Here is a 278654-nt window from a genome sequence, read left to right on the forward strand (position 1 = left end):
CACGTCGATGACACAGTGTTCAGGGATAGAGATCACACTTTTGGAGGGGATAACTTCTGGTGTAATTAAGACCTTGAGTTTCTCGAATAAAATACATGTGTAAGTAACCATAACAAATAAATAGACCGCGTATGGAAATAACTAATAATACAGGTAGTCGTGGAAATGATAGCACCACCACCGACAATAATAACATGAGAGTAACAACCGGGAAAATGTTCATAAAAAATACTGTGATTCAAATCAGGATAATTGTCCAAAAAATCCTGAAACTATTGTATGACGGTCAATTTAGTCCTAAATCATTTAATCATGCCAATATAGTCTCAAAATGTTAGACACTTTGCCAATTTAGTCATTTCGATCAATTTTGGTTGAAAATCGCTGATGTGGCCTTAGGCTAGCCTTCGTCTAGCATCGACATAACCAATATTTACATTTTCTTAAAAAGTTTCTGAATTTTTATATTTTTTTTTCTTGTTCCTTCTTGTTGCTTTTCTTTTCCTTTTGCTTGTGGTCGGTACTCGTTCACCAGCCATGGCCGGTGATCGGTCACGGGAAAGGGTTGCCCTACCAGCCTAGGCGCAGGTCGCTCTTTTCATAAAGGGTATTATGATTCAAATCTAAGGCATGTGCCATATGATACCGGGACGAATCCTTTCCGAAGAAGAAACACCGTATCCGTAATAAATTTACTCCATAATTAGTACATTCCTTAAATGAAAAGGTTCGCCGATACCACAAATATTTCAAATTCTTATTTGTAGATTTCAAGTTATCTTCTTAATATATTTCTAGGCATGGTTTGATCTAGATAAGCAATTTTGAGAATATTGTTACCTATTTGAACTTGGTATTTTAGGTAAATTATCCTTTTTTCATCAGCTTACATATCATTGGTATATTTCATTGTAGAGCACGCTTGAGTTATTGAACAAAGTTTTCCCTTGGGAGTTCGCCCTTGTTATCTTTCTCTTTGTTTTTCTCTCTGCCCCTGTTGGTGGATTCCAAGGTTCGCGAGTGATCAAGAAAGTGTTTGTACCCTTGGAGTGGGGTACCAAGGTGGTGATTCTTCTTGGAGATCTAGATTATCTAGTCTCTTCTTTTCTATCCTCCGGATTAGGGTTTCTAACCTCGCCAGGACAGAATCTCCTTTTTCATTCGTTTGCTGTTCCATGCGTCCCCGCAAACCTTTACTTTTAGGTCAACTTATGATTTAGCCACGCTTTGCTTTGTGTTCTAAAAAGACATTCATAAATCTAAGAAAGTACAAGAAATCTGACTAACGTTGCACTTTACTGTTAAAGAAGGAAAAAGTCTGCACATGCATTGCTGCATGTTAGGGTCCGCTCTTGCTTGATTAATCATTGGAGGGAGAAAGTGCGTAGGGAATATGAACTAGTTAATTTTCGTAGAGTGTATTTGTCATTTCAAACACACTGAATATAACTATCGGAGCATACAGGTTCGTTTATTCTTGAGAGTGGCTTCAAGTGAAGGAGTGCGCGTGCTGTTTCAAATTTAAACCCAATGCGAGGAATAGACGGGCACATGTGAGTTTCACTTTTCGTGGAACCAACCCGAGATTAATGTTTTCGGTCTAACCAAGACCTGTCTTGCCCGGTAAGAAGTTTCCGTAGGCATGGATGTGCTCTGTTAGTAAAACTTCCCTCAAAGCTTCCTCTTCCTGATAAACTTGAGCTTGTTAGTCCGAATCGAATAACTCGGATACCTCATATGTTAGATAATATCATATATGTTGTGCCGATCTATTTAGTAATTGCTAAACATATGTGTTGGATTATGTCTCGAGTTTTGAGCCGTGTACAAAAACTGAACTCGTGTACAGGATTTTTTTGATAATCCAGTGCATCCTTGATCCAAATCATGGATTTACTTTGCGGTGGTTTCTTTGGATAATTGCAGATTTTTTTATTCGTTTGAAACATATCACAAGATTCGGTCAACAAGATGGTTTTCTTGTTCATCCAAGTTGACCGGTTGAGTGGGCGCCTTCAGTACTGTTCGTGTGGGGCCAGGCGAAGTCAAGAAAAGGAATAAAATCCAGTCTGACCGCATAATGGACTTCATAGATATTGTGCCGCACAACGGCACAAGAGATAATTGCTGATTTTTTTTTGAACGGCACGAACACAGACGCACAAAGACAAAGGACGTCTTGAGGAGCCGCTCAAGAAAGAAGAACGTACGAGACAGAAGATCGCAAGAGACGTTCTTGGCTTAGCCGTACGTAGAGCAAACAAGACAAGTATCGAATTTTCTCTCTGTGAATTTTTTTTAATGAGTTTTATATGAGAGATTATGAGACAATACTTGTGTATTTGTTTTGGACTTAATTTAGCCGTGGGAAACGCTCGAGTACATGAGCGGTTGTAACTCTGATTCTCCGATTATAGTAGATTATATTGTTGGCTCTCCATACCGATATTCGGACCAAATCACGTAAATATCTGGTGTCCTTTATCGTTCCTCGTAATTTCTCTGGTGATTTTATATTGACTTATTTGCAAGATTCGTTGTAGTTTTCGCGTTATTATTTCAACAATATGTATTGTAATCTAGGCCCCTTGTAGCGGGACCAAAAAAGGACCTATAGATGTTGATCGTGACATGTAGCATTATATTTCAGATTGTGAGGGACAGATGGTTTGTGCAGTGATGGGCACTTCCTATTGGACTTGATTCCCAATGCCTTCGTGGGCTTATCTTGTTCCAAAAAATATTGCAAACATGCCATAAATAATGCATTACTATACCATGCCCTACCAGTGTAACTCTAAATAGAGTTTTGTTAGTATAACGGTCTTTGAATGACTGCGAGACTAAAAATATATCGTCGACCACAAATACTTGAAAGATTTTTTTTTTTTTTTCGAAATTGAAGGAGTTAACCCCACAATAATTTCTAATTATCTGCTATTTTTTTTTTGTGATAAAAAACAGGCTTGTAATATCAAGTTGATTTCAATAAAAAAAAATCTCACAGTTGATTAAAGTTAGTCGCATAATAATTTCTCCCCTAGATATACTTAGTTTTCCTGTTTCTCCCTCTTTCAATAGGTAAATTAATTAAAGATTTTGTGAACTTTTCACGGAGGATACCAAAATGGAACAATTTTTACCAAATCAAAATTCAATCAAGATCTGCAAATCCGAACAGTAATTACTGCAAAAGGATTTGGCCAAAAAGGAAAAAAAAAAAAAAAACGTAAAAAGGAGTTTTGATCGTTGAAGGTGAGTTGAGCTTCATGAATTCGTGAATCTTGAAGGTCATCCTTATGCTCAAGTTCACAAAGCAATGACGTTTGGTCGTGTCCATCTAGTGCTGAAGCGCCATTATTACTTCTGTAACTCTCAAGAAAAGCGATAAATTCACAAAATTTCTTCTCATACTTTTTTTTTCCCTTTTGCCAATACTTTTCGAAGTTCGAATCAACAAAGCTCAATTGCATAGCCTTCTTCAACAATCACCATGATATGCCAGTTGCTTAATTCTGTGCACCTTCTTCTTTTCCTTTGTCTTATCCAAATCCGTGCCCAACTTTCACGAGCAATTTCAGGGTTATTTCCTCCAAATCCGCTGGTGCAGTTGTTCTTTTTGGCCAAAGATTTGTTGGTTTGGTCAGAGGAGAAATTATTATGTAGATCTGCAGGGTCTCCCTTCACGAGCGTAGTTTCGAAGTGTTAAACAAATCTGTGTAGCCGTAATCACTCCGAAAGAGCACGTATGACACGTCCATGCGATAACGTGAATGAGAAAGGGAAATGATAGATTTCTGGACTCGAAGATTTATCCATTTCATAGCGTAGAAACATCATAGTAAAGTGATCCTTCCAACTCAATCCGAAGTCTTAAATCCATAAGAAATGGGAGCTCGATCCGATATTCATGTGTTTCAACAGGTGCGGTCGGGAGCTTGTGGCTTTAACCTACGCTATGCTAACATGAATTGTGCAAGCCTTTTTCCTACTAATGTAGCAATTCGTTTCCAAGCAGTATGGAATCAGATAAGTCGAGCAGAATGGACATATGACCTTGGGAAAGGTTATGTATGTATATATTAGTACAAAAATAGTAACAAAAAAGAATGCAAACATCGCTTTAATGCGTGGATATATCACAAGAACATGGACAATGCGTACGACATCCTATATCGTCTCTACGACATACGATGAGAACAATCCTCAAACGAAGCGATCGTACCACGTGGCTCACATATCCACATCATCTTCTACAGTCTTATTTGTTTTAAATGCGTACGTCATGACAGCGTGGGATTGATGTCATGATAAGCCCCACAAACTAGGGCTTCGCTTCTCGTGCGTATGTTGTTGAGATAGTGGAAGGTGCTGTTATCATCAAACCTTTGAAACTTTGGAGGGATCTAAATTAGTAGATTATAGAATTGGATCAAAAAGGGTGAACATAAAAAAAAAAAAAAGAGATAAAAAGCATGGGGACCAAATCGAAAAGTACCCATGCGTGCTTCCGGAAAAAAAAAAAAAAACAGAAGAAGATGTTGAATAAATTGAAAATAATGGAAAACGAAAAGAGGGTCGTCTTCTTCTCTCAGCATCTGGGACGTGCCCTAGCAAAATAGTAGCATGGCAGAGGGAGAGACACGAAAGAAGAGCACTGACCTAATAAGTCCGTACTGTTCTCATTTCAGCTGAGTTGAAGCTCCAAAAGCAAAAAATGGCGCACATTGGAAATTAATAATAAAAAAATTCAAGGAGGTCCGGATTTGTACTGTGGACGATACAATATATGCATTGATTCTAGTATGTGAAAGCTTATTTTTGTCAATATAATTTAATGCGCGACCGGTGCATTCTCAACATGGGATTTGTTTAGATTATTCCACGTCAATTATGGAAGGGGTTGGTAGTCGGTTTATTAGTGCGACGGAAAGGCTCATTGTTTGAGCTAGCAGCAACAACCCGTTTCTGTATCTCTTTCAAAAATTAGCTCAAAAGATGATACTACCACCGGCCTTTTCCACGACCGATTGAGGTTGGATTTGCTTGATCTAGCATAAGAACTTGTAATTTTGCAAGGAGGAGAGGAAAAAAAAAAAAGGGATAAAAAATGCTCGATCCTATAATATTTCACACTTTGTCGGGCATTTAGGATATGTGTTTTTTTTTTTTTTAAAGACAAGAAAGAAAGTTACTTTTCAATCCTTCTGTCGAAATAAGATAAAAGGAATTTATGAAAAGGGTCTAAATGGCTTTAATGACCTTGATTATTTTAGAGATTTAAAAGGTGAATGTCTTATCTTGGACGTAACGTAGGTTGAATCATCTAGCGTGAAATGTCTTGCGACATGAACACGCACAATCTCTGTCCGAACCCCTTATCATGCTGTTAAAAGGTTAAACGAAAAGCGAGTAGGTTTGATGATTTCCTGTTATTGCTTTTGTTAGCCAACCCTGATTATGACTGTGTAATCACTCAGACGTTGTTGGTCAAGAGAGCTTCGAGGCGATGATCACCCCTTTTCATGGCTTCTTTTTCCCTTTTCCTTCTGATTATTATTATTATTATTTTTATTTTTATTTTTATTTTTTTTTGCTTTTTGCTTTTTGCCCCTTGTTCTTTTTGTTTTGGGCCCAAAAAAATCACGACGGATAATTGTTTCTTCACCTCTTTAAGCCAGACCAGATTGCAGGAAACAAAATAGGCGGAGTGTGTAATATCTCGTGACAAGAAACATCCTTATTTTCCATTGTGCTTTGGCCTTCTCGTGCTTTCTTAACTAAATAAGGGCAAACAACTATGTGATTTCCAAAGCTTTAAACTTTCTTTTGCCCAGTGTAATGGAAGGAAACTTGCAAATAGACCGTGAAGAAGTGGGAAGAGTAGGGATGCACTTTGTGATGTGTAATATAAGGAAAATATTGCATTATCCTCAATCCGTTGTTGTTGTTTTTTTTTTTTTTTGGATTAACAAAGTTTGTAATTGAAATTTTCCTTGTAATGTCTGCTAGGTAAATGTCTTAAGGGTACTCATCTTAGGGTTTTCACTTTATTTTCCTATTTTGGCCATAATGAATTATCCCCGGGAAAAGTGTCAAAAAAAGTCATAAATCTATTGCATTGGTACCAATTTAGTCCTAAACCTTTTTTTGGTGCCAATTCAGTCATAAACCTTTTACATCAATGCCAGTTTAGTCCTAAACCTTTTATTAGTGTCAATTGAGTCTTAAAATTTTTGGATTGGTGCCAATTTAGTCTTAAGACTATTGCATTTATACAAATCGAGTCAATCCGGTCAATTTTGGTTGGAAATTGCTTACGTGGACATCGATTATCCTATGTGGCACGGCCGGCGCTGATGTGGATTTTCTTATATTATTTTTATATTTTAAAATATTTTATATAATTTTTTAAAAAAGTTATTAAAAATAGTAAAAATTATTAAAAATAATTTAAATAATATTTAAAAAATGTCCACATCAACAGTTGTTGTGCCACTTAAGACAATTGACGTCTACATTAGCGATTTTGGATCAAAATTGATCAGATTGACTCAATTTGTACAAATGCAAAAGCTCTTAGGATTAAATTGACACAAATCAAAAGGTTTAGGACTCAATTAGCATCAATAAAAGGTTTATGACTGAATTGGCACCAATGTAAAAGGTTCAGGATTGAATTGGCACCAAAAAATGGTTTAGTACTAAATTGACATAAATGCAATAGGTTTAGAACTTTTTTGACACTTTTCCCAATTATCCCCTAGGCAATAGATGGTAGATGCACTTGCGGTAGATCTAAAAAAATCAACAATATTTCCATTTAGAAATCGCATTTACCAGGTGCGACGACAGAAACAAATGAATGACAATAATCCTTTCAAGCTCCTAATTACTTACCCACTAGGAAAAAAAATCTTTTTGGTGTTGCGCATTCAGCTGATATTCGGAACAAAATTTTATCTCATTGTTGAGGAGATTTTCCATCGAGGTCCCCGAGCCGTGAGGAAGGATTATCTTTGAGCAACATAGCAAGGAACGGTTTGAAATAGTTAGGACGTCAGAGTAGGAACGAACAATTCTAATATACCTGGATGCCGAGTCACTTGTTTTGGAGACTTTCTCAATAGTTCATCGGCAAGGTCAATAGCAATGCTAAATTCCAATCGTTGACAATTTCAAAAGTCTAAAAAAATGAAAAAATAAATCGATGGGTGTATTTATTGTGGTAGGACTGAGATAACTGGTTGATAGGATCGTGTCAAAAGGATATGAGCGACACCAATCTCGCTCAAAATGGTTAGGATATAGGCCGAGTTATTCTTAACAAAAACTGCTCGGAGCCCACCAAAGTCAAAACTCTCAAAAATATCTAAAATGGGTAAAGGATAACCAAGGACTCTTACCACTTATCCCAGGTATCATCCTTGTACCGAGTAATGCTCTCACGAAATCAATGGATATAATTACTTGGATGTATTTTCACTTAAAAACCACAAGCTATTACGTTAATTGGGCCGATTAGATCAATGAAATCCTCCACAAGACATCCGTCGAACTTCTGTTTCACCAATTTTTCTCACATATGCGTTTTTTGAAGACATTTATAATGTGAACGAACGGGCTTGGCCATGCTAGGGCGGAAAGGTTGGAGATATAGAGACAGCACAGGGGCACTCCATTTCATTCCAACATCTTGGAAACCTAAGCAATCATGCAAAATGAACATCTTCTCCAACATACATATCTTGCTGAATAGACACGACCCACCTTTGTATGATATCGTTGCAGGAATTGGCGGGCAGGAGGGGGCCTGGTTGGATTAAGATGCCAGTAATCTCTGCAGCGTGCCCTCGTCTCTTTGAACCATAATATACAATCATACCCTCTCTCTCTCCCACGGCCTTCCTCAAACAGTTTCTCCACGTATAACTTTCTCGGTTTCAGGAGGTCAATATACTCATATGAGAGAGAGAGAGAGAGAGAGAGAGAGAGAGAGAGGAGTGTGTTCCAAGACACAATGATTACAAGGTCTTGGGACGGCGTGGAAATAGCGGAGCGAGTGTGGAAGGACGTGGGGGCTTGACCGAGGTAAGGAAAGGTGGCTACAATGGCCCTTCCCCCCCTCCAAATTAAAAAGATAAAACAAATGCTATACACAAGTAAAACAAAAGGGAAAAATCAAAAGGAAAGGAGAGAGAGAGAGAGAGAGAAAAGAGAATGATAGATAGAACATAGCTCCGCCTTTTATCATGACGATGCATCAGCCTTTTCCGAGGCTTCGGTCGGTCGACAATCCGTGTGTTGCCTTCACTGCGCTTTGCTCTGTGTTCTTTAGCCTCTCTCTATATCTGTGTCTGACCTACGCTCATGTGTTCGCAGAATGCAATTATTCACATCGAACCAATCGCAAAGGACCATATTGTTTTTCGTAGTATTCTTTCGGACCATATAAACAGAGGGAAGGGGGGAAAAAAGAAAGAAAAGAGGATCACCCCACCACCACCACCACCAACACCAATACCTTTAATTTGATGGCTACATGTATATATGTTGATGGAGAATGCCGTAAGAAGAAAGGAAAGTTGAGGCCTCCCTAGTAGACTATATACTTAGAGTGGTGCAAATTAGAAAAAATCAAAACGCTCCAAGGAGAAAGAAAAGAAAAAGGACAGAGGAGAACAAAAAGATACCAACAATACCCACGAGAGAGAGCCTGAGTTGAAGGCAATGAGGATAAAAAGGGGTCGCATCAAGCCCTCCCCACACACACTTCACAGCCCAAAGGCAATCACAGACAAACCTACCAAGTGAAAGAGATTGAGAGAGAAAGAGAGGGAGAGAGAGAGAGACTGGTCTTCAACCTTGGCTTTTTCCCCTCTCCACCACCGCCACTAGCCAACCAGAGAGACAGAGAAGCAAAGACAAATCGAAACTCCATCCTCCTTCTTCAGCTGTGTATCGAGCAGCAAGAGGTCTTCCCCCCTGCCCTACAATCCTTTTCTGGAAAGTAAAAACTCTTTCTCTGATGACCCTTTTGTGCTTTTCGTCCATGGAAGTGCATACCAACTTCAAAGATCTTCTTCCGTTTTAGTTTCTGTCTTCGCTCCTAACTAGAGGGAAGGAAAGGGCACAAGTAGAAAAGGCTCTGGCTTTTGTTTCTCTCTTTGGTCTTTCTTTGAATTTTAGCTTGTTGGGGTTTTTCAGTAGGTGGGCATGAGTGGAAAGATTGAAGAAGATCAAGGAGAGTGTTCGCAAACCATCGACAATTTCCACAGCACCCCCCACCACCACCACCACCACCTACAAGATCACTACCACCACCAACAACAGCAACTGCTCCTCCAGATGCACCACCACCACCACCAGAACGACCACGCTTTTGGCGGCGCGGTCTTCCACCCGGACCTCCAAGCCCCGCCGTCCGTCCTCCCCTGGCCCCTCCAGCAGGCCCACCCGGCCTTCCACTCTGGCCGCGAGCCCGACCCCTTTCTCCTCCCTCCCCCGCCTCCTCTGCCACCGTCGCCCTACGCCGGCTTCTTCAACCGAAGGGCCCCTTCCTTGCAGTTCGCCTATGACGGCGGTCCAGCCTCGGACCATCTCCGGATCCTATCCGACGCCCTCGCGGTGGGCGTGGCGGCTCATCCTGGCGCCGCCGCCGCCGTGGCGCCGTTCGGGCTCCAAGCCGAGCTGGGGAAGATGACGGCCCAAGAGATAATGGACGCCAAAGCCCTCGCCGCCTCGAAGAGCCACAGCGAGGCCGAGAGGAGGAGGCGAGAGAGGATCAACAACCACCTCGCGAAGCTGCGTAGCTTACTCCCCAGCACCACTAAAGTAAGCAAAAGAGAAAAAACCAAAAAAAAAAAAAACGCTGCACATATATATTTTTTCGCTCGATGATCATGCTGTCATGTTCAAGCCACACAAACGAAACACCCAGCAGAATTGCACGCGCACTCAAAGAACAAAAAGCACAAAAGAAAAGGGAAAAATACAATGGGACTTACATATTTTTAGTTACATTCAGCACGCGTATGGCGTGGAAATCGTATTTTATGAACAATAATGAACATTTTTTTTAGCTCTCTCTTTTCCCGATCGAGAGAGAAATTCTGGGTTGAGATCTCCTTGGTTAGATTCTCTTTAACATTTGCTAGTTCCTCGGTAGACATATCAGACAACATAGACAGTGCCCTTCAAATCAAAACCTATCTCTCCTCTAGACATAAAACTGCACTCTCCCATATATTTGCTAGTCACCCACCTTTTCTTTTTGCTTGATCAATGCCAAAGATGATGTTTTGTTTTCTCTTTTTATATCTTTCTTCTCTTCTTTTGGTGCTCAACACTTTTGGTATTCCATCTCCGAATCTTCGGGGGTAGTTCCGAGGAGGCGATAATCGAAAAGGGCGAGAGGCGTTAATTTCGCTGGGCTGACACGATAAAGAGAAACCATTTTAGCAGTCGAAAAGGCTTCCCATGGATAATTCTTGCCGGATATCAATCTCTCCTAGTCCCCTTCTTTTTCGCCTTTCTTGTTCAGATTTAGATAAACAAAGAATGACAAGAACTAAAGAGGAAAGAGACAAGCCAGCATTCTTGTCAGCCCATTGCGCAAAATTTTAGCTTTCTCCAAGGGAAAAAGATAAAGATTTCACCATGAAAATGCAAGCTTCCGTTCTCATTTCTTTGTGCTTCAGACAATAGGGTATTCGAAAACCAAGATGGTGATGTACATGATAAGCATGCTTCGTTTGGTTACTTTTAGATGGTTAGAGAATGCACTTAACTTGGTTTATGGAAAACCATGCAAAATGGTTTTATTCTGTGAAGCAACTGTCTTCATCCCGGTTTCTTTATTTTCTTCTGACGCGATGCGAACAGACGGATAAGGCATCATTGCTGGCAGAAGTGATCCAGCACGTGAAGGAGCTGAAGCGCCAGACGTCCCTGATCGCCGAGACGAGCCTAATCCCGACCGAGACCGACGAGCTCACGGTGGACACTTCGGATGAAGAAGTCGACGGCAAGCTTGTGATCAAGGCATCGCTGTGCTGCGAGGACCGGTCCGACCTCTTGCCCGACCTCATCAAGACACTGAAGGCGCTGCGGCTGCGGACCCTGAAGGCCGAGATCACCACACTCGGCGGGCGGGTGAGGAACGTCTTGTTCATCACCGGCGATCACGATCAGGACTTGAGCGGCGACAATGGAGAGCACCAAGAGCACCAGCAACACATACAGCAGTACTCATTGAGTTCAATACAAGAGGCGCTCAAAGGGGTGATAGAGAAAGCTGGCGGGGGCGATGAGTCCTCTTCTGGGAATGTTAAGAGGCAAAGGACTAACGTCAATATCCTCGAACACAGGTCTCTCTAACAATGTCGACCATATCTAAATCTTCTTCTAACTTCCATTTTCTCCTCCTTCTCTACTCTTTCTTTCTTTTTTATTTTCCTTATGCTTGCGGGTGTTCCTTTTTTCTTGTTCTTTTTTTTTTTTTTGGAGGGTTTCGGTGTGTGCTTGTGTCTCTTGGCCACTAAACAGCCGGCAATATGATGGTACTTTTTTTTTAACCACGTGCACGGCTCCATTTAATGGAGAAGCAAGAGGCCAAAAGAAAAAAAAATGGTGTTGTACATGTGTGGTTGGTGGGGAAATTCCTGCATTATTTTCTGGTGCTTCTGATCTGGTTTGGGCTCTTGGCAGAGAGATGATGGAGATGTGAGTTTGAAAAGAGGAAAGAGAGCGAGAAATCTTTTTCATGACAAGAGAAGTTTTCTGAGATAACCCCATTCAAGGAAATGTGAGGAATTGATTGCTCTAGGGTTTTCGTTTGAGTCGGGTCCAGATTATATCTGTCCGATCTTCTGGTTGTTCTTCTTGCTGTATTTGGACAGTGTGTACGACGTACTACGTGTGCCATTTTGTCCCTCTGGGTTGCGTGACGATGATGTTCTTCGTCCCAACCATCACCATCACCATCACCATCGTCTTCTTCTTCAATGGATTATGTCGTCGAGGGTTTTTATTTTTCACCACGGCCTTGTTCTGCTAAATGAAGAAACGGAACCCCCAATGAGGCATGCACGTTCAGCGTTTCCTAGTGCATAGCCATTCTGCAACAGGCTGGTTAGGGCAAGTTGTGCTCTTGAGGATCATCGTTCGTGTAATTATTACATTGCATGTGAGGAGCTGTGAACTTATTTTTCCAGTTTTGGGTTTTCCCCGTTCTTTGTTTTCGGAGTGTCTGCTGCTCGAGGTTGATTTGGGATGTGCATGCGAGTATATATAATTTAATGGCGGGAGCATTTTGCTCCTTCCAGATGCTGTCGCCTTTAATTTTTTGCAACTGTGTGTTCTTACCTGTAATGCTCTAATGCTTTGTCTCAAAATTAACTTACCCAACAAGAAAGCTTTTTGTGTTTTCTTCGTCGGATCTTGTGCCCTCGCAAGGTGTAGTTTAGTTGGAAAGATTCAATTTTCAAGACTGATTTTGTACAACATAAAAGGCTATCTGTGCATTGAAAACTGTAGAATTTCCCTAATATTATTTAATAAGTGCGTCTGGACTCGGTTCTTGAACAATCGTTAATGAAATCTTTGTTCATTTTTTCTTTTTTCTTTTCTTAATTTTTTTAATGTTTTTTTTTTTTTTGAAACTATGCACACATCAAACATGCCAATGTGGCGGGGTAGACTGAAATGAAAGTAAACGAATACATCATTTTTTTAGGATTTTACTATGTGATGTCGTATTTTTCTTTAGGAAGTCGTTAGTTTAACGATCGACAAGATCTTGTCGATCCCATGATCTTTCAATTAATGAGTGGTTTATTTAAAACATGCGGTGATGGTGTGTGGATCTATAGTTAGAAATAACCGATAATACTGTCAGACTATCGGGGAATCGTTCTTCTTTTCTTTATTGGGTAAGTTAGCATTTACATTTAAAACTATCAAAGAAGGTTGAAATAATTTGAAATTCTCCTTTGCCAAGTTGGCAACATGGATGACAATGCAAATTAGTAGGTGTTTTTCAACATTATGCACACCACAGCAGGCACCTTCCACTCTGTGTGAATTCACAATTCAAAGAGTACTGAGATTATAACAATAGCCGCATCCCTATTCCATTCAAATTCTCAATTTTGGAAATTGTACAGCTTCATCATTTTGCATGTAATATACATTTGGCGTTGCTATTTCGTGAGTGAGTATTTAAAACTGCAAAGTCAAACTTATTAGAATTTTGAAAAGGCTCAATCTACAATTGAGAAGGCAAAAATTTTAAATTTAAGCTTCAAAGTTTTCTAATCTTGCGTATTATTTGGCATTTTATCATTTTTCTGTGTTCTTCTACCAATTAAATGCTCAGGCTATGCCCTAGTTGCGACATGACATACATTAAAAGGTGCACAAACTACAACTGAGATTGCACATCTAAGATTTCTTGTTATTAAACATACTTATGAAATTTTTTTCCGTGCATTTTTTTGATTTTGATTGAGTAATCTTGGTTCTCTCCTTAATCCTATTTATGCACTAGTTTTGTGCGATATGTCGATGCACGTACTGTTGTCTAAGTAAATATACCTAATTTGCAGTAGTTAAACTGCAATAACAATCTAATTGTATGTAAAATTCGCCATAAGTACCTCTATGTAAAATCGAACAACTTATTAAGGCTGACTTTCCAGCCACAAACAAAAAAGAAAACTTGTTAAGCCTGACGAAGTACATTGATAAGTATTGTTTGCTTGACAAATTGAGAGTTACAGATGGTAAGCAATGCAGCTAATTGTATGCAGGTCATGTGATTCTTTACAACCTAGCACTTGGTAGTTATATATTGCATTATCAAGTAATCTCGTCGTAAATCAAAACCGCAATAGATAACTTGTGTACAGCTGAGATGGCTCATGTTCCATCACAAATGAATCACGTTAGCAAGTGTCCTACCGAAGGATATACTAGCTAGTTGAACAAACTTGATAAACATCTATCCGATATTAAATCATTTTATGTGGAATACAAATTGCTAAAGGTACAGGGTTAATGGACATATACATAGTTTTCCAATATTTTACTGGCGTACGATTGTTTTCCCACATCATAGACAGAGGATGGCTGAATTGCCACGCTATTAGAATGTCTCACATGTTCGTGAACTTGAACATTTGAAGTTCTTACATATGACATATGACTATTGTTTCTGATCACATTCAAGAAGTTCCCTCATTAGATTGATAACGCCAAAAGAATAACTTGGCTATCTCCACTCACTATACTATTATATATAGTGTGTGTATTTATATATAGATTTGGAAACTTAATTTTTAGAAACATTACTACGCATCTTGCTCGACGATAATGTATTCTAAAGATTGATCCATTATTCCTCCAATTTTGATATAAGCCAACAAATGGAACGTAAAAGAGGAGATGATGTGCGATGCTGATTTAGGAAAGGTCGCCTTCAAGATCAAGATTCGAATTGTCTTCACAATCGTAATATTTATATGCCACCATTCCCATCGGGAACTCTCTCTCTTTAGAATAGTTATTTTATGTGTTCTACGATTCTTTCGTTATCACCAACCACATCTTAAATTGTAATTTGCCTTCACGTTAGTAGCCCCATGATATCTACGACTTGAGTCGTCAGGCTGTATATTTCGTTATACTTAATCGGATGACATGATTCAAGTAATTTTGTACAAATGCGAGTGACCGCATGCGCATGTAAAGTAAAGACACGGTTCTGCATATACTTAGCTCCATTATCATCTAGAGTTTCCCGGATAGTAAGGATGGTAAATGGGTGGGTTAGACTTGACGCGACCCAACCCACGTCCAATCCGAACCCACCCACTTTAACCCTTATGGACAGCCGTTCACGGTGGCTCGGAAGGCAAAATCACGCCGGTGTTCCTTTCAATCATAGTTGATTGTGTTGATTGCTACGTTGTCGTCTTCCACGTGCTGGTTCACATTAGATTCCACTGGCTCAAAATAGCAGAAGCGCGAACCTGAAGAAAAATCACCAGGGAGACGAATCAATCCCGAATTCTGAAATTGAAACGAGCTGCGAGATTTGATTAGTAATATTTCAGGAATTCAATAGGGACGAAACCATGGAGAAGTTGACTGACGGGTTTAAATCTACCTTGTACAACAGTAGCGAGGACCATCATCGCGGAGAACATTGTTTTATTTATTTATTTATTTTTATTTTTTTGAGAAAGAGAAACACAAGCCCAAAGTAGAATGAAGAAGGGGAGGAGGAATAAGAGAGGAAAAGAATGGGATAAATGCACTAAAAGTCCTAAAACTTGTCACGAAAGTGCAATTGACTTATAAAATTTTCAAAATGTGCAATTGTGTCCTTAAACTTATTATGGAAGTGCAATCGAGCCCTAAAAATTTTTAAAAAATGCAATTGACAGAAGAACTTGATTTCAGCAACTTGACAAATTTTAGATAAGATTTAGAACTTTAATCGCACTTTTTGAAAGTTTTAGGACTCCATTGTACTTTTGTGACAAGTTTTAAGAATTCTAACGCATTTATCCCGAGAGGAATTAAAGAAAACAGAAAGAGCAGAACACAAATACAAATCGTAGACAGGGACAAGGAAGAAGCCACCACATGTGCTTTGTGCAGAAGGCGATGAGGGAGGGGGTCCAAATCCGAAGACGAGGAAGAGCTTGAGCTTATTCTCCTTGACGATTTCTGAAACCGCGGCGATGGAGGACAATCTACGATGCTGAGCAGAGGGGGTGGGGATGGACACCGAGAGGGTTCCGAATCAAAGCTTCTCGACAGATCCGAGGAAATCAAAGATGCACTTGTTGAAGGCTGTACCCCGCGAAACTATCTCCGGCGAAACCATTTTTGTTGCTGGCAACGCCACCAGCAAGACTGGCCATTCTGGGTGATATCACCGACGGCAGAGGGGCATCCTCGATGGCGGTGCTCCTCTACTCTTCCATGTCGTTGCTGCCGTTCTCTGTTTCTTTTTAATTTGTTTTTTTTTTTCCGGCTAGTGAACTTTTTGGGCTTCAACGGGTTTATTTTCAAACCCATTAAGACCCATGTCTAGTTGGACTTTAATACTGTGAACCCATTGTAACCTGTTACTGAATTTTTGAATCACCCATATCTGACCCGGCCCATTGAATTTGAGTTAGAAAGTAGGTCATGAACCCATTTTGCCAGCTCTGCCGGACGGTTAAAGAGGACAAAGGAAGCAATAACGAGAAGGAAGAACAAACATCTACAGCCATAATGCCGATTGTTAATAGGCGTTTCTCCTGAAGTACAGTCGAAAACATCTTCAACAATCAACCGCCATCAACTGCTTTCCAAGGCATGCCATTCACCGTAAGCCGAAAAAAAACAACAATTGGAACTCTAAAAATATGAGCATGATGGGTCTCGTAGCTATGACATGGTCGTCACACCCTAACAAGAAAGAAACTTGCCAATTCGTTAAAACAAACCAGTTCTCACCAGAAAATTTTACAAAACTCCAACCACCTTGAAGGGCTAAAAGGCCTGCCTACTCTACAAATATCCCTTGGGCCGAAAGGGCATATGATGAGGATAAAAGATTGGAATGTAACCTTGGACTGTAACCTGGATTTAAATTGGGGGGGTGGGGGGCAGGGGAGGGGAGGGGAGAGAGAGACAGAGACAGAGACAGAGAGAGGAGGAGGGAGAGGGAGAGAGAGTCCCTGTCGCACCGCTCGGATTAGCTGCACAAGCCGGCGTCTCACAATGCCTCCTTGAGATGGAAGGTTTTGACTATTTCCCGAGCATTGTCGTACTCGTTCAGCTCGACCAGCATCTTCTTTATCCTTCTGGCAAGCCCACTGGTCTCCCCCTCGGTCACACCAAACATGTGCTTTTTGTGCAGGTTCTTTCCCAGTGAAAGCACATAATCAACCAGGGGCTGGAGCTTGAGACTGCATGGTGTACTTGCATTAGTAATTGATGCATAAAAAGTGAAAGGACTGATAAAAGTCAAATGACCTGCTTCATCAAATCATGCAAGTGTAACCATAGATCTTGCTAATCCTTTCTATCTTAATATATAAACATTGTAATCTAGTTGAAATCAGCAACTAATCCAATCTGATTCAGATCCTGATTACGTAGGCCCAAAACTACTAAAAAGGAAAAGACTGCAATATCAACAGGCAACTGACTCGTAACCGGACACGCTTACACTGCCCAATTATTTCTCTCTCTAAATAATTGAGATTACTCTTGCATTATCATGCACTCTACTCTCTCTCCATAACACCAGAGTACAGAAGGCACCGATATGACTCAATAATTAAAGCGCAGAGGACACACGATTCTGAAATTAATACGCGTTCGCCGTTCAACATAGCCGTAGAGCCTACAAAAGCATAGCTAGCAGGGGACAGCATGGAAAATTCATTACATGAAGAAGATGGTTCCCATAACCAAAGCCATATTATCGCAGGATGTCACGCGCTAAGTTCCATAGAAAATGAATAACCAAACAAAATTAGTGTAGAGCAGTAAAGGTTCAGACCCGACTAAAGAAAAGATGCATACCAAACAAATCCAAGAAGAAGATGGTCATTAAAAAGGACAATAAGAAACCAACACGAGGATGATAATTTCTTTTAATTTCTCTTATGGTCACTGGTCAGTCAAAGATCTATCGCTCAACTGCCCTGATCATCTAGACATCAGAAACTGCAATGCACCTTTAAGCACATAATAAAAAGAAACCTTGGGTACTTACACAAACAAGAGACAAGAACTAAAAGAGAGTTGAGATCGAAGTATTTGCCAAATAAATAACCCTTTGAGCAATGAATAATGTCTTTAGGAATGAAACTAATCGACTTGTACAAGCAGTCACCCAGAACAAATAGTAAACATAAACTTAAAAAGAATTATTTTAAGCTATATTAATAATATTATGCATCACTGGCAAATGCGAAACTAGTAACTCAGATTAAGGTTAGTCATAAGTCTCCTACAAAGAAGCTATTCATTACCTACGATCACCAGACACACTCGGACCAGCCCAAACACCAGATAAAGATGCAACGATTCTTTCGGTTCTTGTCGCCGCATCATGAATATCTGATCTGATGCTTCGAAGATGAGGCAAGATTTTCCCAACTAAAAGCTCATCAACAGCAAGCTTCTCCACAACCGGTAATACAAGGATCTCTTTCCACAGAGATATGTTTCTTAACAAACGAACAGACACGCCAAAGCGGTATGCTGCCAACCGTGCAGCACCTGGCACAGCCTTCATTACTAGAGGGCTCCAAGTTGGCACCTGTGGATAGGAAATCAAAGAATTTGTATTAAAAAGTGTACAACACAGAGCTGTATGCATGTATATCAAAATATGCCGTTCAATAACACATACGATAAGTTTTGCAACAGCATCTGCCAAGCGAGTATGGACTGCAACCAACAATTCAGCCAGAGCCTCACTGGAAGCTGGAACATAATTTGTGACCAAAGTTGTGGCAGCAACAGCATTCTTCGTCTCTCTTGTACTAAGCATGTCCCAAGAATGGGCTATTTCATGATGCAAAATGGGAAGCGCAACCTTCTCTACCAATCCCGGAACAAGATTAGAATCATCATCATCATCAGGGGCACAGTCACTTCCATCTTGTGGCAGACCATAATCAAATAGCAATGAATGCCTGAAAAGGTGAAAATAAGCTTCAGCCGGAGTTCGCCACAAAGTGTCAATACATAATTAAGTGTGAGTTCCATAGACAATACAGGACAGATTAATCAATCAAGCAATTGAGAGATATCTCACTTCCACGTGACTATAAATATTAGCAAGAGGCAAGCTAATACGTTACCATTTCATCTCGAAAAAATCGGAATCCTCATGTAATGGGTCCCACTTTAAAAGTTCCAGCCGAACATACGGAGAGAAGATATTAGGAACACTAAGTGACATGTAGGCATCGCGGTAGCTTGAAGAATACTCTCTTTTCCATTTTTCAAACTGCTGTTTAACCTCTGAGAGCTGGGCATATTCCTCAGCAGTGTCATCAAAAATTTGATCAGCAGTCTGAAGCAATAAATCTCTGTTTGACTTGTATGCTCTACTCTCACTATCGCTCTCATCAGTGCTAGATTCTCCCTCTATTTTCTGATGAGGAGTGTCCAACTCCATTGATGATGATCTCCTAGAATCAAATCGAGCTTTCCTCCTATGCCGGGCCTCAGCCCTCCGTGTCCTATCCATTCGTTTCTGCAAGTTCATATCTCTACCAAACTCATCCAACTTTACTGGCACATTATTTTGTTCTCTCATTGCAGCGACTGCAGCCTGGCCTGCACTCGTCGCGGCAGCTATTGTTGCAACACTGCTATCACCTTTTCTGAATACCAGCATGGCTGCATTAACAGCTACTTCTATCTCCACCATTTCATCATCATTATCAGCCATTCTTCTTTCCAGTTTAGTTGTAGCACGTTCTTCATTTAATTTCTGCATCTGTTCCTCGAGTTCCTCAATATATGGAGCTTTATCCTAGAAGAGTGAAGCAATGAAATATGCTCTCGGTAAGTAATCAATTGGAGCAACAAATTACAAGTATAAGTTCATGAAGTGATGCCTTATTGCAAGAAAGAGAACTCATTTCGTCGGAAGAGAAAATAGAATAGTCAGACTATTGTGCCCATGTATTTCATTACAGTATAATACATATAATCGAATCCAAACTAGTTTGCAGCACAATCCATCACTTTCCCATCCTCCAAAAGAATTCCTAAGCAAATTGACCTTTTTGCCAACTTCTCACATAAATTTGTAAAAGAATGCCATTGCTCTGTGTATTGATGAATACTGGTACATCGTGTGTGCATGCAGGTGTGCTTTTATTTTCTCTTTTTTGGGGCGTGTGTGCATGAGCGAGAGAGAGAGAGAGAGAGAGAGAGAGAGAGAGAGATATGCGCCGGGTTAGGTACCGTAGAGTGTAAAACTGAACAGAAAAGCAAGAAACCTTTCCCATGGATCAAAGGACATTAACAAAGATGGTAAAAGTATATGGATAAAAGAAAACAGAATAAAGCCATACCTGCAAGAACTTACATATAACAGAAATATAGTCACGAAGCTTTTGCATAAAGATGTACTTCTCACCAGCAGCAGATAGAGACTTCTCAAGTGCAGTGATATTCAACAATGAGGAGGACAAATTCTCATCAGTCTTTGCCAAAGATGACATGGTTTTGCTGTGTGATTCCTGACAGGAAGCAAAAGAATCGCATACAAATTTAGGTACTCCAACTTCAAGGAGAAAAGTGTTTTACATAAATCAGGCCAAATAATGGATTGCCTCTATTGAGAAGAAGGGGACCAATAGCGCGGTTTAACATTACTGGAAGAAAAAAAGAACCTTCATACTGACGAATATCGAAAAGACAGAGGGATTCCAAATGTTTGCAAACCCATTTAGCAAGCAAAACATAGAAACAAGATTTACAAGGGCATAAGAACTCATTCTCTCTCTTAGCAGGCAAAAGATTTCGATCCAAGCTATTCAAAGAAAAGGAGAAAGGTCTGGTGTCAGCCTTAATAACAATCTGCAATCCTGATTCAACATTCACATGCTCTTTCAGTGCCCGGACCAAAGTCCACTTATTGACCAGCTTCATCCCAAAAACTGCACTAACCAAGTTCAACATGGCAAAAGGTAGTTCACCTATTAACCCAAGCTTTTACAACAAAGGAAAGCAAACCAAATGGTAGGAGACTATACAATGAGGCAAAAGACACTGAAGAGTGAAGAAGACTTCAACATGACTAAAGAACCTTTATACAAAGAATACTCTTAAAAGGAAAAGGAAAATATATGAATTTAGGGTTTAAAAGGGATTTATAAAAGGTAGAAAGCCAGGCTTTAAATGTATGATCTACAGACAAATGGTTGCCTTCAATTCCAACGAAAAAGACAAAGTCACGAAGAAAGGAGGCATGTTTGTTAGGCCAACAATCAACCGTCGAAGGAAGAAAATGTCTGCAGCAATTCATGGAGTAGAACAAATCTAGGAAATATAGCAACAACCTATATTCTTAGATGCTCACGGTACCAATACCCTGTCAACTGACCATTTACAGCATTAGCATGTGACAAAAGTAGTCAGTTAGGGCAAACTCTTGATTTGTATAGAATGATCCAGAACCACCAGCGCCCGGAATTCTCCCAGATAAAGTAACACACGAAGTCTGCCATCCCTCACAAGAGTATTAAGAGAATACGATCTGATCAATGTGTGTTTCTAGAGGATTAAAAATCAACCAAGGCGTGTCCATGCTCCATTCAAAGCAGTGATTATCTGTATGGACATCAAGGAGTAGCGGCTATCGCAACATTATCTTGATTTCACAACCCAAGAAGCTATACCAGCCCAGCCCTCATGAGATGCAGTTAAAAATCCCCTGTTTGGTATATCACATAACAAAAAGTTCACACGAGTCGTATCCTCAGACTTAAGCTCAACGCTCTAGACCACCTAACACGCACACTAATTCTATCTAACAACTTGATTACAAACTTTCCAACAGACTAAATCTTTCGAAACGACATCTGTTCAATTTACTTTCGGAATCCTTAAGTCACTCCACTCAAAGTAAACCCGTACCTTTCTACAAGGCCCCAGGTCAAGATAACCAATCAAGAGACATAACTCACTAAGACTCCACTCTGCGCTAAAGTTTCAGTTTCCATTTCATCCTACAACGCAATTATGCAAAGATACTGCTAACTATTCATATACTCAAGTAGTAAGACCACAGCACTGGAAACAAAACAAAACAGATTACCTCCAGCCTCCTCGCATTTTCGCACAAAGCCTTCATAGCAAGCTCAGCCTGCTGCGGAATCGATATAACATCCAACCCCGGCCCAGCAACCATTGCCCCTCCTATGCTTGGAGGAGGAGAAGGAGGGGCAGCTGCCCCAATGCTTGGTGCAGGACCATAACCGGCTGCAGGAGTTGTATATGCATACTTCTGTGGCTGCTGCACATTATGCACCACAGGAACAGTACTAATGCCACTAGCACTAGTTACTCCCCTGGTAGTTCCATCATCCATTCTCTTCCCTAATCCCTTCCTAAACTGCTCCTCTTCCCATATCTTTTCCTCCTCGTCTTCATCATCCTCGAGCTCAGTGTCTTTTCTCAATGGCACTTCCACCGCTCTATCATCGAAACTCTCGAAAACACCCTTCTTTCCACCCTCAATCTTCTCTCCGAACATGGCGATCCGCCTTTGAAACTCTGGCTCCTCATCACTCAACCCCTCAGCCGCGCCGTGATTACTCCCTCCATCCAGCGAAATATAGTCCGGCGCAGCTGCCCGCGATTGCCTCAGCCGTTCTCTCTTTGCCCTTATCGCATTTATCATCGCCTGATCAGGAAACGACGACCCAGACGATTCCTGTCCCTTTGCAATTCCAATCGCAGCCAACCGTCTCTCTGCATCATCTCTATACAAACCTTCCCTTTTCTCGACCAACGCCTTTCCCTTTTCACCCTCTTCCTCATCAGAGCTCAATTCATCCACTTGCTTCAATGTTTGTCCGATTAGGGCATTGGGTTTCACGAGACCCTTCAAAACAATGACAGGTTCGGGCTTAGGGTCGGGCTTGGACTCCGATGCCGCAGCATAGCGAGAGCTGCTCGATGAAGCGAGGGTCCTCGTGTTCTTTTGGAGCTCGCGCAGGGCTTCTTTGGTGTAAGTGCCAGCTTGAGGAAGGACATTCGAAGGTAAAGGAGTGGCGGGCGATTGGCGGTCCTTGAGGGAAGATATTTTATGAGAAGAGGATGAGGAGGACAAAGGTTTGCCGGGGCGAGAAGAGGGTTTAGGGCGAGAACGAGATTGGGTTTCGTCCTCGCCGTCGTCGTCGGCGAAGCTGAGAAGCTTCGGGGCCTGGGGTTTCTTAGGTTTAGGAGGAGCTCTGTTGGCTGCGGCGGCGGATTTTGATGGGACCTTCGCGACGGTGGCGGCGGCTCCGTTGGGTCCCTCGTCGTCGTCGTCTTCATCGTCGCCGGCGCGGCGGCGGAAGTTCTTGGATCGGGAGGAGCTCATGGCGGCAGAGATCGGTGAGTGGAGCGCGAGAGCAAAATCAAATAAATCAACGAGAGCTTTCTAGGAGCCCTCTGCAACTCCAAAACTGATGCTCTGTTTTTCTGACCAAATTTTTATTTTTTTGGATTTTTTTTTTCTGTCTTTTCGAATTTCATTTATTTATTTATTATTTATCATCTACATTTTATGTAATTTTATTTGGTCCTTCTAAGTCCATCGTTTTCCAGGATACCCAAGCTTCATCTTTTCCAATCTCTACCAAGAACAACTCTAATTCAAATTTTCCCACTCAAACTTCTCTATTTATTCGGGCTAATTTCCCAAAGAACGAATGACCTTTAGTTCCAACACCGATGTTGGCTCTAACAGTTTTTGTCTCATCGAAAGTCATCGAATTTCAAATATGGCCTCCACGTCAGCAATAAATACACGTAAGTTTTTTTTTTCTTTTGGCTTGGATTTTCTTTTATTTGCACTTTTAGGACTCTCTCTGTGTCCATAGCCTAGAATTTCTTCTACCTAGGCAACACTAATGGTGGCCCTATTATTGGTGTCGTTAGTGTCCATCATGCGGTGGTAGCATCCATCAAGCGACCTTGTTGTGATGGTCGCCTGAGATTTCAACTCCCTCCTTTTCATGCTCGACTACCGCCACGACAGTCAACTAACAATTCCCAATTAATAGGGATCGGATTTGGGATTCGAGTACGAGTCAAAATATAATTCGGATCAAAATTGACATCATTCATAGAGTTTGTGCCTTTTTAAGGTAATTACCCCTTTTTATCCCTCTAACTCTCGGCCAAATCTTTATGCATCTCTATTTAAGTAACAAACATACAAATTTATTTATCCGTAATCTATTCAAAACAAAACTCATTCAACTACAAAACATCATCCTTGAAAATCACTATAGCTAAACATTTCAAGATAGAACAAGCAATATATTAACATCCAGAAAATTGCTCAAGATCAACACTTATGAACTTAATATAGAGTATTATTTACGTAAATCCTAAACGAAGAATAACGCATACACTTTTTGTTAGAATAAGAGATCGTTTTCCTCTAATATTTTACTTTGAATCTAAACTTGATGTTCTCAGTTCATAAAAAAAATTATTTGTAGATTAATTAATTTTTCGATATTCAAATATAAAAAATTAAAAATAATTTTTCGAAGACAATAATCAAATAAACGAAGCAAGAAGAGCGAAGTAGTGATGGCGAAGGGAAGAAAATACGAGGTTGGACCAGTTGCTTGCGGTTGACTTTGACCAGTTCTAAGCGGACACGCGAGCTTCTGGTGCGACCGCGCGACAGAGAATCACTTGTTTTGCCGCCACTACAGAACTGGTCAGTGGTCTTGCCCTTTATTTTTTAAATTTTTGCTAATAAAACGACGATTTATCTTTTGTCTGTAAATGACGATTTTATCCTTTGCCGAAAGTTCCTTCAGCTGGTGCGATGGTGGGGGAGCAGAGAAAGTAGTCAGAGAAAGTTGTTTTTAGTTAACCAATTTGATTAAAGTTCGATTAATGTTTCGAATGTTAAAAAAAAGAGAGGCAAATTTTAAAGTCTGACGACACGATTAAAAAGGAAAATGAAAAAGACAGTAGATAACACAGCACTGCAACTCCAACGGGGGATTTTCACTTTCCCCTCTTTTGTTTTTCACTTGCTTTGCTTGCTTGCATCACAGGGAGGGTTCAAACTCGGAGGAGCGAGACGGGCGTCCTTTTCGGTCGTCATCGCTCTCTTCGCTTGCAATGGCTGGGTAAGCGAACTCGGGCATCGCTCGCTGATGCGGTTCCCTCGTCCTTGACTCGCAATGTTGATTAGCAAAAGACCGTGCTTATGTGCGATCGAAAAACTGTTTCTTTTGGGTGGATTTTGGTGCGAAAGTTTCGAGCTTTTTGAAAGAGTGACCTCCTTTCTGCGATTTGGAAGATGAAGGAACTAATGGGTGTCGATTTGTTTGCCGAGGGATGAATTCTCTGCGCTCGAGCGACCCCTTTTGTTTCCTGGCAAAAAAAAAGGGAAAAGAAGTTACTTGATGCACAGTTCTCAGAGTTTGAGCTCCGTTTTACTTGGAATCTGGGGAAATGGAACTGGTTATACGATGTTTACAGAGTGTCGCTTTTAACTCTGTGGTCATGGGTTTAAAGTAGTGTGTTTTGCTCAGATAGATTAGCTAGGTTTTAGTCTACAGTCTGCACAAAATGCGGTTATTATGCTCAGTGGGAAATGTAGTCCAGATGCCTGATCATTGAGATAAGTTTGGTCTAGTGACCTACCCTTAGGCTCAGTTGATGAATAGATTGAGTTTTGCGACCTGTGTACTGGTTCTTTTCTCGCTAACAACATCATTTGGACTTGTTTGTGTATTCGGATCACCCTCCTACTGTTAAACATCTGGCAAAATAATGTGCCTTTGGAAGGACTTTGGTTTGACCTTGTCTGTGTGTTCAATAATGTTTTGCGTTGCATTCCTTATGTTTTACCTGTGCATATGTCTGATAGAAACAGGCAAAACCATTGGTATACATATGGTTGCCTTTTGTTTGACTTTTCCGATAAGATTATTTATTCATTGGTTACCATATGATGCACATTTAAATCCTGATTTTTAATAAGACTAACCGAAGACATAGTTTGCAGATTGCAAGAGATATCTGAATAGTAGTTGTTTGTGAGATAGTACGGACTATTTCTGAAAGTGTTTGTTACCATGAAAAAAAAAGTTTATGCTTTTAACAGTAGCTAGAAGATTGATATCTGTATTTAAAAAGTACCTATTGTTACTTGACAAACTTTTGGCATATTGATATTATCTTCCTGTCAAAATTTCCATAAACTTTCAAGAAAGAATGTCACCCCTCATAAATGGATAGTGGGCTCATAGCAATTGTAGGCTTGTAGCCATACCTCTAAAGAAAACAATTGTCATGGCAAACCTGATGCCATCAATTGCTTGAGTTGTGATTTTGAATAAGCTAGCATATGAATTGATTTTTGGGAGACAGGGTATACATTTTGTTGGTCCTACAGCTTTGAATAGAATTATGTCTTGCTTGAGCAATATTATATGACATGCTTGTTATTCCATGTCTATCTATCCTTTTAGCAGTTTCTTTCAAGCATCTGTTTCACTGTTTGGTCCTTGAGATGTGCTTGTATAAGATCATGTGGTAATGTTCACGCGTTTTATTTGGGGCTAATTCTAGCTAAACTCTAGTGCAGTGTGCTCAGAATATTTACCATACTTCTTTTTGTGACATGTGCAGACCATCCTGGTTGGTGGACAGTCATAGAATTGCAACAAAAATCAGGAGCGCTTCTGGTGCGTCTGATCCTGAGAAAGTAAAATGGAAAAGCAATCCAACTAGAGCCTGTCCAAATTGCCAACATGTCATTGATAACAGTGATGTATGTTGCTCCAGTCTTGCTCATTAATGTCTCCTTAAATTTTGCTTTTAAGTTAGCATATGTATGTTGGACGATTTTCTGTAAATTTAGATTTTGATAATCAGCAGTCAGTTCAGATATTTCAGTAAACTGATTTTGCAGAGTTTAGCTAAATAAGCGAGCAGATGATGTTTTAAGAGCTTGAGATCTTTTTATTCCTCTCCTTTGTTTATCCCCTTCTTTTTGAATCCACTCTTTACATATCGCCAGACTTCTTTCTATTTGTACTTGATCTCTGAATTCTTTATCATACTTTTGTAAATTTCTTAAGAGCTCGCCTTTTTATGCAAGTCATTCTTTAGATTATAGGTTCTCTGTTCGACTGATACGATATGAATCATGATCTGTATTCTGACTGCTCATCAATAAGTTTGTTATTTTGTAGCTCTTAGCTAGCTTTTTTCTCTACACACTTAGGATTTTTTTCTGGGTCTGTCGAAGTTGTCATTTGCTTCTTCAACTCTTTTAGGCGTTGCTAAGCTGTTCGGTGTCCATATACCAATTATTGTAGCTGTGACTTATCTTCCTCTTGCATTTGGAAGTTTTTCCTTTTCATTGTTGAGTATATGGTATCTCCACGTCTATGTGAGTGCTGGACATCTGCCCTGTCAAATGCACCTCTTGTTGAGTTTTTTGAATCACGTGCAGTTACGATCTCATTTGAGTTCATTGCCCAGATGGTGGGTACTGTAGATAGGGACCATGCCTGACTTCAGATTTTGACAAATTTCTTTTGCTTGAAGACTCATCAATGCACGACTTAGGGTGTGATCTGCCTTAAAATTTTTCCCTTCACATTAAACACACTTGGAAGATCTAATATGGACTTGTTTCAATTGCTTTGCTTTGGGTTTATAAGGTCGCGTTCACATCCCTTTAGCTGATAGTTTATATTTGGTAGCGTAAACTTCTGGCATCTGTTTTGATCTTTTGTTTGCCTTCTTAAAGTGATTTTGTTTTCTCACTTAGTCTTTAAAGCTATTGCCAGCACAAGTGTTATCCTATCTTCTTTATTAAAGTGAAACTTCTATTTGCGAATTCATATGGGCTTTTGCAATCTCTCCTTATCCAGGTTACACAGGAGTGGCCAGGATTACCCAGGGGTGTCAAGTTTGATCCATCTGACCCAGAAATTATGTATCATTTGCTTGCAAAGGTGGGGGTAGAAGGTTTGAAATCCCATCCTTTTATCAATGAGTTCATACCTACTGTTGATGAAGATGATGGGATCTGTTACACGCATCCTCAGAATTTACCAGGTGAGCAAAATATTCTAGTGCTCATTGTGGGGATAGTTCTTGTACTGGATCTGAGCTGGAGTGCATCCCACAGGTGTTAAACAAGATGGAAGTGTAGCTCACTTTTTTCACCGGGCCATTAAGGCTTACAATACTGGGACTAGAAAGCGTCGAAAGATACTTGGCGATGATTTTGGCGATGTTCGTTGGCACAAGACAGGCAAGACTAAACCAGTGATGGTTGATGGTGTTCAAAAGGGGTGGAAAAAGATTATGGTTTTGTACACGAATCTGGTCAGGGGAGGAAAATCTGAAAAGACTAATTGGAAGATGCACCAGTATCACCTAGGAACTGGAGAGGATGAGAAGGATGGGGAGTTTGTGATATCTAAAATTTTCTATGATCTTCAGCAGCAACAGCTCGAGCAAGGTGAAAAAAATGAACTAAATAATCAGGAAAGAGTTGAAGCTACAACAATGAAAGTAGATGATCCAGTGACTCCAAAGTCCGTGACGCCCGACCCTCCTTGTACGGAGAGGCGATCTTGTGATTCTGATCTGGTTCTGGATTCTGCTTTTGGACGCCCCCTTGCTCAGGTAAAACTACTATTTATCCACTGTCGCAAGCTGCGCCAACTAACATCTATCTATATATCTACAAACAGTGGATAGTGTTCATGCCAGAGTTAGCCATGTGGCACGCTCACACGCGTCGTAGCAAATCTCTAAATTTCAGGCATATTTTGCTTGATTTGGTAATAAGTCTCTAATGAAATTATGCATATTGTGGTATAGATGTTAAAATGTTATCCATAATCACGTAAATACTATTCTTTTAGAGGGTTATAATGCTCAATTGTGCTTATGTCATAATTAAATATGACTAAGTTCATTATCATTCGGTGCTCTTATGGCTAAAAACCTCCTTTCTGGTATAATGCTAATTATTTTGTCGTTGGTGATAACAAGGTCTGACATTCCGTGTCAGTCCTATCAGTTTTATAGTGGATTAGAACAAAGCAAGTTGAATAACGTATGGATACCTATATGACAAATTCTTATATCTATATTGAAATATTGATGAAGTACTACACAGAATGATAGCGGATATGATATGATCTAAATAAGATGATAACACATATGGACGTACAAATGAACATTACCAAATTAATTATAAGTTACCCCTTCACACAAACGTTTTTGAAAAATAATTTATGGTAAAAGAGTACCATAAAACATGTATATGTTAGAGGATCGTTTTTTAGGTTATATAACATGATACCTTTTAGTTGATCAATTAAGGATATTAAAGGATCAGTAAAAAGATTAATTACCAAAGAATTATAGCTTATCTCTGACTGAGAAGTGAATATTTTAAAACAACCTATGGTTAAAACAAATTATACTATATATTTGAAGTGTCATATAACATGCTTCTGCATACTTTATGAATAACTATGACTTAAAACTTGATGACCTTACGATTAAAAGCATAGTTAGAGATACCTCTCATCACTTTGAAATTTAGATATTTGCGAAAGAGTCGAATATTATACAGATACACAATATAAGCAAAAAATTTTCACTAATAAATTATGTTAGACAATCCTGAAAAGGATTAAAATATATTACTCATTTCCATATTCTGTAAATAAATATTGCTAAATGCATAATAATAGATAACTCTAGTGCAATAATTTTTTAAATATGTACGATAATAACACTTCAACAAGCATATAAATAACATTAAAGGCCCATTAATTTAAAATTTAAAGTTATTAAGATACGATTAGTGAATTGTCAAGATAGCTTGTCTCACTTTATAGTTTGTGAAGATAATTCCCATCTCTTTATATAATTGGTGAGACTATACATCGAATTAAGGATTATAGTAAGTTTCATAAAAAAATTTTGCATAAGTTTCAATTTTATATTGATTTCAATAAGTCTTAAAGAAATTCTCATGGTGAAGTATACATCATGAATGCTTGATTCCATCATAAAAAAAATTAGGAGCACATTGTTAAAAGATAAATTAGTATTATAACATGATAAAAATATAGAAGCAAATCAACATGAAAAACTGGTGATTTCAAAAGTGTTATAGAAAAGAAAAATATGCCCTGGTGTTGCGTCGGCAAAAAAGATGAGATAGATAAATACTATATTGATATTTAATCAACTTAGTTTGGTAATAATAACTAAAGCTTCATGTTGATAATTTTCACCGCATGTGTCATTTTGCCAAGAAATATCCAATAAATGGGTATGTGTTTGGACTAATCGAAGGAAAAACATAGGCAATTCCTATGACCTTTGTAAAGCAATCGAGACACACTTCCGGTCAACATTAAGTATATTCAATCTATAAAAAAAAAAAAAAATCTATAACTTGAAGTATCAATAAATGCAAATTGGATATGTCGGGTAACATATAAAATATAGTCTTCGACCCATGTAATACACGGGCATCTTGCTAGTGTACATACGTATCTAGAGAGAAATTTTGTTTCCTCAAGAAATGCATGCATATGGACATGAACATACGCAAATTCAGTGCAGCTCCGGCTTACACCACCATCGACAGAGCATATGATTACATGAAGAGCAATTTGTATTGAGAAACTCAACATACACATTCCCAGCGTGCTATTTTACTGATTGATATTTTCCTGTTATTATTTTAGGATATTCAAGAGGGTGAGAGAAAATACTCAAAGGCTACATCTTTACTCATTAACTTAACGAAAGAGTACATAAGGTGGCTCTATTTGTAGAGCATGAGATATGCTAAAAAAAAGTCCTAATTTATTTATTTATGACCACAATTGACTATCATCCATAGATATATTTCAACACTTGTGACCTCCTTTTCTCTAATACATAATTCGGATAATACCAAAAAGTGCATAATCTAGTAAGATAGTGCTAACATGATTGGTTGATGAGAAAATCAAGTCATGTTTGTGCAATTTCATGATGATTAAGGGTTTGTCATTTTTGTCAGCTGGGTTTTTATTCCCCTTTTGCCGACATACATGTTTTAAGTTAAAATTTAAACTACTCATTCTATTCTGCCTTTTGCTGCTTGCAACCAAAGCACGTTGAGATGCAGTGTGCGGATGCTGAGGGTCCACTGGAAATAGAAAATCCCCAGCATCATGAGCAAACCCTACAAATTTCTGCTCCGGAAATGACAGATGATAATGATCACCCCGCTGAGGAAGACCAAAAATGGTGGGATAGTGAGTCGCAGAATCTGCTGGACTCGCAACAGCTTGTGGAGGGATTGTCCTTATGTGACGAGCTGCTTCAATCTCAATCTCCTAATAGAGATGGAGACATGAACCACCATGAGGAGCCAAAAAATAGACCCCTTCTTTCTGATTATGCTAAATTAGGACCTGAAGACTTGAAGAAGGATCTGGAGGAGTGCCACAATCTGGCATTTGATCCAGCAAATATTGAGCTTGATACTCCTCCTGATTTTCGATTGAGCCAGCTGGTACAAACCCTTTTTCTTCTTATGAAATGCTGCCTCTTTAATTTCTCAAGCATTAATCAATTTTCATTTTGATTGCTCTCCATGTGCTTTTTAGGAATTCGGATCGCAGGATAGCTTTGTTGCTTGGGGCGGGAGCAAGGTGGTCGACTAGATAGGATTGGGGAAGTTTTTTGATGTCAGTTTCATGTAAAATTGGCCTCCATCGCCTCCGAATTCGTACTTTGTAACTGTGGGTTTTTTGAGAAACTGGAGATGTAAGCAATGGGGGTGAAGTTTTTGTTTCTATGTCCTCTGAACTGAATCTCTTCTCATATTGGTGAACGCGTAAATGTTGTAAGGCATGTTTAATATAAGTATACGAAACTTATTCTGTAACTGTTGCCAGAAACTTATAAAATATTTATTCTGGGGTGGCTCCTTGTTTCTTCAGTTTCTTGTTTGATCTCAAATAATTTGTGTAGAAATGTGTGCTCCTACCTTCTACAATTGGGAATGTCTGATTGGAAATTCTCATAGCCTGTAATTGGGTTGTATTTGTTAGCTAAATCCATGAGCATGGCAAGGCAACCTCTTTGTACCTCCTCTTCCCTCCTGTGGAAGGTAATCACGACAGATTTGAAGATCGAATTTCAGCAAAATGAGTTTGATTCTCAGAGATTGCAGCCTGATCGAATCTTCTCCTGATCGGTGCTTTGTCCACTTTCTTCTTTTGAATATGTTAGTATCTACGCACATCTGTATTCCAATGTCCGATTCACGAAAACACCTATCGGTTGAGAGCTGGTTGATGCATCAAAAGTACCTAACTCCTAGGTAGTTGTAAGTTGGTGTCTGTTGATGCCGAATGGAACAATAAAATCTTCACGTATTGAGTGGAGCCACTGATAGCTGTGGGTTTAGCTATCTGGCTTACAGATCATGACATTCAGCAAGAAATTGCTTGAGAAGAACCTCTGATGAATTGCCCCACCTTTACAGGAGGGCCAGGATGGTTGTGGGAAGCTCCTTTAGATAACCCATAGACAGGCTAGATGGCTCTGCGTGATCGTAGGGAAGTGCGTTAGCTGGATTTGTTGGTTTGTTTTCGTTCCATTTTCCTTGGCAAAGTCATGAACAATGTTGGGACATGCTGTGTTGTAAAAGAGGGCATGGTTCTGAAATCCTGATGAATCTGATGAGCCCCTGAGCCTCTCTCTCTCTCTCTCTCTCTCTCTCTCTCTTTCTCTATATATATATGCCATTGCTGCTGAAAACAGGCAAAACTGGGACAACGGATGGTTGAGCGTGGAATGTGATGTCGCGTGCAGGTAAAGTGTTAGTAGCTTGATATTTCGGTCGAGCTCGACCTTGACCTTGACCGAAGCCATCGCGAAATCACAGTGAACCCTATTGAAGATGACTATCTATACTATGTACCTCAAGTACTGGGGAAAGTTGTGCCACAGGACTGAAAACTGCAATTGCACTCTGGCCACAAGGGCAAAAAAGGAAGAACTGCAATTGCACATTGCTGCCCCACTTACATAGGATACTCCGATCTTTTTTGGATTGTACTTAGCTATTCTCTGGTTTGAGTTGATCCTAAGACTAGGAAGACCCTTCTCAACAGAGAGAGGGAGCCAATAATTATTTGCTGACCGATGTGGAGGATGGACATGGAATGCTGCACGGGGGTTGATGTCGACCCAAGAGCAGGCCTCGCACTCAGAGCGACAACAAGATCTGTCCATCGCGATCCGTTCAAATAGCGTTACGAAAAATCTAAAATGAATCCGAACGTGATAAGACATGTTATGATAAAATTCCCAGACTAGTTACTCAACCGTTAAACGTTTGTCTTGGATCAATTGCTTGATGTGATGTGACTGACGTGAAAACATGAGGGTCTTGCACGAGCTCTGTAAATACTCGTGCGGTACAGACATTATTGGGAGCGTGGCGACGACGATGACGACGATGAATGGCGGAGGAGGAGAGAATCGAAAGGCCAACGGAAAGAAACCAATCACATGGGTGGGGAGAGGGAAGGGGGCGCACGTGGGGCTTGATAAAGGCCTGTCAAACTTTTGACCAATCACGTTCTTCTTGTCCGCGGCCGACAAGAGAATATTAGACGGGCCCCACTCAGCTTCTGTTCTTGTTGACCTCTTCACCACGTCTTCTCTCTCTCTCTAAAAAAAAAAAAAATTCATTTCATTTTGCACTGTGGGAAAGAAAAAATCATATTAGTCATAATGTAATCAACTTACTGAGAATCTTTGAGCAAAGATTAATGCTCTTGACTTACCAGTTACCAGCAAAAGGAAAATTGAACTCCTTGACTCTTTTTTTTTTTGGTCCCTTTCAAGAAACATATTCTTGGGTAAAATAACTCCGGAAAATTTCCCAAATCGAAGTAAGTAATATCGCGGGAGCATGAGGAAGAAATCCTAATAGATGGTGAAATATCTATCTTCCTCAAACATAAGGATGGCAAAAAAAGGACAGATGAAAACAATTTCATCCGTGCTTTTCCCTTTTTTTTTTTTTTTTGGCCTTTTTGGCCAGGGCGTTTTCCTTTTGCTCCCTCGTGCGAGTCCAAGGGAACAAACAAGTTTGGAACACTGTTGCCCTGCTATTGGGATGAACAGTATGCGGTTCCTCTTGGACCGTACACGTGGCATGGACACCGAGGGGAAAAAAAATTACTCTCGCCATCACAAACGTCCAAAGTATGATCAACCCGCTCCCCTCTGGTTGTGATTGACTGATCATAAGAAAAGAGAATCCCATGTTTGGTCCAAGGAAAAAACTAATTAGGGATGGGATTGTGGTTGCAAATTTTGTCTTTAGATGTCGTTTGGTTGAGGACAACACTATCAAGATTGCCAGATTCCAGGGATTATGTCTGTGACCTCTCTATGCTTTCCATTTCAGATGACAACTGCCCACATAAAGGCCCGCCGAGGTAGGTATAACTTGGAGAGAACAATTCATCGCCAGAGGTATTTTCACTGGGCCGGAGTTTAAGGAATTCATCATTGGAGAGACAGAACATGGGAGTTAGGAGATATGCCCTTCATATTCATTTTCCGGGAAAAGAAGAAGAGCATTCGTACACTCTCGGAATCACCGAACCGAAATCAGAGCCGAAAGCTTGAGACAGTCCGGCTCTAATTTATAATCAACTGGCAAGGGCATAGTAATCGTGCGAGGGAATCGGAGTGCTTTTTTGGCTCAAAGAGTCGGACTCCATAGCGACTTCCTGGAAGAAGAAGAAGAAGAAGAAGAAGAAGAAGAAGAAGAAGAAATGTTACTCTTGAATTTAGGTCATGGTGTTTCCACATATATGTACATGTACAGCTGGGGCACAAGGACCTCTTAGCATGCTAAGTGCCTAAGCCACTTTTTGGATTTGTTATAATAGACAGAAAGATTAGGGTTTGGAACTTGGGAGTTAATTGGAGTTATCAGAAAGTACGAAGACCAACGCCGAATAATTTGGCACTTCTAATGATTATTTGGGCCTTCACAGCAGTCAAACAGATTGAGATCCACCCTCTTTTTGCAGAATCTTTCTTGTCCAAATAAGATCTACTTTTGGCTGATCTTTCACTCATATCCTTTATGATTAAGCTCAATTACAGCATCGAAAGCACCAAAAAGAGGCAGAAAACAAAATGATGGGCAAGAAGTAGGACGTAGGGCTTTGTTTAGTGATGCTGATCAAAAGATGATGGAGGAGGGAACTTGGAAAGTCAAGGGCACTTGAAGATTCAAATGTTTCAAAAAACAAGGCAAGTTCTCAGCTAGGACATTAGGCAAAGATTGCCCTAAAATACCAAGGAAAGTGACTATCCGAATTGTGCAACTCTCAACCATGTGTCTATGTTTATAAGTGCTACCCGGTTTTGACCCATGAACATGTGGTCAATCCATACTTTGTGTAGGGAATTAGCTGTAGAGACCATATACCAGTTGAAGAATGAGTATGAACAGTGCTTGGAAGTGGAAAAAATGTGGTAGAAATATAAGTTTATCTCGATTAAGCTGAAGCTATCCGATTTACATATGTAGCCAATTAGGCCAGGTGATACAAAACTTGCTAAGCCTTTCCTTCCAAAATATCCTCGTCGCCTTCGCCATCGCCGTTGCCATGTCGCCGCCGCCACAGCCGCTCATGCTGCTATGTACACTCCACCAAAAAAAAAAAAATATGGAAAAGAAGAAGAAAAAAAATCCTCTGATTCCCCCTAAAAATTAAGACTTTTTTCAGTCATGCCAACAAAGGAGCATGACCACACATCTCCTGATGATGTAGAGCTTGGCCTTCTGTTCTCTGAGAGCCCCACCAAGCCCTCTGCTCGATAGCCTCCTCTTGGAGGTTCCCATGCTTGGGCTGCTCATCATCTTCATTTCTGCGCTAACTTCACAGAAGAAGAAGAAGATTGATGATTTCTTGAGAGAGAGAGAGAGACTTTGAGTTTGTGATTGCTTGTGGTTGCAAGTGTGTATATCTGAGGCTGGTGACTTTTGAGGGCGTTGAGCCACTGGGTTCTTATAGGAGGTGGATGGTCGTGGTCCCTACCCACATCGGTCTAGTAAAGAGCCAACGGTGGGGCATGAAAGGGCGTGCGCTTGTCCCCTAACCCACCAGACAAGCCCCATCTGGGTCCACAACCCCAACACCATGCAAAACCCCATTAAAAAAACCAATCCCCAACAAGCCCTAACGTGATCGGTATTGGTATGGTCATGCTCACAACTTTTTTTTTATCTTTTGATCCCTTGGTGCTGTAGGCACTACCCACCAGCATACTGGGTCGGCCACTGTTTCACTATTACCTTAGAAAAATCCCATCTTTTTCCTAATCAGCAGTTGCATTCAATATGGGGGGTATGGTAGGGGGTAGATGATAATGCAACCTTGTGTCTTCATGTGCTTGGACTAGACTCTCTCTCTTTTTTTCTAATTTCCTATTTGTGTCACATCCTTTGTTGTTGGATTGAATCCACCTAAACCGGCAATATGGGGTCATCATCACAATCAGTTGGATCCTACACAACACTGCAACACATGTCCTACCGCTATTGCTTGCAAAGCTTGGGGAGGAGAGGCAATAATGAGGCTTATCTTGTGAAGCCTTTGACTAAATACAAGGAGGAAAAATCAGAAATAAAAAAGAGAGTAAGAATTGACATGTGGGGACATTGAGTTGCAATTATGTGAAACAGCAAGGGAAGTGATAATGTTATTCTAGTCCACAGAACCGTGGTCCGGAAATTATTGCATGTTCTAGGTCATGATAGGAGGAACCAATCAAACCATTCCCTATTCTTTGAGAACCCCCTAAACCCAACTTGGCTACTCCTATGGATGGTGCACTTATTAAACATGTAATATTTTTGTGGTGAAACCATAGCTCTCTGTCCCCTTGTCTACATTTCTTCAACTGACCATACATTCCAGAATAATGCCACACCCCTCAAAATCAAGAACAAAAGGTTTTCCCACAAATGGATTAATCCGCATGCACGGTTGATTAAGTCGGATCGAAAATAGTCGATTAAGAGAGTGCATAAACTAGGAAGAGGTGATGGAAACATAGATCGTATTTCCCTTTGATAATTTGTATCAGATTTGAATCAAATAGTTCGATGTGCCTCATAGGAAACAGCTACTTCCCGTGGTCAAAGAAGTGGAAATCAAGATTTTGACCTGCATTTTTCCCGTCAAATTGAGCCGTGCCTAAATCTACACCTTTTCATGTAAAGAGCTCAAAGCCCAACTCAGTCAAGTGTTTGAGTTTGCAGATGGGAACATGAAATAATAAGTTAACAAGAACAATGCGGAGAAGAGAGAGAGAGAGCCACTTGCTTGGTCTCGTGTTCCACCCACTTTCAATCAGGACAATCTCTGCACTAAGCCTCATTAAACTAAGTGAAGCTGCAAATTTTATACTGATTTTCTCTGTACAAAACTAAGCTGTCAATCTCGGTTTGAGTATCAGAGCTCAGTAACTTTGTTGCTTCTTCCATCTTTTTTCCTCTGTGCTTTTCAAAGTGAGACATGAAGATTCTCTCTTTTGGTGTCTGTCAAGTCTCAAACTCATGGTACATACCTCGTATATATTAGCTGTTCGTAGGATCTTGAAGTCATTAACGCCGGGGTAATTGTTTTTGTTTCCTTCAACTATGGAGTCGAATTGCTTGATCTATAATGGTTCTGAACCAAGAAATAATGTTTTCACCACCATGTTCCAAGTCATAAGCATTGCCAAACTCGATATTTTCATGTCAGTACATATGTTTTGCGTGAAAAATTGTGACACAACTTAAGAAAAGATGAGAACTCGGCAAACCCAAAAAAGCTTTGAGGATTGAACCATCACTGTGTGGACAAAGCTTTAATAAATTATTCTCCATGATCAGAGTGTCCCAGGTTTATTTTGAAGTGTTCCATGCTGTGCTCTGGTGTACTGTCTGTACTTAAAATAAAGATGGGCTTGTTGTACTCCACAAGGAGGTCAGAGTTGCACGTGAAGTTCTCGTGATTCACAATGCCATTGCCTCTTCCAGACTCAACATTATATTACACTTTGATAACTCATTTCAAGGTTTGAATCCCATTGTTTATCAGTACTCCATCAAAACACTCGGTTTTGGCAGTACGTTATGATAAAGCCTTCTTGATCTCTTCAATCTTCCAAAGGCCAATGACTTAGCATGGAGTGAGCTACACGAATTATTCCATATGCACAACATTGGTGGCAACAGTACGGCTTGACCAGTAATACAGTTGTATCCTTACGTGCGCATCAGATTTTTGACTGTGTGATCCGAAAGGAAGCTCATATGAAGGTCATTGAGATGTTAAGTACGAAGATAAATAATGAATTATTGCCGTACCAACAGATTTGAAAAACATATCCACATGATGCTTGTTCATCATTTTTGTGACTGGACAGCCAGCAAGGTAATCGTTGGTTATGACAGAGTAACAGGAGATGAGTTATGAATAAGCAATCCTTGAGCCTTGGAGATCCTCAATGTGCCTCATTGATGTGGCAAGCCAGCGCTGTGGCTAACAAAAAGAATAATATGGATTTGAGTTATATATAAGTGATCCTAGAGCCTTGGGGATCACACAAAATTTATAATTTCAGCCATTTGATGGTGTTCTCTTTGGGTTAAACCTAAAAGAAGCTGGCACAAGTGGGATGTGAGATAGCTAATAGAACGTGTTAGATAAGAAACACTTGATCATATTTGATATCATTATCAACTTTAAACGCGCTGCAGAAATGAATAGACATGATTTCAAAGTAGTCCAGTTTTCTAAGAAGCAAATATTAACTCCATCTATTTCTTTTCAACTTAGAGCATCACTCTATTCCTTTCATATAGTTTACCATGGCTAGACAAAATTTACATGAACATTAGAAAAGGTGTGCACATATTTATAATCTTCCATGCTCTCATTTAATGTATTTATAATCTTCTTTTGGAGACAGAGCTGAGGCCAGAGCATTTCTTTGAGCAATTGGCTTCTGGTTTGGCGCCATTTCCTGCACAAAAGAAGTACACCAAGGTCTTAGAGAAGATTCCACGATTCATGGGAGGATGAAATGGAGATGTACAATGTGAAAGTGTGTTCTGATCAAACTATACCATTACCCCTTTTTGCTTTCAAAACTACTAGGCCGACATTTGGCAGTGGGAAAAGTGAGTTTTTTCAATGGAGAAGTCTATTCAGTGTAATTTTGAAGTGAAAAACTACAGTTTCTGGGCATAGTTTAGATACTGACTCTAAGCTGCTGAAGCCGAGCTTCTGTGAAACCACCGTCCTGCACCATCCCTGACTTAACCATAAGCCAAATTACCCATTTGGAAGCCTCCTCGTAATCCTGTTGCGTGGCTCGAAAGAGCTGCAACCTCAGTTTCTGCATGAAGGATAAAGCCAATTGTCATTCTCTATCGAAGTATGGATGAGCTAATGCTGCTTTCGCACTAGTTCTTTTCCTTGGTTTGTAGCGAACCAAGGAAAAGAACTATGAACAATGCCTGTCGAATGAAGACCATCCAGGCAAAAGAGGATCTGTCTCATGATAGTCTGAATGATCCTATTCTCCCTTTCAATTCCTTTCGGCAAGTCCTGCACCTCCCTGAGAATCATTGTTTCTAGCTGACAAGAAATTTAATCGTAATTGAAGATAGCAATCAAGGACGTAGACCGATCTACATAGGTGAGGCTGAATGCAAATCTGAAACAAATGAAGCACAAAGCTGTGGACAGAAGATAATAAATGAACATAATCAGGTATTACGGCCATCTTCCTTTGTTGAATATCCTCCCACACTACATTTAGAGAAGTGTCTCAGATTGCACGTTCGGTGCCTCAATAGCCAAGCCATTGATCGCAAATAAAAAAAAAATCATCGTAACCATTATTATATGTAGCAAAACTTCGATTGCTACATCCTATGCTGATAAGAAAAATTTTCTAACCAAAAGAACGAAGAAATTGCAACATATGAAGACAATAAGAGGTGAAAGGAAGAGCTACTAGCATTATAAGGGAACTCTTTGCTCTGCATCAAATCTGCAAGTGTAGATTGCCCTTCAAATCGCCATATAAGCCAATATTTTCCTCCTTTCTTTGAAGAACTCTGGAACCATTTTCATTTTTTCGGGGACAATTTCAGAGAGAAGATACAAGGCAGACTAGCAATAAAGCAAACTTGTGATGTTTTTATATTTCCACGTGAATTAAAAGTAAGCCTGCGATTAAGCAAAGAGTCTATATAGAGCAAAACCTCTAGAAAGCTATATACAAAATTGGCGGGAAAGTTGTCAAAAAAGTCTTAAATATTTTGTACTTTTGCTAATTTAGTCCTAAACATTTTCGCCTTTTATCAATTGAGTACTATTGGCTGGAAATTGCTGACTGGACGCCGGAGGTTCTACGTAGCACAGCCGTGGACAATTCATAACAATATTTTAACACTTTTTCGAATTTTAATATTTTAATTTTTTTTCCTTTCTTCTTTTTCCAATTTTTTTCCTCCACAGGCTCCTCCGGCCAGCAGTAGAGGAAAAAAATATAAAAAAATAAAAATTCGAAAAAGAGTTAAAATATTATTATAGATTGTCCACTAGCGGTGTCACGTAGGATGTGCGGCGTGCACGTCAATAATTTCCAACCAATAGGATTGAATCGACAAAAGATGAAAAAGGTTTAGAACTAAATCAATAAACTTAAAAGATTTAAGACTGAATTGACAAAAATGTGAAAAGTTTAGGACCTTTTTAACAATTTTCCCCGAAATCGGCACCTCTTTGGATGTGTTCATTCGTCCAAACCTCAACCGCACCATATTCAGTAGCCTTCTTCAATACCAAGTCACCTTCCTTCTGTTCAAGAGCAAGCAGCAAAGGAATTGATACACTGAATTCAGGCCCACAACAGCATAGAGAGCATTTCGCCTTTGCCACTGTGAAGTGTCTCGGTCTCTAGGGCTTTCTTGAGTCTCTAGAACTTTTTTAGGGACGATACGGTAAATGTTTCATAATCTAAAATTCTCATTAATATGATAGTTATTAGATGGGGAGATGCATTTTAACTCTTTAGATCAATAATCGATCAACGATTGTAATGGGAGATCCTCTTGCATAAATAGGAAACTTTTCCCCTCGTTTGGATTATTCAGCACTTGACTAATACAAAGTATTGTCTCTCAAAGCTTCTCTCTCTAAACACTTTCATTTGATCTGGTTGAGTAAATGAGAGATCCCTGCAAAATAATTTTCACGGTGTTGAGCGAGTGATTAACAAACAAAAGTACCAACTTTGAGCCATCACACAGCAATAACATGTTAGATGAGAAACACTTATTGATATCATTATCAACTAAGTACTACAGTTTTCTACTAAGCAAAAATTAAGTACATTTATTTCTTTTCAAACCACTCTATTAATCTACCATGGCTAGACAAAATTTACATGAAAATTAGAAAAGGTGTGCACATATTTACTATGCTCTCATTTAATGTAATTATAATCTTCTTTAGGAGACGAAGAGCTTAGGCTAGAGCATTTCTTCATCTAAATCTAAATCTAACAGCGCGAGCTTATGGAGACAGGTATATAGGCTGCTGTAGAGCTTTGAACCACTAGCGAAAATGAACGGGTTGATCGAGTGGCAATTTCAAAAGAATTTTGAATGAGATAATCAAGCAGACAGGCGGGGTATATAGGCAGAGCTTTGAACTCTAGCGAACTCCATGCCGTCGATGTGGGACTTCCACAGCTTCGAGACGCGCCGAAAATGAAATTGAGCAGCAGTTTCAAAAGAATTTTGAACAAGTTAATCCAACAACCTCGAAAGGGATGAGGAAAGCGGAGGCAAGGTACATAGGCTGCTGCAGAGCTTTGAACCCCTAGTGAACTCCGCGCCATCGATGTGGGACTTCCACAGCTTTGAGACGTGCCGAAAATGAATGAGATGATCAAGCAACAGTTACCTTCTGGTTTGGTGACATTTCCTCGGTTTGTAGCGAATGCTAGAAGTTTCATCCTATTCCACCATCTAAATCTAACAGCTCGAGCCCCTCCTTTTGAGGTGCCGGTTGAATTGTAGGAGACTATTATCGGTACTTAATGATGGAAACGCCTGTATGAGAGCAGGCTGTCTTGAGTTAATGTAGCTTATTGCGTCAAATGTATACAGCATTGTAGGAGGAGATATCTCTAAGGAGTTTTAGCTTTATACCTGATACATCTGAAACTACATGCAAGTGATGTGCAGTTCTGACTTTCAAAAATCTAGTGTACCAATTTATTTAGCCATCTACCAAAGTCTTCAACCATATGCCTACTACTTTAGTTTATTCCTGGATTAATTGGGTGTTGTTGAAAGTAGGATCCTGCACAAGATTTTACAACGTTAAAGTATCAGTTTTTTGCATGTCTACCATCGACAAAGCACATAACATACTCGCTGAATTTGTGATATATAGCCATGTCATCATGTCCCTCAAGATGATTTTGCATGCAGAATCTCATGCCCTTACTGAAAGACGAAAATTTTGGTCAATTTTCGTGTACATTTATCTACATTAGCTGTACAGTAGCTTTTATAGCTAATATATTGCAAAAACTTAGTTAAAAGTGAGTCCAAGGAGGGACCTGACCAGTGGTGTGAGTAAAAGGTTGAAGTGATGCGGTGAGATTTCTAGGCCTCAAAAAGACTTGCAACGACAAGTTGATGAACCATTCAACATTAGATTTTCCCCTGAATAACAAGTTCCGATGCAGATATGTTAGCTCGCCATTTGTAGAAAAATGAGACCAGTGCTGTAGATATCAAATCTGTCTGGCAAATTCATCTGCTTTTAAAGAAAGCCATCAGAGCTAGAAAAACATTAATGTCAAAACAAAAAGAAGCTTGATGTGCATTAGTGCATTAGTCGATCTTAACAGTCTTGTGGTAGACATCACACCTGCCATAAAACTGGGGAAAGAGCGGTAGCCACTGGAGCTGAAGGTGCAGAGGGAGTTTGCGTGCTCATAATGTACTGTTCTGAAGCAGCGTACCTGAGAAGAGACGAACCAAAGAGAATTGTCACATGCTATAAGAGGCACAGCGTCCAAGCAATCTAGGAAATCAGACAACTCAAAACAACCAGTTAGAGAGGTCAGAGTACAAGAGGAAAATTCACGTTAATAAGATATAGAATAAAGGATCCACGTAGCTAACTCCATTCAGCTAGAAGCTTAGTGTACATGATGACATCTTCGGCTGGAATTCAGCGGAGAAAAACAACTTAGAAGGCATGTTGCTTCTCAGAAGAATAGGAGACCCTGCATCTCCTAGTCTTTAGTATCAATGGTTGAGACAAGGGCATGTTGCAAACGACAATCAAAATCTACACCGAAGTTAATCTGAGTCACGTCCTATGAACATGGAAAGGATTACAACTGTACAGTATCAAGATTCTCGTACAAATTCTCTTCACATGCTTATACAAGGCAGCATTCGCTGCCACTCGCGCGTTTGCGGACCCATGAGATTGAAAAAGTTATGACCAATAGGTGCAGTAAAACCAATCATAAGGAGATCATCAGGCTGTCGGCATGCAGATGATAACACACCCGAGCGAACTTGCTCCCATTTTACTCCAATACATCATATAATATGTCTCCAAATGAAGTAATTAGCTCTGTTTATAAAAACATGCATAATCAGGACTGGAAAATGTAAGTGTAGTTTCTTTAGTGTTCACGTGTATTTTTGTCAACATTGTACCACACGCATGTCTTGCCACATAATCATGATCTACATGATTATGAGATACCACATTTAAAGAATGTTAAGGATGATGCCCTGGATACAATAGAAATTCCTTTGGAATATAATTGATACCCACTCTAAGATCTGCAGCTGCTCCAAGATCAATTGTCTTGAATGAACGAGAACCTGCTCAATTTCAGGGGTAACCTGTTGTGTTTTATGAAATATCAATTTCTTTCTACGGAGAAAAACACAAGCAACCAGGTTTTTACCATGCTATCAATACCTTCAGAAAAATAATGATCTGTGGCTTAATATCGCTGTGCAGAATGCCTGTCGAACGAAGACCATCCAGGCAAAAGAGGATCTGTCTCGTGATGGTTTAATTGATCCTATTCTCCCTTAAAATTCCTTTCGGCAAGTCCTGTACTCCCCAAGAATCATTGTTTCTACCTGCCAAGAAATTTAGTCATAATTGAAGACTGCAATCGAGGATGTAGACCAATCTTCAAAGGTGAGGCTAAATGTAAATCTGAAACAAATAAAGTCACTTTCTTTTCCGTCATCTCCATCGTTATCATAGCTCTGAATGTTCTCGAGATTCAATCATCTCGAGTCAACTTGATCGACAAATTATGATCTTAGTGGCAACATTATTTCATATTCCCGCAATATATTAGTAAAGGATACGAATTGGTTGGAGGGCTTTACTCGGTAAAGGGTTGTCCATTAAATTCTTAGCTGACCTTAGCAAGCAAACATAGCTGTTGCAAAATTGATCCGAAAGGAACTCGACACACCCAAAAAGCTCCAAATCAACACTGCTACCTCCTACCTACTTCGAACTGTGTCAAAAGTATATATAAAGTATATAATACTGCTCCAAATCAAAATTGGTCCGAAAGGAACTCGACAGACACCCAAGAGAATTGGCAATGGGTTCGTTTTGATTGTAACCCGTGTCTGCAGCAGTGTAGGATATTATGTCTGAGAATGCCTTTCCTGACCTATTCCGTGAAGTATTTTCACCAGGAGGCTGAATACCTTGGATATGTGTAGGATCCTGTGGTCATGAATGTTAAAAAGAAAATGAGAAAAGGAAACGAAAAAAAGGCTAAAGCTTCATGTGATCCTGATGATTTTAGGAATCATGGAGAGAAAGACAAAGCTACTGACAAATGGTGTAACGGATGGTGAATTTCTTCGTGCATGGGGACTTTCTGAGAATGCAGTTTCACTGATTGTGTCGCTCCTTCGCTTGCGGAAATTACCCCATGTGGTCAGTACTTCGAGACCAACAAACCAAACTTTCAGCTTCATCCTTGTCTTTACTGAGGATCAGCCATTCGAAGTTTCAATGTGATCTCTGATAAAGTTAATAATATTGGTGAACCATCGTTATCTTCTTAATTCCTCTGATATTCTTTAATCTGATGCCCCAACGCACACCAAGCGCCCATCTGACAACCTACCAGCTAAATCTTCAAATTCGGGAGGCGATTTCCAGCTACAACACATCCACAATCACTTCGACTTCACGTCGTCCTTGTAATTTCCAAACTAAATGAGGTCCAAAAACCAAAATGCTGCTCGAGAGATTCCCCAACAGTGAGTCGCAAAAGGCGATGAAGCAGGAACTTGCAGACCGATTCCGAGCTCCGAAACACCTCAAGGCCAATTCCGACAGATTCGCCAAAACTGAAGATTCTTCACCGGCAACCGAAGATTGCTGCGCGCAAAATCGAGCCAACAGCGACCCTTTCTCGACAATGCCGCAAGAATTTGCGGCGATTTCTGAACCGCTTTGGATGATGCCGGGATCGTTCTGGATCAGGAGAGCTGAAGGAAAAGGCAGCGACAATCCGATCAAGCAGGCGACCAAGGAGAGGGTCCCGTCGACGACCTGCTCGTCTCTCTTTCTCTCTCTCTCTCTCTCGGAGGGAACGAATCGAATCTGGCCCGAATGGTGTTTTGTGCGGGCCAAATGCCACGTCAGCAAACCGAATCGAGGGGATGGTTTCAAGCTATTCTCGTTAGTTAGCTCAGTCAGAACGTATAAATAATTCAAATTACTATAGGGGAACGTATAAAAGAACAGATAAACAAAGCGGCCTCCGGCAATATGATGCAAGAACGGCTGCATTTTTTGAGGATTCACTTGTTCGATGCGTTTTGATCTTGCTGAGAGATCATTTGGTCGAGAAATTGTACTGGCGAAAGGTTACTAATTTGCTTGATAGCTAAACGAGACGCATCATATGACTAGTTAAGGTTTTTGTGTATTTAGGATTACGTAAAAGGTTCTCTTTTTTTTCTCGCATTTTCCAACCAAACTCGGGCCGGAGCGATTCTCACGGACATGAGGCCTTGCCCGTCGTAATAGAACTTGACCTCCTCCGAATTTGTCGGCCATTTCATCACCACCGCCCTCCCTCCACGCCTTCGACCCACCGCCCGCTCGTCAAAAATTGGATTCGACGACCCCGATTATTTGCTATCATCCCTTAGATTTTGTTTACAAGTGCCGGCTGAAACTAAATTAAAAGAACTTACAGTTTAAAGTATACTGATGGCATTTGGATCTCTGTGCAATCATTATCTTGAAAATCGAACTACACCAAATAAAATATGCTGAACCAAATTTTGGTGCTTCTACTTTCTAATGGTTGGACAAACGTAAATATCTTATATCGTGTTTTTGGGCTCTTATTCATTCGCCTCTTTTACTATAATATAGAATATCTTGATCGTATAATTTGTATGAATCATAATAAGTTGTATCCATGATGAGATCGATCGTGATTTTATATTGCGTAAGTATGAACAAATTAAAAATGGTGGAGTTAGCTTTTGCAATAAGTGGAAAATCATACATGAACTTTAAGCTTCCTAGAGATTTAGGAAAGACTTGAAAAGACCAACCTCTTCTGTGAGATCGTTTCTAGACTATCGATCGATAATATCCTTCAGTTCCGCTACATCAAAAAGACGTGAAAATGGTACCTAGGCCCATGTCCATTATAGTAGCCTAGCTCCTTTGCTTCCTTCTTTCTTCTTCAGTAGGTGGTGCAATAAGACCATCGACAACAACAAGGAAGCGTCGCTCGATCTAGAGAGAGAATTTTCAAAATTAGGGCACCAATTCAGACCTACGTCGAGTTTGAGTTGCTGTGTCTAATTGCATGGTTTTCGGGCAGCATTTATATATAGGAATGAACGATTAGGGTGTCATAGAGTCGTGAGATTTGACGGTTCTTGATTTGGACTCACGGTTTGCCCAAAACGAATTTTTGGAGTTGAGTGCACATTTTGTACAATGCGTGAACAGTAACTTATGGGCCATTTTTCAGTGGTTGTCGACTAGATATTGGATCAGCCAAATTTAGGGGTTTTGTAGTACATTGAAAGGGCATTTCATAGATTATAAGATTGCTTGAAACGGGTTCAGTGGAGGGAGTTATGGCCTTAACGAGTTTAGTGTGCAAGCTGTCCATAGCGGACGGCGATGCGTTTCCGCTACAAGCGAGCTTCCGTTGGTGTGTCGGTGTCATTCTATCATTAAATAGGTATATTTTAGTCGAGCCGTGTGTTAGAGTGGCATGTTACTTCATTTTGATCCGTTTTTCAAATATTTGATAGGAATTCGGACGTGTCGGCTCGAATAACATTTATAGGTCGATTTTAGCTTTATGAGGTGAATGATATTATTTCTTCTATGAATTGACAAACTTATATTTTGAAAGTGGTAGAGATTTATTATAATATGAGCTATGAAAGAACATGTTTCTTGTATAAATTGGATCAAGCATTTACTGGTATTTGATGTTGGTAAATGGTTTGACCAATATTTTAGGAAAGGCATAAATATATACATATATATATCTTTTTAAAAAAATACTTTGGCGTCATCCCAACTTGCAGTAATACATTCACCACAAAATTTGTGTTCGCACTCGAACAAATCATTTCGGAGATGAAATCACAAAATAACAATGAAGATGATTGCTATGAAATCAACCTATCAGAAGATGATGAAGACTTGGAGACACAATTTCAGAATGTCTTGTCATCACGTGAAAAGAGAGAAATAGATAAAAAAAAATCTAGAAAGCCATTATTACTGGGGCTGAAACATTTCTTCCGGGAATCTATAAAAAAGGTGGGTTAATACCACGAAAAGCCACAAATTAGTACATTTGTAATAAATTTACCCTAAATTATTATTATTTTATTATAAAAAGCCCTAAATTGGTACACCTGTGATAAATTTACCATAAATTAATTTTTTTTACCATAAAAAATCTCAAACTGGTACATCTGTGACAAATTTGTCCTTCGTTAAATTAGGTTAATACCATGAAAAATCTCAAATCAATACACCTGTGACATTAGAGAGTAAAAACCCCAAATTTTAAACTGTCATCTGCCATCTAACTCAGTAATTTGATTGTTAAATTTAACGAAAATTGACGGAGGGTAAGTTTGTCACGGGTATGTTAGTTTGGAGTAAATTTGTCATAAATGTATTAGTTTGGGATTTTTTGTGGGCAAAAAAATAATTTAGGGTAATTTTATCATAAGTGTATCGATTTAAGATTTTTCGTGACATTATCCCAAAGAAGATTAAGGCTGAACAAAGAGGCAGACCTTCGGATCCCACTCCCAAAGCCTTCTCTTTGTTCACATATTCTACCTTTTTAATCTTTCTCTTGTAATCTTTCTCTTACTTGTAATCATCCCATATCACTTGCAATCTTTCCATCACCTCTTGTAACCATATCATCTTGTAAGTTCTTTATTATATTGCAGATTACCAATTACATAATAGTTGATTGGGTTAATACCATGAAAAATTTCAAACTGGTACGTCAGAAAAATTGTCAAAAAAATCTTAAACTTGTTGTGTTTTTGTTAATTCAATCCTAAACCTTTTAATTTTGTTAATTCAGTCATAAACCTTTTGTATTTATGCCAATTCAATCCTAAACCTTTTTTTTGTGTCGATTTAGTCCTAAACATTTTGCATTTATGCCGATTCGGTTCCTCTGACCAACTTTGGCCGGCCAATGCCGACGTGGATACCGGTCGGTGCTAACGCGGACTCCAGCACTGACGTGGATAATGTTTAATACTTTTGCAAATTATTTTTTTATTTTCCTTTTTACCTTTTCTTTTTCTTTCCTTTTTCTCTGTTCTTTTCTTCTTCCCTGTTCCTTTCCTCTTCCTCCGTTGACAGCAGACTAGTTTGCTGCAGAGCTCAAGAACGTGGAGGAAGACGACGCCATCCCCGGCACCCTACGACCAACCAGAGACTGCCGTCCAGTTTCTTCTTATCAGCCTTCATCCAATCAAATTGAGTTTTACTTGAGCTTTAGCTTTTGGTTTAATGTCGTTTTTTCTGTTATGTGAAGGACGGTTTGTCCTGCTGAACGAGTTCTATTATAATGGCTCTCGATGCTTTTGATTTGCTTTTAGTTCAAATTTGTGATGGTAATTCAATTCGCTGCAGAACCAGAAACTGTCGTCCAGCTTCTTCTTATTAACCTTCCCCCAATCAAATTGAGTTTTACTTGATCAATCTCTTATCAAACTTCACCTAATCAAATTGTGTTTTACTCGATCAGTCTCTTTCTTTGATTGTAACTACTAAAAACGCAATCTTACAGACTTCAGGAGAAGCTTAGAAGGGTTAAGATTGCTCTTACTTAGGTCACGTTTGATCAGCCTAAAGAAAAAAAAAGTTGAAATGAATTAGGAATGGGATTAAGTTTTTCAGCAACCCAAATGGTAAAACAAATTTCAAATTATCATATTCGGTAATACTTTGAAATTTGGGATATGAGGCTTTTAACAATTTGGAAATTATTAAAACTTACCATAACAATGAAGAGATCAGTAGAGATTCATTTGAACACTTGCCAAAGAAAGGAAAGCCCTCTTGATCTCTTCGCTCTTCCAAAGGCCAATGACTTAGCATGGACGTGATGAACACGAATTATTCCATATGCATACATGGGTGCAATAGTACGGCTCGACCAGTAATACAGTTGTATCTCTACGTGCGCATCAGGTTTTTTTCTTTTTGGCAGTGTGATCCGTAAGGAAGCTCGTATGAAGGTCATTGAGATGTTAAGTACGAGGATAAATACTGTATTATTGCCGTACCAACATATGCAAAAAGTATATACGCAGATGATGCTCATTCGACGTTCTGTTGACCGGACAGCCAGCAAGGTATTGGTTATGATGAGGCACTGGAGACGAGTTATGAATAAGCGATCCTTTGAGTCTTGGAGATCCTCAACGTGCCTCATTGATGTGGCAAGCCAGTGCTGTGGATAACAAAAAGCATTAAAAGGATTTGAGTTGTTAATAAGCGATCTATGAGCCTTGGAGATCACAGAAAATTCAGAATTTCAGTCATTTTTTATGGTGTTCTTAGAAGCATTTGGGTTAAACCTAAAAGAAGCTGGCAAAAGTGGGATGTGAGACAGCTAATAGAACATGTAAGATGAGAAACCCTCGATTGTATGTGATGTGCTTATCAACTTTACAACACTCTTGAAGAAATGAATAGACAAGAATTCAAAGTCCTCCGGTTTCTAATAAGCAGAAATTAACTTCATCTATTTCTTTTCAACTTACAGCATCACTTTATTCCTTTTGATATAGTTACGGTGGCTAGACAAAATTTACAGGAAGATTGGAAAAGGTGTGCACATATTTACAAACTTCATTCCTCCCTAGGGATCCACCGGTTCCACCAGAGGCTCTTTCGGCGCTGGTTGAGCTCATCCATGCTCTCATTTAATGTACTTATAATCTTCCTTTGGAGACGAAGAGCCGAGGCTAGAGCATTTCTTTGAGCAGTGCCCTTCTTGTTCGGCGCCATTTCCTGCAAAAAAAAAGTACCCGAAGGTCTTATAAAAGATTTTCACGATACATGGGAGGATGAAACAGAGATGTAGAATGTGAAATTGTGTTCTGATCAAACTATACCCTTCCCCCTTTTGCTTTCAAAACTACCTGGCCTTCTGTGGACTTATTTTCTTCGCTATTTACTCAATTTATCAATGAAATGAGTTATCACGCTTACAATTAGCTTAGCAGCATACCTCTGCATCCAAAAAGCAGAGAAAAGTGGAAGAGAAAGACCTTTGGCAATGGGTGAAGTGTGAGTTCTTTGAATGGAGGAGTGTCCTCGGTGTAATTTAGAAGTGAAAAACTACAGTTGCTCGGAATGGTTTAGATACTGACTCTAAGCTCCTGAAGCTGAGCTTCTGTGAAACCACCATCCTGCTCCGTCCCTGACTTAGCCATGAGCCCAATGACCCATTTGGCAGCCTCCTCATAATCCTGTTGCGTGGCTCGAAAGAGCTGCAACCTCAGTTTCTGCATGAAGGATAAAACCAATAGTCCTTCTCTATCGAAGTATGGATTAGCTAATGCTGCTTTTGCACTAGTTCTTTTCCTTGGTTTGTAGCGAACCATTGATGTCAGAAGTTCCCATCCTATTCCACCATCTAAATCTAACAGCTCGAAACCCCTCCTGAAGTCGGGGCTGGCACGGGGTTCTAAGCTTCTTCTCCATGCAACCAGATCGTAGTCACACCTTTTGAGCTGCCGATTGAATTGTATGAGACTACTATCGGTCCTTAATGATGGAAAAGCCTGTATGAGAGCAGGCTGCCTTGAGTTAATGCAGCTTATTGCATCAAACAAACCATATATACAGCATTGTAGAAGGAGATAAATTTATGGGAGTTTTAGCTTCGTACCTGCCATATCTAAAACTACATGCAAGTGATGTGCAGTTCTGGCTTTCAAAATTCTAGTGTCCTACTATGACCAATTTATTTAACCATTTACCGAAGCCTTCAACAATATACCTACTTTAGTTTATTCCTGATTAAATGGGTGGTGTTCTAAGTAGATGATTCCTATAAAAGATTTTCCAACGTTGACCCTTGACCTAGTGAGAACTTCAAGGTTAAAGTATCAGCTTTTTCCATGTCTACCATCGACAAAGCACATGAACATACGCGCTGAATTTGTGATATATAGGCATGTCATCGTAGTTTCTCGAGATGATTCTTGCATGCAGAATCTCATGCCCTTACTGTTTGCTCAATTTTCGTGTACATTTATCTTCGTTAGTTGTACATTAGCTTTCATATAGCTAATATTTTGTGAGAACTTGTTAAAAGTGAATCCAACTTATCCAAGGAGGGACCTGAACAGTGGTGTGAATAAAAAGTTGCAGTCATGCAGTGAGATTTCTAGGCCACAAAAATACTTGCAAGGACATGCTGATGAACCATTGGAACAAAGATTTCCCCCTGGATAATATCAAATTGTAGCAACAACAAGTTCCAATGCAGATATGTTAGCTCACCATTTGTAGAAAAATGAGACCAGTGCTGTAGATGTCAAATCTGTCTGGCAAATTCATCTGTTTTTAAGAAAAGCCATCAGAGCTAGAAAAACATTAAAGTCGAAACGAAAAGAAGCTTGATGTACATTAGTCAATCTTAACAAACTCGTGGTAGAGATCACACCTGCCATAAAACTGGGGAAAGAGCAGTAGCCACTGGAGCTGAAGGCGCAGAGGGAGTTTGAGTGCTCATAATGTACTGTTCTGGTGCAGCGTACCTGAGAAGTGACGAAGCAAAGAGCATTGTCACATATTGCTAGAGGCACAGTGTCAGAGGAAATCAGCTAACTCAAAATGACCTGTTAGAGAGGTCAGAGTACAAGAGGAAAATTCACACCATTAAGATATGGAAACCATGTGCATCCACCACTTCAGTCGGGTATTGATTTTCAAGAAGTGGACAATATTTCTTGTTTAAAGTTTAACAAAGCCATATCAGACTGTATTCTGTACTAATATGATCTTCAGGAGACATAATTGCCACCGGCATATTTCTTCCTTATCAGACTTAAAGAGCGGTGAGAGATGGACCAATGCCACCGGCATATTTCTTTAAGTCTGATCTTTCTTAGAGCCCCTTGTTGTTCTTTGGAAAATGAGCGAAATTCCTTGTGGTTTTAGGGGCAAAATTAGATAGATGGCATAAAAATCCACATAGCTAACTCCATTCAGTGAGGAAAGGTATTGATGTTTCTGATGTCAGGAAAACAACTTAGAAGCTCTCAGAAGAAAAGGAGACCCTGCATCTCCTACTCTCAAATATCTATGGTTGAGACAAGGGCATGTCGCAAATGGCAATCAAAATCTACACCAAAGTTAAAGATCCAATCTGAGTCGTGTCCTATGGCCATGGAAAGGATTGCAATTGTATAGTATCAAGATTCTCGTACAAATTCTGTTGACTTCTCTTGACATTCTTATACAAGGCCAGCATTCAACAGTGCCTGCGTGTTTACGCACACTTGAGATTGAAAAGGTTATGACCAACAGGTTCAGTAAAACCAATCATAAGGAGATCACCATCCCGTCGGCATGCAGATGATAACAAACCCAAGCACCCTTGCTCCCATTTTAATCCATTACATCGTATAACGAATCTCCAAATGAAGTAATTAGTTCTATTTATACAAAACATGCATTCTGAAGACTGAAAAAAATAAAATGTAAAATGAGTTTCTGAATTATTGACATGTAATTTTGTCAACATTGTTCTACACACATGTCGTGTCCACGTAAGCATGATCTACATGCTGATGAGATACCACATCTAAAAAATGTTACGGATGATACCTTGGATCCAATAGAAATTCCTTTGGAATATAATTGATACCCACTCGAAGATCTGTAGCTGCTCCAAGATCAATTATCTTGAATGTACGAGAACCTGCTCAATTTCGGGGGTATCATGTAGTGCTTTATGAAATATGAATTTCTTTCTATAGAAAACAAACATAATCAAGCTGTTGTTACCATTCTATCAATACCTTCAGAAAATATAATGTTCTGTGGCTTAATGTCCCTATGAACAATGCCTGTCGAATGAAGACCATCCAGGCAAAAGAGGATCTGTCTCATGATAGTTTGAATGATCCTATTCTCCCTTTCAATTCCTTTTGGTAAGTCCTGTACCTCCCCGAGAATCATTGTTTCTACCTGACAAGAAATTTAATTGTAATTGAAGATGGGAATCAAGGATGTAGACCGATCTACATAGGTGAGGCTGAATGTAAATCTGAAACAAATGAAGCACAAAGCTATGGACAGAAGATAGTAAATGAACATAATCAGGTATTACGACCATCTTCTTTTGTTGATTATCCAACCCCACAACATTTAGATAAGTGTCTCAGACTGCACGTTCAGTGCCTCAATAGCCATGCCATTTATCGTCAATGAAAAAATCATCGTAAGCATGACTATATGCAGCACAACTTCTATTGCTACATCATATGCTTATAAGAAAAATTTTCGAACTCTAACCAAAAGAATGAAGAAATTGCAATATATGAAGACAGTAAGAGGTGAAAGGAACAGCTACTAACATTATATGGGAACTCTTTGCTCTGCATCAAATCTGCAAGTGTAGATTTCCCTTCAAATCGCCATATAAGCCAATATTCTCCTCCTTTCTTTGAAGAATTCTGGAACCATTTTCATTTTTTGGGGGACAACTTCAGAGAGAAGATACAACGCAGACTAGCAGTGAAGCAAACTTGTGAAAAATGTTTTCTATTTGTTTATATTTCCACGTGAATTAAAAGTAAGCCTGCGATTAAGCAAAGAGTCTATATAGAGCAAAACCTCTAGAAAGCCATATACAAAATCAGCACAGCTACTAGCACAAGCTCTTCGGACGCGTTCATTCATCCAAATCTCTACTGCACCATATTCAGTAGCCTTCTTCAATACCAAGTCACCTTCCTTCTGTTCAAGAGCAAGCAGCAAGAAGGAATTAATACATCGAATTCATGCCTACACGAGTCTGCACACTCATGTACATGCCGGTTCTTCTTAAACACCTCAAAGATACAAAAACCCGAATAATTTTCACAATCATCAGCAAGTAATTAACAAACAAGAGCACCCAACTTTGAGCCATCACACAACAACAACCTAAAATTTCAAACTCAAGACCTCCTTTTGGGCCCTAAAATTTGGACAAACACCCGACATCAGGAGTCCTGTGAGAGCTATACTTACATTTGAAGAAGACTTCTTAGCCAGTGAAACCCTATAAACCACACCAAAGGCTCCCTCGCCCAACTTCTTCCCCAACACGAAATCATCCTGTTCAAACACAAAACCGAACTTAATTAAATCGATCACTCAAACCCCACCAAAATCGCAACTCTCTTTAGTTTCCAACACCACACTGACCTTCCTGAAGGTGGGTCTGAACAATCTCTCGACAAAAGCAAGAAAAAACATGTCAAAGAACCCAGGAGCCACGCCAGGAGTCGCCCACAGGTAAGAAAGAGCCCCAATAGCCAAGACCGCACCTGGGGCCGTGAGCGTCAGGCCACTGGACTTGGGGAGGGTGCTTCGGTAGATGATGTCCCCACACTCCATTACCGTGCACGGAAGGCCCACGCCGACACCCAGAAACAGGTCCTTGACCGCATCGATCAGGTGGCCTCCTGAGGCGAGAACGAGGGCTTTGGGGCTTGGAACCAGGGTCTTGAGGGGAAGTTTGATGGCAAGCTTCTTGCCCAGAAACGGGTTTGCCGTCGGATTTGAGAATGGCTTGTGAGACTGGAGCTTGATGGTGGTGGCTACGCCGACTCCTCCTGATGCCGCGACAGTGGCCATGTCTGTGGGAGACACAGGTCGCGTGCGCGCAGTGTCAAGGACTGAGAAAGCAGACTGCTTGCCAAAAGAAAAATGTATGTCTTCAAATTGAGACCACAAGTACTGATTTTTCTTCTTTTCTCCCGGGCAATTTCGGGCGCGTAACGACAGTTATTTCTGGTAATATATGTGGAGAGGAAGAGACGGACTGGGATGGAGGAACATTCTACGCCACAAGCTGTACGTTTGACATAAAAAGGATCGGGTTTGGCTTTTTTGTCGGATGCTACAATATCTTTTGTGCGTTGTGCTCTAATGACTTCTTTCTTGTTTTAACGGATGTAGCAAATTCAGCAACCCAATCATAGTTGTGTATATTAAACTCATTTCCAACATCTTCGTCAGTAAATTGAGACCGTTTCTGGATGACTTGATAAATCCTAATCAGGCCAGCTTTATACCCCGAAGGAGATTCTGTGCAACATGGAAAAATGCCAAAGAGAAAAGAGAATGTCCCGTGGATGCCCTGAATTACCTTAGCGAAAGGGAAATTGTCTCATCGACGCCAGGCATCCGGAGGGCCATAGAGGGGAAGTGCCTCAAGCTTTGAATTCTCATAATTCTGCTTAAAGACAGATGGATTCCAAATCGGGTGCACAAATTCATTTAAACTATTATTGTATTTCTAGATTCTAACTATGCTGATTATGGAATTGCCGTAGTAACGTTTGTAGCGGCCTACATGTGGTATCAGAGTATACATAGTCTAGATCCGGAACTTTCGATTTTTGCCCGTTTTCGAAAATTTTATCGGATGAAAATTGTTTTTGATCATATATTCGGGTTGTGCTCGTCGAGACAAGCGTTTTGACTGTTGGCGAGCCTACGTAGGAGGCTACACGCAGATGCTATAGTTTGGAGCCAGAACTTTGGGTTTATGCCTCTTTTGAAAATTTCGTCCGATGAAATTTGAATTTTATTGCATATTTGGGTTCCTCGTGTTGAGAAGAGCAAAACGAGTGGTCGCCAGCCTCCGGCAGACGCCACACAAGCCCTCACGCACGGCTACTCGCCGAGGAGGCCGCGATGTATCGTGCCAAGCGCTTTCACGTGCGGCCGGGAGAACCGCCTCGGGCCGGCCGACATCATCAATGACGTCAGCTGGGTCGGGGTCAACTCGACCCTACTCAATTTGACCGTTGACAGGGTCAACCCAACCCGGTCGGACCATTGACCGGCTCGACCAATCGGCGGTTGGGCTGAACCAACCGTTGGGTCGGTTCAAGCGCTATCACGTACGGCGCGTGTACCCAAGCGTTGGCAATTCGGATAGTACGTTTAGGAGCATTCGGGCACTATTTGGGGCATTCTTGGTACCATTGTGCTTATATAAAGATTCTCTACATTGTAGTATATTTATTTCAAGTTTTTGGAGCTTTTAAGGATAGAAAATTGCATAAAAAAACCATATATTTGTGTATTTATGGGGGTATTGTTGGCATTTTTCATGTATTTTCATCTGGTTTCGAAAATATTATGGCTCGCTCACATGTATATGACCGCATACGGGATGTGTAGAGTATGTTAAGTATTGGCATGTATAAGGTTTAACATGCATCAATGACTAGAGCAATGTTAATAGCATCTCACGTGATTTTATAATAAAGTGCCCCTATAATGAAGCCTAAAATCACTTGGATATGATAAATGTGAGACATAAAATTTATATCCCCGATGTGAGAGAGTTTCCTAAATTCAATTAAGTTGTGATCGCCAAAGTGGCACGCTTAATTGAGTTTGAGAAATATCGGTCCGTGGCTCCATAGATGCTATTAATTGATGTAGTGAACGAGACGACTTTACATGTATTCGCAGAATTAATCAAGTCAGCTCGAGATTCGGATCCTTGTATGGAAAAATTAAGTCTAATTGACTCGAGAAAGAATTGACATTGTTCATTGTCTAATCAAGGATCACTATAGAGTTGAGGGAGAGCCTGCTTTATTAATTTAATTGAATTAAGATAGATGAATTATAGCTTATTTAAAATTCCCTACACTAAACAGCTTGTATAGTTCACTTGCTTAATACCCATTTATAGTCTTAACATAGCAATTTGTCATATATCATATGTTGTTCTGATTTTGTTAATTGGCCAATCCCCTTGTTGGTCCATTAGATTATGTCCCAAAATGACATTTGACTTGCATGACCACGGGAGATCTCTACTTAAAGAACAGTCTTACGCATTGTGGCATAAACAACTTGGCCACTTATCTAGGGAAAGAGTGGGAGGCCGACAAAGGCTAATATCTTATCTGCTCTTAAATGTGGCCTGGAGACTTGAGTAGACTGTTGTAGAGTTAAGATGACCAAGATAAAGAAGAAGACTGCAGTCCGTAGTTCTGACCTGTTGAAGGTCATACAGGCTAATATCAATAGAGCCATACAACAATCTTGTGTTGAAAATTTTATTTCAATACATCTATTAACGACTATTCCCAATATAGTTATATTTACTTGATTAAGGAAAAGTCCGAGTCTCTTGACAAGTTCAAGATTTTTAGACTGAAGCCAAGAAATAATTGGAAAAAGTCATAAAGATTGTCAAATCGGACCAAGGTGGTGAGTATTGTGCTAAACATGGCAATGCTGAATAGCTTAAAGGGCCATTTGTCATATACTTAAAAGATTATGGGATAGTAGTTGAATTTACTATGCTTGGAAGTTCAGAATAGAGTGGTGTGGTCGAAAAGGCGTACCCACACTATTAAGAATATGATGAGGAGTATAATTGGTAGAACGAACCTACATGGTTCACTTTGGGGTAAAGCTTTTCGAGCTTCCCTTTACCTTCTAATCGATGTTCCCACCAAAGTTGTTCCATTGACTCTTTTGAGTTATGGATTGGACGTAAATCTAGATGAGCTATCTAAAGATTTGAGGTTTTCCTGTAGAGGTGAAATTATATGATCCAATATTAAGTAAGTTGGACTCTAGAATTACTCGGTGTTACTCCATATTTTACCCATATCATTTGAAGGGGTATTGAGTCTATAATCCCAATGGAGGTATAAGAATTGTGGAATCACAAACAACGAAGTTTCTGGAATTTGATTGGCCGAAAAAGATGCTCACGGACTATAGAGGTTAACGGTACGGTGGGGATACTGTGTCGTTTTTTTCTGCCTATACGGACGATCATGGAGCCTCTCATATCACGGATTGAGCCAATTGGGGTTCGGGATCGTATTGTTTAGACAAATCCCGATGAAGCTCCTCAAGCCCCATAGATCCGTGGTTGGATGTGATAAAAGACGATATGCAATCTATGAAACATAAAGGTATTAGGAAGCCTATTGAATTGTTGAGGGTTAAAAGCTCATCGGCTGCAAATGGGTGTGTAAGACTAAAAGGGAATCCAAAAGGAAAGATTGAAAAGTTTAAAGCCAAACTAGTAGCCAAGAGTTTCACTCGGAGAGAAGAAGTAGACTATAAAGTAAAATTTTCCTTAATATCTTCTAAAGATTCTTTTAGAGTGACCATAGCATTTATAGCTCATTTTTTATATGGAGTTACACCATATGGACATTGAAAATGTTTTTCTGAATGGATACCTTAATGAGAAAGTCTATATGGTATAACCCGTAGGCTTTGCAGGTGATGATTCGGGTAAGCTTATGTGTAGACCGAAAGAGTCTATTTATGGCCTCAAGCAAAGCTTCTTGACAATAATATTCGGAGTTTCATGATGTTGTCACTTCATTTGGTTATGTCAAGAATAAAGCGAATTAGTGTATACACTATAAAGTCAGTGGGAGGAATTTTATTTTCATATAAACAATATGTTGCTTATAAGTAGTAATATTGGATTATCGCATAAGGTGAAGCAAATGTTGCCGAAACATTTTGACATAAAGGACCTTGATAAGGCGTCTTTTGTCCTAGGTATTGAGAACATGGAGATCGTTCTCGCCGGATATTGGGTTTGTCTTAGAGGACATATGTTGATCGTATTATAGAAAAATTCGGTATACAGCACCGTAAGCTAGCAATTGCTCTTGTCATTAAAGATGATAAACTGAATCTATTACGGTGTCCTCATAAGGATATTGAGAAAACCCAAACATTATTTTTACAACTTGAGGTAGACATTTGTCAAATCCAGGAAACGATTACTAGGTTGTTGCTAAGAAAGTTTTAAAGTACTTAAAGATGACAAAAGACTACATGTTGATTCACAAACAAGTCAAGGAGTTGTAGCTAGTAGGGTATTCGATTTAGACCTTACTTGAATATCAAGACAACTAGAAATCGACAACGGGGTACATCTTTACGTTAGCGGGCGGTGTAGTATTATGGAAAAGTAGAAATAGAAATCTATATTATCCTCTACCATGCGGGAGGAGTTTATAGTATGTTTTTAGGCTACTACTCAAGTTATTTGGCCATAGAATCTCATTAAGGAGTTGACCGTATTTGATTGTGGATAGGCCCATACAGTTATATTATGACAATAGCTCTACAATGTTGTTTGGTATCATCAATAGAGGTCTCAAGGGGTTTAAATATCTGGTGGTCAAGTTTTTTACCATAAAGAAAACAGATGAAAATGGTGACATTAAAGTAAAGCATTGTTCCACGGATGATATGGATGCAAACCCATCGACTAAAGGTCTTCGCCCTTGTGTATTTGAATAACATGTTATTAACATAGGCTTAGCAGCATCATGGGATATGCGGTTATTTAAGGGGAGCTATTTTCGGTGTTTGCTCCACTAAAGTTTATATCTATATATGTTACATTTTGTAACATCTTCATATGTATCAACTCTATTGCATGCAATAAAGCATTTATGATTAATGTGATGTTGAATACATATATCGGTTGGAAATCTCAAGGCATGTGTAAACCTTGAATAAAGGTCTGGGGCATTCAGTTACTAGCCTTAAGGATATGTCTTGTTACACATAAAGTAAGGTTAACCATAAATGTAAGATATATCGAGGTTCATTGGAATCATAAAGATATTCTCTAGTGCATATAAGGTTTCATGACACATAAGGAGAGAGAATGGTGCCTAACAAAGGGGATAACACATAAAGTATCTCTTTTATGATGTATTATCCATTTGCTACACTACCATATTAAATCCATATCCGTAGAGTTAAGAACACTCGTGACCATGGATGGCTCTGCGTACAATTTTATGCAATTATTGCCATGATTCGGTGTTTGGGACTCTATGGGATCGGATTGATTGTTAAGAATAATCCCTATACCAAGATAAAGGAGCTCATACAGTACATTTTCAATTAATATAGCTCAAGTGGGATAATGTTAAAGTTATCCTAATATGGGCTTATATTAATTGGGATTGTAATTACCGTTTTTACAAAGTTGGTCTAATAAATGATGGATATAAGGATTCTTAATGGGTCAAATATGGGCCTGGCTAGAGTGGGTCGAGTCCGGCTCGGCTCGGCCCGTGATGAGGGGGCCCAACCGAAAACTTTATAAATAGCGCTAGGGCGCCCCTCTCTAACCCATATATATAACTTCATACGCCATTCCGTCTTCTCATAAGGTTAGAGAGGAGAGCGAGAAACTGTCTCATCGATGCTAGGCATCCGAAGGGCCATAGAGGAGAAGTGCCTCAAGCTTTGGATCCGTAGAATTCCGCTTAAAGACGGATGGAGTCCAAATCGGATGCATAAATTTCTTTAAACCATTACTGTGTTTCTAGATTCTAGCTATGTTGATTCTGAGATTGCCGTAGTAAGGTTTGTAGAGGCCTACGTGCCAAACAGTCATTGACACTTCATATTGTTTTGGTGAGATGTCTAGATAGAAAAACAAGGTTTGAACTTCTCTAAGAAATCTCTTGGAGCAGCAAAGGGATGGAAGGCTTAAACTCTGCTGATTTTAGACTCATTATCACTAAAATAAGAGCTAATCTTGCTAGATGGATTGCTGATACATAATCTCCGGCAAGACATATTGTTTATGGTTAAATACGTTGAAGAGGCAATCCATCCAACATCCTCTAGAGTCTAGAGCACTCAGTTAATAAAAGAGTCTTTCGATAACCGAAAGCATCAACTAATCTTTGAGGCTACGATGCTTATTTAAGGGTCATGAGCTGCATGTTATTGTCATGGGCCGGCACTTTCCTGGCCGCGAAATAGCCCGTGCGGCGCTTGGCGAGTTGTTCACACCAGGTCAACCTTCTTTCCGGTATTGTCCATGGAACAATTAGGCGAATAACTTTTCCGTATCGGATCATACCACACCTAGCTTAGCACAACATTTGTTACATTGAGCAAGACGAGCAAATTACTTTAGGCACCATAACCGATTTCGGCCTATCATGATCTCATCGGGAAAGCGGTATTAGCTCCCGACCGGCTTGTACACGGAAGGCCAATCCGCCTTTAGAGCTCTTAAGGGAAGATTCTTTCTATCTTAGAACTGCTAGCACAAACCACCCTAACGCCACTCCCACGAACGCGATTGCATCTTTTCCTCTACATCTCTTACTCACCATGACAACACCACAAGCTTCACTCATAAAGGTATACATGTATGAGAGGATTTGGGACATGAGATTTTCTATCTGCCACATCGTACATTTGTACGGACGGGGACACGGAACAACCGCTACGTGTTATTATACTGATAGAATTTTGGTGGAGGGATCATCCTTCAAGACGACCTTAACTAAGCATTTGAGAGGCCTAGAGGAACGACCCTGCCATCGGTCTCTTGGCCATTGAAATACCACCACATCAGATACACGTTTAAGGTCAGGGGATCAAGTTGGTCGAGCCCAAGATGCTTCAACACATGCCATAAATAGGTTCGGTCCCAAAGCTGCCAGCCTTCGGGTCGGGCGTTACACAACGAAAGCGATTGAGGTCTTGGAACGTGTGCTTGGGCCCTTGTGTGGACCTTGCCTAATTGTCCAGCCCTGCTGCTTCTTCTTCTTCTTCATGTTCTTCGTTTGTTTTGGAGATAAAAAGAACCGGTAGCTTCTAAACTGTCTGCAGAATGTTCGATCCTGTTCTCAAACTATTTTTTTTTTTTCCCAATCGGGTCTTTGAAGAAGAAGTTCAAGGGCCACCGAGGAACAAAGTCAGCGATATTGCGCGCTTTCTCTCTCTATCTCTCTCTCCTCCCTTTGGCATCTCACTACCGGTTTTTGCATTTACTGTATGAAAAAGAGGGGGTCCTTTGTCACATGCTGCGCCCAGAAAGCATGCCTTAAAATGCTGAGAATGCAATGAAAGAGAAGATGAAGCAGCTTTGACTAATGCCTTGTCTTGTCGTCTTCATGTTTTGCTAACTTATGCGCGCGATTGGTGATCCCACTTCACGACCTTCTTGAATTGATGCCGATGCACTTCACTACTCCTACGTACTGAGGCTCAAAACAATGAAAGGAACTCTCCGGCGGAGCGAACTTTGTCGCTCCACCATCCTACCACGGGTCGGCCCACCCGAAAGTAAAGGCCAAAAAAAAAAAACGAATAAAAACCGGCAAAACCGTAAAGTATTTGGCCTCTCGACGCTCACTCTAGGAAAAAAAGAAGAAGAAGAATTTTTGTACATGGATAACTTCATTGTTCGAAACCAACAGAAATGAGGAAAACCACCGACGAGCCATCATTTTAAACCGGACAATTTAAGCCCTCGTAGTCGTCGATACGATCTTTTTATCCATAAGACGGCGATCGATCATGATCGGTGTTTCATCATGCAGTGTCTTGATCGTTGTTGTAAACATAGATGTTAGTAAAGATTCTTGAGATTCGAGTCGACCGACAAATGATGATCTCAATGGCGACATTATTTCGCGTCCCCATAATTTATTAGTGAAGGATACGGAAATTGAATTCTTAGCCGCCCTTAGCAAGCAAGCATAGCTGTTGCAAAATTGGTCCGGAAGGAACTCGACAGAGACCCAAGAAGCTCCAAATCAATGCGGCTGAAAATCAATGCGTTGGCACACTTGGTCGTATTGCACGAAACGAAATAAGTTTGTAATCACATTACCAAGGTTTGTCCCTTTTGTGCGGGTCCTTGGCATTTTCCTTTGTGCATGTCACGGGGTGAGAGCTCACTCCTACCTACTTCGAACCGGGACAACACCTGATTTTATATCATTTTTACATCGTGAATTTTTTTTTTTACTGTGAATTTTATTTCACTGAGTTTTTTTCTTTATTGCATTCCTATAAGCCTTCAACAGATTCTATTGCCCGGTTGAGAGAGCGCGCGCGCATATATATATATATGTACACACTAATTGAAGGAGGAGACTTTTTTATTTTACCCTTTGGATCTCTATTTTTCCTTTGAATTCTAGCTGTGCCCATCTACTTTGAGTTGTTTCGCATTGCAAGCGTGAGTGTTCTGTTCTAATTGAGCTCCGTTTATTTCGAAAAAAAAAAAAAGAAATGATTTGGAAATCGATGAACATACGATAAATGGACATATAACTTGGAAACAAAGAGATGCAAAAATAGGAAAATCGTGGATCCACGAAACCAATATATTTAAAGGCCAAAATCAACCTCCGAAAGGCTTTATGTTGGATTGCGATACGGCATTCATGACGAGTTTGGCGGTTCAGTATCACAAAGCCCCAAAACTCATTAAAGAAAAATTGAGAGAAAGGGTACGAAGAATCTATTAAAATGTGCGGTTCGTTACTTATTTTTTTGTTTGTTTGTTGGCAATATGGTATTCGGGATCGGTTTGGAGGTTTGGTATTACGATCATCGAAAAAATTTGAGAAAAAAGGGTACGAAGTATTTATTGAAATGCACACGATCGTGACTTATTTTTTTGGTTTGATCATCACACGAGTTTCTATTTACCCTAATCATTCGCTAAATATCGAGCATGGATATCGCACATGGAGCTTAAGATGGTTACAACTCAACATACCCTTATGGAAATGAGGATGGCATGTCACGGAGATTGCATTTGAAATCGTGTCCCAATTAACACATCTGGGGATTAATGGTGAGTTTAGTCTAAGATTAATCAGCGAAAGCCCACCTGTTAACCATGTGGTTTCCCCGTTCTTGGGGCTACCCATTTAGCAAATCAAGCTCGGTTTGCGTGGATGCCACGTCACCGGGACCATTTTTTTTTTTTTTTTTTGGGATCATGACTGGAGAGTGGAGACCACTTGCAGATTCCCTATTAAAAAAAAATGAAAAAGGAAAATAGAGAGACAAAGAAAAATCACGCTTACGTAAGCCTCAGCTGTCAACCCTCGTCTCATGTTCCTTCGCTCCCTTTTCAACAGAAACAACTAAAAAAATCCACTTCCTTTGGTTGGACTCTTTTTCAATTTTTTTGAATATTATTAATATTATTATTTTATTAAAAATTGCATTCCTTTTCTTTATTCCTCCTTTTTCTTTATACCCAAATGGCTGTATTCTGGTATACATCTGAGGAAAAATTTCAAAAAAGAGCTAAAAGTGCCTTCATTTTTTTTTTTTTAAATAAAAGCTCGAAATGCTTTCATGGTCTCAAATAAAGGCTTGAAGTGATCCTTATTTCAAATAAGGATCCGAAATGCCCTCATTATTTCAAATAAAGGCTTGAAGTAGATATTATCCCAAATAAAGACCTGAAGTGACCTTATATGTCTCAAATAAGGGCTTGAGTCACTAGTTAATAGGGTCATTTTTAGTCATTTTATAACTTTTTATTTTTTATTTTTTCCTTTTTTCAATTTTTCAAAACTTAAAAAAAAGAGGATGAAAACACAAATGAGAGAGGGTTGTCCTTCGGCCTATGGCCGCCGCCCTAATGCTAGTGGGGCTACGGCTCTAGCCGGCGGGGTCACGGGCGCCTTAGCTAGGGCGGGCGACCTCACCGACCAAAGGCAAGGGGAAGCGTGCCCTCGCCTCACCGGGGAGAGGGCCCAACCCTCTCCCAAATCCGGGCGAGGGTTGCCGGGCCTTGCTTAGGTCCGAGGGACGACTGCGGCCCTCGGTCGGTCCAGGGCGTCGGTGGCCGACCCTCCACTAACGGTCGCCTTGGATCGGGCGAGGGTCGGGGCTCTCTCTTTGTTGAGGCCGACCACCCCCACCTCTAGCTCGTGGGGTCGCCGGCGACCCCATCGCCTAGGGTTGCCGCCCCACCAACGTTGGGGTGGCGGCCACAATTGGGAGGGCAGCCCTCTCCCACCTATATTTTTCTTGTTCCTTTTTTTCTATTTTTTTAATTTTTAATTTAAGTTAACTAAAAATTAGGTTAAAAGTGTATTTTGACAAAAATACCCTCGATCGGTTGGAATTTTTAGCCGGCCGGCCAGGTGAGGCTTTTATTTGAAACCGTCATGGTCACTTCATACCCTTATTTAAAACAATTAGAATACTTCAGATTCTTATTTGAAACAAGAATCACTTTAGTTCTTTATTTGAGAAAATGAGAGTACTTGGGGCTTTTTTTTTGAAATTTTCCCACACATTTGACGTCTTGAATCAAACCCACCATTTTGTGAAAAAAAAAAAATCAAAACCACGATTGGCCATATATATAATAACAAAAAAATTCTATAAAAAAAAGGACTCGATTCATGAAATCCTTGATCACCGTCCTTTCTACTTTCAAAGGTTCACGAGATGAGTTGACCGTGTTTCTTTCACCACTTGTTCCCTCTTTTCCCTTGCTTGTATCATGTGAACTCAAAGGGTCGTTTTGGTAACGCCCCTTTTTAGTTTTCTAATTTTTATTCTTTTGTTCCCAAAAAAAGTACAAAAATCTATTTGACAGCGTTAGTTAATTTTTTTTTTTTAATTTTTTCAGAAAACAAATCGGTAGTCAGAAAACATATTTGGAAGGAACAAGAAGTAAAAAAAAAAAACAAATCTATTTCTCCATTTCCCGAGAACAAAACTGGAAAAATTCATTTCTGCTCGAGAACTATTCTCCGAAACAGAAGTTTTACCAAACAGGCCCAAAGCGATCATTCGCCGTTTTAAGAACACCCGAGAAGGGTTTCGTTAACCAGTACCTCTTTCTATTTAATACTAATAGCAAGGTGTTTTTTATTTTTCTTTTTCGGGAGCATTAATAACGTACGATGCACGATGCACCCTAAACGCCAGTTTTAATTAAACCCATCCATAGGCGAAAGCTGTCACGGCATAAATAAGCAGAAAGTCGCTATTGATTCGAGGTGCCGCCAAGCCTTTCCCGGTCAATTCTTTCACATTTCAAGGTTGTCTCCCAATCCGCATATAGAGTTTCAAGTTGACGCCGACTCCCCGTCGCTTTTTTTCACCTTAATTTTCCCCGATTTCATTTTCAACTTAAAAGAGGGATTTTTATTTTTCCTTGTATTTCGTTTTGGGCTGAGGAAAACCCAGTCTCGTATTTTTATTTTCTTTCTTTTTCCCTCTTTAAAAAAATTTAAGGACTTAAAAATTATGAAAAATTATAAACTGATTCACACACATGTGGCGAATTTATTCATAATGAGTATTTGGGTCCGGAAAAACACTTGTGATATGTCCGCCAGCTTCCACCGAATTTTACCGTAATTACTGAGGTAGATGATACATGACAAAATCTCAATTGGTATGGTAAATTTACGCTGAATTCCACATAAATTTGAGGTAATTTGCTTGAAGTATTTGATTATTCAAATATTAATTTGAGATAAACTTATCATATACATACGTATCTTGATAATTCACAAAATTAATTTAAGATAAAAATGTCACCGTATTAATTTATGCTTCGAATGATTTTTGTTTTGGGAGAAGGGGGGGAACCCAATTTAATGATTCTAACTAGAAACTGGAAGGAGTAGTTGGGTCACAATTTCCGAAGGAAGCCGAAATTCCGTCGCCATTTCCTACCCAAATCCGAATCTTGTTAGCTTGACGCTCCAATCTTAGCTTTCTCTCTCTCTCTCTCTCTCTCTCTCCTCAGAAGCTTCACTCTCTCTCTACACTCTCTCTCTGCACTTCCTCATCGCTCTCGTGTTTTGCTGCAACACCTCGCCAAAAGCCAAGGCGAGAGGAGCTGGGGAAAAATTGCGGAAGCAGAGAGGAAGCAAAGCAGAGCATGTTCTCTCTCTTCTTCCTCCTCTCTCTCCCTCTCCTCTCTGCTTCCACTTCCACTCCATATCCCTACGGTAAGCTCAACTCCCCCCCTCTCTCTCTCTATAACTGTAATTAACTGACTGACCCATATCTCCATTTGCGCAGGCAATGTCTCCTACCACATAGACTGCGGCGGCCACACCCTCGCGGTCGACTCCTTCAACACCACGTGGCTCCCCGACCGCTTCTTCACCGGCGGGGCCGCCGCCGTCGTCTCGGAGCCCCTCCACTTCCGGCAGCCACAGGAGAAGACCCTCCGCTACTTCCCCCTCTCCTCCGGCAAGAAGAACTGCTACGTCGTCCCCGATTTGCCCCCCGGCCGCTACTACGTCCGCACCTTCACCGTCTACGACAACTACGACGGCAAGTCCCACTCCCCGAGCTTCGACGCCTCCGTCGAAGGCACCCTCGTCTTCAGCTGGCGCTCCCCCTGGCCCGGCGCCGTCGCTCGCGACGGCGCCTATTCCGATCTCTTCGCCTTCGTCAACGACGGCGAGGCCGACGTCTGCTTCTACAGCATTGCCACCGATCCCCCGGTAGTCGGGTCTCTCTCGCTCGTTCAAGTCGATCCGTTATCTTACGATTCCGCATCCGTAGGTAGCAATTATATTTTGGTCAACTACGGAAGAGTGGATTGTGGTTCCCCTCAGTGGGGGCCGGGTTTCAGCAACGACGCCGACTATTTCGGCCGGTCCTGGCAGTCAGATTACAACTCCCGGACCGCCAACACGCGCAAGATAATTGATGCTATCTCGACCGCGACCAGTATCACGGGGACCAATCAGCAACCCAATTATTTCCCCATGAAATTGTACCAGACTGCGGCGACAGCGGGTCAAATGGGGGCCCTGGAGTATGAATTGCAGGTGGACGCCAAGCTGGATTACTTGTTGTGGTTCCATTTCGCGGAGATCGATTCGAGAGTGAATAAGGCAGGCCAGAGGGTGTTTGATGTCATGGTGAACGGAGCGAACGCCACGAGGATCGATATTTATAAGGAGGTCGGACGATTTGCGGCTTTCGATTGGCATTACACCGTGAAGAATTTGAGCAGTACTGTGTTGGATGTGAAGCTGGTACCTGTTGTTGGTGCCCCATTGATTAGCGGAATCGAGAACTACGCGCTGGTTCCTGCCGATCTTGCTACTGATCCCCAGCAAGGTATGTACTTGGGAGTGAAATTGATGATGATTTTCGCCGGTCTATATGGTTTTGACTTTTCTGGTTAGGGAGATTAGATGTACTAGTCAAAAGCAGACTTTGACCAAATCATTCTTCTTCTAATTTTGATTTTTTTGTACTGTAATTAAAGCCATTAAAGCCGAAAGCTAGCTGGATACATTTGTTATTCCGGAATTTGGGCATTTGCTGGAACCTTAGACAGTTAAAGCTGTGATAGATGGGCATTTTAATGGATCTTAAGTTGGCAATTACTGGAAATGCATTTTGTATCAATTTTCTCTTCGGAGAATTCACTTCAATTGCTCATGTCAGATAAAGAATGCTCGACTGTATGGCTGAGAGGAAATATCAAACTACATGTCTTTTCCTTTCCAATGATCCACATCGCCAAGGGAAAAATGATGCCAAAGAAACCTTGCTTATGCATCAATAAGAAAGACATTCGGAGTAAGGTGTAAGTGGCCAACATTTACTTGAAATATTAGTTATCCGTTTGAAGTTGAAGCACATAACCTTTCATAAATTTTTTGTTGTAGAAAGGTCTCCATGTGGCCTAATGGAACATCTCTAGTACCAATGCCTGTTTGTCAATTTTCTCTTCTAGTTTCATGATATTGGAAGATGGGAACTCTTAATGGCTATCCTATGTATTGACACCCTGGGAGAAATTTTAATCTCTCACAATGGTAATACTAATGTTTTAGGAGAGATAATTGCAAAGACTTGTTTGTTATTGTCAGTGATTGCTATGAGATCATTGAAGGAGTCGCTTCGTGTTCCGGATAGAATGGGTTGGAATGGCGATCCTTGCGCTCCTACAAATTGGGATGCTTGGGAGGGAGTGACATGCCATACCAACAAGGACAAAACTGCTCTTGTAATTTATCAGATGTAAGCAATCCTTTATCATCTGCTTTACCTGTAACTTTTAGGAATTAAGACAACGAAGGTAGCTGTATGGGGGTATGCTAGTTTCAAACTACAATTACATGAAAGCAGAAATAATCTGGCTTCAAGCTGTAATTGTTGCTTCTTTTGCTGTTACACTGAGAGTGCTTCCATTTAGTTTACTCAAATATGGATAATCTTCCTGAACAATAGCATTTAACTCAGAATTCTGGAACTAGGATATGGTTGGTGGCCTGTATTGTACTCCGGAACAAGCAGGTTCGACAGGGCCATAACACGGTAACCTTAGATCGCGAGATCTCTATTGAAATAATTTTGTTGGTAGTACGTATGCAGAAGTGCAGATGTCTCTCTCTATATGGACTTTTCCTTTAGCAAGCATCTAATAGGCAAGAGTGTCCTCTCACCCCCCCCCACCCCCCCTGGGCCCCCCAAACCCCCACTCCCTCCCTCCCTCTCCGCACGTCTCTCTCTTCTCTCTCTCTCTCTTGATGCAAGTTAATTTTGGTTCTTCCCATCGAGCTTTAACAATTGAAACACGCCTACACCTTTCAGAGATCTTGGAAGTCAAGGCTTGAAGGGCTTTATAAGTGATCAAGTTGGTCTCCTGTCAAACTTGGTTAGCCTGTAAGTATCAACCATCAAATCTGTGCTTTCATGGTTCCACCATTACTACTGTTGCATTACGGCGTAGAAAAATGCTTCAAACATGGTCATTTCTTGCTTTTCTATTTTTTGTAGCGTTTTTAATAAGCCATTAGTTCTCTTCAGCTCATTTCCGTACTCTTAACACTTTCAAGAAGAAAGAACTTGCTTGGCAAAATTCATTGCCACCTAAAGGATCCACATTAAGTTATGTCAGTCTAATTCCAATACAGATGTCGGAGCATCCTGATGAAGAGGAATTACAGATTCTTGTCATTATCAGAACCCTCAACTTAACCATTTTTTCTACAAATAAGCAACGAGAGTATTCCTTACCAATGCATGTTCTCGTTCCCTCTTTTCCCCCTCATTAGTGATAATTCTCACATCACTGGAAGTCTTAGGCAAGAAGCTAGTACTGACAAGTGCATGAGGACCGCTTTTGGTTTGCAGACATGTTAGAATGTGCACCTGCACATCACTGTAAAAAATGCTAGAGTTATTTCATTTTCCTTTTTATATAGGTTATGGAACAGCCGCAAAGCCATTTGATTATCATCAAAGCCTTCCTGCGTTTGTTTTAATCTTGGGGTTCTAGTTTTCATAGTATTATCAATATGAGGTGTTTTTCAGGGCATTCTCTGTGGAGAGAAGCAGAGGATGTTTTTCTTTGTGTAACTACAAAATTGGAATATTAAACTAAATTCGGTTCTCAATTTGTCATCTCTAGACGTAGTTGGTCTACTGTTCCTTTTTCCTTTTCAGAGAAGGGGAACGATTGAGCTGGTATTACCTAAAGGACATACTGATAATTTTCCTTACTGACTGCAGGAACTTAAGTTCCAATTCTTTAGGGGGTAGTCTTCCATCAGGGCTCGGTCAAAAATCTCTTGTACGACTGTAAGTATTTGAAGCTCTGTCAGTTTACTATGCTACTATCTTAATAGTAACTGCATAAAAGTTTTTAAGAAATTGTGAGTTCAGAATTATTGCATAAAAAGCATTCATATCGCTGCTTTAATTTGTGCATTGTTGTTGCTAAAATTGCATGTTGCTCTTACTTGAGGAGGATTCCGTTCACCTGAGATGCATTGTGGTAAGGCCCTGCTGCAAAAATCACATGACTAGTGAAGCGCTACACTGTGTAGATTTTACGTGAAAATTATAAATCAAGGGTCCCACAAAAAAGCTTCCAATTTCATCATAGGAACAACTAGAGAATAAAAGGAAAAGTCTTGGCGGAGGGGTTGAAAAAAGTAGAGGCTATGAAGAAAATTATATCATCTTCCACATAAAGCACAAATACAAAAAAGCGGGAACTATACGCTACTGGCACCAATAGAAAAGAAGTGGTTTTGTTTGGTTTGGGTTGGGGGAGGGGGTGGAGGAGGTGGTGTTGAGGCACTAAAGGAGAAGAATGAGAGAGTTAATATCATCTGCTTGAGGATTTCCTATCTCTTGTGGAAGTTCAGCTGTCTTTAAGTTCTGATGACTTAGAAATATGAGCGAGGTTTTAATATATCACAATTGTAGTTATTAGTAATCTCATGGGGTATGAAAATCATCCTGCTGTTTTTTTCGTTGGGGAATTAGATTCCTTTAATGTTTTCGGTGTTTTTAATTCTCTGTCTCCCTGATATTTCTGCTTCATTTTTGTCAATAAACGGTTAAAAGTTCAGGGTAAACCCCCTATTCTTTGTTGCATATAGTGTAGATACCGTTAGTAGTCTTTTCATAATTGGTGATTGTATCTTCCCTGAAAATGCAGGTATAATGTTAAATTAGGTAATCTTAAGAAAAAAAGGGGGAAAAGAACACCAGAAGTGCCAAAATTTGTGGCGCTTACTTTAGTGCTAGTTTTTCGCTTGTTCACTAAATTGCCAAATCGGAGAAAAAACGATTACTTAACTACCAAATTAGAGAAATTCCAGCCAAACTAATTATGTGGCATTTGTTATTAAGGGCGAGGGTCGCGGCCCTCCCCCGGGGCTGCCACCGGCGCCGATCATTGCTGTTGATGGTGGGGCAATGACGGTGTGGGCTGTGCAAGCCCTTTCCTTTCCTTCTCTCTCTCTTTTTTTTTTTTTTTTGAACTTTTTCTATTTTTTTGCTTATTTTTTAATGTTTTATTTATTTTAACTTTAGCTTTTTTTATTGCTAACTGGATCCTCCGGTGAGCCACATAAGCTTAAGTTATTAATAAAAAAATGCCACGTAGAATTTCCGGCCAAGCATATCGGAGTTGGCACTTTTGATCATTTTTCAAAAAAGTTGGCACTTAAGTGATCCGAAAAAAAAAAGCGAGCCGACAAAAAAGTTCGGCACTAAAGTGAGTGGCATACACAAATTTTGGCATTTCTGCTGTTCTTTTGCCCAAAAAAATGTAACTAAAAAACGAAAAAGCCAATCTAAATATAATATAATATTCAGAAAAAATATAATGTTAAATTAGTTATAATATTCAGAGGCGGCTATCTAAATAGTGCGTTTCCCGTGGAATGTCACCTTACATTAGACAAATATTGGCTTATTATTATGTGAAACTTCTTGAAACCCTGTCCTCTGAAGGTTTGATTGAGTCAACCCCGTACTCAGGCCATAAAAACACTCGGAGTGAACTTGTGATTTTATTCCATGTATATCAACTATATCCTTTTTATCATTCCCTTTTGGTGTGTTTGGGCTTGCAAAAGACCCAAAGGTCAACAATGCAATTGCTATGTAATGTTTTGTGAGCCTTCATCTGTAGCATTGAGGTCACATTCCTCACCATTTCTTTTTTTCCCTGCATCTGTAGCATTGAAGTCACATGCCTTACCATTTCCTTGTTTTTTTTGTTATCTTTTCTTTTTTAGTAATCCACATGGACGTTCTTTCTTCCCTTTTTTTTTTTTGGGTCGAGTTCTTTCTTCCTTGATATCGTTCCTTTTTATAAGAGTGCATGTCTTCTACGCATCTTCAGAAGCAGCTTGCACTGCAAAGACTGTTCAGCAAACATACTTATCTTCTGTCAATTGCATTTTGCAGGGACTTATCGAATAATCAGTTTTTGGGTTTCATTCCAGATAGTCTAGCAGCTTCAAATCTGCAGCTTGTGTAAGTGTTTTCCCTTTGTTTAGTCCTGGTAAAAGTTAAGCATTGTTTTTGTATTTAGAATATAAAGGGTGGATGCAACAATGCTAATTAGCATATGAAAAATGCTAGATGTTGTAATATACCTAGTGGTATGGAATGAGTATTGTTCATGTAGGGCCAGAAGAGGTACTATGGATGGACTTCTCTTTCCTCCTTTTGCGTATCTGAAATATACAAATGATTTTAGTTATTTCAAATGTATTGGCCTATTAGTATTCTACATGTGGTGAAAAGGTGTGACTTAGTTGTTGAAGTTGAATAAGTAGAGGATAGACTCAACAACACAATAGATAACGGGTTTTTTTTTAGAAATCATGCGCTCGGAAGTACCAATTTGGAGAAAAGTACATGGCCTAAATTATTTCTGCAAGGACAATGGCATTTTTATCATCTCTAGAGGAAAATACACTAACACACGGTTGATTAGTTTTCTCCAAAGCGCGGGATGTAATGCCCTTAATTTTGTGCACCCTTGCTGCTGCTCTTGACTAGTGCTTGAAATTTGTCATCATGTGTTGGAGATGTTATTGAAGCAAGTGGATGATTTTAAGATTCTGTTAGTGCCTCATCACAATTCTTTCTTTTCTTTGATGGCCCAGATTATTGAATGGTAATCAATTAGAGGGAAGAGTGCCGGAAGAAGTCTACTCAATTGGTGTTCATGGTGGAGAAATAGAGTACGTTAACTTGAAAATTACTTTTTGCACAATATCTTCTTATTATCTCTTTCCACTAAGTCCTGTTCAGAAAACTTTGTGGATTCCATAGCTCAACAAAACTTAATTTGCATTTGGAGATGCAACAAATAGATTGCTATAACTGAAGTTTCATAACAAATTTCTTGAGTCGTGATTCATGTTCTGGGTCTGGAACTATGTGTTATTTCCCTAGTTTTCTGGATTTTGCATCCTTTATGCCTTTGTATATTGTTCACTAGTATAGTATCCTACTTTATAAGTTGGATAACTCTCTAACGTTATCCTTTGTTGTACAGCCTCTCTGGTAACAAAGGCTTGTGTGGTGTACCTTCTTTGCCTGCATGTCCTCTATTTTGGGAAAATGGTGCCTTGTCCACTGGTGGTAAAATTGGCATAGCCATATCTTGTCTTGTTGTGCTCTCTGTGCTGCTTTTGGTGGTATACATATGCTGCATAAGAAGGGGGAGGCATGATTATGACTTTGCACTACCTCATGAATTGATGTGTAAGTTGATGTCAGAAACCATTGGTTTATCGTCCTACAGATTTTTGCTCTTTCGCTCACTATGTTCTGCATGTTCAATCTAACCATTTTCTGAGGAGAGAAAGCTGGATCTGCTTGGTATGCCTTACTGTCTTATTAAACCAATTTATCCTTACGCTTTGCACACTGTGCATGATACTCCAAATATGCTGGGAGACGTACAATGGTTGCAGCTTCTTGCTTAGCATTTCTGGTTATAGTTATCGCACTAAATGTATTTCTCTGAAGATGTTAGAACTGCTGTTTGCAGAATCACTATAAAGCGCAGATCTTAATTCTTCCAGGCTCAAACTGAAATGTTCAGTCAGCCAAAAGTAAAAGTAGATGCGGATAGTTTTGTGGTGTTTTAATGCATCATTTGATCCTCTGCTCTCAAGGAACTAGGCCAGTACATATTTTGACTTACTTCTTGCTATTGGAGAGCATTATGCACTATGGTAATTTTGGCCAGTAAAATGCTATCTGCTTTTTATATCTAATGAAAAGATGCTTTCATCATTGTCTCCATTGACTACGTATCAACATTAGTCACCTTAGTTTCATAGATTAATCAATGATTGCAATGTGATGATAAAGATGAATGAGGTGTTGGCATACCTGACAAGGGTTTCAGAGTTAATGTACTTCTCTTGTCGAAACAGTAAAACTTTCATAGGCTAGGGCCCTTACCTTAATCATGTCCCCGCTAATTGGTTGGGCGTCGACTCCAACAGTTAATTAAAGCTACAGCATAGTTGAAGGTGCTCAAGTTAGTCGCTATGGTCATCTACTGACGATATGTCTGTGAAAGGAATAGAGTTCATCTCTGCCATCACTTACACATACTAACTTTACTTCTTTCCTTTCTCTATTTATTTGAGAAATTTAATTTTTTTTGTTTCTCATGGAAGATGAAGGTAATGCACTGGTTAGTTGATTCTCAATGACAGACAAATTTTTAGGCATAGGTCTAGACTCCAGTGATAGATTATATCATATATGATCACTTTTGATGTATCTCTTTCAATTTAGTTTGAGTTCTGCTCCTCAAAAACATGGTTAACATGGTCTTTGACATTGAGTCAGTCTCTTGGAATGGTCTCTTTCTTCCTTTTGATGAGGTTTAGTTTGCATAATACACTTACACAATAGTTGCTTCGCATCTTACATCTCATTACTAACCTTTTAGCTTGTGGGTGGGAAATCTTGTTTCTTCTCTCATCTCTTGCTTGTTAAACAATGTTCTTACCTGTAATTGGAGATAAAGCAAGTGTAGCTAACTGCTTTTTTTTGTGAATCCATACATTAGGTCCTAGAGCATGTAGCCTCTTCGGAAGTCCAAAAGGCTTACTTTACGATATGCACATTATCTAATTCATGCCTGGTTGTTAAGGTGTTCTTGCTTTTTTGGGAATATCAGTATGTTTACCTCACATAGTACAAGCTATAGTAGATGTTCTTTTGTAAGATCACAAGATCTTAGCACCTACTCACTGCTCATTAAAAATGTGTACAATTGTTGGTTGACACTTGTATGTTTTGACAGTCATTTTACTGGTTACGCTGTATTGATAATTAGTTGATGTAGATGCTTCAATTTCTGCGAGTCTTCTATTACTGCGTGTTTATTGTGATTCATCCTTCTACAGCGCTCTCTGCAAAGAGAAACCGGTATCAGAGAGAAAAGTCGCTAATGGTTCTAGAGATGGAAAGCCAACATGCTAAAATGCTGCCATCGAATTTAAGTCCCCGTTGACGGCCTCCAGTAGTGAGAACATCAATTTTGACAGCATTTTAGCACGAAGGAGCATAAATGGGACTCATCTGGTTTTGTAAATTTGATCAAAAGAGATGCAAGTGGCAGCAGCGCGTATAACAAGGTTGACTTGTAGGCCTGAGTTTGGCTTCTTCCAGACAATTTGCCTCTTCAATGGGGTCACAAGAAGTTTCATAACCTGTACAATGCATTGTATCATTGATGGAATATAGCTACATTGTATCATACCGCGATTCTGACGTAGATGAATACGCGCTTTGAATTGACAGTTCAAGTTATGTAAATGGCTTCACATATTCGTGTCAAGTGGTCCTGGTACATCACATTATTACTTAGTCTATGATTAGCTTCTAGCTGTTTTTGCCCTATGCAATGGGCTCTTTGGCTGACTAATGAGGGCTGGTCCATCTTTGGAGTACTCGTGACAATTTTGTTCTGTTCTCATCTGTACAGTAGGGTCCTCCTCTTCTTCTTTGTGAACCAGAGAAGGCTCTAATTTTGGAGTTTCTGCCTGAGCAACTTGTTACTCATTATGGTTGTTGTTGTGGAATTATGTCTTTGTCCACAAGACTACAAGAGTATTGCGTAGTTTGCTGCCTAGTTTTCCTTCCGACAGGCAAAACACGGCATTTTTTTCGGTTGCTGAACTCAGTTAATGCTTATCATCAGTATGGTTTTACTGCCCCAGATTGCTGCACATTGAAATCTTGTGTGAATTCAAATCTCACAAGATTTTGAAGGTTTCGATTCGCTCCAGCCACACTCAAAACAAAAATCTGCAACAACCACTAGTCATTGTTGCTCTTTGGGAATCGATTTATGACATAATATGATTTCAGAATTGGAAGAAAGTATCTCATGCACCGACAATAATGTGTCTTCAGTTGTTTTCTTCGGAGAAAGTTTTCCTAATTTCCTGGGGGCAAACGAATATCCACGACCCGGATTTAGGCCTGGCCATTATGGGACGGCATAATGTAGTTAAGAACAACTTTCATCCCCGGATGGCTACGATCTTCATTTGCTTGACTTTGAAGTTTAAACATGTCGAGCTCAAACCTAATTAATTCCACCTCCCGCCACCACCCCCCATTGACATTTGCAAAAGCATTCAATGAAACCCCCAAGTGAGCTTACATATATTCGTCGCCGGAGATTTTTGACAAAATTTTTGCAAGGTCAAACGCTTGCAGGGAAGATCAGGTGCCTCATTTGTCACAGCCTGGATTCCTGTCTGGCTACGTTAAGAGAGAAAAACCCTAGTGCACCTTCAAATGTCGCTGCGAGGCTAAGCACGTAACATACGACTGAAGGGATATGTATGATATTTTCACCGCAGATCCTGCGATAGTTTGTCAAAATGCCTTTTCCTTTCCTGGGGGTGTTCAAAGTCCAGTTGGGGGTTGTCCAACCAAGAAACGTGGAGTTATTTTTATTCGTGCCGGGACCCACTTCCAGCAACTTGTCCCCTCCAATCGTGGTCGTCGGTTCTTGACTCGTTCTCTGCTGCTTATAAAGAAAGGAAGGGGACGATATATCTCCCCACCAAGTCTTCCTATTCTGCTGACATTTTTTTTTTTTTGTTTTAGGTTTCACTGCTTAGACATTAAGTCTCCTGTCATATCGATTCACGTCGTTTGCTCCATATATGTCAACTTGCTCGGAGAGAGGGAGAGAGGAGGAGAGGGAGAAAGAGTGACGCCGATGTATATTGTCTTTAGAAGCATTTAAAGAAGACGATTAGGAAGGAGAGTTTAAGATTAATAATGCTATGGAGACCCGCAAATCAGAGTTGGGTTTGAACCCGTTCAGACAACCACTTAAGCCGGAGTTTATTGTTTTCTAATGCAAGTGTACGTACTATAACTTTTGCGGCATATAATGAACATGTTTTTACACGTAACGATGACACAGCTCAATGACTTCAAGAGGCAAAGCTGCAATAAAAGTAATCAGAACCCCAACTGTGCTGTCAGGGCCCTCTCCAGTTTAAGTGAGGGGGATCTTGAATATCCCTTTTGACCAGATTTCCTTGATTTTCCTAGATCGCTAATGACGCATTACTATAATAATCCCTCTCGGTTCGTCGCACAATAGAACAATGCGAAGCATAAATGAAAACGCGTATGAATATTTCGCGAGCCTAATGAATTGAAAGAGCTGTGGCGCTTGAAAACCGAGTTGCATCCACGTGATTGTTCGGGGATACCACCGAAGTTCAGCCTCAGAAACTAATCTGTCTCCATTAAGATAATCACCTTCTTGATAGAGTAAAGATGTGTGCATGTACAGCCTGATTTTGTTGCCATCCGTTAGTCAATTATTCTCTGAGAAGGGCAAATTCGGGGGTTTGATTTCTTGATGATTAAATATATCCGTTGGCCATTAGGTTATGTTATAATGATGATTTATCATATTTCTATGCCTTATGAAGAAAGAAAGACCGTGGATGTCTAGTCACAAACAGGGCAAACCTAAACCAGCAACTAATTTTTCCTGGACTGCGTTCCTTCTCGTTCTAAAACTACAGCTATGGCGAGAGTCTTCTCTGGGTTCTCTACAGTGAACCCTTTTGTTTTGAGCTTGACCCTAATAAGAACAAGCCAATCCATCTTCTCCAACCATCAATTCATTTGCCAAACCCTAATCCTAACTAGACAGTAACGTTTGGCCATATATGGTCTTGTCAATAAACATGGTCGAGACATGGAGAAAGTTCGACTACGGATAACGGTATATCGCGAGAAAGGTTTTAGGTTTCGAATGGCAATATTCCTATATCTTATGATTGTTCCACTAAATAAGCATCAAGCATGGAGCGCACGTCAACTTTTTTTCTGCTCGGAAATATAGTAAATCTCAATCATCATCTGTCGCACGTAAAGAAAAGCACAATAATACAACATTTGATGGACAAATACTATGATACATACATAAACATCAGATCATCGACTAAACATGCATATTTTTCTCAAACATGAGAGGAAACAGAAAAAAAAAGGCTGATGCTAGTTGAGTATATCAGATCTTCGACCACCGGGCCAGAAAATGTTTGCACCACCAGGCAACCACCGCCACCGCCACCAATCAGCCATCCCATTCTTTCCCAGGAAACTAAAGATCTGACATCTAATCGTTCTTTAAGAATATCAAGGCGCTACACTGTTCTTACTCAAACTTGAGTTTGACTTTTTCTTCCCATCAATACAGCCAAAGAACCAAAACCCCTCTGGTCACATCATATGATGTTCCTCACCAAGTAAAGGGCCTCACATTTCAAACTTCCAGCGTGTCCAGAGGGCAAAGAAACGCGTAATGTGGAGTCCAATCCAATCCCACGGTCTGTGTTAATTCAGATGATAACACCCGAAAAGATAAGAAACAATTAAAAGGATATTTGCATTTGAAAATTGCTAATCTAACAGTTTAATAATACTGTCAGTTATTTTTTATTACACAATCTTTCAATTAAATAGTACTTTATGCAAAATACGCGGTGATGATATGTGGATTTACAGTTGAGATTATACCATATTTGATCGTATTGACAGAAAAATATTTCCTTTTGCATTTATATACACACATATAAGAAAGGTAAGTGTGTGCGTGTGAATTCAGAAACAGATGGGCATTTTGTTGACTTGATTGACCTCGATAGCTGCACAAAGTCTCCTCCTCCATTGCTATCGCCCCACTCGGTCCCTGTTGTTTAAAAATTCCACGTAAGAATAGTACAGATGGGCATATGTTATGTGACCATGCACTTGTTATTTTAATCTGTTGAATGTATAGGTTGAATCATGAGTTTGGCAAGTAGCATCTAATGTGAACAGGCGGTGATGACGATTGACCAGGAAAGATGGGATTCGAGGCTTATCTGCTGCACGAAAATAAATCCAAAGAAAGATACTCTCTCTCTCTCTCTCTCTCTCTCTCTCTCTCAACTTCTCAAGTGGCCTCATTATTTGACCTGGTAACATGGCGTCCTATTGGAGCCATGTCGGCAACATATTTCCCCAAGTACAAGATAATTAGGGTTTTGTCTTTTTAAATTCCCAAGTTGGGTATTGGCCCATTAAAAGCAGTACGTTCGCTCGCTACACGTGATTCATTATTCTAACGGCGCTAGGGTTGCGAATATCATCTCTTGATGGTTATTTGAATTCCGGGGGAGATCTTTTCCTGCGGACCGGGTCTGGTTAGATGTTTCTATGCTTCTAATAAGTCAAATGCGCAAAGTTTTATCTTTGGAGATGCAGATATAACGGGATTTTTAGTCGACTGCGCGCTGGATTTTCCAATGCTTCTACATCGCTCAAGGCTCTCGATTATTTTAAACTCGATTTAGGCGACACGATCGTGACCTTAGGATCTTATTGACCGAAATTAATTTGAAGATTCAATTTGCGTGATTCCCACTTTCCAAAATATTCTCGTAAAGAGGAACTTTCATTTGGAATGATGGACTCTATAATTCTCGTGCTATTCTTATTACTATATACTTTCGGTTCTATATTGTACGTACGTATGCACATGACTTTTAAACCCCGATCTTGATTGCTGCACGAAAACCAGTGACCGGGTCAAAGTAAACTCGACCCGCGGGATGGGACTCAATTTGGTGGGGGGCCACCTGAAAATGAGAGAGAGAGAGAGAGAGAGAGAGGGATTGCGATGCTGAAGTGGCAGTTTGCAATGCAAGCTGTCTTGCTGACGTGGACATCGAACCAAAAGGAAATGTTGTTTTTTCGACTGGAAGAAGGGGAGAGAAATAATCGCACCTTATCTCTTCAATCAAAGATACGGTCCGTCGAGCCAATGGGATGAGTTATGCGGGATACGGGAAGGTCATAGTGGGAAATTTATGACGTCATCTCCTATCGAATTTTTACTTGGAAAAAAATTCTAAATAAGAGTCTTAACTCTTAAGAGCCCTCAATTCTTCAAATAAAGACCTGTTATGGGTTTTGTTTAAAATAAGGTTAGTACTACGAAAAACCTCAAAATAATACACATGTGACGAATTTATCTCAAATTATTTTTTTGATTATGAAAAACGTCAAACCGGTACACTCGCGATAAATTTATCCCAAACTATTTTTTTTAACCATCAAAAATCCTAAACTTGTACACATGTGACAAATTTACACTAAACTAATCTTTTTTCGTCACAAAAATCTCTAAATTAGTATAGTTGTGACAAACGGAAGATAAAAATCATAAACCAACCGCCACGTGTCATCTAACCGAGCAATTTGATAATTAAATTTAATGAAAACTAATATAGGGTAAATTTGTCACGGATGTACCAATTTGGGGTAAATTTGTCAAAGTGTACCAGCCTAGGATTTTTTTGTGGTAAAAAAAAATAATTTATGATAAATTTGTCGCAGATATATCAATTTAAAAAAAAATTGTTATATTAATCTTTTAAAATAAGAGCCCAAAGTACCATAATATATTAACATGCTTCTTATCCCTTCCTTCGCATGTAAGGACATTCCTTCTAAGGTCGTGTGATTCTCCCCGGAAAATTGAGTGGCCGATTATTTATTCGGAAAATTCGCAGATGCTATTGAAAACATCAAATGTTTTCGGCATCCTCAGCAACATCAAAGAAATTTGATCCCTCTCTCAATAGGATAATTACCGCAGGTATCTTCCTTCCTCCTTAGGCAAAGTACATAAAGCCCTCGTTACCTCCCACATTTTGTCAATTTACATCCTCTATTATCTAGAAATACATGTTCGCATCCTCCAACGAAACCATCCATCGACACAAATGACCAATTATCCTACCGATCCGTGATTTACCTACACAAGTCTTAACACACACAAACTGTGGTCTCTGCGCTATCCACCGTGACTTGCGGTCGTTGGTCGCTGTCCCTCGACCTTCGACCGCTATCCTATGCTGCCACCGTCGATGCCGTCCCCCCCTCGCCCCTTCCCTCTCACGTGCTCATCACGATTCCCTCTTTCTCTCTACCACTTGATCTAAGGTCGCGGGGCAACGATGGATGACCTTGGCTTGACATGGTCCGGTGAGAACGAGGGGGTGCGATGGATGGAGAAGAGAGAGAGATGTCCATAAGGGTTCAAAGCCATATACACAAGACGAGATCTAATTAAAGTCGTGTAACATACGTACAACATCTATTAGAAGAATGGCATCAATGCTTCGAACTTTATATTGTAGAGTGAACTAAGGCTCCATTCGTGAACTTCCAGAAAAATGTTATCCGCATTTTCCGGCGTTCAGTCCATGAAAAATGAACTAATCAAGAAAAATATTTTCTGTCAATGGAAAAAATACCTTCGGAAGTACGGAAAATGATTTCCTCTTTGAAATCAATTTCCCTTCTCTCCTCTCTACACAACTTCACATTCATTTTCCTTTTAATTATTTCATTTTTTTTCTTTTATTTTTATTTTTCTTTTCTTTCTTCCTTTACCAATCGGCAGCCTCAAATGCACCGGATCTAGTGAAGCAAGGTCCCCGCTCAAGGCTAGCGAGGCACGGCTCGGCTCGGCTCGTCCTTGCTCGAGACCAACAAGCTCGAGCCTTGCCTTGCCTACCTCGAGCAAGGCTGAGCCTCGATGGATCTAGCGAGGCAAGGCTCAAGCTCGCTAGCAACCAATAGAGGAAGAAAAAAGAGGAAATACAAACTTATTAAAAAACTCAAAATTGCGAAATTACTAAAGACTCGCAATAATTAAAGAAATTACAAAAATTCCACGTACGCGCCGGATGTGTCACGTAGGTCCATGTTAACAATTTCCGATCACACGATGACACAATAAAGCAAATGATAAAAAATATTTTTCTTTCAAATGACAGAAAATAGTTTCCATTTAATTTTTGGATTTTAGTCAAACTCTGTTCATTTTTTTTTTAAGAATGTGATATTTCTAGAAAATGCTTTCCGGAAAGTTATTTTCTAGGAAATTGTCAATATTTTTCGATGTTCAATTGAAATATAAAAATGAGCTGGTGAATATTTTTCGCAATTTGGTATAGAAAATTACATTTAATTTTTCTCCATGCACTCCTTATAATATTTGGTCAAATAATAATTATTATTATCTTGTCATTTTTCATTTTTTTAAATTTGATTTTTTTTATTTTAAAAAATTTCTTTTTCTTTACTTTTCTTTTTTTATGTATTTTCTATTATCCTTTCTTCTTCATCGGCCACAGGCCAGCTCGAACCTCGCTAGAAAGAAAAGATAAAATAAAAAAATAAAAAATATATATATGAAAAATAAGAAAATCAAAAAAAGAAAAGAAAAGAAGAATAAAAGTATAATTAAAAAAAAAAGAATGTGAAAGTGGAGGAGAAAAGACGAGAGAAAATATTTTCCTCTTCTCAAAAAGAGAAAATCATTTCCCCCACTTTTGAAGGTATTTTTTGTGGGTGAAAAATATTTTTCTAAAAGTTATTTTTCAAGAAATCCGGATTATTACGACCACCAACTCTTTCACAAAATACGGAAAAATCTCTCCCACATGTCTAGACTCAATAGTCACACAGGAGAAATACGGATTGTTGCGACTCCGACCCAAGCTCAATATGTGAGGGAGAAATTGTTAAGGTTATTTTACATCGATTGTGGAAAGAGTTGGTGATCGGTTTATAAATGTAATAAAAAGTCTCATTATTTAAGTTAATTTTTGGATTGGGAGATTCAAGACCATCCAACAACGTAACCCTTCTCGAGAAAATTGCCCCCCAAGCGTGACTTTTCTTTCTTTTCTCTGGTTTCTTTAACGTGGGTATCAACAAATGGACGAATCAACAATTTCAACTTCGTCGGTGGGCCGACGTAGATGGGAACACTCGCATCGTTTACAAGTTCTTGAGGCTGATTGATTTTGACTTATCTTAGTGTTGAAAAATGTGATTAGAGTTCAGGGCAAAAATACACACTAGACGAGCTCCCGTGAAGTCATCCTTAGCACAGACCACGGAATGGATTGTGAGTTTCCTGAGGTCAAATTTTTCCTATGATTTTTTAATGTTTAAAGTCAACCGAGGGTGCGGTCGGAAAGTTCATCACAAATAATCAACTCAAGAAGCTATTCAAGCCAAGCTGGAGGCATTTGACTTTCCTTTTTCCTGGATGCTAAAACAAAGCATGATCAAAATTCAAGATCTCGCAAAATGATGTGCGCTAGAGCTCCGGCGTCGGTCCATGACGCATGATGCGAATATGTATGGAGTTTGTTCAATGTAAAAAAAAAAAAAAAAAAGCCATTAGAAAAAAAAGAGAGAGAGAAAAGAACCCTCTTTTCTATTTGACGTTGCAAAATTTTCCTTAAACCGACGTTCAAAATTATGGAGTTTCTCTAGAACGCATAAAACGTAAGAGATTATATGCAACGAGTCTTTTTAAATTATTTATGATTAAATGTCACGTCAATCGATAATCGAATGAGTTATTGAACACAGTGATTTGAACGGTAAATCTAAAAATCACGTGTGTGGTATGGTCAACTATAAAATTAGGATGTTTGGCGCCCAAACCCTTGTCCCGCCCCCGCGACTCGCAAGTAATAGAGGGAACTAATGAATGAAACCATCGTTACTGAAATAACTACTCTCGAATAAGCAAATTACATGTAGCCTAAATCTAATTACCGATCAATTAAGTCAAGGTGGTGAGGCGACCACGTAGTTTGACCCCGAAAGTTCGGGTCTCTGTCCGCGTCGGCGTAAGAGTGATTAAGCAGCAGTCAATCACTCGGTTCCACTTGTATGGATTTCCGAACTAGTTTTTTTTTTTTTTTCATATTTCGATTTCTTTTTTTTGTTTGTTTGTGGTAATTGTATTTTTTTTTTTTTTTGGCATGGTTTATTGTGCGTGCAAGTTGTGTGGTTTGCGTGTGAACAGATTAATGCGTGTGGCTGACGGCTTGACCCGAAGGGGGCCTAATTATGATGTGGGTAGCACGAGAAAGAATTTTTTCAGACCATAGCTGGTTTTTTTCTTGTCCGGAATTCACGGGGAAATTCTTCTTGATCACGAATACCCTTCCTTGATTTACCTTCCTAAGGAGGAAAAATGCGAGAAATTAACCTTCTCGAGGATTGATTCTCAAAACGAATGCACCTTGGATCAACTAATAATTTCCTTACCATGTAACGAAATCGAGAGGTTTTTGTACTTCGTCTGTTATTTTTTTATTGGAGGAAGCTTTTCTGTCTTTCAACTAAGCATGTGATTGTTGGGTTGCAAATGTGGCCACTAGCCAACTTCCCGAGGAGAGGATAGTGGTTGTTTTTCTGGTGGCGGCGACGGCAGCCGAGGCACCAGAGTTAAAGAAGGAGAAGCTCGTGGTTGTTTTGTTGGTAGCGTAGGAGGTGAACGATAGGCCCGAGGGACGGATTAGAACTTTGAGCAACGGAGGGAGGGACAGAAAGCTTGGGTCTTTTGTATCTTTAAGGGTTCATGCCACGAAAAATTTCAAATCGGTACATTTATGGTAATTTTACTCAAAAATGGTACACGTGTGACAAATTTATTCCAAACTAATTTTTTAACGGCCGAAACTTCAAACCGGTTTTTTTGTGACAAATTTACGTTCCGTTAGCTCCGTAAAATTAGTTATTACCACGAAAAACCTCAAATCGATACATATGTAACAAACGAGGGTAAAAAATCCAAACTAGTACACCCGTCACCTGTCACATGTCATCTAACTTGGCAATTTAACAGTAAAATTCAACGGAAACTAATGGATTATGAATTTGTCACGGGTGTATCACTTTAAAATTTTTTATGGTAAAAAAATCTATTTTGAGATAAACGTGTCACATGTACATCGGTTTGAAATTTTTTGTTGTAAAAAATATTTAGTATGGGGTAAACGTGTCATATGTGTATCGGTTTGAGATTTTTTGTGGTAAAAAATGTAGTTTGGGTCAAACGTGTCATGTATGCACCAATTTAACAATTTTCTTGGTATTAATTCTATTTTCAATCCTTGCAATTGTTTTTTTTTTTTTTTCGTTTGACTCGGTATATTTGCCACTTGTTATAGCAAAGTCAACATACGCATTAAATTTCGTTGTCCAAGTCAGCAGCTCGGTTGTCCACGTTAGCATCTCTCTCGTAGGTCTTCGTCTTGGCTGGAGAAAATCAATTTGTCCGGAATTCGACCCCGGAGAATCCTATGGAGACTACGGTTGTAACGACATAAAATACGAGGCCCTAAGGATAAATTTTTGTATTTAGAAGATGGACCATTTTCTTCGTAATTTCCCTTTTCTTCTTTCCTTTGGTGGCGGCGGCTAGATCAGTTTATTTATTATGGAAGCACGTATGCTTTGATGACGATGACTTAAAAATATCGTAAGTAGTTGAGCTTTGAGTCATTCATCATCCACTGGCAGATGCTCAATGTTGATCACATAAATCATCTCATCATCTTTCCTACTTATTAAAAAAACAAAACAAAACAATCTTGAAAGGGCTGATAATCAGGTAAGGTTGACATCACCACGAAATTTCACATCACGAAATCTCCAGCTAATGAGTTACTTATATCACGAAATTTTCACGGAGTACCCGGTCAACGTGACGTCTTCTAAGTGCGCGCACGACAGTTGCGGAAACCGCGTTCGTACTAATCAATTAAATCTCGTAAAATCCTCGATCGAAGCTCGCAATCTTATGAGAAAAGAGGGTCGCGTTTTCTCCCCCACAAGCAATTCCCATCCTACTGGCAACATCGGTTAAATCGCAGGACCATCTCCACCGAAGATTCGATTTCTAGACGCATCGTATTGGAGCCCTAGAGTGCGTGTCGATGGCAGTTGGAGCAAACCCGGGTGGTCGTCGGTGGACATCGAGGTGGCGGATCCATCACGAGTCAAAATATCTCATGTCATGTCCAACCGGGAGATCGATCGATCGAGCCGAAGAGGGGGAAAGTGGCACATGCGTCGCACCGATATCGTTGTTTATTTGCCCCGAACGATAGAATCACGTGTTCCCATAATCACACGCCAACACCAGGAAAACGATACGCACGGGCGTCGCTATCCCACAAAACTCATGTCCGATTCTCTCCTCCCGCCATTGGCCAGCAGATATCTGTTGCGAACTTGATCCATTCGCGAACAAATCTTTCTTCACGACAAATTGAGAAATGACTATTGTCATTGGCCATGTCATGTAGTGCATTTGTTTGTAATTTAGAACGTGAAAGGAGCGTGCGTTCAATTGGTGAAGCACTGAGAGATATGGATGCATGAGTTAAGCATGGCAATTGCCAACTCAGGAGATAACCCCACGACGTAGGTTGGACCAATAGCCGAGGTTAGAATTTCTAAAAAAACCATCATTAGGGAATTTGTGGATGAAGAGATGATTGTAGATTAGAAGCCAAAGTGCACCAAACAGTGCTCGAAGCTTTATCTGAATCAAAAGGAGCAGCCTCGCCTTTAATGGTACGTACTAGTTGGTTACCACGCAAATTGATGCTCTCTTTTTTTATCCCAATAAAAGTGAGGCGGGGATGAGAGATTATGCTTTAAGATATGCTTAGATGTTTGTTTATCCGAATTGGTGACGTCACCAAGATAAACTATTTTAATTTCTGCTCAAGGAAGGAAGGAGTGACGAGGAAAAGGATGTTGATAAGTGAGACAACCCATTGCCATATTTGTGTATCTTGAGGCAGATTGTGCATCATACGTTGCACCATGATGTCAAAAGGAGGTCCCTCTTCCTTATATACTAAAGATGGCTTAGGTTAAGTAGGACAGGTAAGAAATTATTTTTTTTTTCCCATTTCCGGAGTAATCGAGAAATCATTACACGGGTGCTCGGTGCATGTCCTGAGCGACTTCGGGATTGTAGGATATGATGGGTCACGCCGGATATAACGGCTTATATTCATTTTAACGGATGTGTCGGTTCACCGATGTTCTCTCGATAATCTGGGTTAGACCGTATTTCAATATTTCACACATATATTCTAAATAGGCTGAGCGTTTATTAGGGAGAAGAAATAGCATATTGAGTATAAATCGTTCTTACTTCTAGTTTATATAGTCAAGATATGTTCGTTCAAAGGAATAAAGGCGAGTATAAGTCCTAAACATTTTAGTTTTCTGTTGGCCGTCTATTTTATGATGATAACTGCCCACCATCTCACCGTCCATTGCATTAAGAATGGATAAGTCTGTTTATAGTAGGGACCTTTCTTTTCTTTTCTTTTTTTTTGAGTCTTCACTGGTGATGTGTGCAAGGCACATCGTTTGTCCTATGATCTGATGTCTACTTTGAAAACGAGGAAATAGCGTGGCATCTAAAGTTAGAAACGTGTGAATAATAATAATAATTTAAAGATCGTTCTATCTTTCGAATTCGATCTCTCTCTCTCTCTCTCTCTCACACTCTCTATCTTCTTAATTTGGCTAAAACACACGATTGAGCCATCTATATACCATCGAATGAAATGGATAATTTAGAATAAGAATCAGTGCAAAGTACATTAATGACATTAGAATGTTTAAATGCCCGCTCGAAATGGGGTCACTGTTTAGCACTGCCTTTTCTTGTCAATCACTCTTGGTATAGCTATCGTAAAATCCACTGACAGCCAAAAAAAAAAAAAAAGGAGGGACATGTTAAAGATGTAATGACGATAATAACAACAATAGTGAAAAAAAAAAAAAAAACAGTGGTACCGGTTCGCCATCATGGGGCCCGACATTCACGTTCCCACTTGGAGGGGATGGTGATGATAATTCGGAGAAATCATTGAAATTAGACACGAATCAAAGGCCAGCCTTTTCCGCGACACCAACCACCGTACGTACGTCTACTGTTTCCTCGAGAACCATCCGTTCTTAGCAAAATAGGAAAAGATACGAATGATATTGAACTTTAGAATATGTTCAATTTAATCTACGGACTATACGAAAATATTTAATATTATCTTTCATTAATTCAAATTCAGAGATAATGACGAACAATATTAAATATTTTCACATAGTCTATGGATTAGATTAAACATGTATCAAAAAGCTAAATATCACAATAAAAAAAAATTGAAAATTCAAGGACGACGTTATATGTTGAGTATAAAATTTAGAAATCAAATTGGATAAATTAAAATTTTAAAAGTTATATTACGTATCATGCCAAAGTTGATGGACTGGTCGTGTCATTATCTCTAGCGTAATAGATGCGGGAGAAGAAAAAAAATGTAATAATGTCCAAAACAGTAATTTCAATTTTTCCTTTTTTGGGTTTTTTTTTTTTTTTGAAGGGGTGGGGAAATTAAAATATGAACTGGATAAACAAAGACGCGTGAAGAATCTATTAGCGGGACCCACGGGACCAGATATCGCATCGGGAGATGGGGGATAAAATAGTAATTTTCCGCTTTGGCTCGACCCACCGTCTCGGGCGCTTGGTTTCATCAACTTGCACTTGCAGTGTGGACCCCGCTTTTCTCGCCCCCAGGAATCGTCCGTACGGAATCCCCTCCCCCCTCCCCTCTCTCTCCTGCTCTGTTGATTAGTCAAGTACAGTACAAAGCTAATCCTATTTTTACTATGCTATGAGAAGAGGGGAGATCAATTCTACATATGTCGTAATCCCCGATGAACCGTGAGAGTATTTCGACTGGGGGTCCGTCCGCTGCGTTGGCGTCTCGGGGACACTGTGCTCCGAGCGATCGCTATCTCGATTGCGTTCCGCTCATGGATCTGTCGATGGCAAGCGGGAACCGTTGAACATGGAATTGAATCAAGAGGAGGTGATGATGTTTAAGTACGCGATGGTTCCGATTGACAAACGCGATGTTTCACTTCGTGAATTGTCTATAAATGGTGAAAATGGGAGCAAAATTTTGCCCCCATGATCAATTGCGGAAATTATTAGAAAGGGTCGAGATCGAGAGTCTTATTAAATCACCGTTTGTTTCGTTGAAAATGAATGATTTGAATAACACTTTCCTAAAAAGATTGCTCGGATGGTTTAACACATTTAGTCAATAATTATCTTTAGAAATTTTCATAGATGATGAGATAATCTATCGGTCATTTATTTTTGTGGATGATATAAGTCGTCGTTTTTAAGAAAAAAAAGAAAAGTTTCAAAATCATTCTATAAAATGGACGCATCCTCAGACTTTTAATATCCACGGCGGCTTCATTTATTATAACATATGGATTCGGGGTGCGATCCGACCGGAACGACCATATGGCTTCATTTGTTTTCCCTCCGTTTTGGTGTAAAAATTTGGACGTACGGATTCTCTTTCGAATTTTCCATATGTAAAATGAGAATCCGGAACGAAACGGGAGCTCAGTTTCGAGGGGCCTGCCTTTTCTCTCGTCACTCCGAACATGACCAGTAGAGAGCATCCGCTTCTCTATTGGCTTGGAAAAACCAGCTTGTCATTTTCCTGCTGTCGCTTGAATCTTACCTTCGTTTCTCGCTTTGTCGGGGAACGAATCGCCCGCCGACAAATTCACAAGTGGAAATCGCGATGTAAAATATCGTCCTAAATCGTCCGATCGCAGAAGCGATGAACACAGCGCAACGGGTCGATAACATAAGGTGGTATGGTAGGTCCTCGCACTAAATCCAAGTCCCAAGTTCACGAACGACGAGCAATCATCGCCCCTCGATCGTGGGACGTACCGAGAGAGGGGGGGGAAAGGGGGTGTTCGTGCATGAACGATGTGATCTGGTGGCAAAACAACGAGAGAGAGAGAGAGAGAGAGAGAGAGAGAGCAGATAATGTTGGAACAGGTAGGTGATGGGGGGAGAGAGAGAGAGAGAGACGATGATGTTGAGGGTTGGGACCTGGGACTTGGGAGGAAAGAGAGGAAGGGGGGAATACTAAGGTCTGAACCGAGCAGATAAAGACAAAGTGGGGGAGTTTTGCGTGGGCGAATCAGATCGTGACAGGTCAGATTCGGATTCACGGAGAGGGGATGCTCTTTGTTGTTGGATGATGAGCCCATCCATCTGTCCTTCGAGTTTATCCATCTGGGGCGGGACCCGCAGCCCATCCTAGTAGGGACAATCCGGTAGCTACAGCCTACAGATAGAGAGAGAATACCAGTCCAGTCCAGGGTTGTTCGCGATCAAGTAGGGGATGGAAGGGAGCAACGGAGAATGATGGAGCAAGATCTGCTGTAGTAGCGGATGGCCGAGAATATTATTAGACTAATCCATATTGGACGCGATGGCAAAGAGATCGAGATCGAGAGAGAGAGAGAGAGAGAGAGAGAGAGAGAGAGGAGGGGGAGGCCATGCTTGGTGCTGGAGAGCAGCAGCAGCAAGAGCTCAGGGGGGGATGCACTTGCCAAAAGCCACGGTCCACACTCTCATGTGAACCCCCCCATCCACTTGCTCCACTCCAGGACCCCACCGATCTCATTCGTGCCCCGCCCCCTGTTCACGGAAAATCCGATTTCCTTTTCCGGATGGGCACGTGAATGGGGCTTGCAAAAATAGAGCGCATGATTTGCGACCGCTGAATCAAAACGTGCCTGATGTCCGCACGACCTGAAACATTAGACAGCGGTGATGAAGCATAAACGAAAACCACATTACGGCTTGTGCTCTCCGCTTTCGGCATAGGCCTGGTGAAAGCTTCTCAATCGGGGTCGCCTGGCAATTTATGGAAAGGGTCACGAGTTGCCCAATACGCCTCAAGGGACGGGGATTCTTCGCCCCAAATGAAATAAACTTGATGTGCAGAATCGGGGACCAAATGCTAGTTATATCTTTTACTTGGACGACGTTTGAAAAATATTGAGGCACCTATTATGCGGAAAGTGCATAGACCAATGCTAATTTGGTACGTCGAATTGGCTCACAGGATGGTTTATATTAAGATAATAAGACGGGGCTCTAAATAAGAATTTGAGCCGAGCGAGATGTATTCAACGTTCGCGATTTGTTTTAGATACCAAGAGATGAAAATCTGCGAGTCTACTCGCTCTCTCTATATCTCTCTCTCACTAGACCCATGAATCTTCCTGGTACCTTACCATAACCCGTCTCCCTTCCCCCATGGAGTTGACCCACCCACAACCACATCCCCATATCTCCCATTTATCACTCATAAAAAATAAAAAAAAATTACTAAATTCTAACTACATTTCTTCAAATACAAAGCACATTAAAATTTGTTGCCTATTCCCCTCCCCCTTTCTCCTCCTATATATATACACTCCCCACATTCCTCAGTTTCTACCAAGCCAAACTCATTCGTTCATTCATACCTCCCTCTCTCTCTCTCTCTCTCTCTCTCTGTCGACTAGACAAAACCAATACTCAAACCAACAGAGAAAAGCAACAGCAATGGATGGTATCAGCTGCACAGACGAGAGCACCACCAGCAGCGACTCTCCATCCCTCTCCCCTCCCCTCCGTTTCTCCCCCCGCTCCAACCCCTCCCCTCCTCCTCCGGGGAGCCTCTGCCGTGTCGGCAGCGGGGCCAGCACCGTCCTCGACCCCGCCCCCGACGCCTGCGCCGACGCCGAGTCCCACAAGAAGCTCCCCTCCTCCAAGTACAAGGGCGTCGTCCCCCAGCCCAACGGCCGCTGGGGCGCCCAAATCTACGAGAAGCACCAGCGCGTCTGGCTCGGCACCTTCAACGAGGAGGAGGACGCCGCCCGCTCCTACGACATCGCCGCCCAGCGCTTCCGCGGCCGCGACGCCATCACCAACTTCAAGCCCGATGGCGCCGAGGACCCCGCCGAGGCCGCCTTCCTCGCCTCCCACTCCAAGCCCGAGATCGTCGACATGCTCCGCAAGCACACGTACCGCGACGAGCTCGAGCAGAGCAAGCGGAGCTACTCGTGCTCCGCCGCCGAACGGGCCGGGAGAGGCGCGTTCGGGCCTGGCCGGGCGGGGGGCGCGGCGGCGGCGGCCGCCCGGGAGGAGCTGTTCGAGAAGGCCGTGACGCCGAGCGACGTGGGGAAGCTGAACCGCCTGGTGATCCCGAAGCAGCACGCGGAGAAGCACTTCCCGCTGCCGGGCGGGCCGTCGGCGACGCTGAAGGGCGTGCTGCTCAACTTCGAGGACGTCGGCGGGAAGGTCTGGCGGTTCCGATACTCGTACTGGAACAGCAGCCAGAGCTACGTGCTCACCAAGGGTTGGAGCCGGTTCGTGAAGGAGAAGGGCCTGAAGGCCGGGGACACCGTCTGCTTCCAGCGGTCGGCCGGGCCGGAGAAGCAGCTCTACATCGACTTCAAGCCGCGGGGCAAGCCGCCGCCGAGCCCGGCCGCCGCGCAGCCCGTACAGATGGTGAGGCTGTTCGGGGTGAACATAATGGAAGTGCCCTACTGCGGTGGGAAGAGAATGAGGGATGCCGACTTGTTGTCGTTCGAGTGTAGGAAGAAGCGGCAGATGGTGGTTGGTGCTTTGTAGCATTTTCACATGTTCCATCTTTTGATCTTTTTTTTCTCGTTGAATTTCTCGCTTTTAGGTCTTTATTTTATTTTTATTTTTTTTCCCTAGTTGTTCATCATGTTTTTGTGAATTATGTGAGGGAGGGGGGAAAGTGAGGGGATGTTATGTTGTAGATCCAAATCAATTGTATATTTTTACAGGATAGATGTTGCAGGCAAAAAAAAAAGAAAAAAAGAAAAAAAAAGATGGCTGAAAAAATTAGGTGGAAAGAAGGAAAAAGTTCCAGGGAAATAGAAATAATCAACAAGTCAAGTTGCTCCCTTTTCTAACACGTGAGCTTCCCCGAATTCTTCTCTCTCTCTCTCTCTTCAACTTGCTGTGTTACTATAGTTTTTGCCATGTTGGGCAAATGCATGTGTCGCTTTCTAGAAATATCGGGTCGGTAAGAAACCACAGTACTTTTTGGTTGTCTCCACGACTAATGAGTTCCCAACCCTCCTCCCGAAGTTAACGTGATCATTCTATTGCCGAGTTTCTTTGGCCAGATTAACTCAAGCGTCCTAAGTATCCTCTTTACTTGTTCGCCCGTAAAGAATTCGGGTTGCGGGTCGGTTCTTCGAGGAGGGCAATTGCCCTCCCCGATTCGCTTTCTGGTGTCTTCCGATTTGTAGCGGCACCGGTTCCGGCGAGCAAGAGATGCAAATGAGCAACCTGGGATTAACTCAAGACGATAGTAATGTCCGTATCAATTAAGCGCGTCTAGGATTATGTCTAGATGACTAGATCCCAAATCGAATGCACGTGGATTGAACAATCAACCGTAACTTTTTTTGGTTTTTGGAGCTTGATAAAAGAGATTGATCATCAGATTTTTCCCAACGATCAGACCCATGCAAGCAAAAAAATAAAAGAAAAAGAAACTGGAGAAAGAATTCAAATGGGTCTTGACTCCGTCGTTCTAAATTACATACACTGCCAGTGAAGTGTTCCATGACATCATGCATCAAAAAGAGGGAGGAAAAGCGGACACATAAAAAATGGTATGACTGTGTATGGTTTGGAACCAGAGGCGCGGCTCGATAAGCATGGGAAATCAAAATGCTTTTGAGATAGACAAGTTGAACTTTGCCTCCATTTCTTAACTTTATCACAGAACATCGCGGTTGTCTTCTGTTTCACTTTTTGATCAGTGACAAAGCTTTAAATTTTATTCCCACGTACAAGTTTCGATTCGCTTGACGTTATTGTTGGTACTTTTGTTTTTTAATCTCAAAATGCTCTTGGTTTATGTTTAGACATTTGCTAGGTCGTCTCCCTCTGTATAACGAGACCAAAGCACCGTGGATGTTGCCAGATGAGAAACCAAAGATTTTGATCAAGTGCGAGCCGAGCAAAAACGCCGACGCATTCTCGGCCGCAGTTTAATGGCTGAAAAAAGTGAGAGGACAAACCATTTGTTCGATAGAATTCGTTATCGGCCGTTAAAGAATCAAGGTGGTCCGACTTGAAACAATGACGATCCCATGTCGGTGCTTCAATCACGACTCGAGTTGATTGTGATCGTCCATCTGAACATATTATTAGGGATTTGAGAATAGCATCTCCATCTTTGCAAAACGCCACCAATCCTTGCTCCTTTAAATCGGGTTCCTCGCTCTGATTTTTAATCAATTCCTACACTAAACTTTCAATGCCTTACGTGATGGATGCGTTTCGACTAATCCCTGTAATTTCAAACGGAATGCTGACGTAGTTCGACATGGCGATGAAGTGGTGTCTAGCAATGGACCCTCTGAGCTCGCCTTGGTCCGCCCACTGATCAGGTTTTCTTCTGACAACCGAGTCGATAAAAAAACTGAACTTGACACGAAGAGAACCATCTTTCTTCTTAATTTAGCATAAGCCGAAAGGTTTATAAGGGTCAACAGCAGTCCGGCGAGCTCGTCGCCGCAGCTCCACCGATATTGCCTTAGCTAGGACTTGGAAAAATCCAATCCCTGTTCCCAACCGGAGGGCCCAGTAAGAAGGTCTGTGGCTCTGCCTTAGTTTTCAGGCCCGGCCCACCCGTCGAGCTTGATGTTGTCCCAATTCATAGTCCCTGTCTAGTCTCTCCCGTATCGTAGTTTCTATCTTCACAGTCCGAGCTTTTGATTTGGCGCACAGAGAGACATGGCAGTTGTTGACTCCCTCGTGCACTCAGCGTCCCTGCGACTCTCGTCTTCTTCATCGCCATCGTCGAAGTCTTCTCTCTTCGCGGGGTCCCCACTCGCTCTCTCGCCCGCTTTTGTTTCTGGTTCGTGTTCTCAAGTTCTTCCATTTCACTTTTCGTCGTTTTGTTGTTTGCCCAGCTGTTTGAAGCTGAGGAACGAGGTGAAACAAAAAAAAATAAAAAAAAAAAAAAAAAAAGCTTTCGTTGTGGCACCGGTGCTGGTTTTGTTAGGTGACGTAATGGTCGTGCTATGTTGATGAAGTTAGATTAGGAGTTATTGGGTGAACTTTGGGGTGGCTAAAGCTCTATGATTCGATCTTTATGCGTGGGAGTTTGGTGCTATTAGGGCTGCTGATATTTGGTATGACGAGGCCTTTTCTGTTGGTCATTTACAGTGAAGCAGACTTGTCCGAACAGGCGACTGGTGATTGTTTCCAAGAGGATATCCGGCTTGGAAGAGGCCATGAGAATCAGGAGGTACCTTTACTTATATGAGCATTGTGGACCCTCTTTCGGTGCCCGAAATTTGTGCGAGCTAGCATCGACTGTGTACTGTATAAGTGTATGTAGCAACAAGGGACAAAGCCATTTTTTGAGCAAACCTTAAGATTCTGCTCGATGTGGGTTGGCAATTTCATTGTCTCAAAGATTTGTCCCATTACGCGAAAGCATTAGTTGTTCGGACCCTATTTTGAATTCCCTTCCCCTGTTATGATCTATTTTAAATCGGTGACACACCCAGCTTAATAGGGCTGCCAGCACCTTAGCCGAGTGATTGATTGTTAAAACTCTCTGTGAATGTCTTGTCTAATTTCATTTATGTGATTCTGGTGAAATTGAATTCGATGTTTAAACCAAGCATGTTGACTGCCTCTGCCAGCATTTAAGGCACGGAACCAGAGATTATTTGGACTGAGGATTGTTTTTAGGTGCCTCACCGGGGGAGGATAATTTCTTGCTCTTAGAAGTTACTTTTTCTCTCCTTACTGCCTATTTATGGTTATGTTCGTGCTGATGTAGTCTGTTATTATGAAAACCCCAGAGAACGTGAACTTCAAAGCACAAAAAGGTTAAGAAGAAGGCCACCGTTAAGGCGTGGAAGGGTATCTCCGCGTCTTCCTGTGCCTGATCACATACCAAAGCCTCCTTATTTTGGTTCTCCATTGCTTCCAGAGCTTGCTAGTGAACATCAAGTTCATGATTCTGACAGCATTGCTCACATGAGAGCTGCATGTGAGCTTGCTGCGCGTGTCCTTGATTATGCGGGGACATTGGTCAAGGTTGAGATTATGCTTTATGATTGAAATTTCTGCTTATGATACTGGAATTTAGAAATATACTTCCGGAATGCAGAAATATACCGCTATGAGCTGACAAGGAAACCACTGATGTCCTAATATAACTAATTCAGATACTGTATAGTTCTTCAATTTCAGCAGATTTGTGATGTTCTTTCAATTTTTTGCCACTGTTTTTGGCAATAGAAATTTCGGGCTACTCAAGCAGTTTCCTTTATGTCTAAAAACTTAAATGGTTTGTGGTGGGCTCAGTCTATGTACTCGGTATGAAAAGGTTTTCTTCTGGTGATGGAAGCACATGTTTTTTCTTTTGGGTTGAATTTTCCGAAATGGGGTTGTATCTAGGGAATTTGAAGTTGACACAGGTAGAACTAGGATGACAAATAGCAAGAACTGCCATTATACCAATGAAACATACTGAAATTTGCATCTGAAAGAAAGATGGGAGTTCAATGTTCTAATGTTTATTTTTGCTCCTTTACTTCAGGGGAATTTTGCACTTAACTTTGCTTTTTATTTTGGCAGCCGTCAGTGACAACAGATGAAATAGATAAAGCAGTGCATCAGATGATTATTGAAGCCGGTGCTTATCCTTCACCTCTTGGCTATGGAGGATTTCCCAAGAGTGTATGCACATCAGTTAATGAATGCATGTGCCATGGAATACCAGATTCTCGTCAACTACAGGTCTGTATTGGCTCATAGTTCTCAGTTAAGAAGCCCATTTTTTTCATTTTAATAATCACAATCTTATGCAGGATGGCGACATTATAAACATCGACGTGACTGTCTACTTAAATGTAAGTGCTTTTCGATCAATTATTGACTGAATGTTGTACTTAATACATATAACTTACAAAGTCATTGTAGTGTTGTTACTCTCGTATGACTAGATCTGAATTTATTATAAATAGCTATTATTGGAGGGGATATAGTGTGTCTAGATGAAGTCAATGTAAGTTTTCTTAATCATCTTCGCCATCTCTCTCTTTCAGAGATGCACTCTCTGCCCACACCTGCAGACAAAAGGTAGATCTGTGCAATCTTGTTAACAGATCAGCTATTAATAAATGTCTGTTTGAATATTCTAACAGTCACTTGAAACTAAGAAAAATGACGTGTCAATCTCATATGTTGACGAAGGAAGAACATAATGACATTCAAATTTTAAACCAGTTTATAGACAAGCAAGTGCATATCTTGTCCTCATTGATTCTAAATCATGGACTATCATGTCTCATTTAAATTAATTAAGTTCATGCTGTTATGTTTCAATAGTCGTTCCCTCCCTTCCTCCCTCCTGTCCAAGTTTATTTGCCTGGGTCATGGTCTGCAATTTGGTTATCCCTGTCATCAGAGGTCGCTGTTTCTGTATCATTTGTCTAATTTGACTTTATTCTCGTGACCTTGTCAGTGTCAAGTTCCCTTAATGAAAACTAACACTTCAGTACAATAGTGGAGTGGATTGTCTTCTCTGATGCAAATTCTCTCATATCTGTTAGGGTTATCATGGAGACACATCAAGGACATTCCTCTGTGGGAATGTCAGCGACGCGCTTAAAAACCTCGTGCAGGTGAAAATTTGCGTACATTTTGGTCTGGTATCGCTACTCCTTCGTGTCTATCTCCTATAGAGTTCACACTGTGCTTGTCATGGTAGGTTACTGAAGAGTGCATGGAAAGAGGCATAGCAGTTTGCAAAGATGGTGCAAGTTTTAAGAAAATTGGGAAGAGAATAAGGTTTGTTTCAGCTTCTTTACAAATGTTGGTCAGGAGTTACTCTGTAAGTTTTGTCCATGTCAACTCACTTCGGATGCTTGATTTTTGTATTGAGGATTGGCTTTAGAAGATGCAATTTTAAAATTAGAGAAATTCATTCTCTCAGTTGCAAGTATAGTGGCATGAAGTTGCATGTCTTTCGGGTCACAAGTTTATGGTACATGTTACCAGACTTTCAGCAGAAAAATTTATAGATAACGTCAGGAAAGTTCCTTAGGTTTGCTGTATTAAAAAAAGTGCTGATTGATTCGATTTAACACGTAAGTATATCATTCACGTGTATTCACTGTACTGGATGCTGGACTGATTTGCTCACTAAAGTTCAGATCTTATTTGCATGGAACTACGAGTAGTTTCATTATTCTAGTCTGGAACCATATGCATCTCATTTAGTCTAAATCTAGTAGAACCTTGATGTTCTCCACGATCAAGTTCCACAAACAATACTACAGCAGGAGTTGCTTAAATGTCCCGAAAAATGGTAGCTTTTGACAGGTCTAGAAACGATTTGATCGAGATAAATTTGAAAGTAGACTATACTTTTTCTCTTTAAAAGTTTCATTTTGGAAAAATGGGATGAGGCTAGAAAGGTGTAGACTGTGTGAGCGGAAACACTGCACAAAACGATGAAATGATCTCAAACTGCCAGTCTCTTTGAATATCACATTTTAAACTAGTTAACTTCCACCTTTATTTGATATGGTTACCATCTTAACTGAAGAATTTTTCCGCTATTTTTCTAGCTTGTCACGCTACAAGAAGTTTGATATTCTTTTCTGAAGAAAACTTGTTTTCAAGTTGATACTTGTCATTATTAAGAGGATGTGGGCATCAGAGTTTCTTTAGACTGCATTTACAATTTCAGAAGAATCAAAGGAAGTGTCGGTTCGATTTGAATGGGATAGAAATTTGTCACCGAGCAGTTTTAGCTGATAGAGAGTACAATCTCGGAGCCTGTCTTGTGGGTTATTCTGCTGCTGTTTACATCCGTGCCATTGTTTAATGGATCTCAGATGTGGTATGCTTGGGTAAGCATGAACTGCTTAGCCTCATTATTTCTTTTCGGGAACAGTCGTCTGAATATTTTCATCTGTCTTTATGCCTCCAGTGACCATGCCGAGAAATATGGTTATGGAGTGGTCGAGCGGTTCGTTGGGCATGGAGTAGGAACCATATTTCATTCTCAGCCAATCATTTACCATCATCGTGAGTTCTTCCCTAATTTCCTTATTTATTCACCTCATTATTGAATTAGGAAAACATAGACTGGTGAAAGTAGAACGAGCTTGGCTCGCCGTGGCATGTACACTTTATACAAAATTGTGTCAACCAGCATCGAGAGATAGTAACATAGGATACAAAATCTGAAACCCAAACTCGGTCGCTTTCCTCAATGTGTCATGTTTGATCGGACAGGGAACGAAGAGCCTGGAACCATGGTTGAGGGACAGACCTTCACAATCGGTGAGTTCATTGCCATATTTCCTGAGAAACTCTTGAGTACCTTTGATTTGCATGTCTCTCGAAGTAGCTGAAATATTATCTCGACGATTTACCGTAAAATATTCGTGCGCAGAACCGATCCTTTCATTGGGAAGTATAGAGTGCAGAACATGGCCGGACAATTGGACAACTCTCACAGCGGACGGCAGCCCTGCCGCACAGTTCGAACACACCATTTTGATCACTAGAACTGGAGCTGAAATTCTGACCCAGTGTTGAGAAAAACAATATTTGTCCCTCATTTTTCTTTTTGGGGTATTAGCAGCAGTTCACTTTAGCTCCCCATGTACTTCAAGCAAGTGTACAGAAAGTTCCTCAAGGGTTTCAAATGCTTGATGACCAATTCTCTGTAATTTAGTTTTCGTCTTATTTTATTTATTTTTGGGTTAATACCAGAAAAAATCTTAAACTAATATATATGTAACAAATTTATCTCAAATTATTTTTTTTACCACGAAAAATTTCAAACTAGTATATATATGACAAATTTATCCCAAACTATTTGTTGATGACAAAAAATCCTAAACTAATATTTTTGCGATAAATTTACCATAAATTAATTTTTTTGATTAAAAAAAATTTCAAACTGATACATCTGTGATAAATTTATCCCTCATTAAATTGGATTAATATTATGAAAAATTTTAAATTAATAAACTTGTGATAAGCAGAGAGCAAAAATCTCAAGTTAGTACATCCGTGAATTGTCACATGTTATGCAACTAAGAAATTTGACGGTTAGATTTAACAAAAACTAACGGAAGGTAAATTTATCACGGGTGTATCGGTTTAGGATTTTTTTATCAAAAAATAATTTGAAGTAAATTTATCATATATGTACCCGTTTGGATTCGTGGTATTAATTCATTATTATTATTTTTTTTTGCCAAAACCCGAACTTTGTAAATGAACCTCATTCTCCAACGAGGCCGTGCCGTCTTCATATTGGTGCGTGTCTTGCACGCGCCGCGTAAGAGCGGATGAAGTAGGCGCTCCTCCGGGAGCGCGAGATGAGGAAAAATGCCAAAGAATCAGGTAGCGCTCGGCTTGTTGGCTCGGCTTGGCTTTGGCGCTTGGACGGTGGGACCGTCTTGGGGCGTGCGTTTCACGCTCCCTGGATTCTGAATGCCTCCGCTCTTTGTCTGTGTGCGGACCGAACCGGTTGTGATTTGGGCTCCCGACCGAATCCCCAAGTATATTCGGGTCGCTGCAGACAAAGTGGGGACCGGTGCTTCCATTCCATTGTTGTTTTACTTTTTACTTTCTAGTGCTGATAATCTCCAGGGCGATCCCCTTGCGCGACACGTGCAGGACACGTGATCGCGAGTGCTCGAGTCGAGCTTAATCACATTGGCGTCACAAACAGATCAACCCCACTCAAACGCGGGCGGTAACAGCTGGTGTTGTTCGAGATCGATCCATTTCAATTTATTTGTAACACGCCTAAGCACGTTTAATTTGACAAGTTATTTGACTTACTCAAGTTCGCATGATATATTTAAATTCATTTTGGCAATGTCGACATATGTTTCCATGCATTTGCTACACATTTATATTTACAAGTCCATGCATTTTAAGCATGTCTCTCATTCGAAAAAAATATCGCATTCGAATTTCGAAAAGACATACGATCAAATGTGCAATTTGGGAGGGCATGTTTACGACCCAACACGCGTGATAAAAAATATATGAATCAACAGCATTCTTGTGCATGATTAGACCACCTTTTGGTTCGGTCAGTTCGATTTACATATATCATGGCTACTTCCTTTCGGCATTATTATAGGAATTCAACTCCTACTAGAAATGACAGTTGAAAACCGCTGCATGATTTTAGTATCTTCGAAAGACAGAATACTCGAATGAACAAGGCACATTGTGGCATCTAACATTATGCCTCTAATTTCGTCAAATCAAGATAGCAGCCACAGAAGTTCGTGGGGAAAAGTGTTAAAAAAGTTATAAATTTATTGCATTAGTGCCAATTTAATTATGAACCTTTTATTTGTGCCGATTCAGTCATAAACATTTTATTGATCCTGATTCAGCCATAAACCTTTTACATTAGTGCAAATTCAATCCTAAATCTTTTGCATTTATGTTAATTGAGTTAATCCAATCAATTTTGGCTGAAAATTTGCTGATGTGAATATCGGTTGTCCTATGTCACGGCTAGTGTTGGCGTGGATATTTTCTAATATTATTTTAATATTTTTAAATAATTTTAATAACCTTTTTAATGATTAAGAAAAGAAAAGGAAGAAAAAACCACAATATTTATTAAAAATATAAAAAAAAATATTCACGCTAGCACCAACCATGCCAGTAGGACAACCTACGTTCACGTCGGTATATTTCTAGTCAAAATTGGTCAAACTAACTCAATTAATAAAAATACAAAAGGTTTAGGACTAAATTGGCACCAATAAAAATTTTATAACTGAATTAGTACCAATGCAAAATGTTTAGGACTGAATTAACATCAATAAAAAGTTGAGGACTGAATTGACATCAATATAATAAATTTATAACTTTTTTAATACTTTTCCGAAGTTTGCGTAAGAGACAACTATCGTGGAGACCTCCTAAGATACTCTCGCAAACTTTTTCGCAACAAACGAGCGGAAAAAAGGGAAGATTTTCATAATCCCTCTCGAAGCTTGGTCCGGTTGCCAAAAGACGATGGACCCAATTAGAATGTTCGATGGATGATCCCTTTCGTCTTGGTGGGGAAAGATCCAATTACTGTCGATGCGTGCCACAAAGAGCTGGCCAAGTGTGGACGGCAGCACACGTAATGGAATCGAAAGGGGATGGGATCAAAGGGAGCCATGAAGGCCGTCAAGCAAGCATATACCCAAAAAGATACGAGAGGAAACCAACGTAATACGACCTGTTCATGCCTCGCATTGTGATTCTAGACCGGTTCCATCACAATCGCTATGGTCGTAATCCAAGGGTACAATCGTAATTAGCTTAGTTCCCCGAGGGGAAGTGGCACGGCAACCTCTTATCACGATGACCCCGGCCTTATTCTAAGTTCCCTGGGGCAGATCGAGTGTGTGATAAATGTGTTAAAGATGCATTTGATTGTTCGAATTTTTAATCATGATAGGATTGAATATAATATGATATGAAATTCATAGATTTTGCCATGTCCTATCCACTGATTGATAAGTCGCAGTAATATAGTTGGATATGTTCATATCCTATCTTTTTCTTTGTTTGGTGTTTATGATATATCGATGTAAATGAATCTGAAAATACACAAATGGAGACTATACAAATTTCTCACAATTCACCGCCAAATCTAATAAGAGAGAGAAAATAAAACCATTCACTTTTGCGATTATAAAAAGCTTCTTCTATCTCATTACTTTCGTTAAACTTTAACCCGAACCACAAAGCTATGGAGGAGAAGGGGTTTGACTCTTTTTGTGCTTTCGTAGACTTTTGATGCGAACCAAAAAGCTAAGAAGGAGAAGCAGTTTCAACTCTCTCGCTGTTTTTGTAGAGTTTTGTCGTGAACTAAAAAATTATCAAAGGAATCATAAAACTTCAACATGAAAAGTATAGAGGAGAATGAATTGGAGATGGTTTTTTTTTAATAGAAATTTCATTGCCCCATATTTTTTGAGAATTAGAAAAATCACTTTCAATCACTTAAAATCTGGATTCTTTTACTTCATTCTTTTACTTATTTTTTAATTAATCTCTTTTTATCATTATTTTTATTCCTTTCCATCATTTCTTAATAAAAATTCTATTAAATAATGAACTATACTATTATAATAAGTAATGATATAGATACTAGGTATATATGCAAACTATACATTATAATTCAAAAGAAATTAAATGTATAAATTTAAAATTACAGTAAAAAAATGAAAATTATCGCCTTCTATTATTTTGAGTTTTCTTGAATTCAAAAATAATTTAAATTTAAATTTATTATTTAAGAAGTTTGTTATTCATAACAATAATTTTTATACAATGAACAAAAGAAATCCTATCCACTTTTATCCCACTTCCTCTCATAGGATAATTTTATCAAGGTTGTGTCACTTTTATACCCCACTTATCCCGTCCCGGGTAGAAACCAAACAAATGATACGATAAAATTTATCATATCCCGACTTTTATCACCATTACCAAACGTAGACAAAGAGGTTAGGCCATCTATATATTGACACCCTAAGATTTCATTTTAATATCGTCGACTTAAGGTTGTAAAAGAGTTCCCAAAATAGGTCTCGACCTCGTCGCTGATGAAATTCAGGTGTCGAAAACCACACCTAGACAACCACCAACATATTCCATGTTAGGGTTGCGTTAAGTTTTTGACACCTGAATTTCATCGTTGTGTTTCAAGTGACTCTGAAAAAGGCCACATTTTCCTTTACTCTTCTTCTAAGCAGTTTTTTGATTGATGGATTATAGAAATGAATGCCGCTCGCGATTATTTTTGGTTAAGCTTGCATGGGGGCAATGTCCAAATTTGCAATTCATCGGTAAGGGCCGAATTTCCTAAAAAGATCATTAGGGTGCGCATGTCAACACTTCTACTGTAGAAATCAACTTGTGGTTAGAAGTTAATTTTTCTACTTCTAGTTCTAAGAAGAACTTGATTTTTCTACTTTTAGAGAGAAATTAAAAAATTTATTTTTTAAAATAGCTCCAAAAAATGTTTCGGAAATAATAAAACGAAATTGCGTAAACAAAAAGATTTTTGGTTCAAAAATGAAATTGCATAAACAAACGGATTTCCTAAAATGATCGTTGGGGTGCGTATGACAACACTTCTACTTTGTAAATCAACTTTCGGTTAAAAGCTAACAAACGGATTTTCGCTCTAAAATTCTACTCCACAAGTATTGTCATGCACGCCCTTAACTTTTGGCTTCCATACCATTATGGTACGAACTTTGAACAGTGAAAAGAAAAAATAAAACACCTAAAAAAAGCATGAGATGGCTAATTATTTTTTTTGTTGACAAATTATTTTAATAGTTAAGCGAAGGAAAATACTTTCTTGACAAGATCGTTATTGTGTGATACAATCTCAACGATAGATTCATACAATATCATCGCACGTTTTGCATAAAATAATTATTCATTAGAAGATCGTGCGATTAGAAATAATTAACAGTCTTATCAGACCGACAACTCTCATAACTAAAAGGATCGACCTTTCACATCGCTTATTTATGAATCAAAAAGCATCGTGGGAGAAGGCGGAATCGTTCCAGATCCCATGAATCATATTCCAAAAGCTCCCAACCGGGGGGTTTCGTCGAGGGGGACAAAAGTTTCGATCCAGCCCAGGACGATCGGGGATTTATAACAAGGGACAAGAAACACGAATCAGTAAAGATAACCATGAAGGATTAAGACGAGGACAGACCAGGAAGTGGAAGGAAGGAGGGTGGTCGTTTTATATTTTTGATCTTATCCCCAAAAGATAAAGGAAGACAGATAGAGAGAGAGAGAGAGAGAGAGAGAGAGAGAGAGGGGGAAATGGCGACGTCGAAATCTGCAGCCCCACCGCAGATGAAACGACGAAGAGCGAATCCACACCCTCGGCTGGAATATTCATCCCCTCTCTCTCTCTCTCTCTTACAACGATGATGATAAAGTTTCTCTCTCCTCCTTTTTTCCGCCATTGAAATTAATGGTCAGTGACAATAAGAAATGAAGAAACCCCCCCTCCTCTTTCTCGCTCGCTCTGAGAAACCCGGCTTGCCATCAGAGATTCTTTTCTGTACGCGACGCCCCGACCTCGGTTCTTCGCTCTCCGCCGTCCGATCCATATCTCTCTCTCTCTAGAAAAACGAGAACGACCGGAAACCAAGAAGAAAGAAAAAAAAGGAAAATTTATATTCTTGGCCACCGGGAGTCATATTCCTTTTCTTGATTCTATTTAGATCCCATATTCTCACACCTTCCCCCGACATCTTCCCTTTCCCCTTGTTCGGATCTCTCTATGCTGCTGCCACAGAGCAACTCCATATAACCCACCCTCCCTTGTCCTTCCAGACTCCATAAGGGAGACCCAAAAACAGTAAAAACGAGAAAAGGATTAAAAAAGAGAGGCGACAATGGATGATGATCATCAGTCCCGGAAAATGCAGGGCTACATGGAAGCTTTGGAGGAAGAGAAGCGCAAGATCCAAGTCTTCCAACGCGAGCTCCCTCTTTGCTTGGAGCTTGTGAACCAAGGTATTGATCGAGTTTCCATCGCCCAGTTCGAGTTTTCTTTGCTTTTAGATGAAGGGGATTATGGAAAACGCTGGATCTTTTCGTCTGGGTGTTGCAGCGATCGAGTCGTGCCGACAGCAGTTATCTGGTACCACCACGGAGTACATGCAGGGAGGCCAATCCCAGTGTTCGGAGCAAACTTCGACTGATGGTCCGGTCCTGGAGGAATTCATTCCTATTAAGAGAGTATGCTCAGCTTCTGATGAAGAAGAAGAAGAAGAAGAAGATGATGATGATGATGATGATGAGCAACATTCGCACAAGAATCCTAAGAGCGACCACGCCACCGACAAAAAGAAATCTGACTGGCTCAGATCTGCTCAGCTGTGGAATCAGACCGCCCCAGCTCCACCTCTTCAACAGGTGAGGCAGAAGAAAAGAACCCATTTTCTCGGGAAAAAAAATTATTTTGGGGATGAAAATGAAAAACAAAAAAAAAGAGATTTTTTTTTTTTTTTTTTTTTGTGGTTTCTGGTTTTCATGGGATTCTCGTTTCTGGCGTGAATGCAGGAGTCTACACCGAGAAGGGTTTCGGTGGTGGAGGTGACGAGAAATGGCGGAGCTTTTCAGCCTTTTCTTAGAGAAAACAAGTCTCCTGTGAAGACCACCAGTCACGATAATACTAATTATCAGAACAACAACGACGACAATAACAACAACCAAGCTTTCGTCGAATTACATTCGCCGGTCCCTGTTGCCGCCACGAGCTCGACGGCGGACACCACGAAGGGCAACGGCAACGGAAGCAGGAAGGAGGAGAAGGAAGGGCAGGCTCAGAGGAAGCAACGTCGGTGCTGGTCGCCGGAGCTGCACCGGCGGTTCTTGCAAGCTCTTCAACAGCTCGGTGGTTCACATGGTATGTCATCGTATCTACCCCAATTCAAAGCAGAATTCAGCCTTAAAACTAGATCAGTGTGATCTCTAGCCTAATCTTTTCCACCTGGGGTTCTCAATCTCATGGATCAGAACGTGCATTTGCACCAGTGGGAGGGATCTGACTGGAAAAAAAAAACGTTGTTTTGTTTTGCAGCTGCAACCCCAAAGCAGATTAGGGAGCTGATGAAGGTGGATGGCCTTACTAATGACGAAGTTAAAAGCCATTTGCAGGTTTGTTAGATTGGCTAAGTTTAGCACATCTCCTTCTTTCCTTTTTAATTGATCGGTCATGGAATATTCGGATTTCTGTTTTTCTCTCTGTGCCTTTCCTTTTTCCGGGTCTGCTGTTGCAACTTAGTGGCTGCTTAACTCGAATTTGAAGGGCGATATGCACCGTTCCCTTACGTATTAAACTAAATCTCATCTATCTCTCATCTAATACACACCACACCACACCAGTTCGAGAACATTTCAACGAGAATTTGCAGGAAAAGGAAGGCGAATTTATGCTTAGCTTGATAGGCAAGTCTTCACAAAAACAGAACCTGTTACATACTTCCTTTTCTGTTGTTAGAACTAAAGGTGCTTTCTTTTTTCCCCGCTTTTAGTTTTGTTTTAGAAAGGAACAGATTCTAGATGCAATAACGTTTAAGGCCGACTGTTATCTTACATCAAGTCCGTTGCTTTCTGGGTTTCTCTTCAGAAATATCGTCTGCACACCAGAAGACCGAGTCCGACCATCCAACACAACGGCAGCTCTCAAGCACCTCAGTTCGTGGTGGTGGGGGGCATATGGGTCCAGCCCCCGGAGTACGCGGCGGTGGCTGCCTCCGCGACGACCGCGTCCGGGGAGGCGGCGAAGCCCCCCGCCGCTTCGGCCGGGGTTTACGCGCCGCTGGCGATTGCGGCGGCGCCACAACAAAGGAACCAATCCAAGGATCACTCCCCGTCGCATTCGGAAGGAAGAGGGAGCCACAGCGCGGGGGATGCTCACTCTAAATCGCCGTCTACGTCTTCTTCCACTCACACCGCCGCATCTTCTCCTGTGGATTGATTTTTGATTCGTTCTTCTTTTTGAGACAAATTTTTGTAAGAAATAATGTTAAAATCGAGGAAGTGTAATGTTATAGGTGTTGAGGATTATTTTGAAGGTTAATATGAGCAATAAGAATTTCCAACTTCAATTGATTTAACATTGAATGGACAAAACAAATATAAATTTCATGTATCAAAAATAGATCCATCTCAATTCGAAATCCGAAAAAAAATCTGAATCTACTATTAATATCCAAGTATGAAGAAATTCAACTAAAATCTTTCTCACAAGCGGCAGACATGGCTCATCTTGTTCCCCCATATAGACGAGACGGCTACTCAATCGGACACTTCCTTAAGTTCTTTATTTGGACCTCTAATGTCCCTTCCTAATACTAAATATCAACCCAATGATTAAGTCCCATAATCAAAATTTACGGTTGACACATAATATCAACACTTAATTTCATTGTCACACCTAAATAATGATGAGAGTAATGACGTTATCATCCTTCAAAATTAATCGACATCAATTCGGTTTTGAATTCAAAACTCATTTTTCTTCCGACCAGGATTAAACATTTATCATCTAGTTATTAAGGTTTTTTTTTTTAAAATTTTATAACGATCACATAGTTTATTAATAAAAAGTGGAAAATTCAACGCATAAAACTGAAAAAAAAAATGAAAATGGAAGGGAACCTTCCTCTCATACTTTTCTTCCGAGGAAGAGTGTCGAGAAAGGGATTTGATAGGTCCACCATCCCCATCTGCAATAATCAATGCCTTATCGAACAATCTTGACCCCAGTGCGGGAACTTGCCATTCAAGTTATATATTTTGTAGATCACAACTCATATCTTGAGACTTATCGATATCTATTTCTACATCTATGCCTATATCTGTCTCTAATTAGATGTCCTTTGTATTTGCCGTGTAAATCTTACTATATCACCACCGACTTCAAAATGAAAACGTTGCTCAATATGTTAATATTTTCATAAAGGGTTCGTAAATATTTGAATTCGAGATCTTATGCTATTAAAATTTTAAAAGTTTAAAGACTTTTTTTTTGGGTAAGAAAGTAATAGATGGGTTGCGTAGAAATCACTTCTTTCCTCCTCCTAGGCTAAGAAAAGTTGTGTGCCCTACCTACTCCACCTTCATGAAAAGAATTCCCCTTACCGTGGGCAAGGGGAAAAGAAGCACGATTCAAGTCGATCCCATTCCTACATCGTCTTGCATAAGCTCATGCGTCTAAATTCCTTCTCAATAAAAGTAGTTAATCTCTCCCCCATTGACCTTCACTTTCAGAACTTAGTCTCGCCAAATCAAGCTTTCTGCCATAGCGGGTGCCTAATCTCTCTGCCTCTTTGTGAATCACGAAACTCGCTTTGCAAACGAGGACCTCTGACTTTAGATATTCCCCGATATTATTGAACAATGCCGGGTCACGTAATGCGAATCGAACCTTTTTCTTATATGGTATATACGAAATAAGGGTTTCACGTTTTCGAGAGAAAGGACAGTAACGTGCATGATATTTCTTTTAGCTATGATTTTTTTTTTGTTAACCAAATACAACAGTGGACAAAATATATTAGATTATCATATTTCAAAAAAAAAATCAACAAAACTCATACTCATCTAAATCACAAATAATAAAGGACATGACACCCGACATCATCAAGTTCAAGCTCCTCTGGCTGCATATAATTTTAATAAAGTGGAACGCAGGAAAATGGCAGGATGCATGGCTCATGTAAGGTACCGACCGGCGGCGTCGATCGAATTACTTAACATTCGAGTGCCGGTTCGGGTGCAATTAAATCATTTAGTTTCAAATTAGCCGTTGGCAAAAAAAAAAAAAAAAGAAGATTAGAATCGAAACGCCAAGCCTATCAGCACGTAGCAAATTAGCTGGAAAGTCGTTTACTTTCAGCACAGGCAATACACAATACCAAATCCCGTCCAAGCTGTTAGGGTCATCATCGCGCATCATGATTAAATTATAATCAAACGAGCTTTAGCATGCCGGCGATATTAAAACACGGCTTAATCTCTTGGCGGCTAAGAATCCAAGCAAACTATTCATAAAGAAGGGGAAATTTTCCCTGGACCCAAGCACAAATTTGCTGGGATTGAAATGAGAATAGCGCAACAGGCATCATCCGGATGCTTCGTGTTGGATTCTCCATTGAGGTATGCAATCGGACAGAGACAAAATCGGTTCAATTGTACTCTTCGATCGAGTAATGCCAATGTTCGGATTCGGACAAAACCCGGTAAAATAATAAAAAAAAAAATTAGAGAGAGAGAGGGAAAATTATGCTGTCTATGTGAGGGAATATTCCGGATAATGAGGCCATAAATTAAACGAGAAAAGTTCGGTGCGCCTATTAAAAAAAGAGATAAAAAAAAAAAAAAAGCAAGTGGGAGTGTTTTTAGTTATTTTCTGTGTGCGGAGTATATTCCCCGACCCGGTTTCTTTAAAGTTATCTCGTAGGGGGAGGAAGAAGATGCGATGCGAGGGATGACGGAGCGGGAGATATTCCGGGTCGGCTTTCCTCAGAATCTTTTACGTTGTCCCGAGGATTTCGCACATTTGAATAATAAACGGACAATGAAGAAAGATAAAGGATTTGGTACAACGTGGGACCTCCCCCAACCACACCCCACCCGTGTCGCCTAGTCCCCCCATCCATCTCTCTTTTATGCCGACCCCGTTCGATGGAAGTGGGAAGGTGAAACCGACCCGGCAAGCGGGTAATTTCAGCGCGCCAAATTTTTCCTTTTTTATTGATCGGAAGAGATCGTTTCGGGCGCGTCCGAGCGATTTCAGGTTCCGTTAAAGATTCCGTACGATCTATCTATCAAAGCCTGGAACGGGATCGGAGCTCTTCAAAAACCGAAACTGAACTGGTTTCCAACTCATAAATAATACTAACTCCTAATTTCATCTAGATCCACGAAAATTGAATCGGCTATCAGGGCATTACTGGGTCAATGTACGAATAACGATTTAAGTCTAGATATTATTGTTGTTGTTGTTGTGATTGCTGCTGTTATGATCGGATTCATTATTCATTGTTCAAATGGGGTTAGGATGCAGACCGGGGGTTCGAAACGTGGGGGATTGATTTGTAATAAGACGGAGAGAAGATTTGGACATCGAATTTCCTTTTCGTTCCTTGTTTTTTTTTTATTCTTCAAAGAAGATAGGCATTTATTTATTTATTTATTTATTTTTTGGGGGTGGGTCTGGCAAAGAAGATAGGCATTGGATCCATGGGATGAGGACGCTGACATAAGAGTAGGGGCAGAAATTAAAAAAAATAAATAAATAAATAAATTAATGGCCCTTGGGCGAATCTAAGGGCCAAATGACCCTTGGCTGTCTCCAGTGGACCCCACGCAGAAAACGGCAGTATTATAGAAAAGGCAAAAGGGACGAAAAGAGATTTCTTGGTTTATCCGGGGGTAAAAGAGTCAATTCAGAGGGGAATCATCGGAATATTCGATGAATATACAACGCGTGATAATTGTTTTTTTTTTTTATTATTTTTATTTTAGAGGGATCTCTGTCTAGGTGATGCGACTCATGAATGTCACGACTTTTTGGTCAGTACTGAAAGTAGTCTTGTTTAATGAGCAAAATGCGTGAAGAACCATGTCTCGCTTTCCATCATTACTTGTTATCGTGACACCTAACCAAATTGACTTGGAAAATCGTTAAAGTCAATCCCAAGTTTTTGAAATTTTTAAAACTTCTTAGATAATTTTCCTTAAATAAATGACGAGCAAAACATTCAAGAATTTGATATCGGCACTAGATTTGGCGAGGCGAGGGCGCGGTGGCCCTCGTTGGCCTTAGCGAGAGGCACCCCTGTCCGCAGCAGCCGATAAGGGCTTTGCGGGGGTCCTTGTCGAGGGACCAGTCAGGGTCGCAAGCCCTTTTATCCAAAAAGGAAAGGTAGAAGAAGAAAGAAATGCGAAGAAAAAGTAAATGAAAAAAATATTTAAAATTATTGAAGTTTTTCCACGTCAGCATCGGCCGTGCCACGTGGGACGACCGATTTTCACATCCCCAATATCCGGCCAAAATTAGCAAAAGATGAAAATGTTTAAGTCTCAATTCACAAAATTAAAAAGTTTAGGATTAAATTGGCAAAAGTACGGTAGATTTAGGATTTTTTACATAATTTTTTTATCTATTCATATTGGTTAATATGACGAATAGTCTCAGCCAGTATACCTATGACAAATTTATCCCAAACTAATTTTTTGATCACAAAAAACTTAAACCGATACACATGTGACAAATTTATCCAAAAATCCCCAATTGGTGTACCTGTGACAAATGGAAAGTAAAAACTTCAAACCGATACACCCGTCAATTTTTGCGTGTCATCTAATTCAGCAATTTAACAGTAAAATATAATGAAAACTAACGATGGTAAATTTGCCACGTGTATACAAGTTTGAGGTTTTTAATAGTAAAAAAAATTGGTTTGTGTTAAATTTGTCATATGTGTACCAATTTATGATCTTTTGTGGTATTAATCATATTTATACATATGTGTGTGGTTTTTTTAAAATAAAAATTATGTCCTCTACTTTGGATGGTTTATTTTTATTTATTTATTTATTTTTTGTGGGGGGTTGTGGGGCTATCAAAACGATCAATCTACATAGTTTTCGTCGATGCACGGCATCATGTCGTTTTTCTTCACTCGGTAAGCAAAGTGAGGTTACTCGGCAAAAAACAAGAATTAGGATACCATTATCCTAGACTTCTGCACAGCATTAAAATGACATCTAAAACCAGCATATTCTCCAGATTCTCAGCGAGAGATGCTCCTTGTCTTCAAAGGAAAGCAACGCTTGTGCAGTTTGTGCTCCTTCATCAGCCTATAGCAACCCTAGAAACCAGAAGAGTTTAAGAAGAAGAAGAACAATGATGTACGCTTAAGCGCTTGAAAATGTACTAATCCACTCGTTACCAAAAGCGGCTTCTGGAATCAGATTCTGGAGTTATTTTGTTGATTGGCATATTAAGATTACGGGACTAACATCGGGGGTAAACTACTCATTCCGGGACTAAAATGGCAGAAGCCAAAAAGTACGGCGATCAAAACGACGGAAGTCCCAAAACCACGGGACGAGCACCACCTTAAAGAACCCAAGAGCGCCGTGGTAAATTCAAGTATTAGTTTCTTGGACCAGTACGCCTTGCCTTCTGATATTTGTCTCTTACATCGGCTTAATCGTCTGAAGACTGAATCTTGTTCTTGTCAAATTATCCAAAATCGTTCCTTTCTGTTTGCTTGGATGCAGTCACGCGGGAAGCACGCCTCTCATGAACAACGAACGTATGCATTATAACCATCCAAGGGAAGAGGCCCCTACCGCCGAGGAAACGATCGAGGAGTTGTAAACACAGCCCAACACCAAAGCCCGCTAATGCACAACCCACCCTTTGTCCGGGGAAGATAGATGTTTCAACTACGAAGTCGGCGTTTATGCCTCCCCAAAACAATTTTCAATATCCCCTCCTCTGTTGGGCAATCTCTGAGACAGAAGGTTCGAACTCATTCCTTTACACTTCCTTGGCAGCCGATCCGGCATTTACGTGTATGGAAACTGGGAAAATGATAAAAACCACGAAGGCGGCGTCGAAGCAACAATTGAGAAGCATGGGCATGATTCTAGCAAAACAAGGCAGAATTACAAGAGGAATGCGACGTTATAAATCCGTTTTCACGGGGCACGCCACGATATTGCATCCCTGTATTTCTCCGACGCATGCTTAGCTCAACCATTTTACTGAAGATTGGTTCACATACAAGGCAAATTTTTGTAGGTGCCTTCAGTATGGGAGCAAATTTCTGGCCGACTCCAGGGTCGGTCCACATGGTATAACTTGGTTCATCTGTGTTATATAAAGCAAATAGAAGGCAGGCAAATAAGCTGCTTGCATTGGCCTGCCATATAGTTACATATCGCGATCTTTTACAATTGCTTAGCAAAACCGGCTGTGAGTCGCATCTTGATCATTCTAGGTTAGCCTGTGGAAATATCGTCAAGGAAATTGAATAGCAATGGTGAAGTCCAATCACTAGCATGCGGAAGCTCAAAAGCTTTCGGCTAAAAAAGGAAATTCAAACGTGAATGAGGGCATCAGCATTTCCTGAGAAGACTCATGCTCTGAGACTCATCTTCTCACTAGTAAAAATTCAAGAACTAGGACATTTATAAATAGTATCAACTGAATCTTCTTCACGAAAGGATGAATTGTGTAGGCTACAGCCAATTTATTCATGCACAAGAGGACTATGCCGTGTACTTGCACAAGAGGACTATGGGTGAGTTTGATTTAGCATTTAAAATAAGCTTTTGGGAAATGCAAATGCCTTCAACCTAAAGGAGTTTAGGAAAATGCTAATTGCGTTTAGGAAAATCTCATTTGAAAATGGACTTTGAGTTGAATGGTGTTTGTTAAAAACAACATTCCAAAAAGGCTTGGAATGCAATTTTTAATTTTTAATTAAAAAAATTACCCATTGCTGGATTGGTGAAGAAGATAAACAGTAAAAAGGGAGGCAAAATCAAAAATATAGGAAATTGATGAGGTTAGTTTTGGAAGGAAAACAATCTCTTAGCATTTAACCAAATGCTGAACACCCAATGCTGATCCCTACCTGATCAAATGGATCTTTGCTCGATGATCATCCTCTTGTCTTGGAAGGAGGAGAGGAGACCCAGAGAGCAATGCATAGTCCTAGTCTAGAGAGGGAAGGAGAAGGAGTCTTAGTCTAGAGGGGGAAGGAGAAGGAGGAGATCTTGTCTAGGGAACGAGGAGAGGAGACTCTGCTCATCGTCTTCCCTTCTAGCCGGCATTATAGATTATTGAATAGGCTATGAGGTGTTGCATGTGCCTTCTCCGTCCCCACCTCTATATCTATGATCTTCTCTGCTTCTTCACTGCATCATCAGCCTGGGAAAGTGGGAATCCTCAGTATTGTGGGTGCAATATGTACTACTAGGCAGTAGAAACAATGGCGATGAATCGCTGCAATGACAGGATGAAATCAAATGCAAATCAATTCCCGCACGACTTCATTCTGTACAAACAAGGAAATGCTAGCAGTTTCATGGTCAACGACAGATTCTGCTCCTGGGGTGGTTGCTGCTTGGGTTTAATTATAATTGTCCAAAGTAACGACGACCTTGGTTGGTATCTTTGCTTTTTTCCTTTCCTGTCCTAGTTGTTTTAGACAAAAAGCAATCTTGGAGTTTTTCAGGGCATAGAAGTATCCATCCACATCAGTTAGAAAAGATGATTTCTTTTCTTCCCTTTGCCTTGCAGATGGAGGAAATGTCAATGGATTTCTTTTCGTCCCAACAAATTGACCCGAGTTCATAAGCTCCATGGATTGATGTGGAAAAAAATTTAAGAAGATAATAATACAATCAAGATCATCAGAAGAAGTGTAGACTACTTAGTTACTTTGTCTTGCTACCTTCCCTCTACTCTTGGCTGCTAGCTATTTAAGGGTCTTGAGTTTTGACACAGCCAAAGACTACAAAGCTTACATTTAGTGCTGTGCAGCCCATAACTCTCGGGATCAGAAAACGCTAAAAACAGATAATGTGGATTTAAACCTTAAAAGCCCTGTAGCTTAGATTGTAAAAGTGATCTTGGACACAAAAAGTCTGGCCCCTGCCTGACCTAGGTGCCTCATCAAAGAGAACAGAAGCTAGACTATATGGATAATCGAATTTGAGTTGATAGTCGGATGCACTCTAAAATATTCTGTGTTAGATTTCACAACAGAACCTAACACAGAAGATGATGCAAAGTGCTTGGGTGTAAATGGTTAGAAAGGAGTTAAGGAGCTCGAATTTTTCGCAATTACTTAATAAAAAGAGATGCGGGAATACTAGGTAAATGTGGAATCAAAAGAAAAACAGCTTGAATAATTCAATACAAGTCATTTTGGAGTTACAACTGTGGACCTGCACAATATCCAAGTCCTGTGTAAAATAGCTACTCGTGTAGACAAGATTCAATATCAACATCAACATCACCTTCATCCCAAACTTAGTTGGGATCGGCGGTCAATGAACCCAAAAATAAATAAAATAAAAGCAAGACTGATTGAGGAAAAAAAAATTATATAAAAAATAAATATATAAATATATGTAGAGAAAAATGGACTAAAAAGGACGATCCGAAATACAGGAATTCTGCCTCTCAATAATTATATAAAAAATAAATATATAAAAGTAAATATATAAATATCTATGGAAAAAAGGGCTAAAAAGGACAGTTTGGAACATAGGAATTATGCCCCTCCATTTTTATTTTTATATAATTATTTCTTTTTCCTCAATCGGTCTTGCTTTTATTTTATTTATTTTTGGGTTCATTGACCCAAAAAAAAAAAAAAAAAGATTTAGACGAGATTCCGGTCCCCTTGAAAGGGGAGAAGTCTGAATTATCACTACATTCACTTAGAAGACAGTATGATAACCTTAAAGAGAATATAGAAAGGAGGAGGAGCAAATGAGGTGCATACCAAATTGGGAGCAGCCCAACCAACGAGGACAGATAGAACAGTCATTACCTACACATCAATGAAAACTCAGCACTTATCAATCAAAGATTGCAAAAAAGAGTGAGCAAAACTACAGATGCAACGGGTAATAAAAAGCACTCACGATCAAAGCCGCCAAACAACCTGACAAAACAAGTCTTCTCGGATGGCACATTGCCAAGATCTAGGAATCCACATATGAAGCGCTTTAGAATGGACGGATGCATCTATACTCCAATGTACTTCGAGATTCACAAGGAAGATAGAAAGTTCGATGCATTTCTTATACACTAGTGATATAGAGAGAAGGACACTCAAGAACAGAGAATTTCCATTTTCCATCATTGACATGGGTAAGGGGAAAAAAAGGATTCACCAGAAGATAAAGGTAACGTTGAAACTAATCTCAATATATTACACGAAGCACCCAGTTGCCAAGGGGTGGCAGCCACTGCCAGTGCCAGTCCCCTAGGTCCACCCCTACTACTCCCGGGAATCACACGTTGGTAGGTGGAGGCAACGACACAAACCATGCCATGGAGAAATTGGCACCAGAATCTGTCCTAACACATTTGTCACATGAATTCAAATTGCCATTTTGAGTGCCTAGCAAGTCCTCGTCCTGAGCTCTAAGTACCTCTGTCAGGGTTATGGGCATGTTGTAGGAAACAGCAGTTTGGGGAAGATTTGAGTAGACATCTTAATTGGCCAAAGCAAACTATTGGAGATTTTTATGTTTGAGAAACATCAAGCATTGCAACCAGTGAACACAGTGCTCCGTTCAATTTTGCAGAAACCAACATATCACCGTGTCAGACTATTTTTTCTCCTTTTTCCATTTTCCTTTTGGGGGTTGGTGTTGGGTTGCAGGAACTGAGTTTTTCCTATAATGTCTCTAACACAAACAAGCAGACACCAAGCTAGACACAAACCCCTCCTTCACATGAGCAGACGATTCTTTGCTGCCTCTCAAATCAATCTCATTCCACCCATACCGACTCCCCACTGATCACAATCCGAGAAAACAAGAGCAAAAGTCAATAGAAGAGGAGCGAATCACAGTGCACTGTGGACTCACGGCGGCAGCAAAAAACGTTTTGTCCCCGATCTCAGAGAGCACCGTCATGGCGAGGGACTTGGAGAATCCCTACCCAATGCACAAAACAGGAATCAACTACTTATTCGTGGCCAACCGAACGCAATCAAGAATCGAAAGATACGAGTGGAACGAACTGGATCACCTGCAAAAGGGAGCTCATCTTTACGGAGCTCCAGAGCAAAGAAGCAGAGAGAGAGAGAGAGACAGGAAGGAGAGGAAGACGGAGAAGAAATGCGAGTTGGGTCGTCAGGTCTGCGCCACGCCGAAGATGAGAAGAGTCGCATCACCATCAACTGCATGTCTCCTTCGGCGTGTGAGGAGGACCAAAGTCGCTGAGGCCACAGAAACAGAGCGGAGATTTGACTTCTGACGTGGGACAAGAGATGGGGAGAACGGAGAAATTCTTTTTTTAAAGTTGCTACAGCAATACGATGTCGTTTTTGCTCAAGTCGATAATCACTTGTTAAAGTTTAGAAACTCCTTTATGTTCTTTCAAAAAGGGGTAACCTTTTCTTTCTTGAATAATTGATCATCAATATTAACCTGTCGTAACATATAATTAGTAATAATTAAATTGATTTGGAATCATGAGTCATCATTTCCCGCGGATTTTTTTTTTCAGTGAAAAGCCAATAAGTACTTTTTTCTGCCTTTTCCTATTTTTTTTTTTTCATCAGTATAGATCTCGTAATTACGGTAAATAACACAAAATAAAAAGAAATACGGAATAAAATAATTAACCCCTCAAAATTGATTTTTTGGAAGAAACTTGTTGTGAGGTAAGAACTAATGCATTGTGGCTTGTCGGGATAGGATTGGAATGTAGAAGAGAAGGGTGTAAGCAAAAGACGTTTAGGGTCTGCGTGGTAAGGTTTCTGTTCCTGAGAAAATATTTGGAACAAAAATATTTTTTTGTGTTTCTGTTCCCGACTACGATTTTCGAGAACAGAAACGCGTTTGACAAGTACAAAATAAAAAAATTTCCATCAAAAGGAAGGATTTGCAATCGGTGAGCGGGGCAATCGGTGGGGGCGGAGGCCGGCGGGGGCGATCGGCAACGGGCAGCGACCTACAACGGACGGTGGCCGCCGTTTCAACTTCTTGCCAATGATGGTGAGCGATGGTGGCTTGCACGGGCTCATTCTCAAGTTGTTTCTAAAAAGTGTTCTAAAATCCAAAAATAATTTTTTTTTGTTTCTCATTTTTGCTCCAAAAGTGTTTTTGTTTCTCAAAAATGTTCTCGGAACACTTTTGGAATAATTTTTTACCATACCCATTTCTGTTCCCAAAGTATTATGGAAACATTTTAAGAACAGAAACACTTTTTCTGGAGTATTACCATACGGACCCTTATTGTCCTTTTTTTAAGCCCTTGGTTGGATAAACTTCAATTACGTAAGCGAATAAAGAATATTGGAGCATCATCACCATAATTTATTTCAAGCTTAAGTCATTGGAGAGAAAAATAAAGGTTAATACCATAAAAAACCTCAAATTGATACATTTGTGACAAATTTACCCCAAATTATTTTTTTAATCACGAAAAATCTCAAACCGGTACACTTGTAACAAATTTATCCCAAACTATTTTTTTAACCATTAAAAATCCTAAATTGGTACTTTTGTGACAAATTTACCATAATCTAATTTTTTTATAAAAAAAATCTCAAATTGATACACTTGTGATAAATTTATCCTCCATTAAATTGGATTAATACCAAAAAAAATTTCAATTTGATAAACATGTGACAAACAGAGGATAAAAATTCCAAACCGGTATATCCATGCCATTAAACTTAGCAATTTGACGGTTAGATTTAACGAAAATTAACGGAGGATAAATTTGTCACAAGTGTACCAGTTTGAGATTTTCGTTGGTCAAAAAAATAATTTAGAGTAAATTTGTCATAGGTGTACCAGTTTGAGGTTTTCCGTGGTATTAACTCAAAAAGAAATAAATAAATAACCAAGTATCTCTTCAAGGGTTGAGACGGCAACATATTTAATAAAATGAGGATTTTCTTGACCCTTGTTCCTTGTCAAATATTCAAACATTTGAAATTAGGAGTGGCACAAAAAAAAGAAGAGGAAGCAAAAACAGGTCATCGTCATTGAAGATTCGAAGCGATATCCCGAGATAAATTTCTCCACGATTGATTTTCGTCGCACCCAAAATTCATATCGATATCCGGCCTAGATCTACCCTACCGCAAGACGAATCCAAAGAGGAAGATGGTAAGAAAATTGATGCGTGTTGACATATATGCATTTTGATGAGGGTAAATTTAAGCTGTAAATATCGGTACGGGATTTTCCATGAGATGTAAATTGAATTTGGGTCAATTGTACGGAATGCACGAGAAAAGAACGGTTCGCCTGTAAATCTATCATTTTCGATAATCATCATAGGCCACGGATAATAGCCAAAATCGATTCAAGCTTGACAACGAAAAATGAAGCCCGGTCTATATCGAGTCAAGCATCATCTCTAAGCCATCCTTCTTTTCAATTATCATGGGTTGATTTGAGTTTGGAAAAATTGCAAACAAGGACACGAGTAACTCCTTATTGCAATACTTGCATCGCAATTGTACTTCAGGTGTTTAGAGAACGATTGCGGGGGGGTGTGTTTGGAATGATTTTTGGTAACTTGGGGGCGATATAAATGTCGGGAGACAAGTCCCCTGCAACACGGAGAACACCTCTCCTCAGCCCCCGCACGAACCATGATGAGGAGGTTTCGTTCAAGCAATGCCTTCGCCTTTATTAATTCCCAAAACCTACCAGAGCGTAATAAATAACGAACGCATCGAAATCGCACTGTTCTTGTTTTCTTTTGTCTCGGTTGCTGTCGTGTACTTATTATCTCTTTCTCTCTCTGAGATCGCATCCCATCATCATCTTCCTCCTGTTCTGACATCTAACTCGGAACTGGGGACTTTCGTGTACTGTACACTACACCTGGGTAGAGCTAGAGCGAGAGACGGAGAGAGATAGAGTTGTGGAATCAAAAGCAGAGCACCGCTAAGCTCTAGAGAGAGAGAGAGAAGAATCAAACTGAGCACAGAGAGAATCAGAGGATCAGAGGAGGTCTTTGCGTCTTGGGTTTTGGTCTCTGTGTTTTTTCTCGCTCTCCTTTTGCCGTGCGCGGGGGGTGGGGGCCTGGCCTAACTCGTGAATCTGTAAAAAGAGAAGAAATTTCCAAGACAAATCAAAATTTAATGCAATGAAGGTGAAAGATTGCTTGTGGCAGTACTGCGACTTTATGATTCATCGAGATGTTTTTTGCGTAGGCAGGTGTCTCCGTAGTTCTTTCTTTTGCTAACACGTCGACCCAATAAGGACTCAATTTTGAAAACACCCATTAAAAATTTCCATCACAAGAAGTAAATATCCGAAAATCGAAAGATACTTCCCCGACGGTAACCTCAAAACTGACGTCTTTGAAAGGACTTCAACCACCAATTTCACTTCGGATAAAGTTGGCCGAGATGATTTTCTCGTCGTACAAGAAAATATAATAAGAGATAGATTCTTTACGGTAGATGCACTTCGATTAAGGTCAATCTCGCCGCCGCACTTGCTTAAAAGTCAGCACTTTGCTAGAAAATAAGGCTAATTCGAGTTAGAGTGCATTACTTAATCAAAATGTAGCATGAGTGGTGATTATAATTAAAGCTTAGCGAGCGGATCAGAAAATCAACTAAAGTGTAATGACTACGAACGAGTTTTACCTCAGGTGACACCTTCTTATGCTGTTACTGGAAGAAGTATTCTAGATCGCTCGTCCGCGTGTTGCTTTCAGCAATACAGAATCCATTAGGCGATTACTGCAGTTTTTTCTTCGCCTCCTTGCCTTGGATTAACCGGAAAGAGAATCTTGTTTGACTGGTGGTGAGTTGACACGCATGTGGAATAAAAGTTTGGCCACTGAAAGTTTCACTTTTGCTCGTGTAATGCTTAGTTTAATGGGTAATTCCCTACCATTATCCACCACGAGGGGTCCATTGATATCCGAAACTTTAGCTGCATTGATTGTTGGAATAAGGCTGGTATTCCGATGGACTTCTATTCGTGGATAGTGCATGGCCAAATCATATATACCTCAAAAGACCTTTTCCATTCCATCGTCATGCGATTGGCGGAAGGAGGAGAAGTGAAGAGAGCTGAGCGAGGTTCAATGGGGAAGCACCGGAATAAAAAAGAGAAAAGGAGGAAATTTTGAGGGGTGAGCACTGGGAAACGAAAATCCCGAGTCAGAAAGCAATAATAAAAAGGGCCAGGCCCTCGTAAATTACTTAAGTGTGATTCAAGAAAGGAGGCCGTACTGATACGCTATCCTGCTCTTAAAGATACAACAAGATTTGGTTTTTTCTGCGTCTTGTGCTCCTCTGATTCTGTACTTTCTCAGCTTCTTCTTTCTTCTCGAACATGATTCCGTGATCTCACCACCTCATACCCGTTGTTTGCATCTCTGTTTTGTGTGTGTGTGTGTGTGTGTGTGTGTGAGAGAGAGAGAGAGAGAGTGTGACACTGTAGCGTGAAAGAAGCATGCAGAGCTTCAAAGCAGCTCCAACGAACCCCGACATATATTGCCAAGCTTCCTTCTTTCTCAGGTTCTGTCTTCGCCCTTTGTCTCTCTCTCTCTCTCTCTCTCTCTCTCTCTTTTCTTTTTCAGCTGAAGTCGAGCGATGGTCACTTTTCGAAGGTTTTGGGTTTTGGGAGATGATACGTTAGTGAATGCAAGTGTGCGTCTTTTTTTTTTTTGAGATGAAACAGAGGTAACGATGTGATGAGCAGGAACCAGACCCGGTTCGCGGATCTCGGCGAGCTCGAACAGTCCGTTGCTGCATTTCATCACGAAGATGCTGTTGATTTAAGCCCAAGTATTCTCTCTCTCTCTCTCTCTCTTTTTGGGCTATTCAGATGGTCGTTGAGGGTTTCTTTTTAAAATGCAGTAGCTTGGCCTTTTGGTCTCTTTCTTGGCTGGCTTTTTGTTTGCTCTAACCGATTACTGATATTAAATACACGTAGGCTCTGCCTTCAGCCTTAAACCCAACAACGGCATCGCTTTTGCTGCAAACAATCTGAGCTATGGAGGCTTGAACACGGTGCCTCCTAAACTCCACCCACCTCCTCTCTCTCTGTCATATGCAATTTTTAGGCATTGTGAAGAAGAACGAGCTCTGATCGTGTTGTGATTTTTTGCACAGTGCATGAGCTCTTCGGGAGTATTGACAGTGTCTTCAGGCGGAGGAGGGGGAGGAGGAGGAGGAGGGTGTGTGGAAATGGGGGAGATTTATGAGAAAGGAGCAGGAAATGGTGGGTCACTGGGGAATGTGCAGGGTATTGAGAACTGGGCTGACTCAGGCATGGCCGCTCCAGACAACAGCCAACAGACTGATACATCCACAGATGTTGACACTGATGACAAAGGCCATGTAAACAATGTTTCTTAGCCTCTCCTCTTGCAAGCTTTGCTATGTTATGGTCTTTTCCTTTTTGTCCGTTTTTCTAGTGTCATCGGTAGATGGGCGTGCTTTTGGCTGATCGCCTGTTCAGCTTGGGTACACGAAATGTATCAAGTTTCACGCTGAATTGTAAACATGTTGAAGCAGAAGGGAATTCAATGTTCTTGAGATAATGCTTGTCTGCAAATTTATGTGTGCAGTTTTATAGGGTTCAGCGAGGAGCTCTCGTGGCTGTTGACTCTGTGGATCAACCTAAAATGAGAACGAGTGATGTTAAGGTGGTCTGCATTTTGTATGCTTTTATTGTGCTCTGTTTGCTAGAGTGGCTGCTATGTGTGGATTTAGAGTTTTAGTAAACCTCTCATGCCTCTCTCTTGCTTCAGACTCTTCGCAGACTGGCCCAAAATAGAGAAGCTGCGAGAAAGAGTCGACTTAGAAAGAAGGTACTTTCATTTTTTTTTTTATTCGTGTTGTGACCATGTCTCCATCATCTCTCAATATTCCAAATTGGAAGAGCAAAGCAAATGATGGATAGCTTAGATTTCAGTGGAAGTGCTTGCTGTGAGGCAGGGGAGGTTTTATTCCCTATGTTTCCTTGTGCTTCTATCTTTTGGGAAGCTTTGATTATATAGAAACCACTGAGTGATTTTTGGCACCTACTAGCTTCGTCCATTTTGACATATTTTCTTATCTGCACAACCGATATTTGGAGGTTGATAATCTCTATATTTTCAATATGCTATAAATCAATGTTTAAAGATGAGGATATTCATAGATTTTCTGAACTTGGGGAGATGGTAGAATAGCTGCTGAGGTGTCAACTCAAGTCAGAATTCTGAATGATCTGGGGATCTCTCTCTCAAAGAGGATTTCGAAGAACAGTATCACAACTTGATCTGTGTGTCAAGCTTTTGAATGTCCGAATGCATATAATTTATCTGATAGGGAGACTTATTGGAAGTTTGGTACTACGATGAATTTTGCCTTTTGATTTCCTGTAGGCATATGTTCAGCAATTGGAAAATAGCAGGTTCAGGCTTATGCAACTGGAACAGGAGCTTCAACGAACACGCCAGCAGGTGAGGGGAGCTCCAGTATTTGCATGTAAAAAGTTAAATCATTCATCAGGTTGTGAAGCTCAAGAAGTCATTTTCTTTTATTGGATTCTGTTTTCCATGCAGGGTATGCTTGTTGCTTCTGGAATTCCCGGGGATCTCAGTCATAACATGGCTGCCCCTGGCAATGGTGAGGATGAGAAGCAGAGGTTTTAGTCCCTTGTTTTTTGTGTTTCTTTCTCAGGGTTTAAGCTGCTGCATCCGCATGCTGCAGCGCATCTATTTAGTGCAGTTCCTGTTTGTCTCCACATGCACTTCTCTTTTCCGATTAGCGTGGTCTTTTCTGTCCATTTCTGATCATTAAACAGTTGCTAATTAATATGGAAAGATCAAGTACTGTTATACATTTCACTTGAAGTATGTGTTCCTGTAGCCTGCATTGAGAAGTTGACTAACACTGGCCTTCTCATTTATAGAAGAGAAGATACTGGCTCTTTGATAGTTATTTCTATAACGGGTAAATGGCTCAATTGATGGTATGGTGTGTATATGAAAATGAATAGAAAAGGAGAAGGTTCTTTAGCTTAGGTTGAGCTTCCGGCGGTAAAGGATGTCATCCCGCGCATCTGGAAATTGAAACTTGTTGCAGATGTTGCGTGTGGACTATGCATTCATCGATGCATTTGGTTACCTGTCATGGTGGTTCTTTCGGCTCATTTTGTGGGAAGTATTGGATGTTAGGGGGTCTTCTTGTTTTTTCTTATTACATTGACATTTCGGGATGCTCTCTGAGGAAGGGTTTTACTGATGGGATTACTCGATGTTTCAAATTGATTTACTCGAAAGTTTGACCAAGTGATTTCTCACATTTTTAGTCTTTCAGGGGCCATGGCCTTTGACACTGACTATGCTCGGTGGATCGATGAGCATCAACGGCTGATCAATGACCTAAGATCCGGAGTGAACTCCCAATTGAATGACAATGAACTCCGGATGCTCGTGGATGCTGTGATGGTTCACTATGATGAGATATTTAGACTGAAGAACATAGGTGCGAAGGCCGATGTGTTCCACATACTCTCTGGCATGTGGAAGACACCCACTGAGAGGTGTTTCATGTGGTTGGGTGGTTTCCGTTCATCTGAACTTCTCAAGGTAATTGATTTACGAGCTCCTCCCCGTTGACTAAGATAGAAGGGTGTTGTTGGAATTAATCTTTTGCTGTCCGCATGATTTGGACCTTCAGATACTCGGGAACCACCTTGAGCCTTTCACGGATCAACAGTTGATGGGCATATGTAATCTGCAGCAATCGTCGCAACAGGCCGAAGATGCTCTATCTCAGGGAATGGAAGCTCTTCAGCAATCGCTTGTGGACACACTTTCTTTGACCACACTGAGTTCTACTGCTTCGGGAAATGTTGCAGAATACATGGGCCAAATGGCTATTGCGATGGGCAAATTGGCCACTCTTGAAAACTTCGTTCACCAGGTGATATGCTAATTACACAAGCCATGTCTTTTGAAATATTTGAAGTTATGCTTACTGTATTCGATATGAGTTATGTCTTTCAAAAGAAAACCTTTGCATATGCGAGAAAAAAATCTATCTGGTTTTGAGACTCGATTCTGTTTGTTCCTTATCTTATAGGCTGACCTCTTGAGACAGCAAACGCTCCAACAGATGCATAGGATATTAACCACCCGTCAAGCAGCCCGTGCTCTTCTCGTCATCAATGACTACATCTCCCGCCTCCGAGCTCTAAGTTCGTTATGGTTAGCTCGTCCTAGGACTGAAAACCTCTGTTCTGCTAAACTCTTCTGATTGTAATTAATAGTTTTGGTTGAAATCAACGTTTCCACTGGGGATCCCCTTATGACCACTGACCGCAACTATAGTGATTCGGCCGCCTTTTTATGAAAGTTTTATCAGTCGAAAAGACGTTTCCACGTGGTTTTTGGCTTTGAGAATAAATCGTATGAAAGGGTAGTCTTCGTGGAAAGGATGGATGGGATGGATGAGGACGAACATGTCCTTAATCGAACCCTGAACTGCTTGGGTATCATCGTTATTGTAGCACTGGCACCTTTTGCATTTGCACTGTTAACTCTTTGAGCAAAAGTAGGTGATGGGTTGTCAAATGACAAAATCTCATGTTTCTTTCACTAATCAACCATGTTCCAGGGTAAGAAAACAACTTATTCTTTATTTAAGTAACTGCCATAATAGTTGCGAACCAACGGATCCCCGCGGCAGCTCGAGTTCACTTGTTTTCCACTTGCTTCTTGGCCTCCTTCTTCTTCTTCTTCTTGGCCGCTCTTCCTGCATACGAAGGAAGAGAAATGACATCACATCAGTCAGAGCAGGATCAAACGCTTGGATCATGTTGAAGTTCCTATCAAGTCGAGTAGAAGAATCTAGCGATCCACGATCATCAGAGAAGCATCCTGGAGACACACCTTGACGACCCCCTCTTTCTGTCGCAACGCTGCTCGGAATGAACACTCCTGTCCCACTCCCGCTGCTGGGCGGGCTGAGCCACCAAACTGGTGGTGGCTCAACGTTCCTGTTGTTCACCCGCCAATCAGAACAAGTTATGGGAGACGGCACAGCGACTTGGCACAGGCTTTGATTCGTCAGGTCGACTAGGTTGTCGTCTGAGTCTGAAGTCAGCTGCAGGATCTGTTGCCACAGCTCAGCATAGAGATCGCCATCCTCCTCCGACGAGCCAAGGAGATCTGGGGTGGGGTCCTTGGCCGCCGGGATGCCAGGGTGGAAGAAGGATCGGTACTCCATGGAACAAGATCTTGCGAACATGGGAGCGTAAGATCATGAAACGAATGAACGGGTATCTGGTCAGATGAAGATGATGAACATTTGCACGCAGCACATGTATATATAGAGGTACAAGAGAGGGGGGATGAAATAGGTTTGCCGTGTCTGCGGACAATATTTGAAATCCGGGTCTGCAAGAAAAATGGTTCGGTGAAACGTCTCCAAATGGAAAGCGGTCCAAGGAATCTTGTCTGTGCTTTGGACATTAGCGCATGTATGTTCTTTAATGGTTTCCTTGAATTTGTGCATTTTGTCTAGTTTGGAAGAACTGATGGGGGCAACAATTTTAATGAGGGAATCAGTTTTAAGTTTTAATTTTGTAGAAACATAAGGTGTCGATTATGAGGATAATGGCGCGTATTTTGTAGCGACCCGAGACGGCACGGAAGTTTCGCGGCATGAAAGTTTTAAAATACGGTTACCGAGCCTAATACCGGTGACGCATACCAACCGTCTAACCGGGAGCGAGCCTAACGATCGGGACTTGGCTTTGCGCCTTACCACATTATTTGCATACTTGGATTTTGGACATAGAGAGCAGGAGGATCTGTTTTTAGCCCTTAAGCTAAGCATCAACAGACGGGAAAAGCCGAGCAAAAAGGGGAAAGAGGATCAGGTTACGATTAAACGAGACCCAAATGCGGATTTACTGCTACAATGGAAGGACGGAATTCGCTTGGGAATGGAGTAATTGCGAATCTGATTTGTTCTTAGCAATTGTCCTCAGGTCCATAAATGTTGTGGGGGAAGACTTAAGAGTATGCACGCAATGAAGAGCTTGCTGTTTTCATTCGGGGGGGACAAATGTACGCACCCGGATTTTCAATCGATGGCCCCAAAAGAGGGAAAATGTATCATGTATCTTAAATCCTTTGTTTGTCACTTGCAAAATATTAGTGTTTCCTTTTGTGGGGTGATTACTCGATCCGTCGTAAACTTATCGTACGGACTCTCAATTTAATTTTAAATCCGAAAAAATCGGGAGAGATTAGCTTTGACTTTCAGCTTTGCCCAAGCATTTACCAGACACCCATTCATTTAGCCCAAAGTGCACCGTGGCTTCCGACATCCTTGGACTTGCTTTCCCGAAACTTACCCTTATTGTATGCCTTGTGTGAAAAGGAAGGAAAAATTATCCAATCAGCCATAAACTTGTTGTGGGGATATTAGTTTAGTCTTAAAATTTTCAATTTTGCCAATGTAACCCTAAATGCTTGTGTGAAACCATCATATAGTCCTTTCGGCCAATTACCATTGGAAATTGCAAATGTGGTGGCATCCGGTTGTCGTCGGCCATCCCATGGAGCACGTCGACATGGACAACTTGTGCATCGCCACGTCTAGACATGGCCATTTAGGCCCGGAACCGGCCCGTTGACCTGGCCCACGGTTCCATAACCGTGGGAACCAGTCCGGAACCGCCGGTGCCGAGCCGGTTCCGAACCGTAAAAATAAAATAAAATAAAATAAAAGGGCCATGGGCCCGTGGGGCGAAGAGCCCAACGGCTCCGCCCCCGGGCCCCGCCCCCTCCCCCCACCAATGGCTAGAGAGTCGTTGCCAACGTGCAACGGCCAAATTGGCCGTTGGAAAAAAAAATTAATTTTAATTATTGCTTATAAATACATATGCTCCCCCTTTCATTTTTCTCACAAATTCTCTGAACAATTTTCTCAATTTCTCTCAAATCTTCTCAATTCGCTCAAATTCTCTCAATCTCGACTCAATTCTCTCAATCGGATTTTCGATCAATTCTCTCAAAAATAGCAAGTGGAAGCGGAATGCCGACAAGGGCAAGATGACTATGGGAGATTCCGAGCATCCCATTCCTAAATATGATCCTCGTGAATATGCATGTTGGGAAGGCGACAACGATAATATCAATTATGTCTCGATTCCGAACGTCGAGCACATCCCAACACAATAAAGTCTTCATCCTCCCACCGGTGTCGAAGAAACGTCAACGGCAAATGAGCCGGAGCGAAAGGGCCGAGATAATACATCCGACTTGTAGCTACACTTCGACAAGGTACGTGATGAAGGCGAATGTAAGTATAATATAAAATGTAAATATTGTTCGCAAACATATAAATTTACGAAAGGAGACGGCTACGGAACATTCCGTTGGCATTTGACGAAAAAACATCCAACGCAAGCGGGGATCGACAATACGCAACAACAAATTTTCGGGTACGCCACTTTTAATCCTCATCCTATATTCCGTTACATCGATGCACTTTATAAACAAACATTAGTTGAATATGTTGCCCTTGATCATGCTTCGTTTAATATTAGTGAAAATTTTAATATAAAATATTTGATAAATATTGCGTTGGTTCCGCAAGCGCCAACTATTCCAAAAAATACTCTTAAACGCGAAGTTTTTCATCTTTATAAAAAAGGAAAAAAAATCTTTAGCAAAATTTTTTGCGGAATTCAATGGACGTGTGCATATAGGTAGCGATATTTGGAGTGATCCTTGGCAAATTCATTCTTATATGGGTGTCACGTGTTATTGGATAGGTGACGATTGGACTATTCAAAAAAGACTTATTGCATTCCGAGTTTTTGATGAAAGACATTCGGCTCATAATATTTATAGAATAATTAGACAAGTTTTAGAAGAATATAATTTGATAAATAAAGTATTTTCAATTGGTTTTGATAATGCCGCCGCAAATACCGCTTCTATTCCCAAATTAGAAAATATTTGCAAACTCACTTTTGGCGGACAATTTTTTCACATTAGATGTGCTTGTCATGTTTTAAATTTATGTGTATAAGATGATTTACGAACTCTTGACACTTCTCTCGCCCCAATAAAGGGTGCAATTAAATTTTTATGGAGTCGTTCCCATTTTATGAAATAATGGGGAAAATTTTGTAAATAAAATGGGAGAAGGGCAAGAAGATTTCCAAAAGATATTCCGACTCGTTGGAATTCTACGTACGAGTTGCTTCGGCAAACTTTTGATTATAAAGATTTATTATGTATGTTTATTTCACAAAATATTCCCGAAATTACTTTTCTTCCTCAACATTGGGACGTTTGCAAAATTTTTTTAGATTTTTTGAAAATTTTTAATGATGCTACTAAGATTTTATCTGGTATTTATTATCCTGCTACGCATTTATTTTTAATAGAGTGTGTTAATATTGGTAGTGTTTTTAGTGAATATGAAAATGATACCGAATTAGCTTGAACTATTTTAGTAATGCGAGAAAAATGGTTGCATTATTATTTGCAAATTCCTCTTGTCTATTTAGTTGGTATTGTTTTTGATCCACGTATTAAATTAGACGGTTTACTAGATTATTTGAATGTGTATTATCATGATTGTTTACATTTGGAAGATTCAATAGATATTTCAAATATATTAGGAGATGTTAAATAATCTATAGTAGTATTATATGAAGAATTTTGTAGTAGATATGGTTTAAGTGATTCTGGATCTTTATAATCTACTACCTCACGTAGTGAATGTGGTAGTTCACTTAGTAGAGGGTATAATATGCTCAAGAGTAGGCAAAAAAATAAAAATGGGCAACGGGTAGTATTTCTGAATTAGAAAAATATTTAACCACTCAATTTGAGTTTCGTGATGCAGAACATAGTACAAATTTCGAAATCCTGAAGTAGTGGAAGAGTCACCAAATCGATTATCCAGTTCTCGCCCTCATCGCTTGTCGGATATTAGCAACCCCTTCTTCAACGGTTGCAGTTGAACAAACATTTAGCACTGGAGGATTAATTTTGGACTCTCGCCGTTTAAGATTAAGCCCGGAGTCCGTGGAAGCTCAAGCTTGTGTCGACGATTGGACAAGGGCGAAATATCGACACCAAGAGCTGGATCGTGAACACGAATTTTTTAGCGATGATATTGGAGATACTACCACCACGGGTACCATAACGGGTAGCGACAATTGACGATGAGGTAAGTTGGGGTTATTAAAGGTAAAAGAACTACATGGGCTTTGATTCTTCTATCCCCAAGAAGATATGTAGGCGCTTAATGATGATTCATTAAGTTCAAGCCCATTCCTCCTCTCTCTTTTGTTTCCCCATATTTTATAATTTATAATTTATTATGTTTATTTTATTATTTATTATTTTAAAAATTAAAATTAAAAAAGGAACTGGAATGAACCGCCGGTTTCGAACCGGAACCAGCATTTTCAACGGCCGGTTCTCGAACCGGAACCGGCCACCCCTAGCCACGTCCGCGATTTTCTAGTGGTAATTGATCGGAAGTACTATATTGGGGTTTCATGCTAAGATTTAAGACTACATTGAACAAAATTGTAAAGGTTAAAATTAAATTGGCATTGGTATAATAAGTTTATGACTAATCGGGTATTTTTTCCTTCCTTCTCACACAAGGCCTACGATAATGGTAAGTTTTGGGAAAGCAAGTTTAAGGATGTCGGAAGCCACGTTGTACTTTGGGTTAAATGAAAGGGTGTTTGGTAAATGCCTGCATAAAGTCTTTGGGAAAAATTTCAAATAAGGGCTTGGAGTGCTCTCATTTTCTCAAATAAAGACCTAGAGTGGATTTTGTTTTAAATAAAGGCCTAAAGTGCCATATTTGTTTTAAAGAAGGGCCCCACCAAGGGCATTTTCATCATTTTCTTTTTTGATTTCTCTTTCCTTTTTTTCTCTTTACTTTTTTTCCATTTTTTCCTTTGTTTACGTCGGTGAGCTCGCCAGATCTGGCGAGGGTCGCAAGCGGCCGACAAAACAAACAAAAATGAAAAAAAAAAGAAAAAAAAGGAAAAAAAAAGAAATGATAAAAATACCCTTTGACAAGCTTTTCTTTGAAATAAAAAAGGCACTTCAAACCCTTATTTGGAAAAATATAGCACTTCGGGCTCTTATATGAAATTTTCCCAAGTCTTTGGGCTAGGCTCGAAATCAAATCTAATCTCTACCAGTCTTGGCTTTGGAGCTATTTTCCTAACTAGTTCCAACACAAGATCGGGCAACCATTCGATGGTGAATAGTGACTAACGATAAAATATTTTTACTCACTTTTTCTTGATTAGTGTCCGTGTAGGAAACATTAAATTCTTATGATTAATCAATAGATTTTGCGAGTAAATATTCCTTAATTTTTATAAGACTAAGTTTTTAAGTCAAATATTGATGAAATAATTATTATTATTTTTGTGTGTACTGCTCCACTGCCGCCCAAGCCTCCAATATTAGATCCCAACCTCCGATCCGAGGTCCCAAGCCACGGGCCACTGCAGGCTGAGGGGGATATCCGTGCCATGGTTGTGAGTCTTATGATCTCTGCAGTCGCCACAACCGTGTACCGTGATGAGACGACGGCAATGGCGACGGGATGTGATGGTGGCGACATCGGCGTGGGGCCAAGGTTGATGCAACGGCGGCCCAGGTGGGGGTGGGGTGAAGCCGGTGGAGAAGGGGAAGGGAATGTAGGCTAAAAGCTTTTAGGTCTTGGGTTATTTCCTCGATAAACTCGCATTGATTTTGATTAACTGGGGTATCTATGTGGATCAAATCATATGTCCCCGATGCATCTCTTCATCTCTTCATTTCCATGCATCGCGATGAAAGAAAAATTGACATAAATGGACCGACATGTGATACCCGTCAAACTATATACATTATTATTTGCGAAAAGAACAATATTTATGAACGAGGTATATGATTAGGCTCCCCTGCATGGAGACTGCCCCAACAGCAAGCAAGCGACACAATAAAATTTGCCCTAGCTTTTCGGACATCAGATCAAACAGAACCATAATCAATACTGCTCGAATACATCCGCGTCATCATCTAACAGCTTTATCTTCCGTGTTGCAGATCGGAAGTCAGGCACGAGCCCCACTTAGCCCGTCGTTTGATTATTCTACGGCCAAACTTGAATTTGCAGCAAGCATACTCATATCACACTTAACCTTGGTCTGTATCCTACAGTTCGTTCCATGGACCTTGATCCTCCATCAATCATGATTTTAACTGGACAACCTCATCTCTCTTTTAGACCTCCAAGTAGCCGACAGGTACTTGCTGTTCTCGCTCTGATCCACTTGCCTGTAAATTTTTTTCCTCTCGTAGCTTGCGCTCTGATCTGCAATCACACCCGCCATTCACCATGTCAATCTATATCCTAAACATAAACAAAGATCAATGAAAGCTCGAGGAAGACAAAAGTTAAGTACACTCCCAAGAGCAATAAACCGTCGCCCGTGATTACCCGACGCATGCCTTGTTCTTGACTTGACGATGTTAGGAATGAAAACACCGGTTCCGTTGCTCTTCTGCCACGAGCTCCAAATGCAACTCGGAACGGAAGAATCGGGGTTCCTCTTCTCCCACGAATTAAAATGGCCCAAACCCTTCGCACAAGCCGAAGGACTGGCCTTCATCGCATCATTATAAGCTCTCGCGACGTGCCTGGTCTCGAGAGAACCCTCGTCCTGGTCTTCCTCAGCCGTTAGCTCGAGGATCTGCCTCTTGAGCTCGGCGTAGTAAACATCCTCGTCTTCATGCCGATCGAGGTCGATAGTGGCCATGCTGGATTGAAGAGACGTGTGGTGGGAGACCATTTTTTCCTTCGGTTGTAAATCTCGAACCTGATTAGATGGGTAGAGATGGGAAAAGAGATATGGACTGCTTATTTGTTGTTGAGAAATTTAGATGGGAGTATATATAGATGGAGTTGTTGAAGAAGGTGGAGTGTTTGGGGTCAACCAAACACACATTTGATTAAACATAAGCAGCAACTAATTAGGTTAACTCGAACCAATATAGATCCAAGTTGGGAGAATATTGTCCACTTTGTTGTAGGTTATTGCATGTCTCGTGTACCCGAGTTTCCCATTCAGTAGTTAGTCGCCCATTGACTGCTAACTTTCTTTCACTTATACAATTAAATAGAATAATCGATCGTGACGTGCTGACTAACATAAGCAGAAAATATGCTCCCGAGTTGTCGCTTTCGACGCGAAAAAAGGATAGGGAGGAAGCTCTTCGAAACGTCAGTTCTGTCAACAAAACCATGTTTATGTTTGTGGGCCTGGCTGAACCGCCATCCTAGGCCACGACAGCAATAGTGATAATGGTGATAATTTATAAAAGCAAAACCAGAGCAAATCGTGACATCTGTTTATTGTTTTCGCTGGGAGGAGATAGGTTAACGTTAGTTAAGAGCATCAGTAGTGCAGGTGTACCACCGCAACTGTAAAAGCCAAGATAGAAATGCCTTGGCTTAGTCAAAGTACGGTTCATCGGCCAACGTCGTGTACTGTCTCTGCTTTCGTTTGCTGTTCTTTTTTCAGGTTCCAACGATTAATTTACTTCGATGCATTATCCATCTGCATGCTCTAACACCCACGGATCGTGATGGCTACGACTAATTCAATCGATAATGAAAGATTAATCTGCTAAGTACTTTGGATTGGAATATCTTTTCACTAACTGTCTTGCTTATGGTCGCACGGTTGATTAAATAAATATAATTAGGCTCCGGAAAAAAATATTGCATCTTTAATGAAAAATTTTTAAAACATAAATTGTTGTTGACTATTGGTTAATTATTTAAGCAATACAAACAATATTTTCACGAAAATATTTTCCAAATAATCCAATTTTCGCGAAACAAACGAAACATTAGGGTGCGTTTGTTTAAGTGAAAGTGTTTTTCGGGAATTGATTTTCTGAACTTTTACTCGTTTGGTTTGTCAAAAATGATTTAATTAACGGAAAACACCTTCCGATCTGCAAAAAATTCATGCATAAAATTGAAAAAGTGAATTCTTAAATCTAAAAAGGCGAAAACACTTTTTGGAATTGCTCATCTTAAATTGTTTAATATTTATTAATTTATTTTATATTTCTTTAAATTTTATGTTTTATTTTTTATTTTCGTTATTTTCGTTATTTTCTTTTTTTTTTCCCCTTCTTTCTCGGTCGGAAGCCAGCACGACAATAGGCCATAGGCTAGGACGACTTCGCCCAAGGCCGGCAAGGCTCGGCCTAGCCAAATTTCTGCGAGGTTGTGCTTGCTCAAGGCTGCGAGCTCGAGACCTTGCCAAAGGTCGGCGAGTCACGGCGAGCTAGCTCTACCTCGTTGGATCTAGCAAGGACGAGCTCGCCTCACCGACCTCGGGCGAGCTCGTCCCGGCCTGAGGCCATCCGTTGGCCAATAAAGAAGGAAAAAAATAATAAAAAATAAAAACATTTGAAATTATTTGAAAATTTAATTTTATTTGCCTTAGATGAAGTCATGAAATTAAAATTATTTTTTAAATGAGATCCAATACCAAAAAAACGTTTTCGGTCAGTTATCACCAAATATAGATAAATTAACTATTTTTCTAAAAAATGATTTTCAGAAAGTACTTTTCTTTATCACGTAATTTTTCCCCAGCCAAACGCATGCATAGTTTACTAGACTTCCGCTGCCCCTTCGCATTTCCCAACATCGAGGCGAATATGGATGAAAGAACTGTCAACGTGTCAACCCCTTTCAAATCTTAGCCTCTTGAGAATATCTCTCCCAATAAAGATAGGTCTGTCGGGCGATGATGACCTAAATGATTTTGGTAGCAATGGAGCATTGAGAAAAAAAAAAGGGAGCCTCTTCTGGATCATTAGCGCTGGTTACATGGTAACCTCACCAGAAGAGGGAAGCCTAAGCTTCTGTAAGGGCCTACAGTGCTTGCTCAGAAAATTTTGACAAGCAACATCGATGCGTTCCTTATTTGAATGTGCCGGTGCCCTGAACGCACCCCTAATTGCCTTCATATTATTTTTTCTTTCCCTGGGGAAAGGAAAATACTAGAAAGTCTTAGGGAAGCATTTCTCCTCCTTGCTTTTCGTTGAGCCTTTTGAGGACTTGCCCAGGTCTGATCCTATTTCAAATCTTAGCCTATTGAGAATATCCCACCCAATAAAGAAAAGTCTATCGGGGGGGAGGATGACCTAAATGATTTTGGTAGAGCACTGAGAAAAAATGGGCGGGCCTCTTCTGGATCATTGGCGTTAGTTACATGGTAACCTTACCGGAAGAGAAAAGCCCAAGCTTTTATAAGGGCCTCCGGTGTTTGTTCAAAATTTTTTGGCTAGTTACCTAGATACATTCATTATTTTAACGTGTCGATATCTGCACACCTTATACCTCTCAATTTCTTACATATTATTTTTTCTTTCCTTGGAAAGAGGGAAATACCAGAAAGTCTTACGAAAGGATTTCTCATTCCTTCTTTCCGTTAAGCCTTTTAAGAACATGCCTACGTCTAACTGCCTTTCAAATTTTAGCCTATTGAGAATATCCCACACAATAAGGATATTAATGTTCGAGGATGATGACCCAAATGATTTTGGTAGTAACAGAGCATTGAGAAAAAAATCTGGCAACATTACCGTTCCTCTTTAATATAATACTCTCTAGAAACCCTAGCCCTTAAAATTAGGCCGTGTTTGTTTGGATGAGAAAATTATTCAAAAAGTCCTAAACTTTTTTATTTGACCAATTGAGTCCTAAACCTTTTCAGATTTTGTCAATTGAATCCATTCGACCAATTTTAAATGGAAATGGATAATATGGATCTTTGCGTGCTTTCTCGTACGGCTGGCGTTGACGTGATTTTTTTTTTTTAATTTTCCTTTCTTCTTTCTTTTGTTAGTGTACATATGGCCATCGGCCACAAGTGATGGCTGGACAGGCTGGCCTTGCCTGGGTGAAGGTGAGGCGCCTAACGAGGCTGTCTTGGCTTGGGGCGAGACCCATCCACTCTCGGTCGCAACCTCCACCAAACGACACCATGTCGCCGCCATCGGAACCCCCTCTTAGGAGCTTAACCCTCCTCCTCTTCCATGCTTGTTGAGGTTGTGGCTGTTCATATCTTGGTGAACTCAACAGCCATTGCCAAGCCTCCAGATCTCAGTGAGATCGGCGACTCATCCTCCAATCAGCTTTCATAAGCAACCCGTCATTGAGCCTTCAAAAAAGCTTAGCCATGGCCAACCTTCGTGGGCCCTCGCCCAGGTGAGGCTAGCCATCCCGCTTGGCCATTGCCTGCGGCCAGTGGTAGGTCCGTCCACCAGCAAAAGAAAGAAGAAAGAAAAAAAAAAGAAAAAAATTTAAAAATCGTTTAACATTGTTCATGGCAAAGCCGACCGTGTCATGTATGATGGCCGGCGTCCACATTAGCGATTCTTCGTCAATCATCTCTCTCTATTAGGGGTGAGCATGGGCCGGGTGGGCCGGGTCCAGGCCTAGACCCCGAAACCGACCCTGTTATAACCGGTTCCTAGTTTTTAAAACCGAGAACCGACCCTGTTTATCTTGGAACCTGTTTTGGAACCGACCCTGTTTTTCGGTCCGGTTTCGTGGTCTACCCGAGAACCTGTTTTCCTTTTTTTTTTCATCAAAATAATATGAGCATTGATGAAATGAGCAAAAAAAATTATAATACACCAAAAGCAACAATCCAAAAAATAATAATAAATAATAGTATGATTCACCAAAAGCAACAAACTTTGATATAAAAAATAAAAGTTGCAATCCATCAAAAGCAACAATGATCCTCCATAACGCTGAATTAACATAGTGTAAATCTTTCTATCACACTTCAATTTTCGTTGTACCCATTAAAAAAGAACTGAAATTGTAAGATCCAAATAACATGCTAAAAGACACCACATTTAACGCGCATGAACCAACACTAGAAAAACTCAAACACCACGAGCATAAAACCAAAATCATAGTTATTTGGATACTACATTATGGTGTCTTTTTTTTTTTTAAGTAACTAAAAACCGGTTCTAAAACCGGTCCGGGTGGGTCTTCACCTAGAACCGGAAACCGGACCGGTTTCAACCGGTTCCCAAAAATTGGAACCGAAACCCGGACCGGTTTGAGCAAGAACCGATTCCCGACCCTGTTTTTCGGGTGGGCCGATCCGGGTTCCGGGTAAACCCGGTCCGGTTGCTCACCCCTACTCTCTATTGACACTTCACGAGGTGTTCTTCGACATAATACAACCGTTTGCACTTGCATGCGCAATTAATATGTGAAAAGAAAATATAATAGATCGAGAGCCACTTAAAAAAGAAAAACTTTGAGTTATTTTTGGAGTTGCGGAAATGATTGAGGGTAGTTATTCTTTAAGTGAAGCAAGTGGGTGCATGGGTTGTAGTTAGAACTTAATTGTTAATTTTTTTTAGGATTTTATTAATGGTAGTTTTGGAAGGAAAATTGAGTTTTTTGCCTCGATGTTTGGATGATATAAATCTAGATTAGCTGGCCTATTTGGCAAGTTGATAGACTTTTCTGTACCGATTGATGCAGTAAGCAAAAACATAAAAATAAATTGTATAGTTAGAAGAGTAAAAGTACGATGAAGATGAACAAGTTAAAATTGGCATGGTCGTCCGCACAGAAAATATGGACATCACCACACATATGTATCGCCGGAAGGTCCGGCGCCATTTTGAATAGCATTTGTAAGCGTTCATATTTGCAAAGTCTAAGGTTAAGTTAGAGCTAAGATTGATTAATGACATTAGAGTTGACTCTGAAACCTTCAGTGATGCCGGCTGTAGAAGATTTCGGGATTCGGCCGTAAACAGTTAAGCCTAGTTTATTTACTTGTGTATCATCACCATAAACAAAATTATCCCGTGAATCAAGAGGATGAGGCTCTATCCGAAAGCAAATTCCTCTTTTCTCGCTTGTCGAAAGAGGAAAGAACTGCCAAGATTTCAGCTTGAGCTTAACGAGAGCAACATTCGAATCCATTTGCCTTATCATATACTTGGTGAATTTCAGTATGCCCACTGTGACACATTTATCTAAACTTTTTTTATAACACAAAAAACATCAAAATTGCACTCAAATTTTGAGGTAAATGCTTCACATGGATAAAAAAAAAAAAATAGTTTGGGGCAAATATATCATACGTGTATAAGTTTGGGATTTTTGATGTCACAAGAAAAAGTTTGAGGTAAATGTGTTATACTGGTACGAGTTTAGGGTTTTTGGTGTCACAACAAAAATAGAGTTGAATATGTTATAGTGGGTATAGTTTAGGGTTTTTGATAATTTTTCCCTTACATATTTTACGAGCAATTTATGAAGATGTCATTTGGGTATTTATTTTTGTTTCCATTTATAAACAATACAATTATCCAATATATTTTTTAGTTTAGTTGAACATTACTTAATTATCATCAATATGCGGTTACATCTAAATAGACAAAATATGTTTCCTTTATATATATATATATATATATATATATATATATATATAAGTTGCTTGATACTTGATATAAAATTATAGATAGACAAAGTCCTTTTTCTGATCATGAAAAACAGTCATTTTTTGTTTTCAAGATAATAGACGCATATTAGCTTTTTGTTTTAGGGATAATCTTGTGAAATTTTATGGGACTCAAATGTTTAAAAGCTTAAGCTATTAGATGAATGTATGATTTAATAATTAACTACTCTAATAAACTGATAACGGTGTGTTGATGCGAAAAGCTATCTTTTCTTCTTCTTCTTTCCTCGTTTTCAAAAGTAAAAGAAATTGTTTATACAAACTTAACCAAACGGTCACACATTTGCACAGAAGCTCAAAGCGTTGACTATATACAGAGACCGGGCTTAGCCTTTGGCAAAGTCAAAGTCTACGGCCCCGTCACATGCCAAAGTCAACTCCAGCTGGAGTGGCGCGGACAAACAAGCTATGCCCCGAAAGCCAGCCCGAAAACAGAACCCAGAATTTGAAACGAAGTCAACAATGGAGGCAAGAAAATATAACATTCACATAACATGCGTATAACACATCTCTCTCTCTCTTCTTTTTTCTGTTTTTAATATTTAACATATTTTTAATTTAAAGATTGCGAATTGCATCATCACAATTAATTAAAAATAAGATAAGTATGATTGCTCGTACTAATGCTTTTAGGATCTCACTAAATATGCAATAGTGAGGCGAATCGCTCTTGTACATTCAAAACATTTGCCCAACAGGTCGATATGTGCATAAGTACATTTTAAAGGGCGAAGACTTTGAAGGGAGAGAGAGAGAGAGAGAGAGGTGGGGGAAAAATGGCCAGACTCCCATCTGAAGCACCTCGTCCTCCTCCCTCACCGGGCCACCAATTCCCAGGCGAAAACCAGCCTTATCCACCGGTATCGCAGCCGATGCCGGCATTGCAAGTGCCGTATGCTCCACCATTGCCTTACACGGTCCACCAGACTGGCCAACAGCAGGTGAATATGCCCACATTCAACCTGCCACAGCAAGGCAACACTAATACCGGAACAGCCGTGGCCTACCATCAGTTCAACCAGCCACAAGCTAACAGCGGTAATGTCGCCGGCATGCAATATCATCAGGATCAGTTCCGGCAACAAGCGAGCCACGTGGTGGCTGCGCAGAGTTACAATCCTGCTCCCGCCTCAGTGTATACCTCCCCAGCAATGTCCCAAAATGTTGGTCCTGCAAGTGCAACATCCACCTACGGGAGTAGTGCTCCTAACAGTTTGATCAATCTTAGCAACGGGTCCGTGAATAATTACATGAACATGGAGCAATGGACCACCGGCCTCTTTGACTGCATGCAAGATCCCTCCAACGGTATGTTGTTCTTGTGCTTTTCTTCTTGAAACATGAAAGCAAACATGTTGATCTGTTCACTTTAAATGTAAATGTAAAGAGGTTTCGTTTGCGTTGTCTTCGCGATTAGGGCGAAGGAAAAAGAGAACATATTTATGTTCAAAATTCAATTCTTGTTTTTCCTTTCTAGGTTATTATTATGTAATAGCAAGTGTTCGAATACTTTATTTTGCAGCCTTCATCACGGCACTGTTTCCGTGCATAACTTTCGGGCAGATCGCAGATGTGCTCGACAATGGCCACACGAGTAAGCATACTTGTTTACAAAGTTATACGCCATTTGTTTCTTATTATAAGCTAAACCGGAGGTTCGTCTTGTCTTCTATTTTGTTTGACATGAAAATGCAGATTGTGTTACCAGCGGAATCATCTACGCCTTCTCGCCTTGTATACTGTCCCGGCCATACCGTGCGAAACTGAGGCGGAGGTTCCGGTTGCTCGAGATCCCGACCTCGGATTACATCGCCCATTCGTTATTTGAGCCTTGTGCTCTCTGTCAAGAATACCGCGAGCTTAAAAACCGTGGCATTGACCCGGCGCTTGGTATGTAGCACGCTAATGGCGAACTTAATTGTTACAAGCATATAAGTTATCGATAGTACTGTTACAAGATATCCTAATCAATGAGTATTTTATGCAAAACAAGTGGTGACGGTGTGTGGATCTACGGTTAAGATTGTACCTAGGAAGCATTTCCCTATAGTTTAACTATCACGCCATTCTTAGATTTTTTTTTTTTGTAAAATCTTTAGGATATGTATGGCATTCAGGGTATTGAGTATTCATATATTGCTGGGTTCATGGCAGGATATCATGGTAATCTGGAGAAACTCCAAAACCAACAAGGTGGTTCTCCGGCAATGATGCCGCCCAAGAACCAGGCGATGACTACCTAGTTAGGAGTTTTCGTCGAACGAAGATCATGTAATATTGGAAGTTTATCATGCCCAAGGCAATCTGCTCCGGTTCTCTGTACTCATCGTTCCAGCTTTTTCTTTTATTTTGCGATATGTGAGGGAGCAATCCTGCTTCACGCTCATGAGTTGCACAAGTTATCATGCCAGCTTTTATTTGTGTTCTTTACTTGATTGTGCTTGAGGCATTCTATAATTTAGTCTGTGAAAAACCAGCTAATGCTTTATTGAGAAGTACGAATCAGATGGTCCATTGCTCCATTGCTAAATATTATACGAAATTGCCACAATAAATTAGAGTGAATTATCAATTTAACCAACTAGTTTTGGGTTTATCAACTCTCATTTGAATTAACTATCAACTTATATTATTATTTTTTTATAATTTACAGACTTTCCTACGAAGTTGCCGACTTTTAGTTGCCTTTGTTAGCAACACTTACATTTACTGACTCTTGTTTAAGAGATAAGCGATCTTAGTTAGCATGACTGGTAGAAATTTCTTCCATTGAATTACCACAAAGTATTATGGGTTCCTAATCCCCGGTTGAGTTACTTAGCGATATTTTGTTCTTCTAATTTGCCGACTTGTTCTATCATTTACAGGCTTTCATTTGCAATCTTAGCAACGCCTTAAATTTACCAACTCTTTTCAGTAATTACCAAACTCAATTAGGATGTCTTACCAACTTTTCTCCAATTAAGTTATCCACTAGTTTTGAGTAACCCACTCTCATTTGAATTACTCACCAAGTTTTTTTTGGGAAAAGGCCACAGTTAGTCTTTGAACTTTGATCTAATGTGTAATGTGGTCTCTAAACTTCTAATTTGTCCAATGTGGTCCATGAATTTTAACCCAATGTGCAATATCGTTTCATGAACTTATAAATTGTTTAATACGATCCATGAACTTTTGGTTCATATTCAAACTAGTTCCCGGACTATATAAATGTATTCAATATTTTTCCTTGACTTAAATTAACGGAAGGACCGCATTGGATATTTTAATATAGTCCAATGACTAGTTTGAACATTTACCAAAAGTTCATGGAACACTTTGAACAAATTAAATGTTTAGGGATGTCATTGTATATTGGGCTAAAATTCAAGGACCGCATCGAACAAATTAAAAGTTCATGAGTCACGTTTCACACTGGATCAAAGTTCAAGAACCATTTGTGGCATTATGCCTTTTTTTCGATTACCAACTTTTCTTTACCTTTCTTAACTATGCCTTGATTTATAAACTCTTTTATGAAATTACTAACTTTAGTTCAAGTGATTTATGAACTTTTCTCCTATTTAGTTGCCGTTTATTTTTAGGCGGGAAAAGTGTCAAAAAAGTCATAAACCTATTGCATTAGTGCCAATTCAATCCTAAATCTTTTTTTGGTGTCAATTCAGTCCTAAACCTTTTGTATTGGTGTCAATTAAGTCCTAAACCTTTTACAATAGTGTCAATTTAGTCCTAAAAATTTTACACTTATGCTAATTGAGTCAATTCGGCCAATTTTGATTGGAAATCACTGTCATGGATGTCAATTATCCTACGTGGCATGGTTGGCGCTAACGTGGATATTTTTTTAATTTTTTTATATTTTAAATAATTTTTAAAAATAATTTTGAAAAAACCAAAAAAATGATTACAAAATTATTTAAAATATTAAAATAATATTAAAAAATATCCAAGTTAGCGCTAGCCATCCCATGTAGGACAATTGATGTCCACGTCAGCGATTTTCATGTCAAAATTGGCCGGATTAACTCAATTGGTATAAATATAAAAGATTTAGGACTGAATTGGCAACAATACATAAGGTTTAGGACTAAATTAGCACCAATAAAAAGTTTAGAACTTAATTTGCACCAATACAAAAGGTTTATGACTGAATTGGCACCAAAAAAAGGTTTAGGACTGAATTGACACTAATACAAAAGGTGTAAGACTGAATTGACATCAAAAAAAGATTGAGGACTGAATTGGCACTAATGCAATAGGTTTATGACTTTTTTTACACTTCTCCCATTTTTAGGCTGTTAACTCTCATTTGAGTTACCAAATTTTTTCAGTTGTATTGGTTAATTGGAGAACGGTTAGTTAGCCACTGCTAGTAAATTTAAGGTGCCATTAAGAAAGGTAAATAAAACGTGGTAAACCATAAGAGAAGTTGGTGGAAGACTCGTTTGTTTGTAAACGCAAAACTAATTGGTATTTTTATCAGATATTAGAGTAGGTAAGTGATACAAATAAAAGTGGTAATTCAATTAAAAAAATTAGTGAATTTTCTTAGGAATAAATAATTAAAAGTGAGTAAGTCAAACCTAATTGACAACTTAACCAGGAAAAAAAAAAAAACGATAAGGCGTACTCAAATAAAGATCCGTAGGAGGTCCATAACCTTTTGAGTGATAAAATTAAAAACAAAATGAAGAAAAGGAGAAGACACATCACCCTACTATCATAACCAGATTGTTTTTGTAATTACGTAGTAAAAAAATGAAAAAACAACCTTTTTTTAATACGACCAAAAAAAAAAAAAAGAACAAATCAGGTCCGCCACGTCAGTCAATGGCGGTTCTTCTTTTTTTTATCCTCAAAGAGACACGATCCTTCGCAAGACCCGCACGTTGCTTCTCCCTACTCTCAAACTTTCACGTTAAAACCGCCATCCCAGAAATTATTCTCTCTCAGACATCTTCAGTTTAGGCACCGAACCATGTATAATCACCATCCACAAGAGCAGGAGATGGATTCGCCATCTCCCGCACCATCGGCGCCGCCGGAACCACCAACGCCACCTTCACCGTTTCGTCAGCGGCCACCACACTCCGGCCAATTGGCCAGTGATTATTTCGCCGATGGCATTGATCCGTACATGGAGTTGTATGAACTAAAGAAGGCACGCGAGGACCTGGAGGAAGAACCGGCCCCGATCAGTTCCGGCGGCAACGGCGGCGGGGCCGGCTTATCGGCCAAACCCTCACCATCTCCAGCCCCTTGGTCCACTGGTCTTTGCAACTGTTGCGACGACTTCAGCAGTTGTACGTACTTTATTCAACGCCATTCTAAAAATTTTGAAGTTTGAACACCTACTTCTGGTGTTCTATAACTTGCATTCGATTTACCAATAGCCCCATGCACTTGGCTGGAATTACGAACCAGGGATGGGGGTCAAGGGAAAGGAAGTAGATTGTCTGCGATTACGAGTGGATTAATTAATCCTATGTTGTCTCAATGATCCGATGCAGGTTGCTTAACATGTTGGTGTCCGTGCATTACATTTGGGCGAATCGCGGAAATGGTCGATAGGGGATCAACTTGTAAGTCGCCGAGAAACCAGATTCTCATTTTGCACACTAACCTAAATGTCATGCTTTGGTCACCCAAAGCTTTCTCTCCACAGCGACATCCATTTTTGCTGTAGAAAAATGTCCTTTAAACTACGCATGGCATTGGCCAATGCGAACTAAAATTTATACACAGGCTGATGTAATGTATTAAACAAAGCAATTAAATGAAATTACGGCAGCGTGAGGTGATCTGAATCAAGATAACTGTATGGTCCTCACACATGCAGCGTGCGGGGTGAGCGGCGCAATGTATGCGCTGGTAATGTGCGTGACGGGGTGTCCGTGCCTGTATTCGTGCTTCTACCGGTCCAAGCTGCGGGGACAATACTTCTTGCGAGAGAGGCCGTGCACCGATTGCTGCGTCCACTGTTGCTGCGAGGAATGCGCCCTTTGCCAAGAGTACAGAGAGCTCAAGAGCCTTGGCTTTGATCCTTCCATAGGTCCCCTCTCTCTCTCTCTCTCTCTCTTGACCGCTCAAGTGTTATTTTGTTGTGGTTCACGAATTAACAGCAATACGAATACAACGAAATCCTTATTACGACGAGCAACGGTTCTGGAGGAAAATAGGCAGATGTCTTGTATGCACATTTTGATACGTCGAACATGGCATGACGATATTGCTTGTTTTTGAAATCTGAAACTTTGCTGTGAAAATTTGATGTTCTCGTATGTCGACTGAGCTTGTGATGGGTTCAAATGCGAATAGGTTGGCACGGTAACATGGAAAGGCAGAGACGGCTTGGTGCGGCGCCTCCCGGTGTGGAGAAGGGTATGAAGCGGTAGGACATGTTAGAAATAAAAGGACTGAGTAGGCTTTGGATTGTTTCAGGACCAATGTGCACTAAGTTTTGTTTCGTGAAAAGATGGCTAGTTCGGTTCATTGCTCGACCATCATGGTTATCGGTAGCTATCTTTCTCAAATTAACAATGGTTTGTTTTCTCTTTACTGTTTCAATATGTATAGAAGAATATCAGATTCTTCAAATTCATAAAACATTTGATTCTACAATTGTATGATTCAGTGGTGAAACAACAATTTAAACCCAAAAAATAGACCGTCGTATACCTAAGTTTTTTTTTTTTTTTGTTGCTAACATAGGAAGTTACTTTCTTTTACATGGAAACTCATGCACGAAAATCGCCTTTTGAAAAATCATCGTTACCATATATTAGCGATGGCTTTCGGAGCTCGTTTCTTCACATTCTAATGGGGCTGCTTTTCAATGAAAAGCAGCCATAGCTCGTCAATATGCCACTTGAGATCCACCAACCCTTTTAGACAGCATGAAGGTCCAAGGTCGAGGTCCTTCACAACATAATGTTGTTGGTCCATTAAATACGGAAATGGCTATATATTTCTTGCTCAAATGAGTGTTCCAGATGCGGGGGCAAAGTTCCTCCTGCAAATATAAGAAGATTAAGTAAAACAAGGGTGTTTTTATTATATGTCATGTGGTTATGCATATAAAATATTTTCATCTACTTGTGGACCGTGAAGGCAGCGAAGAAGATATGAAGTTATGAAGAGAGAGCCAAAATTTTTAAGGATGTGTCCATGCATGTAGGGAAAAGGATATGATGATGGATCTTAAGTTTTTTTCTTTTTAGGGAAATGCTTTCCTAACAGTCTTGTCGGGATGGTACAATCTCATCCGTAGATCCACATATCATCACCTCGTGTTTTGCATAAAACACTCATTAATTGAAAAATCATGTGATCAGAAATAACCGACAATACTATTAGGTTAATAGCTCTCGTTTTAACCAGTAATAAGATCAAAAAGGAAAGGATGAAAGGATCTACACACGCAAACACAAGATCCAGAAAAGGTATTCACAAACAAAAATACAGATTTGATAGCACAACAATTAAGAACTACTCGAATCATCACTGCTCCTCCATGATTATCTCAAGCGAGGTTCAATAACGTTTTCTGGTAGATTAGGGTTGCTCATACACAGTACCATCTCCGGTTTTTCTTTCTACCATTCAATTCTCTTCCGCACACCTGAAACTCAAGTCACATATGCTGGTGGAAAAACAAAATAGAAACCTACAGCTACAAAGAAATTAACAATTCCATTACCTCGACTAGGACTGGGCGATAGGTTTGGTTCCTCTTCTTCTTCGAGCGAAGCTTCCATGTCTTCCTGGGATCAAGACTTCTTCAGTGTGTAGAAGGGAAGGAAAAAAGTTAGGGTTTCGAATGGAGAAGATGATGAACATGCGAAAGGGCTTTGGTATGTAGGGTTTGCGAAGGGAAAGTTGGTATTTATAGGGGTTGGAGAGCGATACGAACCGCCATCACCATGCGTGGAAGTTCCCCCGCCCCCAAAGAAAAAAGAGGGACACTGGTTAATTTTGTGGTGGTTGAGAGTCTGTGAGCGCGAGCCACCAGTCCGATGTAAGAATGCCGCAACCCCCATATTTATCAACTTGCTGCTATTGCTGAAGGTCCCAGAGACATTATACATACAATACAAACACATATTGGCTTAAGTTCAAGATGACTCCCAAGGGCCAAGTCAACCGATCATCAACAAATGGATGCATCTACATTGAATTCTGCAAGAATACATACAGACAGAGAGAGAGAGAGAGACTTCAGTCGACACAGTTTGGCCTTATTTGTCAACAAGTTTGGTGACCTTATTTTTCAGCTTTCTACTAATTTGGTTGCATCTCCGAAAATACATGCAGAAATGGAGTCCCAAAAAAATTCTGGTGTGGCACTTTACCATGTAAATTTTAGAATAGGTGGGCATTTCCATATCAATACGAGAAAAGGGATTTGAATCACGAGTGTTCTTAAGACATATGTTAAGCATACTCTGAAAGATCTTTTTCATGAAACCAGCTACAAACAGTTCCGCATAAAAACCGTAATAATTTCTTACTTAGTCACTTGAAAAGTGCCACGGAAGCACTTGCGTGCTTACGAGTACATGCATATGTCAATTATTGACAAGATACATGTCTGGCTAGTGTACATTAGAACATGGAAAACATGTGCGCGTAGTAGCCATTAGGATTAGGAAGACAACAATTAATTGAAGGGAATCGGTCGGCCAGAAACTTCGTCCATGGCTACCATAAAAATGTTACTTACATGGGTAACTTATACATATAGTTAAACTCTAAAATCCTTCTCTCTCTCTCTCTCTCTCTCTCGGCAAGTCATACAAGGACGACAGTTTCAATGACAACAATGTTGCTGTTGAATAATAGGCGGGAAGAGAGAGAGATTGGGTCAATGCAACCGGGAAACTCAGGGAACTCTTACAAGCTCCACAAATCGATTATATTTGAACATTCGATTGGTACATGTGATCCTAACTGATAGCAATTTTCCTTTTATTTGTGGAATTTGACCTTGTGACCTCCAGATCCGGAGCTGGAAATTCCCCCTGATCGGGGCAATATGTTTCCCTCCGATAGATTCGGTTTGGTACAACCTCACGTTGCCGATTGGTAGTACTCGCGATCGATCAGCACGTATCCTAACGGAAGCAAAATACTGTCCAAAAGACACCACCAAAGGCATTACTCCGGGGGGTTTCTGGCCCCGCTTGGCTTTTGGGCGGTGATGGGTAAGATCGCAGGTATACAGTCGAGTAGGCGGCGTCCCAACAGAAGAGGAACTGTGCCGTGTTCTGTCGATCGAGCTTGAACGAGCGAGGGGGTTGGCGATTGTGATCTAAGGAAGGCACCCATCGTCATCTGAACATGTTGTCTCCTATCTCTCTTTCAAACCCCACTGACCGACAAATCGAAAGTTATTCCACGTGAAAGGTGGGCGGGTAGCTCATGCACCTAACGACTTTCCATCATTATGCTTGCTATTTTGTGATTAAAAGTCAGTGGCAGAAGTTAAAATAAAGAAAACGAAGCTCCATCATGCAGTGATTGGATTGCCGTTCAGAAAAAAAAATTAGTACCTTCCATAAGATTTATTAATCCAAAAGGTTATCGTTATAGTTTACAGTATGAGATTTGTGAGGTAGATAGTTACTTTTGTTTAATGTGAATAGTTTAAACTAACAACTAAACTAATTTTCAAAGTAGATTAGTTATAGCTCCTAAACATATGCAAGGACATTATGATCATAAGTCCTACTTTTCAAAAGAGACGCTTTTTTCACTCCTCATTTGACTTAGACACTCCTCTTCTTTGTGTTTTGACAATATTGACCTTTGTTTGGCCCACCACTTCAATTATAACTCTCACTTCTTTTTTATGTTTTTCTTTTCTTTTCTTTTCTTGTGGGTCCCACATTCCTCCTCCTTCGAACTTCTCTATTCTCTCTCTTGTAGGGAATTCTTTTACGGATCCAACCTTCAACACAATTTTTTTCACAATTCAGAACATTGTATTGCTTCTATGAATTTCAATTTTACAATCCTATGAACTCCCACGGCCTTGCATTCATACTAGTGAAGATAGAATACACAAAGACTAGGTAAACATATAATGACAACCTCGACAAGTCCCATAAAAAGATCATCCTCTTTGTCGGCGCCGGCCCTCGCCTCAAACTATCAAGTTCTTGAGATGAACATACAGCCGCATCATCATCAGCATATCCAGCAGAGATGATGAGCTGGACATATTTGGCAAGTTCTTTGGCCAAAACAGTTCTCATGCCACCCACACCGGACAACCAGCCGATGGCGGAGTCAATAGGGCCGAGCACATCCTCGAACTCCAAAGGATTCTTTGAGGGGGTACAAATCAATCCAGTTGTGCTCTGAAATGCAGCGATCAAGCGACAAGGGTGGCAGTGGGACCGGTGGGTCGAAGATGGACCACGGTTTGGCCTTGATGAAGGCAGACGAGTTAATTCTCTTAGGGAGCCAAGTTGGGGACTTCGACCACACGCAGTGGTTGTGGAAAGAAGACTAGGAGGATGCTTATGATGGTAGAATGAGCATGGAAGATTTCATGGACAAATCTTGGAAGCCTATCACTAGGAAGATCAAGGATCCATCGTGTGTTCTTAGACCTGACAGGTTCATATGCTTAATTGAAACTCTTTGACATGAACTCAAATTCATGAACAACAGGACGAGAATAGGGACACAAAAAAGACGGAAAGAAAGAATTGTCTCTAACAGAGAAGTAAGAAGAAAAAGGATGGTGGGACCAGCAAAGAAAGAAAAAGAAGAAACAAAACAAAAAAAAAGTGAGAGATGTTGTGAGCCACACAAGGGTTAATATGATCAGAACATAAAAGTAAGGAGGGTCAAAAGAAGAGTGGAAAAAGCGTGACCCTTTCAAAATCGTGCGCTCCATTAGTTAGGGTATTGATAACGAGTTCAGCTTAGATTATGATTAAAATACTTGGAATTGATTTATTTTATGTTATTAATCATAAGTTACATTTTTTTGGTTTTTTCGTATGATATGAACTGATAAGCCATTATATAGATATATGATATACATAGATATCAACTACAATGAATTCAACCCTTTTTATCTATACTTTTGGTAGCTTATTTATCATCTTAAGATATAAAATCAACGATTTATGTGATTACTGCTAGTTTTAACCCACTAATTGATTACTAAAATTTACTATAGATAAAGCTTATATTTTGAGTCCTAGTTTACTTTAAATTCAGAAAAATGAAAATTAATCCGCGGAATATAAAAACTAAAGCTCTTCCCAGTTCATGAAATAGTTGTTCTTTTTTTTTTTTTATGGGGAAAAAAAAATTGTTCCTTAAACCTAGGGATTCCCTTTGCTTCAGTTGGGAATCCAACGAACAAAAATAACCCTTTCCATCAAGAATGGACAGAGAATGGAACAACTACTATTACTACGTACGAACCGAACATGCAGCAGATGTTCTTGTGGTGGCTTGAGTTTTGTCCCCACAAGCCATATTGACCTCGATTCTGTTCGGTGAATCATGTAACACGGATCCGCTTTGTGTTTCCAACGTTGATGCCCATGCTAAAGGACCTACTAACCATCTCTTTATCTCATATCATTGTTACTCCACCGCCAGGTAGGCGCCACCCCCATTAGCCTTGGCTGTCAAAACTGACATGGTTTGCGAGAGGGTTGTTTATCAGAGGACCCTTGTTCTTGTGATCTCCGATCAGTTCTAGGGATGTTAGTTGGTCTAATCCCCCCAACCCGTGTATCGCTGCAGCTGGGGACGGTAAGCTCAGGTTCTTATCGGCACAACTGTTTGATCTCCCAATGTTCCTATGGATGTGTTTGTTTTTGGACCTCTTACGGGGCCAGAGGTTCCAAGCTAGCTCATTTCGTAATATAAAAGCAAGCTTCTTTTTGGCTTGCATGACCAAGAGCTCATCCTGCTTCTTTGAAGATCTAGGAATTGTAAAAAACAAATAGGAGGAATCAAGCCATTTGAGCGTGTCTAGCATCATTTATCCTGTTGCAAGAAACTTGTTAAGTCAAAACTTCCCGAGTGTGTATCTCATCACCCCTTCAAATAATCCAAAACCAATGTAGGGGCGCAAGTCTCTGTAAAATTCTGTAGTAAAGCGCCTATGAACATCAGCAATTTTGTACCCAGTCCCACAACTCGGTTTATATAGTCTGGATGCTGACGGTCTGAAAGAAATTCAGAGTATTATGGAGGTTTTTTCCTGCTTGGACCAGTAGAGCATTGTGAAGGCTAGTTCACATGAATTCACCAACGTACAAAAAGAAGAGTCCATTGGAATGATGCTTCATGAAATGCTATGTCATATGTGTGCTTAGATGTCGGAGAAACAAGATGATAATTTAGGTAAAAGTTTCTTGCTCTTGTAAATACTACAAGAAGATGGGACTTAAAGGAACTTCATTGAAAAGAAAGTGTGCCAAAAAAATCAATGGCAAGAGCAGGGTAAGGTAGGCATCTCCAACACCAGACAGTAGGCCATTGGATAAGCAGTGTTTCGTCATCATGATTGAGAACTTATGATGTTGAATCAACTAGAAAGAAAACTCCCTAAAAGTTCTTGACCACAAGATTCTGAACTACGGGTGGACTCTTGGTATGTATATCCTTCGCGGTACAGTTAGGCATAATTCTTGTCTTGATCCAAACAGAGAAGGTAGGCAATCAAACCGATGACCGGAACGAATCTAAGATAATTCACAATTTCAATCTTGCTATCTTGAATGTTTTGTAGGTTGTCACCAATTAGCCAAGGCTGGAAGACTGTGTAAAGTACTATATCCCATATGAAGGCATATGCCAGCCTCTCAGAACCAAGGTAGCCTACCAAGAAGTCCAATCTGTCTGCTATGTTACCGAAATCACCATCACTTCTGCCAAAGAGGGCCCACAAAACCGAAATCAGACAGACTCCTCCACCTATCAGTCCCACAACGGGTGCCCCATTCGTCATCACCGAGCCTAGCTGAGAGAGCTTGCCTGGAGTTTTATCCCGCTCAGCCTCATTTAGTCGGATGGCCATGTACGGAATTAGGAACGCTGCATCATGATGGAGGAAAGAATTACTTGAAGGGAAGTGGGACCACCAATAGGAATGTTGAGAAGATCATCGGTAACAAAAAGGAGAACAAAAAGTGGCAAGTAAGAGATATTGTGGTTTCTCCTGTTGATTTGTTTGTTCATACAGCTTGCAATTCCCTAACAAAAGTTATGAGAATCTGTCTCAAATGTTGATTGGCCCAAAGGACAAATCTTAAATTGGAAGCCGACATTCATATCGCTCATTCAATTGAATTTAGTAGAGAAGCATACTGTTTGTGAGGAACATCTGCAGGCCCCATAAAATGTCCACGGAGCCTTTGTATCTGTCCTTTCTGAGATCGGTGAATAGCAGAGGAGCAAACATGAACGTCCAACCAATGATGAAATTAAAGAGGCCTTCAGACATCTGATGGGGGAGCAAATGGCCAATAAAAACAACAAGGGAGACTACATCAGCTAGCATCGAGCGAGATAACAAGAGATGACGATGTAATGTAAAACTGTTCCTACAAGAATCCTTACCGGGTGGAGGACTGGGGCATTAATCACATTAATCCCAACTACCCTGCCAAAAATTTTACTGCACAAATCAAGTTCACTTTTCCAGGAGGAATATACAACTGTGAAGATGTCTCCAGTCACAGAAGTAGGAGGTTTGTTCCCTCATTCAGCGATTAAAATGCAGAGAGGGCATATGAGGAGCATATACTTATAGAGTTGACAGTTTCTAAAATTCAAAAGCCTGTGTGCATGCATCCATGAATGCAACTAGCACAGACTGAAATGACGACAGCAACTCTAGAGATTAAAGTCCAAATGGGGTTCCAGCTCCGCACTATGAATACGTCCCAAATATCCACTCGCATTATGAGGAGAATTCTATCTTTCATGCAATAGACAGTGATAAAACTTTTCACCTCCTTAAGTAATAACTTATATTAATGTCCCTCAAAGGCGGCCATGCCCGCAATGTGAACTCAAACAATCCTGTCAACTATCAAGTATCAACCAACTCATTGAGATGCCCCTCTTATTAGCCCAAAAATGGAAACACAATTTAACTAATCAAGAACTCGTGCCTAACTAAATAAGCATCTAATCCCTCCAAAAGTTGCTCAAACCAACGGACCACGAATGCGAACAGCACAACTGGAGTTACCCAAGACATATCACGTATCTTGGACACTGGAAAGCTCAACATGAAAACCATTATGAATTGAAATCACTAAGAAAAGCTGAGCTTACCAGAGCTCATCAGGGGCAGTATGAAGAAGAAATTCAGAGAGAGCCCAACAAGAGAATTCACTGTTTCAGAACTGATCGCCCACACAGGATCTCCCTATTCACATATTTCCAAGGAGAAAAATCTTATTCCACATTCGATTGACAACTTTGCCATATTGACGGGAAAGGCACATAACTAATTTAATATGAGCTCAAAACTCGAAATGTCGTCAATATACCGGGGCATAAGGGAGGAGAAAGAGCCACAGGATGTAGACCGCCTCGGCTACCCACAGGATAATCTGAAGCGCTCGTCGCGAATTACCGTCGCCGCTCTCTACGGCGTCGGAAGCCACGTCCGCTTTCCGGCGGGAAGCGCGGCGGACGGAAGCGAGAGAGCGGGAGGGACGCAGAGGGTTGGACGCGGCCGGCGGTTCCAGAAGCCTCGTTTTGGTGCTTAAGCGTGGCAGAACTTGTTCTCCGCTTGGCGAGTGCCAGTGGTGGCGAGCGGCTGAAGCTGAAGGTCCGGAGATGGAGGACGGAGAGTTCGGAAGGCGAGTAACATTTCGCGCGACCGGCGGAGGCGCACGATGTGTCGCCGCCACCGGAGTCATCATCCCGACCTTTGTGGCTCTTCCGTGGGGGGATAAGGATATGCGGAGACACGCGTTGACCACCACACCAGTACCGCATTGCTGAATCTCGGAGTTACCATTGACGTGGAGAAGTCATGATCTTTTCATAGAAATGTCGTCTTTTTTTTTTTTTTTCTCACTTGGGGCCAGATCCTTTTGATTTGTTGAATTTTTTTTTTTTTTTTGGGTCAGATTTGTTGAATTCGTTCGTGTTGTTTTGTCAAACAAATGTGCTTTTGTATATTATCATGTCGTGTTGATTATAGAGATTACCGTCACTTAGACAAATCTGAATGACAGGAGGGACACGCCTTACATTAAGCCAAAAAAAAATCAATCTTTGCCAATGCCACTTTATTTATAAAAAAAAAAGATGTCTTACTAATTCGACCCGTAAATTAACTCCATACACATCCTAAAAAAGTATATGGCGAAAGTGTTATTATATATCCAACGCTCATTTATCAATCGCTCAGCCTATTCGGACTTTCGATCTAAAAAAAAAAAACAAACAAACATATTCATATTTACCTCTTAGGTGCACCATGCCGCCATTGCTGCCCTTTGCACACTACCGTCGTTGCGCATCGCTCATGCCTCGGGGATTGAAAGTTTGAAGGGGACTGAACGGTTTTTCGTGGATCTAAGATGAACCAAAAAGATTGGGTAAAAATGAATACAGTCTTGCACGTAGATATCCTTGAAACGATTTAAGTCTCCCGTACCACAATTCACACACTCTGGCCATCATTAATTCTAACTCTACTTAGGATAGAAGAAATGACAAAATGCATGTGCCAGAGTAAAACATAGCAGATAATTTTTGTTAACATTTACCCAAAAAAAAATTGAATAGAGGAGAAGCTAGAGAACGGGAGAAGAGATGAACAGAATCGATGTGTGGGTATTTCTGTCATTTTACGTCATTAGGGTACGGTGGAGTCAATACATGTAGGGGTAAGTGGTTCCCAGTATGGTCCGGTTCTCATAAAAAATCGGGAACCGGACCGGTGGTCCCGATTCCCATTTTTTTGAATCGCGGACCGGACCGGACACCCTAGGAACCGAGAACCGGACCAAACCGTCCGTCCGGTCCGGTTCTCGGGCGATTCCAAGGATTTTCGGTCTGTGGTTCCAAAAAGTGGATGCACACTTTAATAGAAGACGCGATTGAGCTCGAGGTCGAGGAAACAAGGTTGGTGTACCACGAGTTCGGCAGAGTCAAGGCCTCTTCAATTGGCGGCTACGGATCGGACTCGTCCACCGGCGACTTGGTTGCGGACAATGCCAATGAAGTCTAAGGCAAGACAAGCGATGGGATGACTCGGGACTCATCTGTGTAATGAGAGAAGTGGAGACTATATAGTGGAGAGGTAAGAAAAAATGTCTGCGGCACTACGCTGAAGTGAAGCAAAGAAACCTTAAATAACCTAAACCTAAACAACAAGTAAATGTTAAGTTTGTTTTTAAAAAAAAATTTAAAAAAAAAGGATCGGTCCGGTCCGGGAGGTCCGATCTAGGCCCTAGAACCGGGAACTGGATCACCTGGTCACCGGGCCCAATTTTAGGAACTGGAAACTTGACCGAATCCCCCTAAAATCGAGAATCGAACCATCGGCCCCAGCCTAGTTCGGGCAATCTCGGTCCGGGCAGTCTTTTTTGCTCACCCCTAGATATAGGAGTGAAATTAGCGCGGCAAAAAAAAAAATCAATTTTTAATAGAGTTCATATCACGAAAAACTCTAAACTAGTACATATGTGACAAATTTATCCAAACTATTTTTTTGACCATCAACAATCCTAAACTGGTACACTTATGATAAATTTATCTCAAACTATTTTTTTTACCACCAAAAATCATAAACTGGTACAACTGTAATAAATTTACCCCAAACTAATTTTTTTACCACAAAAATCCAAAACCGGTACACATGTGACAAATTTGCCCTTAGTTAGTTTCCGTTAAATTGAGTTAATACCACAAAAAATTCGAAATTGATACACATGTAACGTACAGATGGTAATACCCAACAATTGTCATATGTTATCAAACTCAAGAATTCGACGAAATTTAATGAAAATTAACGTATGATAAATTTGTAACAACTATATATCGTTTGAGGTAAATTTGTCACAGATATATCAATTTGAAATTTTTGATGGTCAAAAAAATATTTTAGAGTAAATTTGTTATGGGTATACTAGTTTGGGTTTTTTTGGTAGTATTAACCCTTTTTAATATAAGTTGCCCGAGCCTAACCAAGCTTGGAAAGGTCGGGTCTAAAACGGCTTGCCCATTTTGTCTTCGAGGCCAACCGGGCTTGGGAGGGGCCTATTGGGCCGAAGCCCAATGGTGAGGACTGTGGTCTAGTATTAATCTACGGATTAACCACCGGCCTAACAAATAATTCATCGATTAATCTAGATCGAGGTTAGATGAATCTTGCATGTTGTTCGAGAACAGGGGACTACCTCCGGGCACACAAAACAAGCCCGAGATTCAGGCCCGATGGGCCTGAACCGGATCCGAGCCTTCTGACGCAAGCTTCTCTCCCATCACTGCCATAAAGGAAACAAAAAGCTCTCTCTCCACTCTGAGAGGACTCCTTTCCCGCCCATTCCTCGTCGCAGCAATGGCTCCCAAGTCCAACAGCACCGAAGGTAATCGATCGATCGAACTCAGAATTACGTCCCTGCCCGTAGATAGATCTTCCTCGAGTTCTTGAACCATCGATTCTCTCGTCTTTTGTGTGTCTGATTCGGAGTTCTATTCGTCATTTCCATCTGCCTCACTGTTGATTTCAGTAGAATCGCGATCCTTGTTTTGTCATCTGCGATTACTGATGTAATGCTTCGCTCTTCGATGCATTTTTTTTTTTTGGTTGCAGAAATCGTTCTCAACTTCGTGAATGAGGTAATCTATGTTTTTCCTGCTCTGGCAGTGCTTGAATCCTTGCTCAATCGATGACGTCTACGCTGAAAACAGCGCCGGGGTACGATAAGGTTGTCACATAGAGCTGGTTAGGTTTCACTTCGAATCGTGGAAGATTGGGGTTTCTAATTGTTTTGGTGCATAGAGGTAGAATGCTTGTGCTCTAGGTTAGGCTGAGACTGGATTGTTGACGCGACTTTTACTCGAATTAGCGTGGCTCAGTTCAACTTGAGAGGTCATGGTCGCTTTTTTTGTTCTGTTCTCTAGATTAATTGTTCTTGATTCTCAACATGTTTTCAACCACAAACTGTTAAATGCTTATTGAAAGTTTATGATGGAAGTACGGATCGCAATGGTCTCGTCGGGGTACGCTATGTTCGACATTGATTTGACTCGTCGTCTTGCTGATGAGGATAAATCCTTTTTCCCCTCCCGAACCAGCAAAACAGGCCGTTAAATTCCCAAAATGTGGCTGATTCTCTGCAAAAGTTTAACCTCAAGAAGGCGGCAGTCCAAAAGGCATTGGATACTCTTGCTGATAACGGGCGAATATCTTCTAAGGAGTATGGTAAGCAGAAGATATACCTCGCTCGGCAGGACCAGTTTGATATTCCAAACAGTGAGGAGCTCAATCAGATGAAGGAAAAAAATGCCGGTTTGCAGCAACAATTTGAAGAATATAGGAAGGCAATCAGTGAGCTTGATGGAGGTGTCACCTCTATTCCACTTGCTAGTCTTTGCTCAGTAGCAATTGTTGGTCTTTCCTTTTGTTTTTCGTTTAAAAGGACTTGTTCAATGGAAGTGATTTACCTCATATGGAGCAATAGTAAAGGTGGTCTACAAAAAGCCCTGGAGTACTGGATCTCACTTGAATTATGTTCTTGCTGCAGAAATAAAAGCTTTGCAGTCAAATCTTACTCTCGAACGGATACTTGACAAGGAAACTGAACTCAGATCAGAAGTGAGACATTTGGAAGCACTCTTCTATTAAATTCTTCCACACAAAAGTTCTTTTAGTTGATACTGGGACTTTGTCTAAATAATTCCATTCCAGGTGAAGGCAATGGAGGAAAAATTGGAGAAGCTGCGTGGAGGTGTCATGCTTGTGAAACCGGAAGAGCGAAAGGCTGTACAGGATATGTTTGCAGAAAAGATAAGACAGTGGAGAAGGCGTAAGCGGATGTTCAAAGATCTATGGGACACAATAACTGAGAACTCACCCAAGGATCTGAAAGAATTTAAGGTTATCTGCTTTGATTTATTCTCTAGAACATACTTTCGAGGGGGTAATCAAGTCCGAAGTCTAAACTTGCTAGTGTTCGTACAGGAGGAACTAGGACTTGAGTATGACGAAGATGTCGGTGTCTGTTTGCAGTCTCTCTGCAACTTACAGCAAAGCGGCAAGAAGCGGCCTAGAAGCCAATAACCGGTTGGTGTCTTTCTCTGATGGCGACTTGGGGTATATATTGCTTTGCTTCTCATAGAAATATTGATGCCGATATGTGTAAACTATTCCATGCTTTAGCCATCCAAAGCTATTATCTTCTATGTTCGTGTATATATTTTGAAAAATATTTCAATGAGCCTGTGACACTATAATCAGGGGAACATCATTGACTTAGAAAGACAAGGATTTTCTGTCTGTATCGTGTTTTAATCATGAGAGAATAGTCAATGACCCTGTTCTGCAGTATTGATGTATACAGTAATAGCTATTCTCTTCAGGTGTAAATCCCTATAACAGCTTTCAGCCAAAGCTGCAACAGCTATTACATGGCCTCTCCCCCGGTGTAATAGCTTTTAAGCCTTTTACAACCTGCTAATAATAGCTATTTCCATAATGCTAGATTATTAATCCTAATTGACATTTATGTTAATTATAAGGATAACACCAATTATACTTATTCTTACATATAATCGCATTGTATTATCAACAATAGAATATTAGATAATAAGTAAGTAGTTCATGTAATAATAATCTTGATCATGCATAATTATTTATTATCTTAAAGTTTACTCATAATATGGTTATAATAGTAGTTGCTGAAATTTTTACAAGTAATATACCATAAAGTAATAATTATTTTAATAACTAATCATATTACTCGGTAGGGTAGGACGATTTTCTTCTCTGAGATTATGTTGCACTTTAAACTCAAAATGATATTTTGACAGTCTTCTCATATCTTTGAGTAGAACTCGGCCAGTGTTGTCCACCATAATCATTTTGCGAACAACTTTAGCGATCACTTTGAATCCATCTCAATGATGAGCTTATGAAAACCTTGTTGCTTGTTGAAGTTGAGTCCCAATCACGGTGACCAAAGTTTTGCTTGAGAAGACGAACATAGTCCAATGGAAGAGGCAAAACCTCCCGACCAATCAGCCACTTCATTTCCGAATAAGCCTCATGCACCTGCAAGTCCTGCGTTGCCTTTAGAGGCCCCCATTGGTGTTCAGTTTAATCCGCTCCGGAGATGGAGGGTCCCAGCCGACCAAAATGGGAGAACTACGTGGGCCATTTTTCATCAAAATGCGGATGGTCAAAGCCTTCGTGATGTTTGACCCAAAAAAAAAAATTATGCTTTTGTGATGTCTTGCCTGAGTGACCGAATGGCTTACTGGGATTTGCAGGAAAAACAAAGCTATCGTGAAAAAATGTCTGTTTCTCCATTGCAAAAAACCGCGGAACTCTTCCCTCCAAATCTAATACTATATTCTTGATGGAATTTCGAAAATGCGCTTGACTAGAAATTTGTTTTGAATCATTGAGTCACGTTCATGGAGAAGAATTCATCAAAACATTGTTGCGGGACCAAGTTAGGCCACATCCGACGAACGATTGGGCAATTTCAAAGAACAAGTAATGTTAGTTCCATATAATCCTCGCATATTGCATAATAAAAGACGCGGTTCAAGCTGCGAGATGTCATCAATTCATTAGGTAATAACCGCTTGTGAGCTAGCCAAAGGAAAGTTCCAACACGGTGAGGTCCCTTGCACTTTCATTGGACCATACACTGCGATTCTGGATCATCTCCCCCGGTGATTATTACCTCACACGCTAAATCTACAGAGAATGACCAACTTCCAGTAGCCTCTTATTTGAATATTATATCTTCCCCGTCGCAAAGTAAAGGAGGTTTGACAGCACGCGTTCCAAGGTTCATCTATCTGTGCAAAACCTGATTTGTTGACCATGTCTCAGTTCGAGGTTCCACAAAGCCGTGTCGTGTAAAGCTGAGTCACTGGGTTTAGCATGGATCTGTTGTGAACAATATTTGGCATTCAAGACCTGTGCCCAGTTGGGTTGATTATTAAGTGCAGTTTTAGCTCTTGCTTGGAAGTTGGCCCGAGCATCCATGAATATGACAGAGCCCTTTTTCTGTGCAGAAGCAAAAGGAGAATTTACTAAAGCGGAATGCCGCGTGAGCACAGAAACATACTCACGATAAAATCACGAGAATTGTTCATCCGTTGGCTTATTTCTACTACAAAGCCAATACGATCCAAAATTCAAATAACATGCAGTGCAAAAAAATTGCTTACATCCATTGCAATTCACGGACGAAAAGCGGACAGAAAGAACAGAAAACAAAAGAAAAAAACCATCCAATAGGAACAATTCTCACATCGACAATTCACGGACGAAAAACGGACAGTAAGAACAGAAAACAAAAGAAAAAAGCGCCATCCAATAGGAACAGTTCTCACATTGGCTTCGCATACTCGCAACACGACACACCGCGTCGGATCTTCTCAGTAGCCACGAACTTGTCTGGTCCTGACTGAGAATGGTACATTTCGCACCTTAGATGCTTCCCCAGCATGTATCTTGGCGAGACCAGGGTCCGCATCCATCTTAATACCAGCCTGAAACCTTGAAGGGATTTGCTTCTGAGGCGAGAGACGAGGCGTAGCTTCAACTTTGCCCCCGTCTTTGGACTTGCCATCATCCTGGTTTGGCAATCCTGTGTAAGCTCGCCCTTCGTCTTCTCTCTCATCTTCGCTCTCATCAAAGATCGCCTCCTTTGCCTTCTCCAAGGAAGTTGCATCAATTTCCTCCGGCTTTGAACTTGAAGAAGAAATCGATTGCTTCGATTCTCCTGCATTTACGCCGAGAGGCTTGTCAGGGGCTTGATGCTCGCCGTCCTCTTCCCCTCCTTGCACTTCCAATTTATTTGCGGACTCAGCCTTGTGGAATGATTTTGCCTTTCGGGTATCAGGACCATCGCGATCGTCTGGACCATTGGATCCGGACCGAGAGAGTTCGACTGCTGCTCTTGCAGCGGCCGCTGCATAAGCAGCCGATTCAAAAGCAGCCTGAGCTGCATCAGCCACGTCCTTGTACTTCTTCTTCATTTGGAACGAATCAGAAGACGGCTCCTCTTTCCCTTCTGGAGATGAACTCTGCGATCCCTCCGCAAGCTCTGGCTTCTTGTCAAGACATGTTTTATCCTGCATTAATCACATACACACACGGGAACACGTCAGCTATCTAGGAATCATATTTTGCATCGACTCTTTGCATGAGAGCACCTTCTCTCGAACATTTTCCTACCTCTGAAGTACTGGGAGGATCATCCTCCAGGTGCAGCGCAATGCCGTTCTCGGCTGCGATTTCTTTCAGCGCCTTCACTCTGCTCTCCCAGTTCGGCTGCCTCGTTGACAGCTTCGTTATCATCTGCAGGAACCCCACGTTTTTTTCTTATTCAGGAATGCAATAGATGTAGAGGTGTCGAAAATCACAGAGACTTAAAAGTATCATTTCCTACCATGATCAGATCATCAATGTGCAGTAGACTCAGAGTAGAAATCCAAAAAAGACCGTACCTTCAGATTCACGGCACAATGGTTCCGCAATTCGACGGCCCGAGCCACGAACTCCTTGCCGAAGTGCGAAGCGAAAACCGTGCGAATATCTTGGAGCTCCGGGAAGTCTCCGCACCTCGAAGATGCGTAGATCAAGCTCGATATCGCCTCCTTCAACTCCTCAGGACATTCTCTGCGAGTTCCAGTAAATGATGAGAGAAGGGTAAGAAAAAAAACCGCCAAGAGCTTCGTAGACCGTAAACAAGGGGAAAGGCACGAAGGAAGAAAAGAGAAACGAATCAAGAGTCGTACTTTTCTTGTTCAATGAGGTCGGCCCTCTCCATCAAGAGATTGCAGTAGCTCTCCATCATGTCGTAGGCGTCCAACATGTTCTGCTCCTTGATCACTTGCTCCACCTGATATATATATACAGAAAAAAAAAGTGGGGGAATGAGCTTTTTAGACGATGCACAAAGTGGGAACACGAACCCACGATCAGATCACCAGAGCGGGCGTGGACAGAGCAAAGGAGGAGTGGTCACCCGGAGGAGAGCTCGCTCGTGGTGGCCGAGCTGGAGGAGCTGGACGACGTCGCGGCGGGACTGAGAGAGGCGAGGGTGACGCTGGGTCTTGAGGACGGCGAGGCGGGAGACGGCGAGGTTGACGAGGGGCTTGAACTTGGACACCCGGTGGGCTCGCCCTAGGAACCGATCGAGCTTTCTTCCCATCTGTCAGCTCCCGGGTGACGTGACGCGCCCAAGAGCAGACAGAGAGAGAAAGAGAGAGAGACTGAGGTGGAATATGCAGGAAATGAACAAGCGAACAAGCAAGCGAAGGCTCGTTTTCGCCTTTTTTATGGGACGACGATGGAGATGAGAGAGAGAAAGAGAGAGGGATTTTCTTAGGAGCTAAGTCTTCGGCCGTGGGCCAGATGAGAAACTGGTTTACGCGGCTGGGGTGGAACGCCTCCTTCGACGAAGCGAGGGCTTTGTTACATTTTAGTCCCCTAATTTGCAAACAGGTCCCTGTCACCCCCCTTAATTACCCTAGAGCACGGAGACGCATCTGTGATTTTCCTTCCGTCCTTTCTCAAGCGCCCGAAGGTCGTTTCTCATACGGACTCTTCCAAACGTAGGTTGGGATTAATTCACATTAGCATTTTCAAAGCCTTGCTCGCTTGGGGCCTTATCGTAATTCTATTTATTCAGGGGCCTTATTGCAATTGGGCCGAAGCTTCAATTTCAGCAAATTAGGCTCCGTTTATGTCAGAAAAAATAAATAAGTCGGAAATCATTTTCCTGAAAATGACCGCTTGTTATTATAATTGGTCGGAGAAAACCATTTCCATCATCAGCAATAGTTTATGTCTGAACACTTTCATATACAATGAATTTTTTTTTCTTTCATTTATTTTGGTAGGTGAGACAAGCAATTATTTTCAGGAAAATACTTCTCAAATCGTTCAATTTTTCGCGAAAAAACGAGCGCATCTTTAGTTATCTCGAACATTTATGGTTTTCAGAGGTTTGTGGTTAATATACGTTGCTGGCATCGATCCTCATCATAGTGCTCGGAACTTTTTGAGTTTCGTGGCTTATCAAAGTTAAGCACCCAATCATTGATTCTCGACAGCTTAAAACTTCCAGATCAATAATGGAGCGGTGCATGATTTTTCGCGCCTTGGCGATGTAGGTCTAAAACCAAACAATTCACTCAACTCGGGCCGGTGCTATTTGCTTGTTTTGAGAACATTCTGAAGTGAAAGGCAAAATAATAATAATAATAAGGAGTGTGCAAGAAGATGACTCGTTCGGTGGGCGTTGATGACACTCGAAATGCTGTCTCCAGGAAGTTTCGCGAGGGGCGTTTAGCGCCGGGATTGTTGAAAATGGAGGGCAGAGCGCAAGACCTCGAAGTTTTGTTGATTGGGACGGAAATTAAAACCGGTTCAATCTCGATGCTTGGCCTTCTTGACTATGCGCATCTGGATTTTAATAGCACCAAAATATAGGTTCCGGGGAGCAAAATCACACGCCGAATCTTTACCTTCCAAAATCATTTGACGATTGGACGGACGGACGGACGGACGGACGCTTTGACGTTTGACACCACAGACTTATCTCATGCGTTCTCTAGCTGCAAAAGAAATAATCTCTTCGTCTGGCTCGGCTGATGGGCTGGTTTGAGCTGACCGGGCCGGGAGCTTAACCCCGTTTTGGTTATTCTTTCCGCCGAGCCATGGCCCATACGGAGAGTGTCGTCGGCCCTGGCCAGGCTATGCATTTGAGCTTGCCGGGCCGACAGCTTAACCTTGTCCTGGTTAGAATTATCCTAATGTAGTCTACATTAATTGAAATTAAAGTATATGTTGGTCCATTAAAGTATGATACATATTTTTAATAAGTTATGATATGAGCTGGCTTAGTGTAAGCCAAAGAGACACGACTCGTGATGAGATGGTCCGCGCCGAAACTCTATATAAAGGCTCAAGTCCCCTTTCTAATCCTCTCTCACAGAATTTCCAAACATACCATTTCATTTAGACGGGTGGTTGTCTCATCAGCCAGCATTAATGAGAGGGAATAGAGGGGAAGCACTCGAGTCTCGATTCGTTGACATTCCGCATCGGTTTTCCGATAGATTCTCATAAAGGTGCAAACGTTCTTCTCCTTTATACTTATAGCATTTCTGATTCCAATTAGACGATTATTGGGCATGTCACATTCGTGGCCTAACAATTCTTTCAGTCGAGCCGGTTCTCATGCCCCGTCCAAGAGAGTGTCCTCGGCCCTGGCCAAGCTATGCATGTTCGACTTGGTCACCGTCTATAGGATCGAACGACCATATGTGGACTCATGTGTTGGGATCAATATTTTAAAAAAGGCGAAACTCCACTCACAAGAACAATAACACAATTTTTCTCGAACAAAATTGATCCTGTGATTCATGCATTTGCGTTTAATTCAATTACATAGGACATGGAGACAATTGATCTCGATCTGTACATTCAGCTGGAGGAGAGACGGAAAAGCCGCTTGATCGCGGCGACTTTGTTGAGCTTGAGAGGGTACCGGCAAACAACGGGGACCCGCGGTCCTCGAAGACCCTTAACGCCATTTTGGTTGTTGGGATATTTACAGGAGAGGGTCACCTTCTTCTCCAGCACATTCACCACAACGGACTCTGTTTCTGCACACACATGAATTTGACAAAAAACTTCCAACATGTCATATGATCTCCGGCCGACGAGACAACACTGGATACGCAGGCATACACAACACAAATAATTCCTGCGAAGAGATTGAGGAGTGAATGGTCAAGAGGTCGAAAGGCAACGAGGCCAATGATTCGAAACGGGACTCTGTTTTTTCCCAAAGTGCAAGGCACTGAAACTCCAATCGATGCCCCTTCAGGACCGCGAAAGATGCGGACTTGGGGGAGCCGGGGGTGGGGTTCATCATTAAAGATAAGCAGAATGGGCGGGGGCGGCCTCATAATCACGAGCAGGGAAAGATAGCGGATGCACTCAAGATTCGGAGGATATCATTACTGCTAGGCGGATTAAATTAATGCATAAGATTGATATACTTAACGAAAAGTCTGACCGCAAAATAAGAGTTTAAAGAAGCGGATCGAATTTAACACCCTATAAGAGTCTATCGGATCAAGTGGCGGCCTAACTATACTCGCCCGCAGGCGATCCAGAGGCACATGACTGAGGCAAGTACTTGCCTGGACCACGTCCATCCGGGTCCATGTTGTCAAAAGAAAAACCAAAAGGCATATGCAGACATCAATACTTGGCCATACCCGATTTTAGTGTTTCCACGTTATAGCAGTACTTTTTTTGGGTCTGGTCTAGCAGTACTTTGAGCAGAGAGCTCTTCTGCAGATTTAGGGGTCGACGTAGGAGTTTGGAATTGGAAACTAAGGAATAAGGTTAAAGCATATGCTTCACAAACTGTTTGCGCCATCAGTGTTTGCGGAAGTTTGATACAAGGTTCACAAGGATATTTTTACCAGGTCAATGAAGAATATCTGCTTGCAATCTCAGGAAATCATTCCTGAGACTTTCCGTGTGGAAAAAAAGGCTTTCTTGAAAGTAACATTGTTTTAGTTCACGGAGTCAATTGCTTCGGTGGTTACACTGATTCTGCTAGATCGTAAAGGATCACGCGGTAAGTCCAAGTTCCCACCTTGAACGAGTCAATACATGTAGCGATGGGCCATAGGATTTTCATCCCAAGGCAGGCAAGACCCCTGAAATTAGTTCATCAAAGAACCAGAGACAGAGACAGGACAAATTCTAAGCTCAACACGAAAAAGAGCACAGAAAGAAAGTCCTTTAATTTAAAAGAAGACAGAAAACAAGATCGTTCGAGGTAAAAGAGAGGATCTTTGTTGTTACCGGTCATGCGAGACATAACATCAGCAACTCGCTTCTGGCACTCTGCACATCGTATGTCAGCTGATAGAACCACCTCCTGCATCTGCAGTAGTCCCCCAAACAATTCACCCCATTTCTTTAATTAGCCTTCTTCGTACAAACAACCCAACCAAACGAAGAGAGAGAGAGAGAGAGAGAGAGAGAGAGAGTACAAACAAGAGGCATGGTCAAGGACTCGATGGAGGCCAGGCTGGTCTCGGTGAAGTTGGGTGAGCCGATGCTCTGCTTTGAACGGTCGACCACCCTCTTTATTTGTACCACATCGCTGGGCAGATCATCTTCGCCCCCAAAAGCCATGCCCCGTTTGGCTTTGGTTATTTTCAAACGGGCTTCGTCTAATTAACACCGAAAGGCCATCTTCTTCTTCCTCATAAAGAGAAAGAGGGAAGGTGAAGAGTTGATGACGGCATGACAGAGAGAGAGAAGCAAGTGAGAAGGGCTTTTCTGAAACAGGGAGTGAGAAGCAAGTGAAAACGATTCGGGACCAGCCCTTTCCCTGCCCCGCTGCTCTGATGGAACTCTTATCTTCTTCTTCTTGCCTCCTCCTTATTTAGTTGCTTCCTGTGTTGGAGAACAGGGGGAGAGAGAGAGAGATTAGGACATGCTTCGGAGTTTGGAGCACAGCATAGTGGGAAAGGCTTTTTGTGCTGAGGTTGACAAAGATGTTTGCTTTTTTACCTCTCCTAGCCCCCACCAAACCCCTTTTTGTGGCCACAACATTACTATTTATCTCCTTGGAATTAGATCTTATACAACCGGGTGTTGTTATCTTATATTAATACCTAAATGAATTTTTTTTCCCATTATTCCCTGTACATTTTTTGTGTCATGATACGTATGTGAAAACGTCTTAGTGGTTAAATATTTTTCTATTAAGCATGCTTGATAAATCTCCCTGAGCACATGTGACCCCCCACAATAAAAAGTAAGTATAGAAAGCAATGTTGTGCAATTTTTATTTAGGTGTCTCAATGCCGGTCCACTTATTTAGGGGGATAATGACAATATCAGTGCAAAAGCTATAATGCAACGGTCATTTTGATGTTGAACCATTCAAGCAATCATTTAAGTATCACTGCTTTTTAAAAGATAATTATTGAAGTGATTCCGATAGCCTAACTTTTTGGAAAATCCAACCAATACTATTTAAATAAAAGCTCATCAAAGTCATTTAGATAGAAATTTTGAAAAACATTTAGCACCGAAGCGATCCTTCATAAAATCTTGACACTAAATTGATTTTTTTTTATAAAGTTTCGACATGAAAAATTATAGAAATTGTGTGGCGCGGAATGTATGTGCCCAATGTCTTTGAATGTATCAATTTTCCACAAGGTAGTCGGGTTAACATGGGTTGTCGAATTGCTCTAGCAATGCATTCTACTTTAACGGAGGATTCAAACTTCCGTGTTCAACATCAAAATAGACCAAGATCGAAGAAGAAGAAGAAGAAGAAGAAGCAAATGCGATGGTAGGTGAAGAAAAACGGAATTGTTGGAATCACTTGAATGTTTACTCTTAGAGTGTTGCAGCACTTGAACATCGGTTCAAAAAATTTTGGCACCAAAATAGGCGCCATACAATAATTTTAACACCGACAATCATTTTTCCCTAATTCAAGTATTTGTTAATAATTTATTTCATCATTCCCTAATCGGATTCTTTATCTCGAACATTAATCTCGACGAATCATGGTTACTGCTTTCCACAGGATCAGATTCCAGACCCAAAGTTTTCAGTGCGGCTAATCAACCCACGTAATCGCCTCAACCAAGGTTGCTAAAAAGATGCGGGCTTTCAAGCAAGCCACCAACGACAAAAGCAACAAACATCTTTTGGGGTTGGACGCGAACAGAGAGAGGCAGAGAGAGAGAGTGGTGAAATGATGCTTCGTCTTTGTAGTTTTGCGGCAGAATTTTCGCCGTTTGTTTCTTTGTCCTTTGTGCCATCTGCTGGACAGTGGTGATGGCCGGATGCGAAGCAGATGATGGATCAACCCAGCTAATCTTTGGATCATTAGCAGCAAAGGAGAGGAAATAAACTCATGATAAGTCGAATCTAGGCAAAAAGACTTTAAGGCCTAGCACTCACCATTGGATCCTTATACACACACGGGTCCCATTGCGGAAGTCAAGTCGAGGATGATTTGCGCCTTGTACTTTTGCCCTAATTTTCTACCTCGGCAACATAGGATTCATTATCCATTCACATCAACATATGACCCCTTCGCTTCTCCTGCGAGACTCTGAGGCCTGAGCCAAATGATGCTCAGCCCGGAATAGTCGAAACTGAAAACAGACGAAACCCCTCAGCGTGGTTGGCCGGTTCCAACTCTCTTTTTAAACACCACCCCCTCACACGCATGATCCTTGACAGGCTACTCGCGATGCGGATTTGATTACTCAATTCATTAATTAGCTGATGGGTCTTCTGGATAAGGTTTTTCAGTGTGATGCTTGTTGATGAAAAGCCTGATCATCATAAAGTTGGAGATGGAGCTTTTTTTTTCTCTGAAATTGCTTTGGTCACGCCGTGAAAGGTAGAGCTAGACCTATCAAACGTGGTGAGTTGGGTCGGGTGGTCCGACTCAAATTGACCATATTCATTGCAATGCGAATTTCTTGACTATGCCAAACCCAATCCGACACATGTTGCTAAAATACTAACATATTTAATCCAAACTAAGAAAAATTATTTATCGGATTGAAAATATATATATTTATAAAACACCGTGGACAATTTTTATAATTAAAAATTTTAAAATATAGCTTCTATTTTCATTTTTTTTTCTTCGAGTCCGGCGAGGGCTATCCGACCCTAGCCAACCACAAGCGAGGGCCTCAAAGCCCTCACCAATCGTGGGCGAAGGTCACCACCCTTGCCCAGACTTGATGAGGACTGCAAAGTCCTCTTTGGCCGCGGTTGAGGGTGGGTCAGCCCTCGTTGGACTTCGTAGGAAAAAAAAAAGTTAAAGAAAGACAAAAAAAGGAATAAAGGAAATGAAATAAAACATTATAAATAAGCAGAAAATTAAAAAAAAAATCAAGATTATGACATCTCATGAATGGGATTGACTCAACTAATAACCTTTATAAGTTAAATGGGTTTTAAGTAAGTTTAAGGATAAACCCATTTACAAGGCTTGCAACTCAAATTCAATTACAATCCATTTATTAAGTTTTGACTAACTCATATATGAACCATCTAATTGGATATAGGTTTGACACCTCGAGGTAGAGCCAAGTGCAACATGCAATTGCGAGTAAACCCCAATTGAATACGTGACAGGGCGGGACAGAGCACGAGGGGCATTTCAAATTTGGAGCCCAATGCCTGGACATGAGGCAACAGAGCGATATTGGCAGCATGCGACGAGCCGGCTATAGAAAGGGCAAATCGAACTATTAGATGGAGGAACTTTGCATAAACACGTGGTGCTGTGATTGTGATAGCTTAACAGAGCTGTCTTTGATCCTCAGTCTTTGCCTTGATATCCTACTAACTTTTGTCTGGTCAAAGCTACTGATATACAGCTATCTGCGTGGGGAATGTGAAGAGCACTGTAGCAAGAACCTGAAGATGGACGGCACGAGTTGAATAGAGACGGAGCCGTGAATGAGGAGCAAGAAATTGTTGGAGTAGGAGAAGTGATCCTCAGCTGTGGCGGAAACTGGGTGAAGGGTTTCCCTCGAGACATCGGAAAAAGCTTCGAGATGCTGCTAGCTAAAACTTATGCATCAGACTTAGAGTAGCGTTAGAGTGCTATATCAACTGTTTAGACTTTGAAACAGACTCATTTATTCTGTTTCGATGTTCTAATAGTCTGTGCCTATATCAACATTCTGTTTGTTGAATGTTGTTAGCACACTGCTTCGGATAATCGGGGGCGATGGAAGACTCGTTCATGAAATAGTTGGGGAGTCCCTTGGGAGGAAAAATGTGGCTGGATAGGCTCACTAGGGTATTTCTACCGAATTCGGGCTTAATAAGCCCAAACCAGCCCAGAAATTACGATGTTCATTTGGTCTGGGCTGCACAAGCCGGGCCAAGAGATATCGATCCGGCCCATGAACATCTCGAGCCTCAAGCATTTTGCAAGCTGGGGCAGTTGGACAGGGCCTAGCTCTGGTAAACATGGGCCTACCCAAATCAGTCCAAATGAAAGTTGAAGCTCGCTCTCCTCTGACCCTGCGCGCATAGCTCGTTAATGGCGATGGAAACAGAGTGAGGCAGCTCCAATTCTCTGCTCACTTCCAGGTTCCAACCAACCTCCTCCTCGTCCTCTCCGCCCGTTTCTCTCTCTCCCTCCCTCTTCACCTCCACCCTTTCCTCCATTTCTCTCTCTCTCTCTCTCTCTCTCTCTCTCTCCCACGATGGCCTCTTCCCTTCTCTCTCCCTCCTCCGCCACCGCCAATCCCGCCAGCACCATCTCCTTCTCCTCCTCCCTCTCCACCCCGCTTCCCTGGCGTCCCTCCTCCGCATTCCCCCGCCGCTCCGGCGGCCGGAGATCCCTCTCCGTCCAATCCAAGATCCGCGAAATCTTCATGCCCGCCCTCAGCTCCACCATGACAGAGGGCAAGATCGTCTCCTGGGTCAAGTCCGAGGGCGACATCCTCTCCAAGGGCGAGAGCGTCGTGGTTGTCGAGTCCGACAAGGCTGACATGGACGTGGAGACCTTCTACGACGGCATCCTCGCCGCCATCGTCGTCCCCGAGGGCGAGAGCGCCCCCGTCGGCGCCCCCATTGGCCTCTTGGCCGAGACCGAGGATGAGGTCGCCGAGGCCAAGGCCAAGGCCGCCGCCAAATCGGGCTCTTCTTCATCTTCTCCTTCCAGTCCTCCCGCCTCCCTTGCGGCTGAGGCGCCCGCCGTCACTTCAAATCCCGCTCCGGCAATTGCTCAGCCTCCGCCGAAGCCAACTGCTCCGGCAGATGGACCGAGAAAGATTGTGGCGACTCCCTATGCCAAGAAGCTCGCCAAGCAGCACAAGGTGGACATTAACAAGGTGGCAGGTAAGAATTTTGTTCGATACCAAATTATCATAACTCATGACATGATAGAATGTGCTACTTCACTATGCAGAGTGAGCCATTATTGGCTAGATTATCCATGGAATTGTCAGTTGTCATTGATATGGTATTTGGCACGATTGACTTTGGCTGATCATGTGTGCTGGCAGGTACTGGCCCGTACGGAAGGATTACACCGGCAGATGTGGAAGCGGCTGCTGGAATACAGCCATCCAAGCCGGCTGTAACAGTTACTTCCGCTCCAGCGGTTGCAGCAGAGGCAGCCCCAGCTGCTGCAGGTCCAGCAAAATCTGCTGCCCCTGCTCCGCCTCCACTTCCAGGATCTACAGTGGTGCCATTCACCACAATGCAGGCTGCTGTGTCAAAGAACATGTTGGAGAGTCTCTCGGTACCATCTTTTAGAGTCGGATACCCAGTGACAACTGATGCGCTCGATGCTCTCTATGAGAAGGTAGATTCTGCTCTCCGCACCCTGAGAATGCTACTTCTAGGTCATGATTTATAATGAGGAATATAGTTGGGGTGATTGATAACAAAGTGCATAAGCATGTATCTTTTGTTAGTGTGTGTCAATCTTGATCTAATTTTATATCCATTGGCATTTGGTAAGATAGGTCCACCTGTTCGATTGTTGCTTTTTATTGGTAAAAAGTCTCTTGTTCACTTTGGATATTTAGGTGAAACCAAAGGGTGTGACCATGACCGCTTTATTGGCAAAGGCTGCCGCAATGGCACTTGTTCAACATCCAGTTGTGAATGCCAGTTGCAAATACGGGAAGAGCTTTACTTACAATAGCAACATTAATATAGCTGTTGCAGTGGCCATTAATGGCGGGTTGATCACACCTGTGCTTCAGGATGCAGATAAGGTTTGATTTCACGACCGTGCTCTGCCTTTGTTCCTCTTGATAAAATGAAAAGCAAATGTATTGATTTGATGTATTCAATTTTCACATATCAATTTGGTTTTACTTTGTAATATTTGGTGCAGTTGGATCTCTACTTGCTGTCTCAAAAATGGAAAGAGCTGGTGGAGAAAGCCCGCTCAAAGCAACTTCAGCCACATGAATATAACTCAGGTTTAGCCATTCAATATGTCTTTTGTTTCTCAGTTCTATGCATGCAACTGTGATAGTTGATAATGTCTATGTCATTATTCTTCAAGAATCAGGTTTATGGTTTTTCTGTCTGGTCGAATGTTTTAGGCACATTTACTCTTTCCAACCTGGGCATGTTTGGAGTGGACAGATTTGATGCAATTCTTCCTCCAGGCCAGGTGAGTCACACGGTCATGATTTCCAACTTTAGGGAACTGAGGACTTTATTAAAGTTGTGAGAAACTTCTTAGCTGTCTGGTGAATTTTTTTCTTATATTTAGGGGGCCATCATGGCTGTGGGAGCATCGAAGCCAACTGTTTTAGCTGATGCAGATGGATTCTTCACTGTCAAAAGTAAAATGCTGGTAAGTGTTCGCATCTTACCTGCAATCTTCCAAATTATCCAGTGTATTATGTAATGAAGGCTCGATATTTGTGATTAATAAGCATTGCTATACCGCATGAGGCGTGATTATACATCAGGCATTGAAAATTATTATTATTATTATTATTTTTAGTCAAAAAAGCATTGAAAATTAGTTTACAAGTGATATAGAATTGGGGTCCTCATTTACTTGCTAATATACCTGTTGTTGTTGCCTTTGTAAGACTATTGGGACTTGATGGTTTCTTATCTCAAATTTTCAATTTTTACTCTTAAATTGAAAATTTTGGGAAAAAAAAATCATTGTTCGCAAATACCAAGATGAAAACTTAGTTTGAAGCCAATAGGAATGGGTCTAAAATTCCAATCCCTTTTTGGAGCCAAATACCATGACAATAAGTCGGAGAGAAAAGAAGGGTATAGTTCAATGGATGATATTGAATAATAAACATGGGTTGCTTCTTGTCTCCAAGAAGCTTTGTTCCAACCGGTGACGGGCAGTCTAGTGCCTGTGATAATCCTATATGTAAAGTCGTACCATAATTTTATCTTGTTCTGCATAATTCTTTGTAAATTTTATCTTTGTATTGGATATCACACAGTATAGACTGGATATAGGTGCTGTCCTAATTTGTCGCGTCCAAACTGATTAATATTCACAGTTGGAGTTTCAATTTGATAACTACTTGTGTCATGTCTGTATTGTCACTATACTGTCAGAACTTAAATGTCCTTACTCTTGGAACCTAGATAAAATTGAAGATTAAGTGTTGAAAATGTATGTACTGAACTTTAAATGTTGATAATTTTAAGTGCTGAAAATGGAATTAAAAAGTTGTTTGATGATAAGTAAAAATTGGCAGCTGAATATAATTGATCTCTTATCAGATATAAAAGAGATCAGCATTGGTAGGTTTTGTCTATATATTCGGCATGATTATAATTACATTTAATTATCTTTAATTAAATTAACTAAGTAACCCCTCCCTTACATTCTAGATGTAGTGGATATTTGACTTAACTGAATCAATTCTATTAAAGGTCATCAAACGAGCTTAATCTCATTGTGCTCCTTGCTAAGCTCTGTGAGGCTCAATTTGAGTTCCATGGACCTTCACCCTGTTGTTTGACTTTGCACTAAGTCATGATCTCAGCTTGCCATTTTGGACATTTGAAGTTGTTTTTCACAATCTTGATCATGCGAACACGTAATTTTCATGACATTGGCTGCTGAGAAAGCTACCTTTGCGGAGCTTAACTAATTGAATCCGGTGCAGAAACTTCTAACAATTGGGAAACAAATTTCAGGTGAATGTCACGGCAGATCACAGGATCGTCTATGGTGCTGACCTGGCCGCCTTCCTCCAGACCTTCTCAAAGATTGTCGAGAATCCCGAAAGCCTCACATTGTAATGAGGTTTGTTTCAGTTGGGATTGGGTCGTCCAAGTCACATTCTTTGGATGCAGCTCGCACTTGTGCTGTCACTTTTTGTCATGTATTTTCATTTTTTTTTCTCTGATTTGTGAGGAGCTCATACAGAACTTTGATAGATTTTGAAAGAGGTAATAAACTTCGCTGAAGTTTTGAGCTGAGAGGTGTTACATATCCTCTCCTCTGTTACGAAAATGTATATTACTTTTTCTCGTACGGTCGCAGCTGAGTGCTGCAGCCTAATGACCATTTACATAATGGATAGGGGTCCATCCTTTATGGCTTAAATCGAGTCAACTTTTGATTTTCTAACGGAAGATTGTTCATTTAGCTAGACAAGAAAACGGCCAAAGAGGCCATCCTAACTGTTAAAATTACTCTCGCAGCTGGAATTTTGCAATTCCAGTAGATGTCGATGAAGTTAGAGATAACTAAAAAAAAGTGTGCATGACTTGTCAGTTTGCCCAAACCCTTCAAACCTGCGGAAACCTCTAGTAGAATTTTGGTTAGCAAAACTCATATTATAGAGCAATGTGTTTGCCTTTCGTCCTTAAGTAAACAGAAGACTGAAGAATGCAAACTCCAACTCCTTTTATTGGTCCAGTATAATGCAAGGCACTAATGGATTGGCAACATTTATGAAGATTTGTTGTGTGATATCTCAAAATGGGCGTATCATCCGTCATTGTGCTAAGACTCTTTATTTCTTTTTGGTCTGTTTGGTGGTACATATATTGATCAATCATCCCTTTTCATGAAGTGTTTGGAAACTACTTCATACTTTGTCTGAGAATTCCTTGAATATCCTTCTGCATGAAGCTTTGTGTCACAGTGCGTCCTAACGTAAGCAGAAGCTGCAGAACATTTGCGGTATTCGCTCCTAGATAAGGTGTTCCCACCATAAGCTATGTGTACATGAAGGGAGTGAAGAGAGACAGAGATCGTTCACAACAAAATTGCCTGGACGGCCTTGTTCTGTACAAAGAGAGATTGGTCGAAGCTATCGACATGAATGATGCGAGGCGTATCAGTTCACCAGTCCAAGCTAATATTCCTGGATATGTATAACTTATCAATATACTGTATAACTGGGATCGAAGCCTTGATATACCTTCTCATCTTCTTCTCGGCCGTCTCCTCTGCAATGAGATTATTGGAAGTATGAGATCTCTAAAGGACAAATCGACCTGATTCAATAGTACATCCAAGACATGATGTTGTTTTACAAAAGCACCAGATAAAGGGTTTAAAATCTTCGAATTGCTTATGGAAGAACCTTGTCGTGACCCACTATTGCTGCATCTGACAAAAGGATTGACGCAATCGGTTCGTGCAATTATCTGGCGTAACACGAACACACGAAAGGTTTCCAGCAAGTATCTATGGAGTTTACGAGGTCTAATGACATCCTACAGTTTATGGATGTATAATGATATTCTGTAGTTTCTCTACAACCAATTCAATCCCCACCTTCTCGTTTTTGGGCCAACATCCTAAAGTTAGGATTTTTAACATGCTAGAAGTTATTCAGGCAATGCAGCTCTCCGACTTGGAAACTAGCAATCATCAGCTTTCAAGAAAATACTTGAAAATCATTCATAGAAGTTGGAGAAAAAAGCTATCAAAATAGAAAATTGATTTACGGTCGGATGGAAATCTCCTTAAAACTCTGGCATTTCGGCAATCTTACAGTTCATCAAAGTAAAAGATAACTCGCCAGGGTTTGCAAATAAGTCAGGAAAATTATTGAAAGTCAGGAGGAGGACCGGAAAGCATGCAGTGGCATCCCAACTCACCAGTTTCATTGAGCTTTAGCAGAAGTTGATCCCTATATGGAAGGGTATACATTCCAGCATAAACAGCTGTCCTGATTCCCCACGTGTGGAATGGCGCACAAACTTGCATATAGGCTGTGGTAGCAGCATCCTTTAATGAGTAATCGCTGGAACACGAAGAAGAGAGGAAGCTATTAGTATGGAACAAAACCAATCTTATAATACGAGATTGCATTTGCAGGAGATAGTAACTTTGGACAAAGTGACTTTAGGGCAATGGACTTCCTTAACTCAGATCACAAGTTATTATCAGCTACTCATCATCTTATACTCGTTCACTGTGAAAATCATAGCTCAATTGGGAAGAATCTTCGCAAACGCTACCAGCAAATGATTTCAACCCCAGTCTACCAGAGAGAGAGAGAGAGGGAGAGAGAGAGAGAGAACATACTCAGAAGACAAAAACTGCTCAAATAGAGCTCTGATGAGATCAAGACCCTGCCTAACTCGACGTAAATTACGTGTACGACTTCCTGGAGTTCTCACTGAGTTTTTAGCGACGTCGAGATCCAGCACGTTTTGTAATGTGCGATGTGTCCTCGATGCCTCCACAAGATCACGTACCTTGGAGAGTCAATTACCGGGTCAGTGGAAGGAAGGTCACAAGAATCGTACGTGGCAAAGATAATTCATATCATGATAGCACAGACACGCCATAGGTAGCCACTCCGAATACATCATTTCCAACTCACGCGACTGTCGATTCCCTATCTGCAAATTCTAGCTCCATGAAAAAAGTTGACAACAATTCTCAAAAAGTCGCGTCTTTGAAATACCATACAGTCCCTGGAAATCGTAATCATAGCATTTCAACTGGCAAGACATTTCCCCTTTCACCTAGAAGACCTTAACTTTTAACTCCCGAGTTGAAGATCGACGAGAATCTACTCCGTAATGCTACTAAACTCATGCAGATTGTTGAATTATGTAAAACACTGACGTATCGCCCGAACAATCAAAAGCGCGATCCTGCATTAGCAACAGAGTACCCAACCCATGACAAAGCTGTGAATACGAGGGTATAGTTATTACACTTTCCCTGCATAATTAATGCCAGTGATTTTAAGACCTGTATACAAGATTCATTTATGAAGTGTGGTGACAAGCCGTAGCGGAATCCGAGCAAATAGATGGCATTCGAACAACGGATGAGAATCCAAGATATCGTTGCGTAGTCCAATTTGGAATAGTTGCTGCTCCTCGTGAATTTCACTATTTACATATATTCCATCACATACGCACATTAGTCACCAGAAACAACTCAAGATGAACAGCGGGGCAAATGAAGAGTTCGAACGATCGGTGATGCAACACCACCCAGTCACCAAACTTCCGTCCCACAACATTGCTCTACCAATTGATAATTGAAACAGAGGGGGGCAGAGTCGAATCAAAGCTCGAGAAATAAGAATTGCAACAAAGGGAGGCGACGCACACGAAACAGACCTTGGCGACGTACTCCATTTCAGCGAACTTGAAGGCGAGGCCGAGGCAACCGAAAAGAACGGAGACCAGGGAGCAGGCGTCGCAGAACTCGTCCAAGCGGAGCTCCACGCTCCCGCCCTCGTCGGACCGCAAGAGGGCGGCCATCTCCTCGAACGCCTCCGCGATCCCCGAGAGAGGCGTGTCGGCCTGCTGCGCGGCGGCCCCCGGCGGCTGATCTGGAAGGACGCCGCCCTGGCGGCTCCCTCCATCGGCTTTTTCTCCAGTCATCATCGCGAGCTATCGCGTTCGCGTTCGCATTCGCATATGCGCGTGGTTGACTGGTAGATTGAAGGGGAGATTGGAAATTGGGAAGAGGGGAAGGGGGATTTTCCGTGCGTTGGATCATTGGAGCTTTCCTAGAAAGGGGTACGAAACGGGAGGTTGATGGACGCGGAGGACCGCTACTCGTGCGGATTGCCGAAGGCGAGACTTCGTCTGCACGAACGCTCCTCGAGAAAATATTGCGCAGGTCAGCATTGCCAACTCGAAGATCGTCCACTCAAATATCGCCACGTGCTTCAATGGGTCCCATCAATTTTAAAAAGTTTTGCAAGATGGGACCCGTTCGCACACGTGGTGAGATCTGATCAATTTCAGTCTTTTTGGCTTACGCGCGCCATCTGTGCTTACGTCACGAGTTTGTGTCCCGTCGTTGAAATGCACCCGCATCATTTAAATTACACGTATAAAAGTAATTTTTGGATAAATGTGTGGAATTATACTAAAATTATAGGTAGTTTATGACACGCTAGTTAATTTATTCCTCTTAATTATGAGGAAATTGAACCGAATACATAATTCCTGTTACTTTAACATTGCTGAAAAGAATGATTTTCATCTAAAAAAAATTCGTAAGCAATTTACTCAAAACATAGCTTATTTCAAAGCTATGCACACTAAAAAGTCATTTTCATTATGAACATGTTTTGCGTGCTTAGGAAACGCAAAATCATAACGCCTTTTTCGCCCCATATTCATTTTAGACCTTTATAAAACATAATATTTCTCTAGAGAACTATATACATAATCAATAAATTAAATCTTATTAGAAGAATTACCAAAAAAGGTCTTAAGTCTAATAAAATTGTATCAATTCAGTCCTAAATTTTTTACATTTATATTAATTTAGTCTTTTTGGCCAATTTTAGCATAAATCTCTGATGTGGATGCTGGTCGTGCCATGTAGGGTGGCTGACGCCGATGTGGATAAATTTCAATAATTGGTTGGAATTTTTTTATATCTTTTTTCTTTTTTTCTTTTTCTATTCTTTGCTTCTTCTTTTTTCCATGGACTTAGGTCGAGGACGGCGCGTGGCACGTTACGTGGATCCGGCGAGGGCCGCTACACCCTCGCCAAATCTGGCCAGGTGAGGGCGTTTCCCACCCTCGTCGGCCTAAGTTCGTGGGAAAAAAAGAAAAAAAAAGAAAAAAAGAAAAAAATTCAAATAGCATTAAATTTTATGCACGTCGGCACTCACTGTCCTACATGTCACGGCCGACGTCCATATCAACGATTTTCGATCAAATTAGTTGGAATGACTAAATTAACACAAATGCAAAAGAATTAAGGCTAAATTGGCAAAAAAAAAAAAATGTTTGCAATAGATTCAAGATATAATCTCATCTCCTCTCCGACATCACATCTCATATTATTTTATTACTAGCTAACAAAAACCTATGAGAATTGATATGTATAGTTTTTGAGTGACTGTAAGACTAACAGTCTATTTTGAGCCACAAAAAGATAAATAACAACTAACTAAAATTATTGTGACGCCCATTCTTTTAAAAACTTGTAGCTCATAACATAATGTTATTCTCATGGTTACTCAAATATTGTTATGCTAGCAAAATCCCAAACCTATTCAAATAGTCATGTCAGCACAAAGCGTAGGCTTGGAACTAGTTCGGGGAATCAAGCCAATTCAGTTTCAGAAAATAAGAAATTCATGTCGGCTACTATAAGAGACCATCCATGATGAAATACAAGAAAACGTATCAAAATTAATGCTCTGTTTGTTTCGCAAAAAGTAAATGACTTGAAAAATATTTTTTATAAAAATGATCGCTTGTAATGCTTGAAATAATTAGTCAATCGAAGATATTTTCATTATCAACAATAATTTTTGTTTAAATATATATGTGAATGAATTAAATGTATTTCGTTTGTTCACACAAGTAATTATTTTTAAAAAAATATTTTTCAAATATTTTATTATTATTATTATTATTATTATTATTATTATTATTATTGCAAAACAAACGTACCCTGAAATAAAATGGCTTATTTGGAGTCTGTATGGAACGGAGTCGGGGTGGAGCCCTCACCAGTGGCCCGAGGAAGGTGGGCGGTGGCTATTGTTCTCCAGCCGCGAATTGCATTTAAAAATATGCTCGATACAACTAATTTGTAGTGCTTTTTCCTCGCTTGTTGATCGAAATTTTCAGCCAAACCCAATTCACTAGTCAAAATGAGCACAAAGAATGCTACCAAGTATAGTAGGATCGTTTAGATCTTTGACAAAAAAAAAAAAAAAATAGTAGGACCGTTTAGATAGCAAGAAACTATATATTATATATCTGTCTTTTTCAGAGAGTAGACACGTGGATGAAGGTTGTAGGCTGCAAGGTGGCACGGCAAAAAAAAAAAAAAGAGTTATTAATATGACAGCCTAATAATACTGTCGGTTATTTTTTAACACACGATCTCTCAATTAATAAGTATTTTAGGCAAACACGCGATGATAGTACGTGGATCTCCGATTGAGATTGTACCCTTACTGATAATACTGTCAGTAAAGTATTTCCTTGAAAAAAATGGAGGCTTTATTTTTCTACTTCCATTAAGTGTCAAGGACTTGATAGGAACATAACTTGCAGCGAGCCGCCGGAGGATGCTTCTCCTTCTACGATTGTTAATACAATCCTAAAAGAGTATTTACAGTCGCACCATTAAGTGACCCAAATAGAGAAACTGTGTCTACCGATAACCTCCTCAATAACTGGTATCAACTAAACTTTTGCGAGCTCAACCGCGGCTTTATCTTTATCTTCTTCGTCTGTGACATCCACAGCTTCCACAGTGTGGACCTGGACCGGCTTCATCGTGTAGAACTTGGCCACACAAACGTAGTACAACAGATTCAGAGCCTGCAACAACGTCAGCACCCAGTAGAAGTACTCCAGCTTCCCTCGGTTCAGGTTGCTGTCCGGAAGCCAATTGGACCCATCAGGCCCGGCGCTGTACTTGTGGACCAGCGAGACCATCAAGGTGCTCAAGTAGTTCCCGGCCGAGATCGACGTCCAGAACAGCGCTGTTGCCGTGCTCCTCATGCTCTCCGGGGCCTGGTCGTAGAAGAACTCAAGGTGCCCGATTGCCATGAACGCCTCTGCGATCCCGTGCAGCGCGTACTGGGGCATGAGCCAGAAAACCGACATGGGTATCATGGCATGCGGCAAGTCCAGCAGCCCGTGGGCCTTCGCGTAGTGCTTTCGCTTGACCTCGACGAAGCCTGCGACGAGGGTAGCCAGGATGGAGATGAAGTATCCGATTCCCATGCGCTTGAGGAAGCTGATCCCGCGGTCGAGGCCTGTGAAGCGGCGGGCCACCGGGACGAGGAGGCGGTCGTAGGCGGCTATAGTGAGCAGCATGGCAGTCATGGTGAAGACCGACATGGAGGCCGCAGGGATCTGGAAGGAGCGGCCGAGGTGGCGGTCCACCATCTTGGCCTGCTGGAGGGAGAAAGTGCTCTGCTGCGCGTAGGCGGTGTAGAGGATGATGCCGGAGGCCCATATCGGGCCCATCCGGATCATCGTCTTGAGTTCTTCCACTCGGTGGACCGTGTTCAACCTCCATACGTTAGGCGATTTCACATCATCCTCTGGAGTGACGATGGCCGCTTTGTCGAGGAACCTGGAAGTTTGATCAGCCAATTAGTGAAACAAATAAAAATAAAAAAAGGCCAGTTAGGAACATAATTATTACGTGGTAGAGCAACATTGTGAACTTGATGGTGTGCAAGGGCTTAGTCCTTTAATTTGTCCCGGCTTAACCTATGTAGTTACTGTACTGTCTTCTTCGGAGATCTGCCCCTTGTCTGTCTGTTTATGCGAAAGCTACCGAACATTAGTTGAAAAATGATGGAGGAGCAAGCGTCCTTGTACAGTTCAGACCATCCATGCAAACGAAAAACGACAAGCGAGAACCGAGAGACAGAGACCCTTCATAATAACGAAGAGAGAGAGAGAGACCATATTGCTCTGGACCATCTTCGTACATTTCTCCAGAGGCCACATGCATTCACGTGTGCAAACGATTCAAGATTCGGTTCTTCCAAGTGGGATTTCCTAACGTGTGGTCGTGGAGGAACCCAGCATGAGCCAGTGGTCTCGCTCGCGTGGTCCGATGAGAGCCCACAAGCTTTCATCTTCACGCCATGGACGACTCGTCAGAGACCAAACCGAGCCGAGACGTCCAAAATGAAATGCAGGACGCGCCCGGCCGATATAATCTCGGTGGGTGGGTTCCTGTCTTGATTCATGGAATTTGTCCGGATTCCTTCTTTTCGAAATGAATTTAGACGCCATCTTCCTTCAGAAGAGAATTTCTTTTATCTGGACAGTCGTGATAAACTTTTTGACGCTGTATATCTCATGGATCATGAATTCAAGCTTCGGCTGCTTAGTTTTGTCGTGGAGTAATCGACTGTGTCAAGATACATCATCAGTGATTTCCTTCGCCCTTTGGCTTTTTCTGGGCTAATCCGATTGTCTTCTTCATTCAATAAGAGAGGTTAGATAACCTAAGTAGTTTTACGGGGCGTCCAATCATTAGGCTGTGGAAACTTCCACATCGAAAACTAAGGATTTCCTTAGGAAGGCTGCGATCTAACAGTCGACAAGATCTATTACTTATTTTTGATCACACGATCTCCCAATCAATGAGTACTTTATGCAAAATACGCGGTGATAGTGTGTAGATTTACAATTGAGATTGTATTATACCTGATAATATTATCAAATAAGCATTTTCTATTTATCTATTTTACATGTCCATATATAAGGCCACATCTGTTATCATCTTAAATTAACATAAAATAAATTTCATCAATCATTGCTTATACTGTGAGGTCCGCGCGAGCCTTTAATGTCATCAATTGCGCGACTATGGATTTTCAAGTTCTTTGTCTAACCTAGTAGAGTTTGACTACTGGAACAACTAGGTTGGCTTATCATTGGTTTTGCCTAAGAAAGGTTACGAAAACCGTTTGAGCGTTGCATTGATCTAAAATATATCTTAGTATAACATGATTAAATTCGCAATAATTTGATGATTTTCTTCCTTCTTAGCAAGCACAAACATTGACATAGAAAGAGAGAGAGAGAACTTACTTGACATGGTTGGTGTGGACAAGCTTCCCATCGAGCGAAATTGAGGCATCGAGCTCCTCATTCTCGTACAACAATGTCGAATCCGTCACCATCGCTACCCTCCTCTTCCTGAACGAAGCCACGCACACCTGCAACAAACGGGTAAACGGGCTGCCTGCTGGATCCATCATCCTGTACAGCCGGTACCCGCCGATCAAGGTGATGACCGAGAGGAACATCAAGAAGGTTGGAATCCCGAGACCCCAGCCCCATCCGATGTAGTCCTGAATATAAACGAGCACCGTCACTGCCAGCAGTATAGACACCCCCATCACGAAGTAGTACCAATTGAAGTATTTCCACGTCTTGGTGGACTGCTTCGGGTCGTTCGGATCGAATTGGTCCGCCCCGAAGGCGACCACGCAAGGGCGGATCCCTCCCGACCCGATGGCTCCGAGCAGGAGGGCTGTGTAGAGGACGGCAAGCTGGCCGCCGCTGGCCTCTTGGCACCTTTGGTCGCCCTCGCACGGGGGAGGCCTCAGCTGGGGGAGCACGGCGGATACGGTCAAAAGGGTCATTCCCTGTCCGCAAAACGAGGACAAATTATTGCTCAATAATGGAATGGACGGTGGTCCTACAGGGCGGTAAAGTGTTTATTCGATGATTGCGTGCGGTTTAATGAGTGGGTTTGACATAAACACCGAAAGACGTAAGGCTCATGTTTATTTACTCAAGGAAACCATGACGAATCCATCCATCTGCCCGGAGTGAACGATACCCATGGACTCCAATCATGCTCCCAAATCATTGAGAAATCAAATGAGAACTGTTAGTCTGTCAGTCTGATAGTAATATTAGTTATTTTTTACCATACGATTTCTCAATCAGTGATTATTTCATGCAAAACACGTGTGAATCTACGATTGAAATTGTTCCATCCCTAATAGTACTATCGAAAAAGCATTTTCATCAAATCGATGTTGCCTCCTTTTTTGTAACCTTATCGTCAAAATCTTCTCAGTTTTCTCCATTTTTTCCCCAGAAGCCCTGAGCTATCTTAAGGGTTAATCATATGTGGATCTCTTTCCTGCGAGTCGCTTTCATAAGTAGAGTGTATACAGTAGAAAAATGCAAACAAGTTAACAAGTTTTGCATACGGTCCTCGAATCCGTCTTGTTTATGTCGCCATTATTATCGTAGCATTTCCTACAAAAAACAAAGGTCACTTCCCGAACAACTTCTACTTCTTCTCCAACTTTGTCTTAAGATGCTCGCGATCTCGTTTGTGTCGGCTCTCTCTATCACACGCGCAAATCATACACAGAGAGACAAAGAGTAGTTGAACTCACGACTACATAGATAATGGAGGCGACGCTGACGGTCCAGAAGCGCCCGGCGTAGGCGTCGGCGACGAAAGCGCCGATGAGTGGCGTGAGGCTGGCGGTGCCACCGAAGCTGGTGACGGTGTTGGCTGCTTTCGTCAATGGCATGTGGAGTTGGGCCGTCAAGTAGCTTAGCATGTTCGTGTTGAAACCCACCACCGCCAACTTATCGCATACCTCATTCGCTACACCAATCCATTCAACGTAATCAAACAAACATTCCAGAAGATTAAGAAGAAGTAGAAGATGAGGATGAGGATGAGGATGATGATGATGAGAGCTTGATTGACTCACAGAAAATGAAGGGCATGGTGACCATCCCTCCCTTTTTCCTTCCTCTTCCATGGCTTCCTTCCTCCATTTCTTTCTTTCTTTTTCAATTTCTCTCCTCCGTTGTTCTCTATTGTTTTTTCAGTGCTGAAAGTGTCTCTGATCTCATGCTATTTATAGTGCTCTTCATTTCTTCTTCTTCTTCTTTTCTTTTTTCGCCTAGCTTTTTGACATGGTAGAGACGTAGCCACAAGAGTAATCCAGTAGCGGTGATAAGAAAGGCTTTCATTTTTAATTTTTTGTGGTGCTTCGGGCAAGCACGGGGACGATGATGTTTTTGTCGTGTCAAAGAGAGACGAACATGCAAATGTGAATATATGACCATAGCTCCAATAATTGAAATCGCCGGCGACCTGAACAAAATAAAGGCGTCAGGACATTCGGGTTAAAATACGTTATATGAAACACGTTTATCACTTAGGAAATAAATATCAGCCAAAAACTTAGAACGTCTACGTTCATTTTTAATAAAATTGGGGACGAGACAAAGTTTCTGTCAGCTTGGAAAATCTTGACATGGCAGCACAATCCAAGTGCAAAAAACGACTAGATTTATAGGGGCCATAATAGGTTCACATGACATGTTTTGGTTTTGCCACATTTTGGCTTTCAAAGGGTTATTGAGAAACATGGATTGAGAAAGAGGCCGACGGGAGGTTGAGAGTTTCAGCCCCACACATATCATTATCTCTGAGCCTTTGTTTGTTTCACGAAAAACAACTTTCAGGAAAATATTTTTCGGATTTTGGTTCGCAAAAAATAAGTTAGTTTAGGAAAATATTTTCCACTTATGAAAAAAAACTCTTTCGAAAGTGGGAAAAATGTTTTCTCCTTTTTTGAGAAAAGGAAAATATTTTCTCTCATCTTTGCTCCCTCAATTCATTTACATTCATTTTCTTTTCTACTATTTTTTTTTCTTTTCTCGTTCTTCCTCCTTCCTTCGCCTACAGCTCCTTCCTCCTTCTTCCTCCGTCGACCACGGGCCTCGGCAATGGCCGAAAATCAAAAGAAAAAGAAAAAAAGAAAAAAATAAAAATAAAATATTTTTTTTTTATTTTTATATACCCACCCATGCATGACTGAGTTGGTTGAGAGCGTGCTATTTCTCGTCAGTCACTTGGTTCGAAACTCCCAACTCGATTTCGTGACTTAAGTGGGGGGCCATGGCTGGTGGGCCACTGTGCTAGCTCTCCCGAGGTGCTGACGCAAGCGCAAGCCGTTGCCTAAACTTGCGGATCCTCGGTTATAAAAAAATAATAATAAATAAATAAAACAATGAAAGGAAATACGCCACTAATTTATTAGAACGCGCGAGACACAAGCCAAAACACTCCATAGGAGGGATTGCTTTTACTTGGTAACGGTAGGTTGGCAGGGAAAATCAAACCGGTGGCATACATCTAAGCCGCTTCGACAAGCCTGTTTCTTAATAATTGAGCCAAACCCTAGTTATGCTATGTAGGCTTGAAGACTTGTATATGTAAAAAGAGTCTAACGAAATATATGGGAGAAAATTGTCTAAAAAGTCGTAAATCTATTGTACGGCAGCCAATTCGATCCTAAACATTTAAATTGTGCAATTTAATCCTAAACCTTTTGACGATTTGTCAATCTAATCCTAAATTTTTTAATTGTATCATTTCAATCACAAACATTTTGACGGTTTTCCGATTTAATCCTATATATTTTGATAATTTATCAATATAATCATTTCGGTCAATAATCAAAACATTAAGTTTATGATTAAATTAATAAAATATCGAAAGATTTATGACTAAACAAACACAATTAAAAAATTTAGAATTCAATTGGCCTCCATATAATAAATTCGGGACTTTTCCGACAATTATACCGAATACATGGTGGAGATGAAATAATAGATTGCCCAAAAGAGGCGGACTCGCTCAAATTCGGTGGTTGTCACGTCAAGATGATCACTGGACCATGATTGTATGTAAGGAAAACACTTGCCAGAAATTTCCAACGTCTCTTTTTTGTTGGGTTTAGAGAATCTTCCAACTCGGTACATCATGGTTCTAATTTAACTGCCATCATCGTTCATCCTCTCATTTACGTGTCTTGTTGACCCAAATCATAATTCCATGGATTTTCCCGCCACCCTTGCTGACCAGTGACCAGGAGGAACCATCGATGAAGTACTAACAACATGCTTAAATGGATCAGCTTCTTTCTTTCGTATCGATCTTGAAGATATACTTCAATATTTGTTATGTTATCATGCAAATCCAGACAAGCATTTGTCCGTAGATGTGCTTGGCTTGGTGACTGTGAGCTCTCGCTGTCTCTACATGCATGGATAGCTCGCTCGTAAACCACTGAATATTTTTCCATCACTCTCTTATTAGCGAAATATGAGTCAGTGAAGCTTTTTCTTGATAGATTTTAGAAACGACGAAACTGGAGCCATGCCCGACGGACTAAGTTCAGTACCAAATGGACTACTTTTTGCTAATTATACATACATATGATTATTTGTAGCGTTAAACAGGAAAAAACGTGTGGGCTCAAGGGGAAAAATGAAAGAATTTACCGAGTAGCATGTTCTACTTCTGAAAAGCTGTTCATCCAGATTTTTGATGAATTCTTGTTCTACCTATCAAGTTTCTGCAAATAGGTCTTTTCAAGCAAATTCACGTCAACGTGCTCCATAAATTTGTTCATCTCCTATCGGTCTATGCAAGCTTCAATGAACCCTTGGTTTACAACTTGTGCTTCTAGAAAGGTTATTCCAAATTCACACACATTTCCCGTCCGATAGCTTGATCTCCTTCTGCAAAGCCAACACCTGGTTGTTCATACTAACCGCATATGGCTTGTGTCCATACAAATTGTTTGTTCTGCACACTCAAATACACATAATGGCGAATTATAATTATCTTGTAATCTTTGAAACATTATAAGGAGAAATTTCTCAACATTACGTGCACTGTTTCTTCTAATCCTCGACTTATTTTCTGGCAATTTACCAGCACAAGTTATTTCCCATTGTAGGTGAATACGTTCTTCAGCAGTCATTTATCGCTTCTCGTGGTAAAATTTATCCTTGGTAGCTTCTCTTGTCTGTTCACACAGGAAGCGTTGGCATCTTGTTCATCTTCTTTTTCTGGCAAACTCCTTAAGATGGCAGGGTCAATCCTCAATATTTATACCAAAGATCATCCACACCGATCTCCCTATGCTCTGAAAGTCAGTACAGCCTTGTTTGTAAGGTGTATTAATCTCGATAACTTGCATGGTTCAGCTCTTTCCCCCTGTATTTTCATTGTCTGATGCCAGAACAAGTGGACACGTTGAACCATCATCCTATATATGTCGGCTAGACTCGTAACTAGAGAGAACAAAACATCATCGTCCCGTTCATACACACATGCTTTTTCTGGAGTTCCATGAACTGTAGGCCTGCAAATTTGTGTGTCTGTCCGGTCACAGGTCGCTGTTCTTGAACAAACGGAAGGCAAAGAATAGAGAAACGCGAGGAGATGATCTCAGGGCATCGAAACAGTCGGTCTAGCCCTCGCTCTCCATCACCGAGGAATCTTTCATCATCCAATAATCAACAAAGTGACCACCTATCTAGTTGTGCTTGCTGAGCATAAACGGGACTCGGGAGAAACAGTTCCGTGGGTCCATTGAGTTCCGAAGCATCTTTGCAAGGCACGGTGGGGCAGATGATGCAAAGCACGATTAGAACAGCGAAAGCGCCGAGACCCCACGGACAGATCACGCAGCTCGATAGCCCTTTTGTCTCGGCTCGAAAGGCGCTTTGTCTCCACCCCTATGTGATCATGCGCAAGCGCCACCGTCTATTATCATCCGTCTTTTGCTGGTGCGGAATCTTCAAACCACGTGCCTTAACCTCTTTGATTTCTGTGAAGTTCCACTGAATGATGAGATCATGGTCAATGTGATCTCGACCAGTTTCGGGTCGCCCGCCTTGAATGGTAGACCTCAGTCACGGTTAGTCCATCTCCATCTCTGGGGTCTCACTGGTTTTGTCATTTGCTAGCAACAGCGAGTTGGCTTCGCCTGGCTGGATTTTTGGAACCATTTAGAGGACTGATCACTCCAAATCAAAGTGGGAATTGCGATGCATGGATTTTCTATCTATCGACAGAAAGAATCGTCTCACCCATTTGTATCTATACCGTTATTAATATTCCATGAACCGTAGGCCTGCAAATTTTTCCTTTGTAGTTTTTGGCAAGAGAGGAGACAAATCACGCAATAGAGACGGGGATGATCCACCACTATGGAGGTGGCTATCCTGCCTCCTCACGTCGTTCTATTAAAGTAAGTATTGGGGACATCCAAACTTTGCAGAATATTAGGTGCGCCAGAATTGATCTGTAAAATGGTATATTAAATAACGGTATAGATACAAATCGTAATAAAATCATTAATCCGAAACGAACTGTCTTACAAATGAGACAATAGCGAATATAAACACCCTAATTTACTAAATAAAAAAACTATATAATCAGATAACTTCTAATTAATAAACTAACATCTAATAAATCGCAAAGATAAGTCCAAAATCTTATACTATCTAACATTCTAGCTCAAACCCTGGAGTCTTTATCGGAGACAAAATTACCAAAAAAGTCTCAAACCTATTGCAGTTATGTCAATTCAATCCTAAAACTTTTACTTTTATATCAATTCGGTCCTTTAGTTTAATTATGACCAGAAATCATTGACATAGTAATGCCGGCACGATCGACGTTAACGTGGTCATTCTTAATAATATTTTTAAATTTTTATTTCTATTTATTTTCTTTTTCTTTTTTCTTTTCTTTTTTCTTCTTCCTCTAGTCAACCGCCAAGCCCCACGACCGGCTAGAGGATAGAGCTGGAGGGGGCGACCCTCGCCCGACCATGGCAGGGGCGAGCCTCACCTGGCCATGCCAAGGGCACGCCTTGCCTCTGGCCGATCGCGAGCTCGGCAACATGCTGGAGGAAGTAGAAGAAAATAAAATAAAAAAATAAAAAATATATTATTAAAAATTGACCACCTCAACGCCGATCGCACCATGTCGGCGATTTTCGGTTAAAATTGGTCGGAAAAACTAATTAGGACAAATGTAAAATGTTAGGACTGAATTGTCACGAATGCTTAAGGTTATGACTGAATTAGCAAAAAAAAAAAAAGTTCAAGACTAAATTGGCATAATTGCAATATGTTTAGGATGTTTTTAGTAATTTTCCCCTTCATCAGCAGCCATGGTTAAATCCCATGCCCTTTTACAAGCCCTAATTCACTTTTCCCCTCAAAGACACGAAGCCATCTTAGTTGAGTCAGATAACTTAGGACTTGGTTAATGCTTCGAGGAGTCTAGATAAGTTCACTTGGGAAGCTCATGCTCATGTCATGAAATGCAAATATCTACTTCTAGATATTCGGGTAGTTCTTTGCTTTAGAGAGGCAAACTTTGTGGTGTGCTGGATTGCCAAAACCCATAAAAAAAAAACTCTAAGAGAAGTACATCAAAAGTGCCAAAAGTTGCATACGGTGCTAATTTTAGTGCCAAAAGTTTTTTTTTATCACTTAAATGCCAAATTGAAGAAATTTCGGCCAAATTGATTATGTAACAATTACAATTAAATTTTGTATATAAAATGAATTTTTTTAAAAAAATTCAATCCACACGGACTCCAGATGGACTCCACATGGATTTCTAAACTTTAAAAAAAAAAATCAAGAAAAAAATAATTATAACAATTTAAACTAAAATAAGCAAAATCAAGCAAAAAAAATAAAATAATCTCAAGTCGTTAGAGGCCAGATTGACACCGATGGTCGCTGCCACAGTCATCACAAAGCTCGGCGACTCTCGCCAACCCCAGGCGAGGCCTCACCAATCCCTAGCGAGGGCTTGCTCACCAAGACCCGGGGTTAGGCGCAACCCTCACCCCAAATCCGAATGTGGGTCACCGGCCCTTGCTTGGAGCGGGCGTGGCCTCGCCCGGTGGCCTAGTCCACCACCACTACAAACCAGAATGACCTCCATTCCATCCATCGAAGGAAACTAAGGCAGATTTGGTTTAGGCATTACGTCAAATAGGTAGTACACAACTCAATCAGGGGAGAACAATCAACATTGAAGGCTTGAGGTCTCGTCCGGACTCACAACAAGCAACGATGAACACCTAAAATCAAATAACATAGCACAAACAAGCTTGAAATAAACGCAAACCGAGGCTAGTGAGCCTCAATCCATCCAGGCGAGGGTCGCGATCGACCCCGGTTCCGGGCAAGCAAGCCCTCGCCGAGTGCGGGCGATGCCTCACTCGAGGCCAATGATGGCCACTAGGCTTTGAGAAGTCGCGGGCGACCTTTGTCGACCCTTCTTGGTAGCGGCTGTCGGCGTAGGCGTGGCCATAATCAACCTGAGTTGCTTTTTTTTTTTTTTTTTTTAAATTTTTAGCTTTTTTTAATCAAATTAAGTTTTTATTTTTTAAATTTTAAATATAAGTTGAAATTTTAGTTTTTTATTGTTGACTAGTCTTCCGGCGATCCACGTCGCCTTCAAGTATTAATAAATAAATAAATAAGGCCACATTAGATTTCGAGCCAAGCATATAGAAGTCGGCACTTAAGTAATCGTTTTTAAAAAAATTTGATACTTAAGTGATCATTTTCAAAAATTTTGGCACTAAAATGAGCATCATACATAACTTTTAGCACTTCTAATATACTTTTCCCAAAAAAACTCTTTATCTTTGAATTGGGTCTTATCATATTCCCGCTCTAAGCCCTTTGAAATCTTTTATGTACTAATCCCATTTATTGGGCCCGATTATCATTCTCTAGTTGAATGAAATATTTCTCTTTCAAACCCACCCACCCACCCCCTCCCCTCCCCCACAACCCCCTCCAAAAAAAAAAAAAAAAGAAGGAAAAATATCACCAAAAATCCTAAATTATATCGATAGTTATAAATGTTGGGGTTCGGGATTGTCAAAACGCAGCGGAATATAATTCTACACCCAAACCCTAGACAGGATCCATGCGTATATTGAAATCGATAGAAGCTCATGACGTACCTTTTTGCAGATCGAAGTTAAATTAACGATCGATTGTGTGTGGATTAGCGCCCTAAGTGTTGCGCCTCTACCGGTGTCCACACACACGAACCGAAGTCTCCAAATCCAAGTGCTAACTTGCAGATCTTGGTACTTCTCCTCCTTGATTGCCTTCTTGATCACCGAGACTCTCTCAAAGATCTCTAAACAGAGAACGACTCTCTGCGTTTTTATTCTCATCAACCTCTCTAGGGTTTTTCCACGTCTTTATATACGCGTCAATATTTACGCGTAATAAAAGAAGTGGGGCCGGGCGGCTCGGGCCCGCCAAACCGACTATCTCCAATCGTGCGTTTCATCGTTATCTCATAACACGCACGATTGCATAGATATTTAGAATAAGAGAATAAATTAAAATCTACTTCTTAAGTAGATCAAGGCACGGAGAAAATATAAACTCGGTTCGCTATAATGTGCAACCCCGTAGGTTCACTAGACATTAGCAGTGTACCCAAAACCCTTTTGGCCCACAAGTCATAAGCGGTCTCTAACAACACATTATGACTACCTAAGTATAGTGAAGGTCGTTTTTCGACACAATCTAATCCACAACTAATGTTAGAGCATCAACGTTGATTAGTTCCTAGGGCGGACCGCTAACAATAAATTTATCCCAAAATTTTTTTGTGACAAAAAAAAATCTCAAATTTGTACTTATGTAACACATTTGCCCCATACTTATATCATTGTGATATATTTATCCCAAATTTTTATTTGTGACACCAAAAGCCTCAAATTTGTATATGTGTGGCCATTTTTACATAAAAAATTGAGGTAAATGTGTCACATGTCTACAAGTTCGAGATTTTTAGTATCACAAATAAATAATTTAGGGTAAATGTGCCACAGTAGTATAAGTTTGAGGTTTTTGGTGTCACAAGAAAAAATTTAGGGTAAATATGTCATATGGGTACAAGTTTGGAGTTTTTTGTGTTACATAAAAAATTTAGAGTAAATGTGCCGCAGTGGGCATAGTTTAGGATTTTTGGTGACTTTTTTCCAAAAGAGAAATGTGAGACTTGTTTAGCAGCCTGGATGGATGGAAACACACGCCACAATCAGAATGGATTATTCGACCAAATAAAAAAAAAATCAGAATGGGCTAGACTACCCTTCATTTAGCTATTTAAACTCATGGATCCACGTGAATAACTTTCCTTGGATATGTTCATAATAGTTACTAAAATGAGAGATAATTTCCTTTTGAAATTAATTTCAGTAAAATGGGAGTTTCTTTCTAGAGTTTGTTCTTATTTCAAGAGGCCTCATTGGAGTATGGATCTCCATCGGACCAATCATCGTATGTTCCTCTATTCTTTCTTTCTTTCTTTTTATCAAAGTAACATTTCATTCACTTTCTCGATCAAAATACAAGAGAGAAACATGTCACTTTAAAGAGAACAACTTCAAATCTAGATAAATTTCAAACAACTTCAAAACAGAACAAGCTCAAAATAATAAGAGAAACCATCAGAATAATGACATAGGTCACACACTCAAAGAACACACCTATAATTTCTTCACACCGTTGACACTTAAATTTTGATTTTCAAAAAATCATTCATTTCCAGCATAAAAATGAGAACTAGTCATAATTCTCCCCAAAAATAAATTTATCATGCATTGCATATTTAATTTTTGTCAGTCATGCATTTACATTCATGTCAGAGTTAAGTCGATTGAGCTTAGTTTGACAAGCGGTTGGATCAAACTTAATTTGAAATTTTCGACCATGCACATGAGGGAGTGTCGAATTTACTAGAGCCAATTGGACCTATTCCCAAGCCACTTTTAGTCTGTTCAAGATTAATTTTACAATTAATATTTTTAATAAAATGTCTATTATTAAGAAAAAGCCTTAATCGAGCCCGAGAATGCAAGATGAGCCCATAATGTGATTGAAAAATTCAGCTATGGCAGGACATGGAGTGTGCCAAACTTATGTGGTGATGTGAACCAAGTTTCAACTTCAAATTAGCCCATTCTGGTCATTTAATTGAGTGAAGCCCCTAGTTAGTTACCCATTTAATTAACTAGAACCTAATTAGGCCCAAAATTGCATTCTAAGCCCACAAAAGAGGCCATTTTTGGCTATCATTTTCATCATTATCCCCTTTGGCCGAAATTCATAGAGATCTAGGGGATTAGGACTCTTAAATTTTCAAATTAAATCAAGAGTTTTATTAATTTGGGAGTCCTATCTTAGCTAGAGTTTTGATGGACGTGGATTCTAGAAATCTAACAGCTCGTAATTGATCCTACCCTAGCTAGGATCGACAATCCGACGGTCCAAGTTGACTCCTACTCCTACTAGGATTACTAGTCTAAGCTCTACATAAACACACTTACCTCTAGGGTTGTAGGGGGCATTCATTCAATACACGGCCATTGTGAGCTTCACAAGAGGACGACACCTTCTGGCCTTCGGAAAAAGAGAGAACAACAAAGAGAGGAAGTCGGCACACAATTTGTGTATGGGCATTCTTGGAGAGGACAACCACAAAAGGACAAGAGATGAGGATTCATAGGCTTTGCTCCATGGATAGCTCTACCGTTGCAAAATTTACACGCACATAAGCCAAAGTGGGATGAATTGCAGCAGCGATTATTGACCACTGAGACCGTCGGCCACCAAGCCAGCATCCAACCAAAAGTCAGATCGCGTGCACCACCGCCGTCCATCCTCTCCTCCGTTGTGTACCAGCCACGTCTGCCACCGTCCCGCAGCTCCGTGGGTGTCCGTTGCTCAGCCCCGAAGTCTCCAATCTCGGCCGTCCATCCCCGACGCAACCTAGTAGTCCTGTTCGACCAGAATCAGCCAGACCGCGATTGCTGTTCAATTCGTTTATCTGCTGTCCAGCCTTGGTTTGGGGTCGATCAGCCTTTGTTTTACTATTATTTGAAGTTCTAATCTTGTATTAACTTATGTTAGATCATTCGGGAGTGTTTTCTTGGCGAATCGAGCTTAAAAGAGACTGTTTTGGGCGCAATATCAAAGCTGCAAGCGTGCTAAAATTCAGCTTGGAAAATGTAAATTTCTCAAAGTTTTGATCGCTAATCGATGCTCGTTTACTTGGGAACTTGCATTATTGTTCTTAGGTTTCCTTTGAACATGTTTGATTTGTGATTGAAGTTGCAAAAAATTCTTTTTCTATTAATTCATGCAAGGACCGAAAGTTGCTATATGATGCACATAAAATTCTGATTTTTTCGGATAAAATCAATTTGTTCATGTGATTGGTTGAATTTTGTGATATTCTTGTGAATCGATCGAATTTGATCGAAACTGTATTTTTTCTCAAGTTAAACTTTGTTCAATCGTTTTCAAAGTGAAACATTTATGAAGTTACTCCGATCTTATTCAAAACTGAACTTGTTTGTCAACGAAATCCAAAAAACACGAAACCCCGAGAATATACACTCAAAAAATCTCACATCTAGACTAGGTTGAGATAGAAATATCTCCGGGAAAAAGAAACTTTCAGATTTAAAGTAGATCGGGAGAGAAAAGTTTCCAAATAGGAGGAAATCAAGAAAAAGAGATAAAGAAGCAAAACAACTTAAAGAAAAAAGGAGAGGAGGAAGAGAGAGAGATAGAGAGAGAAAAGTCCCTTGCTCTCCCTCAGATTTGCTGGTGGCGGCTGGAAACCCTAGAGGGTGGAGAAGGGGAGAGAGAAAAAGGTTTTTTTATGTTACTCAGACTTTAGGGGTGAATAGATTGCAGCGTCTCGTGGAGCAAGGCTCGTTCTAGTTCAATCTCTTGTCCAATTTCCCCTCGCGACCAATTCGAGTAACTTTAGTTTCTACAGCACGTTTTCAGCTGAAGCCGCGACCAACGAAGGACTTCTCAAATTCATTATTGTCATCATGCATCACATCGGCTCCACCGACGCCACTACATGCTTTGATTTCTAATCGGGATGGGTTGATTGGACGTACTGCAATAATTACGCAAATCTTGATTTTTGGCATGATTCCTGACCAAGAGTTTTTTTTTTTTTGGGTCAGAAACAACTATTTTTATTTATGCGTAAGATTAGCCCATGGGCCTATCAAGAGGTGCATCCTCGCGGAGCAAATCAAAGAGTGAACGAGGGGGGATAACGCCCAGTTTTGTGGGATGCCCTTTTCTTAGATCGGCTTTTGCAACGCAGCCAGCTGCCGAGTTTGAAACTCGTGCACAATCGGCTATCAACAGTGAAGAGAATTGAGAAATTAGCTCCACACAGGCGTTGATGAACGGTCGTACTTTCTCCACGGTAAGTGATTTATACTCTTTAAAGCGTTGAGTAGAAGTACATTGTCGGTCTCCACGATCAACGTCTCTTGTTTCATTGGGAGTAGAAAAATTAAGGTTTCGGTCAGCGCTCTGGCCTCTGTTTGCAATGCCGAAAATGCCGGTACCGATTTCGTGAAACCATCGACAAGGATTCGAGCGGAGTCGCGACATACTGAAAGCTATCGCACCTTCCATGGAGCCTTCCGGAAAGGCACCGTCGATGTTGACTTTTAAAGTTCCATCCTTTAAAATCGACGAAGAGTTTAGACAAAGCCAATAATTGATGGGATTAGAGACGGCTGTGGGGATCAGAAGAATTTGTGCTTCTTAAAATTGCAATCGTAATAAGGGAATGACATTTGAGGGCATACGTTGTTTTCCTGTTACATAATGGAGATATCGATTTTAGCCTCTTAAGTTTAGGGTAATAAAGTCCGTTCCCACCCCAAAAAAAAAAAAAGATTGTCTGTGTAGCCTATTTGGGTATGAAAATAGCACAATCCCAATACTTTATGGGCTGAGATGGGTGTACCAAGTGGTGCCAAGATACGTATTCTTGTGTATTTCCAAGTTATGTAACCCCGACGTGATTCGTACATCCCATTTGATGGGTCCAACCCGAAACATAATTACTTGAATAATATTTGGAGGGAAGATTTCGTTTTTGGTGACTTTAATTAATGAAATCGACGTCCTTGATATAGTTGTTGAACAATGTCGGTTAATTTGGAAGACGACCGGCAAGATTCTAAAATCTATCTCTTTTTTCCTTTAATTTATGAGAAAATTCAAAATTAATTATAAATAATTAAACAAAAAAATATAGACTAATAACACTATATGATGATGATTTTATACCAATACGATGGGTGATGTCATTAATCAAGTCAACACAATACATGTAACCGAACGGGTCAATTTTAGATTAGGCGAGTTGGATTCATACACGATCCGCTCGACAATTGTGTCGAGTGGGGGTGACACGACCACGACATGAACACGATTACCGATCAGCTTAAACTCAAACTTGCTAATTCAGCATCATGTTGCTTAAACTCAAACTCCTAGGGTGGACCTAAGATTCGAGATTTAGGCGACGGGTGCGGTGAAGATTTCGAAATTATGGGCCTACGACGAAAAACTGCTGGATCGGGCTTGCTTCGCACTTCAAGTACTACGGGCCTATCTCCTCTAATTGTAATGGGCCGTACCAGCCTGGCAATTGGCTGGATCCTGAGCCTGGCAAGGTACCGACGCGCTCATGCCAGTCCACCCACCCCACAGAGGCTCGAAGGTAAGTGGAGACAAGCTTGGATGAGAGCAGTTCTGTAAGGTTCGACTCAACTCGATTTGGTCTCCAATCAGGCCCTCCAAGGCCCAAAAAAGATTGACGCGATTTAATTTTGGGAAAATAACACAAATGACATCCGAAACTTTGGCTTGACATACAATATGATCCTTGAACTTTTCATTCATTCAATGCGATTCATGAACTTTAGCCCATTGTATAACGTTATCCCTAAATTTTTAAATTTGATCATTGAACTTTTTGTGCGTATTCAATTTAGTCATCGTAATACATGAAGATAGTTAATGTTATCCCTAAACATGTTTATATAGTCTAATGATCAAATTAAATATGTACCAAAAGTTCAAAGATCATATCGAACAAATTAAAAGTTTTGATGATCACATTGCACGTTAGGGCAAAGTTTGGGGACCGTATTAAATAAATTAAAAGTTCAGTGGCCAAATTACATATTTTATCGTTTTATTTTATTTTTTATTTTTCATTTTTGTTAATGGGAGGGCCTAAACAAAAAATGGGGCCCAATTTGGACATGCTTATTGACCACCTCTGTGAAAAACTAATTTGAAAAAAAGTTAATTAGATTTAGACCTACCCAATTTTTAACAGGCTCTCCAGTTAGATTTGGACACGTGTTCGGCAAACCCAACACTCACGCAAATCACTGTCGCCGGTGCCTTCGCCCTGCCTGGGTCCTCTATCAATCGCCATTCCTTTTCTCTCCTCTTTATGAGCGTGCACGAGTCCACGAGTTTGCCTAATAAAATGAGCAAAAATTACGGACGAGCGGTTCTAGATTCCATATAAATCCCACAAGTTCCTCATTTTTTGAAATCTATAATATACTCCGCATATCTTAAAACCTATAACTTATCATATCAAAGGTTCTAAGGTCTATTTCGGGTTTCACCTAAATTCCATATGTATTCTTAGTTAAACGATTACATTGAATAATTATATTTAATGACCATCACCCGCTATTAAAATCCTCTTATTAGAACTTATATTTAGACACACGATAAATATGAAACATTAATAAAGTATAAGTCTCAATAATAAAGTGGTTCCAGATTATCGGATACCATGGAATACCACAGGATGACAAGAATAAATATATCAAGAAAAAAATAAAAACTTGCTCTAGGTTCCACCTACCCGTCGAAACGGGTTCTCTCATTTTTGGAACCCGGCACCTACCCTATATACCCTAGAACTCGAAACCGATCTGTTCCCACCAATCTAGTTCTCCAAGATCTAGGTTCTACCCCGAAGCCATATTCACCCCTAGCAAAAATGCAACAAAAGAAGGTTTCGATCTTGCTTTCTATCTTGGAAAATGCTTTTTTGACGGTGCTATCGTTGATGGTACAATATCGATCATAGATTCACGGACTATCACGGCGTGTTTTGCATAAAGTACTAATTGATTAAAAGATTTTGTGGTAAAAAATAACCGACAATACTGTCGCCTATGTTGCACCGACACGACAATCGACACGACACACCGACACGTGATTCCTAAAAAAATAGCGAATTCCGACACGTTGTGTATTAAATATATATTTTTATATTATCATGTATATATAAGAATATCATATGTGAGTTTCTTCTTTTTCTTTTATTAGGAATTCACGATTAATTTTTTTTTTTTTTGTTGCTAGCTAGATATATTACTTAAGCATATATATATATTTTTAATAAATTTATATTTTTATCTTTAATTTATTAAAAATGCTTCAAATTGATCTTGTGTGTGTCGAAATGGTGTGTCGGAATATTGGACTCGCATGTCATTGACGTGTTTGGAGTGCTAACCATATGTCGACTACATGTTGAAGTGTGTCGGACTCTCGAAGAGTATCAGACACGACACAACACGATATGAAAGCTCGCAAAAAGTGTCGATCTTTTTTAGACTAGGAAACTGTCTGGCTGGCTCCTTCTATCTTTCTTTTGAATTCTTTTCTGCCTCTGCCCGAAGCTTTCCCCATATGTATGGCCTTCAGATAAAGGGCAAAAGAAAAATGCAATCCTCGTTGTGCATGGCTCCGTACGTACATCGTGCTTTGACCCCAAAAGATCGTACTTAGGCGGGGGAGTAACGAGGAAGGGGAGGAATACCTCAGAAGAATGAAGAACAAACGAATTAGAATTAAATCATTGTGTGCAAATTGTTTTGCTGAAAACGATTCCTTCTATCTCGGAAGTTTAGTAATGAAAATGGAAAACTTTTCTCATCGAAAGTTACATACATATGGGTTTCATACTTAGAATTACGCATAGTTTACTTATCAAACTCTCCATTCACGCAAACCGCCCACGATGGATTACGTGCCAGCCTTGGAATTTTGAAGGATGCATATTACCATGAGTATGGCATTCATACAACTCTATTGTCAATATGGAACTTTAAAGTTCGTAAAGTAAAATCCATTAATACTTGTGGTAAATCAAACTTACAGAGAGAGCATTGACCGTTAGTATCTCTAAACTTATCTCAACATGCCATCTATTATATAGGAAGATGTCTCATCGCTTGATTTCGACGTAGTAAGAACGCCTCGTCAACAGCATCCTAGAAATAATGCTTGGAAGTTTCATACACGTAACTACGTAAGTCTTGGTACCATGAAGGTCAGCTAAATTATCTGTGCCTATCCACACTACAGCTTCAGTTTTATTGCGTTTGCTCATCTGTGCTCTATGAACCGGAAGCGACGTTGGCTTCGGGCGACGGTTCGGAGTTTAGATCCAGACCCAGGTCGTCGCTCCTCCCCCTCCTCCGCGGAGCTCCGTCGTCCTCCGGAAGAGCCTCCAGCTCAGAGAGCGTCAGCCTGCGCGACCCTTCCCCTTTCTTGCCCTTCTCGAAGTACTTGACCGCCGCGTGTATCCTCCCCAGGATGGCGTAGAACTCCTCCACTTCCTCCTCCGTCGCGTCCGCCGCCTGCTCTCCCGCGGCTGCACTGTCCGGTCCCTTCAGTCCCTTCTTTCCGCCGCGCGCTGCGCCGTCGTCTTCTCGCTTCCTCCTCCTCCTACCGTCCATGAGCTCCTCCCGCGTGAGCCTGAAGTGCGACGAGTCACCTGAAAAAGAGAAATCGAGTTTTTGGTCGAAGAAGTCGAGTGGATAATGGGGAAAGTTGCCGTGCCCATTTGAAAAATCTCGAAGATTGGAGATGCTTTTAATGCGACGGGTCGGTCAGGTTGACTATTTCCCAGAGGCCGTCGTGCGTGGGACGGTGGCGATCATGCCGAGGGGTCGCGTCACTGACTTTTGCGAGGGGTGTTGCGAAACGAGGGTGATGCAAGCGGTGACGCAGGAAGACTGGAAAACGTGAGGCTAAGGCGCAGTTGAAAAGTCGAAGTCTATATAGTCCTTGTTCTGCAACTTCTGCACGGATTGGCCTAGCGGTGGCCGCGGGCCAATGGGCGGGGAAAAAGAAAAGCAACAAGAAGTGCTGCGGGGCTGGGTCCGCCGGCACTTCGAGAAGAACGGCCTTCTCCGTTCCATCTTAAAACTAGGGGTGCCAACAGGCTGAGTCGGCCCGAGTCTCGGCCTGGCCCTAGCTGGCCCGAAACAGAACAATACCGAGCTCGATCCAGCCGACCCGGACCCCGTCAGGTCAGGCTGGATTCTGATTTGATTCTTTTTTTCTTTTTCTTTTTTAAATCAAAATCAATTAACAAACCTATCAAATGACAGAATATATAAAAAAAATTAAATTAAAAAGAAAATATTGGTGTTAAAAAAAGTTAGGCGACGGGGTGGCCCGACCAGGCCCGAGTATCAAACCAGGCTAAAAAAGGCTCAAAAATTAAGTGAATTTTCGGGCCGGCCCGTCCGGTTTAGGCTTTTTTGACACCCCTACTTAAAACTACGGTTACCCAAGATTAACTTCTACTTACTTATACTTTCGAAGTTGGAGTTGAATTCCTCGATCACTTTTTCGATCTCGTGAGATCATTGTTCATCTACAGCCCTTTTTCTGCACGTGACAAGGCGGTTAGAAATCACATCGGTTTTACTCTAATTCACGTTAGGTTGTGCGGTGGTAACATGCTCACATGATTGACTACTAATTAATCATAGTAACATTGACTGTCATGAAACGTACTTATTCTCATTTGAAGAAAGATAGTTTGTTAGAGTTTGGTACCCTAGGCCTGCAATTTGTTAGGTACGCGCGCACGTCGCTTGGCCTTACTAGAGCATCCAACAATCTCTCGATGAATAGCTATTTCAAGGTTAGATGACAGACACCTCTTAATTACAACTAGAGAGGAACAAGATTTGCTTGTGTCAAGACATTTTGGTGTAGCAAGTTCTTATGGGATGCTCCGGCACGTTTGTTTTGCGGAGGATTAACGTTTTCGAAAGGCCGTTTTCTTAAAAGCAGCCGCTCGCATCACTTACGGAAACTTCAATAAACGTAAATGTTCGGGTGCAATGTTTCAAATCATTTCTAGTTTGCAAAACGGACGGACGGGAGATACGACCCTTTCCGATCTACGTTTACAGGTCATCACGTAATTTGGATACGGCTGGGGAGGCCGGATGAATTTGTGGACAAGAACCTTCCAAACGACGCGTCGTTCTTCTTTCAGTGGGCTCATTCGATTGGGTCTACTCGGGGCTGGATTGTCGAACCAAAAATTGAAGGTCAGGTCAGAGCTTCGAGTCTTCAAACTCCATCCAAGCCCACATTGAGTTACAGATCCGACGCGGGCATAAATTTGGGCCCATTGGTATGGGCTTTCTCACAGTCGGATTTCGACCCGGCGGCACCGTTAGCTGCGCGACGATCCTACCGGAGGTAGGGCCAACAATCTGCGTCAGTGTTTCAAAGTCACATATCTCCGTGTCAAAGCGTTTCCACCGGATGGCTCGAATCGAGGCTGCGACGATGGTCCGGTCGCGATGAAATATCCGAAAATTTTTGCTCGACTCATCGCGGCCGCGATGCCCGTCACATCACCAAACTTCTTTCTTTCACCGTCGAATCAAGAATTACTTAGCCGCACAGCCGGAACATCCGCCTGACATGTGCTCGTGGTCGACCCTTCCCGATCTCTTGTAGAACCCCACGGAGCGATTCATGTGTTGGATCTCCGTCTTTACTTCATCGGGCACTCAATAATTCATTCGCTTCCCACTTCCCCACAATAATGTCTGTCCGTCGTGGGCAGGCAGGACACACCTCTGCAAAGTACTTCGTGCATTAGCTTCTTCGCACTGCTTTCCCCCAACTTTTTCTTTCTTTAATTTTTGGAAGAGACCTCTGGCAGAAACCGTAAAGGAATTTGTCCCATGTTTTCGTTTTCGAATGATATGTTTCTCCAATTCTTCACAAAAAAAAGAAGAAAATCGACGACATTGAACATGTACCAATAATACATAAATCACATTGAATAAATTAAAAATTTATAATTCATTTGTGCCATTTTTCCTTAGAATTACGATCAAACATACGTTGCTACAGTCGCCCCAGATAAAAGATAAAAAAAGACAGCCAACGATACGATGATTGATGGCATCCCCTGTTTTTTAGCATGGCGAGGCCAACTTGAAAGGACTAGCTTTGTGTCCACCACCTACATAAGCTACCTCGTATCCACATCTAGCCAATCTAGATCAGATTCGATCCTTCGGAAAAATCCCAAATCCGCAATCTCAAGAATTTCTTCCTCTCAACCCTTCTTTCGCTCTTGCTCCGAAAGTGAAGTCATGCATCGGCTGGCAGCGGCATGCGAACTAAAAACCGACTTTGGACCATACGACATGACCACGACTAATCGGTTCGATTCAAATTGGACCACCGCGGCTCCCCCAATCAATGCAATCTAACATCGACATCGAGTAATGTTTTAAAAATATTGTAATGACATAATCGACGATGGTAATTAATTAAGCTAGATTGAATAATGTTGTTAAGGACAAATCCCAATGTGCCACATGGCCGGAGAAAAGACGGGCCACGTACGCTTTTGCGTTTACTCTGTGTTATCTTCACGAGACCCATCAAGCGTGTGGACACTGTGGTATAGTACTCCCACCCCTTTCTCTCTGTCCCTATTTTAATTCAGACATGTTGAGTACATTTGGAGATTATCAGAGCATAACGACAACTATGCGCCTTAGGATCCATATAATCTTATCTTAATCATTCCGCTAAGAAAGACATTGTGAGGTTCCTTCATTCGCCGGGATAGAGCCCACCTGTCCCCACCTGAGCTCTGTTCCTCTGAATTTTCAGCGATTTGGCTTCTACTGGACTTATATGTTGTTTATTGAAATGAAAGAAGTATTGGCTTCGAGATTTGGCAAACCGGAACATGATTTTGTTTCTTCTTCTCTTCCGTTTTCAGTTTTGCCCTTTTGCGCTAGGTGCATTGGTGAGTTTAGTCGTGGGCAGATTTTGCAATCGGTACAGTTCCATATGGTCGTGAACTTACGACAGCCATGCAATTGAGTCTTCAAATTTGTTCAATTTGTACAATCGAGTTTAACTTATCCAGTTTGTGCAATTCAATGCCATTTTGTTGTTTGTTCTGTTAATAAGTATGCTGACATGGAATTTCAAGGTCAAGAAAATAAAAATTAGGACAAAAAACAAAGTATAAAACTTGTTAATAGAATATGTTTTTAAGCATCCAAAATTAGGAAGATGTAGTTTTTTTTTATCGAAAGGGAAAATATAGTTAAGCAACCGACTATTTACTCTCATCTTTGCCCTTTTGCCATGTCTCTGCAGCACCGCAGCTCCTTTGTCGCCATCTCGTTGCTCGTCGTCGACGCAATACTCAAAGCGGTCGCGGCCTTGGAGGAATTGGTACTGACTTCCACTCATTGCGTTTAATTTTAGATTATACTAACCTCTCTCCTTCCTTCCAACTTGAACAATGCTAGTGATTTAATAATCAACAGTGTCCAAGGATCACAATGATTTCTCCTTTTCTTTTGGGTCGAATCCAATATCATATGATAACGGCAGGAAACTGTTGGCCACCGCGTATCCTAAGCAAGGGCACTCGAGACCCGTGTTCCAAGCGACAAATGCAAGGCTACCTGCTCCTCTCTCTCTCTCTATCTCGTACGCGACAAAAATGAATTAGAAGTTTTCTTAGCACATCTCCTGGAGATCGTTATTCGCAAAATTTCTGCCAATTTGACAGAGAGATACGCATTGATAGGAACTAACATCTGTACATACTCGTTCATATGCATTCTAATGGTTTCTTCCTTCTTGGGTGTTGCAGCAATCCAGACATGTGCCCCTGTTTCTGCGTATTCTAATCTCAGGCTCGACACTCATCCTTTTCTTTTCTCTGCTCCAGTTGAGATAAAAGACAAGATCCTAAGTTGTTTCGGTATATGTATGGGGACTGGCTTTTTGTGGCGGCAATCTGCTCAACTATGAGTTTTTTTTTTTTCCTTACGGTAACAGGCTCTGTTTCTTCGATGGTATTTTGGGCAAGCACATAAACAAAACATAATTGAGCAACACAGCATCTCGCTAAAATCTAATGGGATTTGCAAGGTAGGGACGCGGGATCAGGAAGTTTCCGATTTCTTGCTATTTTAGACTTTAGAGAGCAAGAAACCATGAGAAGATTCTAGTCTAGGACTGTGAGTGCCGGGAATCGTTCTCGCTCGACAGAGACTGCCACAAATGGGGCTGTGGCCAGAGGAGGAGAAGAGGACGACCTTCCCATGGACCGGACCTGAAAGGGAAGGTGATCGGAGGACGACGTGATTTGGACTGAGTGCTCCTCGAATCACGGTCGACTTTGGTCACTGGACCTAACATCACCAGCTTCGCCAGCACATGCACGAGTCTACTGAATTCGGAGGGCGACAGAGTCTACGAAGTTCGCCATCACATTCTCATTAACCGAAATTAAATGCTAAAGAAAACAAAAAAAGCAACTTTTACGCAGGAACTATTGCACGAGAGATGACTTATCCATCCACATGTTTATGTCGGTGGGAGTTCTGCTGATCCAAGCTCCATAGCTAATTTGCCAGAAAGGCATTTTCTGCTGACAACGGTTTTGGTTTTTCATTGAACACGACGACCGTCGAGATGAAAAAAGAAAAAAAAAATCATCTTTTTGACTCCCAAACTACTTCCTCAATCACCCAAAAGAGAAACATTCATTAGCATAAATGCAATAAAATAACTCGTCTAAGATACGATTTTCACACATGGAAAGATGAAATCTTCTATGCAGAGAACGTTTGGATGAGTCTGTCAATTTTGGAAATCCATGATGCACTTGTCGAGATTAGGAGAATCGCTTGACTAATCTTGATGTAATTGAATTGAGCTCAATTTTTTTGGAATTGTGGAAGGGCATTTAATCTAGTAAATCCTAATCCACAGGCAGAGGTGGAATTGTGGAAAGGGCAAAAAGAGAATAAAGATGTTCAGATAGACTCATCCCACCTCCCATTTTGTCTCTCCATGACTCCTTCAAACTCCTATTAAAACCCAATCCAATCCCTCTCTTTCCAATACAGTTCCAGCAAAAAGCTCACTCGCTCTTCCCAGTTCAGTCTCGACGCAGAGCACTTAGAGCGAGCACTAAATGTTGCCTTCTCTCCCGCAATCCCTTCCTTTCCTCCTCCTCCTCCTCCTCCTTCTGTGCATTGCCCCTGCACACTCCGCCTCCGCCGCGGCCAAGATCGGCAATGGCTACCGCGTCGTCTCCGTCGAAGAAACCCCCGACGGGGGCCTCCTCGGCCACCTCCAGCTCAACCAGAAGTCGTCCATCTACGGCCCCGACATTCCCTACTTGCAACTCTTCGTCAAGTACGCCACCGAAAGTCCCCATTTTTCAGCTTCACCTCACCATCAAGAAACGACCCGTTTCTTATTTCTCCACTGACCTCGCGTCTCTGTGTGTGTGTGTGTGTTTTCTCTTGTGGCTTTTCGCAGGCAAGAGACAGAGGACCGCCTGAGGGTGCGCATCACGGACGCCGAGAAGCAGAGGTGGGAGGTCCCCTACAACCTCCTTCCCCGGGAGCCGCCGCCGCCCCTGTCGCCGGCCGTCGCGAGTTCCCGGAAGACGAGCCCCCCTGTCACCGTCTCGGAGTACTCCGGCTCCGAGTTCATCTTCAGCTACACGACCAACCCCTTCACCTTCGCCGTCAAGAGGAAGTCCGACGGGCAGACCCTCTTCGACTCCGCCTCCGGCGACTCCGACCCGTACAGCACCCTCGTCTTCAAGGACCAGTACCTCGAGATATCCACGAAGCTGCCCACGGACGCCTCCCTCTATGGCCTGGGTGAGAACACGCAGCCCCACGGGATCAAGCTGTACCCGAACGACCCCTACACGCTGTACACGACGGACGTGTCGGCCATCAACGTGAACACGGACCTGTACGGCTCTCACCCGGTTTACATGGACCTGAGGAATGTGGGAGGGAAGGCCTCCGCGCACGGGGTGCTGCTGCTCAACAGCAACGGCATGGACGTGTTCTACAGAGGGGGCTCGCTGACATACAAGGTGATCGGAGGGGTGTTCGACTTCTATTTCTTCGCCGGCCCGACGCCTCTCGGCGTCGTCGACCAGTACACGCAGTTCATCGGCCGGCCGGCTCCGATGCCCTACTGGGCTTTTGGTATGAATCGCTTACTTGCTCTGTGTTTTTTTTTTTTACCAGGAAAGGAATCGCTTTTACTTTTTAACCATTTAGTACTAACCCTGGAAACATGTTTAAGTAATTAAATGGAGATACTCTGAACAATATTAAATTTGTAGTGTCTTATGTCTAATGATTGTTTTAGGAATCGGATCTTTCATATTCATCATGCTTAGTGACTCATACTAATTGCTCTACTTGTATCTTATTTTAGGGGAGATGTTGTCTTGACTCAATTAGACTAAGATAATCACCTATTAAAAAAGGTTGTGAAGGAAGGCAATATACTTGTTGCATTGGGATTGGTTTGTTGGTACGACAGATAATTAATTCCTGAGTATCATATTGTATGAATGCTTCTGTTTTGGCCCACAATCAGTTTCTTGGTATTAACCTCAGAAGGACCTCTGTTTCTCGTCACTGCATTGTTTATTGGATCGGTCTTGGAATGTGGAATCCTTGACTGCTTTACTTTGCTTGGTTGATGGGTTCCTTAAAACAGTTTAGGTGTGATATTTATTAGTCACGGGGGGATATGGATCATTTTGTTAGGGATGTTGATGTTTTTTGCATTCGGCTTTAGTCTGTCGTCCGTTTTGTGCCGGCATGCGTTCTTTCAGTATGGTTTTGGCACCCTCATTGTCGACATTCATGGTTGGACCTATAACATTTCTATCAGCCTATGGTGGGAACCCTAAAAAACAAGACGATCTTTGGAATAAAAGGAGTTCTGATTGGCACGTCCATCCTAGAATAAGATCATACTTGAGTAATTGAATTGACTAAGTTCAGAACTGGTGCAAGCTGCAACGGTGTATGGGGCCTTCACTGAAGGATTCTATGTGGAGGTACACCTTCTTCTCATTAAAGAGATGGTTTTTAAGGACCACCTGAGTTGCGTGTGACGTTGCCTGAGTGCTGCTTCTGGTCAATAATTCAATTACAACTTGTGTCAAGTGGAGATACTTTCAGTTCGTTTTCGAGTGTAGGCTGGTCTGGTTGGTCCATTTCCTGTTTTCACTTCACTGTCCTTTATGACTCTCACCTGTTTATTTATTGTGCGAATGCTCATAAATAATGACCGGGGGCATGGCTCAATCTTTTACTCAGATCAGTACGCAAAACGAACCGTAGGTCCGCATAAAAGATGAGGCGATGAGCGAAATGATGAAGGATCTTATCGTGCTGTCTTGCTGGTTTGGGCACTCATTTGCTTACTTTAAGATAGCCTAAAATCTTGACCTTTTACATAGACAACTTTTGAACGTAGGCCAACTGGTGGACCCCTGAAAGCAATCATGTCCTAAATTTGTGCTCCTCTTGTCCTTTTCTTACTTGCCTTTTCCTACAAGACGCGGAGACTGGACCATCACCTTCAGATTCTTATCACAATGCTCGCTAACACTTATTAGATCAGATTTTGATTATCTGGACAGAAATTATGGCGGTGATGTCAAAATTATATTTCTGGATTGTTGTTCGACGTAACGAGTGAGGAATCTAGTGCAAAATCTTATGGGCAAACACCTTATCAAGTTAGTTGAAATCGCTGGTGCAAAAAAGAAAAGTTAGTTGAAATCTTAGTTCATGATGTAGAGGGACAGCACAAGACGAAAAGATCCCGTTGGATCGAAAAGAGTCACACGTGGTTTATTTCTTTTGCTTTTCGGCGATCTATTGGATTTGGTTTAGGAGATCATTTCTTCTTGATCAATGCAACACTTCAAGTTTAGATTTAGTTTCTAGTGCAGGAGATGGTGTCAATGCTTCCTCCTAATTGCTTATACTCTCAGTGAACTGTACATAATCTTATGCTTTAAAGTAATGTCCATACAGGATCTGAAAATACATGTGTAAAGCTGTCTATTTAGCGTCTCTCTGATTCTGGTTTCTACAGGGTTTCATCAGTGTAGATGGGGCTATCATAACCTCTCTGTTGTCGAAGACGTGGTTGCGAACTACCAGAAAGCCAAAATCCCGCTCGATGTGATTTGGAACGATGATGATCACATGGACGGCCATAAGGATTTCACCCTGAACCCCGTCAATTATCCCCGTCCGAAGCTTCTGGCTTTCCTGGAGAAGATCCACAACATTGGCATGAAGTACATTGTCATCATCGATCCAGGAATTGGCATCAACTCCACCTACGGTGTATACCAAAGAGGTTTGGCCAATGATGTCTTCATCAAATATGACGGCGAGCCCTATATTGCTCAAGTTTGGCCAGGTGCTGTTAACTTCCCCGACTTTCTTAACCCGAAAACTGTAGAGTGGTGGGGTGATGAAATCCGACGCTTTCACGAGCTTGTCCCTGTTGATGGCTTGTGGATCGACATGAATGAAGCTTCCAATTTCTGCTGGGGGAAGTGCAAGATTCCCGAGGGCAGGATATGCCCCAATGGAACGGGGCCGGGATGGATCTGTTGCTTGGACTGCAAGAATATTACCAAAACCAGATGGGATGATCCGCCTTACAAGATAAATGCTTCGGGAATGCAAGTACCGATAGGTTTTAAAACCATAGCTACAAGTGCTGTCCATTACAATGGTGTATTGGAGTATGATGCTCATAGTCTATATGGCTTCTCACAATCGATTGCAACCCACAAAGCACTGCAAGGACTCGAGGGAAAGAGACCCTTCATATTGTCGCGCTCGACTTATGTGGGCTCCGGGAAGTATGTCGCTCATTGGACTGGAGATAACAAAGGCACTTGGGAAGATCTGAAGTATTCCATCTCCACTATGCTGAATTTTGGCATATTCGGAGTGCCGATGGTCGGTTCGGACATATGCGGCTTCTACCCAGCCCCGACTGAGGAGCTTTGCAACCGTTGGATTGAAGTGGGTGCTTTTTACCCATTCTCAAGGGACCATGCGAACTTCTATTCCCCGAGACAGGAGCTTTATCAATGGGAATCGGTAGCTGAATCTGCTAGGAATGCTCTTGGCCTGAGATATAGGCTCCTACCTTACTTGTACACTCTCAATTATGAAGCTCATATGACGGGAGCCCCGATTGCACGGCCTCTTTTCTTTTCATTCCCCGATTTTGTTGAGACTTACGGTTTGAGCACTCAGTTTTTGCTCGGCAGTGGAGTCATGGTATCTCCCGTGCTTGAGCAGGGGAAGACGGAGGTCAAGGCGCTTTTTCCTCCTGGTTCATGGTTCAGCTTGTTCGACATGACGCAGGCCATCTCGTCGAAAGAGGGGCAGTATGTCACCCTCGATACGCCTTTGCACGCGGTGAATGTTCATGTGTATCAGAGCATGATCCTCCCGATGCAGCAAGGCGGGACGATATCCAAGGAAGCCAGAAGAACGCCGTTCAGCCTTGTGGTGACTTTCCCAGCTGGAGCCCGGGAGGCGGAAGCGAAAGGGCAGTTGTTTCTCGATGATGATGAGCTTCCGGAGATGAAACTGGGGGGTGGCTCTGCCACGTACATCGATTTTTACGCGACCATAAGCAAGGGGAAGGTCAAGGTGTGGTCAGAAGTGCAGGAGGGCGAGTTCGCATTGCAGAATGGTTGGATCGTGCAGAAGGTGTCGGTGTTAGGATTGGACGGGATTGGGGCATCCGACCTGGAGAACGACAGCGACGGCATGGCAGAGGATGCGGAAATGAGCATTTCGCAACAGAACTTGCTGGCGCCGCTCTCTGGCGTTGAAGACCTGAAGAGCATGATGGTGGAGATCAGCGGGCTCAAGCTGCCTCTGGGGAAGAAGTTTGCCATATCGTGGAAGATGGGAATGAATGGTTAAAATTTCGAAATAGCCCCAGATTCGGAATTTGATTGGTCTTTTCTTGAACTTTGTTGTTGGTTGCCTATTCCTAGATTTCGTTCTCGTCGGAACCAAAAGGAAATTCAATAAACTTCGGAAACTTGGATTAAGAGCAGCTATAGAAATTGTAAGGAAGACATGACAACCCACACATCCTTAATAAAGAAAACAAAGCAGCTTAATCTGTCGAGAAAAATGCGGCTATCTTCGAGTCTTGACGGCTCTTCTTTAATGCTTCCAGCCTTATCAGAGATGAGTTCGAAGCGGGACTGCCTACCGGAGAGCAGCGAGGTCTCAACCGTTTGGACATCGCCCCAATCCGACCTGAAGATCGACTTTACGGAATCGCCATCATCGCTGCCGCTGCAGCATAGACGATCTTGCGCAAACACCGCTCTTGACTACGGTTTCAACTGCCGCTCGTATCAGGTCGCTGCTAGTTAGAATCGAACCACCTTCTCCCAAAAGCACATTTTCTTCTCATATCGAGCACGCGGAGTAGGTAATTTCATGCCCCGCGGAAAGATATGGTAAAACATTTGCTGCACTTTTTATCAGCGTAGGTACTGCTAAACGGTAGTTCCTGAAGCCGTTGAAACGTGTCCTAGATTGGCTGGTCGGTTAGCCTAGTCTGGGAAATTGACTAGGTTGAGTCAAATCGCCCCAGCTTCACCTTTTCTTTCACGCACAACGGAATTTTCCACGTAGACCCGCGTAGGTTGGTTGATTTGCGAACCATTCAGATTCACAAGAACTGTTTTTTTTTTCCTTTTTCTAAAATTAAATTAAATATAATATTTTTTCTAAAAATAAGACGAATCGAATAAGAGTTATTAAATTTGCATTATAATAAATAAATTATAAACGTGTTAAATGAATTTATTTGAATCGAATCATTTACTATTACGAACCGATCCAGATTCAATCTGACCAAGCCTTGGCTATGATCGTGCCAGAGAGACTCCGGACACAAACAAATGCAGAAGCGAATCCTTTTCGCTCTCTCTCCTGCTAATTCTCGGAATTAGAGATGGAGAACTCAAATGACAACACACCACGTGACGGGTCGGGTTCTCTCGTTAGAGAGAGAGAGAGAGAGCAGAGGAAGAGGGTTCCAACCGGACTAAACTTAGGACTAATTTCTCCGCATTTCCGTGTCGGAAGCAAACCCCAACGACCCACTCACCAACCCATTAACTAGCTCCACCAAATCAAATCATAACCCACGTTCGTCCTCTTTTTTTTTTTTTTTTGCTTTGGGAGCTGCACCTCAGTCAAGGGAATGCCGGCTTCTCGAACTCGTGGCCCGGAACCATGCCCGATAGCACGTAATTATTGCTCTCTCACAGGTAGGACGACAGCATAAATATTTTCACCCCTATGAAACCTCATGGTTGGTGAGCGTGGAAGGCAAGAGCACATTAATTTCCGAAATATTGGAGTGTGATTCATATGCTTTCTCGATAGAAAGTCATGTTCTCGACGGCGGTAGCAAATGGCGTGGCGTCCCTTGAATGCTAGAGGACTCTCGCGGTATCCATGACAATACTTGTGGAGAAGAATTTTTGCTTCAAAAAAGTACTCATGGAGCAAAAATCTATTTAGTAACGCAACTTTTGGAGCAAAAATCCGTTTGATTATGCAACTTCATTAATCTAATTTTGGATCATTTTTTTTTTCCAGAAATAGTTTCGGAGCCACCTGAAAAAGTAAAAAAAAAAAAAACAATTACTTCTTTCAAGAAGCAAAAAAATCAACTTTTTCTCAAAAGCGAAAGTTTATCTTTAAAGCAGAAGTGCTGCCATGCACACCTTTAAAGTTTGAGCATTGTTTTGCTAGTAATCTAAATTGTGACTCATGAATAACTATTGTTATATATAATATCTTTTATTTGTAAATGATAATTCTTGTAATTGAAATTTACAACAAAGGATCGAGAGATGTGTTTTTTTTTTTTAATCGAAGTCAAGAGATGTTATTATGATCAAAGTCGTGTCGAGAGATGTTAATTACAGTGGAATACTAAGTTAGAAGTAGCTCTAATTCAAGATGAATCATGATGAATTTTTTATTTGTCGATTTTATTTTTTTCGCTTTTGCTTTTAGTCTCGTTGCGGGGAGTCGATGCGGACGGAGAGTAAAAGTGGTGACAGCTGCCGCTCATTACGAGCCCCAACACAAGAAGTCGCTCCTCGTCCCATCGTCCGAAAGAGCTGGGGCTCTCAGGCCTGTGTCGTACTGGGCCTCGATTGCGCTGTCCACAAGCGCTCCCTCCACAGTCCACGTCATCCTACGCAACCCCCCACTACGATTTCCTCGAAAAAAAAAAGATAATGGAAAACTTAAATAAAATCGAGTTTAATATTGGCATCCACTGTCTCCATGCTATCACAACATGTATAGAATCATAGTTTTTTATTTTATTTTATAAAGTAGATATATTTTTTTTAATTATTTTAAATAATAATAAGATATTGCTCCTTGAATGTTTTATTATTTGTCAGATTTATCTTGATGGCGATGGGCGATGGGCGACAGGACGAAAAGGGCAAAAAAGTAAAAAAAAAAAGGAAAGAGACCCACTTCCCCCAATCCCAACAATGCGATTAGCCGCCCACTGGGGCCGACACTGGATTCTATCCCTAGTTGGGCATGGACCCTCCTCCTCATCATCGACCCCCCAACGGCCGCCGGACACGTGTTGGAGCGGCGGGGACACGCGTCGCCTCGCCACCCTTCGAGCGAGCTAATCCGAGGAGGTGGGGCCCGCGCTCTGTTTTTGGCGCCAAGAGTCGGCACGTCATTGTCGGGAAACGGAAGTGATCTCGGCGGTCGCCGAGGTTGCGTGTGGGACTTGTGGTCTCCTTCCGTTTTCGCTCGAGCCAACCGAGCATGGAGGAGCGTGGGGGCACTGTCCCTTTCCCATTTTTGGGGATGGCACGTGCCGGTACCCAAAAAAGGAGCAAAGAAAAAAAACAAATTGTTGTCTCCATCCCTCCAGAAATGCGGTAATTTCACTAAAATCAACTGAAATTCATGCTGCTTTTAATTATTTGTATCTGATATCCATCATTCATCGCTAGAGGGGCGAATGAAAAATGGGATCGAATCTAAGCAAGTTACTTCTCTCAATTCATCAATCGAGTATTTAGACGTCGATCATCGTATTGAAAGTTGCAAAGCTTAAATGTCAAGAAATCCTTCTCAATTGTGCACAAGCTAGCAGGAGAGTCTAGGCTTCACATAGGGCCATTGTCAAATACGATTCCAAGTAGCTTAGTCAAAGTTGGGGGGGAAATAAATAAAGTACCAACTTCCCCCGAAATGGTCCGCGCGATCCTTGCGTGTATCATGACGGTATGATTCGTTCCATGTATGGATGGATGGATGGATGGATGGATGGATGAGGGAGCATGTCATGAGCGTCGCGTGACGGGTTTTAAAAACTGGGGGTTTTGGGTGGGGGCAGACAAAATATTTATTGGGCAGAATCTCTGAGAGGGGTGGCTCGACACAGTGGACTTTTCCCCGTTTGTTTGTGAGAGCGCAAGTGGGTACGGTCTGGACGAGGTGGGCAGGGGGATCGAGTGTTGCTGACCGTCGGATCTCTGGGTTTTGCCCATCTCCATGCGGGACAGGGTCACGTGCGGCAGGGCTCTTGTCCTGAGAGGAGGAAAGAAAAAACCCATTTTTCGTTAAGGGCTTGATAAACAGAAAAGATTAGGGAAATGGTATAAGCGATGATACAAAGCCAGCAATGAGTATTCTAATGCGATAGGCGGCGGCATCTTAAGATCGAAGGGAGCAGATGGATGTCTTCCTCTCGATTCAACACAATTTCCACAGAGACCTTTCAATGGTAATTTTCTTGAAGCAATCCAGAAAAATAATTGCCGGATTCCAAACCGACCCTCCATAGACGAGCACGTGACGCTCACGTGACCATCGCCAACCTTTGTTTTTTTTTTTGGAGGGGTCACACAACCTTTGGGTTTGGGTAGGGCGGTTTTGACTCGAAAAATCATTTCCTCCGGACAAAATTGACCTTGGCTAGCGGCTGAAAATCGGTGCGTGGCAGTCACCAATGCGGCGGACGGCGGTTTTTGCCAACCTTAATAAGCCGAGGGCTAAAGCGGGGCATGATGATTCGCTTAGCGGGTATTTCGAGAAAAATTTTACTTTGACAAGTCTTTTTGGAAAAGGGTGTCCCATAAGGGGTCTTTCGCGATTTTTCATTCTACCAAGTACCAACGAAGATGAACTTTAGAACCTTGAGTAATAGTTTCGACGGAAAAAAAAAAGTCCAATATTTGTCAAAAGACTGGGCATCTAAATTCGCAACGCTGTCAAATTTAATTCATGTTTGACTATGGCCGGAAGCGAATAGGAATAGGTATGTATTTGACGCGCTTACAAGCGTGCCATTTTTTCACAAGTGAGAGTGACGAGCTCCAGTGATTGGGTTTTGAATTCCTGCATTAGGATAAGGATTAAGGAGTGCCTTAATGGCCAAACATGTCTAAAAGAAAACTTAATATAATAGGACTTTGATTAGATGCGTATTTTTCTGCCCCAAAAGAAGGAAAATTAGATCTATTGACTCGAGCACATTATCGTGATCATGAATACATTCCTTATCTTTTTCAAATTTCCAAATATAGACGAAAATGTTATAATTCACCATAAAAGAGTCGAAACTTTGCTAACTTTCGCAAGTGAGATTTATCGCCGACCAAGCGGGTCATTTAATTACGGTGCGATTGCTTCCATCAGCGTACCACTTTACTTTAAAAAATTCCAAGTCAACGGGCGAGAACATTAGTGACCTTCCTTGATAGGTACAAGCATTAGCATAGGGTAAATAGAGAAACAAATCGAAGATGCATATGCCAACTCTAGAATGAAATTTGTGATGGCCGGGGCCCTCACTATCGCTATCGCCCTTTTTGGCCCTGCTAGCAAATAAAATATTTGTTTCTATTTATTTTTTGGTCGGATTTTTAATAAAATATCTGTTTGGTCGCGAAGATTTTAAATAATATCTATTTAGCCGGAAAAATTAGGAAGGGGTACCTACCTACGACGTACGTCACTAGTCACTCTAGGAAAGGAAACTTCCTTCGAGAGAGCACGAGCTTCAGTGGCACGACCGTAAATAACATGCAAGACGGATCCCACTTCCGCAAGGGCGACAGCTGTACAATGCCGTAGCCAATCGTGCCGTCCGGGACTCGCGGCGATACGTTTTTGTCCTGCGGCCACAGGTGGGGATAGCCAATCTCCCCACGGGCGCGTGCGACCCACGGCGCACCGAAGCGGATCACCGACCGTCCGTGGAGCGCACGCGCGGGTACGAGGAACCGGGGGTTGGGGGGGGTGGGGCGTTTGTCGGGGCCCCGCGGGATCGTCCCGAATTCTTCTTTTTTTTTTTTTTTGGGTCAAAAGGGCCGTCCCGGATTCGGCATCGCCATGCGCTTGATGTAAAAACTGCGGGGGGGATGAGTCATGGCACGCCCTGTGGATGCGCATGCCCCTGTCCCCATTTACGGCAATAAATTTCGACAGCTAACTGTGGATTTTTCTTACCAAATATGAAACAACGTTAAAAAGTCAATTAATCAAATATCACAGCCAATATTTCCTTTTTTTGAAAATTTTTGTTGAAGGGCCTTATTAAATATTGGCATTTTGACCGCTCGGCCGGAAGGTGAAAGGAGGGGGTTTCGGGAAGAGAGCGAGAGGCCGCAAGTGACGACAGAGACGTGAGAGATTAGTAAACAGAGAGAGAGCTTCAGTGGGAGGGTACTAATTTTTTTTCTTTTATTTTTGGCGACGATTTCGAGGTTTTTGGGTGAATTTTTTTTTTTTTTTTGGTCTTGCTGAGATTGTTTGTTATGAGATTTGCGCTTTTCGAATTTTGTTGCGACATTCTAGTAAAAGGTAAAGGGCAAAGGCGGTCTTTTTACGCTGTTCCGAGGGCGGGCGGCCTATATAGGTGGCTCTGCGAAACCGATGCTCACTCTTGAACCGATCTTGTGTTTTCGTCAAATTCGAAAGAGGAAATCTCGGCCATAGATTCCTCATCTTCTGGGCTTCCTTTTCCCTCTCTCCCTCTCTCCCTCTCTCGCTATATGTAGTTGAATCTCATACGATTGTTTGCTTTTCCGTCTCTCTGCTTGCCAGACAGTGAGCCACTGGAGAGAACGGAGAAGAGGCTGAGTAGAGGATTTATGTTGGTGGGTTTTGGATTGGCAGTGATTGGGGCTCTGTTGCAGCTCTGGGTTGTGTCTGTTTCACCTTCTTCTTCGCTATCATCGTCTTCTTTGGCATCTGCTCCTTGCTCTGCTGTGTTCGGTGCTCTCTGCTTCATGCTTTTGCGCTGCTTCTGGCTGCGGTCAAATCTGGTTTCTTCGTCCGCTTCGATGAGTTTGAGGTCAAAAAGGTTAGTGATTTGTGCTTTTCTTTTTGCGTATATTGATTTATTTCTCACCGCTCTGTTGGGTGTTTTCTGTGGATTTCGTCTTCTACAGCCTCGAATCTGAAATTTTTGTGTTGGATTTTGTGGTTTTGTGTGGGGTTTTGCAGGACTTGTTCTGGCGTCGAGTGCTTTGGGGGTTTTCACATAAAACGATTTTCCGTTCTCTTCTTGTTCTTGAGAGGGGGTCTCACTTGATATCGCTCTGGTCTTACGCCGATTTGTTTACTTTTTGGCCTTTTCAGTTTAGTTTTTCCTCTTGAAGGTATTTATTTTCATTAAACTTAAAGTTCGAGGGCATCGTTGAGGGGGGGTTTTGGTGAGGGTTTTACGGTCACAGAAATGCCGGAGCCTGTGATTCAGCCTCTAGACCACAGCAATCTCTTCATGAAACCGAAGATGATGCCAAGGTTCACTGGAGACTTCAAAATGGCGAGGAAGATCCGTGTGTTCTGTCGAGATCCTGAAGCGACGGACGATTCCTCAAGCGAAGACGAATGGGACTACCCGAAAGCTGATCCGAAGCTTTTTGTTCGGGAAATCAATCTCCCCGTCTTGTACTCCCACCGTGCCAGTGACCTTCAAACTGAGATCTCTTGCCAAGATAGCAACAACGGCTTCAAAAACCCTGAAAAGAGGAAGAGGGTCTCGGCAAAAGCCGAGGCGGGCACGAAGAGAAAGCCATCTAATTCGCCTTACAAGGGCGTCCGGCAGAGAAAATGGGGAAAGTGGGCTGCCGAGATTCGAGACCCGTTTAACCGAGGGTCCCGGGTTTGGCTTGGAACCTACAATACGCCTGAGGAAGCTGCAAAAGCCTACGAGAACAAGAGGCTTGAATTCGAGGCTCTGGCAGCAGCTGGTTCGGCTGCTAAGGCAGAAGACGCATCCTTCTCTCACTCACACAACAGACCATCCACTTCTGAGGACTCGGGGAGCGTCCTGTCCCACACTTCTCCGGCTTCGGTCCTCAATCTGGAGACTTCCGCTTCTAACTCGATCAAAGAAGCCATTGCCGGTGCCAATGAGGAGAATTTGGAGAAGCCCTCCTTGGAACTCGTGGAGGAGCCATTGCTGTTGCTGGATGATGCAGCCGTTGAGAATTTTGACCTCGGGAGGGAGTTTGAATCGCTGTTCAAGGACGACTTCGGGGGTCTCTTGGATGATTTCTGCGGCTTTGATGATATACCCTTATGCGGATTGGGCGACAACGAGTCGAGCGAGCTGCCTGATTTCCATTTCGACTTGGAATTTGGCCATTGGCTAGAGGAACCACCACCCCTTAATATTGCATGCCCATAAGTTTTGCAGCCATAGGGAATATTAGTATCAATAAGTAGCATTGACGATGAAGCAATGTTTATCTATTTTATTAGCGAGTACAGGCTCAAGAACTGGGGAATTGAGTTCTTGGGAGAGTGGTTTTGTCATTGGGAGGTTCAATTTATTCGTTTGTAACTAGGGAGAGAGGGTGTGTGAGGAGGGATTGAGTGAGCTTTGGGGGAGAATCCTTTTTGGGTTTTCTTGTGCTATTTGAGCCGTCCAGAAGGGGTCAATTCTTTTTCTTCCCTTTGCGAGAGAGAGTACTTTGCAATGTCCTGACATCTTGGGAGGAGAAAGACTTCAAATCTCCTGCTCACGCATGTTCTGTTTTGCTCTCTAAAGTCTGAATATTTATTGTCTGATCATTGGTAATTTGAGATGGAAAAACTTTTGTCCGGCTGAATCTCAGTTGAATGTAATTTGGTGTTCAATGTTCATGTTCTGGGTTTGTGGTTGGGTTGTGTCAAATTTTGCGACAAGTTGACCACCCTGGGGTTGGATAGGGATCTAAATATCGAATGAATCTTTGGTAGGGATTGAAATGTTTGTAAGAGTTTGCGTCTGAATCAAGATCGGCTTATAAAATTTATGTTGTAGATCGTGTGCGTAGTTATCTTAATATTGACGATTCCTTTGGATGTATAGGCTTTATGCAGTTTCTCCTTGTTATGAAACAAGGCATTTAATTTATTTGTGAGCCCTAGGTTTTTCTGGGGCTCGCCCTGCTCACGTGAGAGTGTTTCACTGGATTTGAACTGTAATTTGAAAGGGAAGGTCAAACTCAAAGCACGTTTCCGGTGTCAGTGGCATCTCAAGTCGACAAAAGAGGAAAAGAAAAACCACGTGTCACAGTGAAAATCGGCTACTACTGGTTCATCGCTCGTGCATAACAAAATCCGAGAAGATTGTACTCGCATTCAGAGTTCACCATGTAGCTTGCCAGCTGGTTGGAGCATCATAGTATGACAGGTGAGGGAAGTGGCGACCTGCTAATGAAAATTCACGGTATGAAAACTGATGGATGCGATGTGAAAAATTGCGAATGTTTTGGCGTAAGATTACTGAGAAGTTAAATTGGTTTATCATCGAACCCGAGAAATTCTTTCGAGTAAAAAACAGAGAGAGAGAGAGAGAGAGAGAGAGAGAGAGAGAGAGAGACGTATCAGCATCCGTCGACCACTTGCTTATCCTATGCGCTGCTGAGTGGCCAGTGGGTAGGCCAAGGCATGGCCGGAGGGGCAGGAGAAGCCACGAGACAAGCTTGGGTTTCTTCCAATCCCTCTTCCTCCTCGAAGAGGTCCCTGTCGTGGGTCGAACCAGATTCTGTTTTTTGTTGACTCTTCAGAGAGTATTTCCTTTCAATCGTTTTTCGATGTTCACGTTACCCCCCGCAGTTCATTTTCTCCCCCCTTGGAAAGCGCATCGGATGACAAGAGGCGGGGAAAAGAGGAGCGGGTCTGGTGTTGGAGGCAACCTTTTGAGCTTAGCTGTCCTCCAATATCAGTCGACAGACGCAGCCGACCGATCATCAGAGTCTCCGAAAGAGGGGCCCCACCCCCTCCCATGATCGCCCCGGAATTCCCGCCAACTTATTAATTATTACTAAAGACGAAATCTTGCGACCGAAGAGGAGGGGAAGACGAGTGTTGTTGGGTGAGTCAGCACGTCGTCGCTGCAACCTCCGCACGTGCCATATTTCTCCTCGTGCCGGGGCTTCGGCTGCTGGGGTCTCTCTGTGCCGTGGAGTGTGGGCGAAGGGATAGGATTGGAGGGAGTGAGATTTCTTGCTCCATCATTGGAGTCGTGCCCCCACTTAATTGAAGAAGTTAGGATTAAGGTCTATTTTAGTGGCCCCTTTTTGGTGCCCATTTGTTTTTTTTTTCGAAGGCTCCAGCTACTTTTATGAGTGATTAAGTAAGTTTAATTTAATTGATTGTCTCTATTTTAGGGAGGGCGAAGAGAGACGTCTCGGAGGTGAGGATGTGGAAGGAAGAAGAGGAACAAAAGGAAAGAAAATAGAACATAAAAAAGAGAGCGAAGAAAGAAAGTGAAAGAGAGAGGGAAAAAAAAAAAACATAAACGCGAAAAGTTGGTGACGAAAATGACCCTAGTCATATGAAAAATTGAGTGATAAGTGAGCTTGGGCCTTTATTTGAGAGTAATCTGTTACTTAGACTTTTATTTGACACATAATTTATTTTGGGCTTCTGCTTCTGGCTCTTACTTGAATTTTCCTAATAAATCACGGTCACTTGATCGAAAAGTTAGAATTTCAAGCGATCGCATTTATCGTGCGAATTTCATCCTGTCGCTAAACAAACTCCTTGCCGATTATTACCTTGGTACTTACCCAGCATTGGTCCAAATTGAGACTTTGGAATACTTATTTTTGTTCAAAATGGTTGTTTGTGATCTATATCTACTCTCTTGCTTCCCTAAGAATCAAGTCGTGGAATATGCGATTTCCTAGTTTATCTTGCAACATATATTTAAAGTGAAGATGATCCGCTTAGACAATTCCTTGGAAAAATTTGTGAGGTGTTATAGATAGAGATGATGTCGTGTCACAAGACATTTCTTTTTTCAGAAATACCTTATAAAAGATAGAAAGTATCTGGTTCTAAAGCTCAAAAGATGTTGGAACGGTCGATGGGAGCATCGCCGCGACGCTTCCGAGTTTTCATTCATTTTGAATAGCCAAAGAGCCCATGTACTGCCGCAAAAGGAAGGGCAAGAACTCATCAGATAGAGAACTCAGTTCTTTGAAAGAGAGAGGGATTGGAGTGCGGAGGGATTGATGGTGGGGCGGGCGCTACACGGCGGCGACTTGTGGTGCAGCTGATGGCGTGGCGAGGCCGGAGGCACCAGACCGTGCGATCGGATGCCGGTGTCAACTCTATGTAATGTGTGAGAAAGAGACAGGGAATCCTGCATTTACAACTTTATGTCTAATGAGGTATCCTAGGAAAGAGACGAGAAAATTTTCTCTCGTACCTTCGACCGGGAGATACCTGAAGTTCCGTGGCCAAGTTCCCCTTCCAAAACCCGACAAACAGAGCTTGATAGCATATTCGCCTTTTTCTGCGCCCAAAAAGCATAGTGGGACGCCCGAATGCTTTCCAAACAAGCAAATGAGAGTTTCATCCCATCTCCATCCCCTACAAAACCTGAAAAACAGATTCCGCAGCACTTGAGAGAGTAGCTTTCGATCACGTTCATGGCGACCCCCGTCATCATTCTAACACCGTCAAAGTTCCGAATGATGTTCCTGCTCATTGGACAGAACAAAAGAGAGGAAAAGAGTTATAAAAGCTTCCTCTGCGTAAATCTCTCACGCCACCTCCCAAGTCCTAAGGTTCGCTCATTGACTGTGCGTGCTCACTGCTCACCCGGTTCAGGAATACTCTCAAAATTCTGACCACCCCAACAACAACAACAAAAAAAAAAAAAAACCTCTTAAAAAGCAGCCAGTGAGCCACTTCGAAAGCGCTCGCAAAATCAATTTTAAGGTAAAGGCGGCACCCTAACTTAGCGAATGTCCCCTACGAACCGTTAAGGAAGTGGAGCTCCCGAACATGCGCTTGACTACAATTAGCATGGGAGAAATAACGTTAATCGATGGAAAATGACGAGATGACGGTGCCCTGACTTCGTATTGTAAAGGACTTCCATTATTTAGACTTCGAGAAAGAAAAGAAAACAAAAGAAAACAAAAAAAAGACAACTTCCATCATCATTCATGATGATCTAGATAGCCCAGTTTCAGATTATTCGTTCTCTGCTCTCAAAACAGGGGATTGCCTTCACAGATATCCTGTGTCTTGGAAGACCTTCATGGAGTCATCAAACGTCTGCTCCAGAGATTTTAATGGAGGGAGGCCCAGCTCCGTCATCTTGCCACGGTCCACGCTATGCTGATTATTATCTCCTCTATGGCTGCCGCACCTACCATTTTTGGGAAAAGGAAAAGTAACTCGCGCAGGTTTTAATGGTTATGGATTCATGTAGCAGATTCAACTGAACGCGGTGAACGTGCTCGACATGTGATTGATTCGATCCGACAGCACGAGCCCCGAAAAATGTTGTCTCAGAAAGAGATTGCGGCCTTCATTTTGATACTCACTTGTTCTCAAAGGGGTAATTGTGGATACTTGGCCCTGAGCATCTCGATGATTTGAGACCAGTGAGCCACCGAGCTTGAACATATGAGCCTGTCTGAGGCTCTCTTATCCTCCGTAGCCAAAATGTGTGCGGCGACAGCTTCGTGGACGTGCGTGAACCCGAACCATCGTGTTGGGGTACTCGCCTCGTGAACCTGGTGAGAGTGCCTAGAGACTTCAGTTTACCTCGCCGATGAAAGAAAGGAATGTACTTCTAACGATACCATGGTCACCGAACCCACTTGTTCTTCAAGGAGAAGTAGTTTCTCCTCGTTGGTTCAAAGTAGAGCCAGCATCACTCATCCAATTTGATCAGGTTTCAAAGTTACTCAAACAGGCTTACTAATTGACAAGCAGCGCATCGGAATTGATGTACCTCAGCACAGCATTTTGCTGTATGGATGCGACGACTTGATGATGTCTCAATCTTGATAGGAATCGCTCAACTGACCGTGATCGGTGAGAAGTTGGTTATGGTAGAACTAACCTTTCACAATGGCAAGTGTCGAAAGAAGTGTACTCGTCGGTTGAGGAGTGAGCAATGGACCGACCACAAAAGCCGGATTCACCACCACAAGATCGATCCCGTTTTGTTCTGCCAATTTCCACGCTTCCTTCTTTGCAACGGTTTTCGCATATGCATACCAAAGCTGCACCAAGTGAAGCAACAACAGCGTGTCGGTACTCAGTATTGGTAGAGTTTCTAATTGAAGAACCGGATGCAATTCATCTCACATTGTAGAGTGTATAGTACTTGGTATCGCTCCAGTGCGATTCGTTGTGGGGCGAAATGTGCTGATCGTCATCTTGGTATCTTATCGCGGAGCAGGAAGAGGTATGAACGACCCTCTTCACGTTGCTCGCTCTCGAACAGGATTTGAGGACGTTCACCGTGCCCTTTATACATGGATCAATTAAATTTGCCTGAAATTGCACGCCAAGAATCATCCAAAGGAGTCAGAAAAGAACATGTTTAAGCTAGGCCAGTATTACAATGTGCATTTTGATTCTAACGCAAAGTAGTCATCCTTAAGCCGACAGCACAACCACATTCTTCAAGTGTAGCTTAAACATTCATACACCGGATCTGTTATAGGAAGAAAACACCTCTTCGTTTTTCGGCACTGCACCATTCAATGAAAACCTTAACTAGAGTCAGTCCATCAGTTATTAGAACCATTAGATTCAGTGGCTCGAGTATTCAACTGCTCAGATTACTCGGTCCGCCATTACTAGGTCCATGTTCAACTTGATCTTTGTAACCAACATGACAACAACATCGCCCTCGAGGATGTTTTATGCAATAATTATCTATCTAATACCCAATGATGTTCAATCTTCTACTCCCTCAAATCAGTGTAATGAATATCTTGTACTACATCAGTATCAGACACAGTTTACTTATCACTAAGGCAAACAGAAGCCGACCAGTCACGATAACAGGTGACAGGTGCGGAAGACGCCGTCGATGCCATGAACGGCCTCATCAAAGCTTCCTTCCACCATCAGATCCGCTTTCATCATCCTCAGCCTCTCTTTCGCTCCCTTCAACCCCTTCAGATGCCAAACCTTGCCCTCATCCCCTGGTTGCTCAGAAAGAACACACAGAAACCCAATGAAAAGTTTGCCCCTTTTTTTTATTAGCGAGTAAATAGTGGAGGAGACCGTCTAGACCTCCTGTTGCTTTCCTTACCAGGGTCTCTAACCGTAGTCCGAATAGTGTGTCCATTCTCGAGCAGGGACTTCACCAGATGCCCCGCAATGAATCCTGTTCCTCCGGTCACGCAGTGCTCTGGCATCTCCCTCCCTCCCTCTCTCTCTCAGAGACACTAACAGAGACAGAAACAAGGGAATGTGTGTGTCAACTGTCCCTGAAGCTGCCGTTTATGGATGAAATGGGTTACTCTATGGTTGAGGCGTCACCAAGGACGCATTTCTCTATCTTTACTCTGCATTGATCATTGATCAATATCTTAATCGTTACAGTTTCGGAAAGGTTACAGGTCTCACGGATCTGCCAAGAGCGGATGACTTCGTGCCTTCGAAAGTTGCATTTGTTTATTAACTTATTGAGCGTTTGTTGGCTAAGTTCTGGTGAGATGGTGTCAGAGTCGAGATATGTTTGGCGAAAGGAATATACGGGGGAGGGGCGTGGGTTGAGTGAGGTTAGGTGCTTCACGAATTTTCACGTGACACGTTCACTAAAAAAAAAAATTGAAGCGGGGAAAACGTAATCAGTTCCATGATTAAGGCGAATCTTTCATTTCACATGTGGATTCAGCAATCTGAATCGTCATATTGATGGATGACACCGGTTCAGAAAATCTATTTCTTCGGATCTCCCGGACCAACACAAACCCGAGTCTAGATAAAATTCTCAACTCCTTCACGAGCTTGACAAATATTATGATTTTAGTGAAAACTGTTATGGCTTTTGCCGGAGTAATTTTCTGTTTTTGAGTGCTCGAGGATTGATCATAACTAGAAACCTCAAACCTTTGCATCCTTGAGACCTCAACCTCAGATCTAAGGCCACGCCGGCCTCATATCTGAGGTAGCGTGCGTCAGTACTGAAGTCAGGCACCCCAAATGTAAAATTTTTGTGATTGCTTCGGCATTCAATCGTGTCAAAGACGGGCGGCAGGCGGCCCACTTTCGTGTTGGTGCTCGTGTCCGAGCTTGGCATTGAGGGGGCGGTCGGCGCAGTGGCGTATGTGGGGTATGGGGGGAAGGAGGGTGAACCCAGACCTACACACAATAAGTAAGGAGGCTAATCGTAGAAATTTAAGGTAAAGACCGTATCAAATGGGGATTTGGATCCCCTGCCATAGAGGGTTAATGGCAGGGGTGACATAAAATAAAATCCAGCCGTTCGTTTGAATCCGAAGGCTGAGATTCAGCCACGTCATCTGAAGAGGGGGAGCTCAAATTTGAGCGCGCGAAACCAGCACTTCTAAATAAAAAATTAAAAAATCTAATTTCCTCTCTCCTCAAATCTTACATATCGACGCCGGCATCCTCTCTCGTTCCCTTTTACCTCTCTCAAACTTCCTCCATCGTCCTCCTCCTCCTTTTGCTCCGGTGACGCTTCTCTTCGACGCCGGCGTCCGCGGAACTCTCAAATTTGCTCCATCGTCCTCCTCCGTTTGCGCCGGTGGCGCTCCTCTTCGACGCCATCATCCGCGGAACCGCCGTCGACTTTCCCGACACCAAATCCAGGGGCGCGGCGGTGGCTTCGAAGCCGCGCACATATCCATCTCTCTAAAAAGATTACGACTCCGTGCGCATCGGTGGCTTCGAACCCGAGCACATATCCATCTCTCTCTCCGCCGATTATGACTCCGTGTGGATCTCCTCGATTACAAGGTTGGTGCTCGATCGATCTCCTCTTCTTTTCTTCGGATTTGGTTTCTATGATTCGGCATTCTTGAGAAGTTTTTAGGATTTTTTGGTTTAACTCATGTTGGTGAGTGTGGGACTTTGCTCGCATCTAAATGTCCGCCGAACTCAAGGGTGGATTTTCGAGGATTGGCGCGGATGAGCTGTAGAAGCACCCGATTGGTGTGGCCTTTGTTGTTTTCCTTGGTGAAGAACAGAGAGGAGGAAAAAAATTATCTCATCTTGTTTTGAGTCTTTAGTTGAATTATCGGCCCCGTTTTTTTAGAGCCCTTTTATCATCGTTCTTATGAGGCGATTTTCGTTGTTGTGCTTATTTTGATTCATTCGGAAAGAGAGGAAAAAAAAAAGATACTTCTATGGCGGTGTATTATAAATTTAAGAGTGCAAGAGATTTCGATTCAATTCCTATGGACGATCCATTTATATCGGTTGGTGTTTTGAAAGAAAAATTTATCTGACCGTAGCTCATTGCCTTTTGCCACATCGAAACCGCATAATCCCCCGCCATCACCTTCAGCTCCAGCAAGTTACGGTTGATGACCTTCTCATGGATGGCCAAGTATGGCCGAAAGAAGTAGCTGTAGATGTACTGTGTGCCCTGGAAATTTCAAACATGATTGAAGGGGGGCAAAAAGATCATGAACTCGAAAAGAAGTTCTCAAATTCTGCGTTGGATGAGACATGAAGTAGACATAAATCCTCAATGCATACCTTTGTCCGGGGATGCCATAAATAGACGAAGAGCTCTATGGAGAAGCTGAATCATAGAAACCAAATGCTAAATCCGGCTTAGAAACCAAATGCAAGTGTATTTGAGATGTCTTTAAGGCAATGTATTTTTGGATGTTCAATATACATGTGAGTTATTTACTTGGAATTGTAGGTCTACATCATCATTGTAGGCCATGTCCTCATAGTTTTCTTGTTTTTTCCCGATGCGGTACTCTCTGCTATTGGTGGGTTAAAAGTTGGGGTGGCTGCAATTGGGGCGGGTAATATAATGTTTAGTGATTAGTATTTGTTACTTATATGCTCCTCTTAAAACAAATTTTCTTTTGGTGAAAAGAAGACGTTTCATCTTTTTCTTTGTTTTGTTTTTATGTTAGTTTGTTTGAGAGAAGCATTTTAAGAATCCTCTCGGTAGTTGTTCGTTAAAATGTAAAAAATGTAAAAAATTATAACACCCTACCTCGGACAATGAACTCGGTAGAATGTACCTTAAGGGTAGGCCTTCATTTCTTTTGATATATATAAATGACAATTGTAAAGGGAAGTTTAGCATGATAATGAATAATATTTTTTTTCCCCTTGATAAGCATTACAGCTTTTTCCCGATATTAGATCAGCATACCTATAGCGATGATGCTTTTAATAAGAAATGATGCTTTTCTCGAGATAGCTTATTGGTTGGAATTTGTCTCTTGTGCTTTTCTCTCTCATTCTAGTAGCTTTGATAAATTAACTTCTAATGATAAGTGACGTTTTTCTTAGTTTGAAGATAAACTACCTTCATACACTGGCATTGAGAGACTCCCTCTCAAATGAATATGGAGGGAGTAGTAACTACCATGCTTAGTACTAGCAGCGAAATTATCCCTCAAATGGAGACTCCCTCTCAAATGGATGATGATGGCACAAGGTAAGTAATGTCTTCATGAAAGTATGTTAGTTTTTCTTCTGTTTTATTGTTTGTTATTCAAGTTTATCGTCTAATGACGTCACTTTGTCCACTATGTTTTTGTGTGATTTTATCAGCAGTAATGACCGGACTCCACAAATGGGTATGGAATTTAATGATGTAGATGAGGCATGGGAGTTTTGGAAGATCTATGCATTAAAAATTGGTTTTGGTGTACGTAGGAGAGTTACTAACAAAGGGAAGGATGGTTCCATAACTTCTACACGTTTTTGTTGTGCAAAAGAGGGACATCGACAAAAAGATAAACGGCTGGAATTAGTAAAAAAGCCTAGGCCTGAAACGAGGATGGACTGTCATGCCCGAATGGGAATCAAATTAGTTCGAGAGAGCGGTAAATATTTTGTGTATGATTTTGAGCCAATGCATTCCCATCCACTCCACTTTGCAGAGTGTACTCACTTGATACGGTCACATAGGCAAATAAGCGACGTCCAAGCTCAGCAAATTGTGTTGGGTGACAATGCAGGCCTCACACAGAGACAGCAGCATGACTTGTCTAGTGTACAATCTGGGGGAAGAGAAAACGTAGGTTACACGAGGGTTGATGTGAAAAACTATCTTCGCACTAAACGAGGGAGAGACATGGAGTTTGGGGACGCAGGATGTTTGTTAAAGTATTTCGAAAAACGCCAAATCTTAGACACATCTTTCTTTTATGCTGTTCGACTTGATAGTAATGAGCAAATAACAAACATATTTTGGGCAGACTCTAGAATGGTTATTGATTATGCCCTTTTTGGTGATGTTGTGACCTTTGACACAACATTTTCCACCAACAAAGAGTATAGGCCACTCGGTGTATTTATTGGATTCAATCACCATAGAGAGCTTGTGATTTTTGGGGCTGCACTTTTATATGATGAAACCGCAGATTCATTCAAATGGCTTTTCGAGACATTCTTGGGGGCACACAAATATAGGAGGCCTGCAACAATTTTTACTGATCAAGATGCAGCAATGTCGAAGGCATTAGAAGAGGTGATTCCTGAGACAAGACATGGATTGTGTACATGGCATCTAATGCAAAATGCTATGAAAAATGTTGGTCACTTAATGAGGAATGGATCTAATTTTTTGACTGATTTAAAGAAGCTTGTCTATGAATATGTAGAAGTGAAAAAATTTGAGGAGGCTTGGGATTCATTACTTTCAACATATGAAGCTACCGATAATTCTTGGCTTCAAAATCTGTATAGGTTGAAAGAGAAGTGGGCTAGATGTTATATGAAATCTACGGTGACTTTGGGGATACGTAGTACACAATTGAGTGAGAGTTTGAATGGAGATTTGAAGGATTATCTTGCGTGTAATGTAAATCTAAATGGATTTTTCAAGAGATTTGATAAGGTTGTGAGTGATAAGCGGTACAAAGAGTTACAGGCTGAGTTTAATGCTAGAGAGAAATTGCCCACAATTTTGTGTCGGACATCACCTATGTTGCAGCAAGCAAGCAAGGTCTATACACCTTCAATGTTTGAAAATTTTCAGACAGAATGGATGAAAACTTTATCCCTGGTTATCAAGGAACGTAATGAGATGGGTATCTTGCGGGAATATGTTGTTGGTTCATTTGGTACAAATGATGCAGAGTATAAGGTCACGGGCGGCCCAAGCAATGAAGTGGTAACTTGTGCTTGTAATCATTTTGAGACCGTTGGGATATTATGTTGCCATGCGTTGAAGGTGCTTGATAACTTGGACATAAAGTTAATTCCTAGTGCTTACCTTTTGAAGAGATGGACACGTGAAGCAAGAGATGGAATACTCGAGAAGCATGGTTTAGATACTCAGGTATAAATTATCGTTATATTCTTTTGTACTCAATTTAGTATTCTAATTTATTGGTAACTTCTAATAGATTCTATATATTTGTTTAGGGGAATGGTGACATGGATGTTACTGATAGATATAGAGAGGTGTGTCCCGAGTTTGTGAAGATAGCAGTCAAGGGCTCACAAACTATTCGGAGATATGAATTTATCAAGAAGATGATCTTGACCATTAACAAATCTCTCGATGAAATGCCACTTGGAGGCGAGTCTCGGAGAAATCTCGCAGGCTTAAGTGAAGATACGAGTCTCGTTGCAAAATGTACGGGCCTCAAGAAGAAAGATGGACGCAAAGGAGGAAAGCGACATAAGAGCTGTCTAGAGAAAAATAAAAGAAAAAGAAAGAAGCAAGGAGACGCACCTCAAGCTTCTTCGCAAGCTTCTTGTGCACCTCAAGTTCTTGGAAGTTACAATAACTCTCCGGGTTTTTATAGTAATCTACTCAGTACGTTTGAGGCACCACGAGACTTCAATATGACTTCCATGATAACATCGCTTGGTAACGGGTAATGCACTATTCTATTTGCAATAAGTTATGTTCATCTTATTATGTTCATTTTATCATGCATGCTAATTTCTGATTTGTTATGTCTATTTGCGAAAGTTTTGGATTTGTTGTCCGCATTAATGGTTTTCACTTTGTAAGGGTCAGATTTTTTCATATTTATTAACACTCGGGACATTTCATTGTGGATGTTTAGGCTTACGAGCTTGGTTATGCAACCCCACCAGCTCCCCCCGAACTTAGAACATACAGCCCCATCCGAAGTTCATCTATTTCAAAAAGATGCTGTGATTTCGGGTATTGTTGTTTGTCCTGTAGAGAGTTCATGTACTTCATAGATTCTAAGGAATGTTTGATGTCATATTATCATACCTTGCTAGAGAGGTTTCTTCCTAAAGTTTTGAGGGAAACGAAACTAAAAAATCTTCATCAGTTCAAAGTAACTTGGCTATTACGCATAATGTTTTATTGGAGAAGGTGGTCTGTAGCGATACTATTGGCATTGGCTTGCAAATAAATTGTTAATGCTTGAAAACGAAGTTTTCTATGTAGAGAAGTGAGATCGGATCCTTATCCGGCTACGCTATGTCGATATAGTTCAAGAATATATTGTCCTTCCTCTGTGAATACCATCAAAGCTCCCGTGTGAGCTTACTTGTATATCTTACAATATCTGTGATCTAACCACCGCACGTAGAGATTGGCCATTACTTATAAATTGGATCTTGCATAATATTGTACATTTAGCTTTTTGAAAATTATTCGCTGCCTTAAGTAAACAACTTCTTGGAAAAAAAAAAAAGTAAACAACTTCGTGATTTTCTTGGTGGTTGAAACGCCAAAGAGAAACCAATATCAGGTCCCTATGATAGTTTAGGTCCATTTATCAACATAGATATTTAAGGTGTTCACTTTTTGCTGGACGAAGGCCTCTAAGTGAATTCACTTAGAGCTTATCTCGTTTTGAGTTAAATGACTTGATCGATTTGTGTTGAGCAAGCACTGCTTAGCCGAAAGCCTGTGAGTTACGGGGTTCTGAAAGAAACAAGTACATTCCGAGTCCTGTTTTCATGGACTTACATGCAAGCGGGATCTAAGGAAATTTACAATGGAGACGTTTCATCTTTATCTAAGGAAACAAGTACATTCTGAGTCCCGAAAGAAGCGAAAGGCTTCTTTCTCTTCATTGTCTTTGTTGATCATTATTTGGGTTATTAACAGAATCTTTGTTGTTACTTGATATCACTCAACTCGGTGCTTGCTGGAAAATGATTTAAAAAACAGATACTCTTTCGAAAATCTTTTTACAAAAATGTGATTTTCTTTTCCATATTAGTAGAAGGTGGGAAGTATGTTCATCATGTTGCTTCTCCGATTATGTAGGTGATGAAATTTGGAAATGAGAATCAAATAAATTTTATTGCTTCGGAGGATCGTGGATCATTTGTTGCAGCTTTGGTTGAAGCATAGATTGAGCTTTTCAACTCTTTGATTGATGGATGTAGAGAGGCTGTCAAAATGGGAAACGTTGATCCGAAGCTTGGTTTTGTGGTAGTCTTCCCCCAACCACATCCTTCCCTCCTGTTGATCCGAACCTTTTCAACTCTTCTAATGTTTTAAGTTGTGTATTGTTACTTCCTAATGTTTCATGCTTGACAAAATACTCGATGTTTTATTGTTAGTCAATGTTTTTTTTATGGGGGGACCTGGTTGCGTTTTTTGTTTTCCATTCACTACCATTTGATCCCTTATTCTTTTTATGTTTTTGTTTCTCTTCTGCTTTTGTTGCTCATATGTTTCTTGTGTTTTGGATTTAAAGATGACTTTTTGTTCCGACTTTGTGTGAACCCATGTGGTTTATATAATTTGTATCTGACCTCGGTTTTTCATTCATGTTTCGCACTTTTCTAATGCGAAGCCCTTTTTTTCGTAGAATGGAAAACCTTTTTTTTTTTTTCATAAAAGAATAGAAAAAAAAATGGAAAGGGGGACATGAAAAAGAAAAGTAAAAAAAAAAAGGTAACCCGCTTTGTGCGAACTCATGTGGTTTATATAATTTGTGTCTGACCTCGGTTTTCATTCATGTTTCGCACTTTTCTAATGCAAAGTCCTTTTTTTCGTAGAATGGCAAACCTTTTTTTTTTCATAAAAGAAAAGAAAAGAAAATGGAAAGGGGGACATGAAAAAGAAAAGTAAAAAAAAAAGGTAACCCGCTTTGTGCGAACTCATGTGATTTATATAATTTGTATCCGACCTCGGTTTTCATTCATGTTTTGCACTTTTCTAATGCGAAGCCCTTTTTAGTGTAGAATGGGAAACTTTTTTTTTTCATAAAAGATAAGTAAAAAAAAAAATGGAAACGGGAACATGAAAAAGAAAAGTAAAAAAAAAAAGGTAATCCGCTTTGTGCAAACTTGCGTTGTTTATATAATTTGTGTCTGACCTCGGTTTTCATTCATGTTTCGCACTTTTCTAATGCAAAGTCCTTTTTAGTGTAGAATGGGAAACTTTTTTTTTTCATAAAAGATAAGTAAAAAAAAAAAATGGAAACGGGAACATGAAAAAGAAAAGTAAAAAAAAAAAGGTAATCCGCTTTGTGCAAACTTGCGTTGTTTATATAATTTGTATCTGACCTCGGTTTTCATTCATGTTTTGCACTTTTCTAATGCGAAGCCCTTTTTAGTGTAGAATGGGCAACTTTTTTTTTTTCATAAAAGATAAGTAAAAAAAAAAATGGAAACGGGAACATGAAAAAGAAAAGTAAAAAAAAAATGTAACCCGCTTTGTGTGAACTCATATGATTTATATAATTTGTATCTGACCTCGGTTTTCATTCATGTTTTGCACTTTTCTAATGCGAAGCCCTTTTTAGTGTAGAATGGGAAACTTTTTTTTTTCATAAAAGATAAGTAAAAAAAAAAATGGAAACGGGAACATGAAAAAGAAAAGTAAAAAAAAAAAGGTAATCCGCTTTGTGCAAACTTGCGTTGTTTATATAATTTGTGTCCGACCTCGGTTTTCATTCATGTTTCGCACTTTTCTAATGCAAAGTCCTTTTTAGTGTAGAATGGGAAACTTTTTTTTTTCATAAAAGATAAGTAAAAAAAAAAATGGAAACGGGAACATGAAAAAGAAAAAAAAAAAAAAAAGGTAATCCGCTTTGTGCAAACTTGCGTTGTTTATATAATTTGTGTCTGACCTCGGTTTTCATTCATGTTTCGCACTTTTCTAATGCAAAGTCCTTTTTTTCGTAGAATGGCAAACCTTTTTTTTTTCATAAAAGAAAAGAAAAGAAAATGGAAAGGGGGACATGAAAAAGAAAAGTAAAAAAAAAAGGTAACCCGCTTTGTGCGAACTCATGTGATTTATATAATTTGTATCTGACCTCGGTTTTCATTCATGTTTTGCACTTTTCTAATGCGAAGCCCTTTTTAGTGTAGAATGGGCAACTTTTTTTTTTTCATAAAAGATAAGTAAAAAAAAAATGGAAATGGAAACATGAAAAAGAAAAGTAAAAAAAAAAGGTAATCCGCTTTGTGCAAACTTGCGTCGTTTATATAATTTGTGTCTGACCTCGGTTTTCATTCATGTTTCGCACTTTTCTAATGCGAAGGCCTTTTTTTCGTAGAATGGAAAACCTTTTTTTTTTCATAAAAGAAAAGGAAAAAAAAATGGAAAGGGGGACATGAAAAAGAAAAGTAAAAAATAAAGGTAACCCGCTTTGTGCGAACTCATGTGGTTTATATAATTTGTATCCGACCTTGGTTTTTCATTCATGTTTCGCACTTTTCTAATGCGAAGCCCTTTTTAGTGTAGAATGGGAAACTTTTTTTTTTCATAAGAGAAAAGTAAAAAAAAAAAAGGAAACGGGAACATGAAAAAGAAAAGGAAAAAAAAAAAGGTAATTCGCTTTGTGCAAACTCACGTCATTTATATAATTTGTGTCTGACCTTGGTTTTCATTCATGTTTCGCACTTTTCTAATGCGAAGCCCTTTTTTTCGTAGAATCGAAAACTTTTTTTTTTTTCATAAAAGAAAAGAAAAAAAAAAGGAAAGGGGGACATGAAAAAGAAAAGTAAAAATAAAAGGTAACCCGCTTTGTGCAAACTCATGTGGTTTATATAATTTGTATCCGACCTCGGTTTTCATTCATGTTTCGCACTTTTCTAATGCGAAGCCCTTTTTTCGTAGAATCGGAAACTTTTTTTTTTCATAAAAGATAAGTAAAAAAAAATGGAAAGGGGGACATGAAAAAGAAAAGTAAAAAAAAAAGGTAATCCGCTTTGTGCAAACTTGCGTCGTTTATATAATTTGTATCTGACCTCGGTTTTCATTCATGTTTCGCACTTTTCTAATGCGAAGCCCTTTTTTTCGTAGAATCGAAAATTTTTTTTTTTTTCACAAAAGAAAAGTAAAAAAAAAATAGAATGGGGGACATGAAAAAGAAAAACCCGTCTGCGACTTAGAGGGAAAAACTTCAACAAGGTAGGTTGTATTAAGAAAAAAAAAAACACTAACTCATTCTTTGCCCCGCAAAGAAAAACACAAACAATTCTCAGCAGCAAAAACATGAAAACCTATACGCCACATTACCAGTCATCCTTCTTTATGAGCGTATAAGCCCTATGCAAAGAATCTTTACCAGAGAGAGGACCAAATATAAAAGGTAGTCACATTTACTTAGTAACATTCATTAAGAAGCTCTAAATCTCCAGAAACAAGGTAGCATGTACTTTTGAGTGATTACAAAGGCATAAATGCAAATACTAACATCTTTTTCACGTCCTACAAGTTCAAGCTACATCTTCCACAAAACAATAATGCAAGAAGCATTTCTAATCGATGTTAACATTCCCGAAGCCACTAATCAATTCTCCGAAGTTGTCATTCACCTCCCTTGCATTCTGTAGCTCCCGTACAGTCAATTGAAGCGAACCTTGAGTATGTTCCAATTCTTGTATAGTCAATCGATGCGAACATTGGCTATGTTCCAGCTCCCTTCGAGTTTGTTCCAGCTCAAATCGGGTTTGTTCCAACTCCATTTCCAGATCTCTAATTATACGGCTACAACCACTGGGACAATCATCGTCCCGATTAGACATAACAAGAAACCATATAATTATTATATCCCTAAACCATTGGAAAATTAAAGTGTCTTATTACAAAAGTAAGGAACTAACATACCTGCTTCACATGTTCATTAGTGGGAGGAAATCGTGTAGGTAAATGAATTGTCGTTGGCAACTCCTTCATATTGAAAAATTTCAAGTACGCCTGTTTTGCGGCTTCCCAATTGTTATATCCTTTGTAATTAGCCTTACTAAAACCACTTACTTGAACTTCAGTTTGAGGCCAATTATTGTATATGCCGATATTACGGCCATTGAAAACAACATAGTATTCCTTCGGCATTTCAACAAACCTAAAATAGCATAGAGAAGTGACATACAACACCAAGGGGCATTAGCATTCAATTTACAAAGCATTCTTGTGAACATCAAAGTAATCACCTTGATGACAAACCTAAAAAATTATCCACCGAACAAAATCAAGTGAGATTAGCAAGTTCGTTGAACCATTTGAGAGGTTACAGAACCAATAAAATGCGACAACCAATAGATGAAGCAACAAATTTTCTAATGATTGGCAATCAACCAAGCTTTGAACTTATAAATCAGAGCATCTGCATTCCTAAAAGTATCAAAGTGCAACAGAGAGAATATATATGGATAAGTCCCTCCTCCATCATCAACTCCATTCCACACGTGTTTATATACGAGTATGTGAAGGTGATCTCGAATTCAAAAAACAACTCCTTGCAGGGAATAAAATATGCAGGATGGAAAAGAAACATCAATGGAATGGAGTTGATGGTGGTATTGCTTCCCGAGGTTTGCACTTAAATTGCTTGCTAAGATAAGCATGAATGTTTCAAAAGCTTCTCCCTGGAGCTCTTTTCTGCTCAAATATCAAATTAGGTGATATTGACTGTGGAGAAAGTACCCTCCTCCTCCCTCGCCCAGCCTTAACTAATCATCGGGTCAGCCTCTAAAAGCTTCTCCAGAGAGCTCAATTTCCCCTCAAATGTCAAATTAGGTGATGTTAATCATGGAGAATGTACCCTACTCCTCCTCCCTCAACACCCCCCCTAAAAGAAAAAAAAAAAAAAAAAAAAATCACAACATGCAAATCACTTGCTAGGACTCACTACACAAACACTACCACGGTTCATTTGACAAAAAGACTCGGGATCAGCAGGTATTGCTACCTCAGGCCAAAACCCAGGCCCTAACGCTATGAATACCTCACTCACAATCATTTCAGCCTCGACAAGTTCAGCATAAACATCACCAATATTAGACTCAAAAGGCCACACATACAGCTCCCCACTAGACAGCTCTCTCCAAACTTGATAGCCTTAATTGTTAAAAATTTTTAATTGATTCATGAAGTAAGAAACCCACCTTCATTAGTTTGAGCATTAGTTACCACAAGGTCGAAATCGGTGCCCCCGCCCAAGTGCTTTGGTTCAAAAAATTTTTCTTTCAAAATACCAACCGATATAAATGGACGGTCCATAGGAATTGAATCGAAATCTCTTGCACTCTTAAATTTATAATACACCGCCATAGAAGTACCTTTTTTTTCCCTTCTTTTCGAATGAATCAAAATAAGCACAAGAACGAAAATCGCCTCGTAAGAACGATGATAAAAGGCCTCTAATTCAACTAAACATTCAAAACGGTACAGATTCTAACAACAAGATGGATAATTTTTTTTCCTCCTCCTCTGTTCTTCACCAAGGAAAACAACAAAGACCGCACCAATCGGGTGCTTCTACAACTCATCCGCGCCAATCCTCGAAAATCCAGCCTCGACTTCGGCGGACATTTAGATGCGAGCAAAGCAAAGGCCGACTCACCAACATGAGCTAAACCGAAAAACCCTAAAAACTTCTCAAGAATGCCAAATCATAGAAACTAAATCCGAAGAAAAGAAGAGTCGATCGAGCACCAACCCGTAATCGAGGAGATGCGCACGGAGTCGTAATCTTTTTTAGAGAGATGGATATGTGCGCGGCTTCGAAGCCACTGCCGCGCCCCTGGATTTGGTGTCGGGAAAGTCGACGGCGGTTCCGCGGATGATGGCGTCGAAGAGGAGCGCCACCGGCGCAAACGGAGGAGGACGATGGAGCAAATTTGAGAGTTCCGCGGACGCCGGCGTCGAAGAGAAGCGTCACCGGAGCAAAAGGAGGAGGAGGACGATGGAGGAAGTTTGAGAGAGGTAAAAGGGAACGAGAGAGGATGCCGGCGTCGATATGTAAGATTTGAGGAGAGAGGAAATTAGATTTTTTAATTTTTTATTTAGAAGTGCTGGTTTCGCGCGCTCAAATTTGAGCTCCCCCTCTTCGGATGACGTGGCTGAATCTCAGCCTTCGGATTCAAACGAACGGCTGGATTTTATTTTATGTCACCCCTGCCATTAACCCTCTATGGCAGGGGATCCAAATCCATCAAATGGACCCTAACTTAGTGAATGTCCCCTACGACCCGTCAAAGAAGTGAGCTCCCAAACATGGGTTTGATTTTATTAGCAGGGAGGGGAGAAGCAACATTCATAAACCATAAAAAGAACGAAATTAGGATTGTAAATGTCTTCCATTATTTAGCCTTCCACAGAAACTTTCACCGAACCCATTATCATCATCATTCATGATGACCAAGATAGCTGAGTTTCAGATTATTTGACCTCTGCTTCCGGAACAGGGGATTGCCTTCACAGATAGCCTCTGTCTTGGAAGCTCTTGATGCAGTCATCAAACATCTGCTCAAGAGATTTCAATGGAGGAAGCCCCAGCTCCATTATCTTGCCACTGTCCATGATGTGTGGATTGTTATTTCCGCTCTGGCTGCCGCACCTACAATATTGGAATAAGAGGAAAAATAAACTCTGCAGGTCAATGTTATGGATTCATGTGGAAGATACAACTAAGTACAGTCGAAGACTCCACGCTTGAACTTGCTCGACACGCGATTGATCTTATTTAATAGGACGGGTGCGGACAACATTTTCTTGAAAGAGACGAGATGATGGTACCAAAGTTGAGCAAAGTAATTGCTGCCTTTTGTCGTTGTTGTACTCACTTGTTCTCGAATGGGTATTGCGGATACCTGGCCCTGAGCATCTCAATGATTTGAGACCAGTGAGCCACCGAGCTTGAACATATGAGCCTGCCTGAGGCTCTCTTTTCCTCCATGGCCAAACTGTGCGCAGCAACCACGTCATCAATGTGCACGAACCCGACCGTCATGTCGGGGTACTCGCCTCGTGAACCTGATGAGAGCGCCTTCAGACGTAATTTTTCCTCGCCAATGAAAGAAACAAATATCCTTCTAATGATATCCATGTCGCCGAACCAAGCCAATTTAAGGAGAGAAATAGATTCTCCTTGTTAGATCAAGTAGAACCGGCATCATCATCCAATTTGATCAGGTTTTGAAGTTATTCGAACGGGTGTACTAATTAACGAGCAGTGCATTGGAAATGAAGTACTTCAGCACAGCATTTTGCGGCCCTGAACTTAAGGGATGCGATGCTGATATGAATTGTTTTACTGATGGAGGACAAATTTGTGGATCAGACAAGGGAATTCCGTGGACAGCCGGTGATGGAGAAACTGACCTTTGACAATGGCAAGTATCCAAAGCAATGTACTCGTCGGCTGCGGAGTGAGCAATGGTCCGACAACTACAGACGGGTTCACCACCACTAGATCGATCCCATATTGTTCTGCCAATTTCCACGCTTCCTTCTCTGCAATGGTTTTCGCATATGCATACCACAGCTGCACCAAGTGAAGCAACTATAGTTTTTGCAGTACTCAGCATTGTAGAATTTTTAATTAGAGAACACACTACAATCGATCTCACATTGTGGCGTTTACAGTACTCGGTATCGCTCCAGTGCGATTCGTTGAGGGATGAAACCTGCTGAACGTCGTCATGGTATCTTATCGTGGAGCAGGAAGAAGTGAGAACGACCCTCTTCACGCTACTCGCTCTCGAACAGGATTTGAGCACGTTCAAGGTGCCGTTTATACATGGATCAATTAAATTTGCCTGAAATTGCACACCAAGAGTCAGCCAGAGGAGTCAGAATCGGACACAGTTCAAGTTATTACTAGGGCAAACAGAAGCTGACCAGTGATGCAAAGATTTTACCCGGACGTTGTCATCATAAGGGACGAGAACAGGGGAGGCGGTGTGAAAGACGCCATCGACACCATGAACGGCCGCGTCGAAGCTTCCTTCCACCGTCAGATCCGCTTTCATTATCCTCAGCCTCTCTTTCGCTCCCTTCAACTCCTTCAGAAACCCTACCTTGCCATCATCCCCTGTTTGCCCCAGGAAAAGACATTCTTCAGAACACAGTGAAAGATTTGCCTCTTTTTCCTTGAGAGTACTACTTGTTGATTTCCTTACCAGGGTCCCTGACCGTAGTCCGAACAGTGTGTCCATTCTCGAGAAGGGACTTCACCAGATACGCCGCAATGAACCCTGTTCCTCCGGTCACGCAGTATTCCGGCATCTTGTCTCCCTCCCACTCACTGAGATGCGCACAGAGAGATAGAAACAGAGCAAAAGCAGGGGAACGCGTGATTCAACTGTCCCTGTAGCTACTGTTTATGTAGGGTATGGAATGGGTTACCCTGAGCTTGAGGCGTCACGAGGAATGCATTTACTGTTTTGAGGATATACCCAACGTGTTCCAATCCACTTCGTGCCTCCAAAACTTCCGTCCATTTCGTCAGCACATTTATCGTTTGGCGGCTAAAATTCCAAAATAAAATGATGTCAGAGTCGCATGTTCTTGCAAAGGAAATGTGAGTGTTTGCTTTAATGCCACAAAGCGTGCTTAGTAGAAGAAAACTTCACTTGTGGACATTACGAGACGAGTATAGGCTTTTATAGAAAAATGGATCATGATATCAATAGAACCATGTGGGGGGGAGCATAGGTCGGGAAAAGTTAGTCCCTCAACCAAATTCCCCCCGACGCTTTCAACGGAAGTATGTGGGAGTTGACCTAGTGGGGAAGCATAAGTCGGGAAAAGTTAGGTTAGAAATCCATTTTTCAACTCACTTTTCTGTGAGCCGGGTTGTAAACGAATCACTTAAAATTTTATAAATTGGTAGAAATGGGTCTAAGATATCTGAGCTAACATTATATGGATCTATGTGGGTATGCACAAGACATGTCTTCAACCCATTTAGTTTACCATAATGCGAAAGATTAACTAATCTCAGTTTTTTTTGTCCCCCTTGACCATGGTAAGATTAAGGTGTTAAGAGACGCAATAATTGGCTCCTCCCACTTCCATAAAAAGCTTGGGTTGGGCTCGATGGTCGTCGCTAACTGCCTTGAAACTCGGGCTGGCTAAACTCATTGACGAGCACTTTCCCTCCCCATTTTCTTGCCTTATAGAAGTTAAAAGAAAGGTTGGGCTCATCGCCGATAAGTCCAGAAACTTGGGCTGGTCATGGACCATCTCTTTCCCTTCTTGACTCACAAACACTAAGATAAAACTCGGGCTCGTCGCCGATACGTTAAGGTGATCGAAAGAGCTCGAGGCAAAAAATACGATCGAAAGAGCAGCTGGCTGGGCTGGAGTCGGATCGGCTCGGGTGCCGTATTCCGTTGGCTTACAAACGATGGAGATAATTTTGCATTTGTAGGAGAATTGACGAGACGCGAGAACTAAAAAATGGGCATGATTTGCACGTATCAGCAACTCAGTATACCCTCCCGGGGGGAGCGGCTTGTCCCGACTGATGTTTTGACTAGACCTAACACCGAGAGGGGGTGAATAGGCGTTTGTAATCAAACTCGAAAAATTAATGCGAAAATAAGATAATAAAGTTTGATAGGAGTAAAAGTAATCAACAGAACCATACAACGCTTCTACTAAACAATTGATATAAGTAAGTAAAGAGTAAAAGACAACACACAAGATATAATAGTGATTCGGATTTTGGTAAGCCTATGTATACTCTCCCATACTAACAGCATACTAGCTAGATTCTACTAAATAATCAATTAAGAGATTATATAAAGATATGATTGATTGATCACAAGTACTTCCTTAGAAGCAAGTGCTGCCTCTATCAAGGCTATCTTTCTCTACACACCCGACTCTGTATACACCTCTTATAAGATCTCAAGTAAAAGCTCAAGTAGATGATTTGAACGAGTAAAACTCTCTTGAAATAAGGATGATGAACTTTCTAAATCTCTCGCTGGTCTTCGAACTTGGTGCTCTTTATACTCCTTATCTTCCAAGCTTCCCGTTGGACAAAACCACTCCGAGGATCAATCTCCAAAAACTAGTCGTTGGTTGATTGATGAATAAAGATCACGAGCCGTTGAGGTGAGAACGATCAGAAGTTTGAGAGGATTTGTTCGCCCATGCAATCAAATCCTAGAATCCTTAAATCAAGCTTCTAACAATTAAAATCGTTTAAAGAGTGATTGTTAATCAATCAAGATTTCTTGTATGAAAAATCACAAGAATATCTTTGTGATTGATGGTCAATCAATTTAACTTAGAAACACACAATCCTAATCGGACAATTGACCGTTAGTGAGGGAAATTTATCCTGTTTAATAAAAAGAATAAGATTGAAGTAAACAGTGTAGAAAGAATTTAAAGCATTTAAAGCCAAAGTGAAAGGGGCAATAAAAAAAAAAGGGGAAAAATATAATCCGAAAATACAAGACTTGAGGGAAAAAAGTCGAAAATTTAAAAGTAGAAATGACTTTTCTCCGGGGACTTCATTCATGTTTATTTCACTTGTTTATGCAAAGTACTGTTTTTTGGGATGGCAACGAGGTTAGGTCGTTATTAATTATGAATGGGAAATATGATAGTGAAAAATCTCTCCCACTCGAGTCCTAAGTCCCATCATTGTCTTTCCACCAAAACGTGCTCGTTGAGTCAATGGGGCCCTTGCATGCATGGTGAAGTTGACTCGAAGTAATTTAATAGAAGAACCTTGCTTTTCATCGCAAACTCATATAGTCTATTACTCAAACATGTATAAATGGTAATAAGCGCAAATTCCACATAGTTGAAAGGTGCTTTTTCTTTATACTACAGAAACTCGTTCTAATACAACATTTCCAAGGAGTATAGTACTAAAAAAAGTCTTAAACTTATCTTATATGTGTCCTTTAATCATAAATCTTTTAATTGTGTCAATTTAATTCTAAATTTTTTTCACAATTTTTCAATTAAGTTCATCTGGCTAATTTATGCCCAAAACCACCGACGTGGGCGATGGTCTTACATGTAATGGCCGGCGTTGACGTTGTTTTTTTTTCTTTTATATAATTGTTTGTTTTTTTTTTTTTTTTTGTACCGAGGACCGGGTTGGCGAGGGTCGTGAGCCACATGTGAGGGCTAGCAACCCTCACCCACTTTGGGCAAGGATCGCAACATTTTTGTTGTAGCCAGCGAGGGTGTCGCGGCCCTCGCTTGCCCTCACCAGCTAGGGGCGAGGGCCGTGATGGCTTCGCCGGCTAAAGTGAGGCGCCGGCCCTAGGTGAGGCCGCGACACCCAGATCCGGCAAGGGCATCTCGATCACCGCTTGTGGTCGGAAAGAAAAAAGGTAAAGAAATGAAAAGATATAAAAAAAAGAAAAAAACCAAAAAAAAATTATAAAGATAAACAGTAGTAAAAATTATTTTTAAAAAATCTACGTCGGTGTCGGTTATGCCACGTAAGATGGTCAGAGTCCATGTCAGCAATTTCTAACCTAAATTGACTGGATGGACTCAATTGACAAAACTTGAAAATGTTTAGTATTGAATTGTTACAATTGAAAGGTTTAGTATTGAATTGGCACAAATGCAATATGTTTATGCCTTTTTTAGTATTCTTTTTCCTGCTTTGCAAGTGTATATGCTCAAGTACATGTTTGGTTCACGAGAAAGTCACTTACTTCAAATATGATATATTCAGAGAATTAATTTCGATTCGAAAAGTTACGGGTTTTGTTAACAAGAGTCCCAGTAGCGCTATTTAAGTTAACTGGAATCGAAGACGACAATTTTCTAAATGCTTTGAAAATCAGCTATCACTCATGAGGTGGATAATTATGTGGCATTTTGTGTGGAACACTCCTCCGGGGGAGCTTATCCTTTCTGGGGATGACATTCATCAACCGGAGCGTTTCAAATTAATTGTGGATATCGCTATTTTGAGGAGAAGGTGGTTGGGAGGATGGTTGTTGTTCCCACCCTCTTTACTTTATGTCGATCGAAATCGGCCCTCGCCATTACGTCAAGCCCGGTCCATTTGAATTGAATATTTTTTGAAGATTGATACTTGATTCTTATCTGATCAAAGGAAGAACTACTGCACCATGACATTAAACATTTGTCCGCAAGTGCGATAAATTCGTAGTTTGGTTGGATTAATTAGGAAGGAAGGGAAAGGATTCTGCAAATACAATCTAGTTTGGATGGAAGGAAAGAGATGAGGAGATTGCGATAGATGGTAAAGTCGATTTTATGTTCATTTTGCAATCTCTCCAAATTCCTCCTTACCGGGAGGGATTAAAAGGGGTTTGTGTATTACTCAAACAAACGCATCCTAAGTAAAAAAAAAATTCTTCGTGGCGGTAAAAACTCCAAACTTTTACTCTTGCGATACATTTATCCCAAATTATTTTTCCGTGTGGGTTAAATGTGTCACATGCCTATAAGTTTAGGGCATTTCGATGTGACAAGAAAAAGTTTAGGGTAAATGTATCACAACGATAAAAGTTTGGATCGAGTAAATGTACCACATGAGTAAAAGTTTGAAATTTTTTGTGTCACCTGAAAAATTAGTCAACGGAAAATATTTTCACTATCAATAACAATATATGCCTAATTATTTTCATGAACGACGAAAATATTTTTCATTCATTTATTTTCGAAAGCAATATGAGCAATTATTTTTTGAAAAATATTTTTCAAATCTTGAGTTTTCCGTGAAACAAACGCACCCCAATAGCGGTTCTTCTGGTACCTCTTCTTATACTATATTTCAAATCTTGATTTTTCCATGAAACAAACGCACTCTAAAACGGCGGTTCTTCTTGTACCTCTTCTTATAATATTTTCTAACCTCGTCATGTCTGTCTTATTTGAGGCATTCGTTCTTCCTTTCTGTTCCTGATTTATATAAAAAGAAGAAGAAGAAGAAGAAGCCATTCTTGACTCACCGTATGATGCAACCCTTATTAAGAGTGTGCCTAGGACAGGTTTATTGACAACCTCCCAACTAAATTTGTGTACGCGAAATCAGAATGCTGGGCCAATCCTACCCAGATCAAACTGCAATTAAATAAGGAGGAATCATATTGGCTTGCACGTTTTTCCGGACAAGAACTATTCACCTAACTTCTCCTTTTCATAAGTATACAACTCATGTCGTGTTTGTCCCAAACTAATCATAATCTCCAGCCATTACTGTCCCTGTTTCCTGGTATCTCTCCTTATATTTAGGTAGTGAATCCAAAGGGACATGTTTTGGTAAGTTTCCCTTTCAAGCACCGATCACTTAACTTATTATGCAATTCCTCAACCCTAACTTTCGTGATTGAACGCGGATTTGAATTCTCATCATCCATTGAGGGACCCCACCGTAGCGCGAGAGCTCGGTCCGGAAGTCGATCAGTAGCGATCGTTAATCGCCTCGTTCTCCTTCACCCTCTTGATCTGAGAATTCGAAGGGCCAATAATGACGATAACTTGTGGCGAAGGTTGATTAGTTTTCCTGGTTAAATACTGTTCTTCCGCAAATAATGGGTTGACTGAGACTTGGTTGGAATGCTTACGAGAGAATGCAAGTGATGGAATTGAATAGCGAAACTTCTTATAAGTTCGGGTTCTCGTGATTACGGATCTAGAATTTTTTCTCCGCGGGAGAATGATTCGGTCAACGATTGTTTTCGCAATTAACATGGTATTCTTAATCTTTGCCAACCACATTTTTCATATCCGTTAAATGGTTTATTAAGTTTTTACCAATTTGTGGGGACAGTTTCAGATGAGAACATTTATTTTTCGCTTTCATATTTTTGAAAATATCTAGTGGGGGAGCAAGATAATTTGTTGTTTAGCATTACTCGAAAATCATAAACTATTACAAAGATAGGTACGTTACCAGAGATCGTGAAAAAAACCATGTGGATTGTAGGTTGCATGGCCAATCCACTGTATTCCATTAAAGATGGTACAAACGCCTTTGTCGGCGTTCCTCTAATGATAATTTCGTGCTCATTAATTTGACTTTGACAGCAACCTAGCTTGATTAAAGTACTTCAACAGACAGAGAAACAACATACGAAAGCTTAGTCGTACGCGGAGAAAATCATCGATTCAGTTTTAATATTATTATACCGTATGCCAATTCAGTTTTATTTTTTAATTTTGTCGCTATAATCCTAAACTTTTGCGCAAAATTTCAATGTAGTCCTCCCAATTATTTGATGCTGGGAAAATAATGACGTGACGGTCTACGTAGGACGTTGGTTCGAGCCAAATTATCCACACCAATGTGTCACGCAAATCGGTAGGAGATGATTGAACGCCACATTAGTAATTTCTGACAGTAATTGCTTGGAATGACTACATTAAAATTTCGGGCAAAGGCTTTGGACCGATACTGACAAAATCGAAAAGTTCAAAATTGAGTTGGTATCCGTCCAATCGGTTTGGGACTGATTTGGTAATTATCCTATTGTGCATGAGCCTAAATGGTTTCTAATAATTCTATTTTCCATCATTTCAAATATTAAGCTCCAATGTGAAAAAGAACATCTAAGTACATCAATTGGCCCTAATTTCAACAGAACCTATTTCTAAAATTTGGCTGAGTCAAGTAATTTGGAGAATCAGCATAAAACGGGAGCATCTCGATCGATTACATTTGTCTGCGGAAACGAGAATACGTTGAGCAAGAATCCAGCGAGAAAATGTTCTGCTAATTGCTTACTAGTCAAATGCATAGAAGGGGAAAACGATTCTACATTTTCACCACATACTTTCACGCAATTTCTAATAAGTCCCCCCACTTTTAATTTGTCTAGCTAAAAATGCGTTTTATATTATGAAAAATAAATTATTTGAAAAATAATTTTCTGAAAATAATTACTGGTAACACTCGAAATAATTAGTTGATGAAAAATATTTTCGTTATCAATAATAATTTATATCTATATGAAAAAAAATATTTTTTTTGTTCATTTTTGTAAAACAATTCAAATAATCAATCTTAAAAAAATACAATTAATCTTTGATAAATATTTCCCAAATCAATAATATTCCGCGAAACAAGCGAAGCCTCTACTTTCACAGATTTTCCAAAAAATCCTTTGGATAACAAATCCGGCTGGCCATCGGATGACGCCATATCGGTTAAATTTGGCTTGACTGGATATAAGAGGGACTCGATTATAAAAATTATGGAAGTATAAGGACTTAATCATAATAATTTAGATTGCATATATTTGATTAAAAAAAAAGGCGAGAAAATATATAGTAGAAAAGCTGAACTTTTACTAAAAGATGCTGCTTTAGGAGACTCCTTCCAACTCCAGCATAAACTCAAAACGAAAAGCACCACCTTGACAGGGTTTTGACTTTGGAGGGCACGGAATAACCCGAGCCTTATTTTCTTCTAATAGCGATTCATTACAGACAAAATCTTATATACTTAATAGAACAATACAAAAGTCGATACTTAATCATATTTTATTTTTTGAGACAGACTTATAATTAATTAACCCGGGATGTGTACTTATTCGAAAGAGACCGGATGATCTTCGTGAAGGTTTCGCTTTCACAAATTTTGGATTTATAATCGTTCAATCTAGTTACTTTGAACAGTAATGGCGTTGGAACGTTGAACCTAAGTGCATACCACCGCATGATAAAATCGTAATAATAGATAAAAATCTCGGCGTGTGCTGGTTATTGAAGACGGATTTGGTGATCGGACATCAATTTTAATTTAAAGAAGTCATGGATATGCTCTTTGAACGAGTGACCCCTAATCTTATTTTGATAATTTATTTTGTTATTTAAAGCTTATTTTATTTTAAAGTTATTTGAGATTTGTTTGGATTTGTAGTTGGGCTGCGCTCTTTCTTTTGTACTTTTACGGAAATGATTGAAACGTTGCTCTGACAAAAGAAGATGAAGAAAAACTCCACGTGTTCTTGTCCCTATAATCAGAGCTTTTTCCTGGAAAGAGTGCTATTGCTTTCCTTACTGGTTTTGGCTAAGCTAGAAAAATGCAAACATAAGCAAATCTCCATGGCTTTGGCTGTTTTCCAGCAGTCGTCGCCACGAGACACAAGCGCAACCGCACATATTGATTAGCTCGTGACATTTGTCGCCGCCAGCGAAGTGAATTCGATTGGCAACCTTGCTACCTCCCCAACTAAAGAGCGGCGTCACGTCATCGTTTCGTGGAGTTGGTTCGGCCTTCCACTGTCCTGTTCATCTCGCGTTCCCCCGACCGTGTGAATATCGAGAAAGATAGCGTCTTTGAATCCGTGTTGAATTTCGAAAGATTAAGAAAAATTCAGAATCAGTCAATGATGTCTTAAACGTCGTTCATAAGAAGTGATTATATCTTAAACATCATGCTCTACACGTTAAGCTCTCATTGGAAGGGGAAACATGGAGAAAGCGAAGGTCCTACAGACATAATGACATGACCCTCTTACCTTGATTAGCTTCTCTGCGATCTGCATGAACTTAAATGTAACCTGGTAGATTCATAGGTAACTTGATGCGATCCACTCGCCATAATTCTAGTAGCTGTGTAACTATATAATCACGGAGTTTCCTTAAGTATTGCCTTTAAGAGGGATGCATAGGATTCTAATTCGCAAGTAGTCGGTCGTTTTCCATGCAACAATTACTTCCAACTAAGATTTGTACGCGCCACATTAAATGCCATGAATTCTGGGTTAGAAATAAAAAACATTAGTTTCAATGGGTTTTAATGTTGCAGATAGCAATCGTTGGAAATTCTTAACATCATACTGTGAATCTTCCTATTATGTACTTTCTTGATGATCTTACTGTTTTCTCTCAATATCACAACAATGTTGTTCTTCATAGAAAGAATGCTATCATCCATGTGAAACAATCGGTCTATGCAATAACAAGAAATAATGCTCCTCAGGGACTAGTGAAAAGATCTCAAGAAAGTTTGGGAAATTATAGATATTCTCATTTAATTTGCAGGACAAAACTAGAGCTTTTGACGGAATATTCTTGAATTTTACGGAGTTAGTCGCGATAGGGTAAATTTGTTTCAAGGTGTCAGTTACGGATTTTTTATGGTGCATTGAAAAGTTTGGAATGAATTTATCCAAGAAGACATAACTAAGGGAAAAAGTATCAATTCATCCCTAAACCTGTTGTAATTGTACCAATTCAGTCCCAAATTTTTTAATTGTACCAACTTACTCCTAAACCTTTTCATCGTCAACGTGGACGCCGGCCATCCTACGTGGCATGGTCGGCGCCGACGTAGCCAATTTTTACGATTTCTTTAAAAAAATTGAATTTAGATTATTTCATTTATTTTTATGCTTTAATTTGGGCCGATGAGAGTCGCAGCCCTTGCTAGATCTGGGCGAGGCATATCAAGACTCATCTATCGTGCTTTTTGTGCCCTTATCCCTTATTCTATCGTATGATCAATGCATGCGACAACCGACAGCAGGTACATCAAAACTTATTTATGAAATCGATGTACTAAGTCCTACGCATTATTCTTTAGAAAATAGACGTAACGAAATCTACCCGTCCGCGGACTGTTTGCTCTCCTGAAAGTTTTGGTTAACATGCAAAAGCAATCATGAGCAGTCTAACAGTCCAAACAGATATCCTGCTTATGAAGAGTTCTCTCCTGGACCCTTGGTTTGGTCATCAGTAGGGATTACATAAATAAACTAGACTAATGTTAATAATCTGTCGTAAAGGACAATCACTCCGTTAATCTAGAAATAAAGAATCCTTAATTACATGCCCTAGGAATAGGATCCCAGATTCTCAACGCCCCAACCATTAGTCCAACCGTCTATGCCATAAATATACGAGGCAGATGAACAGATCCAGTTTCCGGGAACACGACCATCGATCTAGCCAACTATAAATATAAAAACCAAATTTTCAGGCTCTGAATTTGTTCGACATAACCTATGAAAGAAGATAGACAGTCCACTTTGAGAGTTTTGAAGCTGACTATTCCTTGTTTAGTATTTGATGACATGGACATGATGCAAGAGCACCTCGAAACCCTAAGTTACCCGACACATCATTGTTTTAGCCAGTGAATTTCTCATATCGGAAGCGGGACTAAAGTTGAAGCTGCTCCTCACGTTGACAAACATTAAATCCACAGAAATGAACATATTTATGATCCAGGTGCATGGGCGTGGAGACTAGGCTAACGGGAGGACCATGGAACAACACTCACGAACAGGTTAATTTCAAACTAATTTTAGCCTATACAAGCGGTCGTGGTTTAGAGCAGTTTGCATATAGTTAATGTGATTCGAAAGGGATGAACAAGAGTCTCATCCCACGTGAATAGGGTCTATATTGTATACGAGATCGTAACGGGGCATACGATGGGATTACGTAGTGAGTGACTCCCTCGTACATTTCATGTCGTTACGGTGATTTCTCCGTTGGGCAGAGTTTGCTTTAACCTAACACGGGGTCGCCTTTGCTCATGCGATCACGGACTCTATCTCTCTCTCTCTCTCTCCTCACTCCACTTGGACCAACTCCCCCTCTTTGGGTTTCGTGCCGCGGGATCCAACACCCCACACGAATTGATAATTGTTCGTGAAACCTAGGAGGGTCAACATAGGTAACTCAGAAGCCCTCGCGTCGGCTTTCTGCTTTTGTCTTTTGGTTTTTTTGCTCTCTCTCTCTCTCTCTCTCTCTCTCTCTCTTTTGTTTCTGCATCGAACAGCTGGGCACATGGTCCGAATAGGAGCATAAGCTCCTGCGAAATAGGAAGTCATCGATCATGTCTTTCCACTCCCCCCCGAACGTGCGGTTTCGAAGACAATCCGACCCGACCCGTCCGTCGAAACCAACAAAAATAGTTTCTTGCTTACAACCCCCCACGCGGGGGTTCGCTCCATTAATGAACTCCCTCCTCATCGAAAGGACTACGGCTCATTACTCCACACACACACACACGACGCAGAAGAAGGAGGAGGATGTAGAAATCGTTAAAAAGATAATCATACCGCCTCACGAAAATAGCAAGAGATGGGTCGGAGAGAGGCCCCTTCCGTAATTGGGTCAACCAACAGAGCTAAAGGGGATGGTAAAGGAAAGGAGCACAAGTTACAGTGACGGATACACCCAACAAAAATTGCTGAAATTAGTTGGGGGTTTAGAAGATGCGTTCGTCCGTGCGTGGAATGGCTCTCGCCCTGGAGAGAGAGGAGTAATGGTCATTATTAATTAAGTGTGGGGGCGTTGAGTTGAGTGTGGGGGCATTTAATCCCACTCCATCTGCCTCCCATTCAATGGCCTCACCACCCTTCTCGCCTTGCCTTTATATCTCTCTCCCTCCCCGCCCTAAACAACTCCCCTTCCAAGGCGGCTCCAATACTCTCTCTCACTCTTGCATTCGCCACCACACAACAAGGAAAGGACAGGACAGGACAGGACATACACACACACCATGCCTCCCAGCCTGCCGGACTTCTCCAGCTCGGTGAAGCTCAAGTACGTGAAGCTGGGCTACCAGCACCTGGTCAACCACATTATCCCCCTCATCCTCCTCCCCGTCGTCGCCTCCGTCCTCATAGAGTTCCTCCGCCTCGGCCCTGACGGGATCCTCTCCCTCTGGCGCTCCCTCCACTTTGACCTCCTCCACATCCTCTGCTCCTCCTTCCTCGTCCTCTTCGTCGCCACCGTCTACTTCATGTCCAAGCCCCGCACCATCTTCCTCGTCGACTACGCCTGCTACAAGCCCCCCGTCACCTGCCGCGTCCCCTTCTCCACCTTCATGGAGCACTCCCGCCTCATCCTCAAGGACAACCCCAAGAGCGTCGAGTTCCAGATGCGCATCCTCGAGCGCTCCGGCCTCGGCGAGGAGACCTGCCTACCCCCCGCCATCCACTACATCCCCCCAACCCCCACCATGGACGCCGCCCGCGGCGAGGCCCAGCTCGTCATCTTCTCCGCCGTCGACGCCCTCTTCCTCAAGACTGGCCTCAAGCCCAAGGACATCGACATCCTCATCGTCAACTGCAGCCTCTTCTCCCCTACCCCCTCCCTCTCCGCCATGGTCATCAACAAATACAAGCTCCGTAGCAACATCAAGAGCTTCAACCTCTCCGGCATGGGCTGCAGCGCCGGCCTCATCTCCATCGACCTCGCCCGCGACCTCCTCCAGGTCCACCCCAACTCCAACGCCGTCGTCGTCAGCACCGAGATCATCACCCCCAACTACTACAAGGGCAACGAGCGGGCCATGCTGCTCCCCAACTGCCTCTTCCGCATGGGCGGCGCCGCCATCCTTCTGTCGAACCGGCGGTCCGACCGGAGGCGGGCCAAGTACCGGCTGGTGCACGTGGTGAGGACGCACAAGGGGGCCGACGACAAGGCGTACCGGTGCGTGTTCGAGGAGGAGGACAAGGAGGGCAAGGTGGGGATATCGCTGTCCAAGGACCTGATGGCGATCGCGGGGGAGGCGCTCAAGTCCAACATCACGACCATCGGCCCGCTGGTGCTGCCGGCGTCGGAGCAACTGCTCTTCCTGCTGACCCTCATCGGGCGCAAGATCTTCAACCCCAAGTGGAAGCCCTACATACCGGACTTCAAGCAGGCGTTCGAGCACTTCTGCATCCACGCGGGGGGGCGGGCGGTCATCGACGAGCTCCAGAAGAACCTGCAGCTGTCGGCGGAGCACGTGGAGGCCTCGCGGATGACGCTGCACCGCTTCGGCAACACGTCGTCGTCGTCGCTGTGGTACGAGATGGGGTACGTCGAGGCCAAGGGGCGGATGAGGAAGGGGGACAGGATCTGGCAGATCGCGTTCGGGAGCGGGTTCAAGTGCAACAGCGCCGTGTGGAAGTGCAACCGGACCATCAAGACGCCCACCGACGGGCCGTGGGCCGATTGCATCGACCGATACCCGGTCCACATCCCCGAAGTGGTCAAGCTCTGAGCGGCCCGAGAAGATTTACACCATGTGAGCCATCAAGCAAAAAGGGTTTGATTGGTGGATTGGGACTTTATGGAAATATCTCTCTCTCTCTCTCTCTCTCTCTGGGTTTCTCTATCTTTTCTTTTGGCCTTTCCTGCCTTTGATTTCAGTCATTTGCTAAATCAGAGTGGATATGCATTTACTCCTTCCTCCCTTTGATCTCTCCCTCACTCTCAGTCATCAGTCTCTCTCTCTCTCTCTCTCTCTACCCATTCACGAGCATCATCATCATCAACATCATCTTCCTATTCCCATCCCACCACCTTCCATCTCCCTCCCTCTCTCGGCGAGAGGGTTCATCTTCTTCGGGTCGTCGTCGACAGCGTATTCTCTCTGCCGTTATAAATTTGCATAGATACTCTCTCTCTCTCTCTCGAGATCGATATGTCCTCCTCCTTTCCTTTACTGTGTATTGAATTCTCACTGCGCAATTATAACGCCAAGAGCATCAATACTACATGAAAACAAGTGTGTATTATTACCGAATGTGAAGAAAAGGAGATGAGATGGTTCGTGGAACTTTTCATTTATGTTTATGTAGTTCTCTCCGAGTCGCACTCTGGAAAATGAAGTGACGATTGCACAAGTTGGTGCATTAACTCCAGTATTTATTGGTTTTTTGTCCGCTGACTAGGACAAATCGTGGTAATTTTTGGTTGTGCTTTCAATGCTTATTTTTTTATCCATCCCTTGAATATATCTCGGTGCTACTAACCTGTTGCTATAGTCGTAAACTTGCTTATCAGTAGATATGATCATTGGCAAATTTTTATATATCTCAGTGGAGAATTGTTTATGTAATAGTCTTTGGTGACGGTCAAACTAACTGTCCATTTTGGGTTAAAATAAATAAATAATAATTAATTAAAAATTATTATGGGGTCTGCAGTCTTTTAATTGAAATAATTTGTGCTAAAGTACGCTTTGCTAACTTAACTTTCCAATTTCACAAATTTTCAATGTAACCATCTGACGGCCGGCAGCTGACGTGGATGATCTTAAGTGAAAAAAATGCCGTTTTGCAATCTTTTTTAAAAAAATCTTATGAATTTCTACTTTTCTTTTCTTTGTTTTTTCCTTTTTCCCTTGCCATTCATCTTCCTTAGAAAGGGCTGGCGAGGGCACCCCTACATAGGCGAGGGTGTCGTGGCCCTCTCGTCTCTTCCTGCATCTTCAGCAACTCACTCCACCATCACCTCCTTTTCCTCCGATCGAGACCCAACTCTTCGAGCTCGCTCCAACTTTCTAACGACTCTCGAAGCTCATTCAAATCAGCAAAGATCAATTAAGATTCTCTCGAAAATAACGAATAAGTCTCTACATTGGTGAGCAATTATTTTTGGGAAATATGGTGAAAGAATGAAAATATAGAATCAGATTTTAAGGCGTGATAACACTTTATTTAAGAAATTATTTTGCCCCATAACGTTGCTAATGGTTATCAACAAAAATCTTCAAGGATAGGACAAAGTCTTGGAATGGGAATATCATATAGCTGTATTTTTTTTTTTAGAGAAATGAAAATGGAAGTTGAAATAAGTGGACATTGAACAAAATCGTTTAACATATAACAGCGAAAAGAACACAACTTTTCGCGTCCGAGAACTATAGATTCGGACACAACTTTTTTATCTTCGAAAATTATTAATTTGGAGACACCTCTTCATGTCTGAAATTGTTATGTATGAAAAAATTGTAACTTTTCAAAGGTTGTAAGAAATTAAAATTAAAAAATAAAGAATAACTGCAATTCCAAGTGGGAAGTAAAATTTTTGCTACAAAAAGTTCGTGCACCCATACGCAAATATAGTAGGATCCACCCCACTTAGCCTATTGTTTTCATTTGAAAGGCTAGAAAAGCCTTTAATTTATAAAGTGTCTCACTCTCTCCCATTTTTCCTAGAACAAGGAAAAGGCACCATTTTGTTTGTTTCAAACACACAACCAAAAATTATGCCGATGTCAAGCTACAAGAGATGGTCGTCGTCGTGAAATCTAACAAACTCAAGGTCGACGCTAGGATCTCTTCTCAGATACAAGGCATCGGTAGAGCTCGCGTCTAGTCAAGCGTACACTCTGGCTTACTCTTTGTCAATGGGCGTGCTGTTGATAAGGACTCAGATAATGTCAAACTGGAGATATGGTTGATTGCATGACCTCGAAACTCAAGCTCTGAGGGCGGAGCTTGCAGGCTCTCGCCCTGATTTGGTAAGGACGTACCATGCTTGTGGTTGTCAAGGATTGTCGGCCGTCACAAAGCCCCGGTGACTTCGCCACCCTTTCTAGGTAATATGAAAAGTGAGGAAAAAGGGAAAAAGGAAAAAAAAAATTAAAAATTAGTAAAAAATCTTGAAACGGCGTTGTTATAAGTGAAATTGGACACATCAAATGTTAATCGTGTCCCGGAAGGTTGTATGTGTTGATTGGACCGCTAGGTTAGCTATTTTTAACTTAAATTGGCCGGATGAATTACATTAGAAAATTGTCAAATGATTTTATGATTACATTGACCAAATTAGAAAGTTCAAGGCCGAATTAGCAGCCATGCAATAGGTCTACAACTTTTCAAATAATTGTTCACTGGAGTGAAAGATTTGGTTGGCTTGCATATTTTAAATATAATAAAGTCAATCTATATAATACGTGGTTCTGTCTCTTGTATAAATTTCCATGGTGGGGGTGTGTTTGCGACAACGTATCTTTCACTAAAAGCCATTTTACGATTTTTATCAAAGGAGATAGGTGTTGTGGCGACTCCAGACAAAAAATATCACAGACAAGTAATAAAATCAAGAACAACTTCACTTCAAACGGAACTATACAGATGAAAATCGTGCCAGGATTTAATCTACATCACAACTTGAACATGCAATCACTTCGACGGAATCAAACGTCAAAAACTATTATGAAATGTAATCAACAACGAAGCTTGAGAAGGCAAAGATTCTACGCCAACTACAACTGAGAAAGACATCGAAATTTGAAAGGAGACACGAGTCTGTGAATTGAAAGGTACGGTACATAAAGTAAAGATGACAAAAAGATAGTAAATTTATTTGTTTGTGTCTTGAGCTTTTAGTAGACAAACGATGATATCTACAATGGTCGTGCCATAACCGTCTCTGAGCAGTTCTCAAGCGATTGTAGCCATGTTCCTCCATCTCCAAAAGTTTCGTACCCATATTTTCATGATGCCATGATCTCGTTCCCAAGTGGTTGTTCCTTTAGAGTCTCATACCAATTGCTCCACGACCTCCATTGCTTAACTCCCCAGTGTCTTTAAAACTGTGACTGCTTCTTGACTTTTCTTGATGCCTTAACTGGTAATCTGTTGTCTACATTATCCTTATTGACTATCATTAACCATCCGTCTTAGTAGATCGACAACTGACCAGTAGTGGTCACTGATGTATGCTAATAACGAGAACGATCCTTGCGGCCGTCGACAACGGGGTTACGCGCGCAATAATACTTCACGCTCTATTCACGTACTTATCTGTGTTGACGACTTGATCGGTACAAGCAGAGTGCATTAGTGATGGGTGCAATTGCATTCATTGCCTCAAGTTATCCTTTTCTCAGATCCACTGCCCCAACAATTGCCCAAGAAATGTGGCGCTTTCGTATGCACCCGTTGACGTGGATGGTCCACTCCCAGTTGTCCAAGTGCTGCTGATCCATTTAATGGCTAAGCTCCTCCAGTTGGCTGTGACTGTGAGATGATACGTGCTCACTTTTCTGGTTGACCATTTATTGCTGGTTTGCGATCCACACACACAGCTCCTCCTCTTTCTTCTTCTTTCTTCCTCCTTTTTGAGGGTCGTCTTCTCGAATTCGGTATCGTCTTATAACCAGAATGGTTGCGGATTAATATAACCCCCGTGGTCGTGTCATCTATTGCAACTACACTTTCATGAGCACATTCATTGGAAAGTAATTATGAAAGGACTTTCTAAAGGGGAAAGTGGCAATTTTTTTGTGCCTGACCTTGCAATCCTTTTTCGATGTGGTCCTTCAACTTACAACTTCCGCAATGAAGTTCTTAAATCTGTGGAAGTCATTCATTTAAGTCTCTTGGTGTATAGTTATGGAAAATTGCAGCCGACGTGTCCGTTGATGCCAACTAAATAGTATGAGGTGAAAAATTGGTGTCGTACTTGTTATGAACAATCATTTATTCTGACCAAAATAGTAGGGACCCTAATTGAAGGTATAATGCTCCCAAGAACACTGGTAAGAGTCTTTTACTTTGCAATTTACGGGAACCCTAGTTCGAAAAGGCCCAATGTTTCTCGACCTTTAATCACTACGCCACCATAGCCGCCGCCACAGCACCACCTCTGGTACTAGTATCACCATCGACATCACCCGCTTCCTCGGCCAGTCTGTGCATTGTGTCTCTATCTCTCTTGAGGGGTAGCATGGCTTTAACATTGCTGCGGTGACTAAACCTCGGACAGAGTTCTGTGAAGATGGCGATTGTTGAGAGAAAAGGAGACTACATTACATTTTCAAGGGGTTAACTTTTGTTTCCCCAGATGATGGTATTTATTCATATCAAAAGAAGTTGGCTAAATTGAAAAATCGAACGATATGTTAAATTGAGAGTAACACAATCCTGCAAGTGTCATTAAATTGAGTTAAATTGACTCATGTTTACTGCTTCATCATGCATGACTTGTTCCTCAAATCTACCTCTCTCAGATTGAATCTCGATCTCGAGTTCGACTGAATAAGTTTTGGTTAGGCATGGGCTTGATTCAACGTATAGTTATTAAGTAAACATCAGTCTAAGCTTGAGCTAAGTACGACCTCTAATGTTGAAAATACAATAAAGATGGATACTAGTATCATGCGACCATATTTATGTGTGTGCACATGTATATACACACACACTCCATTAGGCTCATAAGCTAATAATTAATTTCGAATTTGGCCTCGAATTAATCAAATTCAAACCATGTAAAATCCATTGAACTTTAGTGGATTCATTGTCCCGCTCTCCCTGTTGACATTAGTCGAATATACTAAACCATGTATATTTTCTTATATCAGTTATTTCCTTGCGCCTTTTGCTGTTTGTTTATTTGTTTCCTAACATGAAGTCATAGGTTTTGATTCAATACCTATTGTATGTTAATCCAAAGAATGTGTAAACCAAACTCGTTTCTCAGTAAATATGTGGTATGTTTGAAGGTTATGCATTTGCTTTTTCTTCCAGCTTATCCGAATTGGGTTTTTTAATGAGTGCCTTGCAAGGCATTTGTCAAGTACCCATCTAAGAATTGTAATTTGTAATGCATTATTTCTCTCGTACTTTATGCGATTAATTTGTTAAAGATCGAAAAGGGTTTTCTCTGAGCATACTTAACAAGTGCCTCAATAGCATTCAATAATAAGGCCCGTTTTAAGCATATCAGTTTAGTGCAAGTGCGGCTTGGTAATGTCCAGACTAGGATTTCCAATGGAAGCATACATTTCTATCAACTGAAGACAAAAATGCATCGTTTTAACATAGGTTGGGGTCCATACTGGACAATTCAAAACGTCAAATTAAGACACAACCACTGTCCTAGGTATAGCATAAAAAAACTAAACAGCAAAAAATTATCCCCAAAAGATACCAACTTTCGCGAATAGAAACTTGAACAGTTGGGCTCTTGCAACATATTCTCCTTCAGCTGTGGGTTGGTTGGAACGACGGTTAAAGTTCAATCATCTACCGCAACTTCCAACCAGTGAGCTGGTCAAAACCCTAACCCCGCGGGAGAACGACTCTAGTTTTTTCAGCTGCATTTGGCGTTAACTTTAAATCGCATTAGGAAGCAATGTTAGAATACATTATTTGGGCTTTATTAATTGTTATTGTAAATATTAATTGATTTAATAAAGAAAAGATATACACAGTTTTTTGTTTAGTCTAATATGGTGCTGGATAGTGTAGGTCGAGATTAACTTTATTTATAATAAGGGGATAGGTTTCAATCTCTATAAATAGAGCTCAAATTCATTTTCTAAACCCTAATGTCCACATAACCTCATATAAAAGGGTCGTCAGAAGTGATACGTGAGGGGCCGTTTCATTGAAGCTAATGATAAATGAGGGCCGTCTCATTGAAGCCAATGATAAATGGGTTCATAAAGGAGAAGCTTTTGAACATTGGATCGTCGTAAAATCCGCATCAAGAAGGAGGGATTCGAAACAAGGTGTGTCAACTCTTCTATTTTATGAAACTGTGATTTGTGTATCTATATGTATTATTCTTAAGTCGCTGCATAAGGATTAAAATCGCAGCTTACAAGTAATGGATCCTTCGCGATTCCTACTGGAGTATGACCGAGCACGTACGCGGGTCTTTCACGAGTAGTTGACGATGACATGAAAGGCGATACCGAAGCTCCAAGACTCCCACGTCAATAATGCTCAGGGCCTATGCATATTAAAGATGGTTGGCCTAAAAGTTGCCTGCATTTTGCAGGCAGAGAGAGAGAGAGAGAGAGATCAGGCATGGGGGGCCATTACCATTTGGCTTGCGAGATTGGCTGGTGCTTGGTCTGAAGCAAACAGGGCCGGAAAAACACTCGTCGATGATTCACGGTGTTTGAAGGTAATGGTTATTTATTGCTTCTGCAGTAATTACCATGGGACTCATCAAAGCCCTCTCTGCAACCTTGTCCTTATTTTTCTTTTTGTCTGTTTTGTTTTTGCCAACGTGTTGCCAGGTGGATCGTCTGGTCTCGTATTTAATTCCGAATCGATGAGTGAATACGGATGAACAAGAAGTTTCCATTGGCATTCGTTTACTATGAATGTCATCTATTGGAAACCAAGCATTCGTCAAATTCAACAAAAAAAGTAAGAATGTGTGTACGGTTGAAAATTGGGAAACTATCATTTTTTTTAAAGAATCTTGTTACGAGTGCTCTCGAGACATTAACTAAGCAAGAACATTGATGAGGAAATATTCGATATTTAAATTATTGATTGTGTATCATGGATGTAGTAAGTGTAAGGCCACAATGTGACACACCTAATGATCATCTAACTGGAATGAGAAACTCGACACTATAATGGAGAAGAATGGCATGCACCTTATTTAGAATTTGTCAGAAATTTGATGTGGAACGACAACGAATCGAAACTCAAGTACTTCCCCTCTATTCCCTCTTGAAGCACCGGCCGAATGAGAAACCATTGTCAAAATGAAAAGTTACGTTCTGATTTTTGCGGTTGAGGGCTAGATGAGGGACTTGAGTATTTATATAGAGTTTCAGCGAGGGACTTGAGTCCTTATATAGAGTTTCAGCGCAGACCCTCTCATCATGAGCCGTGCCTCTTCAGCCTACACTAAGCTAGTCCATATTATAACTCATTAAGAATATGTATCATACTTTAATAGACCGATCTATACTTTAATTTCAATTAAATATAGACCACACTAGGATAATTCTAACATTCTCCCACTTGGACTATATTAATTGAAATTGTACTATAGGTCTTGTGATTATTCTTAATAGTCAATCCGATTCCACAAAGTTTCAAACATCAAATCATGGTAGTAACTGCATCAACAGACATAGAGCCTTCCATGGTTACAAATGTCTTTAAATCTACTGGTATGGATTCAATATAGTAGTGTAGCAAATGACAACACATCACTTAATAATGATTCATCATGTGTGATCTCTTTTGTCAGTCACACTCTCTCTCCTTATGTGTCATGAAACATGACGTGCCACCCGAAAATATCATTTATGGTTCCAATGAACCTACATATGTCTTGTCCTTATAGTTAATTTTACTTTATGTGTAATAAGACAAATACTCAAGACTAATAACTAAATGCCCCTAGCTTTTACTCAAGAATTACGCATACCATGAGAGTAAGCACATTAGAAATCAGTAGTTCCTGTCGAAATGGATAGTTCATCTGGAGTTACCAAGGATATTTGCTTTGGGAATGCCTATAATTTTTTCGTGACTAGCAAGAATGACCAATACCATGTATATTAAATGATCTCGCCAAAACCTTTTCTACAATAGTAATCGATCTTGCCACATTGGTATCTACTTTTAACCAGTATGGCAATTCAATGTTGGATAGTTTCATATGATGAATGGATCGTAATAATCCCATTACTTAATTGAAACTTACCATACTATTTTAATAAAATTTTTAGTAATTTACTTGTATTTATGAGATAGGGAGAGTCAAAATTTGAATAGCCCATGTTATAAAGAATAAAAATGAAGAGAGACTCAATGCACACATTCTAGACTTTTAAGGAGTTTAATCAGGTCAAGTTATGATTATGTTTACTTTAACGTGAACTTTGAAACTAACATAACTTTTCGTCGGAGAGTTAAATTGTTCTAAAAACATATTTGGGAGGCCTTGAGGATGATATTTAAGCTCATATGTGTGCATATGGGGCGATAGAAGATGTAGCAATAGAGTCAATATCTAAGACAAAATACATAGGAAAGGATCGTTAGTACAGATTAGATCCGAAAGGCCCAAAAAAATCAACTCGAGGCATAACAAGTGAAAAGCCCACTAGACAAATTGTAGATAACCCGTGTTCAGAAGCATTTTTTATTTTATTTTGGGCCCAAGTTGTCAAAGCTATTTGTAGCTCCGATCCATGACATACCTTGTTTTTTTTTTTTTTTCTCTAACTCTCTTCTCTCTCGCTTTTGTTCTGCCACTTTACAGAGAGCAAGAGTCGAATCCCATAGCTATAATATTAGCGTCCTCAACCCCCAATCATTTTACCAGTAGGGCCGCATGCCTATTAACGATTTGTGATCCACTTCACATTTGCATCGGTATTGCATTTTGGTTCCATGCTCATTTTTAATAGGACTTTTTCCTTTTTGCCGTTTCCTCTTCTTCCGGGCGTTTGGAATTTGCTTGATAAACACTAATTTTGCGAATTTAAAGACAATATTTTGAAAACCATTTACTTTCATAAATTTTTTTATCCTCCCATATTACCCCCGAAGTTTTCTCTTGCTCACTTTGTTGACCGGTCCGCTTTATTATTAGCATGGTAACAAGGGGGAAAAAAAGAAGAAGGTGTTGAACTGATGTGCATGAGCTTGGACCGAATCGAGGGTGTGAAGTTAGATTTTGCACTTCCCCCTCCCCGGGGGTTGCAAAACATAAGCAAAACTCGGTCCGACATTCATCGTATCAAACATTTATGTTTTTTCTCGAGGCCTTTCTTTACCTTTAAATCTTTTATTTTTCTTTGTGTTTTCGCTCTCGAATAAACTACCTATTGTAATACTTAATTTGCTTACAGTTTCTTGTTTATTATTGTTAGCCATTTCCACATTACTCGAGATTTACTTCAAGGAAGATTTAAAAAAAAAAAAGTGGGCGAGTCGGTGATCCGAAATTTCAGCCCCGGCCGACAACTTATTGCTTAAGTGAGATGCTTGAATGATCCAAATCGCTAGCTCCTTTTTTTAAAATTTTTTTTTTCTGATTTCTACTCGAAACTCCCAAGACTTTCGCAATATTCAAATTTGCGACTTTAATTTACATATAATTTTCTTTATTTTTTTTTTAGATTTTCCATTTTGACGGATAAAAAAAAAGCCTACTTTTTATTTATGCATGAGTACGGGGTAGGTTTGGTGGGAAATTACACAAGCAATGTCGAAAGTCAAATGCTTTATTTTGAAATCCTTTTACTTAACCGACCCCCGCGTCACTTTGTTTTGTCCTCCAAATTTGAAGCAAAAAGTCTTCTTGCTCCTCGAAGACTTCACCTTGATTTGTACCAAAGCCATAAAAGGCTAATTAGCCGCACAAAATTTGCCAGATTAAAAGGGTGAGCTGCAAGAAAGGACTGGGTTTTTCATCTTTAAAGTGACATATAACATCTAATACAAGACATGGAAAGTGATTTTGGCACTTCGACCCAAAAAAAAAAGTGATTTTGGCACATTAAGTACATTCCACGAATAACAATATCTGAGCTATTAAATCATTTTTTTTTTTTGGTCGAAGAGATATTAAACTAGTTCATCGCGTCTAATAGAATATCACAGAGTTTTCCCAAGAAAAAGTAACGTTCGGAAGGAAATCAGAAATCACTCCATAATAAGTAGTAAACTTCACTTTACAAGAAAGAAAATATCCTTTTTTAAAAGACGATGTTTAAGAGAAGATTTTTTTAATATGCTTATATAATCATAAATCTTTCATCTTTTGAGTAATATGTAAAGTAATAAGTACTAAACTTGCCTACATTAGAATGGAAAAATTATCATACCTATGTATTCACTCGAAAATGATCTGTCATGCAATGTGCCATATATTGCATATGTACCTAAATAAAGATCGATGTTTTCATAAGGAAGCCATCGAAGACTTTCCCACAAACGGCGATTTGGAGGTAGAAGGCTCAAATTGCCGTAAAGTAAATAAGTCCATGATATTTGATTATCTACTTATGGTCATATATTATGTTCAAGTGATGCTCCCTTTCCCTTAGTAAACGTTCAGACTATTGTCAGCTTTCTAAAAATACTATAGGAGCAAGTTTTATAAGCAAGTGATTTCCAATAACTGGGAAAAAATTAAACCCAAGTTAAGCGATGTTCTGGTTAATTGCTTTGAAAAAATTGAACGAGGAGCCGTAGGAAACGATCGGAAAATGTTACTTAGCTGTGGTGATCTGAACCAAAAGAAACCTTTGACTAACTGTACAAATCAACAAGACTTAGACTAATGAAATATCATCTGGAAAAACCACAAATCTTTCAATCCGAAGCTGGCACAAAGGTAAGCAAAAGGTGCTCTGCTAGCTGGAGAATGCTTCCCCACGCGGCTACCATTAAATTCTAAAACCATCTGTCCACAATGGCCCTCCTCAGATCGAATTATTCTTGGAATGTACTTAACGTACGGGGTAGGTTTGATGAACGAATTGCTTATTTCCGACCAAAAAAAAAAAAAAGGATCGAATTATTCGTGTCCTTCACTCTTCAAATTAGAAGAGCCAGCATGCCTTTTTGGTTATTCTAAGCTAAGGAAATCCCAGGTGCCAGATAGCACCTGAATTGCAAAAACAAGCAGGATTCCACCTTCCATTTTAGCAGAAAAACGAACAGTTCGGTGTATATTTTTCAATACTCAACCGCCCGTGTTAAAAGAAGATGACCCAGAAGAACTAAAAATAAATAGAAACACCCTCACCAATCTACCAAACTCGAAGTAGCTTTCAAAGTGGAACACCAAGACCAAAATGAGTTGGAAGCAAAGTCGGGTGCAAAGTCTTAATCGCAAGTTTAGGCAACTGTCTTTGGATCGCCGACTACCAACTCCTCAAAATGTGTCCCTTGTTCTATGTTGGTGAAACAAGTTCCATTTTTTTTCAACCATGGGGCTCAACTACGTTTGGTCAGCCTTGAAGCATCTATGACTTGGTCCGATCCACACGATCTTAATTTACCATTGACATAGCCAATTGGAATGAACGAACATCGTAATTAACGTGAGATATTCATAATGAGGACCACGGAAAAAGTGATCGAACTTATCTTAAAAGATTTCGAAAAATGACATCAATATCGAGGGGTGCCTACTTATGGCGCGCATGATGACCATTCAATTTTTTTGTTTCTCTTCCAAACCCGTTTCTAGATCGGGTTTGGAATATAAATCCGTTTGATAACAGTATTTTATTTTTCTATTTCTCGAATAAATTTTTAGTTCACAAATAGATTTGAAATAAAGACGAGAAGTAGAAATTTCAATTTCTCTATTTTTGGAACAGAAACCGAAATAAGAATTCTTATTATCGCTCACTCCCTCTTTCTTGTGTGCGGTCTCCTTCTCTCTCGTGTCGCTCTCCCCATCTAGTCTGAGGTATAACGGCTGGCAACCATAGAAATTTTATATTGTTATCAAATAAATTTCTGTTCGAAAAATAGAAATTTTGTGTCGTTGTCAAACACGTTTCTCTATTTAGAAATTGTTGTCAGGAACAGACTGGTTAGCACTCGTGCCCTCAGCTTCCTGTGGCGTCTCCACCGGGATCAATCCTGTCAAACCGTGGCTACGTTGCTGCTTTGGGTTTGAGATTGGGTAAAAGATGTGCGGGTACTGTTAGTCATGTAAGGCTGGTTCTCAAAATTAGGAACTATTAAATGACAGCTAGACGGTGATTGAACTTTTAAAACAACGTGCCATTATAGAAGTACTAAACAACTGTCTTATCGCTTAATTCTATCGTGCGTTGCAGATTAGTACTATGCGTAGGGCACCGCACCTCTTTTTTTTGTTTCTACAACGAAGTTATTATATTCGCCATGTCCCTAACGGCATATGAAGGCGCAAGAGCTTTTCCTAGATTCCAATGGGGGTCGACCAAGAAGTCCAAGCAACAGCTGCATGCACCGTGATGCATGACCTACGGCGAGATTTTGTTTTTCGATTCGACAAAAGTTTCACCGACAAAATTCAGATATCTTTTCTAATGTATATGTACATTAGATATATCCGTTTTTTTTTTCCTCTTATCTCTCTTATTTTCACACGCTTTCTTCTTCAACCTCCGTGAGAGGAGGATTTGAACTAGATCTCTCCCTCCCCTCTCCTATTTCTTAGACTCTTTCGATTCTCTAGTTTCTTTTCTTGCTTTTCTCCATTTTGAAAGCTTTTTTCTTTTGATTTAGTTTAAATCTGAAAACTTCTCTCTCCTATTTTCGGGGAGACATCTATCGCGATCTAGCTTAGATTTTGGATTTTTTTGCGTGTATGTTTTCGGGATTTCGTTGGCAAAGAAATCCTATTTCAAAAGAGATAAAATGAGTTTCGTGAAGGTTTCGTTATCATAAGTATCAAATCCGTGCTCGTTCAACCTTTTTACTATGCTCGGTGATGTTGTTGGGGACGCCAAACCTAGGTGCGCACTACCAAAAGGCAAAACCGTAGCAATAGATGGAGATTTCGGTGTGTGCTCATTCTTGAATAACGATTCGGTGATCGGCCACCAATTTTAGTGCAAAAAAGTCACAAATGTACTTTTTTAGCATGTGGCCCATAATCTTGTTTTATTGATTTCTCTTGTTATCGGGAGCTTTTTTCGTTTTGAAGTTATTTGTGATTTATCTTGGTTTACAATTGAATTAGGATATTTCTCTCTTGTATTTCGAGGAAGCGAATGAAATATTATTTTGACAAAAAAATTATTTTCTAGAAACGAGGAAATAAACAAGAAAGTCCTAAATCTATTACACTTGTGCCAATTCTATCATATACTTTTTAACTTAGTCAATTTAGTCTTAAATCTTTTGACTATTTACTATATTTCATATGACCAATTTGGATTGAAAATTGCTGATGTGGATACCGGCCATTCTACATAACACAACCAACTCTGACGTAGATAATTTTTTAAACTTATTTTTATTTATTTTTTATTTCTTGCCATTTTATTTTTCCGGTGACCGGTCATCGCCCATCGCCTGTGGTTGGCGATTGGTCCCCGCCACCGGAGAAAAGAAAAGGGCAAAAAAGAGATTAAAAAACATATAAAAAATTGTAAAAATTGCTAGTGCGAGCAATTTTCAGTCAAAATTGTCCAAATAGACTAATAGAACTTGTAATTATGAGGTCGATTGGGTTGATAAAGCCCTAAAACAAAAGGGCCTCTCCCAAAACTGGCTAGTCGCCGCTCTAGGATGTGCTTTATTTTGATGTCCTATTAGTGGATTTAGGTTTTCATTGCTATTGATGAAACTTGAAATTTGATCAAACGAAAGAAGTTATGGAAAATTGTCAAAATGTTTAGGATCAAATTAATCGAATTGAAAGGTTTTAAGATTGAACTCACACAAGTGCAACAAATTTTGGACTTTCTTAGCAATTTTCGCTCTAAAAACACATTGGCTAAGGTATCATGGTTTCGACCAAAAAAGTTATTAATGTCAAACACCTAAATACCAGCTTTAGTCAAATTATACGAACCTACATATGCATATCTAAATACAAATATAGGGGAAAATGCATTGGAAGTCCTAAAATTTGTCACTAAAGTGCATTCGAGTCCTAAAAATCACAAAAAGTGAAATTAAGTATTAAAACTTATCGTGAAAGTGTATTCGAGTTCTAAAACTTTCAAAAAGTACAATTAAGTCCTAAAACTTGTCATATCAGTTCAATCAAGTCCTTCCACTGGTTGCACTTTTTGAAAATTTTAAGACTCGATTACACTTTCGTGACTGGTTCTAAGACTTCATTATACTTTTAAAAATTTGTAAGACTCGAATGCACTTTTGTGATAAGTTTTAGGACTTAATTGAGTTTTTTGAAAGTTTTAGGATTCATTTGCTACATGATAAGTTTTAGGATTTCTAATGCACTTATGCCTATAAATGTACCAGCACTCACGCCCGTATTATGCATATATCATAGCAAATTAAACGTGAAACCGTTTACATAGAAGGGACAACCACGGAAAGCAAAACAAAAAATGGATACGGAAGATATCGTCTTCCCCTTGACGACACAGATATTCATAGATGGATAAATAGATAGACATCTCCGAATTTTGTTGCGGAAGGATCTAATCGAAGAATTCAACGTGATCTCTTGCGGCCGCCTGCAACATGCTTAGGTCTGCCGGATCACATATATGTTGGAAGGTCCGTCTGAACTACAGAGTTGGTAAAGGGATAGAATTTTTTACCAGTTAAGGTAGGTGAAGATTTGGAATTCAAGATCCTAAACACGAAAAAAGGAAAGAAAATGCAGAGATATGACCCAGCCCGATCCCTCCTATATCCGCAATCTTTGCATATAAGAAAAAAAATGAATCCATACGGCACAGCAGTCCGCATTCACGACGGGACACGCAAACGCCTCGGCATAAAGAGGTGAGGCAGAGCATGACTCTGTCGCCGAGCCAGAACCAGACGTAACGACAGCATTTCTTCCTCCTAACTTCTTCCTTTGCAACGTCGAGAGAGAGAGAGAGAGAGAGAGAGAGAGATGGGAGTAGGAGAGAGGAAGGGATCGGTGTTGGAGGATCTGATAGAGAGGGCCGGCGGGTGCGCCGTGATCGACGGCGGGTTCGCGACCCAGCTCGAGAAGCACGGCGCCGCCATCAACGACCCTCTCTGGAGCGCCCTTTGCCTGGTCAAAGACCCCCATCTCATCAAGCGAGTGAGTCCCGAGTCCTCGTTGCTCTCTCGATGCGGGTGACACGTATCACTTTGTGCGCATCGGTGGGATTGGTCGATCGGATTTGGATGGAAACTTGATACTCATGCTGTAAGAAAATGTTTTCTTTTTGTCGCGGAAGAGTAACACGGAATTCTGGTGAAATGCAGGTGCACATGGAGTATTTGGAGGCTGGTGCTGATGTCCTGATCACCTCTTCCTATCAGGTGCATACGATCTTCTGCTCATTCCAAGAGGGGGTCGATCCTTCTTAAGTTGGAATTTTTGTTTGGCATGGATAATTACAAAAAAAAATATCAAACACTGTTGCATTTCGGCTGAGTGGCAGACTCTGTTTTGCAGATGTTCTTCATTTTTCTTCTATCATTCCACTGCCAAATCCAGATTCTGTTCAAAGTTTGCGTTTTTGTTTATACTTCCAATGCTTTATCGCGGAAGTTGGAACAACTGGTGCATTCTTAGCCAGCGGAGCATTAGTTTCTTTGATTTGCACCCGAAGCATCCCATAAATCAATGTAGAAAATTCTCTTACTTTTTCAAGGAAACTGTCCAGCTAATCTAAAGGAGCGTTAAGCGCAATGATTGTTGTAGATATTTGCTTCTCTCTTCGTTAAGGTTCATCTCGTAAGTGCAAATGCAGAACACAGAATAGATTCGGGTCATTTGGCATAGAGTTCTGTCTTTACTTAAATTGAAAAACGCAGATTAGTTTTCGTCCAGATTTTACAGTCCCTGCAAATTTCCAGTTCTAGACATTTCATTAGTCTTGCCACTTTAATATGCAAATTCTAACATCCAGATGAAACAAACTGTGTTTTTACTTTTTCATTTTTCACTTTTGTGGGGTCAGACTGTTTTTGAAGTTTGCAGAAATGAAATATTTGTCTGCTTAAATTAATTGAGAATGATCCTGTGAGTATGAAACTTTTGCCTGTTTCTAGGATTTCATGGTCTAGCAATTTAAAAACCGATCTTTTGATTTCTCGTACACTTAATGATTGCTTCTTCATATAAGGCTTGGACTAATCAGCCCGTGAGGCATTACTGTAGATATGGATATCATAGAAATTGTTCCGCTAGCAATACTATGCTAGTAGCCATTTTGGTTCTGTGGTTGTCTTCTGGTAAGCATTGTGATACTTGGAAGACATTTGATCACTATTTAGTTTACTTAAGCTCATAATTACACGATGTTTCGTATCCTCTTACTGGAAAGTGGAAATGACAGTTGAAAATTCCATCACCACTTTGGCTATTGCTTTGCTATTCCTGCCAGGCCACTCTTCCCGGGTTTCTGTCCAAGGGACTGTCCATGGAAGAAGCAGAGTCATTACTAGAAAAGAGTGTAAAGTTGGCCGTTGAAGCCCGCGACAAGTTCTGGGATTCCTTGAACGTGGTTCCTGGACATAGCTACAATCGGGCCTTGGTGGCTGCATCAATTGGTAGCTATGGGGCTTATCTTGCTGATGGCTCAGAGTATAGGTGAGGATCAACTGAGAATAACACCCTATGCACAAAGCTGGTTGAGAGTAGTCTGGACAATTTGCTTGTCTTACTAGTCATAGTCACTTGTATCTGTACTCAATGTCTGCATTGCTGTTCCCAGCGGTTGTTATGGACCCAACATAAATTTGGAAAGACTCAAGGACTTTCACCGGCGTAGGTTGCAAGTCCTTGTTAATGCCGGTGCAGATTTGCTGGCCTTTGAGACTATTCCTAACAAACTGGAAGCTCAGGTATGTTCTTTTCTTATCAGAATATTCTGAATTTTCTCCAAGCTAAAACTCAAATTAAATATATTAGTCATATATATGTGAAGATGCTGAGCATCAGCGGCATGTGATTGGTCAGCATTACACTATGTCCAACCTGAAATGTGATTGTGGCATTGTTTTTGTGACACTACTTGGTCTTTTGAAATCAGTACCTTCTCTAAAATTGTGTTAAAATCAATATTATTCTGGCTTTGAAGGCCTTGACTCCAGTTTCAGTGTCTGGAATATTATGCATCTATGAAAAGCTTAGGGGATGATTGACTTAACCAAATAAAGAATTTTGGCATGAGCTTTCTCGAAGCTATTTCATGAAAGGGGAAGCTTTTTTTTTTTTTAAGCATCTTAATTCTATTACAAGGTGAAATCATCTATCAGTGATTCTACATTGTCTCATTTAGCAAAAGACATTCTGTATGGTCTCAAATCATAGTGCTCTAGTCATGTTCGTCTACGATGATTGTGATCGTCAATTCCCCTTACCAAATCATCATCTCGAGCCAATATTCATGACCATAAGTAGTAAACCTTGCTTTGCTGATAGCCACATTTGAAGGACTTCCAGTCATGAATGACAGTAGTGCTTCAACCGATTATCAGTATATTAATATCAAGGAGCTTCTGTTTCATGTTCATGAGGACAGAACCTGGAAAATAATGTCTACTGATCATATAAAAGTTGGTTTTAACTTTCCATAAGATGTACATGGCTTTTGCTCTGCATCATTCCTTGTGCTTAATGAATGTTGGGTTTCGGCATCATCGTATAGGCGTGTGTTGAGTTGCTCGAAGAGGAGAATATCGAAATTCCATCCTGGATTTGCTTCAGCTCGGTGGATGGCGAAAATGCACCATCTGGAGAGAGCTTTCAGGATTGTCTGGATGTATTGAACAGGAGCAATAAAGTCAATGCAATCGGGATAAACTGTGCGCCGCCCCAGTTCATTGAAAGTCTAATAGGCAAATTTAAAGGGGTAAATCAATCTACCTGTCTAGTGAAGAATTGACGGACTCATTATGTCTGGCCTTGCGTAGTTCTGTATCACTGATGTGTTAATTTCCTCTAATTCAGTTGACAAGCAAGGCAATAGTTGTTTATCCCAACAGTGGCGAGGTATGGGATGGCAGAGCTAAAAGATGGCTGGTAAGTCGCATTCTCTAAACCCTCTGGATTGAACATATTCACTCGCTTCCTTTTTGATTTTGTTCCCATTTATGATGGCAAACGTGTTTTTTTTATTTATTTATCTGGTACAGCCATCCAACTGCTTCGGAGATGACAAATTCGAGCTGTTCGCTGCAAGATGGCGTGATGCAGGAGCCCAGCTCATCGGCGGTTGTTGCAGAACGACGCCTTCGACAGTTCGAGCTATTTCAAACGCATTAAAAAGATTAGAGGAAGCAAGTCTAGACTCTTACCGTCTCTGACGAATGCTTCTCTTCCCCTTTTTAGTTTTGGATGTCATCTCCATCAGCGACTCAGAAATATTTATTCAGCTCATAGATATGCTCTTAGGAAGTTATATCTGTCCTTCTCTATCTTTGTTCTTAGTTTTTCATGCTGAGATTTGAGATGCAAGTCAAATAGCCACAGTCCTCAATGTCTGCCAAAGAGATCAGTCTCCGACTAATGTTACAAACGTTTGTACAAAAAGGCCCTTTGTTCATGTGCTTGTGAACTCAATGTCTACGAGCTCTGGGCTTTGGTGGGTCACAAGTGAGGCCCAATCGGTAACAGAGGTTAAAAAATCGCCCAGCGGGGACAGGGCATCACACAGGTTGTGGAATGTGAAAGTGATGCAGCACAAGTGGCTGTCAACTTCCTGCTGTAAGAACCAGAAAGTACCAATCAATCAAACCAGACGGAGACCCAAACATCATCATTCTGAGTTGACGGTCGATGGTCCTAAAATGTACACACAAAAGGCTGGAACATAACATGAGCAGGGCGTAAAAAGCACATACGATACGATGGAACAGTTGGCTAAAACCCCATTTCCCCAACCTGATGCCCTCTTGGCTTGTTCCTAATTGCATACACATAATCGCGCATCTCTTTGGGAAGAAGAGTTTTCAGGCAAGACCGTCGAGCCTATCCCCTTCTGGGCAGGTCAAAGTTATGGACGCCAGTAACTTTGTTTCTAACCTCGAAATCTCATTCAAATATCTAGTAAAAATATCTTCCAAAAACTATCTGTTGGAATCGAAAGTTATGATGGATATAGGTGGAATGGATAGCCACATGCGGTCTCTTTCGGAGCAAAGGAATATGTCTCGAGAAAAACTCCAATAGCCACCATTATTGCGGATAGTTATTACTGACTTTGTAACGTATACGCCGATACCCCGTTGTTGATGAGCTCTCCACATCATCTTTATCCGAAAATCTATTTTATCTTTCTTCAAACATGTCAAGTAAAACCACAGCCAAGCGACTGTTCTGCCGCCTGTCCATCTCGAACTGGTCGAGCGGTCTTCTCGCCTGTCGTTCATGGCCATATCAGGCCCGAAAACTAGAGAGGTCTCTTTCTGTTGTCTTGGAGGAGGAAGAGGTGGGAGAAAGTTACTGCCGTTCCATGCGCGTTTCGGTCGAGGGACAGCGAAGGGAGCGGAGACTTGTCAGTAGGTGGACAAAAAGGGCTATCTATCTCTCTGTTATCTAGAAAGTCCATAGGTCTTTCGAAAAAGTCGCGAGCAAACGATTCCATGCCCGGGTTTATCGTTCACTTCATTTAGTGGTTATTCGCTCTGGCGCTTTTATCTCATGCATGCGTGTCTTCCATCTTTATTTCGCTGATGCAATGTGACAATTGATGAGCAAGGAAGTACTTGAATTTTGGAGAAGCGTAAGAAAAGTCCTAAACCTATCGCGGTAGTGTCAATTTAACCATAAACCTTTTGATAGTGCCAATTTTGTACTAAATCTTTTGACTTATAGTCAATTCAATCATTCCGATAAATTTTTGATGGATATTGCTGACGTGGATGCTGGACAATCTACGTGGCACGATTGACATTGACATGGATATGTCTTAATAATATTTTAATAACTTTCATTTTTTTTTTCTTTCTTTTCTTTACCGGCCACCGGAGGAACTTGAAAAAGAAAAGACAAAAAAAAAAAGGAAAAAGAAATAAAGAAAGAAATAATAATAAAATTCCTACATCGGTGCCGATTATGTCACGTAGGTTGTCCAGCATCTACGTAAGCAATATCCAACAAAAATTGATGAGAATGATTGAATTGACTCTAGATCAAAAGGTTCATGACTAAATTGACACCAATGTAATAGGTTTAGGACTATTCTTACACTTTTTCCCTTGAAATTCCTAAAGTGTGTACTGGGCAGTGTGGAAGGTCTATATCTATTCTCGTGAGCAGAGCCAAATCTAGCTCAATTGCCTTCGGTCAAGCCACCTTTGGCTCCTTCACGGACAGACACAACCTTTGTGGAAAGAGAGAGAGAGAGAGAGAGACCACACTTTAAGAACACGCAAAGAACAGTGATGCATGAGCTCGGCGTAGACGGATGGTAAGTGAGAAGATGTCGCGGCCCCTTTCACTAGGTATGCGTTTTGAATTTCTGTCAATCGGACACTGTCTAGGCCTCCAAGTTAAAACTCCCATAGAATTTTTTTATCTCCCTCTTTCGACTTGAAGGCACAAAATTTCACAATTCACCTGGATCTGCTGAGGAGGAGTATTTTGGAAAGGTCTAGATGTACATGGAGGAGAGAAAGTGACCGGGGCCAGAGGAGGGGGGACCGCAAACAGGAGAGCATCTCTGCCACGGGGACAGAGGCGTGGGCCCCAGCCCCCTTAGAACAAACAATCCGTCCCCTTCAAAATGGGAGATGATCATGAATTGACTTACCCCGCCCCCCCTCGTGGGCCCCGCCGGAAATCCCTGTATTAGACCGTCGCCCAATCACAACGCTCGGTTCCGGATGACCCTCAGGAGAATAACCAATGGGGTTCCAGATAAGGCATGGACGTGGGCCCCAAAAGTGTAAAACCTTTCTCCGACTTTCCTCTCCAAAAAGTGCACGATCTCCTGCCAACAAAAGCGCAAGCCCTGCGGGTCCCGGAAAAATCTCTTATAGTCGCTCCTCTCCCCAAAACACCGCCACCATTTCGACCCCAATCATTCACCACAGGCTCCTCTTTTTGGCCGTCTGATTATATCCTTCCACCGTTAATATCTGGAGAATCACCTGCGACTACGAGGGCGTTGATGATTGCATGAGCCCGTCCGTGATGATCTCCCACAAGAATGCCGCGAATGCCTTCAGCGGCAAGACCGCTCGGGCCTGCGACAACTGCATCCAGAAGCGGGCTCGCTGGTACTGCGCGGCCGACGACGCCTTCCTCTGCCAGTCCTGCGACCGCTCCGTCCACTCGGCCAACCCTCTGGCCCGCCGCCATGAGAGGGTCCGTCTGAAGACGGCGGCCACCTCGCAGAAGCATCTCGGCGAATTCGCTTCGCGCAGGAAGTCGTCGTCGTGGCACCGCGGTTTCACCAAGAAGCCGCGGACGCCCCGTGGCACGAAGTCCGCTCTCCAACGGGCGTCCAAGCCAGAGAACATGGCCCGAGTTCCCGAAGTCGGTGGAGATGAGACGTCAAACGAGGAGAGCGAGGAGCATCTTCTTTACAGGGTTCCAGCTTACGATCCTTTCGTAGCGGAAATGTGCACCTCGAAAGGAGCCGAGGCCGCTGCGTTTTGCGCTGACCCAGAAACTGCCATGGCCTTCGACGGATCAGGCAAAGGCGACAACCGAAGCAAAGAGTTGACCATCGAAGTGGAGAATTTGCAAGGTTTTCTCCCGTCGGATGCGGACCTCGCGGAATTTGCTGCCGATGTCGAAAGCCTTCTTGGCCGAGGGCTCGATGCCGAGTCTTTCGGGATCGAAGGACTGGGCTTTGTAGATTGTAAACAGCGAGGTAGTAACTCGATGGACTATTCCTTAGGTAGCGGCGGAGTGATCAAACTTGAAGAGAAAGAGGGTGTCGCGGAGGTCGACGTGGAAGTGGGCCACGGTGACGTGGAGATCGATTTGAGCAAGGAGACATTTGAGCTGAATTTTGACTACGATTCTCCGACGACGTGCGGCGATGAAGAAGAGGAAGCGAAGGTGATCACTGAATTGGAAGAGGAAAAGAACGTGGAGAACTGCCGTGGAGACGAAGGGACGAACATTAACAGTGAAGAGAGGAAGAAGAAGAAGAAGAAGAAAAGGGAGGTTTTCTTGAGGCTCGATTACGAGGCGGTGATGTCGGCATGGGCTGGCCAGGGCTCACCTTGGACCACCGGAGACCGGCCCGACCTCAGTCCCGACAACCGCTGGCCCGACTTCACGGTACAACCCTTACCTAAAAACTGATAGTGGTAAATAAAACAGTTGACACCATACGTGCAAACTTGAGAAACTAGCAAGACGCCCACAAAAGACAAATCAACCACTATTTTCTGCTGAATAATTCAAATAGTGCACCGTACACGAACAAAAGCACAGAATCAAACAAAATATATGTTCTCCCTTGATGTTCTGGTGCACTTAATAAGAAACTTTGCGTCACATTCACTTGCACATAATATACACATCATCAACCATTATAGGACCTTATTTATTGAACTATGTTACATTTAGTGATACAAGTGTTCATGAGAGCGCCCATCTCGAAATCTGTCAGTTGTTCAAACACAACTCATTGTTTAGGTACCTGGGAACATCCATTAGATTTGGTCATATAATTAGATTGATTTCCTCGATCCTTCCCCTCTACCATATTGACGTGTTTCGAAATTCCTCTTGATGTTCAGGGCATGTCTGGGTTGGAATTGCAAAACCTCTACGGCGAAGCCGGAGCGTATGGGGGGCACATGGGCATGGGGGACGCTCTGCGGGAGGCAAAGGTGTCGAGGTACAGGGAGAAACGGAGGACGAGATTGTTCTCCAAGAAGATCCGGTACGAGGTCCGCAAGCTGAACGCCGAGAAGAGGCCTCGAATGAAAGGGAGGTTCGTGAAGAGGGCTTCATCTGCGTCGTCATCAGCACCTGGCTTTCCTCTGCTCAATAAATGAAACTCTCTCCATGGATCAGCAATGAAGCTACCTGGTCATGGAATAGCTAATGAACTTAACAGCAAAGTGACGACACCCTGTCAAAACCTAGCTCCTGGGTCGGGCCAAGTTGGCTTATGTATATACACGTCCGCTTGGTGGAGAACCGGGGTAGCTAGAGTTTTGTGTCGATCCAATAAAAATCTAAGCTCTCTCTTTTTGGTCTGACCTCAGTTTTGTCTCTGGAAAGACGTGTAGCCTGTGTTCTTTTTGGTCTTTTTGTACATGCAGATGAAAGAAGGGCTAAAGTTCAAAATGCTTCCATTGTTTTAGGGTTGGAAGCATCGAATTAATGGATGATTATGGAGTGAAAGATGGCAAAAGAAATGCAGCAAGTTCAATCCTTTTTTTCGATTAGAAGATGGATGTGCACATGATACGGATCCAACTGTCTAATAAGATGGATTCAAAAGATCAGTGCAAACGATAGAATGATGCATGGAAGCAACACATATGCTAAACTGAATTAGCCCATATTAAGGAATATTACGTTTGCCGCCATATAATATAACTAAGAAGGTTAAGCTGTTATGATTATATAGGAAATTTTAATTTGTTGATAGTAGAATTGCGAAAAATTGCTCGTATAAGATGAGGACACAAGAAGTATAATTACAAGATGATGAGATCTTTAAAGTGGTCACACCGCATCTGCTAAAAAATAAGCATAGTTTCAGGTACATTGACACCATTTAATTTAGTTCAGTGCTATCCTAGAAAGGACCCTGGAAGCAATCTCAAGAAGGCTCAAACGTGTAATCTATGATAATTGGCAAAAGAACATTGAGTTTCGGTGCACGAGTCGCCGAGAGCACTATTCTATGCTCAGCGTAGGCGCCCGGCAATCTGTGACTGGGGGTCGCCAACTGTGGCCAGGAAAGTCCATCCTCGACCAGCCCAAGAAGTCTGACTCTCGCCTTTTTCTTGGACTGCGGTTTGGCCTAAACGGAAGATATATTCAATAGGGATTGGTCAAATTCCTAGTTGACCTGGTGTTAATAAGAGCTTGATGATGAGTCTGATGAGCATCAAAATCGTCCGATTGGAGCTCCGGGAAAAAGTAGAATATTTGGAAACCGAAAGTAACTAAGAATTGATTGCATTCAGCATAAGAAAATTACGATGCGCTCAACATTTGCTGTGTGGATGACTATAATGTAAACCAAGTAATGACGAGATTAACAACAAACTCTCTATAATTAACTAGTAAGGTTATTGGGGAATCATATTTCAGCATCTCAGGCTAGTGTCCTCCTGTTGTGATCTTCTCCGCCGTGATAGAAAACCCTAAAATGGTAGAATAACGCGATCCAGACTTGACGGCCATGTCACACAACAAAGTGGATGATGCAAAACCTAGAGCCCCTTTCCCATGAACAACCCCATGGAAGAAGACGGCAACTCTTCGACGAATAGGAGAAAGTAGTTTTCCCAGAAGACGAATCTCAATGGGGTCGACGTTGATGATCGATAGGGAGGGCATGGTGGCCCATGAGTTAAATAAAGACGGCATTTTCCCTCCAAAAGCTTGAGAATGATGTGTCTGAATGGTCCCCAAAAACGTTAAGGTCGCCCTTTTGGATATTGAAAGAATAGCGAAAATATCGGCTACCCTCTTCAACTTTCGCTCCATAATCACTTTGCATCGGTTATTTCCCAAAATAACGTTATCCATCCTAAGACAAGATCACAAGATGAGAAATCCCGTATAATCTTCGGACGCGATTGACTTGATTTAACAGATTTAATCTATACGACACTCAATACAAAACTCTCTATTATGTATTGTTCGCACGACTTCTTAAAATGTCCTCAAATGGGTGGGTCGTCTTTGTTTTGACAGTATGGTAAGTTGAGTCTTGACCCGCTAAATAGTAGGCTAAAACCCAAGATTGACCTAGACATATACCCTTTTTCCCCTCATAAAATATATATCACCATAATTACTCACGCAGAGCAGTCAAGACTCGAAAAGGTACAAGACATACAATACAAAAAAACGAAGTACTATGTTTCGAACTCATCGTATTCTTATTTCCTGTAAAACCATGTAATCCATCTGAACCTGGGGATCAAGGAAAACAAACTCCACATTGAAGTCGCAAATTGTCATATGCAATCCCTTGTTAAAGCTATTGAGCAAAAAGTACCCATCGATTTTTGTATATTTTCATGATGATGTACTTAATGGGGCACCGAGTCCA

The 278654-nt window shown here is 41.0% G+C and overlaps 29 protein-coding genes, 4 long non-coding RNA genes and 1 pseudogene across 58 annotated transcripts; 18 read left to right on the top strand and 16 right to left on the bottom strand.

Annotated features, from left to right (window-relative positions):
* Positions 1-7969: 7969 nt before the first annotated feature.
* Positions 7970-11932, top strand: LOC115752289 (transcription factor bHLH30-like). Of its 5 annotated transcripts, none has more exons than XM_030690413.2 (3): positions 7970-8003; positions 8920-9834; positions 10885-11932. In XM_030690413.2, the coding sequence occupies exons 2-3, from the start codon at positions 9217-9219 to the stop codon at positions 11377-11379; spliced, it is 1113 nt and encodes a 370-aa protein (XP_030546273.1). In that variant the 5' UTR covers positions 7970-8003; positions 8920-9216; the 3' UTR covers positions 11380-11932. The 5 variants fall into 5 exon arrangements, with proteins under 5 accessions (XP_030546273.1, XP_030546281.1, XP_030546299.1 ...); XM_030690421.2 differs by lacking the exon at positions 7970-8003 and having other exon boundaries at positions 8656-9010; positions 9208-9834; XM_030690439.2 differs by lacking the exon at positions 7970-8003 and having other exon boundaries at positions 8656-8975; positions 9208-9834.
* A 4578-nt stretch (positions 11933-16510) lies between these two features.
* On the top strand, positions 16511-20081 carry LOC125315011. Its single transcript, XR_007198355.1, has 2 exons — positions 16511-16660; positions 19947-20081. It is a non-coding gene; the product is annotated as an uncharacterized LOC125315011 (long non-coding RNA).
* On the bottom strand, positions 16719-23224 carry LOC115752248 (transcriptional repressor ILP1). The gene is made up of 6 exons (XM_048278727.1): positions 21857-23224; positions 20109-20276; positions 18882-19561; positions 18428-18713; positions 18045-18334; positions 16719-16970 (listed from the first exon to the last, which is right to left on the bottom strand). Exons 1-6 carry the CDS (start codon positions 23123-23125, stop codon positions 16778-16780), a joined length of 2886 nt encoding a protein of 961 aa, XP_048134684.1. The 5' UTR covers positions 23126-23224; the 3' UTR covers positions 16719-16777.
* A 1521-nt stretch (positions 23225-24745) lies between these two features.
* On the top strand, positions 24746-31686 carry LOC115752281 (SUPPRESSOR OF GAMMA RESPONSE 1). 2 transcript variants are annotated; one of them, XM_030690401.2, is made up of 6 exons: positions 24746-24902; positions 26413-26554; positions 27666-27852; positions 27926-28428; positions 30932-31336; positions 31431-31686. In XM_030690401.2, exons 1-6 carry the CDS (start codon positions 24895-24897, stop codon positions 31485-31487), a joined length of 1302 nt encoding a protein of 433 aa, XP_030546261.1. In that variant the 5' UTR covers positions 24746-24894; the 3' UTR covers positions 31488-31686. The 2 variants fall into 2 exon arrangements, with proteins under 2 accessions (XP_030546261.1, XP_048134697.1); XM_048278740.1 differs by lacking the exon at positions 24746-24902 and adding an exon at positions 24976-25258.
* A 3649-nt stretch (positions 31687-35335) lies between these two features.
* Positions 35336-35829, bottom strand: LOC115752316 (small polypeptide DEVIL 4-like). The gene has a single exon (XM_030690458.2). The coding sequence runs from the start codon at positions 35729-35731 to the stop codon at positions 35588-35590; it is 144 nt and encodes a 47-aa protein (XP_030546318.1). The 5' UTR covers positions 35732-35829; the 3' UTR covers positions 35336-35587.
* Positions 35830-38566: 2737 nt separating this feature from the next.
* Positions 38567-55496, bottom strand: LOC115752267 (serine/threonine-protein kinase STN7, chloroplastic). 4 transcript variants are annotated; one of them, XM_048278732.1, is made up of 10 exons: positions 54921-55496; positions 54744-54830; positions 54345-54485; positions 54086-54184; positions 53528-53696; positions 53334-53427; positions 52168-52261; positions 52005-52061; positions 50867-51280; positions 38567-38883 (listed from the first exon to the last, which is right to left on the bottom strand). In XM_048278732.1, exons 1-10 carry the CDS (start codon positions 55350-55352, stop codon positions 38794-38796), a joined length of 1677 nt encoding a protein of 558 aa, XP_048134689.1. In that variant the 5' UTR covers positions 55353-55496; the 3' UTR covers positions 38567-38793. The 4 variants fall into 4 exon arrangements, with proteins under 4 accessions (XP_048134689.1, XP_048134690.1, XP_048134688.1 ...); XM_048278733.1 differs by lacking the exon at positions 38567-38883 and adding an exon at positions 39176-39354 and having other exon boundaries at positions 51098-51280; XM_048278731.1 differs by lacking the exon at positions 38567-38883 and adding an exon at positions 50117-50504 and having other exon boundaries at positions 54921-55494.
* An 11770-nt stretch (positions 55497-67266) lies between these two features.
* On the top strand, positions 67267-76804 carry LOC115752258 (receptor-like protein 4). The gene is made up of 9 exons (XM_030690369.2): positions 67267-67501; positions 67575-68630; positions 69392-69542; positions 70116-70187; positions 71037-71105; positions 73233-73301; positions 73940-74017; positions 74335-74543; positions 76211-76804. Exons 1-9 carry the CDS (start codon positions 67432-67434, stop codon positions 76315-76317), a joined length of 1881 nt encoding a protein of 626 aa, XP_030546229.1. The 5' UTR covers positions 67267-67431; the 3' UTR covers positions 76318-76804.
* A 14278-nt stretch (positions 76805-91082) lies between these two features.
* LOC115753759 (AP2/ERF and B3 domain-containing transcription repressor RAV2-like) lies at positions 91083-93931 on the top strand. 5 transcript variants are annotated; one of them, XR_007198349.1, is made up of 3 exons: positions 92608-93797; positions 93837-93866; positions 93899-93931. XR_007198349.1 is itself a non-coding variant. In XM_048278752.1 (2 exons), exon 2 carries the CDS (start codon positions 92680-92682, stop codon positions 93748-93750), a length of 1071 nt encoding a protein of 356 aa, XP_048134709.1. In that variant the 5' UTR covers positions 91083-91100; positions 92667-92679; the 3' UTR covers positions 93751-93820. The 5 variants fall into 5 exon arrangements, 4 of the variants coding, with proteins under 4 accessions (XP_048134709.1, XP_030548405.1, XP_030548423.1 ...); XM_048278752.1 differs by lacking the exons at positions 93837-93866; positions 93899-93931 and adding an exon at positions 91083-91100 and having other exon boundaries at positions 92667-93820; XM_030692545.2 differs by lacking the exons at positions 93837-93866; positions 93899-93931 and adding an exon at positions 92517-92597 and having other exon boundaries at positions 92628-93820.
* A 1897-nt stretch (positions 93932-95828) lies between these two features.
* On the top strand, positions 95829-102048 carry LOC115753614 (methionine aminopeptidase 1B, chloroplastic-like). Of its 5 annotated transcripts, none has more exons than XM_048278747.1 (11): positions 95829-96025; positions 96337-96418; positions 96984-97221; positions 97765-97926; positions 97998-98039; positions 98742-98813; positions 98900-98979; positions 100127-100224; positions 100435-100482; positions 100547-100836; positions 101945-102048. In XM_048278747.1, the coding sequence occupies exons 1-10, from the start codon at positions 95902-95904 to the stop codon at positions 100738-100740; spliced, it is 1140 nt and encodes a 379-aa protein (XP_048134704.1). In that variant the 5' UTR covers positions 95829-95901; the 3' UTR covers positions 100741-100836; positions 101945-102048. The 5 variants fall into 5 exon arrangements, with proteins under 5 accessions (XP_048134704.1, XP_048134703.1, XP_048134706.1 ...); XM_030692304.2 differs by having other exon boundaries at positions 95830-96025; positions 100595-100841; positions 101950-102048; XM_048278746.1 differs by lacking the exon at positions 101945-102048 and having other exon boundaries at positions 100547-100883.
* A 4136-nt stretch (positions 102049-106184) lies between these two features.
* LOC115754025 (transcription factor HHO2-like) lies at positions 106185-108782 on the top strand. The gene is made up of 5 exons (XM_030692924.2): positions 106185-106740; positions 106838-107142; positions 107290-107635; positions 107810-107886; positions 108359-108782. The coding sequence occupies exons 1-5, from the start codon at positions 106620-106622 to the stop codon at positions 108707-108709; spliced, it is 1200 nt and encodes a 399-aa protein (XP_030548784.1). The 5' UTR covers positions 106185-106619; the 3' UTR covers positions 108710-108782.
* An 8486-nt stretch (positions 108783-117268) lies between these two features.
* On the bottom strand, positions 117269-118748 carry LOC115752480. The gene is made up of 4 exons (XR_007198350.1): positions 118532-118748; positions 118369-118437; positions 117415-117474; positions 117269-117320 (listed from the first exon to the last, which is right to left on the bottom strand). It is a non-coding gene; the product is annotated as an uncharacterized LOC115752480 (long non-coding RNA).
* A 3798-nt stretch (positions 118749-122546) lies between these two features.
* LOC115753987 (transcription factor TGA2.3) lies at positions 122547-126867 on the top strand. The gene is made up of 11 exons (XM_030692871.2): positions 122547-123005; positions 123169-123275; positions 123424-123500; positions 123603-123830; positions 124061-124138; positions 124244-124303; positions 124862-124939; positions 125042-125105; positions 125799-126070; positions 126162-126407; positions 126567-126867. The coding sequence occupies exons 1-11, from the start codon at positions 122941-122943 to the stop codon at positions 126738-126740; spliced, it is 1449 nt and encodes a 482-aa protein (XP_030548731.1). The 5' UTR covers positions 122547-122940; the 3' UTR covers positions 126741-126867.
* A 67-nt stretch (positions 126868-126934) lies between these two features.
* LOC115754003 lies at positions 126935-127755 on the bottom strand. The gene is made up of 2 exons (XM_030692894.2): positions 127376-127755; positions 126935-127238 (listed from the first exon to the last, which is right to left on the bottom strand). The coding sequence occupies exons 1-2, from the start codon at positions 127731-127733 to the stop codon at positions 127180-127182; spliced, it is 417 nt and encodes a 138-aa protein (XP_030548754.1). The 5' UTR covers positions 127734-127755; the 3' UTR covers positions 126935-127179.
* Positions 127756-133325: 5570 nt separating this feature from the next.
* Positions 133326-134381, bottom strand: LOC115753995. The gene is made up of 2 exons (XM_030692882.2): positions 133974-134381; positions 133326-133847 (listed from the first exon to the last, which is right to left on the bottom strand). The coding sequence occupies exons 1-2, from the start codon at positions 134323-134325 to the stop codon at positions 133732-133734; spliced, it is 468 nt and encodes a 155-aa protein (XP_030548742.1). The 5' UTR covers positions 134326-134381; the 3' UTR covers positions 133326-133731.
* Positions 134382-141252: 6871 nt separating this feature from the next.
* On the top strand, positions 141253-142396 carry LOC115754267 (protein PLANT CADMIUM RESISTANCE 6-like). The gene is made up of 4 exons (XM_030693241.2): positions 141253-141372; positions 141587-141658; positions 141760-141954; positions 142219-142396. Exons 1-4 carry the CDS (start codon positions 141315-141317, stop codon positions 142305-142307), a joined length of 414 nt encoding a protein of 137 aa, XP_030549101.2. The 5' UTR covers positions 141253-141314; the 3' UTR covers positions 142308-142396.
* A 2580-nt stretch (positions 142397-144976) lies between these two features.
* Positions 144977-146682, top strand: LOC115752504 (cell number regulator 2-like). 2 transcript variants are annotated; one of them, XM_030690729.2, is made up of 4 exons: positions 144977-145367; positions 145575-145646; positions 145904-146116; positions 146383-146682. In XM_030690729.2, the coding sequence occupies exons 1-4, from the start codon at positions 145043-145045 to the stop codon at positions 146457-146459; spliced, it is 687 nt and encodes a 228-aa protein (XP_030546589.1). In that variant the 5' UTR covers positions 144977-145042; the 3' UTR covers positions 146460-146682. The 2 variants fall into 2 exon arrangements, with proteins under 2 accessions (XP_030546589.1, XP_030546581.1); XM_030690721.2 differs by having other exon boundaries at positions 145904-146682.
* LOC125315009 lies at positions 146641-148143 on the bottom strand. The gene is made up of 2 exons (XR_007198353.1): positions 147569-148143; positions 146641-147076 (listed from the first exon to the last, which is right to left on the bottom strand). It is a non-coding gene; the product is annotated as an uncharacterized LOC125315009 (long non-coding RNA).
* A 4331-nt stretch (positions 148144-152474) lies between these two features.
* LOC115754392 lies at positions 152475-155095 on the bottom strand. Its single transcript, XM_030693398.2, has 5 exons — positions 154602-155095; positions 154384-154477; positions 153661-153698; positions 153409-153544; positions 152475-153135 (listed from the first exon to the last, which is right to left on the bottom strand). The coding sequence occupies exons 1-5, from the start codon at positions 154977-154979 to the stop codon at positions 152717-152719; spliced, it is 1065 nt and encodes a 354-aa protein (XP_030549258.1). The 5' UTR covers positions 154980-155095; the 3' UTR covers positions 152475-152716.
* Positions 155096-157559: 2464 nt separating this feature from the next.
* On the top strand, positions 157560-159617 carry LOC115754410 (homologous-pairing protein 2 homolog). Its single transcript, XM_030693417.2, has 6 exons — positions 157560-157658; positions 157886-157911; positions 158371-158638; positions 158820-158890; positions 158984-159172; positions 159257-159617. The coding sequence occupies exons 1-6, from the start codon at positions 157631-157633 to the stop codon at positions 159353-159355; spliced, it is 681 nt and encodes a 226-aa protein (XP_030549277.1). The 5' UTR covers positions 157560-157630; the 3' UTR covers positions 159356-159617.
* Positions 159618-161563: 1946 nt separating this feature from the next.
* Positions 161564-163595, bottom strand: LOC115754383 (vacuolar protein sorting-associated protein IST1). Its single transcript, XM_030693387.2, has 5 exons — positions 163284-163595; positions 163054-163157; positions 162763-162934; positions 162491-162613; positions 161564-162387 (listed from the first exon to the last, which is right to left on the bottom strand). The coding sequence occupies exons 1-5, from the start codon at positions 163467-163469 to the stop codon at positions 161689-161691; spliced, it is 1284 nt and encodes a 427-aa protein (XP_030549247.1). The 5' UTR covers positions 163470-163595; the 3' UTR covers positions 161564-161688.
* Positions 163596-165656: 2061 nt separating this feature from the next.
* Positions 165657-167791, bottom strand: LOC115754421. The gene is made up of 3 exons (XM_030693428.2): positions 167345-167791; positions 167150-167231; positions 165657-165930 (listed from the first exon to the last, which is right to left on the bottom strand). The coding sequence occupies exons 1-3, from the start codon at positions 167483-167485 to the stop codon at positions 165749-165751; spliced, it is 405 nt and encodes a 134-aa protein (XP_030549288.1). The 5' UTR covers positions 167486-167791; the 3' UTR covers positions 165657-165748.
* A 3593-nt stretch (positions 167792-171384) lies between these two features.
* Positions 171385-176258, top strand: LOC115754374 (dihydrolipoyllysine-residue acetyltransferase component 4 of pyruvate dehydrogenase complex, chloroplastic). Of its 3 annotated transcripts, none has more exons than XM_048278736.1 (8): positions 171385-172198; positions 172366-172667; positions 172894-173085; positions 173208-173295; positions 173422-173492; positions 173595-173678; positions 175007-175115; positions 175950-176258. In XM_048278736.1, the coding sequence occupies exons 1-7, from the start codon at positions 171562-171564 to the stop codon at positions 175109-175111; spliced, it is 1479 nt and encodes a 492-aa protein (XP_048134693.1). In that variant the 5' UTR covers positions 171385-171561; the 3' UTR covers positions 175112-175115; positions 175950-176258. The 3 variants fall into 3 exon arrangements, with proteins under 3 accessions (XP_048134693.1, XP_048134694.1, XP_030549236.1); XM_048278737.1 differs by having other exon boundaries at positions 175991-176258; XM_030693376.2 differs by lacking the exon at positions 175950-176258 and having other exon boundaries at positions 175007-175291.
* LOC115754401 (ACD11 homolog protein-like) lies at positions 176077-178930 on the bottom strand. 2 transcript variants are annotated; one of them, XM_030693409.2, is made up of 4 exons: positions 178412-178922; positions 177357-177529; positions 176927-177072; positions 176077-176269 (listed from the first exon to the last, which is right to left on the bottom strand). In XM_030693409.2, exons 1-4 carry the CDS (start codon positions 178679-178681, stop codon positions 176163-176165), a joined length of 696 nt encoding a protein of 231 aa, XP_030549269.1. In that variant the 5' UTR covers positions 178682-178922; the 3' UTR covers positions 176077-176162. The 2 variants fall into 2 exon arrangements, with proteins under 2 accessions (XP_030549269.1, XP_048134713.1); XM_048278756.1 differs by lacking the exon at positions 176077-176269 and adding an exon at positions 176380-176432 and having other exon boundaries at positions 178412-178930.
* Positions 178931-181268: 2338 nt separating this feature from the next.
* On the bottom strand, positions 181269-185656 carry LOC115754366 (protein NRT1/ PTR FAMILY 3.1-like). Its single transcript, XM_030693366.2, has 4 exons — positions 185497-185656; positions 185170-185387; positions 183842-184401; positions 181269-182363 (listed from the first exon to the last, which is right to left on the bottom strand). The coding sequence occupies exons 1-4, from the start codon at positions 185561-185563 to the stop codon at positions 181463-181465; spliced, it is 1746 nt and encodes a 581-aa protein (XP_030549226.1). The 5' UTR covers positions 185564-185656; the 3' UTR covers positions 181269-181462.
* A 21096-nt stretch (positions 185657-206752) lies between these two features.
* On the top strand, positions 206753-211793 carry LOC115750227 (alpha-xylosidase 1). Its single transcript, XM_030687445.2, has 3 exons — positions 206753-207034; positions 207161-207849; positions 209768-211793. Exons 1-3 carry the CDS (start codon positions 206811-206813, stop codon positions 211633-211635), a joined length of 2781 nt encoding a protein of 926 aa, XP_030543305.1. The 5' UTR covers positions 206753-206810; the 3' UTR covers positions 211636-211793.
* Positions 211794-217555: 5762 nt separating this feature from the next.
* On the top strand, positions 217556-219854 carry LOC115750235 (ethylene-responsive transcription factor ERF119-like). Its single transcript, XM_030687456.2, has 2 exons — positions 217556-218098; positions 218242-219854. The coding sequence occupies exon 2, from the start codon at positions 218474-218476 to the stop codon at positions 219428-219430; it is 957 nt and encodes a 318-aa protein (XP_030543316.1). The 5' UTR covers positions 217556-218098; positions 218242-218473; the 3' UTR covers positions 219431-219854.
* Positions 219855-223115: 3261 nt separating this feature from the next.
* LOC115754583 lies at positions 223116-225696 on the bottom strand (annotated as a pseudogene).
* A 2842-nt stretch (positions 225697-228538) lies between these two features.
* On the top strand, positions 228539-231064 carry LOC115732554 (protein FAR1-RELATED SEQUENCE 5-like). Of its 4 annotated transcripts, XM_048278743.1 has the most exons (4): positions 228539-228649; positions 228766-229323; positions 230444-230500; positions 230587-231061. In XM_048278743.1, the coding sequence occupies exons 1-3, from the start codon at positions 228552-228554 to the stop codon at positions 230490-230492; spliced, it is 705 nt and encodes a 234-aa protein (XP_048134700.1). In that variant the 5' UTR covers positions 228539-228551; the 3' UTR covers positions 230493-230500; positions 230587-231061. The 4 variants fall into 4 exon arrangements, 3 of the variants coding, with proteins under 3 accessions (XP_048134700.1, XP_048134699.1, XP_048134698.1); XR_007198348.1 differs by lacking the exon at positions 228766-229323 and having other exon boundaries at positions 228578-228649; positions 230587-231063; XM_048278742.1 differs by lacking the exons at positions 228539-228649; positions 228766-229323 and adding an exon at positions 229357-229687 and having other exon boundaries at positions 230587-231064.
* Positions 231065-232526: 1462 nt separating this feature from the next.
* Positions 232527-232718, bottom strand: LOC115732553. Its single transcript, XR_004014392.1, has 2 exons — positions 232639-232718; positions 232527-232582 (listed from the first exon to the last, which is right to left on the bottom strand). It is a non-coding gene; the product is annotated as an uncharacterized LOC115732553 (long non-coding RNA).
* A 3160-nt stretch (positions 232719-235878) lies between these two features.
* Positions 235879-236525, bottom strand: LOC115729197. Its single transcript, XM_030659669.2, has 3 exons — positions 236228-236525; positions 236022-236133; positions 235879-235979 (listed from the first exon to the last, which is right to left on the bottom strand). The coding sequence occupies exons 1-3, from the start codon at positions 236453-236455 to the stop codon at positions 235879-235881; spliced, it is 441 nt and encodes a 146-aa protein (XP_030515529.2). The 5' UTR covers positions 236456-236525.
* Positions 236526-238605: 2080 nt separating this feature from the next.
* On the bottom strand, positions 238606-240761 carry LOC115754567 (tetraketide alpha-pyrone reductase 2-like). The gene is made up of 6 exons (XM_030693625.2): positions 240526-240761; positions 240265-240437; positions 239974-240162; positions 239726-239888; positions 239188-239377; positions 238606-238961 (listed from the first exon to the last, which is right to left on the bottom strand). Exons 1-6 carry the CDS (start codon positions 240629-240631, stop codon positions 238820-238822), a joined length of 963 nt encoding a protein of 320 aa, XP_030549485.1. The 5' UTR covers positions 240632-240761; the 3' UTR covers positions 238606-238819.
* Positions 240762-251803: 11042 nt separating this feature from the next.
* Positions 251804-275569, top strand: LOC115751382 (3-ketoacyl-CoA synthase 5). 3 transcript variants are annotated; one of them, XM_030689278.2, is made up of 3 exons: positions 251804-253326; positions 260225-260232; positions 275542-275569. In XM_030689278.2, the coding sequence occupies exon 1, from the start codon at positions 251823-251825 to the stop codon at positions 253311-253313; it is 1491 nt and encodes a 496-aa protein (XP_030545138.1). In that variant the 5' UTR covers positions 251804-251822; the 3' UTR covers positions 253314-253326; positions 260225-260232; positions 275542-275569. The 3 variants fall into 3 exon arrangements, with proteins under 3 accessions (XP_030545138.1, XP_030545154.1, XP_030545146.1); XM_030689294.2 differs by lacking the exon at positions 260225-260232 and having other exon boundaries at positions 251804-253330; positions 275541-275569; XM_030689286.2 differs by lacking the exon at positions 260225-260232 and having other exon boundaries at positions 251804-253330; positions 275534-275567.
* Positions 268186-271991, top strand: LOC115751408 (homocysteine S-methyltransferase 1). The gene is made up of 7 exons (XM_030689320.1): positions 268186-268537; positions 268705-268761; positions 269832-270037; positions 270162-270291; positions 271098-271301; positions 271400-271471; positions 271585-271991. The coding sequence occupies exons 1-7, from the start codon at positions 268364-268366 to the stop codon at positions 271753-271755; spliced, it is 1014 nt and encodes a 337-aa protein (XP_030545180.1). The 5' UTR covers positions 268186-268363; the 3' UTR covers positions 271756-271991.
* Positions 274199-276807, top strand: LOC115751401 (zinc finger protein CONSTANS-LIKE 16-like). Its single transcript, XM_030689307.2, has 2 exons — positions 274199-275686; positions 276151-276807. Exons 1-2 carry the CDS (start codon positions 274571-274573, stop codon positions 276409-276411), a joined length of 1377 nt encoding a protein of 458 aa, XP_030545167.1. The 5' UTR covers positions 274199-274570; the 3' UTR covers positions 276412-276807.
* The last annotated feature ends 1847 nt before the right edge of the window (positions 276808-278654 follow it).

The sequence above is a fragment of the Rhodamnia argentea genome, chromosome 5 (assembly GCF_020921035.1).
Source record: "Rhodamnia argentea isolate NSW1041297 chromosome 5, ASM2092103v1, whole genome shotgun sequence".
Classification (NCBI taxonomy): domain Eukaryota; kingdom Viridiplantae; phylum Streptophyta; class Magnoliopsida; order Myrtales; family Myrtaceae; genus Rhodamnia; species Rhodamnia argentea.

Coding starts and splice junctions, on each gene's coding strand:
- LOC115752289 (XM_030690413.2), top strand. CDS start 9,217: ATGAGTGGAAAGATTGAAGAAGATCAAGGAGAGTGTTCGCAAACCATC. Junction 9,835..10,884: donor TACTCCCCAGCACCACTAAA/GTAAGCAAAAGA, acceptor CGATGCGAACAG/ACGGATAAGGCATCATTGCT.
- LOC115752248 (XM_048278727.1), bottom strand. CDS start 23,125: ATGAGCTCCTCCCGATCCAAGAACTTCCGCCGCCGCGCCGGCGACGAT. Junction 20,277..21,856: donor AAAATGCGAGGAGGCTGGAG/GTAATCTGTTTT, acceptor GCTTCCTGTCAG/GAATCACACAGCAAAACCAT. Junction 18,714..18,881: donor GATTTTTTCGAGATGAAATG/GTAACGTATTAG, acceptor TCACCTTTTCAG/GCATTCATTGCTATTTGATT.
- LOC115752281 (XM_048278740.1), top strand. CDS start 25,182: ATGCACAGTTCTCAGAGTTTGAGCTCCGTTTTACTTGGAATCTGGGGA. Junction 27,853..27,925: donor GCATCCTCAGAATTTACCAG/GTGAGCAAAATA, acceptor TGCATCCCACAG/GTGTTAAACAAGATGGAAGT. Junction 28,429..30,931: donor TTGGACGCCCCCTTGCTCAG/GTAAAACTACTA, acceptor TTGCAACCAAAG/CACGTTGAGATGCAGTGTGC.
- LOC115752316 (XM_030690458.2), bottom strand. CDS start 35,731: ATGAAGATGATGAGCAGCCCAAGCATGGGAACCTCCAAGAGGAGGCTA.
- LOC115752267 (XM_048278731.1), bottom strand. CDS start 55,352: ATGGCCACTGTCGCGGCATCAGGAGGAGTCGGCGTAGCCACCACCATC. Junction 54,185..54,344: donor TTGTATATGGCTTTCTAGAG/GTTTTGCTCTAT, acceptor AAATGGTTCCAG/AATTCTTCAAAGAAAGGAGG. Junction 53,428..53,527: donor GAACATTATATTTTCTGAAG/GTATTGATAGAA, acceptor GAAATTGAGCAG/GTTCTCGTACATTCAAGATA.
- LOC115752258 (XM_030690369.2), top strand. CDS start 67,432: ATGTTCTCTCTCTTCTTCCTCCTCTCTCTCCCTCTCCTCTCTGCTTCC. Junction 68,631..69,391: donor TGCTACTGATCCCCAGCAAG/GTATGTACTTGG, acceptor TGTTATTGTCAG/TGATTGCTATGAGATCATTG. Junction 73,302..73,939: donor GCTTCAAATCTGCAGCTTGT/GTAAGTGTTTTC, acceptor TTGATGGCCCAG/ATTATTGAATGGTAATCAAT.
- LOC115753759 (XM_048278752.1), top strand. CDS start 92,680: ATGGATGGTATCAGCTGCACAGACGAGAGCACCACCAGCAGCGACTCT.
- LOC115753614 (XM_048278747.1), top strand. CDS start 95,902: ATGGCAGTTGTTGACTCCCTCGTGCACTCAGCGTCCCTGCGACTCTCG. Junction 96,419..96,983: donor GAGGCCATGAGAATCAGGAG/GTACCTTTACTT, acceptor TGAAAACCCCAG/AGAACGTGAACTTCAAAGCA. Junction 98,980..100,126: donor AAAATTGGGAAGAGAATAAG/GTTTGTTTCAGC, acceptor TTATGCCTCCAG/TGACCATGCCGAGAAATATG.
- LOC115754025 (XM_030692924.2), top strand. CDS start 106,620: ATGGATGATGATCATCAGTCCCGGAAAATGCAGGGCTACATGGAAGCT. Junction 107,636..107,809: donor ACAGCTCGGTGGTTCACATG/GTATGTCATCGT, acceptor TTTGTTTTGCAG/CTGCAACCCCAAAGCAGATT. Junction 107,887..108,358: donor AAGTTAAAAGCCATTTGCAG/GTTTGTTAGATT, acceptor GTTTCTCTTCAG/AAATATCGTCTGCACACCAG.
- LOC115753987 (XM_030692871.2), top strand. CDS start 122,941: ATGCAGAGCTTCAAAGCAGCTCCAACGAACCCCGACATATATTGCCAA. Junction 123,006..123,168: donor CAAGCTTCCTTCTTTCTCAG/GTTCTGTCTTCG, acceptor GAGATGAAACAG/AGGTAACGATGTGATGAGCA. Junction 124,940..125,041: donor TTCAACGAACACGCCAGCAG/GTGAGGGGAGCT, acceptor TTTTCCATGCAG/GGTATGCTTGTTGCTTCTGG.
- LOC115754003 (XM_030692894.2), bottom strand. CDS start 127,733: ATGTTCGCAAGATCTTGTTCCATGGAGTACCGATCCTTCTTCCACCCT. Junction 127,239..127,375: donor AGAAAGAGGGGGTCGTCAAG/GTGTGTCTCCAG, acceptor CTTCGTATGCAG/GAAGAGCGGCCAAGAAGAAG.
- LOC115753995 (XM_030692882.2), bottom strand. CDS start 134,325: ATGGTCTCCCACCACACGTCTCTTCAATCCAGCATGGCCACTATCGAC. Junction 133,848..133,973: donor AAGAACAAGGCATGCGTCGG/GTAATCACGGGC, acceptor GTGTGATTGCAG/ATCAGAGCGCAAGCTACGAG.
- LOC115754267 (XM_030693241.2), top strand. CDS start 141,315: ATGAACATGGAGCAATGGACCACCGGCCTCTTTGACTGCATGCAAGAT. Junction 141,373..141,586: donor CATGCAAGATCCCTCCAACG/GTATGTTGTTCT, acceptor TTTATTTTGCAG/CCTTCATCACGGCACTGTTT. Junction 141,659..141,759: donor GCTCGACAATGGCCACACGA/GTAAGCATACTT, acceptor ATGAAAATGCAG/ATTGTGTTACCAGCGGAATC.
- LOC115752504 (XM_030690721.2), top strand. CDS start 145,043: ATGTATAATCACCATCCACAAGAGCAGGAGATGGATTCGCCATCTCCC. Junction 145,368..145,574: donor TTGCGACGACTTCAGCAGTT/GTACGTACTTTA, acceptor GATCCGATGCAG/GTTGCTTAACATGTTGGTGT. Junction 145,647..145,903: donor GGTCGATAGGGGATCAACTT/GTAAGTCGCCGA, acceptor TCACACATGCAG/CGTGCGGGGTGAGCGGCGCA.
- LOC115754392 (XM_030693398.2), bottom strand. CDS start 154,979: ATGATGACTCCGGTGGCGGCGACACATCGTGCGCCTCCGCCGGTCGCG. Junction 154,478..154,601: donor TTCTCCTCCCTTATGCCCCG/GTATATTGACGA, acceptor ATATGTGAATAG/GGAGATCCTGTGTGGGCGAT. Junction 153,545..153,660: donor ATGCCCCAGTCCTCCACCCG/GTAAGGATTCTT, acceptor CTCCCCCATCAG/ATGTCTGAAGGCCTCTTTAA.
- LOC115754410 (XM_030693417.2), top strand. CDS start 157,631: ATGGCTCCCAAGTCCAACAGCACCGAAG. Junction 158,639..158,819: donor AATCAGTGAGCTTGATGGAG/GTGTCACCTCTA, acceptor TTCTTGCTGCAG/AAATAAAAGCTTTGCAGTCA. Junction 158,891..158,983: donor AAACTGAACTCAGATCAGAA/GTGAGACATTTG, acceptor ATTCCATTCCAG/GTGAAGGCAATGGAGGAAAA.
- LOC115754383 (XM_030693387.2), bottom strand. CDS start 163,469: ATGGGAAGAAAGCTCGATCGGTTCCTAGGGCGAGCCCACCGGGTGTCC. Junction 162,935..163,053: donor GACCTCATTGAACAAGAAAA/GTACGACTCTTG, acceptor TGGAACTCGCAG/AGAATGTCCTGAGGAGTTGA. Junction 162,388..162,490: donor ATCCTCCCAGTACTTCAGAG/GTAGGAAAATGT, acceptor TGATTAATGCAG/GATAAAACATGTCTTGACAA.
- LOC115754421 (XM_030693428.2), bottom strand. CDS start 167,485: ATGGCTTTTGGGGGCGAAGATGATCTGCCCAGCGATGTGGTACAAATA. Junction 167,232..167,344: donor AGTCCTTGACCATGCCTCTT/GTTTGTACTCTC, acceptor GGACTACTGCAG/ATGCAGGAGGTGGTTCTATC. Junction 165,931..167,149: donor TGTTATGTCTCGCATGACCG/GTAACAACAAAG, acceptor ATGTGTGTGCAG/AAACAGAGTCCGTTGTGGTG.
- LOC115754374 (XM_048278736.1), top strand. CDS start 171,562: ATGGCCTCTTCCCTTCTCTCTCCCTCCTCCGCCACCGCCAATCCCGCC. Junction 172,199..172,365: donor GGACATTAACAAGGTGGCAG/GTAAGAATTTTG, acceptor GTGTGCTGGCAG/GTACTGGCCCGTACGGAAGG. Junction 173,493..173,594: donor CAATTCTTCCTCCAGGCCAG/GTGAGTCACACG, acceptor TCTTATATTTAG/GGGGCCATCATGGCTGTGGG.
- LOC115754401 (XM_030693409.2), bottom strand. CDS start 178,681: ATGATGACTGGAGAAAAAGCCGATGGAGGGAGCCGCCAGGGCGGCGTC. Junction 177,073..177,356: donor GAGCAGTTTTTGTCTTCTGA/GTATGTTCTCTC, acceptor TTCGTGTTCCAG/CGATTACTCATTAAAGGATG. Junction 176,270..176,926: donor GCTAAAGCTCAATGAAACTG/GTGAGTTGGGAT, acceptor ATCTCATTGCAG/AGGAGACGGCCGAGAAGAAG.
- LOC115754366 (XM_030693366.2), bottom strand. CDS start 185,563: ATGGAGGAAGGAAGCCATGGAAGAGGAAGGAAAAAGGGAGGGATGGTC. Junction 185,388..185,496: donor CACCATGCCCTTCATTTTCT/GTGAGTCAATCA, acceptor GGATTGGTGTAG/CGAATGAGGTATGCGATAAG. Junction 182,364..183,841: donor GTCCACACCAACCATGTCAA/GTAAGTTCTCTC, acceptor TCAAACTTCCAG/GTTCCTCGACAAAGCGGCCA.
- LOC115750227 (XM_030687445.2), top strand. CDS start 206,811: ATGTTGCCTTCTCTCCCGCAATCCCTTCCTTTCCTCCTCCTCCTCCTC. Junction 207,035..207,160: donor TACTTGCAACTCTTCGTCAA/GTACGCCACCGA, acceptor GGCTTTTCGCAG/GCAAGAGACAGAGGACCGCC. Junction 207,850..209,767: donor GATGCCCTACTGGGCTTTTG/GTATGAATCGCT, acceptor TGGTTTCTACAG/GGTTTCATCAGTGTAGATGG.
- LOC115750235 (XM_030687456.2), top strand. CDS start 218,474: ATGCCGGAGCCTGTGATTCAGCCTCTAGACCACAGCAATCTCTTCATG.
- LOC115732554 (XM_048278741.1), top strand. CDS start 229,730: ATGCAAAATGCTATGAAAAATGTTGGTCACTTAATGAGGAATGGATCT. Junction 230,501..230,586: donor AGCATGGTTTAGATACTCAG/GTATAAATTATC, acceptor ATATTTGTTTAG/GGGAATGGTGACATGGATGT.
- LOC115729197 (XM_030659669.2), bottom strand. CDS start 236,455: ATGCCGAAGGAATACTATGTTGTTTTCAATGGCCGTAATATCGGCATA. Junction 236,134..236,227: donor CTAATGAACATGTGAAGCAG/GTATGTTAGTTC, acceptor ATGTCTAATCGG/GACGATGATTGTCCCAGTGG. Junction 235,980..236,021: donor GGAGCTGGAACATAGCCAAT/GTTCGCATCGAT, acceptor AACATACTCAAG/GTTCGCTTCAATTGACTGTA.
- LOC115754567 (XM_030693625.2), bottom strand. CDS start 240,631: ATGCCGGAATACTGCGTGACCGGAGGAACAGGGTTCATTGCGGCGTAT. Junction 240,163..240,264: donor CTTATGATGACAACGTCCGG/GTAAAATCTTTG, acceptor GTGCAATTTCAG/GCAAATTTAATTGATCCATG. Junction 238,962..239,187: donor CAATACCCATTCGAGAACAA/GTGAGTACAACA, acceptor CCAATATTGTAG/GTGCGGCAGCCAGAGCGGAA.
- LOC115751382 (XM_030689294.2), top strand. CDS start 251,823: ATGCCTCCCAGCCTGCCGGACTTCTCCAGCTCGGTGAAGCTCAAGTAC.
- LOC115751408 (XM_030689320.1), top strand. CDS start 268,364: ATGGGAGTAGGAGAGAGGAAGGGATCGGTGTTGGAGGATCTGATAGAG. Junction 270,038..270,161: donor GCTGATGGCTCAGAGTATAG/GTGAGGATCAAC, acceptor TGCTGTTCCCAG/CGGTTGTTATGGACCCAACA. Junction 270,292..271,097: donor CTAACAAACTGGAAGCTCAG/GTATGTTCTTTT, acceptor ATCATCGTATAG/GCGTGTGTTGAGTTGCTCGA.
- LOC115751401 (XM_030689307.2), top strand. CDS start 274,571: ATGAGCCCGTCCGTGATGATCTCCCACAAGAATGCCGCGAATGCCTTC. Junction 275,687..276,150: donor ACCGCTGGCCCGACTTCACG/GTACAACCCTTA, acceptor CTTGATGTTCAG/GGCATGTCTGGGTTGGAATT.